At 39.2% G+C, this 284,417-nt stretch overlaps 7 protein-coding genes and 2 non-coding genes across 11 annotated transcripts; 2 read left to right on the forward strand and 7 right to left on the reverse strand.

Moving 5' to 3' along the window:
• Window positions 1-12,033: 12,033 nt before the first annotated feature.
• On the reverse strand, window positions 12,034-12,096 carry LOC114098824 (U7 small nuclear RNA). Its single transcript, XR_003583794.1, has one exon. It is a non-coding gene; the product is annotated as a U7 small nuclear RNA (small nuclear RNA).
• A 7,418-nt stretch (window positions 12,097-19,514) lies between these two features.
• Window positions 19,515-20,771, reverse strand: Actl7b (actin like 7B). The gene has a single exon (XM_027943040.3). The coding sequence runs from the start codon at window positions 20,769-20,771 to the stop codon at window positions 19,515-19,517; it is 1,257 nt and encodes a 418-aa protein (XP_027798841.3).
• Window positions 20,772-23,559: 2,788 nt separating this feature from the next.
• Window positions 23,560-24,882, forward strand: Actl7a (actin like 7A). The gene has a single exon (XM_027943055.3). The coding sequence runs from the start codon at window positions 23,560-23,562 to the stop codon at window positions 24,880-24,882; it is 1,323 nt and encodes a 440-aa protein (XP_027798856.3).
• Window positions 24,883-28,268: 3,386 nt separating this feature from the next.
• Elp1 (elongator acetyltransferase complex subunit 1) lies at window positions 28,269-84,485 on the reverse strand. Of its 2 annotated transcripts, none has more exons than XM_027943006.3 (37): window positions 84,328-84,485; window positions 80,997-81,201; window positions 79,733-79,885; window positions 78,065-78,146; window positions 77,236-77,316; window positions 75,065-75,150; window positions 72,275-72,371; window positions 71,863-71,953; window positions 70,448-70,571; window positions 69,703-69,796; window positions 65,530-65,760; window positions 64,273-64,443; window positions 62,593-62,692; window positions 59,815-59,997; window positions 58,921-59,027; window positions 58,407-58,510; window positions 57,389-57,442; window positions 57,197-57,302; window positions 56,581-56,696; window positions 55,914-55,987; window positions 54,950-55,028; window positions 54,780-54,859; window positions 53,504-53,641; window positions 53,310-53,395; window positions 52,859-53,007; window positions 51,152-51,275; window positions 50,221-50,318; window positions 48,895-49,096; window positions 46,487-46,548; window positions 39,346-39,408; window positions 38,982-39,042; window positions 36,985-37,098; window positions 35,821-35,932; window positions 34,581-34,708; window positions 33,965-34,119; window positions 31,998-32,073; window positions 28,269-28,897 (listed from the first exon to the last, which is right to left on the reverse strand). In XM_027943006.3, the coding sequence occupies exons 2-37, from the start codon at window positions 81,144-81,146 to the stop codon at window positions 28,833-28,835; spliced, it is 3,996 nt and encodes a 1,331-aa protein (XP_027798807.2). In that variant the 5' UTR covers window positions 81,147-81,201; window positions 84,328-84,485; the 3' UTR covers window positions 28,269-28,832. The 2 variants fall into 2 exon arrangements, with proteins under 2 accessions (XP_027798807.2, XP_071456923.1); XM_071600822.1 differs by lacking the exon at window positions 84,328-84,485 and adding an exon at window positions 84,047-84,181.
• Window positions 38,382-38,515, reverse strand: LOC114098826 (small nucleolar RNA SNORA42/SNORA80 family). The gene has a single exon (XR_003583796.2). It is a non-coding gene; the product is annotated as a small nucleolar RNA SNORA42/SNORA80 family (small nucleolar RNA).
• A 58-nt stretch (window positions 84,486-84,543) lies between the features above and the next one.
• On the forward strand, window positions 84,544-91,544 carry Abitram (actin binding transcription modulator). Its single transcript, XM_027943013.2, has 6 exons — window positions 84,544-84,895; window positions 85,899-85,950; window positions 86,661-86,790; window positions 89,513-89,589; window positions 89,704-89,773; window positions 89,864-91,544. The coding sequence occupies exons 1-6, from the start codon at window positions 84,802-84,804 to the stop codon at window positions 89,999-90,001; spliced, it is 561 nt and encodes a 186-aa protein (XP_027798814.2). The 5' UTR covers window positions 84,544-84,801; the 3' UTR covers window positions 90,002-91,544.
• A 374-nt stretch (window positions 91,545-91,918) lies between these two features.
• Window positions 91,919-153,318, reverse strand: Ctnnal1 (catenin alpha like 1). The gene is made up of 19 exons (XM_071600823.1): window positions 153,090-153,318; window positions 137,331-137,520; window positions 131,000-131,187; window positions 128,752-128,871; window positions 125,908-125,997; window positions 124,722-124,892; window positions 121,293-121,493; window positions 119,229-119,315; window positions 115,676-115,834; window positions 115,239-115,331; window positions 110,825-110,975; window positions 105,348-105,385; window positions 100,737-100,787; window positions 100,493-100,647; window positions 96,903-96,951; window positions 94,050-94,106; window positions 93,792-93,905; window positions 93,066-93,149; window positions 91,919-92,936 (listed from the first exon to the last, which is right to left on the reverse strand). Exons 1-19 carry the CDS (start codon window positions 153,219-153,221, stop codon window positions 92,871-92,873), a joined length of 2,196 nt encoding a protein of 731 aa, XP_071456924.1. The 5' UTR covers window positions 153,222-153,318; the 3' UTR covers window positions 91,919-92,870.
• Window positions 153,319-154,609: 1,291 nt separating this feature from the next.
• On the reverse strand, window positions 154,610-237,519 carry Tmem245 (transmembrane protein 245). 2 transcript variants are annotated; one of them, XM_027943008.2, is made up of 18 exons: window positions 236,894-237,519; window positions 229,338-229,455; window positions 227,754-227,855; window positions 219,451-219,567; window positions 216,693-216,929; window positions 214,771-214,940; window positions 213,323-213,346; window positions 209,037-209,141; window positions 202,032-202,114; window positions 197,839-197,929; window positions 190,749-190,847; window positions 188,647-188,778; window positions 182,744-182,866; window positions 182,470-182,615; window positions 169,921-170,021; window positions 168,291-168,465; window positions 166,706-166,900; window positions 154,610-159,723 (listed from the first exon to the last, which is right to left on the reverse strand). In XM_027943008.2, the coding sequence occupies exons 1-18, from the start codon at window positions 237,473-237,475 to the stop codon at window positions 159,678-159,680; spliced, it is 2,646 nt and encodes an 881-aa protein (XP_027798809.2). In that variant the 5' UTR covers window positions 237,476-237,519; the 3' UTR covers window positions 154,610-159,677. The 2 variants fall into 2 exon arrangements, with proteins under 2 accessions (XP_027798809.2, XP_034492643.2); XM_034636752.2 differs by lacking the exon at window positions 213,323-213,346.
• A 7,735-nt stretch (window positions 237,520-245,254) lies between these two features.
• Window positions 245,255-279,805, reverse strand: Frrs1l (ferric chelate reductase 1 like). The gene is made up of 5 exons (XM_027942962.2): window positions 279,553-279,805; window positions 263,067-263,151; window positions 259,104-259,242; window positions 255,320-255,566; window positions 245,255-251,932 (listed from the first exon to the last, which is right to left on the reverse strand). Exons 1-5 carry the CDS (start codon window positions 279,788-279,790, stop codon window positions 251,760-251,762), a joined length of 882 nt encoding a protein of 293 aa, XP_027798763.1. The 5' UTR covers window positions 279,791-279,805; the 3' UTR covers window positions 245,255-251,759.
• Between the last annotated feature and the right edge of the window lie 4,612 nt (window positions 279,806-284,417).

Here is a 284,417-nt window from a genome sequence, read left to right on the forward strand (position 1 = left end):
TACAAATATTTTCCTTTATTCCTAATTTGCAAATTTCAAGAAGGGTTTTCCGTATGTCATGTTCAACTGATATTCTTAAGTTCCTACCGTCCTCTGATGTAGGCACGGATTCCCAGAACTACAGGAGCCAGTGTACTCCACTACCTGGGCCTCTGCCCCCGATGACAGAGCTTGGGCCCCAGTATCTGATTTGAGGCTTTCAAAGGTTCTGAGTGTTGTTATTCCCATCAGCCCCCAAATAAGGGAAAGCCTTGGACTAGAGACATCTATGATGGGGCCATGGTTGATGAACAAGAGGCGAGGGCTCTGCTGTACTTCTTAATAATCCAGTCCATGGCCAGTGAATCCTGTGACCAGGGTTTTATCCTGGACCCCTCTACCACACCCAGACAGAGGGTCTGTGACTTCAAATATAAATCCCAGCTCCCACTCCTGCCCCTCCTCTGTTTCCCTTGAGGCTATGCTGACCTTTCCTGACAGTTTGCATCCCGGGTGGGCCTTGTGTCCCACATATCTGATTTTAGAAAAGTGGGAGGAGTCTGTGAAAAGGAAGAAGTCAGCCTCCGCTGAGGTCTGGCCCTTGGTCCCTCTTCCAGATTGCCGTATCTGTTTTTTCAAAGTGTCAGTTTTATGTTGTTTCCTCTGTAAATAGAGGAACAACAAAAGAACCCCCATACACTACAGTGTAGCTGAAACTAGTGCCCCAAGACTTGCTGAGATGCATCTGAGCAGAGTTTATCTGAAGCATGCGAGTGCCTCACATAACTGGGTGCACGAGTTCTAGAACCACATCCTGGAGCCATAGCACAGTGACAGTATTCCTCAGGGTAACAGAGTCCCTGAACAGGAAGGTGAACCCACAGTCCCCCCTCACAGCATCCAACCTGGCAGATCCTGCCACTCCTCCTAGGCATTCTAGATCCTTCCATTCTTCTCTGGATCTTACTATTTTCCGATTTCATCCTTTCATCAAATCATAAGTATACAGTAGTGCAATTTTCCCTTTACTCCACCTACAACCCAGATATTAGTTGGGTTGTCCTTTACCCTCTTGGTCATCTCAGCTCAGACCCTACCCTGTAAAGGTAGAGTTTTTGATAGTCTGGATTCTCCCAAGAATTCTCTGCTAATTCCTAGGGATTTACATTTTCAGAATTTGCTCTGTCCTCGACTCCAGCTTCTCACCTTACATCAGTCCAGAAGATACAGCCCCACTTCACATTCACCCCCAAAGAGTTCACTTCCAGAGAAAGCACTAGTGAACAATACAGCCACTAGAGAAGACACTATAAAGCTGGTGACGAGGGTGAGAGACAGGCCCTGCCCCCCCAGTCCAGCAAAGGACGTCAAAACCCCCCAACTGCTGATTTACGCACTCAACTGTTTCCTCACCAAAACAGCCCTTGGCCCAGGGCACCTGATCCTTTCCTACTGTATGATGAGGCTTTGCCAGAACTGGCAGAAAAACTAGGCTTCAACTTGTGCTATTCCCCTCCGTCTATTTTGGCTAGATCCTTCTCCGATGCTGCCTAGCCCCCAGGTTTAGATCAGTGCTCCATTGCAGCCTGTACTTCTGTGGCTTGTTCTGCTTTTCCCATTAAGCTAAAAGCCCTGAGAGAGAAGTGTCAGTCATGCCATTCAGCACTACACCCAGTTCCTAGCTCAGAACTTAACATGCTAGTCATACACTATGCATTTGGGATGTTTGGATGGTTGAATGGATGGACAGGTGAGTTCATTTGAGATGACTGTGGGGCATCCAGGTGAAGCCTTCCAGTAAAGAGATCTATGGACATGGAGTTCAGAAGAGAGGGCTGGACTGGAGATGAGTCAAGTTCAGCCATGTACATATCAGTGGCTTTCTCCTTGGAAATGTCCCATTGATAAAGTACTTGAATGTCAGGAGTACTGTGCCAGACCCTAGTTTCAAGTGTATTGATCTTCATCCCCTGAGATAACCATCCCAGCCCCTGGTATTCCTGGTCCTGAGCTCACTACAAGCCATGGACTGTTTCCAGCCACTTTATTGTAACATTTTCCTTGAGGTCATTATCCCTACTGTACAGGGGAAGAAGTGGAGGACATGAGGTTTCCTTCACAGTGATTCACAAGGATCATAATCAGTGTGAGGGAAGCTATGAACTGGCTACTCACCCTGTGTTCCGCCCTCTGCTGGAACTACACTTGTCAGTAACCAGTAGCTACATGTAATTATTCAACATGAAATAATTACTTAAAATTCAGTTCCTGAAATTGGACTAGTCACATTTCAAATGCTCAGTGGTCACATTTGTTTAGAGGCTACTGTACTGGACAGTGCACATAGAGGCCATTTCCCTCAGCATAGAAAGTTCTATTGGATGGTGTGGACCTTGAATGCCTTCCTGTAAGGCAGAGCTTACAAAGCCCAAGCTGTGCTTCCCACAGTCGTTGCAGGCTTACCTACTCAACAGACTTGTATGAGTTTGATGAGGCTGAATGAGTGGGGTGGCTCTTCTGCAGCTTCCTGGGTGTACAGCTGCGACATTGGCATTGGACTGGCCATCATGGGCAGCCACTTCCCAGTTCTCACTTCTTTATCTCTGGTCAGAACTACATTGAAAGGTTCTTGAACTAATACTTTCATGTGGCCCCAAAGGAGGTAGCTTTTCTGGTGGGCCATTCCTGGTGAGCCATTTCTGTGGTATTCTACAGTCACCCCTGGACACCAGAGCCACAGCCAGCTCTCCCACCACACTCTTGGTAAGCAAAGTGTGTTAAGATTTCATGTGTTAAAATGTCTTCCTGCTTAAAATAGGCAGAACAGATTCTGTTTTCTGAACCAAATTCTCACTGGTGTGGTGCAGAGAAGACTTAACAACATAGCCCTTGTATTTCCAGATCATTCCCCCAAGTTCCAAACTCTGTAAATACAGTCCTGTCTCCTAGCAATTGGACTGGGTAGCCAAGCAGCCAGCACCTTTTAAACTTGTTTCTCCACCTTATTGTCCTTCAAGATATTGTTTATGCCTTACGGTATTAAACTGAGTCTGTCTGCAAGAAGTAAATGTAGTCAATAAAATAACCTAATTTCCTGGACTAATCCAAGCATGTTTGTGGATCACAAATGCACTGTAATAAAATGCACGGTGTAGAGTACAACTCTGTCAAAGTCCACTGTTGTGAGTGGGGTGAATTTTCTCAGATAAGAATCCAGTCAGTGTAAATCAGTTCAGTCAGATCGCTTATTTCTTCCTACATGTAATGAGCTATACTGAGGGGTTAGAGGATTTGGCTGAAATGTAGAGGAGGTGGCAGTCTGAGACCTGGTATGTAGCAACTCAAAGGCAAGGGAGGCCAGAGCACAGGTGGCATGAGCAGGGGACATCTGGACATTGGAGAATCATAATCTCTACCATGACTCTTTCCTTGATCTTTGTACCCAGGCCTGAGACTATAAGTCAAGAGAGGTGTCTTGAGAACTAGCCTGGACATGTGTCACCATGATTCAACAATGATTCTGTGGAATCATGTTGATTCTCTGGCATGGCCAGAGTTCCAAAGAACAGTAATATAAACTGGTCATTTATAAATCAGGTACATTCTGAAATAGTTTCTGCTAACCTCTTCCTGTATGAAACAACCATGCCCCTTTTATTTATAAGATTAAAATGTTAACTGGGCAAAATGCCCAGAGATGCCAACAAATATAGCTTACTTTAGACGAGGGGGGGAAAAAAAGGAAAATAGTAATGAGTGTATAAAATTTATGCATAGCATTCAGGAATTTTTTTCTTTTGCCTTTGCTCAGGGTAGACTCCTCTTTTGTCTTAAAGATCATTCTTAAATATTTTCATAATCCAAATTCAAGCCAATAGATGCACTTACACACATACATAAAACTTTCATTCCTAAAAAAATATTCCCTTAAAAAAAACAGACTAAGAAATCTCAGTTATTCAGAGGACAACCTCATGTTATCTTCATAACTTATATATAACACTGATTTTACCTTCTTTCCCTGTCACTTCAGACTATTCTTATAATCTTAAATTTTCTAAAATATGTTATCTTAGTTTTAATACCTTAACTTACAAAATTATTTCCTTCTACCTAGTAAATGAGTTGTTACTATGCATACTGTACAATAAAAAAGCTTGTAAGTGGATGATGAAATATGTTATGTGCATGTACAAATATGTCACAATGAATCCCATTATTGTGTAGAGTCATAAGCATCAATAAAAAAGAAAGAAACAGAAAAAAAAAAGATTAAAATGTTAAAAGCACCTGGCATAGTCAGCACCTGCTCAGATGTGTCCTTACCTGTTGGGAGGGACACCATGCTGTAAAGCACAGAGCCTGGACTCCAGGGTTGCAGAGACCCAAGGTCAAATCATGGGCCCATCGTTTATTAGTTCAGTGATATGGAGTGCATAGCCTCCCCACTATAAATCTCAATTTTCTGAACCGAAGTTGGAAGAAAACGCTGTTCGTAGAATTTTCATGGTTATATGAAAAAGTCAAGTTGCTTACTAAGGAAATTTTCAGAAAAGGAAAAGAGGGAATAGTTCTACAGAGAACTTAGCACCCCATCCCTTAATTTGCCAAAAGTAAGGGACTTTACCTGCTCTGCCCTAGGATCCTTGGTATTGTGCTAAAAATACCATCTACTTCCTGTTGTTTGTGACAAATCAGAGTAAATTTCTAATTCCAAAAGCCTTCAAAACTTCTTATAGTCTAAAGAAGGCCTCCAAAACTACTTAGTCTAAAGAAGATGGAGGCTTGTTTTTCTGTCACTAATGGTCCTGAGGACCAGGTTGGCACCAGGACCAGGTTGGCACTCTGTCTCCACACAGTCATTGAGGAACCCAGTTTCCTTCCATCCTATTGCCAGGCCAAGGCATCACCCTTGTCTGCCTGATCAAGGCTGGGTCACAGGCACATTCATGTTTCAGCTCAAGAGGAAAGAGAGCTGCTCCAATACCAGGAATTTCTTTTATTTGAAGGTGACCCAGCAGTTGCACATAGCACTTCATGCACATCACATTGACCTCAGTGTCATGTGCCACCCATGGCTGCAAGGGAGGACAGTAAATGCAGCCAGCTGGACATCCATCAGAAAATCCATTACTGGACAGGGGAAGGTTTTACTGGACAGCTGTCAGTCTCAACTATGGCCACCTTCCTGCTTGACCCACCTTCTTGCCCTAGCTCTGACCTTTGCCATCAATTTGGGTCTGTTTTGCCATTACATCTCATGATGAAACAGAATTGGCCATTTAGGCTCTTAACATTGAAGGAAAGAGTGGGGCCCAAAGAAAAATTCCTGGGAGCTTAGGTAAGAACTCACCTGAAATTTGGCTGTCTTCTAGAAAGGCAGTTTTGATAGGTGAGGCCTTTCCTCCCCAGGATTGTGAGAGGCCCTGGCATGGCTTACTGGGGGATCACTGGAGAGGACTCAGACTTGCTCTTTGTAGGGGGAGGACAATCACATTTTTCCTGCAAAGGATGTGCTCCCACCAAGTAACTGGAACCTGCAGCAAGTCTGTTCCCTGTGAGTGTTTTTAAAGAACACACAGTGCAAAGATTCTGGGTGTTCTGCACCATGCAGAACTGAACTAGAAGCTCCAATGGTGTGGAGAGTGCGAGACCAAAAACCAGAACATCTTGATGCTCTTGCTCCTGTACTTACCAGCTGTGTGACCTTGACAGGTTGTCTCCCAGCCCTGGTCTTTGTCCCAGGTTCCTGACAATGCAGCTTGAAATCTCTGGAGTGCTAGGAATACCTTCCGTACACTGGATGACTGTTTGGGGGGCCCTAGATAGCTTCAGAATGGAGCCTGGTTTACAGATCAAGACATGATTGGAGGTTTTTAAGTTCCTTCTTTCCCATCACTCCTGACCCCCAGGGAGAGGAGAGAAGCTGGACATTGACTTAACCACCAACGGCCAATGATTTGATCAGTCAGGCTTAAGTAATGAAGTATCAATCAAAATTCCTATATGATGACGGGTGTGTTAGCTGTTCATCACTGTGACAAAAATACCTGACAAAAACAACTTACATGGAGGGAAAGTTTATATTTGGCTCACAGTTTCAGGAATTTCGTCCACGGTGAGCTGATTCCATTGCTTTGGGTCCAAGGTGAGGCAGAACAACATAATGGAAGGGCATGGCGGAGGAGGCTGGAAAGCAGAGAGGCTCACCCCCAGTGACCCTCCTCCTGCCCACCCCACCTGCCTCCAGTTGCCACCCAGTCAGTCCATTCACCTCCCAACATTCTTAATGCAAGAATATTTTGGGGGATACTCATATCCAGACCCTAACAATGGGGTGCAGAGAGCTTGAGTTGATGAACACATGTAGGCTCAGGGAGAGTAGCATGCGTAGAGAGGGCAGGACACTCTATACCCTGCTCTCATACCTTGTCCTCTGTATCTTTCCCTCTGGCTGTTTCTGCATAATAAACTGGTAATAAACAGTAAGAAAAGCACAGTCCTGATTTTATGAGTCATTATAATGAATTATCAAATCTGAGTCAGGGGTCATGGAACTGCTGGTTCATTTATGGTCACAAAAGCTCAAGAAGAGATCTGGGACTTGCAACTGGCCTCTGGAGTGAGAGGAAGTTTCGTGGGACTGAGTCCTTAATCTCTGGTGGCTGTGCTAACTCCAGGGAGTTAGTATCTCAATTGGATTGGATTAGGACACCCAGCTGGTGCCCAGGAATAGGAGAATTAGTTGATGTGAGGAAAAATTTCACACATTTAGTGTCAGGAGTTTCACGAGTAGAAGCAGTTCATTTCCATGACCTCCTCTCCTGTTTCTTGTTTGGAATATTTCAGCAGTGACTTTAGGGGAAAGACAGTTCCTCCCTTCTCATTCTGTTTCTTCCATGTCCATTACCAAATGTGGGAAAACCAAAGGTCTCCAAAGCTCCCTCCATCTGCCGGAATAGCAGTTGGCAATGCAAGAACAAGGGTGAAGTAAAGTTCAAATGCACTTCCTGGGGACCAGAATCCTGAGCTGGCATTTTGAACCATTCTCAGGTGTCAAAAATGCTGATTATAGTTCCCATGATCCAAGTGCATGAAGTGGAGATGGCAGGCACGAAAATAAATGAAAAATGTATGCAATCCAAGCAATATCTCCTCCTCAAGCTCAGAGTCTGTGAACACATCCAAAGCATGAGCGAGGATGCCTGAGGCCTAGCTAGTTTCTTGTGTTCAGGAGTGAAAATTACCAAACCCATAGATGTCCACAAAACATTCCAGAGTGACTACCGAGTGAATTGCAAGTGAGGGCCACCTTTTGCAGGCTCTTACACCAATTTACCAAATTTTCCAGTTTCTAAATTTTCTATAAAATTTCATTCGAATCCGTCATACATATTTAGGATAAAAACAAAAGCAATTAAAAGATACATAGCAAAAGTGAGCTTTTCTCCTACCTCAGTCTCTTGGTTCCTCCGGGCCTGCCTTCAGGAGTAGCCCTTGCCCACACAGGCATTTATGCAAGTCTGTAGCTTTTGAGAAATTCCACAGTCTCCCTGGTATTTATGGGATTGCCTTACTGAGTGTGAATATAATTAACTATTAAGAACATCTGAGTTGCAAGTAGAACATCATCAGGATGATGGCCTTAGCAGCTTCCTCGCCCCTCCTTCAGTCTTTGGTCAATTTTTTTTTTATATACCAGGGATTGAACTCAGGGGCACTCGACCACTGAGTCACATCCCCAGCCCTTTTGTGTATTTTATTTAGAGACAGGATCTCACTGAGTTGCTTAGCGCCTCGCCATTGAACTCTCAATCCTCCTGCCTTAGCCTCTAGAGCCACTGGGATTACAGGCGTGCGCCACTGCACCCGGCTTCTTTTGTCAATTTCACCCACATCCTTGGTTCTCCTTGCCTCCATCCTGAAGCCTCCCAGCCTTCCACCCCTGCACCATGTCCCCCATCCACCCCACTTTCTAGAGCCTGTATGTGCCTTCCAGCCATACTGAACAATACTTTATTGAAAATTCTATTGAACTCAGCTCACTGCATTGAACAGAAGTCAGGTATTCTGAGGTTCCTTTTACCTGACTTACCAGCCTTCATCCTTCCTGGGGGTAGGGGGCACCAGCATGTCCCCAGTCCTCCCAGTGTGCCAGGCACAGTGCTGTGTGCACAGTAACTAAATTCAACACATCTCTGAGGTTCAGTTTTCTTACCTGAAAACTTTCTTACCCAGTTTTACTTCTAGGCCACCTGTGAGGATTAATTGCCACAAGGGAGGTGTAACTGTGCTTTCTAACAGGAAAAAAAAATACTGCTATTACTAGTATTAGCAATTCTAATTTAATGATAGGGAAATATACAACCTGTACCTAATTCAATTTTTCAGTAGATTTAAATATTGAAGTCTACTAATTGTTCACTAAGGAACAGCATAGCAGTTGGCAATCTAAGAACAAGGGTGAAGTGAAGGTTCAGATAAGGTGGAGAGCAGGAATTGAGGTGAGACGAGTCAGGGGTCCCCTGATAGACAGCGGTGTGCATTGGAGACCGGAGCAGACACTGCCTGGATAGTGCCCTGATAGGTGCCCCTGCAGAAACCCCAACCCTCAGGAACCTACTGCCATGCCAGGAAGCTCACCGAAGATTGCCAAATGGTTTTCTATATGTACCAGCTCCCCAGTATAGGAAAATAAGACCAAGGATGGTGAATACCATGTGTAACTTCTTCAAGGCATAGGCATCCTTAAGTTGGGACTGAATCTAGCCATTTCTCAAGATCTGGGCCAGGGGAAAGGCTCCTTCTTGCGGAAGGAAGGAAGGAAGGAAGGAAGGAAGGAAGGAAGGAAGGAAGGAAGGAAGGAAGGAAGGAAGGAAGGAAGGAAGGAAGGAAGGAAGGAAGGAAGGAAGGAAGGAGGGAGGGAGGGAGGGAAGAGGGGGGGGAAGGGGGAAGGGGGAAGAAGAAAGAAAAAAAGGGAAGGGACCATAAAAATATCCTACTCTCTTTTTCGTTATTTCTTCCCCAACCCCTGAAGGTGCATTTGGTGAGTTGTCTCCAATTCATTGAGCCAGAACCCAAACAGAGATTAAACTGCGTAAAAAAAAAAAATGTCCTTTAGAGGTGGAAAGACGGTGGCTAGTCCATGCAAAGTTCCCAATTATTGGAAGATTGTTAAAGAAATATTGCTGGGTAGACAGCATTGAAGCTGATCCCTGTTCCACATCCACTTGGGAAGCCGAAGACCTTGAATTACTAAGTCTCTCCTTACACACACACAGTTGGTCAATCAAGTAATTATCTTAACAATCCAAAAAGCATACTAGTTATCCAGATACTCCTAATACATACATTAGATTCTAAACATAAATCCCTTGGTTCTCTGATGTACTTTGAAATGGTGATCCCTCTGGACTTCAATTTTACAAATGTTGCAATCATTTAATTTAGTTTTTTAACAGAAACACATGAAAAGGTGACAGCCCTTGTCTTTTACGGTTGGCATTCTTTTCCTTTCATGAAAATCTGATGCCAGACTCGGCCTTTCCATTTGAATGTGTTTTTAACTACCTTTGTAATGAAACATAGGCACTAAGTGGGACTTAATATTTGCTGCTGAGATGACACAAGCCTTAGCTCATTCTTATCCCAGGTGGCCTCTCCCTTCTGGCTTCTTGCTGGGCGTGAATCGTTTGGAAGCCAGGTGCTCTCTTATTTTAATAGCCATTTTTTTCTCTCCTGCACTTAGCTTCACCTCTATCAGCAAAGTGAAGAATTCAGACTATTACCCAGATAATTCAACCAAAATTGCCCTTACAGGAATTTTATTTATGTTTCCTAGAAGCGAAAGGGAAGATAGGGGCTTACTTTTAAACCTAAATTACTTTGTCAGCTACCTTTGTTGGGCAAACCCATATCTGGTAGACTTCTGCTGGAGCAGATCTATTTATATTCCTAAGGTCAGAAGTGTTATTCTGTTTGTTTCAGGCTCCTCTCTAAGTTCAAAATTCCTACATTGCTGGTTTGTTGATGCAGTCAAATGAGATAATAAGAATGAAAATTTCTGCATCCAGTAGATATTCCGGACATATTTAAAAACGCATGTTGAGTGTTATGGTGCAGACCTGTAATCCCAGTGACTCAGGAGGCTGTGGCAGGAGGATTACAAGTTCAAGGTCAGCCTCAGCAATTTAGCAAAACCCTCTCTCAAGATTAAAAATATACATATAAAGCTAGCAGGTAGCTCAGGGGTAAAGCATCCCTGGTGTCAATCCCCAGTATCAATAAAAAAAAAAAAAACATAAATGTATGTAGGTATACATTGCACATTGATCAGAACATTTATGTTACACTTGACAATGTATGTAACACTTACCTGCATTGTCTTCTTATCTTCAAAACAAAGCCAGTAAGTGGGGATAGGTAGTCACCAATATACAAAAAGTTGGGGTTAGGTGGATCACTCCATACCTCACTGCTTTTGTGAGAGCTATCTGTATGACCCCAAAGCTTTGTATGTTGACTGCCCATGCTTTACAGTTAGCTAAGGTGTTGGTTCTCAAACTTGGCTACATTTAGAACCATCTGGAAGCTTTAAATACTAATACCTAATCCAACCTCCAAGATGTTTATTTAACTGGTCTAAGGTGTGGCTTATGCATTAAGATTTATTACCCAGGGCTGCTCAACCATTGAGCCATATCCCCAGCCCTTTTAAAAAAATATATTTTATTTACAGGGTCTCACTGAGTTGCTTACGGCCTTGTTAAGTTGCTGAGGCTGGCTTTGAACTTGTGATCCTCCTGCCTCAGCCTCCCAAGCATCTGGGATTACAGGTGTACACCACTGTGTCCAGCCCTTTAAGTTTTTAAAATAAAATTTATTATTGTGAGATAATTGCAGATTCACATACAGTTTTATAAATTAATATAGAGAGATCCTGTGTACCATTTACCCAGTCCCCCTCCCCAAATGGTAACTTTTGCAAAACAGTAGTATAGTATCACAACCAGGATATTCACTTTCATACAGTCACCACTATAAAGGGGGTGCACTCACTTCCCCCATCCCTAATCCCTGGTAACTACTAACCTGTTCTATAATTTTGCTTTTAGAAAATGCTAAGTGGAACCACCATTTGACCCAGCTATCCAATTCCTCTGTTTATATCCAAAGGACTTAAAAACAACTTACTACAGGGACACAGCCACATCAATGTTTATAGCAACACAATTCACAATAGCTAAATTGTGGAACCAACCTAGATGTCCCTCAGTCAATGAATGGATAAAGAAACTGTGGTATATACACACAATGGAATATTACTCAGCATTAAAAGAGAATAAAATCATGGCATTGGCAGGTAAATGGATGGAGTTGGAGAATATAATGCTAAGTGAAGAAAGCCAATCTCAAAAAACCAAATGTCAAATGTTTTCTCAGGATGCTGATTCATAATGGGGATGTGGGGGGAGCATGGGAGGAACAGACGAACTTTAGATAGGGCAAAGTGGAAGGAGGAGAAGGGGGCATGGGGTTAAGAAAGACAGTGGAATGAGATAGACATCATTAACCTAAGTACATGTATGAAGACACAAATGGGGTGACTATACTTTGTGTACAACCAGAGAGGTGAAAAATTGTGCTCTATATGTGTAATGTGAACTGAATTGCATTCTGATGTCATGTATAACAAATTAGAATAAATAAAAGAAAAAAACATTTGAGTTCATGCAATGAGCTGAACAGCACCAAACTCTAAGGATGTTCTGTGAATGACACAAAGTCTAGATCATGTTCCTAGTGGACATTAAAGTTGTCAAAAAAAGAAAAAAAATAACTTCTTAAAGATGACCATGTCAACATGAAAAAGTTTTTGGAGCCAAAAACATGACCATTAAGAAATAAGAGAGAGAGAGAGAGAGAGAGAGAGAGAGAGAGAGAGGAGAGAGAAAATGCTAAATGGAATCACATCTGTGATCTTTGGGATCGACTTTTTCTTCTCAGCATAATTCCAGGTTGCAGCCACCTGTAGTTAATTCTCCCACCACCTTGGGGGGTCTTCCAGAAAGAACTGAAAAACCTGCTAAACAAATTCCTGAAAGAGCTGCCCCACTAGGTTATTTTTTACGGCCAGATAGTACTCCCTTGTATGGATACACTACAGTTTAACCATTCACCCACCCAAAGGCATGAGTTGTGCTCTGTTTCTAGCTATAATGAATGAAGCTAAGCTGTTCTGGACATCTGTGGGGGCGGGGGGTTGTGTGAAGACAGACTTTCATTTCTCAGGGACAAACACCCTACGGCCACTGCTGGAGCGCATGGCAGCTGCACATTCAGTTTCTCAAGAAACTGCTGAAGAACTTCCTGCAGCAGCTGGACCTGTCATATTCCAGCAGCAATGCAGGGTATTCTGGTTTCTCCTTGTCCTGCCCACTGCTAGAGTAGTCACCCCCCGCGCACGCACGCACACACGCACAGATACACAGTGATCAATCTGTGTTTAATGGCCTTCCCTCTTGGTTACTGAGGTGGACTATGTCTTTCCTGTGCTCATCTGCCAACTGTGCATCCTTTGGGGTGCTGTTACGTATTATGTCCAGTTTTAATTGGATTTTAAAAAACTATTTGACTTTGAGGGTTTTTTGAAATTTCAAAATACTAGTACTTCACGCAAAACACGGTTTGCAAATATTTTTATCACACTCTGTAAAGTGTCTTTTTCTAAATTTCATTTTAAAAAATTTTCCTTTGAAGGGTTTTAGATTTACAGAAAAATGGAGCAGACAGTAGGGTTCCCATAAAGCACCCCACCACACACATGTGCACACGCACACCCACACACACACACACACAAACTCACATTAATTCTTGCCTTCCAGGGTACCTTTGTTATAATTAATGAACCAATACTGACACATTAGTATGAATCAGAGTCCACGCTTCACATTTAGGTTCACTCTGTGTGATACACTTCTGTGGGTTTTGACAGGTACATGCTGTCAGGTATCCACCACCATTACAGGTCCATACTGGACAGTTTTACCACCTAGAAGTCTCCTTGGCATCACCCCTTCATCCCTCCACCCTCTCCCCTAGCATCCACTGATTTTTTTACTGTCTGTATAGTTTTATCTCTTCCAGAATATCACATGGCTAGAATAATATATGATGTCACTTTTCAGGTGGGCTTCTTTCCCTTAGCACAATGTATTTAAGTTTCTTCCACGTCATTTGGCAGTGTGGTACGTTTTCTTTGTGGGCAAACAAAATTCCATTGTTTGGATATACCACAGTTTGTTTATCCATTCACTGACCAAAGGATATTGCAATGTCATCCAGTGTTTGATAATTATGAATAGATTATGTGTGCAGGGTTTTGAGGAGACACAGTTCTCAACTGAGTTGGCTATACAATGGTTGGATCCCAAGCCAAGAACATGTTCAGCATGGTAAGCAACTGCTAAGCTCTCATTTAAGGCAGCTGTGCCATTTTGCATCTTTAATATATGATGTTGACAATCTTTTCATATATTTATTTGCTCTCTCTATGTCTTCTTTGGTGAAGTGTCCAGATTTTTTGCCCATTTTTAAATTGGGTTGTCTCCATACTATTGATTGAGTTTTAAGTATTTTTTTATGTAATTTGGATACAAATCCTTTCTGAAGTTTCAAATCTTTATCTGTTTTCATTTCCTGTCTATTTACAGAACTTCTTTTAAGGATAGGTTTGCTAGCAAAAAACAAAGCAAACAAACAAAAAAAAAAACCAAATAGCTCAATCTTCCTTCATCTTTAGATGCCTTTACCTCTCCATCATTCCTGAAGGATACGGTTTCTGGACATAGGGTTTATAGTTGACAGTTCTTTACTTTCAGTACTTGAAAAATGTTGATCCACTTCTTTCTAGCCTCCATGGTTTCAGATGAGAAGTCTACTGTTATTCAAATTACTGTCCCCTTATAAGTAAATCATAATCTCTCTCTGCTTTCAAGATTTTCTCTTTAGTTGTCAGAAGTTTAATTCTAATGTATCCTGATATGGAATTATTTGGGTTAACCCTATTTTCAGTTTGCTAATTTCTTTAGTCTTTGTCTTTTGCCACATTTGGAGAGTTCTGGTCATTATCTCTTTGAACGCTCTTTTTGTTCCACTCTTTTCCTCTCTCCTCTCCTTTTGGAACTCTCATGATATGAATGTTACTTTTATTTGTTTGCTGATGTTATTGTTGTTATTATCTCACAGGTCTATGGAACTTGATTTACTTTTTAAATCTATTTTCCCTCCATTTTATTCCTATTAGGTAAATTATATTGATTTGCCTTCAAGTTCACCCATTCGATGAATTTTAAAATCTTGTAGTTCTATAATTTCCATCTTTATTTTTATAGCTCCTATTTTTTCCCAAGATTATTTTCTATGCTTTCATGTGTTCCAAGATAATTTGTAATTGATTATAAATAACTATATGATGCTATTTTAAAATCCTGGTCAGATCCCACTCCTTGCTCATCTCACTGTTGGAACCTACTCACTGTCTTTTCTCATGCTCGTTGCAGCTTTCCTGGTTCTTGCTATGACAAGTATGAGAAGTAGACAGCACAGCCCCCAAGCCACCCTACTTCTTGCTGAGAGCCGTAGCTAAGTAGGAATGATGCATGGCAATTTCCTTGTCAGTCTACCCAATGTTGCTTAGAGGGAGGACTCTCCATTGTGGAAATGGGCTTGCCTTGGACCCAGGTCATTTGCAGTGACATTGCATGAATGTTTGAGAGTTTTGGTTGAAAGGTGACCCTGCTCAAGGACCAGGGTGGATCCGGGTTTGGGGAGGATCCTGCTGGATTAGGTGGGTCCAGGTTTAGGGTGTATCCTGCTGGGAATAGGGCGTATCCTGCTGCCTCAGGCGCCCGCCCGCTACTTGAGTTCCCGTTGAGTTCTCGCGGGATTCAGAGAGTATTTGGGATGCAGAGCCCGGTGGAGGTAAAAAGGATTTTCCCCAGAACGTGCGTGTAGAGTGCCGGTGACAGTTCGGGAATAAAGACTTGCTGTTTGAATCTACAAGATTGTGTGGTGGCTCGGTTATTTTGTGCCCAGCCAGACTGCGGCAACTTCTGACACCCAGAACAATGATTCCCTTGAAGGATTCCCAGAACTCACTGAAAGCTCTTATGGTCATGGTCCACCATCCTCCCTGTCTGGAGTCAGGGAACATTGTTGTCCTGGCATCAGCATGTGATGATGCATACAGAGTGTTGCCAGTAAAGCAAATTTTCCCAAGTCTTAGTGTTCAGGGTTTTTACTGGGGCTTCATTACACAGACCACATGGTTGATCTCAGCCTCGAGGTCAACTGCCACGGTGTGACTGAAAGCTCCTACCCTAAATTACATTGTTGGTCCATCTGGCATAGTTGGCCATCACCTAAGATTACTGGGTGTGGTCACCCTTAGCCTAAGATCCAGTGTGGCCACTTCTACCCTAAACAAAGGCATTTCTATGGGGTATGATATAGATTGCCTCTCAGATACTGAGGGCAAAGGCCAGACATACCCTTGGGCAAGGCCAATTTCTTTACTATAGAATGAATACCATTGGATTGAATCTTGGACATTTTGCATGACATTCTGAATCCTACTTAATAGTTTTCTCATTGGATACCTCCTCCCCCTTCACTGAGGTACAGCTCAATGGCCAGATGGTCAGGGAAGCCCAGCTTGCTACTGTGCCTCACTAATACCTCCAATGCAAAGGTGGGGTGCTGACTCACACTACCTTGTTACAAATGTGTTGGGTGAAAGTTCAGCTTCCCTCACAACTCTGCTGATACTTTCTCAGCAAAAGCCAGTCACTGACTCCCAGTGTTTCATTCTCTCCAAGTGGGAGGGTATAAGATCAGGACCTTAGTGGGCCCCACCATCAGCAGAGGATGGGGGCGGGGTATGGCAGAAGCTGAGTGCCAACTAGCCTTACCTCTCATTACCTTGTTCCATCTCATGGGCGCTGGGTGGGGATGAAGGTTTAGCTCATCACTGGACCCACTGATGCTACCTCACTGGGGGGAATCTGAGCATGGCACCTACTCCTATGAATGGGAGAGTGGGGTGCAAGATCAGTTTCTCCTACAAGGTTCCCCATTGAAACCACGGTTCTGGCAGGGAAACTGGGCATGTTTTTTCCCACTGGTATTTGGATAGAGACGAACAGGTACTGCCAACATTTTTTTTTTCTTCTTTGCTCTCAATTTCTCTGCAATCTGCAATTGCTCAAGGGAGATCCCTAAAGCACTGCTTTCCTGCCTGACTCCCAGACTCTATTTATTTTGCTATGACTTATTTGGTTCCTAGTTGTTATTTTACATATTTCTATAAATGCAGAAACCAAGAGGAAGGAAACTCTTTCAAAAGCCTGTGGAATGCTAAAGGATTGGCATCTCAGGAAAATAACACTTTCCTAGGCTGAGAGCTGCCTGATCAGCTGGTGTTTCTGGCTGTGAAAATGAAAGCCCAGGCCCCGAGGCTTCCCTACAGCAGTGGTTCTCAACAGGGCGCTGGGGAGAATTACTTGGGGGCCCTTTAAATCACACCCATGCTTTTACTCCACCCCAGACATTCTGATTTAATTCAGGGGAAGCATGAGCACTGAGATTTCTTAAAAAGCTCCCCAGGTGATTCTAACATGCAGCCAGAATTGAAGGGTTGAGAGCTGATACCCTCAGGATCCTGAGAAGTTCTGAGAAGAATGAGCAATAAAAAGCCGAGGACTAGCAAATACAAATTGGTGCCTCAAAGCAATAAATTCAAGGTGAGTTCCCCCAGACCCCTGCCAGGAGCCAGCCTGCACCTGCGATGCAGAGATGGCCAGACATGGTCTCTGTCCTTTCTGTGGAGGTAAGCAGATGACAGAAGCCAAGGCAGACACACCCATGGTCACAGCAGTGTCAAGGGACGCGAGGAGGAAGCCTCTTGCCTGAGCATATGGGGAAGCATGTTCCAAGGGAGCAGAGTTGAGTAGCACTTCGCGCAATGAATGGAGCTTGGACAGGTGGCAAAAGATGACCCAAAACCAAGGAGTAGCATCTCCTGGTACCTTTGGTTTGTCCCACACATCACAGTTCCTTGTTTACTTCTAAACATTCACACTGTGCTGAGCACATGCCATGCCCGTTTCTGAGTGATTTGTTTAATAGGAGTGTCTTTTTAGAATTATCTGAGGAACTTTTCCAGTACAGGTTCCTAGTTTCCTCTCTAGACCTACTGAACTGCAGTCTAGGGAGGAAGATCCATAAGGGTTTGGGTTCTGTTTTTTTTGTTTTGTTTTTTTAGGAACTAGCTCCCTAGATGATTCTGAACTTGCCCTGAGATTTCCAGGTTAAGAATGCCAGTGTTTTAGCAAAGGAGGGACATCTTGCCTGAGGTTTCCAGAGACGTAAGCAAGTGTTGGAGTGACCTCGAGTGGTGACGTCCTACTACTTGGATGGTGTGAGAGGCCACTCATCCTCTTTGCCTTTCTAGAGAGTCTGATCTCTCCCTGCTCAATGTTTATTATCAAGATTGCTCTTAGGGGGGTTTGGGGTGTAGCTCAGTGGTAGAGCCCTTGCCTAGCATGTGCAAGGCCCCAGGTTCCTTGGTGGGTCAGCGTCAAGCTGACATCCTTTTGGGATTAAATGTTGGCCCAGAGTTCTGGGACACAGCCCCCAGCTCACATCAACCTCCCAGAGAGCACGTGTCCCACTCCATGGCAGGACTGAGTTAAACATTCACTCTGGAATCAGACATTAAGGCCAGGGAGGTGGCTTGGCCTGACTGGCTTGGCCTACATTGCATGCCCTGCCTGCCCTTGGAGCTGAGGGGAGGTCACCCCTGGGCCACATCTGGTACCCATATAAGAATGGGAGTTGTTGGGAAGTGATAAGGAGAAAGTGGAGACATCACCTCAGGAATGTCAAGAGACCTAAAATGCACTCGCAGGTTGGAGAAGGGGTGTGAGGGCCAGGCAGGGTTCATGATCAGCTCTTCACACACGCCCTCTTCCTCTTCCCTGAACTAGCACCACCTTGAGAGACTTCAACCATCTTCCTGAGAAACGGACACATACCAACTGGTACCCTGGGGTGTGGGAGGGGGGCTGTGCTTCCAAATAGAGCGCGCTACAGCCCTCCCCCATCCTGTTTTCACCCCCACGTCCCTCCCCACTGGGCATTTCCAAGTCCCAAACCTCTGCCCATTCTGCACAACAGGAAGCACCCTGCACAGTTCAGGCTGCAGCCTTTCTGCCTTGTTCTTTCCTGAATCTACTCTCCTTCCAGAATCTGGTGGAAATCTCCACTGTCCTCTTCATCTGTAGTAGGACTACACATTTATTTCCTCTATCATCACTTTACTGGCATCTTAGGAGAGACGAAATGCACATTCATTGGGTCACTGACCCACCCCCAAATTAAACCTCCTGTCATGCCTGTGGCTAGCTTAAGTTCACGTCAAGGGTTGATTTGCTTGGTGCTCTACGTCTCTGCCACACAGGAATGTTTTCAGAGATGACCAAGCAGGAAGAGGACAGAAGCTGTGACCAGACACAGCGGAAGCTGCTGAGGGGGTGGGAAAGGTGAGAGAGGGGTGGGGAGGGGATAGACATAGACATAGACATGGTTTGGGGAGATCTTCAAGACCAGCCTGTGGCAGTGGGTTCACATGCAGCACCTGTTTACTGGGGCATATCACTTTCCCCTCTCTGCACCTCATTTGGTTTTTATAATCAGTATTCGTCATTTATGATCACTATTGGGTTGCAAAAAAACAGAAACTAATGCTAGTTAAGTAAAAGTTATGTTGAAGAAGCCAGGTGTATGAAGACATCATTCAGTAGGGACCTCGGCAGCGTAGAGAATGAGGGTCCCACTAAAGAATTCACATTTAAGAGGAAAATTTATACACTGTGCCAGCCAAATAAAATGTCTACCTTCAGGCTTCCAACCTGCAACATCCCCCTACAGGAAGGTTCTGTTCTTAGCACTGAAGTCTGGCCAGAGCTGGATACTCAAACTTCAGGCCAGAAGATGGACCTTGGGTAATAAAGAAGGTCTAGTGAGCATGGCTTAGGTTCTGGTTCTTTCCCAAGCTCACAGCCCTGGCACTGGGTCCAGGAACATTAAGACTAAGTCTCCTCCAGTTGCCAATCACCCTCGTGGGCTAGTCCCTTAGCAAAAGCTATTTCCCTCTTGGCTGATGGTTGAGTAAGCAATGCGGAGTCTGTTGAATCCGGTTTGAACCTGGAGGATTTAATGGAGTAGCACACCACACTCTAAGCTATGAGCTGATATCACCTACTGAGGAGAAAGGAAAAGGGAGGGGCAACCAGATTGGCCCCCACTTCCCACTCCCATCACCCAGCACCAAAGGTGCAGATCACTTCTAAGCCCAGCTCCCCACACCTTCTATTATCAGATTAGACCAAGAAATTCAGACCAGACAAGAACCATCGCAAGTTAAAATTTTATGTGAAATTCTGTAACTGTATAGTGGCCTGGGGACCCGCCCCTCAGCACTTGCTGTAGATGGCTGCGCCGCCCCGCTCCTCGAACTCTTCCTTGCTGACCCAGAGCTGTTGGAAGGCCTGCAGGGAGGCCAGGATGGAGCCGCCGGTCCACACGGAAGTCTTCCTCTCAGGAGAAGCAGCCACTGTGGGGCTGTCCCCAGGGCACAGGAGGCTCAGCTCCTTCTGGAAGCGCTCCGGGAAGCCATCTAGCATGGTGCAGCCGCCACACAGCAGCACGTTGGCGGCCATCTCCTCCTTGAAGCCAGTGTCCTGGCAGCGGCCCAGGCAGGTGGCTGTGAGCGCAGGGAGGCCTGGCTCGTGGCTGCCCATCAGGGAGGGCTTGAAGAGCATCTCGGCACAGCGGAAGCGCTCCTGGCTGATGGTGATGACCTTGCCGTCGGGCAGCTCGTAGTCCACCCGCACCTCGTTCAGGCCCAGGCTGAGCTCCTGATCCGGCAGCAGAGCCGCGTAGCAGCACTTCTTCTTGATGTGCTCTATGATGTGCAGGTGGTCGTCGGTGAACTTGTGGCCAGACTCGTTGAGCAGCTGCATCAGGTAGTTGGTGAGGTCGCTGCCTGCAAAGTCGACGCAGCTGGTCAGGCCAGGCAGCAAGTCGCCCTCGGAGATGGGCACCACATGCGAGACCCCGTGCCCGCTCTCCACCACCAGCCCCGAGGTCTTGCCGTAGGAGTAGATGGACAGCAGTGCCTGGGATGTCACATGCATGGCAGGGATGCCAAAGGTCTCGAACATGAGCTCGGCGTACTTCTCCCGGTTGCTGCTGGGGCTGAGCGGAGGGTCGGAGACCAGCACGGCGTGCTCCTCGGGGAGGATCTTCATGGCCGTGTGGAAGATGTACTCCCAGATGCTCTGGACGCAGTCCCAGTCCACCACGATGCCATGCTTGAGTGGGTTAACCAGCTTCAGGGGTGCCTCCATGTTGAGCAGCTCATGGCCTACATAGGTCTCCTTGCGGGTGTCACCTGCGTCAGCAGCTGCCTCGGGACTGCGCTTGCCCACAGTAGAGGAGATGAAGTAAGTGGGCCTCGGCTCTCCAGCATAGCCACACTTACAGTACTGGGAGCCCAGGTCAATGATGAGTGCCTTGATCTGGCGCACCTTCTTGGGCTTCATCTTCAGCTGAGCAGTGGAACCTGAGTCCCGAATGCTGGCATCAGGACCTGGCAGGGCTCCTGCCTCTCCCGGGTCCCCCTGGGCGGTGCCCATGGGCATGGGGCTGGGGTTGTTCTTTGTCGCCATCTGCCTTCCTTTCTCACATCCACATCCTAGAGCTCCCTAGGGAGAAATGAGAGTCCACCTCCAGTAGTGTCTTGGCAACCAGTTAGGATTGTGATGTCACTGGAGCTGTCCATTCAGGCACTCTTAAGGGGGGGCCTGGTCTTGTCACCTGCCACCCCTATCCTTCTAACTTTAGTTTGCTCCAGGCGGGAGCAGGTGGCCAGCAGTTTTAGTAATCCAAGCACAGTAGGGCCTCAGATTTCTGCTCCTGTGGGAGGCCATCCCCGCATGTGATTTGAGTTACCTCCCTGGCTGGTGAGGGGCGCTTAAACACAGCTGTGTCTGAGTCTTCCCCACCCTTTCCCAGTCCCGAGGGCTTGTCCATGCAGAGGCGTGCCTGGCCACTGACCTGGAGACCCAATCGTCATCCTTGACCTTGGGATGCTGCCCGCCTTAACCTTCATTGGATGGGATTTTCCCTGGAATTTTTTGTTCCCCAATAAAAGCTCACTCCCTGGCGTGCCCTCTCTCTCTTGCTAGTCTCTTTTGTAAACCTCGCCACCGCATTAGGTGGCTGGAGGCTGGAGCTAGAAGCCGTCTAGGAGCTGATATTAAAGGTAATGAGAGTCTGTCTCTTTAATTTAAAACTCTCTAGCAATTTCGTATGAACCGAACCTTCTTTCATGAAGCAGATGCTCCCTCCCCTAATAACTCCAAACCTAACCCCCTGTTCATTGAGGACCCTCTGCTGAGATTGATAAATATTTTATCTCCTACAGTAAGTCAGGCACTGTACCAGGTACTTTTGTTATTGTTATGCTTATATTTTCCATATTTTATTGGTATAGTAGAATCATACATAAAAGTGGAATTTGTCGTTAAATATTTGTACATGCACGTGATATTGCAATAGTTGGGTTGATATCATTGCCCTGTACCAGGTACTTGTTATGTTGCAGAATCCTGGGAGGAGGCAGAGCTGAGTACAGAGGTTCAGAATCCAAATGATTAACCTAAGAGCACACTGCACTCTAACCCAAGTTCATCCAACTCCTACCCACCGAGCCTCCTTAGAAATCTTGAGGGTCCGAGAGTGTTTTCCTCCTGTTTGGCTGTCCCCGTCAGACAGTTACAGAGCCCGTAAGCCTGTCCTCACAAGGCCAAGAGCACCCCACAACCTCCTTACAGGGAAAGCCCATCATTGTAGCGGCTGCCCCCTTAAAGAGCACAGGGCTGGGTGTGAGGTTCAAGGTAAGCAGAAGACTGGATTCTGGGTGCCTGACAGTGGCAGCCTCCGCAACAACACGCCCAGCTTCAGAGAGTGCCTGTCAGACGGTGTCTGAGCAGCCTGAGACCTCGTTAGGTCTCAGCGCACCCCAGGGAGGCAGCTGGAGCAGGAGACCTTGGCCTCCCCGGCTGGATACCTTGGTCACCCACGCACCTTTACGCCTCCATTTCTCATTAATGGGACTCTGGAGAGTCCAATTTCCCTGCTGACCCCATGACCCTGATAAAGGAGAAGGTGACAAATATTATGTCCAAAGAACTCCTCTTAAGATTGTCCTAAGTGTCAACCTCAGGGTCCGAAGTGAGACAGAAGAGCTTGGCAGTCACCACAGCAACAAAGGCTCCAGCTAAAATGAACCTCAGATAGCATCAGTCCTCTCCTCACAATTGTCTAGTGCTTTCTAATCTCGCCTGGTCAGGGCCAAAATCCTTGTGATGGCTTATGAGGCTCACAGGAGCTGGTCACCTTCCGCCACCCACTTTCTTCTCCCCTCCCACTGGCTCCTTCCCGCCTCCCTCTACAGGCAGCACTGGTCTGCAGGGGAGGGACAGATAGTTGACATTGATTTTTCATTCAACCTTTTGGGTCATGCAGCCTTTGCCGCAGTGACTCAGCTCTGCTATTGGGTTGGAAAACCAATGCAGCTGTGTCCAATAAAGACTTCCAGAGGGGCTGGGGTCGTGGCTCAGTGACAGAGCACTTACCCAACGCGTGTGAGCAACTGGTTTCAATTCTCAGCACCACATAAACAAATAAATAAAAGGTACTGTGGGGCTGGGCTTGTGGCTCAGCAATAGCTCGCTCACCTAGCGCTAAATAAAGGTATTGTGTCCAACTAAAAAATATATCTTTTTTTTAAAAAAAGGTACTGTGTTTATCTACAATAAAAAACTTTCAGACAACCAAATCTGCAGGCTGGACCTGGCTGTGTTCTGATGGCCCCTGCCCCACCTCATTAGCCACATGACTGCCTCAGTCCTCTTTACCCTGTGGCTCTCTCTCACCTCCCTCAGATCTTTGCACAACTGCCACCATCTCAGGGACCCGCCCAGGTCACAATAGCCTTGCCACCCCCTTCTGTGCTATCTCTTTTGCTCTGAACACTTTCTAATATGTATTTGTTTTGTTTAACAAATAGCATTTTGTTTAATACATAACCTTTATTGTCTGTCTCCCTCCAACCCCCACCTACAAGAACAGAAGCCCTACAAAGGCAGGTTTTTCTTTTTTTTTCCCCATTGCTGTATTCCCAGATGCCTTGCCCAGTGCAGTCACTCAATAAACATTCATCGAAATGAACCATCAGTTCATTACAAAATCTAGAAGGTGAATCATTTCAAAAACAATTCTCCAAAGGCGCTCTAACATGCGACAAAGGTCCCTAGTACCTAGAAAACCCTGGATCACTGGATGATGTCACAATCACCAATGTCATCATTGGGAACATTGCTATGTGGTCCTCTGATTTAAGCCTCTCAGGCCTTGAACCCAGTGGGAGTGAGGGGCTTTCTCAAGAGCAGTATGGCTCTTGACAGTGTGTGGGTTCCTCAGGCAGCAAACATAGGGGACAGGCCTGCCAAGAAAGCAGGGGACCAGGTCTCCGTGCAGACTCAGGTCTTACAGACTGCATCCTTAAAGGAAGGCCCAGCGAAGCAGGCAGTGTGGGTTGGCCGTAACAGTGCAGAGCCAGAAGAACCTGTGAAGTCCACGGCACCCAAACAGAGGCCCAAGGTAGAGGTGACCAAAGCAGTGGTCGTGGACCTTGGCACTGGCTACTGTAAATGTGGCTTTGCTGGACTTCCAAAGCCCACCCACAAGATCTCCACGACAGTGGGCAAGCCCTACATGGAGACCGCCAAGACTGGGGATAATCGCAAGGAGACCTTTGTCGGGCGGGAGCTCCTCCAATCAGATGTTCGTCTCAAGCTGGTTAACCCTCTGCGGCACGGCATCATCGTGGACTGGGACACAGTGCAGGATATCTGGGAGTATCTCTTCCGACAGGAGATGAAGATCATGCCGGAGGAGCACGCAGTCTTGGTGTCAGATCCACCCTTGAGCCCACACACCAACAGAGAGAAGTATGCCGAGATGCTGTTTGAATTCTTCAACACACCAGCCATGCACATTGCCTACCAGTCCCGCCTGTCCATGTACTCCTACGGAAGGACCTCTGGCCTGGTGGTGGAGGTCGGCCATGGCGTGTCCTATGTGGTCCCTATATACGAGGGTTACCCTTTGCCCAGCATCACTGGAAGGCTAGACTATGCAGGCTCCGACCTGACGGCCTACCTGATGTGCCTGATGAACAACTCGGGGAAGCACTTCACCGAGGACCAGGTGAGCATCGTGGAGGACATCAAGACAAAATGCTGCTTTGTGGCCCTGGACCCCATCGAAGAGAAGAAAATCCCTCCTTCTGAGCATGAGCTTCAGTATACTCTGCCTGACGGGAAGGAGATACACCTGTGCCAGGAAAGGTTCCTCTGCTCAGAGATGTTCTTCAAGCCATCTCTGATCAAGTCCATGCAGCTGGGCCTCCACACTCAGACAGTGTCCTGCCTCAACAAGTGTGACATCGCCCTCAAGCGGGACCTCATGGGGAATATCCTGCTCTGTGGGGGAAGCACCATGCTCAGTGGTTTCCCTAACCGTCTGCAAAAGGAGCTGAGTAGTATGTGTCCCAACGACACCCCACAGGTGAATGTGTTGCCTGAGAGAGACACTGCAGTATGGACTGGTGGATCGATCCTGGCTTCGCTTCAGGGTTTCCAGCCACTGTGGGTCCACCGCTTCGAGTATGAGGAGCACGGGCCTTTCTTCCTCTACAGAAGGTGCTTCTGAACTAAGGAGGCACTACTTCAGCTCTGCTGGGCAAGCACCCACCCTACTTTCAGGAGCTGAGCCAACATGTTCATCACTGTTTCATTAAACACCCCTCATATTCCCCTCCAGAGCTTGTCTATTTCCTGACAACTTCACAGATGCAGAATTGGCCTTAAGATGTGCATTTGCCAAAATAAAAGCAGGGGTGGGGGAAGGATGAATGACATAGGCATTATATGTTGACTGGTTAAACACTTTGCTTTCTTGGGAGAAATTAGACCTAAAATTAATGTGTCCCTTATGGTGCGTTCTCCCCACTTTGGAGCTACTTTACTGTTTAAGCCAGCTTTGGAAGGGGCTATGGAAAACTCTTTCCATAACACCAGTAGGAAGCATGCTTTACAAGTCCAATCTCCCACAGAGCAGCAGTGTGTATTTCATACCTTGCCAGCAACTCTGAAGACTTGGAAATTGCTGAAGGTAGCTAACCCCTGCCATTGTGGTGAGTGGCCACAGTGAATATTATCAGCAAGGTATGTGTACATGTCCTGAGGGACCAACTCTTCTGAAATGAGTGTTGTATATATACACACTCCCTTTTAGTAAGTGGGCAAAGACTTACCTTCAGTTGAGCACTGAGGTCAGGGATGAAAGTCTAGAATATAGTAGGAATTTGGGGTGGATCAGGATAAAAGCTGCAAATTCTGGGGCTGACGGTGTGGGTTTGTGGACAGACAGTTGCTCTACGTTGGTTGTTCTAATCCAGCTGAGGAACCCAAAGGAACTAGCAGATCTTCAGTTGGCAAAGAATGTTGTGACCCACAATATTAGAATTATTGCAGGGGGAGTTTGTAATTGGAATACACCAAATTGGAAAATCTTTAGGATAGTCCCTAAGGACATTCTTGTCCTGCCTTTAAGATTCTAATCTAAACACTAGCAGGTAGCAAAAACAGTAGAAAGGACAATGGCTTTAGACTGTGAAAATTTGAATCCCTATTATGCTATCTATCTATTTGAATCTATTTGCTTACCTATAAAACCAAATACCTCACAGAGCTGACATAAAACCAGAAACAAACTCCTGAAAACAAGAATCCGGCTCACAATGTCTAGCCAGAACCTTGCAGATATCCACCTTTTATCTAGAAGCCAAACCATGTTTGGCTTATCTGTAATCTTCTGCGTACTTAAAGAGTTATCCAAGAGCAATTTGAAGCCATCTAAGCCCAGTAATTTGCAACTGGGGGAAAATTTTGACAATATCAAAATTATTTTTGGTGGTTACAATGGGGATGTGAGTGTGCACTACTGATATCTAATTTAGGGAAAAGGCCAGAGAAGTACCTAAACATCCTACCACACACAGGATAGCTACCCCTACTCCCAAAGAATGTTGTGACCCACAATATTAGAATTATTGCTGAGAAGTCCTGTTTAGCTGGATGACAGCAAGACTCAGAAGAAACAACTGTGTCCAAGACACCAAGCTGGGTGGACCCAAAGCTCAAACCCTTGCTCTTTCCTTTATGCCATGAGGATACCTACTGTTGTTGATGTTCCTGGTGGTCCTTTACAGCCAACAGAGTAACTGCAGACACAGGGCACAGAAGCACAGAGCACAGGACCCAGAACTCAAAGGCAGGCCTTTAGCACTGCCAAGCAGCACCATGTGAGGTGTGGCTGTCTGTGATCTTGTGGACATCTGTAGTTAGTAAGCTTCTAAGGTTCCCACTCTCACCCTAGGTACTAATAACAAGACAAGGATGGACACTCAAAAAGTCCCAAGGGCTTGTGCAGATGGTACTTCCAGAGAAGCCAAAGTATTTACAGACTGGCACAAAAGGAGGGGAAAAAAATCTAATTTTGCTTCCCAAACTTGCTGACTCTTTAAATTACCAAGAATTGTCAGTTTTATTTATTTTCTAAAAATACCTTCTTGTTATGGCTATGACAAATTTCCCAATATGTTTGTAGGTGTGAATGTTTGTGTATACGCACAGACACAGAAACTGATTTTAAAATCTGTGGCAATGCTAAGAAATTACACCTATTTATTCCACAAGGACACAAATTTCTCCTTTCCCCATATACTCAATTTCTTCCCCACACATTCTTCCTTGGCTTTGCCTTCAACTTAGAAGGTCTGCTCCTGTCTGCTGCTTCTCAAGATGAAGAAATTCAACCCTGCTCAGATGAGATAGTATTGATAGTAATCTGCAATCACACAGATTCTTTCTTGCTGTTTCATTATATTATTTTAAGGAAATTGAGCATTCAAGAAAATTCACACTATTATCAACAAACACATTCACTTCTATTTCTAGTTCAAAGCATGGGTCCTTTACTATTATTCAAAGCAAGAGCACTACAATATATTAAAATGCTATATAAGTTACCATGTTCATTTATCCATGCTAAAGAGGAATCACAAAATATAGCCCCTCAAAGGTGAACTGCGACTTGTAAACCTCTTATGCCAACACCATGTAATTATAGTAAATCCATTATGAGTTTTGAAAAGTAGATTTCCTGTGGCACACAACTGTGATTCCAATAGCTCAGGAGGCTGAGGCAAGAGGATCATGAGTTCAAAGCCAGCCTCAACAAAAGCGAGGTGCTAAGCAACTCAGTGAGACCGTCTCTAAATAAAATATAAAACAAGGCTGGGGTTGTACGGCTCAGTGGCTGAGTGCCCCTGAGTTCAATCCCCAGTACTGCCCCTGCCCCAGTCAATTTCCCCAAAGCAAAGTATATATCTTTTCCTTTTTCTATTTTATGAAAAATTTCAAATACACAATAAAATTAAGTTATACAGTAAATACCTCTGGACTCTATAGTTAGCATTATACTATAGTAAAGAATGTCTTCTGAAATGACAGTTTGGAATAGATCTATAGTCTGATAACCAAAAGCATCATTTCCTATTAGTTCATATATAGAAATAAGGGTCTGGTTCTGGTATTAAAAACTTTTTTTTTTAAACTTTACCCAAGGATTAGCCACAAAACTGTTGTCAAAATAAATCAGCCTTTTTCTAGACTTGCCAAAAAGAGAAAACATTTTCATTTTTCCAAAGAAAATAAAAGTTCTTTTGAGAAACTGAATAAAACAGAGGTCAGTTAAAAACCATAAAATAATAAATAAATAAAATGGCCTAGACTTTGAGATAAACATTTCAGTTAAAGGAAGCAGTACCTAGAGAACAAAGAATAATTTTCAGTCACACATGCCAGACACCGTGCACTCACCCAAACCAAAGGTACGTGATACTGTTTTAGAAATCCTGATGCACTCCAGCTCTAACATTGCTGGCTCTCTAACAGAATAAACATGGGCAATGAAACAGTCCCTAACAGTGTAACTATAGGAGGCACAGCCCAATTAAAACTCAATCACATGACTTAGATGACACACTTGATTTTTATTTTGCTTTAAAGTGAAGCCAGTTAAGTGTCTACATCTGACTGCTGGTAGCACTACTAGTCTTTGTTTATATATAGTGCTCTCTTCCAGTAACATAAAACAAGTAAGTAACATTACTTGTCTTCACATTTTTGAGGTAGAAGCCATGAAACATCATTCTCTATTAACAGATAAGAACAGAGGTACAAATCAATTGTGTGACATGTCCAAAGTCCCTATATAAATCAGACTTGTAGCTGGAAATGATACCTAATCTCACGATTACCATAAATAATAATGCTCTCAAACAGCACTAAGTACAATAGCAGAGATTCTTTAAGAAACTATGATATATTGGCTACAGCTCAAAGTTTTGCTAATGACTAAGATGTATCCTCTCCAAGGGAAATAAAAATAGAATTGCTTGGTGTCTGCTGAGGTCTGTGACTATAGCAGCTCTCGGCAACACTAAACAGATCAGAACACTTCCAGTTCTCTACTGCCAGGCCTCAGGAACAAAGGGTGGAAGGAGTCTTCTCTGCTGGGGACTTCCTAATGGTCAGTCACTCTAGCAAGCTCAGTTTCCACTGGGTTCTGTCCATCTTTGGTGGTATAAAAATCTCAGCATCTAAAAGAAAGGAAGGGAAATTGTGATAGACTTATAGTCACTTGCTGGTGGGAAATGAGCCAGTATCTCTTCCCAAAACAAACTGGGTGACTAGGTTTTACAACGACAAGAAAGCATCACAGCCTTAGTAAATGTGTCTGCTACCCTTGTACCCTCTTCTCTCCTGATCAGAAAAAACAACCTGGAGGGCCTTCCCTGAGAAGAGGGACTACATCCAACTTCAAGCATGCTTACCAAGTGATCCAAAGTAGGAGATTTTCTATTATTTCAACTCGGAGGGGCTGGAAGTGGTTGCATGGCAGTATATACATTTATTAAAACTTAAATTATATGCCAAGATCGGTACATTTTACTATATATAAAATTTACCACTGTTTTTAAAGAGTTAAAAAACAAAAGCAAAAGTGTGGTAGTATGTAAAGAACATGCTGATTCACTAAGATGCCCTGCTAAAAAAGAAAACTAACAAAATGTATTGGGGGGGGGGGGGTGCCATCAGAGGGAAAGACCTGTCCCTATAACAAAGACTCCCAGGTTAGATCTGTGGAGTCCTTTCTAACTAGGAATCATATATAGAAAGCAAATACAAAAAAAAAAAAAAAAAAAAAATGTATATAGGAATGTTATTGCTCAGTAATTTTGATGATATTAAACTTTCAGCAGTATATGGGCAAATATGCAGTATGCAGATATTAAAAATGGTTTTCAAAGAACATTTAACAATATGAGAAAAATCTCAAGATTTTCTTAAAAAGCATAATGATTTTCATATTATATATAAACACATGCATAAACACACATACCATATGATTAAAAACCATCACATTTTACTTTTCTTTGACATACTTTACAATGCAGATTTTCTTTAATGATCATGTCAGTTTTATAATTACACTTGCAACTATTACTCTCCACCCACCCGCTATACAAAAGAACTATATAAACAAAAGCCCCCCAGAGATTTTGTTTGGTCATATATTAACTGTGAAAAAAGACTATATAAATAAATTCATGGTTAACAACATCCATAAATTTCATAAATAGTGATTAAAGTTTGTATATAATCTATCTTATTTTAAAAATTAGACATAACTATAATTATATTTGAGTCTAGACTTAACTAAGAATAAATATCAGGTGTTGGCTTTTTGGTAGAAAAGTAAAAATTCTGACAAACTGTTATGACAGCAAGGTGTGATGGCTTTCACATTTCCATGTTTGGATTTCATGGAATGAAAAGAGTCATTTAAAAAAAGGGGCTGGGGCTGTGGCTCAGTGATAGAGCACTCGCCTAGCACATGCAAGGCCCTTGGGTTTGATCCTCAGCACCACATAAAAACATAAATAAATGAAAAATAAAGGTATTGTGTTCAACTACAACTGAAAAAATTATTAAAAAAAAACAAACCTTAAGGGCTTTTTAATTTTTCCAAGGACCTCAATCCTTCCTGTCAATTGTAAAAAACCCAGCCTAGCTATGATTTAAGCACTTTTCTAATATCAGTTTAATGCATTTTATACCTTACATATTTGCAAGACTTGCAACTGCCCTGCATGACCATGCACCCACTGAAACATGACACCACCACAGAAAATGACCCAGCAAGTTGCTAATCCCACAGGGGATTGAGAATCCATTTAACCATGCTGGCTGGGGAAGGGCAATTTAGGAATATTTGAGTGGGACTAATTTTGCAAACAGTTTATCAAGGCCTGTTTTTAGATTATAAGAACCTCCCTCTTCCTACCCAAGCCACAGGGCACTGTTCCCAAATACTCAGATGATAAGGGGCCCTCAAGTATTAGAGACTCTTTAAGGGTCAGTTGGAAAATGGAAGTGCTCTTTGATGTGGAAAACCCCAGGGAATGGTGTGTCTGGACCTGTCCTGAAGGTCATTCTCAGCTTTGCATCAAGAAGCGAGGGATGGAAGGGTCTGGGGGTTAGAGTACAAACTAAACAATTACCAAATCGCCTCAGGTCCAAAATGAATTTTCAGCACCCCAGAAATAAGTGTGTGTTGAAGCTGCCACCGAAAGCAGCCCTGCAAACTCGAGGAGGAAGGGGAGCCAGGCTGCAAGTGCTGCTGGGCAGCGGCATGAGCTCCACTGGGCTAGAGTGAGCCCAGCCCGAGAGTCAAATGAATCTGAAGCCCCAAAGGCCACATGCCATCAAAATGCTATTATAGTGTAGCATTTAAATGAAAAATCTCAGATGTTGCCTGTCACATGCTAGAAAATGCAAATTAGAGTAGTAAAAACTGCCAAATGTTCTCAAAGGGATCACCAAATTCTCAAAGAGTATGCTTAAGTGATCCACCTGAAGAGCAAATGCTCAGGCACCAAATTTATCTGTCAAAAGTTTCTAGCCAACTTTCAAAACAAAGCCTTTACGGCTTGTAACTTTTAGGAATACATAAACTGATTGAGAACCATCTCCCCAAACAATCAATCAAAACATTTTAAGTATAATAACTAATTTGGAAATGCAGATAAAATGCTAATATTCTTTAGCTTTGCCTTCGAATTATATTTTCATAAAGGTGATAAAAAGATCCAATGCATAAAGAAGGATTATGAACTTGTCCCCAAGGGGCTGGGGTTTTGGCTCAACAGCAGAGTGCTTGCCTAGCAAATGCAAGGCCCTGGGTTCAATCCTCAGCACCACATAAAAATAAATAAAATAAGGTATTTTTTCCAACTACAACTAAAAAATAAATATTAAAAAAAAAAAGAAAAGAAAATGTCCCCAAGATGTAATGTATAACTGCCAAGAGCTAAAAATGATGATTTGGAAGAATCTTCCAAATATATGTGTAAATGTAGACTGTTCAAATTGTAACTATGAGGTGCATGAACAAGAGCATTTCAGTGTTGCTAATTTTTTTTTTTTAAATTAAACATTTATTATCATGTTGGATTTTCCCCTACCAAGGTCTTGCCACAAGAAGCATTAAAGTAATCTTACTAAAGATGAAGTCTCAGAATGGAGGGGGAATTGTAGTTAATACCCAATCTCTTTTTGTACTGCTGACCTTCAAAGCACTCATGATGGCTAATCCTTTTGCTCAGTATTTTCAGAATTCATAGGGAAGGTACTAACCAAGAACAGGAACTGGTGTCTTCTGCTGTTGGTAAGAGGCCATGATGCTATTTGCAGTGGAATTGGGACCTAGAACCTAAATAGAAAATAGAGTGTGTAAGCAAAGGTTGACTTATTCTTCTGATTTCTGCAAAAATTGAAGGCTCAAATTCTTATAGCAATAAACAACCTATCACTTTTATTAGTATTGCATTGACACAGTAATTCTCTTTTTCTATGTGATTTTTTTTTTTTGATACCAGGGATTGAACTTGGGGCACTCGACCACTGAGCCACAATCCCAGCCCTATTTTGTATTTTTATTTAGAGGCAGGATCTCATTGAGTTGTTTAGTGCCTTGCTTTTGCTGAGGCTGGCTTTGAACTCACGATCCTCTTGCCTTAGCCTCCAGAGCTGCTGGGATCATGAGTTTGCGCCAATGCGCCCAGCTTCAATGTGATTTTAATTTGCCAGTTTCAACTCAGACCTTCAAATCTCCTTCCTCCTAGAAGAATAAAGTAATAATGGAGGGTGGAGGACTTTACAATGATATATACCTGACCTTTCCCAAATGAGCAAGCCATATCCCAACACAAGGGAAAAATATCAGAGACTATATAATATAGAATAACATTTATACTTAGTCATGGGAAACAGTCACTTTAATATTAAATACAAATATGTGTATCTCACAAGTGGAACACAAACTCCACACCCATGTTAAAGCATAAGACTTCATAGGAGTTTCAGGACTTCAACAAGCCTCTGGTTTGCTCTCTCATCTCACCATGCAGTCCCTGAGAAGAACATTTTTAGAAGTAATCCATGCACTCAAAAGCTTGTGGCTCAGGATATCCCAAATGTATCTCATTATACTTTTAGTAACCAAAACAAAAGCACAGATTTCTGAAATGACTGCAACCTCCTCACTGAAAGAAAGAAACCCATTCTTATGCAATGCTTGTGAAGCTGGGGCTGGGGCCTGAAAGCACAGTCCTCTCTGTCAGCTGACTCCTTATTATGCTCCACCAATAGGGGACACCAGAGGGACAGTGCAAGGCTGGAGGAAGAAGGGATTTGCTTGCTTTCACCCCAGCAGCAGCCGTTCATAGTTTCCATTTATTTCGGTACATTTAGAACCAGCCTTGTCACGCCATCCAGAAATATCAGATTGAGCTGACCAGAACCTTCTTCTGTATGTTCAAGAACCCAGGCTGTGGGGCAGTGGTTCAGTGGGACAGTGCCTGCCCAGTATATGCCAGGCCTCTAAATTATAATAATCTCTGAAATTCTTCTACTCTTCCCTTTGTTCTCCAGCTTTAGGAGCAGCAAATGTTATCCTCTATCCTCTAGTTACTATCTCAGTGTCCCTCCGTCTTCTATGGTCCCCTCTTGCCTTTTCAGTTCTCCAACACTTACTTCACCAATCCATGTGTTAAATTCTCTGTGAGGAAGTAACAATTGAGGTTTTTATTTTCCTTACTGGACCCTAAAAGACGGGCCTTTCTGAATCCAAACCAAAACTTCTTACAATAAACCTCAAGGGTCAGAGAGTGAGCAGAGGTATTCTCAATAAACAGATGACTGTACATGAGAAATCCTGATGAGACATGAAGCTGCTTCAGTCCCAACCATGACTTCTCAACTAGGAGGTGAGAGATCAACTGTGATCCTACTTTCTCCTCTCCCCACTCCATCCTCTATGCTCAGGGAAAAAATTTCCAAATTCTCAATGAAAGTTACTTGTACCCAGAAAGGAGAAAGAATATCTCACTTAACCTCTGCCTATGTGCACTAGCCACTGAATGGGCAAAAGTAAAACCTTCTTACTGACAGCCTAAACAATAATCTAAGATAATTTAAGGAGGGCATATGGTATTTTAAGAACAGTAAATTTCTTAAGTGCTTTGACTTTTAAGGGATTGTGTGAAGTAATGACCTATGAATATGATGAAAGAAAACTGCACACTCCCTTGGAGAAAACTTACAGGTGTGGTGGAATTCTGCTGATAGGCGAGAGTCCAAATTTCTGGCAGTGACCTTTCCATCAGCTGCAGAGCACCCTCAAAGGCCATCTGTAATTCCCTTCCTTGCTCATCAAACTCAAAGAGAAAGAGCATCTTTAAAAGACGATGTACTTCATCTAGAAAAGAAATTTGAGTGAGTGGCAAGCTGTGTCCCCCATCTCCACAGCTAGAATCAGACCATAGTTTCTTTCTCAAGCAGAAAATTCCTACAAAATTTCACATTACAGTTGCTTTCTCTCACATTTACTTCTTTCCTCCCAAATGCTGAAGTAATTAAACACATCTACTGCAAAAGGAGAAACACTGGGGCCATGCAGGAAGCAGGGCCACACAGTCCTTTATCCTGGCTTAAGTGCTCACCTCTCATAGTTGGGTAAGGTGGCCCCAATGGAGGAAGGCGTGCAGGCTGCTGCTGAGCAGGGCCGTCACAGCAGCAGCCCTTCCTGCTGAAAAAATTTCTTCTTCTCTCAAATTGGGAAAATGGTATCCACTGAAAATTGTCATCTATGGAATAGGTTGGGTGCCCATTTACTAATTTTTTTGTGGTCAAGAATCATCATCAATGTTAAGACTATACCTTTCAATTTTTCGGTGCTTTGTACCACTTCACTCAATGCCTCCAACAGGGCCAGATCCTCCTGTGGACTCCCTTCTTTGAGGCTGTGCTTCTTCCGCTCTGCCTTGCGGCGATTCTTAGACGATCTCCTGTCAGAAATTAAAGAAATGTTTAACAGGTGCTCCGCCTGTGCTAAGTGGACTGAAATGAATGCCCACTGGCCACCAACTTTCTGGGAAACCAGAGTCTACAGATGTCCAAGTATTCTGGCAGAAAATGGCATTAAGGTGTTAAAGCTACATGTTAACACATAAAAGGGGGCTGTGCGTGAGTGTTGGAATAAAGAAGATATAGGGAAAATCCTATTCAAGGATATAACCCTTACATAAGATATAAGGAAATATCTAAAGAGTGGTATTTTTCCTTAAAGTTTTGATTAAAATACAGAGTGAAATGAAGCTATATCTTATACCATCCTGTAATAATGAGCAGATCAACCAACTTGAATTTTACACTAGCTAAATAAATGTGAAAGCAACAAAATAAAATTTAAACAAGGAGATATGACATGCCAGTTTGATATATAACAGAAGACACATGAATTCCATTTCTTCCTGCTGCAGGGCTTTAATCATGCTATTTGGTTTTTCTAGAACTTTTTCTCTCTGACTCTTGAAAAGTCCATTCAAGTTGTCTTTGTTCCAGTTTCTAATCACTCAACAGACCTCTATGAATAAGTTCACTTTGAACAAAAAATCTTGTTTTGTGTCTTCCAAGCAGGACTCCAAGCTCTTATAATTCAAATCTCCTTGTAAGTATTTGGTAGTCACTGCACTGACATTCAATACTTGTGGCAAACTCACACCAAGTCAAAGTGTAATGCCTTATTTTATATTCACAACCTCTCCCAATCTGGATTCTAAAGAAACCTGGAATTTTTGTGTTTTGTTTTGTTTTTTCAAAATCTTTTCATTGTAGTCACTCACTCTTTGTTAAACCAATACAATCAGATGTTACATAAATTGACTAGCCAGTGAAGTACCTCCTGGGCTCTAGGCAACTCACAGGCCATGAAGCTGCAGAGAACAGTTCAGTGCCAAATCTAAGCTCACAAATACATCACACAGGTTCTTGCACAACTTCCACTTGGCCTTGAAGAACATTCCTCCTGAACTGTACTAGTAGAAAACCAACTTATGTGCTTCTACTTTCTCCATTTACACAGGGGATGATCAATGTACTGAGCAGAGTTGATACGTACGCTGATATTCTGGAGTTACTGTGGGAGTACCTGCCACTCATCTCGCTGCCGCTCACAACACTGCTGGTTTCAGAGAAGAGGTCTGACTCTTGACCATGGGTTACCTCTTCATCTAGAAAAGAACCACCACATGCAGATGAAAAATTCCCTGCTAACACGGACTTACCTTCAATGAGATAAATGGATTACAACCAACTAGTAAGTATCAAAAGACGGATGAAAATTATTATAGTCAATCTCAAATAAGTGAGATATTGAACACAAATTATTACTACTGTGAATCAAAAAAAAATTTTACTACTGTGAAAAAAAAATTTTTCCTTTTCTTCTTTAAAATGAGGAAAACTTATTTTGTGAAACAGAAACAAGTCACTGCTGGTTGGATGGGGACGGGGTGGGGGTGGGGTGGAATACTTGGCATAGCTCTTCTGTTTAGTGCTTGGTTCTGACCCCAAGACCTTCACCAACACTCAGAAATACAGACATACATAGCCCCTCAGGGGCCTCAGACTCCACATGGTATAGTTAAAAAAACAAACAACAACAAAAAAAAAAACTGCTATGGTTTGAATATAGCTTGGCCCAATTCAATAACTTATTTTGAGGCTTAATTTCTCAAAGGGACAGTGGTAATGAATTTAAGAGAGACTAATGCTTTTCTTGCAGGAGTGAGTTCTTGTTCCCATGAGACTAAACTGGTTGCTGTGATACTGAGCTGTTATAAAGTGTGCCTGGCACAGCTCCTCACTTTCCTGCACACATGCATTTCTTTGCAGATGTCCGCTTCCCTTTCTGTCATGAGGCCCTCACCAAATGCTAGGCAAGGGGCTGGGGGTGTGGCTCAGCGGTAAAATGCTCACCTCGCACATGTGAGGCGCTGGGTTGGATCCTCAGCACCATATAAAAATAGATAAATAAAATAAAGGTATTGTGTCCAACTACAACTAAAAATATATATACTTAAAAAAAAAAAAAAGCCAGGTAAATGCTGGTGCCATGCTAGAACTCTGACCCAATAAATCTCTTTTCTTTATAAGTTATGCAGCCTAAAGTATTCTATCATAGCAACAGAAAATGGACTGACAGACACTAAGCAGCTTAGACAATGTGTAGTGGTGCTAGGCCTATCCCACAAGTATTGACAGGCTTCCGGCAGGCACTCACCCAGATGCGCCTGCGGCGCTTGCTCCTTGAGCTCTCGAACCACCAGCAAGCGATTTTTATGGCGACTGAATATGGCTGTTTCAGAGTCCAAAAATGCCATGTAATTTTTCTGGGCTGAGGATGCAGAATGGAAAATAATTGGAATGTGATTTGTTTAAGCAAAGAGAAAAAAACTAAGGGGAATGGAAAAGCAGTCAGGAAGGATTAAAATTCAACAAAAAGAGGTGACAAATTTTTCCAGCAGGATTTTTTTCCTTAATGAGCATTAATAAACTGGAAACTGAGATTCCAGATCTGAGTTCATCAGTATCATTCCAGCATACCTACCACTACACTTGAAAATCCTCTGAACAAAGACTTGGAATCTATCCAAAAGATTGGCAAATAAAGGGAGAGCACAGGAAGCTATTAACAAAAAAGGAAGAAAGTTACTTGAATGTTTCTTCCTAAACATAGCTCAAAATGCCTAGGGGTATAGAATAAATGAACCTAAGGATTTTTGAAAATTATCTTCCAATGGAAAAATAATAAAAGAAAAAAATGTCACTAGCCGAATATAGGAAAAAAATCAAAATGGTACTATCCAAGGACCCATGTTATTAATAGGTATTAGGCTTGTGCAGATGAATTATTAACATATTTTCATGTTCTCATTAGTCATGTAGATCCAAGTAAGAGTTGGCTAAATGAATTGTCACAGTACCAGGAAGGATGCTTCGTGTATCCAGTTAGGGACAATTAAAGCGAATAGTGAAAAAAGTACCCCAACAACATTTCCGGTGAGGATGGGGACAGGAGGAGCAGGAAGGCAGAGAATATAAATAAATGCAAATGTCAGAAAGGCCAGACGTCTTTATGAGACAGATTGCTTAAAAAGTAAGAGATTAAAACCAATGTGCATTCCTAAGATTTCTAGAAGTCAAATTGATTTTGTTTTTTCCCATCTTGTTAAAGGATCCCAGTGGCTATCGGAATATTCTAGAATTCTAATATTCACTCATTCTCTAGGAACCATACATAAACATCATGTACAAAGGTTCTTTTTATTTATTTTTTACTTCTAGTTTTATAAAAATCAGAATAGTTTGACACATACACCCTTCACATAGATTTACCAATTGTTAACATTTTGCCTATTTTCTGCCTGTTTCTCTGTGCATATGTGTTCCTGTGTACACATATGTGCATCACACACACACAGCTATAGAACTTTCAGATATTATCTTTCATTCCCAAATACTTCAGCATTTATCTCTTAAGAATAATGAGGATATTATCTTATAAAGCCACAAGATTAAATGTAGAAAATTTATCACTGATATAATACTATTACCTAATGTAGTTCATACTCAAATTTACCAACTATTCCCCCAAACAAAGATTCCTTTTTCTCCCCTTACTGGGCAACTTACTTCAGTACTAGCAGCCCACAAACCGAGAGGCCAAACAATGGTGTGCAACCAGAGTTTGCTCTGGCAAAGGACCTATGACAGGCCCAGTGACCCGGGCCTGCCATAATCCAAACCCATACATTACAAAGATTTGTGGTTTTTTTTTTTTTTTTTTAAATACATAGGTACTTGACCACTGAGCTATATCCCCAGTCATTTTTATTTTGAGACAGGGCCTTACAAAGTGACCGGGACTGGCCTTAGACTTGTGATCCTCCTGCTTTACCCTCCTGAGTCACTGGGATCACAGGTGTGCACCAGCCTGGCACAAAAATTCTGAATTGTGTTTTATCATAGGTTCTAATGTTTTAAATCTTTTATGTGTAACTAACAGTTCAGCATAGTTTTAAAAATTATGATTGAGTATATATAACATATGCTTTTAAAATGCAGTCACAGGGCTGGGGATGTGTCTCAGTGGTAAAGTGTCCCTGGGTTAAATCCCTGGTACCAAAACAAAACAAAACAGAGTAACAGTATCCCCCCATCTTTCTTCTCCCCTTCTCTATACTTCCAAACAAATGCTATCTACAATGTAACCCTCACCTTCTAAAATGGAAGGCTTTATGTTGGTCTCTATAATATCCAGTCTGTTATATTTGTATACCTAAAAGGAAAAAAAAAATAACAGTTTTAGGCAAGAAAACTTCCTGTGTACACATACGTGCATCACACACACATACACTTGTTGATGCATCCACTGAACTTTTTAAAATTTAAGTTTCAGGTATTATCCTTCACTCCCAAATACTTCAGCATATCAAGGATAGTTTCCTGAAGAGCAGGGATCCTCCCTAGCAGCCAAGAAATTCAACTCACTTTAATAAAAAGCAGTCAAACTTTATTTTGTCTCCCTTGCTGCTCTCTCTCATTAGCACCCAACATAGGAAGATTTCAGAATTTCTCTTACCAATCTCAGAGCCTCTTCCCAGGCAGCTCCTTCTAACAGCAAGAGCACGGCTTCTTCATAATTCTGGCAAGAAAGACAAGCAGCGAAGGGAGTAAGCGTGTCAGATGAAGCCTCACCCAACCACAAAACTTCCCTGAGCTGCCTTCACATCCCTGGCCTACCTCACCACTCAGACCCCTCAGAATCACAGCTCGCAGGTTCCTGCCATGCTAAGACACTCTGGTTTTACTCTCTGTAAGCACTGGTACAAAAGACAGAGGAGGGGTGGTGCTCCTCAACATGATGACAAAACACAGGTAAATATGACCTCTTTACGTTTCGTGATATCAAAACCACCAGGCAGGTCTGTTAGCAATGCCCATTTCCCCAGCTTCACCACCAAAGTTATTTCAACAAAGACACCACACTCCAAAAAACAGCAGACCAGAACTACTAATCTTAAAGTCTTTTTGCTCTTTTCAACATTTATTTTTTTCTCCAATATTTTCTTTCAAAAAATTTCAAACCTTTAGAAAACTGAAAATGACTAATGATGGTAAACACCTTTTCATGTGCTGGTCACTTATATATCTTCTTGGGAAAAAACAATCTATTCAAATCCTGTGATCATTTTAAAAGGGTTTTTGTTATTGTTGTTGAGTTTTAAGAGTTCTTTATATATTCTGGATATTAAACGTTTATCAGATATGATTTGAAATATTTTATTTCATTCTAGAGATTGTTTTTTCACAGTCTTGATGATGTCTATAAATATAAAAATTCTTAATTCTTATGAAGCCCAAATTATGAACTTTTCTTTTGTTGCTTGTGCTTTTTGTGTTAATTTTAAGAATCCATTGCACCAAATACAAGGTCAAGAAGGTTTACCCTATGTTTCCTTCTGAGAGTCTTAGAATTTTAACTCTTAAATTTAAGTTGTTGATCCATTTTGAGTAGCCTGAAGTTTTGTTTTATTTTATTTTTCAGTCATCAATGAACCTTTATTTTATTTATTTATATATGGTGCTGAGAAGTGAACCCAGTGCCTCACACATGCTAGGCAAGCGTTCTACCACTGAGCCACAAACCCAGCCCCTTACCTGAAGTTTTTGAAAACTTAGGGAATGTCAAAGAAAAATCTATATTTTTAACTTCTCTTGAAAGAGAAGAAATAATAAAAGATGCTTTTGGCTTATACTGAAATATTATTAAACAATAACTAATCATAACAATAATAAATTATTACAGAGTTTATCATATGTGTAGAATTAAAATGTGAATTATACAAAGGACAAGAGTGGGGAATGTAAGTATATTCTTGTAAGGTTCTTACATTATACATGAAGTGGTATATTATTAGCTGAATATATACTATGATAAATGATTATGGTATATACTGTAACTCCTTGAATAACCACTAAAATATTAAAAGTCAGTAATGGAGATAAAATGGATTTATGAAAAAATACTAGATCCAAGAGGGTAGAAAAGAGATAAAAAGAAAAAAAAGATCAATTAGACAAAACAAAACAAAAAAACCGAGACAATAGGTTTAAACCCAATTATACTGGTAATCTCTTTAAAAGCAAATGGCCTAAACACTCCAATTAAAAGACAGCGAATGAGCCTGGATGTGGTGGCACATGCCTGCAACCCCAACTGCTTGGGAATCTGAGATCAGCCTGACATAGTCTCAAAAAATAATAAAAAGGGGCAGTCAGTCTGGAGTTGTGGCTCAGCAGTGGAATGCAGCGCTCGCCTAGCACGTGCAAGGCGCTGGGTTAGATCCTCAGCACCACATAAAAATAAATAAATAAAATAAAGATATTGTGTAGGGATGGAGGTTAGTGGTAAAGCACCCCTGGATCCAATCCCTAGTGCTGGAAAACTAAAATACAAATAAAAACAGCAAAGATTGTCAAATTATATTAAAAAACATCTACTACTACTACATGTTGTCAACAAGAAGCCTACCTTAAACATAAAGACCAAATACAGATACATTAAAAATAAAAGAATGGAAAAAATACTCCATGAAAAGAGCAGTTAAAAGAAAGCTGAAAGGGCTACCTTAATAACACAAAGTGAATTTCAGAATAAGAAATATTAACAATGATAAAGAGTAATACTTCAAAATTAATTCATCAAGGACAGGCATGATGGAGACGCTGACAGAATGAAAGGAGAAACAGAAAAATACACCACTGCAGATGAGGATTTAAACATTTTCTCTTCCAGCACAGATAAAGTGGTGAAAAAAATCCCAGAGCACAATCAAACAACCTAATCTAATGAACATGATAGAACACCTCATCCCATCACAGATGTCATATTCCCAGGCACGCAATATTCTTTAAAACAGACCACACTGGGTTATAGATGAGGACTGAATTAACAAAAAATGTGCTCTCTAATCATAACAGAATTAAAGTAAGAATCAATAACAGAAAGATGGCTGGAAAATCTCCAAATACTGCAAGCTAACCAACACTTCAAAATAACTCATAGGTCAGTAAAGAATCACAAGGGAAATTAGAAAATGAAGATACAATATGTCAAAAATTGTAGGTTGTAGCTAAAACAGAGCCCAGGGAAATCATGGCAACATGTGCTTAAACTACTAAGGAGGGAAAGGTCTCAAATCAGTAATTTTTAAGCCAACACCTTAAGAAAATAGAAAAACAAAAAGCAAATTTAACCCAAAGCAAGCAATAAAGAAATAATAAATTAATGAAATAGAGTGTGGAGAAAAACAATGAAATAGCTCATTTTTAAAAAAAAATAAAATTCATTATCCTCTAGCCAATAACAACAACAAAACCAAAGACACAAGTAAACAATATCTGGACTGAAAGATAGGACATCGCTATGGGCCCTACGGACAATAAAAGAGTAAGACAACATTATGCATAACTTTATGTAAATAAATCTGACAATTTAGATGAATTTCTTGAAGGATCCAAACTACCAAAGCTCACTTCAGAAAAAACAGATAACTCTAATAGGCATATGTCTACTAAAGAAACTGAATTTACAGTAAGACATTTTCAGCAAAGAAAACTTTAGGCCCAGATGGCTTTACTGATAAGTTCTACCAAACATTTGAGGGGAAAAGTATGTCAAAAGCTGAGCAGGAAGAGAGAGATGTGCTGCCAAGTGTCAGAGGAGCTGGCTAGAGTAACAAGCCCAACTGAAAGCTAAGCCTGGGATAAGCAAGAGGCTAACCCCAGAGAAACCCCCAGCTCCTCTTCATTCTCCCCCAGGGAACACCAGAGCACAGAGTCCAGGTCACCTGGCCCAGCACAGATGTGCGGGTTCTATCACTATTGAGGGAGCCTAGAACAAAAAGCTTCAACAGAATTTTATGGACCTTGGCAGAGGACAGAAAGGGGGAGGTGGCTAGCAGTGGAAAAGTACTGGCTAGCGATATGCTTGGGGGAAAGTGTCTTTAAGTGTCACCTCTCCTCCACTGCACTGCAGAGGCCAAGGCAGGGGTGCCTAGAGATGAACTTGGCCCAAGGCCTCAGATAAATAGACCTAGAAATGAAAGTACCAGGGCTAGGAACGCACAAATGGGAAGAACAAGACCGCTAGGGGCCGGGTCCTTGGCTGCGCCTCCTTTAGTGCACGGGCAGCACACCAGGCAGAGTGTGGGAGGGGCAGCTTCTCCTGCGAGGCTCCTACAATTGCTCAGTCAGGTCTGAAAACTCACTCAGGAGTCTTAAACCAGGAGCCAGATTCCTAACATAATTATACACAAACTCTTCCAGAAAAAAAAAAGGAATGAGGAACACTTCCCCTCATTTTATAAGAACAGCATCATCCAGACAAAGACTTAAAAAACGCTCATGAACACAACTACAAATCCTCAAGCAATCCTCTAATCCACCAATATAGGAAAAGGATAAGAAATGATAGCTGAGTGGTTTAACCTAGAATGCCATATTGGTTTAATAACTGAGAATCAAGCAGCGTAATTTATTATCATCATTGGACTAAAAAACAACAACAACAAAAAAAAGCAGATCATAGTTGAAAACACACTGGACAAAATTCAACACCCAGTCATGATAAAAACAACAAAATTGCTCAGAACTAGGATTAGAAGGGATTTTCTTAATCCAAGAAAGCAAAAATTGCCATATTTTTCCTGTTTAAAGGCTAACGAGTAAATATTTTCGGCTCTGTGGGCCAGACTATCTCTGTCACAACTCCTTAGCTGTTATTGGATTTTCAAAGCTGCCTAGACAAAATGTAAACAAATGGGATGGCTGTATTGCTTTATTTACAAAAATAGGTGGCAAGCTGGATTCACCCCGGGGAAGAGATAACACTACAAAAAGAAAAAGAAAAAAGAAATCCCATATTTAATGACAGATGGGCTTATACTTATTGCTTTACTATGCAAGTCTTAAATGAGTCATTTAAAATACTCACATAGCAATTTACTATTCTTTGCATTCCTAGGGATTAATCAGTACAGAATATTAAAGGCCCTGATGTTCAGATCCAGTATGTACATGATAAGGAAATGCCAATTCTTCATGATAAGCATGTTTTTTAAACTTCCTCTCATCAGTCCAAGTAATAGTGATACCCCTATAGGATTTCACAGAAACAAATAATTCATGACATTATAAATCTGTCTACTGTGTCCTACTCCACTCTCACTGCCTAGAAGACAGAAACAAAACATATTACTCTAGAACACATCACTTTGTTCCCCTCCTAAAGAACTCAGTTTGTTACTGTATATGTATGTGTGTGTTGTGTGTTTGTGTTGTTTGTGTGTGTGTGTGTGTATATATATGTATGTATGTATTTATATACATTTATCTTTCTTAACAGTTGAAGCTAACCCAAAATGTAATAAATACCATAGGAGTATAGACCCAAGGAGGTATTTTCTAAAATCAGTTTTCATTCAATTACTTTCTACTCCCATTATTGAATCTGGTTATCTCCTAAAATGTGAAAAAATAAATTACTACTAATGATAAGCCATTTGCTCATTTAAATGTGAGGTTCAACAAGTAATATGTTATTAATCTCTTTTAATGCTGAGTAATATTCCATTGTGTGTATATACCAAAGTTTCCCTATCCATTTATCTATTGAAGGGCATCTGGGTTGGTTCCAATATTTAGCTATTGTGAATTGTGCTGCTATAAACATTGATGTGGCTGTATCCCTGTAATATGCTGTTTTTAAGTCCTTTGGGTATAGACCAAGGAGTGGGATAGCTGGATCAAATGGTGGTTCCATTCCAAGTTTTCCAAGGAATCTCCATACTGCTTCCCAGAGTGGTTGCACCAATTTGCAGTCCCACCAGCAATGTATGAATGTGCCTTTTACCCAACATCCTCACCAAAGCTTATTATTGTTTATATTCTTGATAACTACACCATTCTGACTGGCATGAGATGAAATCTTAGTTTTGATTTGCATTTCTCTAATTACTAGAGATGTTGAACATTTTTTTCATATATTTGTTGATCGATTATGTATCTTTTTCTGAGAAGTGTCTGTTCAGCTCCTTAGCCCATTTATTGATTGGACTGTTTGGTTTTTTTGCTGTTAAGTTTTTTGAGCTCTTTGTATATCCTGGAGATTAGTGCTCTATCTGATGTGCGTGTAGTAAAGATGTTCTCCCGCTCTGTGGTCACATAATTGATTACTTCTTTTGCTAAGAAGAAGCTTTTTAGTTTGAATCCATTCATTTATTAATTCTTGATTTTATTTCTTGTGCTTTAGGAGTCAAAAGTCAGGATTCTAATCTGACATGAAGTTTGGGCCTACTTTTTCCTCTATTAGGCACAGGGTCTCTGGTCTAATTCTGGGTCCTTGATCTACTTTGAGTTTTGTGCATGGTGAGAGATAGAAGCTTAGTTTCATTTTGCTGTATATGGATTTCCAGTTCTCCCAGCACCATTTATTGAAGAAGTTATCTTTTCTCCAATGTATGTTTTCGGCTCCTTTGTCCAGTATGAGATAACTATCTTTATGTAGGTTTGTCTCTGTGTCTTCTATTCTGTACCAATGATCTACGTGTCTAATTTGGTGCCAAGACTATGCCATTTTTGTTACTATAGCTCAAAACTGCTTTATTCTTTAAACCCCAGAATGAAAACAATCTAAGTGTATATCACAGTGAACATGTCCACAAATTTTGATTCAATGGAATACTACTCCACAATAACAAGTAAGGAGCTACTGATTAAGCTACAATGTGAATGAATCTCAAAAACATTACAAGAGTAAAGGAAGCCAGACTAAAAATGGACTATCTATTCTAAAAGGCAGAAATCCCTGGCATCAACTGGGTATCTGTGTCCTGTTAGTCCTCGGCCAGTGTCAAAGCACACTTTTATTATTTTTACAAAAAATTCTACAATTCTAGCAAAAGCTCATATGGGTACTTATAATCTGCTGTACAAGTGAACTCCTTAAACTGCCAGAGGCAAAAAGAAACATTTCCAACAGAGAGAATGGTAAGAAAAGCCAAAAGTGTATCTAAAGTTGAATTACTTTGTTATATAATGATCCTTTTCTCACTGTTTCTACTTTGGTAAAGTCAACATAAAAAGCACAACTACCTTCAGATGAATTTAGTACTTTTTACCAAGGTCAGATTACTAGCATGTATTATACTAGAGCTCTACAGGATTCTAACCCACAAAATTTGAAATTATATCTTGAGAATCCCTTATGTGAAGGGCTTGGAATCTGAGTATTTTGGATTTCTTCAGGTTTTGGAATATTTACATATACACAAAGTGATATTTTGTGGATATCATTGATACTCGTATACACATTATACATGTCCTGAAAGTAATTTCATACAGTATTTTTGATGTGCCTGCATTTTGACTGCAACCTATCATATGAGGTCAGGTGTGGAATTTTCTACCTGTGCATCATATTGGCACTTGAAAAGTTTCATATTTTGAAGTTTTTAAGATTTGGAATTAGGGATACTCAATCTGTATTTAGAGATGTATTAAACTGAATTTCTAAGTCAAGTCAGCAAGATAGAAGACCCTCCCAATATCTTAGGACCTAATGACTACCAACAGTTCCTTTAATTTTCACTATCAGTAAAGTGCAACCAGCAAGCCCCTTCTTGCTGACTGGGGCTCTACAGGGAAAACAGTAAGCTCACCTGGGCATACTGTTCCAGAACTATGGCCGCATCACTGTACTTCCTCTGCTCGACGAGCTTTCCTGCAAAGATAATATTTCACAATATTATCTTATGCACTTTGTAAGTCTCTGTGAAGGGAGTAAGTACACATACCATGGAGTCCTATCTTAAATAGCAGTTAAAAAATCTAGAAAAAGAATTTGAAAATCATATAGTCAAAATTAACCTTCAAAATGCATGCATATGGGAATTAACAGGAAGAGGCTGCTGTTTCTTTGGTTGAGCACTAGATGGAGGTAGATGGCTTATGTTTGGGGTCCTAGAATCAATCAGCCCAGATGAGATAAATCGCCCTACGAGGGGCATATGTAACCCACATCTTACTAAGAGGCAGGCTTATCTCCCATCTCATGCTCACTCCAGGGCATATTATCACTTAAAAAAAAAAAAAAAAAAAAAAAAGGTAAGATCATCTCCACTATTTAAATCGTTTTCTTTCTTCTGTTAGTTTGTGTAAACTGCCTCAGGTAAATGGGCACACAAAGTGACCCCACTGTACAACAATGCTCAAGACCTCTGCCCATGGCCCAGCACACCTTTCACCTCAGAGAGTCAGGTATGCTCCATCACAGACATGGTAAACAGTAGGCTAAGAGTTGTAAAGAATATCAGAGAAGCTACTAGATCTGCCAAGAACAGAGCTCAAAGGTATGAACTACCAATAGTGTATATTTCTAAAAAAGTAATGATAAAGCCAGAATAATAAAAAGGCCCAAAATAATTATCAACATTTGTAAAAAGAGGGATTATAGAGAAGCCTACAGATCTTAATAATCAGAATAAGAAAAATGATAATCTCACACATTTTCTAATCCCACAGAAAAAGGAATAATACAAATAACAAAAGAGAATATGTATATAAATTCAATAAGCTATAATTAGGAATTTTTTCAGGACAGCTTATTTTCTTTTGAAACCATAACAGTGTTTACAAGGCTTTTTGAATATGGTTTATCCCCTCAGAATCTCATGTTGGAGTTTAATCCCCATTGAGAGGTTAAGATGTGAAAATTTAATCCAACTATGGCATTTAGAGGTGGGACTTTGGGGACTTATTAGAATTAGATGAGTCATCAGTGTGGATTTTATGATTGAATATTAGTGGTATTATAAGAAGTGGGAGAGAGATCAGAAAACACACACACACACACACACGCACACGCACACACACTCACAATTTTTTGTTTGTTTGTTTGGTACCAGGGATGGAACCCAGAGACATCAGATTTTTATTTTGAGGCAGGGTCTTACTAAACTGCTGAGAGTCTCATTAAGGCGCTGGGTCTGGCCTTAAACTTGTGATCCTCCTGCTTCAGCCTCTGCAATTGCTGGGATTTACAGGTATGTGCCACTGCACCTGGCTTCATTAACACACTTGGAAGCACACTCAATCTCTCAATGTGACAGATGCGCATACCCCCTCAGTACTGCCAACAAGAAGGCCATCAGCAAATGCGGGCCCTTGATCCTGAACCAGAACTATGAGCCAAAAAAACCTCTTTTCTTTACAACCTAGTCTACAGGTAAGTGATACTGTTCTATTAGCCACAGAAAATGGACTAGGAGGGAAAGGCAGGGACTAAATATACCAGTCATTCCTTTATTTCAAGCACTGCTGAGAAGGCTAGGGCCCTACTCATCTCCTCTCACAGACATCCTCACCCTCTCCTCCACTCAAAGAAATCAGACCCTGGTACTAACCCTAATCCCTAGACCCCAAAGCCAGCAACCTGCCTCCACTCTTTCAGGCTGCTTATACATTTGGCCTTTTCCTACACTCCATTCTTGGAAATTTCTATTATGGACTCCAACAATCAACGTCTATGCCAGAATGCCTCCATCCCAAAATTCATCTTTACCTTTTTACATGGCACATGGCCACCCAGCTACACTGTTAGGTGTGGCCACGGATAGATGTTTGGTAAATGATAGAGTAGAACAAACAGTGTAACTTCTAGGTCATTTCCAACTTAAAAATAAATGTCTTCCTATTACTCTCTGCCACTTCCCCAAGAACTGGAATATTAGATGGAAAGAGAACCAAGCTGTAACCATCTAAGAAACTGACAGGCTCACGTACCAGTCCTTACATGAGAGAGAAACTACCAACCTGCCTCCACTTTCAACAAGAGTCCCAAAATATAGCATTCTAAAGAAACTACTTTCTTTAGAATGCTATATTTTGGGACTCTTTTTGTAGTAGTTTAACCTTTACCCTGCTTTACAATAGATCATTCTAAATTAAGTTTTGTCAGTGAATATGAGACTGACTCAATGTATGCTGCCTCAAATTTATTTGCAAAATTTCCAAACCAAACAATATAAAAAACCTTTTAGAGAAGTAGAAAATAAATGACTATGCTCACCTGCCAGAGTTCTACCAAGGTCAGCCAGCTGGTCTTGGGTCAAATCAAGCTGAGCTGCCACACAGAGGGCTTGCTGCCAGCTGCCACAAGTCAGAAAGGCTGAGAGCGCTTTAGAGTGGGCACCACAACGGGCAAACACAAGCCCCGCTGGCTCATGCAGCTGCTCCTGCACCAGGTGCTCCCCATAAGCAATGCTGATAGCCTGTGACAACAGGAGATAAGATGGTAAGGAAATGTGACAATTTCTTCAAGCTTCAGAGTAGGCTGCCTTAATTACTAATAATTGAGTCTCAGGAATCACTTGGGAAAACCCTATGGTTGACAAGTTAATTCAATCATTTTCCATGCAAAACCTTACTGGAGATGTACCATTTATTTATTCAACGATTACTAGGTACCTACATATGCACTACTCTAGCCAGTGAACACAGCTATGCAAAAAATAAAACCAAACAAATGATAAAACAAATAAGAACTGCCACCAAGTTCCTGCTCTTATGGCAACAGAGAATGAACTGCCAGATAAGAATAGGGTCCTCCGGGAGATCAGTGTTTGACATCCAATAAACAATGGCTTTCTAGAGAAGACAATTTCTACAAAAATTCCTTCACATGAGGAAGGGCAGGACAGAGTGCTGGCAGAGGCACTGTTACACAGTGTAACATCTGTGGAACTATCTCCAAGTAACAGGGACTGTGGAGAGTGGAAGAAGCTGGTGCTACCAAAACTAGCAGGAGAGGCATGTGTGTAATCTGCAAATGAAGAGAAAATCCCAACAGCAGCATGCTGGTTAATCGCAGGGACTTGGAGGTCAGCCTGGGCCCCATATCCCAGGTCTGCTACTTTGTAGCTATAGCAGATTGTGTCCTCATCTGTAAGTTGCCCACAACACCCTACCAGGTTATGAGGATCACATAATACATTAAGTTTATAAGCAAAGTTGTTTGGAATATTAAAAAAAGCTAAATATTTAAAAAAAAAAAAAAAAAAAACACTCCCACCAAACCGACTCCCTTTCTCCTGAAATTAATAGGAAAGATGTGTATTTTTCAAACGGATCATCATACAGCATGAGGCCAGACCAGAGGCCAGACAAGAGGAGGGCAGGAGGGAAGCAGCTATGATGTTCTAGGTGAGCAGTCAGGGTCAACCCCTTAGTCTCTGCCCAGAGTGATTCTTCATGACAGGTCGGGCCATTTCCCTAGATGAGAAGTTCAAGATGAAGCTAACTAGTGTCAGGACAAAACTGGAAACCAAGGACATTATGGTCTCAGGACCCTCACTTACCCCTTTCCAACCAAAGCACAAAGCCTTATTTCACACACCTGGTACTGCTGGGAGTTTGGCGGATATAACTTCAGAGCTTCCTTATACAAATTTTTATCTTTTATTAAATTTAAGCATTCTGGGAAGTACTCAGGTCCTGCAGGAATAAGATTCACACAAACAAGGTTTAAGATTTTGGAAGCAAAATGGATTTCATTTCTACCAACAGTCCCCAAACAAAATTAATGTGGGACCTTTTTAAGACTTTACATAAACTAAGCACCTGGAGAAGGACTTCAGGAATTTTTAATGAGCACCATTGCAGAATCTGAGGCAGGAGAAGCACTGATTGGGACCAGCATTCTACTAGGAATTCTTCCCACACTGTTCACCTGGGGAGCTTATTAAACATATACCTTGGTCCTCCTTTAGACCAGCTGAATCAGTCTCTCCAAATAAGCCCAGAGCTGAATGCTTAACAAGCACCCTAGGAGATTCTTCCTTGTCCCCAGGTCAACCTCAGTATAGAATCCCAACTGCTCCAGCACAGGTCAGGGACCAGGTGAAGGAGATCAACAGGCACCGTTCTTTTTCTACTCTGTCACTACCAATTAAAACTGTGTCTTCTCAGGGCACTAGACAGGGCCCTGCCACCCACTCCAGACATGTCAGGGTTCCTTCCCATGGGGCCAACACTATCAGAAGGGTAGTATAGTGCTTTGACTGAGGTACTGAACTTAGGAGGTGCTCATAACCCAAAAAGGATCTGATCTATGTTCCTGGGTAGGAAGCACCTCCTAGCCAATTTGGTGTACCCCCAGCCTTTCAGAAAATAAGGCAAAATAAGGTGAGTAGACAACATGGTTACAGGTTTCAGGAGTGGAAACTGAAATCAAATCAGTCTCTTTCTAAAATAACCTTTAATTCATACCTTGCCTGGTTCCAAAGAAGATTTGAAGCAAAAATAAACATACTAATCCTCAAGCTTACCACACTTGCTGAGGTGGCCAATGGCCTTTTCAAAGCGTTTCAAGTGTTTATCTATAGTGAACCGCTGGTAATTAGTTTCCATTTTCTTAAGTGTATTAAGAAATGGAAGATATTCTTTGGGATCCTAAAAAAATAAATGAGAATATTATTACTTTTGATATTTACATATGAAAATAAATATATAACATTTAATCATAGCAATAAACTCAGAGCAATATGATTTTAAATACATTAGTGCACTATTATGTTAATTATATATTACATAATTACCTAAAATCAAACTACATTGAAGAAGTTTTGGTAAAAATGCTTTCCCATATAGTGTTATTAGTTCATATATGGAATAATAATGTCTACTCCTTAACTACGTCTCAGAAAAGCCACTCACCTCACAGGTTTAGGAAAACAAGGTTGTACTATATAAGCGAGGCAACTAAGGCACCCAAGTTTCTCCTAACAGTGCACGGCACTGCTCTTGGTACTGTTTTCATGACATTCTGTGTCCCCCATTTACAAAGAGCACAGGTAAAACAAAGGTAAACCATACTGAGTTGACACAAAACTTAGAGGTCCTACGGACCTAGCATTTATTGGCACTACCCATCTTCATATCATTTCTAACCCTGGGCCATGCCCTAGAAGTCAATTGTTTTTCTTCCTGAAAAAGAAATGCTTTCTGTTCATAAGACAAATGGATGAATACATGTAACAATACTGGGGGAAAAATGGAAATAATTAAATGCTCACGACTGTGATCTGGAAGTAACTTGGGCCAAATTATTTCATCAATAAATATTTATTAAACATTGGATAAGTATAAAAAATGAAACATAGCCCTTCACTTCAGGAAACGGCTACTGTAGGAGACTGTGCTATGCAGGGATAGGCCCTGGGTGCCACAGAAGAGCATCTCACCCAGTCCTTGAACAGGGGCAGGGCAGGAAGGGTTTACTAGGAGAGAACTAGCCAGGCTACCAGGGTGGCGGCAGTGGAAGCCTATGCCCAGGTGGCAGACATAATGCTACCTAAATAAAGGCAAGTGGCAGTGTGCAGTGGGGGAGGATAACAAAGCACTGCCTGTCCTCCATGGGCAAAGAACAAGATGTGCTGAGAAGAGAACAGAGAGGTACACAGAGGCCAGATTGCGGGAGGGTTCCAAAGCCATGTGTTGACTCCTAAACCACATCCTAGTGGAAATAAAGAGCTCATGAAGAATTTTAAGCAGAGAAATGAAGGACCAGAGTTTCCATTTTGGAAAGAACAGTTCTAGGAAGAGCAAAGAACAAATTAATAGGGGAAGAAACGAAGACCTAAAAGAAAAACTTAAAAGAAAAAAAAAATGGTGCTCAAACTTTTTGACTGTAGCATATACACAAAGGTGGAAAAGAGAACTGCAGTGGAATACGAAGTACTCAGAACATTTCCTTTACAAGATAATAGTTCACACATGTGCGTATAATGTATTTTAGAAATAATGACATTTTTTTTTTTTCACCTCCTCAACCCCAGAATCAAAACACTTTGATAAGCACAGAACTACGTCAGAGGATGAGGCTAAGTGGGTGGGCTCTAGAGACTCACAGATCAGCCTCAGTCCCGTACCCATAGCTTATCGACAAGACGCTGTACTCCCAGAAGCTGGGGTTCACGCTCCTATGATTATACAAACAAGACCCCAAATGATGCAAAAGCAGTAACTCCACATACCTTTTGTGACTTTTCGGCTACCATGAGGACCAAGTCAAAGTCATAGGTCCCAAGAGAATGATCATATAATTCATTAACATCCACCAGAAGCAGTAAGTATTTTAAGGCCTCCTCTGCACTTACGGCATCAGGAACAGATGGAGCATTTTCTGTTGGTGTTTCAGAAAACAAAACAGATCAGAACCTGGGGACAAAACCCCACAGACCTAACAACATGACCAAAAACATGGAGTAATAAGTTTTCTGACAATTGGGTACCAGATGAATATATATTTTTGACTGTTTTGTCATGCTTTGCAAGGCACCACTCAAAAACAACAACAGGTCTTAAAATGGAAACCAAAAGGCCACATGTTACTCTGGGATGTGACATTATGAGGTGATGGTCATCTCAGAAGACTAGTGACTACTGAGGCCATGTTAAACCCTCTATCTATGAGCAGGTCTCTACCTTGAAGTTCGTGTACCTTCTGCAGGACAATTTCCAATTCTGGGGTAGTTTTCTTCACATGAGATGTGAGTATGGATAGGCAGTACCTGAGGTAACAAGTGAAGAACACCAGAATGAGAAGGATGAATAAGCTGGACAAGGACAACTACACATCTCCATTATTCAAAAGACGCCAATAACGACAGCACCCATACTTGTGAGGGTTTATGTTCTCCATGGCTGCTCGCATAGCATCACAGATAAGGTCAAGTTTTTTCTCACTGGTATCCCTGGACAGTTGGATGCTGCTGTTGACTGGTGGAGGGTACATAGTCTTTGTGACATCTTCTTCCCTAAGAAAAAGTGTGTATAACCAGGTCACTAACTTAACACATGGCCCAGTGATCAAACTACTAATGCGTATCCAGCATACTTACAAAAAAAAAAAAAAAAAAAAATGGCTTTGGAAAACAGTTTAATTATTAAAATATTGAAAAATGAAACATGTCCACAAAAGACTTGTATAGTTACATTCATAGATTTATATTTATATTAGCTCCAATGAGGGTGCTCCAAAGAGGGTGCTCCAGTGTCCAGTAATAGGAATAAATAAATGGTACTACATTAACACAATGGCATATTGCTGAGCAATAAAAAGAATGAACTAATGATACATGAACACAGATGAACTTCAAGACAATATGCTGAGTGAAAACAAACTCTGTCTACACAGGAAAAGTACATACTATTTGGCTCCGTTTATATGATGTTATTGAACAAGTGAACTGATTCCCGGTGAAACACTTGGAACAGGGATGGGACGTGAGGACTGATTGAGAAGGAATTCGAGGGAATTTTCTAAGAAGGAAATGCTAACTTGCCAGGGGCTCAGGTTACAGAAAGTATACATTTGCTGAAACTTGTTCCTTTCACTGCAGAAAAATTTGACCTTTAAAAAAAAGACCAAAACCAGCCCATACTCAAAGAATATACTCCAATAACACTATGCAAGGTGAAATACTAGGAGGCAAAGAACTGATGTCTAAAGTCTGATATGTGTCCAAAACAAGATGAATGATAAACGGGCAGATTATAGATAAAGCACATATAGGAAAATATAAACTGGACAATCTGAGTGATGGTACAGGACACTTTATAGACAACTCTGTCAGTTTTTCCATGTTTAAATTATTTCATTAAGATCTTACGAAAAAGGTCACTGCAGAGAAATACAGCATTTGATTTTAATCTCCTAAGAATAAACAGTTTTATATGTAGACCTACAAATCCAGTCTAATAATTCTGAATGACAGCTTATCAAGTCTCATAACCTTAAGTAGGCTGTTCTTAAAACAACAAAAAACTTACTGGCATCTAAGAGTCATGGGAAATTTTGAAAACTCAACAATCTTTTTCTTCTCTATTTGTTTGATTTCATTAACAAGAAAAAAAATTATGGAAATGATACTTGGGAATTGTCAAAATACTTACTTCAATTCTGTGAAAAACAAATTTATATGATTTACAGAATCTATCTGTCTTATGAAGGTTTCCACATTTTCAAGAAACACCTACCAAAAAAAATGGACAAACATTTTAGTTCAGATCACATTAGTCAAAGTAATTAAGTAAGCCAGGGTCGATGTCAGATTTAGAGTTACCTTGGGGTTATGATCATGAATCAGGTTGAGATTAATTCTTAGTTTTCTCATGCATTCAAATGCTTCTTTGAACATAAGTCTGTAAGGATACAGAAAATGGATAGGGTATTTAACAGAAATTTTTATTTAAACCAATTATAATGAGATTATAGCCTAATTGTCAAAAACAACTACTAGTTGATTTGTACTCTGAAATTACAGAATGAAAAAATGAGGGCTGGGGATGTGGCTCAAGCAGTAGCGTGCTCGACTGGCATGCGTGCGGCCTGGGTTCGATCCTTAGCACCACATACAAACAAAGATGTTGTGTCCGCCGAAAACTAAAAAATAAATATTAAAATTCTCTCTCTTTAAAAAAAAAAAAAAAGAAAAAGAAAAAATGAGGTACCAGATTATTTGTCTTCTTAAAGGTGTGACTGAGTCGTCATGACACTCTGAGGACTTGTAATGTCCCCACATTTATTCTGCAGAAAATCATCAGAGAACTGAGATCTACTATTTTAACAAAAGATTAACATAATATAAACTTTCAAAATACAAAATTTGCTCCAAACAGATTCAGAAATTCCATCATTTCCTTCATGACAGTGACTCAGGCTTTCTGGATCAGTGGCCCAACTGTAACCCTGTAGAGAGCTTTGGCTTTCTACCTGGATGAACACATATGGACATCTGGTGCACAATTTCCCTGGGTTTACAAGCCACCTACACCCATGGTTAAGCCCAGACATCCCCTAGAGTTAGGAGGAGCCCCTTTGTGTGATAAACTTCATGATCCTTCTGCTAAATATCTATTAAAATCTGAAAGTAAAAAAAAAAAAATGGAGGGGGAAAAAAACACAAAAGCTTGAGAAATTTGACTGAAGATATTGATAGTGAAAGTTTCCCATACGCCTAAATTTAAAGTACTTGTTGTCTACACACAATTTACGATGAGCTAACTAGTCAAACACATGGCACTTACTTGTCCAGCCACTTCCGAATCTGAGTTAAAACGAGGGCTCGATGATGAACAACTTCTAAGTTTCCCCTTGGCATCTTAAAATAAACAAATTAAAACACACAGCATTATTAATTTAATGAAGTAGAAAAAATTTAAATTGCCAATTTTACCTATTCTTCAAAAAAAAAAACTACTATAATTCTATAAAATGAGAATGCTAGTGGTAGATTCTAGTTGTGCTCAATATGTATCTTGATTTAGGGGGAAAGCTTCCCTTTGAGCCTTTCTGGTCAGAGCCTGTATTTACACTCTCTTTTTTTGGGGGGGGAGGGGGATTACCGGGGGGGGGGGGGGGAATTACTCAGGGGCACTCAGCCACTGAGTCACATTCCCAGGCCCATTTTGTATTTTATTTAGAGACAGGGTCTCACTGAGTGGCTTAATGCCTCACTTTTGCTGAGGCTGGCTTTGAATTCGCGGTATTCCTGCCTCAGCCTGGAGAGCTGCTGGGATTACAGGTGTGCGCCACTGCGCCCAGCTTCAACACTTTTTTGTATAAAGTTACAGACAACCTAGCCAGAAAGGTTTATGATAAATGATTAAAAATGATGAGAGCCAAAAATACAATCTGCAAGACTAGTTTGGTACTGACTAAAGGAGAATCAGCAAGCCTAAAACATCAGCTTACCTGTAATATAAGCTTTGTGTCCTGGGGCACAACTGTGACAATCCGTGAACCCCTCTCCACCTTCCGTAGAACTTCCCCATTAGAGGTGTGATTACTGCACAGACCTGCCTGTAATGCTAAAAATACCACTGGCCTTAAAAAAATTCTCCTAACAAGCCACTTTGTATCAATTGCACTTGAATCTGCACATGTTATCTAAGAGTAATTAACCATGTTCCTCTGCTCTCTCATTCAACTCCAAGTTCATCAGCCCTTTTATAAACAATCTCATTCTGTGGTTGCCCACCCTCATATATATTCACATATATAACTTCTCAAATAATTTGGAAAAATGCAGGGTGACTGGGACAGCCTTTCTATTTTTTAGCATTACTACTATAGTCTAAGCACCATCAGTGGAAGGAAGTCCCTGTTTGCTAGTAGCAAAGAAAATAAACCAACTTTTCAAATCAGGAAAACACACACACACACACACACACACACACACACACCCTCTAGTCTAGAACTCCATGATAAAAAACTAAAGTAAGTGAAGAATTTAAAAGTGATCAAGACTCCAAAAAACAAAAAGATACTGGGAAAGGGGCTGTCCCCATTTCATACACTAAAAACTTACTTTTAAGTGAAGCATCCCTCAGGGGAAAACACTGGCATGTATGGGAATGAGTTGTCAACAATAAAAAATCATCATATACTGCAAATGATGTGATATTTGATGCAACCTACAATGAGGCAAGGGAAAAAGCTAGCTTTAGTTCTTGGAGCCAACACTAGGAAAAGGATCCAGCACCAAATCAAGCCTTGATACCTCAGTGTCATTGATGAAAAAGCGACATCTATCAGTCAGACCAAGGACACATTCCTGAAAAGAAATAAAGTTGAAATAAGCAAGTTTATTTCAAACTCATTAAGCCTAACTTCTTTACTACATAGTTTTATTGCACTATGATTCTATATCTATGTCTTTGTAATCAGGGCTGAATGTATGTGAGACATGAATGTCCAATGAAAAATGGAGTACAATGCCATCCTGCCATCAGCAGCCACGTCTCCTCTACCTCAAATACACGTCCTTTCTCCTCCCACGGACTCCACTCCAATAGTCTCTGTGTTGATTCCCCATTCCATCTCATCCTTCCCACCTACTCTTCTAGGCAGCCAAAATCATCCATGAAGCAGAACATATTATTCTGGGATTAAAAATCACGAATAACTTTCTAACCTTTATTGAAAAAATCCAAACTCTTTCCAATGGAGTCTCCCTCAGCTCCAGCCATAATACCTCCATTCAGCCTCCTAGAGAAGGCAAGATCTTGCCAAGCTTAGGGTGTCTCTATTTCCTTCTCCCTGAAACTCTTTGTTTCTAAGCAGAGCTTTCTTTACATCTCAGCACATGCACCAGAGTAGGGATTAACTCAGTTGTCTCATTTTGTAATCAGTATATCCTACCATTCACCCCAATTACAGACATTCTAGTATATATATACAGACTAATATTTGTTGAATGACAACCTACTTAAGACTAATTTTGAGACTGCATTTGTGCTTTCCTCAAGAGATATTTAATAAAATAACTTTGAATATTCTGTAAACTAAGGATAAAATTTGCAAATTGCATACATTATCTCATTAAAATTCTCCCCAGGCCCCTGAAAGACATTGATTTTTCCCTTTTCATAGATGAAAGAGGTGTGACTTGGGAAAGGAAGTTAACTTCCCATTGATGACCTGGGATTTAGTGGAGACCCATGTCTAACTCCAAAGTCCACATTTGTCTCTGAATAACTTTTTTAAGTGGTAAATATTCCCACCCTATGTTCACTTACCTCTCCTCCTATCATGGCCAATTCTATCTGTGTACATGGATAAGGAAACTGAACAGGAAATCCACCAGGGTTCTTCCATGGTTCAACAGTCAGAGAAGGTGACTCTATAAGATTGGCAGGTTTGGTTTATAAATCACTTACTACTCTTAAAACAACAATAATAATAAAAAAAAATACCACCACCAAACATGTTGTATTTGGGATATCATTAGGATATTATGTTCATTACAAGAGAAAACAGTAATAGAATACACCTGCCACTTCTGGTCTGCAGCTTAAAAGTTTTCCAGGGTAGTTAAAAGACCTCTAACAATTGAGTTGAGGGATGATGCTCAGAGGTAGAGCATTTGCCTAGTATGTGTGAAGCTCTGGGTTCAATCCACAATAATGCAAGGGGAAAAAAAGAAACCGTAACAACAACATTATACTGACAAGCTACTCCCAAGTACATGTTCTCAGAAACTGAAAATTTACATAAGTCATAAACATACTTTCCTAAAACTTTGATACTCACCCCAAAGGTACTTCAGTATCTGGCCATCAACCAGCTGCACTGCTACTGATTTAGTCTTGGGACTGCAACACATACTGATTATGATCCCATCCACTGTCACAGAAGAACTGAAGAAGGTTAAAAAAAAAGGGGGGGGTGGGTTGAGAGGGATAAACAGCCATTATTCTCAAAAGTACTGACATCTTACTGATTTTGCAAATCAGAAAGAGAAATAAGCATTGCATATTTAAATAAGCCCTTTGATGCTGCACTGATTCAATACAACATACTCATACACACATACATTTATGGAAACAGAGAGATGGGAAATAAACTATTCTAAGTCTAAACCTAGATAAAGCAGTTACTTGTTACTTAGCTCTATTTTCCATAAAACCAATCACCTAATTGTCTACATTATAAAGTTACCACTTCCTTATTTATTGGTAGTTGTCCTACTTTTCACTGCTTCTGATATATTTTAAAACATTTTTCAGTTGTAGATGGACACAATATCTTTATTTTTATTTATTTATTTTTATGTGGTGTGAGGATCAGACCCAGGGCCTCATGCATGCGAGGCAAGTGCTCTACCGCTGAGCTAACCCCAGCCCATGTTTCTGATATATTTATTAATCTGTTTTTTTGACATGACTCAAAACTTGACTTATTCCTATTTATTTATTTATTTAGGGCTGGGGATTAAGTTCAGAAACTCACATATGCTAGACAAGAATGCTACCACTAAGCTTATACCCTAAGCCCAGACTTAACCCTCTCACTAAATCTACCAAGAAAGCTATTGCTTCTCAGCCTTGCTCACTAGAAGTTAAAAAGAGATGTACCCTCATAAAAGACAAAAGCATAACTGCATTTGCTTATTTAATGTATGAAACACAGGAAGTACTGCAATACCTGACATTGAGCTGTCCTTGCTCCTCATCCATCTCAGAAGGGACCATAGTCAAATGGTGAATGACAGATTGTGAGTTGGACTGACTATGACTTATGGCCAGGAAAATGTCTTCTTCAATCCAGGTGAGAAGGCTGAACTTCAGTGGGTTTACTTCTTGGTCTTCACTATTCTCAAACTGAATTCTGGTTCAAACATTGAAAGAATATCCAAGACATGAATAAAACTAACTTTAAAATCTTTCCTGAATGAACCATCTCATATATAGTCAAGTCCTAACTATTTGGAGGAACAAAACCTGAGCTAATACCAAACAGAAAATCCAAAAATAATATATGTCTGGCTTAAGAATCTGGGTTTGCATTTATTCTAAATTAGATTCGAAGAGAACACTTCAGGAAACTGGCTGTATAAGAATATTAACTGTCCCAGTGCTACACTAATGAGCCCCAGGGCTGTACCACTTCCCAGCATTCAAAGACACCAGCAGATGATACTTGGGTCTCCACCGAATAGTATTTTTCTAAGCATCTCATGTCAAAATGACTTATTAGCTTGGGAGATGGTTTCCCTGCCTCTCATACCTATATAGCTGACCAGGACTCTGTCTTTGCCACTTCTCATAGGAATCCATAAAAGCTACATCCAGCTGTTTAGGTCGTGGCAACTCTCAGCTCTCACTGAAGAGGCTGGTCGCTATGGTGATCTTCCTGTTCAACCAGCTCTTCCTGGACTCCGTCTCTCCACTGCATTCAGCTTAAGCGTTCTCTCTATACAAGATCACTCTCTGGTTCTCACTGACACTCTCCCAGTCCTTTGTCAACCCCAAACCAATCCATTCCTCCAGGATCGAGATACGAATTCATGTTCTTCATGAACCCTTTTCTGAATGACTTGGCTGTTATCCTCCTAATTATTATTATTATTTTTAATAAAACTGTTTTCTCAACTGTCTCACCCTTTCTAATTTTCCTTACATCTCTAACCTCAGGTAGTTTCAAGTCTCTGTGCTAACACTGGGATCTGGAATGATCTTCAAAGGCCCATGTGTTAAAGGCCTGGTTCCCAGCCAGTGACACTTGGGAAGTGGTGGAACATTTAAGAAGTGGGACCTAGTGGGAGATCTTTGGTCATTGAGGACATGCTCTCAGAACTCTTGGACCCTGGTCTCTTCTTTTTTTTATACCCAGCCATTAAGTGAACAGGCCTCTTCTACCACACTCTATTGTCATGATATTATGAGCTGCCATAAACTCAAAGCAAGAAAGCCAATTGGTCATGGATTGAAACCTACAAAACTGTGAGCCAAAATAAATCTTTCCTTTTTCAAGTTGAATTAGCTCAGGTTTCTGTTACAATAATGAAAACACACTATAAAGTAAAATAAGTACGTAAATGTTCTTTAAAAATGACTAAGCATTTACTTGCAAATGCCATGATTTTATTCTCTTTTATTGCTGAGTAATATTCCATGATGTATATATGCTGCATTTTTTTATCCAATCATCTACTAAAGGGCATCTAGGTTGATTCCACAGTTTAGCTATTGTGAATAATGCTGCAAATGGCTGTGTCCCTGCTGTTTTTAAGTCCTTTGCGTGTACTGAGGAGTGGGATAGCTGAATAAAATCATGGCATTTGCAGGTAAATGGATGAAGTTGGAGAATATAATGCTAAGTGAAGTTAGCAAATCCCAAAATACCAAATGCCAAATGTTTTCTCCAATATAAGGAGGCTGATTCATAGTGGGGTTGGGAGAGGGAGCAAGGGAGGATTAGACAAACTCTAGATAGGGCAAAGGGATGGGAGGGGAAGGGAGGGGTATGGGGTTAGGAAAGACAGTGGAATGAGATGGACATCATTACCCTAAGTACATGTATGAAGACATGTATGAAGAATGGTACATGTATGAAGTACGTGTATGAAGAATGGTGTGCATATACTTTGTGTACAACCAGGAAAAAAAAAATTACTTATACCTATTAAGTACAATGGATGTTTATAAAACCTGTTATTTATTACATTCTATTATTTACTATGCTAAATTTTTGGTTAATTTAGTAACAGATACTACCAAGAGACAGAGTAGGTCAGTAATGAAGAACACTGGACTTATCAAATAGAACAAAATTAAATCCTGGATTCTCTAATTATCAGATCTATGACCTTGGACAATTACCTATCCTCTAACTTCGTCTTCTTATCTATAAGTACTCACCATACAAAATGTTTTTCAAAAAAGGTTTTCTCATAGAAGTGATATTATCATTTGGCTTTTGGGTCATTTTGTAAATCCTATACTGGACCTAAGGTACTCAATCATGCCCAGTTGTTTTTAATACTGTTTCAGTAGGAAAATACATTCTGATTTAACCCTGAGAGCCTCAAAATACAATACCCAGAAGTTCAGGAGTCTGGGATGAGGCAAAGAGAGAACTGCACTGGGTCATCCATCTGTCAACAGGAAAATGTCAATGTGCCTTATTATCTTCACCTTCATCTTTCCTATGTGATTTTTCCCTGGAAAACCAAGGGCTGTTGTAAGGAGTGAGTTCTGGGCCAGCTTATGATTCCCATTGCTTGCCATCCATTGAAATGTAATGTACTCAAATAAATAAAGTGACGATCCCCTCCAACTGGCCTGAAAAACCAGAGGCTGGCTATTCCATCTACTCTTGTTCCAATGAGCAACAGGCAGTAAATAATACTAGGCTACATTTAAGACAAAATGCTGCCTGATTCTGTTCCCCAGAGGCCCAAGATAAAAATTAAGAACCTACGTGTATCTCTTTTCCAGATGAGGTGTTCTAAGGGCAACTTTAAATCCATTTCCACCCACAGCTCCTAGTTTCACTGTGGGGTCCACACTTGGACTATCACCTAGGAAACAAAATTACAAACATTATCATTTGTAAACTATAAATATTTCTCCTAATATTACTGGAATAGGTTCCCATAGTTATTGAGTTCTATAAGGCAAATAAATTAAACTAGAAAATAATTACATTTCAATCTCTTTTTCTTAAACTCCTTCAGGCTTATCCAAAACCTGCTGTCCCATAATACCATGTCAGACATGATCTTCACCAATGAAGGCCACATCTCAGCAAGACCAGGTAGGGATTTTTTCATTCTTTTTTTTTTTTTTTTTTTTTAATGTTTTTATTAGCTATTGATGGACCTTTAGTGCCTCACACATGCTAGGTGAGCACTCTACCACTGAGCCACAACCCCCACGATTTTTCCATTCTTGACCCAGTTTATTCACCGTACAGCAGCCAATATAATCCTTAAAAAACTCAAGTCAGGACATTGCATCCTCTGTTCCAACCCCTACAACTCAGAGCAAAAGCCTTCAAGGCTCTGCAAGAGCTGCTGCCATCACTCTATGCCTCCTTGGCTCTGCTGCAGTCCCTCGGACCTCCTGGCTAGTTCCCACACAGCAGGAGTCATCACAGTTGCTCTCACTTGGCCTGGGAAGCTCTCACTCCACAGGTTTGCATGGTTCCCACTCTGATTCTTACCATGTCACCTTCACAGAGAGGGCTTCCCTGCTCACCCTAAAAACAAAAGCTCCCTTCCCCCAACAGGCCCCTAACTCAAGCCCTCCCTATACCACATCTTGCTTAATTTTTCTCTATGGCACTTGCCACCCAACAGATCATATGGCCTTGATAATGAACACACTTACATTATTTTATAAAAGATATTTTAAAGCGCTAAAGAGGAACCATAATAGCATTTTACAGAGTAAAACTAAAATCAGAGAAACTGATACATTCAAATAGGATTTATATAAACAGCAAGCTGTTGATTTAACAGGAAAGCTGAATTGAAGGTAGGAAACTCCAGAATGAATTAATCAGTTTTTATTATTCTCTCTCAGCAGCTATCTAGGCTTTTCGTAGCTGATAATCTAGAAGACACTGCAAACAAGGCTACCACTACTGTATGCCCATTTACTCTGACACAACCACAGAACTCATAGATAAAAACAAAATTTCAGGTTTTCCAATACGTCAGGAAAACAAGGAACTGACGCAGCAGAACTATGGAAAGACAACTGGAGTAGAAGCTGGAACACGTGCACTGAGGTCCCTGCCCGTTCTTGCTCAAGTAACTGCAAACCCTCTGGTACTAGCACCATCTGTGACACAGTTCCTAGGAGATGTATGCACAGTCACCAAAAACACTAAAGCATGTTAAAGATGTAATAAGACACTATGTTATTCCCAGAGTTGGAGGTTATTCTTAACTGACTCTTCAAGTCAGTAAGGCAAAGGAAATGCTCTCATAAGCTAAAGTAGAATTTAGGAAAAATAACAAAACACAAGCCAATTAAATTTCATAATAATGATGAAATAACTTCAAAATTTTCTGAAACAACATCTAATTAGAATTTCGTGCAGGTGTAGGGGGCACTTGATTCAGAATATTCTGGGAACAGTCTTTTAACATACCACATTTATAAACAGAAATCTGGTTACTGGCATCTAGAACAGCAAGGTCGTTACTCTTTGTAGGGTGTGCAAAGAACATGACTTGATTCGCTGGGTGAGGAAGCAGCAGTCGGTAGGTGCACATGGGAGGTGGAATTACAGTCTGCCTGAAGACTGTCACCAATACCCTATCTACACATGAAAAACAAAGAAAAAGATTAGACGTGAGATAGTCATTCTGAAAACAAAGCATCTGAACATAACTATACCTCTAAGAAATAATGGTGGCAGAAAATATACAGCAATTCTTGAAAACAACTTTTGGTGTTTCTTTCATGAATAAGTTTAAAAACATCATGGGGGTGGGGGTAAGTGTCACAAGCTCTGTCTGTATCTGGTTATTATCACCTCCAGGCCTACAACAGTCCATCTCTGGACCTGGAAGTTTCAGATATCAGAAACTAAGGCAAAAAGGCTGAGATATCAGAGTTTTGGCTTTAAACTTCTTATCTGGGCCTATAGCTAAGCCAGCCAAAACCAACAGCTTCAAAATCTTTGATGTATTTTCCTATGCGTGTATTTGATGATGAAGTAGAACTAAGAACTGATTAAGAAACCATGTGTTCTCAATAAACAGAATACATGATTATAAAATCAAATATTAGACCATTACATAGAACATGAATTATATACCAACTCAGGTTACCATCTTATAAGCAAGAGTGCCTGTATGCTATCAACAATAAGTAAACTATCAACTATGTGACTCATCAATTCAGCATACCCCAAAATCCTCTCCACCTAATTAATTATAAAATACTAATTTCATCCTCATACTAGACAGATGTCTATGACCTAATCTGAAAGAAAAGGGATATAATTTGCAGATGTTTATGTCAGGAAACAAAGCAACATAGATCAAGGGGAGCAAGAGTCAACATTGAGTCTGTGTCAGGGCAGACAAGACACAACTAACACAGCCACTCCCACAAGACTCTGTTATCTTTTCTACAAAGGTCAAAATTTGCAAAGTCTTCAAAAGCCAAACAAATCAACTATGAAAGCCAGGTATACAGAACAAGAGGGAAGGGGTTGGGAGAGGGGAACTACAGTTCTCAAGAGAGCACATACCCCACCAAATGACATTCAAAAAGACAAATGAGTAAATATAAAGCAGACAACCCAAACAAAGACTTCTCTACAATTCTGGTAAAGCCACCACATCTGCAGGGCCTGGGATCCCCTGCAGACTCATGGCCACACTTCCCAACAGCTTACTTCCATCAATGACAGCCACATTTGCCAGGTCACTTGAATTATCTCCTGAGCTCCGGTCAGTGGTCCAGTGCCAGTCATAGCAGAGGTAATGCCAGCCCTGACAGAGAACATGCAGCCGGTATGGAGTCACCGGGTCCCACATAAGAGACACGATCTTACTCTTCCCACTGGTGCTGAAGGGCAGACTCTGTTTGAGATACCAGTGATAGTTTCCAACAGTCCAGAGCTGAACTGCAAAGGAAAACGAAAGGAAGGCTTTTAGACAGGGAACCAGACTCATGTAGTTTGTTTTTTTCTTTTTTAAATAATCCTCCCTGCTCAGTCTCTTCATTAAAATAATACTTTAATAATTGTTAAAAGATAGTTATTGATGGATAAATTGTCAAGTATCAATAAGATCAGAAGTACAAAAAAAAAAAAAAGATAAGAAGTACACATTCTATTTTAATACACTTCTATCTTCAAACTCCAAGATCAGGAAAGAAGGCTACTAGAACAAGGCCAGTGTTTTAGTAAGTGTTCTCCATGAAGAGCTGGGAAGAAGATAATCTGGCAATCATAAAAGCACAGTCACGCATCACTTAACAATAGGGATATATTCTGAGAAATGCACCATAAGGAAATGTCACTGATGCACAGCATCAGAAAGTACAGTTAAAAAATAAGATGGTTACAGCGTCCCTGAGTGATACACTCTCATGGGACCACTGCTGAATATGTGGCCCATCCTTGATGGAAATGCCCATTATGTGGCATATAACAATACTAACTAAAATATCCAACCTAAGGTCTGGACTAGCATCACTGTGTTGAATTAGTCTTTAGATGATTATTTTCTTATCAGTGTTTGTTGCAATTGTGTCCCAGACTGTTTTTAACAATGATTTAGCTGCCCAAAGAAGATGAGCATGCTCGAAATTATCACTTTCTAACAGGTATTAAAAGTACAAGATCATGCCCAAACTGACACCTTTACTAAAAGACGAAGCATACAAATTAAAATCTTCATTAGATTAAGAAATGTATTTTCTTAACCTGCCTGCTCACTAATTCTTAACTTTGTGATATCAGCATATAGAACCCAGCTCTCTAATCATGCCACTACAAGACCTCCACGGAGCCATGAGTTAGCAAATCAGATCACAGGTTCATGCTCCATGATGACAAATGTAGCTTTTCCCATGCAACATTTTTATCCTGAGCACATCATAATGCTGTTCACTGCTAACCTGGTTAATCAGTGGTTCTTAACTGTAGTGACTGTGTTAAAAATCACTTGAAAGTTGGTCTTTATTTTTCATTTTTCAAGGCCTTGTTTTACAGTGCCAAAAGGAAAGAATTAATTAATTAATTACTGAGATAGAGTCCCTATCCCCGTGCACCAAATCCAATTCTGAAATGACAACTGGATGTCATTTTTTTTCAAAATGTGCAATCAAGATTGAGAACTACTTGTTGAATAAGTGAATTACTGAATAAATAAATGAATTTTCTAATGACATTTCAGTTTAAAAAGTTCTACTTACAATTATCTTATATTAGACAAAGGCGCCAAAAACATGCATTGGAGAAAAGACAACCTCTTCAACAAATGGTGCTGGGAAAACTGGAAATCCATATGCAACAAAGTGAAATTAAACCCCTATCTCTCACCATGCACAAAACTCAACTCAAAATGGATGAAGAACCTAGGAATAAAAACAGAGACCCTGCATCTAATAGAAGAAAAAGTAGGCCCTAATCTCTATCGTGGGATTAGGCCCCAACTTCCTTAATAAGACTCCTTTGGTGTAAGAATTAAAACCAAGAATCAATAAATGGGATGGAATCAAACTAAAAAGTTTCTTCTCAACAAAAGAAACAATCTGTGAGGTGAAGAGAGAGCCTACATCTTGGGAGCAAATCTTTACCCCACACACATTAGATAGAGCACTAATCTCTAAGGTATATAAAGAACTCAAAGAGCTGAGCACCAAAAAAATAAATAACCCAATCGATAAATGGGCAAAGGACCTGAACAGACATTTCTAAGAAGATGATATACAATCAATCAACATATATATGGAAAAATGTTCATGATTGCTAACAATTAGAGAAATGCAAAACTACTCTAAGATTTCATCTCACTCCAGTCAGAATGGCAGCTATTATGAAGACAAACAACAGTAAGTATTGGCGAGGATGTGGGGGAAAGGCACACTCATACATTGCTGATGGGACTGCAAATTGGTGCAGCCAATATGGAAAGCAGTATGGAGATTCCTTGGAAATCTGGGAATGGAACCACCATTTGACCCAGCTATCCCTCTCCTTGGTCTATACCCAAAGGACTTAAAAACAGCATGCTACAGGGGACACAGCCACATCAATGTTTATAGCAGCACAATTCACAATAGCTAAACTGTGGAGCCAACCTAGATGCCCTTCAGTAGATGAATGGATTGAAAAAATGTGGCATATATACACAATGGAATATTACTCAGCAATAAAAGAGAATAAAATCATGGCATTTGCAGGTAAACGGATGGAGTTAGAAAAGATAATGCTAAGTTAGCCAATCCCAAAAAGCCAAATGCCAAATGTTTTCTCTGAAATAAGGAGGCTGATTCATAGTGGGGTAGAGAAGGGGAGCGTGGGAGGAACAGACAAACTCTAGATAGGGCAGACAGGTGGGAGGGGAAGGAAGGGAGTATAGGGTTAGAAATGATAGTGGAATGTGATGGACATTATTATCCAAAGTACATGAATAAAGACATGAATATACTTTGGTATGAATATACTTTGTATACAACCAAAGATATGAAAAATTGTGCTCTATATGTGTAAAAAGAATTGTAATGCATTCCGCTGTCATATATAAATAAAAAAATAATTAAAAAGTTCTACTTACTAAAAAGCTTAAAAAATACTTAGGCAAAAAGATTAATAAAAACGTTTCAATATCTTGCTGTTCACAATAATGAGAAATTAAACTAAACGTCTAACAACAAGTAATTTAATAACTGGCACAAAATACTATACAGCAATTTAAAACCATGCAGATCTACACCAGAAATGGAAACAAGCTTGTGATACATTACCCAAACTAGTCATAAAATGGCATGCATGATATTTATACTTTTGACAAAAATAAAATCATAGCTCTACTGAGATACTCAGGCAAAGAAATCTAGAGAACAAGAAAATTTTAATAGTGCTCATTACTCAGTATTAGAGGATTTTCTTCCTCATCTTTATTTTCTAATGTTCTTATATATTAATGTTTAAAAACACATATTTTAAAATTCTAAAAAAGATCATTACTTATATCCAATCTAAATCCTTTCAATCCTATAGTGTTCCTTTAGTTAGTGTTTCATTCTTGTTTTGTTGTTTGGGTTGTTTTTTTTTGCAGTACTAGGGATTGAATCCAAGGGTGCTCTATCACTGAGCCATATCCCCAGACCTTTTTACTGTTTGAGACAGAGTCTTGCTAAGTTGCCCAAGATGGCCTCAAACTTGCAATCCTCCTGCCTCAGCCTCCAGAGTCACTGGGATTACAGGTGTGCACACTGTGCCAGGCTTGGTTAATGTTTTGACTGTCTGCAGCAATACCACTTGAGAAAGCCCTGATGATTTATGTGTCACCTTGGCTATGGCGCCCTGATTGAATAGTGGTCTAGATGTTGCTGAAAAGGTTATTTTGTAGATCTGAATAACATTTACAAGCAGTTAACTTTAAATAAAGTAGATTTCCCACAACAATATGGATGGCTCATTCAATGAGTTGAAGACCTTTTTTAAAAGCAAAGACTGAGGTTTCCCAGAAAAGGAATTCTGCCATAACATGATAACACACAAACCCTGCCTGAGTTTTTAGGCTGTCAGGCTCCTCTACAAATTTCAAACTTGCTATCCCCTTCCTAGTGCATGAGCCAATTCCTTACAATAAACCCACCCATCTCTCTGTTTTCCACACTCCACCCCTCTCCTATTGTTTGTTTCTCTAGAGAACCCCAACTGATACACCAGTGAAATCCCTAGGATTAAAACCTAACCTCTCCCCCATCTCTTATTACTTCAGCTTTTTTGATCCCACTAAGGGACCAAATAGAAGGGATGAAGGAAAACTCACACCCTCTACTTTCAACTACATTTTATGAAACATAAGCCAAGATATACCAACTGTCCTACCATACGTTTTCAAAGCAGAATGTTCTTCTCTCTGAAGGTCTTCTAGCCAAACAGCAAGCACAGAGGAGTCTGCATTCCAGAGCAAGTCATTTACCTAGTAGGGACAAAAAGGTCACTGGCCTTTAGCTACACATTTACCTCAAAGTCTTCCCAACAGCTAAATTCTCTGCTCTCACACACCAACTCATCCCATGCTACTTGAACTAATCCCCAGCTGTAAATTATCAACCAACACTACAGAGTGCTTAAACAAATCTGTGAGATGTCATTAGATATAAAGGACTTAAAAATAAATGCATTATGCTTAAAGATAAAATGTTAATTGTGGAATTATGGTTATGTAATGAAAAATATTCTTAATGTTTAAAACTTTACATAATTAAAGATTACCATTTGATGTGTTTCTGCTTTAACAGAATTTTACTAGCACACAAACTGCTTAAGGTTTAAATGTTACAAATGATTACTGGAAAAATTATGGTTTTATCAAAAATAAAAAACAGCATTTCTATTTCCTTTCTGTGTTTTATATAGGAGCAGAAATGCTCTTCTTTTTTGCAAAGTCTCCTTGGAAAAACAATTTCTCTTTCATTTAAACAATACAAAACAAATCAGTCACAGAAACCACTGCTTCTATTCCTATCTACTCTGGATGGAGCTTCCGTTTATACACTCCAATCAAATATAAGCTCCTTGACAGCTGAGAAGAGTCCTCTAAATTTAATTGGAAACAACTGACACCTACCTTGACCTCATCTTTGAAGAAAGGAAGTGTAAAGTGACCATGAAGAAGTCCATTTTTCTCAAAAAACACAACATCCTGCTGGTTGGGTTTATCTTGTGTAGATGCAATCAAACTACCTGAGGGTCTTAAACCAAATCCAAGTGTCAGCATATCCAAGCTCAGCCAGCAGGCTCAAAACAAGATGACTTCAGACAAGAGAATTTTTTCAGTAAAAATCAATCGACAAAAATCCTCATATGTTAAATCCCTTGTGTCTCTTGTCTCTTTGCAAGTGAGTTACTCCAGTGTGGGGCTGCACCTGCCCAGGGAAAGGATACCTCTTCCTCATTTGCTCAAAGGCTCCATCTGCCTCCAAGCTTTACAGATTTAAATTGCACTTAGATGACATTCTTAATAACCAGTAAATTTTCTAAACCACTCCAAGTATACTGTCCTAAAAACTGTCATCTATTTTCTCCTTCAATGACGACGTCAGTAAATATTCTGTGCTTAGGCAGGTATTTTTTTAAGACTTACAAACCAAAAACACCCCTTGTCTTATTCACATTTGTTTTAAGTCAACAACACTTCTCTCTTGCTCTATTATCCAACACCACTCAAATATTGACTAAAAAAACATGATGTCTGAAACCCAAAGATCTAGTGGTTTTGCAGTAACAGAGTGTACTGAGAGATGCAGTATTTCTTTTACCTACAATTTACATGCAGCTGCATAGAACAAGCAAGAAGTGATGTGCACAAGAGCACTGGTCCAAGGAAGTAAACAGAAGGAAGGAGCCCAGACCCAGCCTGCAAGTTTTTCAGCAAAAAGATCCCTTGCTGTGGGAATCTGCACCAAGGAAGGAGCTCTTTTCCTAGTTTTCATAAGAGCTCCATTTGCCGCACAGAGCCAAGCAGGACTTCTCTTCTAAGCCCAATTTTGTTTTCTACAATGGCTTCACAGAGGCCCTAACAATAACCTTTTAGGAAGTAGGAAGGCAAAATGCATGGGGCTTTGGAGTGACGAAACCTGTGAAGAGGCCAGAATCTATCAGTCATATCAGATTCAAAGATAGGCAAGGTGCAAGCCTATAATTCCAGCTACTTGAGAAGCTGAGACAGAAGGACTACAAGTTTGAGGCCAGTCTTGGATCCTTAGTAAGACCCTCCCAAAATAAAAAATAAAAGAGGGCTGTGGATTTTGCTCAGTAGTGGAGTACTCCTGGGTTCAATCCTCAGCACCACAGAAACAAAACAAAAAGAAAATTGGACTTAATGGAAGAAAAGAGGAAAACTAGATAGAGGTTTACAGCTAAATGAACAAAAGGCAAATATCCTTCTATGTCACAGAAACAACAACACTCAGTGGCATCACCACGCCTATGTTTCTAAGAAATTCTCTAAGAAAAAGTCCCGAGGTATCTTCTCCCACTCACTTCCAGGCCAGAGCTGGTCCCAGTCCTGCCACAGGCTCACTGGTTGACTGCAAAGCAAACTCTCGGTTCCACACTCTGACCTTGCGCGCCCCTGTGTGGGAGGGAGGTGGAGTCAAACACACTTAAAACATGAAGACAACGCTATCAAGTCACAACTTTTCACCTTCTTATAAATTAAGCTGTTGTGATTTTATAAAGCCAATTAGGTTAATCTTGTTAAAAATTTGTATCGAACAGGTAGGAGGCTGGCCAAGAAGGCCACAGAGGACTCTTCTAATTCTTAACTCTAAGTTCATTTAACACCTACAGCAGCATATCTTTATCTCTTCTGTATGACTAAAGGGAAGAAAACTTTCTATAATCTAAATATAGTTTAAAAAAATGTTTTGTTTAGTTGAATTTATTTCCATACCTGTTTCTGGGCAAACAACACTCACAGCAAAAAACTGCCCATCTCCACGCCAGGTGACACGTGGTCTGTGGTCATCCCAGGGCAGCGCAGACTCATGCTAAACAGAGGAAGAAACACCACTATTACTGAGGGGCTTTTGCAGGGCCCAGAATTAAACAACCTTCTGCCATTAGATATAAACCTTTCATATGAGTTGAAGCTATCTAGAAAAACAGCTTCAGAGAATCCTCAGGAAACTTTCTAGAAAGCTTTTTAGACCCAGAAATCAACAAGAAAATACTGAATTCAAAAACAAAACAAAACCCTTCTTTGGGCATTAAGAGTTATAGATCTAGATAATAAAAGCAATAAACTAAGGAACCTATCAGAAGACTATGCAAGGAAACAAACGCTGTTTGTCTAAATTTAACAGGGTAGAGTTTGGCTTCATTATGGTGTGAGCTTTACTACAGGGCACAGAGAGTGAAGAAGGTGAGAGGAAGGTGGGCAGGCAAGAGCCACAGAGGTGGTAAAAGCAGCAACAAACAAGGAAGAAAACATTCTATGCTCTGCAACAGGAGGAAGAAAGGCCTCCAATGCCACCGGCATCTCACAGCAGCCCTCCTGAGTTAGTGCTACTGGGCACTAGGAGAGCAAGGCAGGGAACACACTGCGGGCTGGAGTTATACAACACAAAACCAAGCCATTCCCATGAGTACTTGTATCTGACTAATACATGGTTGGTTGGTTTTTTCCCTTAAGATGGGGCTTCACTATGTTGCCCAAGCTGCCCTCCAACTTCTGAGTACATGTGATCCCCCCACCTCAGCCTCTCAAAGTAGCTGGACAACAGGCACATACCACCACACCCAGCAAAATCCATGTATTTTGTTTTCCGAAAGGTGGCTGTGAACTTTCAAACCAAGTCAAGTCCCTAGAAAGTCTTTAGAAACAATTCAGGAACAAAAGTTAGAGCTTTTGAACAGTATGCCAAATATTAGGATCCATTCTGGGTTTTTTCCTCTTATTATCTGAATCATTTTATCTCATTAATAAAACCTAATTTTGGCATTTTTAGGCAACTCTTGGTATTGTGGGTATCAAAAGTAAAATGTTTTCTACAGAATTTGACAGAGTATGGAAAGCTGCCTTATTCTGAATACTCTATTTAATGTGCATGGCTCAAAATTCTTTAAGTGTATTTTAGGAGTAATCATTACCATAATCTAAATTTTGAACATTTTCATCATCCCAAAAAGAAATCACATGCTCATTTGTTGTCATTTTTTCCCTGCCCCCACAACTCCCGGTTCCAGGCAACCACTAATCTACTTTCTGTTTATAGATTTATCTATTCTTAGCATTTATATATAAGTGGAACCATACAATATGTGGTCTCGTGACTGGCTTCTTGCACTTAGCCTGTTTAAGAGATTCATTCATGTAGTGGTATATATCAGTAAGATATTATTTTAAAATTTAAAATATATGATCTTAGAAAATTATAGCATGTTTACTTGTTGCTAAGAGGAAAAAAACACACAAATGAGCAAGAACTATTTCTTTGATTAAGTTTTTTCAACCCCAGATCCCTGCCCATTTTAGTCCTTCTGCAACATAATAACAATAACAACTAAAAAAAAAAAAAACAGGGTAACATAAAAACTAGTTGTCCTGATTTGGGTAACTGTAGATGTTTATCCTAAGGACACAAGGTTGTGTTTCTACCCTTTAATAAACCTTCATTGATTCTAATGGATCAGCACAGTTTTCAGAATGCTAAAGTAGATCCACCATGTACACTTTGCTTACAACTACTGTTCTGAAATAAAACTTACGCTTTTAAGTTCTAAAAGTTATGTAACCACTAAAATAAGGACAGTAACTATTATCTCAGTGCCTAAACTCTGTCCTGTGCCATTTCACATACACTACTGCTTCCCAAACACAATCCATAAGGGATGTCCTTATGTCCATTTTACAAATAAGAATACCAATGATCAGAAATGTTAGAAAACTTGCGAAGGTCACACAGCTACTCAATGTCTAACAAAGACATATGCTACCTGTGGGGGTACCTGACAATATGCCATAAGATACACAGGGTATATCTTCTTGGCACATTGATTTTACTCAGTGGTAATATTTTAAAATTAATGCTCTTGAAAGTGCTTATATTGTATAAGTTTCTAAAACAAAATAGTTTCTAAAACCCTAATGTGATTGCAGGCTCTGCGGCTACTTCTCCAGGTGTCCCCAGAATGTACTACGTTCACATATGTTCTTCGAGGGTCTCTACACTAGAAGATTGAAATGCAATGTTTGGGGCCATTAAGACACCAGTGTGTGAGCTTAAGAATGTTCTATTCCAATAAAAAGGAAAAAAGAGTTTCATCCAACAGGAAAAATATCTAGAAAAAGAACAAAAAAAGAAAGAAAAAATATCAACATCTAGAGGAAAAGTATGAAAACACACATGTGAATGATCAATAGTTAGTGAGGGATAGTAGTCTCTCTGGAGAGGACGGGGAAGGCATCAGAAAAGGCTACCAAGGAGGCTTCCTTTCTATTTGTCAGGTTTCTATACTTAAAAAATCACACAAAACAACTGGCATCATCCAGGGGCGGAAAAAAAGGATCTTTATAAAGAGACTCACTCCATGAGGGTTCTGAACAGTTACAGGATCACGTCAACAACAAAGAGATCAGCCCATTTATTGGCCTCTAACTGGTGACTTGGGAGTTTTTGCTGGGCAGTAAAACTTCCATTTATTCCAATCAAGGTTCTTTAAACCCTCAGATCAACCTTACCAATTGCATCTGAAAGGCTGCTTGCCTGCCTTCTGATCCATGGAACTGTGTCTCCTTCTTGCCCCATCCAACAGTGACAAACTTGCCTGCAGAACAATTTGTTCAGAACATGCAAGACAACCAATAAGATGAGTGAAATAAAATAAACGCAATTTATCATTCTTCACAAAGTCAGCTCCTGACAATTACTTGGATCCTCTAAGACCTCTCAATAAACTGATCAGCAGTCAACTGGAAAAACCCATGTTCCATCTCATATACAGTGGTGATTTGTAGAAATTTGAAAGCTATTATTTTGGAAAGCATTTAACTGTCACCTTATACACTCTAAGTTCCCTCTATGACACAAGACCAACAACCTCACCCTCACTTAACACATTAAGAAAAATGAAATACGAAGAATTTACACAATATGTCCATGGAAAACAAAGCAAAAAACCCCTCAAGAGCTGAGAATAAAATTCTAAATTCCAGCTTTAAAGTAACCAAATGTATCCAACCTTCCTTCTGGTGGAAAAGGGCACTACAGATCTCAAATCTAGCTCCTCATACAGACTTAAAGACTGAGATCCCCTTATGGCAAAGCCAAAAATCAGAACACAAGTGTCTGCCATCCAGGGTGGGGTTCTTTCTAAATATAGTTTCTTTTACATAAAATATAAAGTCAGAATTGCTGAAACAAAGAAGCTCTTCTGTTTCTAGAAGTGTGATCCAGAATCCATCTACAAGAGGTAGTATGATAACGGACCTGAAAGCATCAGCCAGCTGCAGGACCCAAAACTTCCCTCCTGCTGTTGATTCTGATTCTGATGAAGCAGGACTGTTCATAATTTCTGCAAATGATCGGTGAACATGACTGTTTCCTGTCTGCTTTGCATGGGCTTGTTCCAGCACTACAGTACATCAAAACACACCCTGGTGCCGTGTGCAAAGATCAGTGCTTATCCTAGTGCACACCTGTGGGCTTCTATCTGCAAGTTTCCACAGAGAAGTAAAGGACCAAGGAGTAAAGCAACAGAACTTTCCCAACGGGATCAGACAACAGGAGATGGGATTACAGCAGGGATCTGCAAGTTGCAACCTAACACCTGCATCACAGACAAGCTACTGGGACACAGCTGCACTTTATTAATGTCCACCACTGCTTTTACATTGCAACAATCAGAGTTGAATAGTTGCAATAGATTGTAAAGACTGTAAAGCTAAAAACATATGCTAACTCTTGACAAAACAAGTTTGTCACCCCCTGGATAAGAGGAGTTAGAATTTTATTCTCTTCCCTTCCTTCTGCTATCCTAACATCTACACACAATATCAACACTCCTTACCCACTTTTTAATTATCTATAGCATCGAACACACTGTTGGATTCATAGTACCTACTAAAAAGTTGTTTCTGAACATACTGTTTTTTGAATAACTAAATAAGTAGCAGTTGTCTAAATATTTCTCAACTTGGTGGAGCAAGAAGGAATGAGGTTAGACCTAGGCAACAGTTGAAATGCCTTCTCCCCCAAAACCTCTTGTCAACTGGGCTCCTTCCAGTAGGCCAGAGCTTTACGCATCTCCTCTCACCTCCCTCCTACAATACTCATACAGCCTCAAAGCCTAAATTAGCTTGGCCAGATCTTTGCAAGAAAACAATCTGATTGTGTTCATGAAGTTGTAAATACAGATCTAGTAGAAACAAAAATTTAAATCTTCTCTATCTAAATCTTCTTTGATTACCTCATTAGTTGTCATCGCTTTAACATCAAGATGAGTTTTAGTATTGCTAATACTAGGGTAATAATACCAGCTTACATGTATCCCACCTCTCTTGTTTTTTTCTTCCCAAAACTGTACTCTGGAAATGCTCTCCTTATTCTAGCTTTAGACAGACCCTTTCAGCTTAAGCCTTTCCTAGGGTTAGAGCAACAATTATCTAGGTGACCTTAGGCACAGATTTCCATCTCCTGGATTATCAACAAGGCCAACCCTGACCTGGAGAGGCACCACAGTCAGCCTTTTAAGATCTGAGATGTGCTGAAGGAACAAGGCTTAGATCTTCACTTTGTTGAAGATCCAAGCTGTACAGTTTTTCAGGCTTATGATGTGGCTATTAGTGTAAAAATAAATGACTAAAACTGAGGAGGAACTTTAGGTCACAAAATGTTCCCAAGTTGTACTCACTTTCACCAAAATCATCCTGGTGGATTTGCTGCTCCATGATTGGTTCAAAGTCTCTTGTCATCATAATCAAGGTCTGTTGACCTTAGAGGGGAACAAACAAGAATGATTTTGTTTTTATGTAACAAAATGTCATTACACAGGCATCTGTGGCACTGTACGCTAAACCAAAATGGAGGAGGAGTTATAGTCAGAAGCGGGCAGAGAGAATGCATACAAAAGTTTTTGACTAAAAAAAAAAAGCTTTATCAGTCACCTGGTGCTTATCCACAGATATTCATGTGTGTAAAACTGAATACAAAAGTCCACACAACCCCCGCCACTGATTTCAACATTCCCAGCTTCCAGACATCTCTTCACTATCTACCTCAGCAGTTGACACTGCTTTGCCATGCTCATCTGGAACAAAGAGATTCAAGGAAAAAAAACAGGAGCACAAAGGGGTTTTTAGACTCCATTTACACCAACTCTTACTCATGGAGTAGATTAAAATAAATAATGTTGAGGGCTGGGGTTGTGGCTCAGCGGTAGAATGCTTACCTAGCATATGCGAGGCCCTGAGTTAGATCCTCAGCACCACATAAAAAAAAAAAATGCATTGTGTCCAACTACAATTTAAAAATATTTTAAAAAAATAAAAATAAAATAAATGTTTAAATTTTTAACTGCAACTGTGGACTTGGTAGCCACCACAGGCTTCATGACTTGTTTCCTATTCCTAAAGACCAAAAAAAGTTATATTAAATACCTTTTTGTAACTATACAGAGATAAAACTTCAGTCAGAAAAACATTCACTCCACACTATAACACAGGCACCAAGGACCAGCTCACCTGTGGCAAGAAGCACCAACTCTTGGTCAGGACTCCAGCTCATGACAGAGATGCCACTGGCCACACTCCCAACACATTCCAACTGCAAAGAGGAAAATTAAAAAGGGAAGTTAGAACACTAGTGTTTGTTGGATAAATTTACCTTCATATGCTTGTTTTCTGTTTTGATTGAGGCCATAGTAGGGACACTAGATGAAGGAAAATTTATCCAACAAACATGTCTTCAGTAACCAGAATGATATTAGGCACAAGAGTTAAAGTGGACATCCCTCTTCCCCAGAGCTGTCTCAGGAGGGGGAGAACACCACGATTCTAGGTCTCTAGGAAGCAAAGTGGGTCTCAGAAGGAATGACAAGCAGCTCAAGAGAGTCCAGCAAAGTTTTTTGTGAAGTTCAGAGTGACAACAAAAGGAGAAGAGAAAGATCAGGAGGAAAAACACAGTGTTGAGACACAAAGGCATAAAGGGCAGTTAAAAATCAGCTGTTCCCAGAGCCTAAGGTCCACACCTACATAGGAATGAGGGAGGCATGAAGGTGAAAGGCAGCATGGGGAACAGGGAGTTAAAGATCTTATAAGGCAATGAAAAACACAGACTCAACTTACAGATAATCAAAAAGTCACAAGGGGACATGAAGGCCCCATTAAGTGGAGATAAATGGAGGTGAGTTATCAGGAAAAACTATACAAACTGTTTTGAATGTTAACACCTACATTTTAAATATGAGAAATATAAAATTGTGATAGCTTTTGATACTTTTCACCATGAACTAAACATAAAGCTTATTAATAATGTTCTAAATGCAGTGGTTAAAAATAAAGATGCCATATTTAGACTGCAAGGGTTCAAATTCCAGTCTGATCACTATGTGATCGTAGCATCCTTATGAAGTTCTCTGTGCCCCAATTTCTTCTTCTGAAGACTAGGAAACAACAATCTACCCCCAGAAGGCCAGAATGAAGAACAAATAAAGTTTTACATGAAAAGCACTTGAAAAAGTGTTTTGTTTTTGCAATTGCACATTGCAAATATTAAATATATGTAAGCTGGTATTATTACCCTAGTATTGGCAATACTAAAACTCATCTCAATGTTAAAGAGATAACAACTAATGAGGTAATCAAAGATTTTAAACGCTGAGGTGATTGTAATTAGAATTCTTGTAGTTAAAAGGTTAAAATGGAAATTCAAAAATTTGACTTCATGGTAGAGAAAGAAGCAACTGGTTGAAAATCTATCTCTGCTGGTAGTCTTAAAATATGCCTGCAATGATAGTATATCACTATAGCGCTTGTAGTTCAGGGACTCTACAGATAGTCCACTAAAATTTATAACAAAATATTTCAGACTTCCTAAACTGGGAAATAAAAATTAGAACCTAGGATGAAATTTTGACCACAGAATTTCAACCATATACCACACAGAAATGGTCAGTTTTTATTGTATTTAAGTTCTAATTCAGAATGACCCAATTGTTTTGATCAATAGATGCATTAGACAAAACTGAATTTTTGAAAAACCCTGAAATACAGCTAAAGCCTTTCCTTATACAAAGAAATACACAATGGGAAGATTCTAATTTGCAAAGGCTTAAATATTATCACTATGGATTGAAAACCTCAACTCAGTTGGGGATGCTTGTGATTTCCTCCTCACTAGACTCTTCTCACCTGGTGTGTGCCGAGATTGCAGAGTACGACGTCTCCAGAGGCTGTTGCCACACACACAGATTCCTGATCCAGCAAGTCCTGAATACCAACAATGCAGCCACTTCCATCCTCAGGAAGAAAGCCTTCTGCCACCAGAGGAATTTCATTTTTCACCTTTCGCCAAAGCAAACACAGAAGCAAATTAACATAGTCTACTCTGCAGAACAATCATAAGTACCAGAAATAAAATATTCTCTAATGCTTCTTTCATAACATAAAAGTTTTAAAAATTTGTTTCTAGATTAAAGCCCAAAATTTCATTTGAGAAATATTATAACTCTATCACTTTTAACAAGAAAAACAGGCAATACGGCCTTCTTGCCAAACACAAAACAAACAAAAATAAGAAGTATGGTCTCTTTTAATGTGTCCAATAAAACAGCAAACCAAATACTGTGGCTTTTCTCTTCTGGTATTAGGAATAAAATTCAGGGCCTTTGTGCATGAACTGGGCTTTATCCCCAGCTCCATAATTCTCGTTTTCTAAGACTTCTATAATAAGGGGGAAAAGCAATACAATGTAATTTCCCAAAACACATAAATAGCAAAATATAACAAGGGAATATATCAAAACCAACTCATGCAACCTTCAGAAAGTTACACAGTAAAATCCAGCACTGAAGATTGGGATTTAGCTGGCCCAAACATATTTTCAAAAAGTACCATAGACAGGGCCTGGGAGTATTGCTCAGTGGCAGAATGAGTGCTTAGTATGCAGAGGCCCAGGGTTTAATCCCAGCACCACAGAATAATAAATAAGTAAAATTAAAAAGTTCAGGGGCTGGGGATGTGGCTCAAGTGGTAGCGCGCTCGCCTGGCATGCGTGCGGCCCGGGTTCGATCCTCAGCACCACATACAAACAAAGATGTTGTGTCCGCCGAAAACTAAAAAATAAAAATATTAAAAATTTAAAAAAAAAAAAAAATTAAAAAGTTCAAATTTTCCTGTGCATTCTTAGGTGAAAACCACTGCTATAATAGTTCTTACACAGTAGAAAGGGTAAAAGGGAGGCAGCCCATGTAAAATATAAAGTAGCTTAAAATAGTAGCAGAGGTTACTATTTAAGTTATATCTAGTATGCTATCTATAAAAAACAAATGGAATGTTTATTAAGGAAGATGTAAATTCATTAAGATATAAAAGAAGACTATTTGGGGGAAAAAAGTCTGAAAGAAAACAAATTAAAGATTATGTCAAATGCTAGCATTTTCCATCAATAACTTACTTCTCTTGTGACAGGATCTACTTCTATCAGTCCATGTTCTGAACCAATGAGCACTGTTCCTTGCTCAGTTCGGAGAGAGAAGCACTGAGGTTTCCCTGGTGCTTGAATATCCCTGAACTCCAGAGTCTGAAGCAACTTTAGATTTCGCATGATGAAGCAATGCTCAAGAGGAAAATACAAACTTCCCTTGATGAAGCATTAATTCCTAAAAGAGAAAGGAACAGCTTAACAATGGCAAATGATCACACTCACATAAAGTCTAATGATTCTGGTGGGGTAGAGAAACAGTAGAAAGAACAAGCAAGAGAGAAAACTTCTATGAACATACATCTCCGTGCAGATATGCGGCAGCAAACTTACTGCAGAGCTCTGGTCTACAAACTGGGGAATTCTGAAACCTATTTTCTACTCTCACTCTGTAGGAAGGCCAAGAGTCTCAACTTCAGTTTTTTCTTGAAAAAAATATTTAAATATCATTTAACTCCTAAGGAAAGTGGAAAAACACAAAATAAATGGGAAAACATTTTATTTTTGCATATAGAATATATTTATAACCTGACAGATTTATGAAGTTATAAGGAAAAAAGATATCCCGTTGATTAGAACTATATAAAAAGCTATGTATGAGGGCTGGAGATATAGCTCAGTTGGTAGAGTGCTTGCCTCGCAAGCACAAGGCCCTGGGTTCAATCCCCAGCCACACACACACACACACACACAAACTATGTATGTATACTGGCAATTGAAAGGAATCTGTAATAAAACAACTTTCATATTCACCAAGACACATTTACTAGTAAACTGCTTTATATACACAAAAAATAAAAATTTAAATAAAAGCACTTACTTTTATCGAAAAGAAAATATTGTGAAATGACAAGTTTGCTTAAAAATGATGACCAACATCTTGAAACATTTGATGGCCTGATGGAAATACTTAAAGAAACTTCATTTTCCTGGCCAAGCTTTTACCAATGCAACAGAAAAGATGAGAAAAGCATGCTAAATATGACATCTACTTTGTCTGGAAAAATCAGACTTGCTTTAACACTCAACATTATCTAAGTAGGAAAAAAATATCAATGTGCTGGGTATTTATGCTTCAATCCCTTTAAGGGTTATGACTGAAGTCTGTACATGTTAAGGATGGCAATTACACAGGTCACACTGGCCTGTCACCTTAATCCAAGGTGAATTCTCTCATCTTGGCATCTCATGCATATGACACTGAAAGAATAAAGATGAATCAATCCTTATGGTATTAGGCAGATGTCAAGTGTAATAGGAATAATATAATATATGAGGATTAAGAGAAAGCAAGATCATACAAGGTGAGAACCAAAGCAAATAATGAATGGCTTTATTACATTTTGGTGACGTTATATTCAAGAACTTCTGAAAATTATTTGAACCAAATGATACCATGCAGGTTTTTCATTTAAACATAATTACATAAGGTGTGGGATTTTCAAATCATAAAAATCACGTCTTTTATCTTTAAAGATGGCCACTGGCATACAACTGAAAGGCGGATGTGAGAAGAGAGAATGCATGGCAAAGGAAGTAAGCCAGGTACAGAGAGCAGATAAGGACAGGCAGCAGAGGCCACTGTGCAGAGTGTCCTAGCGGGTTTTCACACTGGTTTATCTGATACTCATGCTGTCACCTCTTAAATGGGAAGTTAAAGCAAAAGAAAATGACGGGATTTTTTCCTATTATCTTGTAGTTCCTGTCACTTTCACCCCAGTAATGGGCCTTCACCCTTGAAGGGGCCTTCTATCCCCCTCCCCATCTCTAGCACTCCCAGAATCAGCCCCATCAATTCCAGCCCCAGAGGCGGCCTCACCCACCTCCAGGCCTCTGAAATCCAAACCAGGGGCATCTCCTTGGAGTTACTGAGTTAAACACCTCAAGTCTGAGGCTTTGCAGTGCCTTTGTGCCAAGGTTTAGGACCTGATGTCTCCAGCACTGTCCCTTGTTTTGACCCCCGACCTAGCTGCTTTATTCAGCTTACCTTTTGTCACTGCACTGCTCATGTCACTTTTGGTTCCTCCAACAAGCATTTAACTAATTCTTCACATTCAATGCTCCTGAAATACTGTGTGGTTTCTACTTTTCTGACTGAACCCTGACAAACACAGCAAACAACTAGGGTTCTGTGATCACCATGTTTTCAAAATCAGTGAGTTCACAGCTAGCCAAAGCAAGCTCATCAATCCCCTCCACCCTAATCCCTTTAGTCTGAAAACAAACTTTCTGAAATTTCCCACCCACCACCCTACTCCCTTACTTTTCAGAGGAAGGCATAACCCCTGCTCTTTTAAGACTAGGAAAGGCACAACCTTCAAATGCCCCAGGACCTTGGCATGTTAGTACTCTTTGACATCTGCAACCTCCAACTCCCCTGCCTCCACAGATTCAACTTATTCCAGCCCTTCAAACTGCTAATGATGCCTCCACAGCATTGATCAACCCTGGATCTCCGAATTTTCTGAAAGCTCCTTCATTTTCTTCCTTTGCCCTTCACCTACCAATCTCTGGGCTAATCACTGTACCCATGACTACAAGTACTAAGTAGATAGCTACTATGATGATCAGATAGACTAAATACCTAGTCCTGACTGAACTTGTCTCAATTGCTTTAAACCCACATTGTTAAGCCCATGTTGTTATCACAAGCATATCAAAAGCAATGTGAAGGGCTTGCTATTCTTCCACAAAACAATTCATCCTATTTGGGGAATTAGCGTTTTTGCCCTGTCCCCATGCTAAAATACCTTATGCTACGATCCGGTTTGTGACATCAAAACTCGCTAAGTGCAAGGATGTGAAGATAAAGATTACACAGTCACTGCCACAACTGTTTAGCGGGGAAAGGGGGAGTAAGCCACATAGTATGCCACACTGGATGGAGAAGCACAGGAGACACTACTTACACTTACACACACACACACACACACAAGAAAATCTCAGACGCGAGAAGAGGACCCACAGCACAATTCCCGAACCTCCAGTAACTACTGCCTTCCACCGTTGATCAATCAATTCACCTTGGGCAGTTATTATCTATTCCCTGCAAAGAATCCGCAGGCTGGGTTGAGCGCAGCAGAACAGCAGCAAGTCCCGCCCAGGCTGCGACGCCCCGAAGCGCCCCAGATGGCCGCGGGGGAAAAGCCTGCAAGAAAATTCAAGGCTCGAGGGAAGAGGTAGCCCACGCCGCACTCGGCTCCTGGTCTGCAGCGGGCCTCGACGTGCACAGCACCAGGAAGCCTCGGGGCGGACAGGGCCCGGTCCCGTGCCGCAACTGCAGTTACTGCGCACGAACACTCACCTACGCGGCGCTCCGAGGCCCGCAGTGTGCGCACGCGTCTCCGTCTGGGCAACCAAGCTCTCGCGGTGCGCGCTGACCCTCTCACGGTGATCACCCGACCTCAGGTGTAGACGCTAAAACGTGGCTGAGCAACAAACAGTGCGACCAAGACTCAGGAGCAAGGCGGCGCGGGCGTGACGTCACGCAGCGCAAGGGGCGTGGCCAGGCTGGGGGGCGGCTCCCCGGATCAATAGCCGTGGCCTTCTCCGTAGGAGCTGGAGCATCCGCGCTGGCTTCCGTCCTCCTGCACCCTCTGTTTTACTTGATCCCCAACTTGACAATGGAACCCACGCACGGTAATTGACAGTGGGCGGAGCCCGTGGGCTAGGGAGCAGCGCACGTGCGCATCACGCGAGCCGCGCGCCGGAAGGACTTCTCTGGCCAAGACCTGCAAAGAGGAGCCGCAGGACTGGGGCCACGGCGCGGGAGGTCGCCATGGCTACAGAGCCCGCGGCCGCCGAGCCCGCGACTTCGGAGCCCGCGGTGCCGTCGCTCGTGGATCGTTACTTCACTCGCTGGTACAAAGCGGGTAAGTGCGGGAAGAGGGCGACCTCCGCTGCACCACATCGGCCTGATGCTGCAGGGACTACTGGGACAGATCGTAAATCACGCGCGCCTCCTGGCGCTTCCTCCCAGCATCCGAAGGAGCCGGACGTCAGTGCTCCCCTCCAGGCCGCGGCAATGACGTTTGCAAAGACTTGGAAGCCTGAAATACAGCCGGGCGCGTTCTAGATTTGGCGAGTGCCCTAGGGTTTGCTTGTTTGACTTTGCGCAGGCTAAACAGGTACTCCAGGCAGTTAAGGTCCTTGAGTTCCTGGGGAACTTGAGGGGCTATAGAAAGAAAGATTCTATAGATCCTATAGAAAGTAGCCAGTTCCTTAAAATTAGCAGGTAGAGGCAGAGGGATGTAAACATGCAGAATCTACAGTTTTGTTATCCGCTGGTATTGTCCATTTTGCCATACAGAACCAGGCATTCCTGTGGTAGTGTTTTGTGTAACCTGTAAATATCAGTGGGAGGAGCATCACTGGGGACTCTAACCTAATCCCTACTTTCTCCCTTTCAGTCAGGAATAATGGGTGTCCTCATTTATATTATAGCATGTTTTTCTGTTGGTCGAATTTAGGGTAAACAGCCATCCTGGTTCACACAGTATTGAGGGATTTCCTGGAATGTGAGACTTTCTTTGCTAACATCAGGATAGTTTCAGAAATCACCACCAAAACAAAACAAAACAAAAGGCCAATGTAGGATAAGGAATGTGACACTGATTGTATTTCTTTAACAGAAATAATGGGTATAATCATTTTAAAGTGAGGACAAAAGCTACAAGAAGCAGGGGTTTATCACCTTAACATTAAATAAGTGATTCTTGTGGGTCTGGTTCCATTTAAATACTTTTTTAAAAAAAAACTTTATATTTTTTAATTGATTATCTTCATAATTAATTTATCTCAGTGAAACAAAAAAAAGTATCATGTAATGGTAGTAAATATTGATTTAGCAACCAACAAACTTATTTACTCTTCTAGATGTCAAAGGAAAACCCTGTGAAGATCACTGTATACTACAGCACTCTAACCGGTAAGCCAGTCAAAAATTATAAATTATCAAAGACATTTTCTTTTTTTCTGGTATTTAACCTGGTATGGTCTTGGATTAAAGAGCTTATTAGGGCTGGGGCTCAGTGGTAGAGCGCTCGACTAGCACGTATGAGGCTTTGGGTTCAATCCTCAGCACCACATATAAATAAAGGTATTGTGTGCAACTACAACTAAAAATAAAATGAATATTTTTTTTTAAAAAAAAACTTATTAAATGAACATCACCAAATTACCTTCCACTTGTTGAAATGGTATTATTATAGGAGTTTGGTTGGCAGAAATTGAACATATAATTTTGATTAACTAAACACTCAAATGGAACACATCTTCAGTTATCTGCTACCTAAAGTAGCCACTGCCAGAGCCCACGGAGACCATCACAGTAGAGGCATGTGTGGTATGCTGTATACACAGGAAGACCTTACTTTCCTCTCTTCTACTCCAGTGCTACCTAAATCCCTGTGTTACTGTTCACTTTCCTAGAAAGGAAATTCAAATCCACTCTCTCATCTATTATTGAATTTCCCATACTGTAGTTAGGCTCTAATAATAGCCAAAGGAAAAAGAAGGGGGATGATAGTTTTACTAAACAAATGTCAGTTCATATAGACTAGTGCAGGTGGGAACAGTGTTACAGGAGGAATAATTATACCAAGAATTAACACAGAATCAATTTTTTTCTTCCTATAGAATATGTGTCATCACATTGGCAGAATCTCATCCAGTTCTTCAAAGTGGAAAAACAATTAAAAGCATTTCCTATCAGATCAGTACCAATTGTAGCAGACTTCAGAACAAGGTCTCTGGGAAATTTAAGCGGGTATGTCCCTATAATTCTCTGATTATTACCAACAAAAGTCCTCTATATTCATGATATAATAGATCTAGTCTACCTTAAGATCCAGATATGTATGCTCAGGAATGTGTGTATCCATTCTTTTCTGGAAGTTCAGGGTGTTGATTTTAAGATACTCCAACCACAAAGAAATTCTCTCAACAACAACAAAAAAATAGGTATTTCAGGAGGTGTGGTATCTATCATGTTAGGTTCTATATCACCACTCCTCTTGTCCCAACTCTAATACCAAAATAACAAGATATTTTGACTTTTCTAGACTTACTAAACTAGTATCTCAAGTTATATAAAATTTAAGTGATTATTCTTTACCATGTTTTCACATGTAAATTAAAAGAAAAAAATCCTGAAACAGTAGGAAAAAAAATCAGTCTGAGAAAATAATGTGGTGTTAGCTTCTTACCATTTTTCCACACTAAAACATTACCGGTCAACACATATTTACCCATGTCTTTCACCTCCACTACCACCCAATGCTCAGACAACATGTTCTCTTGATCCTCTACAACTCTAGGCAAAACAAACTCTCTAATAAAAGAATATCATGCCGAGTACAATTTAATTACATATTCAAGTGTCCTAACAAACCCATCGGACTGGGAAAGTTTCTGCAAATTATGCTTACTGTTCCAGGACACTGTAATAGCATGCCTTATAATTCCTGACTTTTCAACCAGAAACAAATGGACATTAAAAAGCATGTACCTTTCTTAAAAGAAAAAGTCTACAAATACATATAATAGTTAATGCTAATGGATCTCTTGTCAGTGTCCAAAATAGCAACACTACTGTTATTAACAAAGAGCAAAGGACCTGCATACTGAACCCAGTACAGATAAGTTTTAATTGTATATCAACTGCTAATCATTTACTCTCTCAAGGGAGGTGATAAGAATGGGTCAAAGCACTTCTCTTTTGATACAAGCCCAATTGTAGATAAGCCCTCTGGAACAAGTTCCCACTTCCTACTTCCCAAAAGTGGAGAGTCACAGTGACACCTGTATTTTGAAATGAAGTCCCCCCCACATCGCGGGGTGAAACCAATGTAGTAATAGTCTCTGAATACCATGCTGTCATGTTTTGAGAGGTAAATTAAAAAGTCATAAAGAACAGTATCTTAAATGCCTGTTTGCTACAGGAAAAGTTCCTGAAAAGAATAGGGCAGCACATGAGACGTGCCTGCCCTGACTCTCATGAGCCTCCTTGTAGGTATTTGTCAGACCTCCTCAGATTCCTCCATCTAATGGGAGTGCATGCAACATTAATCTTGACATCACAAACAGATATGTGTATGGAAATGTGGTATTGATTTAGGGGTTACAGGATAATAGGTAAATAATTTTTATGTGGCTAATTAAAACTCTTTTCCACATTTCTCTTAAATGGAATATTTTAAAATTTTATTTGTTTTTAACTTTTTGCAGGACTGGAGCTGGAACCCAGGAATGCTCTACTACTGAGCTAAATCCCCAGCCCTTTTAATTTTGAGAAAGTCTCGCTAAATTGCCCAAGCTGACCTTGTAGGAACTTGCAGTCCTCCTGTCTCAACCACTTGAGTTGCTGGGATTACAGTACACTCAGCTTGTTATTTTTTTAAATTAGAAAAGTCAAAAGAAAAAAAAAAAAAGAAAAATCCCTTCTTCAGAAAGTCTGAGTGATTAACCCTGATAAAGAGGTTTCTTTATTAAGTTCTAATGTTTTTACATTAGGTAGGAATCTTTTTTTTATATTTATTTTTTAGTCTTAGTTGGACACAATACCTTTATTTTGTTTATTTTTTATGTGGTGCTAAGGATCCAACCCAGGGTCTTGCACATGCTAGGCGAGTGCTCTACTACTGAACCACAACCCCAGCCCCTAGGTAGGAATCTTAATGAAATTAACTTTGAACACTATGGCTATCATACCCTGTCATGTTGAATTTTATATTATTATTTGTGGTAGATTTTCCCACATTTTGAAATCTTTACACATAACTATTTGTAACTTTCTCACTTACAGTTGAGAAAATACATTATTAGTCTTGTTTCAGTCAGCTTTTTTACTGCTAAGACCAAAAGACCTGATAAGAATAATTTTAGAGGAAGAAAAGTTTATTGGGGGCTCATGTTTTTCAGAGTCTCAGTCCAGAGATGGCTGATTTTGTTGCTCTGGACCCATGGCAGAAGGGTATAGAGGAGGAGAGCAGCTCAGGACATGGCCAACAAGAAGCAGAAAGAGCCCACCAGAGACAAAATATATACCCCAAAGGCATGCCCCCGGTGATCCACCTCCTCCAGCCACATCCTATCTGCCTTCAGTTACCACCAAGATCCCCATTAAGCAGATTAATGCACTGATTAGGTTAAGGTTGTCACAACCCAATCATTTCACCTCTCAACTTTCTTGCATTGTCTGACAGTCTTTTCGGGGACATCTAATATCTAAAGAGTAACAAGTTTATAACTAAATTACCTGTTATCACATATAGCTTAGTCAACTGTTTAGTATAAGATTGGTACCAAGCACATAGTAGGCACTTAGTATGTAAATGTTTGAATACATGAATGGTTTCCATGTATTTAAGTGATTTTTATTTAAATTAACACCAGTTTCAGAAGTAGATTGTATTTTAACACTAAGGGGTGCCTCTCAAAGGAAAGTGGAATGTATATCAATTAATCACCTCGCCCTTCTCATTTCCTAGGGGGCACAATTTCTAACAGAACTTGCACCTCTGTGTAAGATTTACTGCTCAGATGGAGAGGAATATACCATATCTAGGTGAGTAACTTTTTAACCACAATTTAGGGGGAAAGCCACAAATACCTTCATTTACTTAAGGAAAAGTAACTATAAAAATTTGTTGTTTCTTAAAAATAATTCTTTTTTAAACAGCTGTGTTAGAGGACGGTTGATGGAAGTGAATGAAAACATTCTCCACAAACCATCTATTCTTCAAGAAAAGGTAAGAAAGAGGAGGAAAATATCCCATTCATGTACCTTTCTTCAGCCCTTGAATCATTTGACAGTATTAAATATTCTGTTTCTTTTCCAGCCATCTACTGAAGGCTACATTGCAGTTGTGTTACCCAAATTCGAGGAGAGCAAAAGCGTAACAGAAGGGTTACTGACACAAAAACAATACGAAGAGGTCATGGTGAAACGCATTACTGCCACAACAGCTACATCATGAGGATGAGATGGAGTGAAAAGTGCTGTAGGACACTTACCCACCCTGGCCTCAAAACGTCAGTGCACTAAAAGAGGAAACCCAGAGTATGTGAAGCATACTCAGCACCCGCCATCAGCTAGGGAGGCCTAATCCTTCCTGTCACCTAGTTTCCCTTTTGTCTTCATCCTTCAAGATCTGTCCTGCCTGGGGACTCATTATGTTGTCAACTGACAAGCAAGGGATGTTTTTCTGATTAAAAACAACAAATCTCTTTCAGGAAAATTGGAAAATGGAAAAATTTTAGGTAGCCAAGTAAAAGCAATTTACCTACCATACCTATGACGTAGAGGAATACATGCCATGTATTTATCATTATTGCCTGAGTTTTCTGTCAGTTTAATATTTTTATTTTTTTAGTTGTAGGTGGACACAATATCTTTATTTCATTTTTATGTCTCTCACATTCTAGGCGAGCACTGCACCACTGAGCCACAGCCCCAGCCCTCAGTTTAATATTTTGAAAAACGGTACCCAGCCTTTCTTCAGTGACATTACCAAAGTCTCATCCCATCCCTTTTGCTTCAACTCCTCTGCCTTTAGGTTGTAGGAAAAAAATAGGAGTGCTAAGTATATCTTCATGGCTCCTTATGGAGCTGGGCCTCCCCTCTACAAGGAATGAGATCTCTAACACTGACTTCTTAAATTGCAGACACAAAAAAGGCTTTGCTGGAGCTTTCCTAGCAAATGGAAATAGGACAGTGTTCATCTGGTTCCTGCAATACATAGGTTGTAGTTCACTCGGTCTCACACATTTTAGGTACAGTTAATGTCTAGCACAGAAATGACAGAATAATTCGCCCAAAGGCATAGATGCCTTTGAACCAGAATAAAGAATTTCACAAACTAGGGGGAAAAAAATCCCACTGAATGTATGGTTTAACTTTGAGCTGGGGGGTGTTGCTCTTTGGTGGAATGCTTACCTAGTATGCATGAGGACCTGGGTTCAATCCCAACCACCACAAAAAACGGATTATGTACTAAATTTACATGATTTCAAAAAAGAACTTCACATCTTATTTAAGGGATGCAACACATACATACATAGATATACAAAGGGAAAGAAAATCACTTGATGTGTAGGTTCCTTTGGTTCTTTATCCTCTGATGCTGTTGAAATAATGCTGTCCCTTTCCCATCCCCACTCACGCTTCCATGAGAATATTCTCAGGTATCTAAAAGAGTATTTTGTAAATAAAACTTTAAAAGTTTTTTTTAGTTCATAAGAAAAAATGTCTTTAAACTTGAATGTCAACATGACTGTCCTCTATATATGACCCCTGACAGGTAGCAACTCCTACAGTGATTGTGCTGAACTGAATATATAAGCACAAGCCAGGAGACCCCCCGCCTCAACATAAACACTGATTCTTGAAGTCTTCATACAGCAATACTAGAGATAGGAGAACTGGGTGTCTTATTTTACAAATTACATTATATCATTCAATTTTTATTGTAATTTGAGACTTTTGGTTTCACAGAATAAAAATCATGTTTGATGACTTGATTATTTAAATAGGTATTTTATGAAGGTCACTAACAGCTGAGTGCATCCCATCCCCCCCATGACTATAGTAAAAATATTTGACAAATACCAACTAGCTAGTTGGTGACAGAATGATTCTTTAGACTCTTTTGTGAACATGGATTGTGTTCACTGACACAGATAAAGATCATGATCATCAGACCAGCTCATATCTACTGCCTTTTGCAATTGATGACATGACTGATTTCAAAATGAATTTCAAAGTGTTGGGGCATAAGCTGACACCATTCCAAAACAGCGTTAACTGTATAGTATCACAGGGAGAAAACCCATAAACCAGATCCTTCAGTCAAAGACCCATCCCACAAAAACAGAAAAAGCTTCAAACACTAAAATTAAAAATACTCAAAAAGATGTTTATTTGTTTTATGATGAACATTACCATGCCACATATATAAAATATATTATTATTCAGAATTTAAACAGTTCATTGGTTCCAGTGTCCTTTTAACCTGCCATTCTGCCAACTAATAATAAGAAGGGTAGTTAGAAATTGTTTTATAAGCCAGTAAGAAAGATTTAGGATTCCACCTAGTAGGGTACATTGGCCAACTATGCTAGAACTAGAACCAAAAGAGCTACCTTTGGCTGGGAGTGTAGCTCAGTGATGAGAGCTTACCTAGCATGCACAAAGCCCTGGTTTTGAGGGCTGCAAAAAATTTTAAAATCCATCTCCTCCAGGAGTTGCTCCAGGGTTTTGTGAGTGACTTCCATTACCTGCCTTAGAGAAGGGACACATGGCATAATAACCCTTACACTGTGAAATGCTTGTTAGAAAACCACTGCCACTAGCATGGGTGGTCTGCTAGGGCATCCAAGGGGCCCCTGTCATACATGGATAAGGAATGAAGGAAGAGACCAAAGGTTAAAGGAAAGCCCTGTGTTCACCCAGGTTACTGTATATTTTCTCCTGAAATTGGGATTCTAGAGAATAAGCTTAAATATAATAGTTAAGGTACAATATGCCAAGTTGAGCCCTTATTCAAAATAGCTTCTTTGGATTCAACTGTCATTAAGACAGTCGGAGATATTTGGTTTAATGTTTAAAGAACATTATTAATGCAATGTCACATTTTAAAATCGTACTGCAGTTAGAATTCTAGCAACTACCGTGGCATTTATTAGTTGTCAGAAAGCATCACAATCTGAAGATCAGAAAATAAAGCAAGATTTCAGTGCTGTTTTCATTATAAAACTGTTGAATTTCTGAAAATATAAAGAGTCGTTTGTTTCTTAAAAATGTCAGCTTTGCCACATGATGTTCCAGAGATCGGGCCCCAGAGCTTCTCAAGTTTTTATGTCCACAGCATCTTTATTTGTAACTGAGACCCATCTGTTATTTTCCATCTGAAGCTGGAAAAGTTAATGACAATTAGTTTCTGCTTTACTCTGAAACAAAAAAAAATTAAGTAGTAACTATTATTTTCTTTTGCATTTTCCTTTAAGCTAATAAAGTGAGTTTAATATAGAAAACTGCCTCACCTTCTTCAGCAATTTGTAGCAAAGTGAGAGAAGGTGGATCAAGAGCGCCATCATGGATCTTGTCTTTGTAATACACTTATCGACCTACAGTGACAGAAAGCATGCAAATTAGATTCCAAAACTGGTACTTCTAAAACTTTATCATTTATTTGGTTTTAAAGTGATAACATTTTTCCACTGTGGAAATCTAACATATTGAGAAAGGTATAAATGTATGATCAGACTCGAAGTGCAGAACATAGGACAGGGTTTGTTGCCCAGATCTCATGCCTGTTTCATGAACCCCAGGAAGAATGGGTGGAAAAGCAATTCATCTACCTCCAGCTCTTTAGGAATTTTTTAAAGAGCTCTAAGTAGTGGCAGGGAATCCCCCACTTTATAATTCCTCCTGCTCTGCTCTGTGGACATAAGCCTACATTCCCTCAGATAATTTATGGGAACCCAGACTTAGGCGTTTGTGCCTTATACTCAGGGTAGCTGCTCTGTGTTATGGAATTAATCTATGTTCAAAAAGCTAATTTAATTGGTTAGCCTGTTCCTTGGGGTCAGTTATAACAGCAGATAATAAATAGATAATAAATGATTTTTTTCAGTCAAGGAACGAAAAATGGAAATTAGCCTTCTATATCCTACTTTATTTTAAGAAAAAGGACCTGGAGTAACTTGATGAAAAACAGGTGTACAAGTTTCTCAAGTGTCTCCTTGAGTAATCCCCCTCTCTTTTACCTTTAGAAACATTTTATTCTGCAAAGATGCTTTAGTTACTGTCTGGAGCTGGTGGCATAGAGGAATTAACTTGTTTATTTCCAGAAGAAGCATAAGCTTGTCATCATCTTTCAGCTGAAATATAATTTAGGAAGTTACAACAACCCCATCAAAACTGCATCTTTTAATACTTTAAATACCTTTATATCTTAATATATTCCCAAAGTGGGTATACATGATACCACCACCAGTACTAGACAGGGAGAAGGCAGGTATTACCTGTTTTGAAAAAGCTTGTACACTTGAAGTAAGCTTTAAACCCTCTGCAGCAAAAACCTGGTAGAATGAAGACAATCACTATTTTAGATAGATGTCTTATGGGTTGGTAAGAAATATACACATTAATATTTTCATATAGTTTGAAAAATACGACCTAGACATTAAAAGCAAGTCTCAGAACTCCTACATTTTTTGTGTACCCCGGAAACAGGTTTAGCTGAATTCAGAAGTTTTCCTGGACCTGATACAAACTTAATCACTGGAGAGGCTCCTCTGTAGCTGGAAACTTTCAATTACTCTGAAGGGTTACACAGATCTGTGATACTCAAATTATGTCTGGTTTTGGGAGGGACCCTGAACTCAACTCATAAAATCCCCAACTATAAAAAGATGATGAATCTTGGTGCATGAGGTCAAAAAGGCTAGAACTTTCTTACTTACATCTAACCAAGATTAAATGTGTCACCTATGCACATTCCATCACCCAGCCACTTGAGAGGATCGACTCAGTTGTTGGTTTTTTTATTGTTTTCTGACTACCTCTTCACCATGCATTTTATTTACAATTTAGTGAGCAGGAAGAAGAACAGTGAAAAATAGGATTGGACAAGTAAGACAGGAATATTCAGGACATCATGTTAAAATGGTGTGAGAGGTACCGTGGACATAAAGGGATGAAGACTCTGTTTTAGGTGGCAGCAGAAATAAAGGAGAGAATGGAGCAAATATGAAAGTTATTTATAAATAAAAATAACAGATCTTTGTAGTAAACTCGATTAAAAAATAATGAGGAGAAGACTAATTCCAAAGTTAACTTTCACCCTTTATTCAACAGCCTTGACACCTTGCTGCTGTTGGTGAAGTGGTCTCAAGGATCAGAGTCCTTGCTTCCTTCCCTGCCCTTTGAAAGTGAAACCACGAGCTACTTCCAGAATCTAACTGGATGTCTCACTTCCCTGGGTGCTCCTCACCATTCCACATTACCACTCTCTCTTCTGCATATCTTCTCTTTCCTTTTCAGTCTGTAAACTCCTTAGGTCAAGATCCTTGCTATCTTATAGAATAACATGGTTTTAAAACCACTTTAAAGCTGATAACTCCCAAGGTGCTCTCTCCATTCCTGAACTACCCTGTATATTCTACTTGGCAGTTGTAGTTAACATGAGCAAAACAAAATACTTGATTTCCACCTTCTAAATCTGATGTTCTCCTTCAGTGTTCCCTTGCTCAATAAATGACACTATCATTTACCATGTTGGCCAAGCCAAAACCTTTAGAATTTAAGTCAGATGATGCTACTGCTTCTGAAAACCCTCAGTGGATTTACCATCATGCTTCACCACTTTCCTCTGACTCACTCCACTCCATCCAACATTGTTCCCTTATTCTTCTTCAGACATATGTAGCCGTACCCTTACACCTCAGGGCCTTTGCACTGGTTCTGCCCATCTGAAATACTCTACCCCCACTTATCCATCCAAGTCACTCTCTTGCTTCATTAATGTCACTATTCAGATGTTACCTACCTCCTTAGAGAAGTCTTTTCTATCCTATCACCTTGATATTCTTGTCCTACATGATTTTATCTACAAGTACTTATATATATGCATTATATACTAAACTTTCTAATGTCTATTTCCTGACACTAAAATATAAGCCTTATGGGGGCAGGGGATTTTTTTGGTTCACTCTTCTCCCCAGAGTTCTTACCCACCATCTGACATGTAGCTTAATAAATATTTGTTGTGTGAAACATGCCATTTTATGTTCATCTTAGTTTAGAGACAATTAGACACAGGTTTAAGGCATATGCTCACACAGAAGGTGAGTAATGTGCAGTATACAATAGAATGAACACAGGCCAAAGTGAACAGAATGAATCCAGAATTTATTGCAGTTGTCTTAAGGGGGAAAGTTCATTTTTAAATCTAATTTATAGAAAAATCCAGAAAAAAAATATCTGCTATGATTCTTCTTTGTTGTCAATCACCCCTTTTAGCTGAAATCCTTTTCCTGAAGTGGTGCAAGCAGAAGGAAACTATATGAGAGTGAAACAGTGATAGAAATTCCAGATTTCTATGTAGGAATTCTCTTGGAAAACAGGCTAACATAGGGAGGGTAAAATAGGAAAGGAAGAGTGGAGTGGCGGTGGCGTGTGTCTGGAGTCCCAGCTACTTGGGAGGCTGTGATGGGAGGATTGCTTGAGGCCAGGAGTTCCAGAGCAGCCTGGGCAACACAGCAATACCCCACCTCAAAAAAGTAAAGAAAAGAAAATAGGAAAGAAATGTTACAACACACTTGCCAACCTAAACCTTCTAACCAGAGGAAAGATAAATGGAGACAGGTTTACATGGAATTCTATTAGACACAGGGCAAAAGGGTGGTACCAAAATACCTCTCTCCCTAGATTCCCTAAATCATCATGTACATGGAAGAAAAGAAGGAAACTAACAAGTACTGAGTACCTTCTAGTGGTCTTCAGTCTATTACTTCTGAAAATTTTTTATGTGTTACCTCATTAAATCAATATCATTCATCCAATGCAATTATGAAGAGGCCAAAGAACTTTTCTAGAACTCTGGAAGATATAAGGGATTTGCATCTGCTTTCAGGATATTTTCATCTACTTGGGACTTGCATCTGTTTCAAGTTTGCAACATTGCATCTGTTGACTACCAATCAAGCCTGTTCTGCTTTATCCCTATAATATTTTTTGTTTCCAATGAGATAACCAAGAAAGCTTGACAAAACATTATGCAAGCCCTCTTTCTTTCTACTTGTCTACTGCTCTCTAAAGCCCAACATTAAATTAGCCCAACATTAAAACAATATAAAGTAAAAAATAAAACATACCTCTAGATGATGAATTAAGTCCTGGGAAGTTTTCAGTGGCCCTTCTCCTCTAAAATAAAATGAATTATTAGTAAGGTTAAAAAAATTGTTGGCTGAAAATTGGCTGCAAAATATAATTTCAGAACATTCTGTGTATTGATAGATCCCAAGAACAGACTCATAATATTGGAACATTTTTCTTAAAGCAACTTTAATCTTTATAACTTCTTTGTGCACTTTTTTTTGTCCATGCAAACATTATATATGTTGATTTTATAATGTAAAGACATTTAAAATTAGCAAGTTATATTTGAGTTCTATTTGTCCTTTTTAATCTTTTTTGTGTTGTTTCATGAATTAAATATATGAGATTTATAATATCTTAACTAAAAGTCCTTTGTTACATAATGAAAACAGAATCAGATCAAAGTCAGAAGATTCTAATTTCAATTCTGGTAGGAACTCAGTTATTCATCTTTAAAAAGGCATATTATTTAAGTTTCAACTTTGAATGCATAAGATAATCATGATAATTCTTGTGCTACCAGTCTTACAAAGAGATTGGGAAATATCAAATTTAAAACTACCAAAAAAATTAACAACTCTAAAAGATGAAAAGTAGATTGCAACAAATAAAATAACAGAAAGAACATAAGAGCAGCAATATACTAGACATAATAACAGAAAATCTGTACTCTAGTAGCAACCAGTACTTCCATTTAATAGCTTTGTGACCAAATCATTCCTGATCCCTAATAAATTGTTGAGAGTATCTAAAGAAATCATAAAGCAAAAGGCACTGGTACATTTGAAATGTTTTCAAACTAATAGGCATTAGAAAATTTAAAACATATAAATTAAGAAATATAAATTATTGCATATAACTTATTAAGAAACCCTATACATTATTATAAGAAAGTTCAACAACAGCCTGAGGAGAGGTTTGAAACTGCCTAAGAAAATTGCAAAGCTAAATACTGTGAAGATTCACAGTCAGAAACAAGGACATAGATGAAGTTGGCAAACCACAGGTCTTAAGGGAAAATGGAGACAACTATTGAGGAAACAGGTAAACAGTGTGGGTACAAAACAAAACCAACCTGGGATGTTATCACAAGGAGGTAATTGTATTACCAAGATTTGTCTAAATGATACAAGGTGTTTCTCCATTACAGAAAATCCATCTTCTTGTCTTAAACTTCATTTCTGTCAAATAACCATATTCTAGCAACAATTCCCATTCCACGGAGTTTTTGTTTTATTTTGGAACTGGGGATTGAACCTAGGGGTGGTTAATCACTGAGCCACATTCCCAACCTTTTTATTTTTTATTTTGAGACAGGGTTTCACTAAGTTGCTTAGGGCCTCCTAATTTGCTGAGCCTGGCCTTGAATTTGTGATCCTTCTGCCTTAGCTTTCTATTTTGCTGAGATGAGCACCATCATGACCAGCTCCATTCCACAGTTTTAGGAATTCCGACCACTGATGGGACAGCCCCTTCACTTCCCAGTCTTGTTGGGATGGACTCTGTCTAAATCCAAATCCACTATTCTGACTTAATAACAAAAAAAATTCTTATCACATTTTCCTGACATATTCTGAAATAACAAAGAGCAGATATATCTTTTAAAAAAATCAGACAAACATTTTGGGAAGATTTTATATAACATACTACATTCACTAAATTAATAATGTATTTCTCCATCTTTTATTAGTCAAAAACTTTTTTAAAAAAGGATGATCTTCGTGCTAGTTAGAGATAAGTAGCAAGATTCAGCCAAAGGTTGAGACTTCAATTTCAGCAGTCTATAGAAATTGTTTGTTATGTGAACACAGGAGTTCACTTTTTATGTTCCTTTATATGTGGAGCGGGGGAAAGGAGACTAGAGATTGAATACAGGGGTGCTCTACCAATGAGCTACATCCCCAGCCCTTTTTATTTTGTTCAGGCTGGCCTCAAACTCATGATCCTCCTGCCTCTGCCCCCTAGGTAGCTGGGATTACAAGTGTGTGTCACAGCAATCAGTCCCATTTTATGTTCTTTTGTAGACTTAAGCCTTCAAATTTTTTAAAAAAGTAAGAACTAAGCAAGAAGATCAAAATTATTGCTGGGAAGACTCAATTGAGAAGAAACTCACTAAACTCAATTAAAAACTAAGAAAGAAACCACCAAAGAGGAATGGTATCCAATGATGGAAAATACGGTAAGGTATTAACAAGAGATTGTTAGTTAGCAGAAAAATTTCACAGAAGACTCCTATCATTTCACAGAAGACATCATCAAGAGGCAAGTGAAGCTTCTTCCCTGTGGAATGCTTTGTGCCCACTCCTGGTCTTCCTTCCACATGAAGGAACTCCACAAACATAACATCCCTCACCTCTGTCTGCCATGTCATTTATTCCACCCCATAAGATGGTCAGACACTCATCTTTTCAGTCTTTGTGGAGACCCTGAAAAACCCAGTTGGAATTACAGCCCTTCTCTCTCTCCTTTATCCCTGGGAGTGAAATGCCTTTGGGAGCCACCTGCACTTCCATGTGTTTTAGAGAACATCCTGCCCCAGGAGGCAAGACTGCTTCATTCTAGGGGTCATTTTTAAAGCCCTACTTGCCTGCGGTTATAAACTACACTCTTCAATTCCACTTTATTAATCTTTTCAAAGCCAAAATGAGTAGGAAAGGAGGTACCTAGGAGATACTCAAGTATCGAAACCTGATTTTCCGAATTTCTGAAAAAGACAAATTTCAGAAAGTGAATAAAAGTTTGAAGTCATTCCTTGAGGAAAAAATCTAGAACAGATTATTGAGCAGATAACTGGTTTTAGCTAATCAGAATGTGTATAATTTAATATAGCAAAAGACTGGAATATGATCAAAATTAACATGAATAAGGCATTTGATCAAGGGCCTTATAACATGGATAAGACAGAGAATACAGAAAAGGGAGTACTAAAGTTATGGAAAGTCTCCTCTCCATAATGAAAGGTGACTCATGGAGATTTGGCAATCAATAGAGATAGGTCTTCATAGATCTATTCATTAATCTTTGTCCAATCATTACTTGTGTAGAGATAGAAAAGGCACATTCTCTAAATGTACTGGTGTTGGCTGGGCGATATGATATATAGGTTGACAAAAAGCAGAATGTAAATTATTTCAAAATTCTGGAAAGAATAGGATACAAAACTAGAAAAGGATCACTTTTACACCTAACTCTCAATTAAATAGATGTGTCTTCTTCTTGTACCTGCTGAAGTAAATTGTCATAGTAAGTATTTTCAGTCTTGTGTGTGTGTGTGTGTGTGCGCGTATGTGTACAAGGGATAAAACTCAGGTCTTCACACATACTATCCACTGAGCTTCATCCCTGCCATTTCTACTTTGTTTGGGGACAAAGTTGTCCAGGTTGGCCTTGAACTTGTGATCCTCCTACCTCAATCTCCTGAGTCGCTAGGATTAGAGATGTGTACCAGTGCACATGGTTTAACTACTTCCAGTCTTTTTACCATGCCTTTGCTAGAGACTTTAACCTCGTAATGATTTAACATGGCACTTTTTCTTTATAACAAGTATCAGACTAATTTTAAAAGATCAAAATGTAACCACATTACCTAGTAAATAAATATAGAGAATAGGCCATCCTGGACATGTTCCGTCCATATTGAACAATCTCATTCTCCTGATCCTCCCACTTCTCAATTTCGCAGTCAGCATCAGAGGTGAGCAAACCCAACTTAAGTCCAAGCTTTGCTATCTTGGCTTGCTCCTACAAACATATATTTTAATCATAACTTTGTCATTGTTGATGCAAAAGGAAGAATAGATGTAAGATTATTACAAAAGAAAAGGCTTTACCTCAGAGTCAGGCTTGTCCAGCTTTAATGATTTCAGGTTTGCATTATTCTTCTGTGACAATAAAAAAATTGAGATTTCTTAAAAGGCAATACATTTAATTGTGAGAAAATATAATAGTAATAATGTAACAAAGTCTAATTTTAACATATCTGGTATATAGCTAAATCATATTAAGTATTTTAAACTAAACAAACAATTGCTGAATTGCATGCAGCTTTGAACAGGTGGTTGGTTTGCAACCTGGAGCTAGGGAAACCAGGTCAGTGTCCTGTTTCACAGTGTCCTCTGTGTCTGCAGTTGCTCTCCTCTTTGCACAAGGGTTTTGGGGACCTCTCAAGACACTTCTGCAATATCCTTGGGAAGCAATAATAATGTCCCTCAAACCTCTCTGGCTTATCTATTGCAACAAGATTATTATATGCTTGAATTATTCTCATGAAATAATGTATTAAAAATAACCACTGGGCTGGGGTTGTGGCTCAGTGATAGAGCACTTGCCTAGCATGTGTGAGGCACTGGGTTCAATTCTCAGCACTGTATAAAAATAAATAAAATAAAGGTACATTGAAAACTAAAAAAAAAAAAAAAATTAAAAAAACACCTGTAAGTACTTCATACTTTCCCAATGGTTATGACTCCAGAATGAAATTCCTTTAAATAATGTGCCTTTAGAAGGCTAAATTTCAACATCTTTGTTCCATTGCCATCACAATTGTTCAGATTGTATCCCAGGTTATAAAGATTACATTTAGATTTAATATGTAAACCAATGTTCAATGGTTTCCTATTTTTGAAAGAGCAAGTTTGTTTTTATATAAATTATTTGGAACTCAGAATATATTTCTCCTAGAAAGGGAGAGATCTATACCAGTTAGTTCTATACAAGTTCACAGATAACTACTCATTTGAAGAACAGGGTACCAGGATAGACCCTGTAGTACTAACAACCATGTTTCTCCAATACCTTTAAGATGTGTATACAGATGTCCCTCAACTTATAAGGGGATTATGTACTGATAAACCCATCATAAGCTGAAAATATCAAAAGTCAAAAATGCATTTAACATACCTAACATACTGAGTCTCATAGTTTATCAACATATATATGGTAGAGTATCAGCTGCTCCCCTCATGATCACCTACCTGGCTCACTGGGAGCTTCGGCCCTCTGCCACTGCCCAACCAGCATCGTACTACTTACAGCAAGCTTGGTAAAGATCAACATATAATGTATGCTTTCTACTGAAAGGGTATCACTTTTGCACCACTGTAAAGTGATAAGATCACATAAGTCAGGGACCATCTGTGTGTGTGTGTGTGTGTGTGTGTGCGCGCGCGCGCGCACATGCATGTGTGTACATATCATGCTCTGTGTAACATTTTGGTTAACTAAATAACGCATATACGATGGTGGTTCCAGTAGATTATATCACCTAGCAATGTCATAGTCATCTTAGTTCAAGTACACTATGATATTATTACAACCATGAAATCACTTAATAACATATTCCTCAGAATATGCTCCCCACTGTAAAGTGATAGGGGACTGTGTGTGTGCGTGCCTGCGTGTGTTTCGGGCTCCTTTTTTGTTTCCCTTGTTACAACCTGATTTGTTACTTCTGTTACCAATTTCACTTCAGAACAAAACTGTTCCCTTCTTTTCCTATTCCATAGTTTAGATGCACTCATAGCCATTCTGAGACTTTTAAAATTATGTTTATTTTAAACACATAAATGAGGTAAAAGGACATGAAATAAAATGCATAGAGGAACTACAAAATTATACACATGCATGAACACACACGCAAATGCAAGCTGGCTCTTGTGCTTATTAGAAAACAAACAGACATGATCAATGATCTCTGGCTCCTCCTTGGATAGTCATATCATCTTTATTTCCTTCTAGCAGACTATAAAGCAAATCATACAGCAATTGAGAAAGTTAAGAATATTCTCAAGATTTTTAGGCCTTATTTTAGTTAGAATTTTTACATCCCACTGTATTCTTTGACATTAGCTGTATTTATTTATTATGTTTTTAATTTTACAAATTGTTATTAAAGAGTTTAATGAAGACTATAAGAGAATTGACCTACTCTTTTCATCTCACTAATGTGACCTCGCTTGCCATCTAGTGGACACTATTTTAAAATGCAGTCAGGTGCAACAGTTTGAATTGCTAAAGGCTGAAGACTTTGAGCCTCTGAAAAGAGAGCTACAAATTTCTAGGAATATAATTAGCTGTGTTATCCTCAAATAAGGAGATGGTTTGTGATTCTGAAATTATTTCTTACTAAAGATAATGCTATTTAGTCCAATAAAATCTTTGCTCCATTCCATCTATTAAAAGCTGTATGATGACTGGGGCCAGGGTTATGGCTCAGAGGTAGAGCCCTTGCCTAGCATGTGTGAGGCACTGGGTTCGATCCCTGGCACCACATAAAAAATAAAGACAAATAAAATAAAGGTACTATGTCCATCTAGAACTAAAAAACTAAAAAAAAAAAAAAAAAAAAAAAATAGAAAGCTCTGTGATGTCTCTTCTAACTTCAAAAAAATATTTTGTAATAATCCTAAGTTATAGGAGTTGAAAAAAAAAATTCAAGCTATCCCTATTTGCTTAAACCCAATAGGATTATTAACTATAATATAAACTAGTAGAGTTAAGTAGGGTTAAAATAGCAACAACAAAAAAATAGACAAATTTCTATCTAGACTTTCAAGGCCCTGAGGATAGTTTAAGGCATAGAAGCTCTTTTCAAACACACACACACAAAAAATTATTTTGCAGTGTTATAGTTGCTTCTGCACTAGCTACATTGTTTTCAAATACTGATTTTCAATATTTTTTAAATTTTTTTTTTTTTTAGTTTTAGATGGACACAATACCTTTGTTTTGTTTATTTATCCATTTTTATGTGGTGCTAAGGATTGAATCCAGTGCCCCACATGTGAGGCAAGCACTCTGCCACTGAGCCACAACCCCAGCCCCTGATTTTCAATATTAAATGCTGGTTTTCTTTTTAAAATAAACTAAGTATATGCCATTTTTTAAATCTGGGGGTTTGCTTAATCATTTGAGCTTCCCCTACACCAACCACCACACCCACTGTTACTTCTACATCCCAAACATGGGCACTTTACTCTCTATCTCTTCATTGCCATTTCTCTCTTCTGATACTCACCATCTGTTCTTCTTGATAATCATTCACACAAATTCTCTCTCCTCTCTATTCATTTTCTTTTTCTGTGAGTTTAAACCTGTACTCTCCAATAGAGTTAGCCACATGTAGCCATTGAACACTTGAAATGTGGCTTGTCTGAATTAAGATGTGCTGTGTGTGTAAAATACACACCAGGCTTTAAAGACTTAGGCTGACAGGAATACTTCAAAAAGGTTCCATAGTTACATGTTGATTATGTGTTGAAATGATAATATTTGGGATATACCAGATTAAATATAATATGAAATTTCACAATTTTCTTTTTAAAAATATGACTACTATAAAATTTTTAATTATGTATATGTATATGCCTTGAATCATATTTCTACTGAACAAGTCCAAGCTAGGCTGGCTGAAACCAGCCTACCTTTTTCATTGACTAAATTATTGCATTATTTTCTAAGTGATATACTTGTACAGGCAGTTCTAGGAAAACGGAAAACTGCACTTAACAAAATGTCTTTAAAATCCCCACCTGCAGAACATATCTTTTAGCATCTTTTTCAACATCACTGCAGCAGTGCCTAGCCTATTGCCCAGCAAACAGAAGATGGCCAAGGAGTATTTCGTGGTTGAACAGATGAACAGATGAATGTTTTTTTGTCTCAACCGAAACACTGACGTTATAAGAACTTTCAGCTGTAAAAATGTACCTTTCTTTGTGACTGGGGAACTGGGTATAATTTTATGTGGGGCATAATTTACCATTCTTTTATTTTCTCATTTGCCATTGTTTTCCCTCTATTTCTGAAGTTAGAATTATTAGGACACTTGATGATTTTAGAAAAGTGGTCCTTTTTGATAAATGATTTTTTGTTATTATAATCTCTGCTTTTCACAGCTTGCATTTTATTCAAAACTATGAATTTCTATAGAATGATCTCTATAAACAAATTGCTCTGGTGCTCAAAACATCACCTGGGTAACATGACCAATGTTAAAATGCTATCAGCCAGAAGATAGGAATTGTCATTCCCAAAATGGATCTTAGGACCAGCGCCTAGCTCAGTTACCCCTCTGTATCTTTCCCAAACACATGGTATGTTTTCATCTAGGTAGAAAGTGTATTAAAATTTTTAATTTACAGAAAATGAATCCAACAAAACCTAGCAAATTAGACCCAAGATGTGAAGAACAAAATGACTTCTGACCTTAGATTAGGGCTTATTAATCACAAATTCTGTTACCCATCCTCTCAAATCCTCAAACCCAACACAAATATTCAGAGTATGGGCCACATGTAGATTGCTACTAAGAATAACAACTCTGAACAAAGTCTAATATCCTAACCTTTTTCTTTAGGGAAGGAAAGTAGCAGCAGTAGGCAACAAGAACACAATCTAGATTCTAAATAAAAACAGTCTGAAATGTACATAATTCTACTTACCGCTGGCTTTGGAAGTGAAAGGTAGCCATACTTCTCTCCTACAAATAACATATATAACTTAAAATTTTTTTCTAATAATACATTTATATTATACACATTTAACTTTTACCATAAGATTAAATGAACAAGAATGTAAGTACGTTCACTTTGGTAGCCTATTACATGTCATTCAGAAATCAGATCATAATTTGGTAGGCAAATGTGAAGACTGCCAACACCTGCCTCCCTAAGGCACTGGAGATGGCTGGTCTCTCCCAACTCAAAAGGGAGAAAAGCAAAATGCCTGACCACATTGACTTTCACTTGCAATTAGCTCCATTCATTCAGTGCTCCTCTTACCACAGCCTGCCTCTACTGAAACCAAAGTCCTCTTTTAGTAGCACCAGTATCAATACTTCTTCCTTTTCTGCAAGTACCAGACCAAATCATTCACAACTAACCTCATAATGTATTCTTAGTCAGGGAAGAAGACAACCTCAAGTCTACAAGATAGAAAAATGATTTTTTTTTTTTTTTTTTTTTTTTTGTGATGCTGGACATTGAACCCAGAGCATTGTACATGCTAAGCAAATGCTCTACCATTGAGCCACATCCCCAGCCCAGGAAAATGAAATAAAGCAAACAACAGAGTTTTTTGGCTGTGAATTGACATATGGCATGAAGCATAATAACTCAGGAAAGGAAGGAAACAGGCAATGTCCTCTTCATCACGGTCTTATCATTTTCTAGCTCCCAGATCATGTACAGAGTTAGGTTACATGATCTGGGAGCTAGATAATAATAAAATAATAATAAATGGTTTTTCAAAACTAGTTTGTGGAATCTGGTGTAAGAATTTAGGATGAAATTTGAATAGTATTATAGCTTTTTGAAGGAAAACAAGTGTATTCAGCTATAATATATCAAGTTGAGCCAAATTAAAGTGTTCATATACAAACACTTGGAAACTACAAAATAAATTTCATATGGTCTAACCTTATAAAAGAAAACATAAGAGCCCTTAATCACTCATTTTCTTATAGAATGACTATTATATGAACAGGGCGCACTTGTTGGTCTCAGAATACTTTATACAAATACTAAAAGTTTCATCTGGAATTGCCCTATTGAGTATGGAATCAACAAGCCACAAGTGACTATGGAGCACTTGAAACATGGCTAGTCTGAATTGATATGTGCTGTAAATGTAAAATACCAGATTTTAAAGACAGTACAAAGGGGGAAGAAGGATGTAAAATATCTTATTACTAATTTTAAAATATTGATTATGCACTGAAATAATACTTTGAAAATACTAAGTTAAATAAAACCTATTATTAAAACAAATTTCACCTGGTTTTTTTTTTTAATTTTTCTTGTGCTTTCTAGAAAATTTTAAATTATATATGTGGGCTGCATTCTATTTTTATTGGACAGAGCTGATCTACAAAATGAATTATTGCATGGCATATATATACAATGGAGTTTTATTCACCTATAAAGAGGAATGAAATTATGTCATTTGCAGGAAAATGGATGGAACTTGAGAACATTATGTTAAGTTAACTTAGCCAGACTCAAAGTAACTGGTCATGTTTTCTCTTATATGTGAAAGCTAGAGAGGAAAAAGGAAAAGAAAGGTATATGTGTGTAGGTGGTATCATAAAAATCAAAAGGAGATCAGTAAAGGAAAGGGACCAGGGAGAGGGAGAAGGGGAGGGACAGGGGACATACTGAGGAATGATATTCATGAAATTATATTGTTACATGTGTATAAGTATGAGTATATAATAACAAATCCCACCATTGTATACAACTATAATGTACCAATAAGAAATATGGAAAAGAAAAAAAATGAATTATTGCCAGTGGTATTTCAAAATAATTTATGATTTATATAATTTCTCTGTAATATCAGAATTGTAAGAGAACTTTATTAGTAGTTTTTTGAACTCAGAATTGTTAAGGGATCCAGGTGTGGTGGCACACCACATGGTGGCTTGGGAGGCTGAGACAGGAGGATCAAGAGTTCAAAGCCAGCCTCAGCAAAAGTGAGGTGCTAAACAACTCAGTGAGACCCTGTCTCTAAATAAAATACAAAATAGGACTGGGGATGTGGCTCAGTGGTTGAGTGCCCCTGAGTTCAATCCCTTGTATCAGGAAAAAAAAAAAAAAAAGAATTGTTAAGGGACAACCCCTTAAATGGGAGGCTATTTTCATGCCTTATAGTCAGGCTCTAATATAAAAAGTGCCTGACTTAGCTGCACGAAGACTAACAGAAAATAATGTTCAGGTCACGCCACATGACCTAGCTAATTCAGGTCACGCCACATTTACCACCTAGCTAATTCAAAGTCTAAATATTATCCATAAGATCTCTAAAATGGGGCCTTAATAAGCTATGAAAAGGAGGGCACAATCATTACTTAAGGATAACTGGCTCAGGCAAGGAATCTTGTATTATCTAAGCTTGACGTTCCATAGTGCCCAGACCATGAAATGGTCACATCTATTCTCCAAAAGGGGAGGCAGTTATATAATCTGGCTAGCTACCATTACCACCAGCTAGTCATATTTATCACAGGGAAGTTCCAATCCCTGTAGTCTGCTTTTAAGTACCTGTTTGTTTTGCCCTCTATTCCTATCCAGCTTAAAAGTAAAAGAAACCACAGTGAACATGTGGTCCAAAACAAGCACAAGATTCTCCTGTTTCAGTTCTGTTCTATCCATAGTGAATGGTAGAGTACTGGGTGGAGAAAGAATGGGGGTCCATGTATAAGCTCAGTGTGAGAAAAATTCAAGATCAATCTGCAGTATTTGTCATGGGACAAGAATGAGGAGTGGCACTCATTCTGTACACACTCGTGCTGTACATCTGCCTACTCTGATCTAGTCTAATGCCCTTATTATTTGAATATAGAGGATTGAACCCAGGGTGCTTAACTACCAAGTTACATCACCAGCACTTTTTATTTTTTGAGACAGGGTCTCACTAAGTTGTTCAGGGCCTTGCTAAATTGCCGAGGCTGGGGGCTGGGGATGTGGCTCAAGCAGAAGCACGCTAGCCTGGCATGTGTGCGGCCTGGGTTCGATCCTCAGCACCACATACAAATAAAGATGTTGTGTCCGCTAAAAAAATAAAAAATAAAAAAAAATTCTCTCTCTTTAAAAAAAAAAAGTTTAAAAAATAAATAAATAAATTGCTGAGGCTGGCCTTGAACTTGCAATCCTCCTGCCTCAGCCTCCAGAGTCACTGAGATTACAGGTGAATGCCATCATACCCAGCTAAGGCCCTTAAAGATGGGAACCTGAGAAGTTAAAGGACTTCTTTGAGGTCACCTAATGGTAAAAACAGAAGAACACATTACTTGCCATTTATATATTGCAAGTACCATGACAAATTATTTCATTTATGGCCATAAAGAAACTGAAAATAAGGCTAGGATCATGACTCAGTAGTACAGCACTTGCCTAGCACATGTGAGGCACTGGATTCAAGTCTCAACACCAAATAAATAAATTGATAAATAAATGTATTGTGTCCTTCTATAATTTAAAAAAAGAAAAGAAAAAAAGAAACTAAAAATCAAAGGGCCAGGTAATGTGCCTAGGCTGCCATTACTAATATACTATATACCCAATCATATCTTCTATAACTTAGATGGCCCCATCATCAGGTAATAAGTAGTAGACTAAAACAAAGATCCAGTCTTCTGGCCCTCAACTGCTTGCTCCTTGTTCTGAAAGTTCAGAGCAAGGGCTATAACATCATCTTTGGGATCTCCCAGCCATTTCTGGAAAAAATTCAAAGACAAGAGTAAAACCCTGCATGGCAGTTGTGAGCATTTTTCACAGAATCAGTTCATTCTCATCAGAATAATTTAGTGATAAGAGTGGATGAGTGGTTGGTAATATTTATCTTTGGCTTCATTTAGATGAAGCACAACTCCCAGGTCTCTGTAGCTTCTTCACTGTGGGACACTGACATTTACTTCTTCAAACCTCAGTTTTATCATAAATAAAATATGGAAATATAATCTCATAGAGTCACTGAGAAGATGAAATGAGATAATGCACATCTAGCACTTATCAAAGAACCTGGCACACAGTAATTTCTCAGTATTTCATTTGTATGTTTATATTATTATGATTTATATGCCTCCAAATATAAATATAAATATCATACTTATAATGTTACCCACACAGACACTAGTAGCCCGTGGTTTTATTTTTCATGGAATCTCACTCGCCCAAAGCTCAAAAGGACATCAACTTCATGGAGTGCTCACAAAAGACTTTTAGAATTGGCAGAGCTTCTGAAACCACTCAGCTGATGGCCTTCGTCACTGAGCTGAGGACACTCACAGCCAGGGCAAGGAGTGCTTGCCTGAGTCCAGCTAGAGAAGGAGCTGGGCCTAGCAGGTGCTCTGGCTCTCCCAGACAGGTGTCCTTTCACCACACCAAGCCACTTCTCTTCATTTCCTAGCAACCCCTATGGCTAAGTGATACTTCCTTAAATGTGGACCTAACCTTTTAACATACAAAACTTGCCTCACATAAAGATCCCTGTAATTATAAATCCTTTAGCAAAGCTTCAAAGTGATATACCATCCACATTAGCTATTGCAGAAATCTTTAAATATAGAAGAACAGTAAATACTTATTATACTTTACAAATGATGTTATAACTAGAAGGTCTATCATTCCCTGATTTCTAAGCAAATAACATTCATCTTGAATGGGTCTTTCTAATGAGGTGTTTAAATATTCATCTTCAGTGAAAGTAAACATGTAATTTGATATTATAACTTTAAATGACATTTTATTTTTTAAATCATGCTTTGACACTAACAGAAATCATTCAATGGGAAAAAAATATGTATATATACATAAAAATGCATAAACAAATAACAGAACACACAATACAATGGAAAAATAAAATTCCCAGCAGTTATGAAAATAATGAGCAAAAATGATGCCTTCCTATACAATGTATGGTACTAGTCTATATGTTGTAGAAATACCAATGAACTTACCCACCACAGGCAATATTCCAAGTTTATGTAGTCATCAAGGAAAGAGATTCCATCCAAGTGGAAGGAAAGCAATTCAAAAATCAAATAACTACATTCATTTCATTATGAAGTTAGTAGAATTAAATCAGAAAATCTCTGTATTAATAGAAGAGCTTTTGTACTAAAATTCAAAATGATTTGGAAGAAATTTTTAAAATAATATTTCAATAGGAAAGCTAGAATGTTAATTCAGAGAAACCTACTACGTTATAATACCACAAATTGTACTGTTTAGACACTAAAAATAAAGACAAAATATTTTTATCAATTTTCTATGGCAGATATTCAAGAAATTATTCAGCTGGGTTATAACATGATAACTCATTTTGCATCTGAGGCTTCCAATTAAAAAACTTATGGAGCTACATTAAAATAATAAAACATAAAGGAGAAAAATCATAAAATATGTGGACAGTTTCTCACCTCGTCTTCCTTCAAACACATCATTGATTTCTCTTAGCAGTGTTGACATGTCACTAATCTGAGATTCCCAAGCTTCACAAAATACATCAAGGTTTTCTTTAGCAATTTTACTAGATGGATGCAATGTCAGTGTTTCAGCAGCAGAAATTATCTAAAGAAACACAACATACACAGGCATGGATTTTTAAATCTTAGCCCTCAGAATCACATTGGAGACCAAACTTAAGTCTGCACTGTTCAATTCAATTCAAAAAACAACTATTAAATAATTTCTACAAGCCCTATGTTGAGTAATATAGAGATACACAATAGAATAAGACCTGCTGTTTCTTAAATCTGACTTACAGATAAACAGTATACATTATTGCCCCTACATTCAGGGGGCAATTATCTTTATTCAAGGAAGACTATTTCAACAAAGTTATTTCTGTAGCACAATTCAAAGATATACACTCTGACTACAAATAGTGTACTGTATATGGTAGTAGAAGAGAAAGTAATAGTGGTGAAGCAGCAGGAGTGATGGTAGGTAGACCGTAGTATTGGTAGTAGTAACATGTACACACACCTGTGAGTACATGGTAGACAATAACATGCTCAAAACACTGTGCCTTATAAATGTTTGATATACATTAATCCTCAAAAACACACAAAATATTACCCTTCTCAAATAAGCATTATTCCCATTTTACAGCTAAAGAAACTGAAGCTCAGAGATGCCAAGTAACTTTTCCAAGGACCTGTATCTAGTATATGCCAAGCTGATGAGTGAATTCAGATCTACCTGACACACAGTCCAGACTCTTTCCACCACATCATCCCGCCTCTCACAAAACAGTAAAATGGGCAAGAATCTGCCTCATACTTTTACATACCACCATGTGGGCTAAATAAATGTGTGAATAATTTAAAGAATTACTGTAGAGACAGTTATGTTTTCATCAAAATATTGTCACCACCCTGCCCCCAACACACAGCAAGATTATATTTCCCAGGCTCCCTGGTAGAGGGGTGTCATGAGCAAGCTGTATCATTAACAGAGACCAAACGTGTGTCTTTCCACAATGTCACAAATTCTTGAATAACAATAAATTCATTTTCATCAGTGGGTGAATACTTGCAGGTCACCTGATAGTCATAAACTGGGCAAACACAAGTTCTGTTATTCCAGCCTTGATTTCTAACAGCTAATACATTCAAGTCACATATCACACCTTACACAATTATATGTATAATTTACAGAAAGGTTAAGAAAGCCACAGGGGTTCAAGAGGCTGAACTGAGAGCAGCAAACAGAAAGGCAACGAGTCACTGTATGTGGTCAGATGATATTGGGAACCAGACAAAAAACTTGTTCAGGGGACAGAGCTATCAAAGCATAGGATTTTATTTTAGGTCAAGATCCTGCAAGAGGATAAGTTTCAGAGTGTCAGCTAGGAATGGTCTTTGCATGGTCATAACAGGCAGGAGAAACTACCCTCTGCTGAAGTCCAAGGAAGAGATTTGGAAGTTCACTGCTATGGAGATTTTCTTGGGCAAGAGTCACAACAAGTGATTTTTTTTTTTCCCCTTTTTATTTTTTATTTTTATTTTTTTTTTAATTTTTTATTGTTGGTTGTTCAAAACATTACATAGTTCTTGACATATCATATTTCATACATTTGATTCAAGTGGATTATGAACTCCCATTTTTACCCCATATACAGATTGCAGAATCACATTGGTTACACATCCACTTTTTTACATACTGCCAAACTAGTGTCTGTTGTATTCTGCTGCCCTTCCTATCCTCTACTATCCCCCCTCCCCTCCCCTCCCCTCCCATCTTCTCTCTCTACCCCATCTACTGTAATTCATTTCTCTCTCTTGTTTTTTTTTTTTTTTTTCCCTTTCCTCTCACTGATTCTTGAAGTCACAGTGTGACTGTATCTAGTGTGAGGAAGTCAGAGTGTGGCTGTGTCTAGACTTGGGGTGCTCCTCCTTTTATAGGTCTCAAGCAAAGGGATAGCTTCATTTGGTGGTCTAAAATGTTCAATGGGCTCATGGGCCTGGTTTTTCCAGTATGAGTGTGATACACCCATGCATTCATGTGCTTCTGACTAATTCAATAAGTCACGGGTGGTCATTTTTGATAGCACAATTAATTTATTTAACAGTTTGTGCCTTATTATTGTACTAGGCAGATGGTAGTTGTTTACTTGTCAAAATTAAGTAAAGAGTCACTCCACCACTGCAGTGAACTTCCAAATCTCTTCCTTGGACTTCAGCAGAGGGTAGTTTCTCCTGTCTGATTTTAACCATGAAAAGACCACTCCACCTCAGCACTTAAAACTCAAAATGGCTTATGGTAAAACTACTGCTTTATAAAATGGAGTAACATAGATTTAGGCACAGTCTGAGAACTACTGGTCTATACATGGTGGAGTAATTCAGCAGGATAGCCTGCTCTCCACAAGGGGTATGGCCATTGACTAAATTCTGTTCACTTTAGCCTGGGCCACCACTTCCATGCCTGGCCCATTCAAACCTCTCTCATGCGCCTTAGTGCTCTCTCCCTGCCCCATATGAAGGTTCAATGCACTGGACCCAGCAGGGAGTCTGAGCTCCTGCAGGCTAGCAAGTCACAAGATGAAGCCTAGGTTGCCAAGAGGAGGAAAGCCATGCCACCAATCAGGACTATCAATAAGGGAGCAGCCGATTGCTTTAAGCCACTGTTATTTGGGTATTTCATGTTTGAGCTTGTGTTAGTTGCTACATGAATGAATTAATGAACAGCTAATATTTTATCTTTCATGTAATAATCACTCTCTAAACAAAGTACTTAAGAGATGCTATTTGTAACATAGGCAGAAAACGGATGGCAAATGGAGCCTGAGGATAGGAACAAGAACTGATTGCACATGGCAAGAAAGCCAAACACTCCAGTTCAAAAATATATTAGTTACCAAGGCAAGTGGGCTGACCCTCATGTGAACAGACAGATATTAAAGCCTTGGTTTCACCCACTAAGCAGAGATGCCCTGTTTGTAATGGTATTCTGCATATATATGATCATTACGGAAGCTGACTCAGGTAGCTCCCACTTCCATGATAAGCTTTGGACACAGATCTCTAGAGGAGGCATGCAATCTCCCTCTAGCATCCAACGTGCTAGAGGACTACAACTTAACTGTCTCTAGGTTACTTTTACTGTTATTGGATATAACTCAAATATTCAGGAACTTGACATTCATCATTCAAAATTGCAATTTAAGATCAAGCTCTTTCAGTTGACCATGATAAATTAAATAAGAACATCTGGAACACTATTTTAGAGCTTGGGCTCAAAAAAAAGAAGAATTTTTTTGCTAAAGACAGAGACAATATTAAATGGAATATCTGGCTGAGTACAGTGGCACATGCCTGTAATCCCAGTGATTTGGAAGGTTGAGGCAAGAGGATCACAAGTTCAAAGCCAGCCTGGCAACTTAGCAAGATCCTAAGCAACTTAGTGTGACCCTGTCTCAAAATAAAATATAAGGAGTCTGGTGATATAGCTCAGTTGGTAGAGTGTCTGTCTTGCATGCACAAGACCCTGAGTTCAATCCTCAGCAGCACAAAAAATAAATAAATAAAATAAAATATAAAAAGGTCTGGGGATATGGCTCAGTGGTTGAGTGCTCCTGAGTTCAAGCCCAAGTATAAACAAATGGGATATCAGTTTTAAAAAGGCTTTTTAAATTATAAAGAATAAGTAACACTATAGAAAATTTAGAAAAATAACTCATAATCTAAATAGGCAGAATTTTAATTTCTGCATATTCCCATATAATCATTTTCACGGGTACGTACATTTTGTATAGTAGCAATTATAGAATATACACACATCTGCGTACCACTTCTTTTAACTTTGTAACAAAATATTTTGATGTAGCTAATTCTGATTATCATATTATCATTTTAACATTATAATATTTTACAATTTAATATTTTCAAATATTTTGCCTAATTTAAGAATAGTTATTGTTTCAATTGAATTTTATTATAAATAATGTAACAAGAATTGTTTTGTTTTTTAAATCCCCCTATACCTTTAGGAATTATTAGGTTGAAATGTGAGATTATTCTTATGGTTCGTTACATAATGGTAGTTTACTTCTAAACATGTTATAGCATTATAAACAGCTTCATTTAAAATAAATATAAACTAGAATTTCAGGGTGCCAATCTCCAATTTGACAGACAACTAGATAATACAATGGAATGTCAGCCATATTTCCAGCATATTACCAATGAACAGACAGATATATCTTGCTTTCTCTCAGTAGATCTGGCCTCCAGTTATGCAGAACCCTTTACACCTTCCTTCCTCAAAATTCATTATAGCAAACAGATAAGACATAATATGGAGGAAAGAATCTGCTATTAAGCCTACCTGTTGGCCAGTCACCTGAAATGTCTCCTCTGCATGTATACAGGTTATTTCAAGAGGTTCTGTCCCAGATACATGTCTCAATAATTGACAGGTCTACAAGAAAACAAGTCTATAGTTCAACTTCCATATTCACATCTTTCACAATTACACTTCATAATTGTTACTTCATAATTATAAAGAAAGTTAAATTTTACAAATAAAATTTATTAAAATCTATAAGAATACATTTGCATATTACCAAAATTATTAAAAAGCTATATTGTTCACCAACAGACTCTCTAGGGTCAAAGTGGAAACAAATAAAAGCAAAGCATATTATCTCTACTTCCAATCTGATCAGGACTTTAACCAAAAACTGTACTCAACATTTTCTCCTGACTGTTTAGCTGTTGTATCATAAACTACAATTTTTTTTAGCAAGCAAACCTATTACTCACCTCAACAAGCTGTTCTTTCTGTTCAGAGAGTTTACAGGCATATTCAGCCAAAGCTTCTAAATTTCCTTCTACTCCAGTAAGTTTTAATGCTTTTAAAACCACGTGGTCAGCATGGTATTTTAACAGATCTGCTGCCAGCTGCATTGCTGTACTGTGAAGCTGCAGATGTTGGGTGTGAAGGGCAATGAAGGAAAGAAAAAAAAATACATTTTGTCACCAATCACCTGACAAGCACTTAGAACTACAGAACAAAAGCCTCAAAGTAGTCCCATTTGATGGGCTGAGGTAACACAAGTTGTGGAGCCCTGGAGAGTGTAGTCCCTCCCAAGGACCAGGTGAGGCCTTTTCTCTTGCATCCCCTGGGGCTGGTGATACTGCTGTCTGGGAAAGGTGACCTGGCCATCCAGTGCAGAGCAGCCAGGGCTCTTTTCATCCTATAATCAATCGGCTCTTTCCCACACAGCTTCTCTCTTGGACAACAATGTTTTTGCTACTCTTAGAGTTAGTGAGGAATTCACAGTATTGAAAGTATTATATTCAGAGTGCTAAGAGGAAAAAATCAAATGGGAGTTCATGATCACTAAAGAAGTCTTTTAGCACACTTTTGAAGAAGTGTCAATGTGAGATTCAATTAAATATTTAATGAAATGTTATTAAATACCCATATCGTGGCAGGCACTGTCCTAGAGGCTAGACATCCATGACAAGTAGGACCCAGTCCCTGCTCTCAGTGGTGTACAGTCAATGATGGTTGCTATCCAGAACTTTACTCTCTATTCTAATAATAAAGTGGATCCTGATGGAAACAACAGATACAAGGTATCCCAAACCCTAAAGCAATGATTGACTTTGTAGGGGAATGGATTTTAAGCATGGTTCACTCTCTGAATATTTTTGAATACTATTAACTCTAAAAATGTTTTCTTCTTATCCTACCTCTTTTTTTTTAATAATGTAACAAGTGATTTGTTGTCCTGAAAGAGATTATTTTCCATCATTCTAAGGAAAATTTGACTTGAATTAAGCCTATTTAAATGAAGCAATTTCTTTTTTCCTAGAAATAATCCAATGTCAATTCAAATTACAGGACTTTCTACAAAATTAACAATAGGATTATCTGCATTCAGCAACCAAGTGAGAATAATAACAGCCAGAAACAAAGACATTAAGATTTGTTTTCCTTTAAAAACTAAAGCCATGTAAGAATTGTATAAGATTTTGTTTAACCAGCAGGGCTTCAGAGAATATCTAATGCCAACCCTTTATTTTTCTGACTATGAAACAGGTCCATAGAGATTGAGTTACTTGCCAAGGTCACATAACTCTTACAAATGGTTCTGGGGACAAGCCATTAACAACCATAGGGAAGAAAAAGAAAAAAAGGCAAACATGCTCTGTGCCATGTCCTGACAGCAGCTTTATATACTTCAGCTCCCTTAATCCTTATAGGTTGATGTGGTTATGTCCATCTAAGAGCTAAGAAAATGAAACCTATGAAAAGTCCCTCAGTCTATCACCAAAGGATTTCATGCTGCATTGAGAGTACAGGATTTCAACAATAGTGTAGCTAAAATTGAATAGGCTGGAATGGTATGGGTAGGCTTTGTTTTAAGGCATAGAAAACCATGACCTTCTTCTAAGTTCAATGGGGGGTTTGAATGGAGGTTTCAACAGAGGTGTCAGAACCAGGTTGAGATGTGAAACAGATCATCATGCACATAATTTAAAAAAGAAACATCCAAAACCCAATTTAAGCCTTTGACTCACTTCAAAAAACATAAAAGAATTATGAAAACAAGATAGGGAAAAATTTTTATGAGGAGGATCTCTCTGAAGAGCTGATAAGTGCTTATTATGAGGCCCTCTTCAAGCACCCTTCAGAGTAGAGAGAGTAATAAGACTTAGCAGTTATAGTGTGGAGGAGAGCCTCTGAGGGACACACACAAGCATCCATGAGACAGAGTCTGCTTCAAGGGTCTACTAAGGCCAAAGCCATCTTACAGGGGAACTAGTCCTTAAGAACTTTCCACCCCATCTTTCTCTTTTCTCTCCCTGTGCCACAGCCTGCAAACATCAGTAACAGCAGCTACACTGTGGAGGATGAGGGGAGTGGAAAAGAGAAGAGAACACATCTCTCCCAAAAGCTCTGCCAGGGGCTGGGAGCAGCAGAGAAGTCCTACCACTGAATGAAGACTGGAGTGAACCTTCTGATTTCTGAACTGAGATTGTGCTTTAACACTGAAAGTAAGGATCGGCACACATTTTCTGTAAATGGGCAGATAGTAACTATTTTAGGCTTTACAGGCCACACAGGCTTCATTTCAACTCTCCACTGTGCTATTACAGAAAGAAAACAGTAGATAGCCTGCACACAAAGTGGGCAGAATTTTGTCCTACAACAATACTTAGGAAAACAGACAATCCAGAGGTAGTTTATGAACAAACCCCTCTCTTAAAGTAACCACAGGACTTCCAATTACCTGAGTGGTCCAATAAGTCATGAGATGACCAAGTTTTTATTTAAGAACAGGGAAATCTCTAGTGAGGTTAATTTAAATATATCTAACTTAAAGGTACAGTTTTATGAGTTTTTTTGTTTTTAAATTTTTTTTTTTTAGTTGTTATGGACCTTTATTTTATTCGTATGTAGTGCTAAGAATCAAACCCAGCCCCGCATATGCTAGGCAAGCACTCTACCACTGAGCCACAACTCCAACCCAGTTTTATAAGTTTTGTAAACACATAAGCCATATAACCCTACTATAATCAATATTATATTATTAGTTTATTACTCTATAGAGGCTTCCTATGCCCCTTTGTAGTAAATATCCCCCAGTTTCTTTTCTTTCTTGTTTTGTTTTGTTTTTGTTTTTGTTGTATGTTGTAGTAGTACTGGGAATTGAACACAGGGGCCCTTAGCCAATGAGCTACATCCCCTAGCCTTTATGTATTTTGACTTTTTTTTTTTTTTACTTTGAGATGGGGTCTACTAAGTTGCCAAAGCTGATCTTGAACTTGAGATCCTCCTGCCTCACCTCCCAAATCACTGGGATTAGTCTTGCACCATTGCATCCGTTAACATCCCTCAATTTCTGACTTCAGGCAGCCACTAACCTGATTTCTGTCATTAAAAAATAGTTTTTCCTTGTCTAGAACTTTTTTTCACAATGTAAACAAACACACACACACACACACACACACACACACTTTTGTGCCTGCCTCTTCTTCCCTTTAGTATAGTGTTTTAGTGATTCATCCAGATTGCTGCATACTGTTCCTTTAAGTTGCCAAGTACTACTTGGTAGAGTTACAGAAAAAGTCATTTATCAATTCCCTTGTTGTGGAAATTTAGGTTGCTTCCAGTTTGGGGCCATTAAAAATGAAGTTGCTGTGAGTATTCATGTATAAGGTTTGAGAATGATAACACAAATAAATGGTGGCTTCAAACTATGTCAAAGGGAAAAATTTTATCCATTTTCTAGTCACACATTAATACACATGCATTTCATTCATACTGAAAATTAAAAGAGGCTGAATTTCAAACCATACTTACTTCTTTCTTAAGTTCATTGAGACTGTGACTGATTTTCAAAACAGTGAGTTCCAATTCTTCAGCAATACTTTTTGTTTTGATGCTTTGCTAAAAATTTTAAGAAGTATATATATATAATGTTATGTCATCTTTTAAATCTAGTATTCAAACTTCATTTAAATTGTAAATTATAATAATTTATATCTTTTGATATAATAAAGTTTATTGTTAAAACGTACCTGCTCATGATTAAAGTGGAAAATAAAATTTTAGTTATTTTTCCATACTAATTATAAACACGTGAATTTTTAAAAACTCATTTTCTTTAATAAACTCATGTCTAAACTAATCTCTTTCATTTTCTATCTGGAATGTTCATCCCCTTCACTCTTAACCTAGTTAAAAATCAAAGTACTATAAGACCTTACATAAATGTTACTTTCTCAGAAAGCCTTCTCAGGTTATTTCCCAATCTAGATATGAAGCTCTTCCAAATGCACTCTAAATTTTTCTCTAAGAAATCATTCCAGTTCACAATTATATATTTCATTTTTAGTTTATATTTGTTTGTTTAAAGGCTCTCTTCACCATTAGGCCTATGAAAGTTCCACAAAGCCTGAGATCACCACTGAATCCATAGTACCTGCCACAGTACATGGCAGGTCTGAGGTGTTCAATTCTTTAAATAAGTAAATCAAAGTCAAATGTCAATGCCTTCATGAAGTATTCTTGATTCCTCTTGCTAAGCACAAACTTATCCTATTGCAAACCTTCTCAACACATGTTCTTACAAAAAAATTTTTTTGGAGGGTGGGTATCTTATTCTTCTTTTAAGTTTCTGGTGCCTGGCATATAAAAGGCACTCAGTAAGAACTGCTTTAAAAAAAAAAAAAAAAAGTATATCTGGTGCAGAATCGGAGCTGAGTGCTTGTGAAATATGTGAAGGGTGTTAATTGCAAATGTAAGAATTGGTAGAATCAGATTTCTAACAGAGCATTTCAACACAAGAAGCTCTTTATAATGTTTAACTTAAAATTTAACAGTAATCTACAGTGTTAAATGTCACATAGATAATTCAAACTAAATACAAAATATTGCTTGAGTCTTTTATACCACTCTACTCTACGGTAAGATTCCTCCTTAATGAGCATTTGCTCTGTTATGATACCAATAAAATATCTGAGAAATCTGTAATTCATATCTACTCTTCATTAATAAATCAATTCAGTTACCATAAAGTAGATGGCTGCTTCGTTTTTCATAATCTCAACCATCTTCCTTCATCTTTACAGCCAAAGTTTTTTTGTGACTCTGGATTAGTTCTATTTCTCCTGTGTGTTATATGTCATGTGAAATACTTTTCTGACATAGCCTAGGTCTAAGAAAAAACGTATAAATGGTGCCAACGACAAGCCTCAGGCCTGTCCCTCCATTTTGCAATCCACTGCTATGAAAGATGGAAAACACACTTGCTGTTCTCTTTACCAGTCATGCCCAAAGAGCCTCCCATATTTTAAGCACACTAATAACCTATTTGAGGTCCACTAAACAGCTGCCAATGGATTTAGACCAGGAATCTGTCCAAGAATGAAAGATTTTTACCTGCTAGAGGGATCTACCCTTGTCTTCCATTGCATCTAAACCTCAGCAAATGTCCTATAGCACTGTGTCTATCAATCAGCTGTCCTCAGTGTTAAGAACTGTACACATCTGCATGGCTCCAGCAGTAAGAGTCAGATACCAAGAACCTCTAGGTAGGAATCTACCCCTCTCTGTGCTTCACTCTGAAGAAGCATTCTGGGAAGAAATTTTGTAGAGGTGAGTTTGGTGGAAGAGTGGAAACAACAGGGCAAACTAAACATGGTGACAGTAGCAGAGCCCGGACTGGCCTGGAAAATGTCACATACTGTGAATGCTGGATGGGAAAGATGTTTTGGCCAACTAGGAGGGAGAAAAGAGATGGGACATCTTCATTTCATGTTGACCAAATTCATCTTCCTGGTGATTATGTTAGCCTCCACATGTCTCAAAACATTACTGAAAAGCTACTATATAAGATTTACTTTCATGGAAAAAAGTTCTTACAGCTTGAATCCACACAGAAATGAACTGCTGCAGTTCCATTCTCGCCTGAGTTGACAGTTCCAAGATGCGTTCCCTGTGCTCATGGCTGGTGTAAGCAGAATCTGTGAAATCCTCCGTGCGCTCCAAGATGACTTCCAATGTTGCAGAAAGGTTCTCTTTGGACTGAAAATAAGGGTTCTCCCGTACAGCTTCAATATTCATCTGAGAATAAAAAGAATATACATTCCTGTGAATCAATATTTCCACCTGATAAAAATGGGCTAAACACTATCAATTTCTTTCCCAGCTGAGAGGAAATATAGCCTACAATGATAACTATACTTTTCACTACCCCAGGAGAACACATTGTTCAAGAGTCATCAGGGACATGCATAGCCTCATTCCTAGAGTTGTTAATATAATGACATTCCCAGAAGATCAGTGACTGCTAAGACAAAAAGAGCAGCATCACATAGCAACTGGCAGGAAAAAAATGAAACAGCATCCACTTTAAAGTCCTGTCACAAATATTGCAAGTTAATCCTACGTAAGACCCATTTTAACGTGAACCATGAAAATACGAAAAGTTTGGGAAAAATCAAGAGATTATACGGGAGTACCAAAATTCAGTAAGTCATTCCATCCTAGGTATACAGGATTTTTTCTTTTAAGCTAAGAAAGAACATGGATTATACTGAGGTATGGAATCAATCGTGAGCTTCTGAATTTAAGAACTTAACTAATTAAAACTTAACTAATTTACATCTGAGAAAATGTCTAAGCAAAGTTCTGGAAGATATGTTACACCCAAACATGAATATGTACTGAGCCCGGGGGATAGGTGTGGAGGGTGAGAGAGACTGGGAAAAACATCAATTTTCCTTTATTAATTCATCAAAAAACTTTCCTAGTCATCTAATTGGTCTCCCTACATTTTGTTTTATGTCCCCATAGACCTCAATGACCCAGATAACCTCAATCAGAGGGGCTACATAATCTTTCCAAAACATAAGCCCTCTTCTATTGCCATATAACCTATAATCAGCTCTTTCCCATCTACAAAATCAAGCCCAGACTTCTATGATATAGCACAAAATCCTCTGTGGTCTTGTCTTTATAAACCTCTCTAACAGTCTCTCATCTCCCAAACCCCAACTTCAGTCATCCTATGTCTAGAGTTGCCTGACTGTATGAACACGGGCTCATTTGTGCAATCTTTCTCTCTCTTAGCTTTTGAAGATACACTGTGCCACTTTAACTTTTAGTCTATGAAATATGTGAGAGACAACTTGGGGGGGCCACCAGGAAAAAAGGAGTGTGGTGATGATAAACATGCTGATAAGGATGGCTTACATTTGCTTTGCACTTTAAAGTCCTGTCACAAATATTGCAAGTTAACCCTACCTATGACCCATTTTAACATGAACCATGAAAATACAAAAGTTTAGGAAAATCAAGAGGTTATATGGGAGTACCAAAATTCAGTAAATCACTCATTCTTAGGTTTACAGGATTTTTTCTTTGAAGCTAAGAAAGAACATGGATTATAGTGAGGTATAGAATCAACTGTGAGCATCAGAATTTAAGAACTTAACTAATTAAAACATAAAAAATAGTCATGTTGATCTCACATCATTTATAATAAAGTTTTTACTTTCCTTTTCAAAAGAACATGTATGTTTTTAGACAGCAACTTAGCAGAGTTTGGTAGAACTTTTTGAAGGCTAGTGATTTATGTTTCCATAAGATTTGTCCATTTATACATAATACCAAATACAGAAAAGTACCCAATTTCCCTCTACAGATTATATTCCCCATCAGAAAAAAAAAAAATGCCAAAAGGAAGCCACTGACAATGAGCCTCTGCCCTCTGAAGTGCTTCATCCTGAAAGGGTCAGCAGCAAGGGCAGTCAGCAGCAGAGGCAGGCAAGCACTACTCCTGCTTACTCTGAAACCAGAAACGAAGAAGCAAGGCTTAGATCTGCTTCTAAGCCCACTTGTTTCCCTAGTTAGCCTTCGATGCTTGGCAACAGATCTCCTCCCTCGGCACTTGTAAGAAGAGGGAATCAGAAAACTAATCTCTCAGATTTGGCAACATTTCTAACTGGTCCTTGCAGCTTCTGTCCCCTCAGGAAGAGATGCAGGAATAGGACTGGCATCAGAGAAAGAAAGAAACCCAGAGGTGTAAGCTGAAAGGTCAAATTTGAGAACTAGAGTATCCTAGGATCTACAGAAGGTCCCACTTCCCTTCTTTACCATTCATTAGCTTTCTTCCTAAAAAAAGGGGGTGGGGACATAAATACACCCACCCAAAAAGGCAGTGGGGGATTAAATACAATATTTATAAAGAACATGGCCTCTGCTGGGCATGGTGGTTCATGCCAGTAATCCCAGCAGCTCGGGAAATTGAGGCAGGAGGATCATGAGTTCAAAGCCAGCCTCAACAACTTAGTGAGGCCCTAAGCAACTCAGTGAGATCTGTCTCTAAGTAAAATATAAAAAAAGGGTTGGGGATGTGGCTCAGTGGTTAAGCACCCCTGGGTTCAATCCTAAGTACCAAATAAATAAATAAATAAATGTTCTGCTACTTTCTCTACTTCATACAATTTTAAGTATAGTAAGCAAGAAAGAACACCATTCCTGTCTCAGCCCTGTTTATGAGGGGTGGGGTAACTCTCACCATGTTGGAAAACTTCTCAGGGCCTTGGTTTTTGCATCTGCTAAATGAGAGCACTGTACTAGATGTGTTCCTGGGGTCCTCCTGGCTCAGACACTGCCCATACCCAGAGAACACCTTTATCTTTCAGACTTTCCACAAGAAGTCAGACTGCCTGGAACCCCACTTCCTAGCTTCAAATCCCAACTCTGGTGCTTTCTAGCTAGCTAGTTAATCTCATCTGTGTCTAAGTATCCTCAGCCATACAATGGGGACAATGTCAACAGTTCCTGTGATGCATATAAGTTCACATTTAAAGCACTCAGACCAGGACTGGCACAGAGTAAGAACTCAATAACTTTTAGTATTATTGCTTATTTTAAATTTTAATTGTTAATACTATTGTAATATTACGGTCTCAAATATTAGCCTTATGGCACAAGGAAGAGCAGAGAGCCTAGCAGAAATGATTTGCTGACTGTTATCACCATGGATAGTATGGTATTGCTCAAAAAAGGGGGAAAAGATCATTCTTCTAAACAGGAGGCTATGACTAAACCATACAGCTCAATAGGATCAGAGCAGCTACTACAAGCAAAGACCATTATCTTTTGTAAATAAAATACTAAGCCAAATGTTACGGAATATTAGGTTTGTATATAGTAATGCTGCTATAAAGAGATAAATTTGCTTTTGTGGAGCATCACTGTAAATCTTTACACAAAAATATGGTACCTTACATAACAATACTTCCTTAAAATCAAAGAAAAAAACTATACTTTCTTTATTCTTACCTTGAATTCTTTAATTCCAGTAAAAATACTGATAGATGAAATATCAGACTCTCCATTTGGTTTACAGTCAGTCACAATTTCAACGACCTTATCCAATGCCACTTTCATTCGGTCAAACACTCCTTCTTTGTTTTTATGAGCTGATTCGCAGTTGGGATGCCTGAGACATGTCTTCAAATAATAGAAAATCTTAATATGTGACCCATTCATGACCCACAAAATCTTACAGAGAACATGTCATGCTAATAAAAATGGTTCTTTACCCAAGTCTCCTGGGTCCCTGGCTCCCCCAGCTGCCTCTCCTCACTAGAGTGGAAGCAGGATGAGTAAAAAGCGATAGCAAGGTTAAGTGAAAAACGCAGAGTGCAAAACTGTATCTGTACACTTCAACGATAAGCTTGCCTGAAATTCTTTGGGGGAAATAAAACTATTTCTGCATTATGATTAAAACCATTTTTTAAATGTTGCCTTACACATGCAAGAACTAAAAAGGAATGAAGAAAAATAAACAAGATGATACATGACTAGAGCTACAACTTGGACTTCTAAAAAATGATGTATGTGAAAAACTACTCAAGGGCCTAAATATGAATGGAGCTGTCTGGATGGGCTTCATTAAGTCTCTGTTTTTGTGGCCTCGCTGATCCCAGCATAGAGTAAGTACTCTAGCAGAAAGGTGGTGCTAAAAAAAACTGCTAATGAGACACTTGCTAGTTCATTCTTGAATTGTACCAATTTGCGGGCCAACTGCTATTTGGAAATACAAGCTCCTGATTGTTAATTTTGTAAAAAGGAGATAAAGGAATTAGAGGTATGAATTTACAGAATAAACAAACTAAGGGCCGATTCACACTGCACTGTTACTTGACCAATCCTAACTTGCCCAGTGTTTTTCTAGAGCACATGGGCTGGCTCCCTCCTGCAGGAGCAAGCATGTCTGGCAGCCCTTGACTCACAGCACCCTCTCCACCTAGTTGCTCCTCCAAGGCTGACTCGCAGATTAATTACTGTTTGGAGCTGGAGCAGAAAGTTAGCATTCTTGCAAATAACTGAGATTTGACTATTCAAGGCCTAGTTTCTAAGTCACCACTTTAATCTTTATAAAGGCATGAAATAGATAAATTAGATGTCCTTAATGGGTTTTCTGACTACAATTTATAACAGAGTAAAACAAAAACCTTCTTACCTTTGAAGCTGTGAGAAGCATCATTGTACACTTTTCAAGAACTGCCCTAGCTGCTGCCATTTTTGCCTTTTTCTTTTCATCTTTCAAATCCTAAAGATGAAATAAAATCACTGAACCGTTTAAGATCATATAAACAAACCAATTTCTGAAAAGTCATTTATTCAACATTACTTAAAAATTCAGTAACATTGTTAGGTGGGGGGGCGGGGGAAGAAACAAAGAAAGAAAAAGAAAAAGAACCCAGGACAAAATTTTATGAACTGTTACGGTCTCCATCTAAACACAGTAGTCACCACACCCATATCCACAGTTCCATTCTCCAAGGTTGTAGTTAAGAGTTGTCAATTTATGTTTTACCGTCTCTTCCCATCCTCACTAAGATGTAAGCTCCAAAAATAATAATAAATAATGAAGAGAATGTAGATAAAAAAGAACACACTTACACTGTTGGTGGGACTGTAAATTGGTACAACCACTATAGAAATCAGTATGGAGGTTCCTCAAAAGACCAGGCATGGAACTACCATATGACTCCTTGATATTTATCCTGAAGAATTAAAGTCACCACACTATAGCAATGGAGGCGGGAGCCATGTTTATAGGAGCACAATTCACAATAGTTAAACTATGGAACCAACCTAGGTGTCCATCAACAGATGAATGGATAAAGAAAAGGTGGTATGTGTACACACACACACACACACACACACACACACACACTATAAAGTTTTATTCAGCCAAAAGAAAAAGGAGGGGCTGGGGATATGGCTCAAGTGGTAGCACACTCGCCTGGCATGAGTGAGGCACTAGGTTCGATCCTCAGCACCACATAAAAATAAAATAAAGATATTGAACCCACCTAAAACTAAAAAATAAATTAAAAATAAACTAAAAAAAAGAAAAAGGAAATTATGTCATCTGTAAGAAAATAGATGGAACTTGAGACAATTATGTTAAACAAAATAAGCCAAACTCAGAAGGTCAAGGATCATATGTTTTCTCTCAAGATGAAAACTAGAGAAGAAAAAGGAAAAAAAAAAAAAGTTGGGGGAGGGGTGATTTCATGAACATCAAAGGGCAATCCATGAGGAAAGGGTCGAGGGGAAGGGAGGAAGGAAGACAAAGGAGAAATACTGGGGAATGATATTGGCCAAATTATATTGTTACACTATGTGCATGTATGAATATGGAACAACAAACCCCATCATTATGTACAACAATAAAAAATATGGGGGAAAAATAATTGACTTTAATAAACTAATTTTTTCATAAAAAAAAATAAAATAAAATCTAAGCTCTGTGAGGGGAGAGGGGTTTTTTTTAATCTCTTTTATTTACTATTGTATCCCCAAAACCTAAACTAAAACCTGATTCAGAGTAAGCAGCTAAAGAATACCTGCTAAGTGAACTGAATGAATGAATCTGACCAACATCTATTTTCAACATATTCTAACTATACTAAGGGAGAAAGCATTTTTACCCTGGACATATTCCATGAAAGTGATCCAGAGATAACACTTATCAATCACAAAGATGCCAAAATGGCTGCTAGTAAGTTTCAGGGGTCCCGCATCTGGAGAGTTATATTTTAAAACAGACACTTCTTCAGTTAAAGTCCTTTTAAAACATTGGATCATATTCTTAATAGTCTTAGAAAAAAAATATACATTCTCTATACCAAATTTCTAACTACAAATTAAAATAATGAGTTTTCCAAATACATCCAGATGTCAAAGAAAATCCAGCAGAAAGCATAACTTCATGAAGGGAGGTGGCTCTGAAACCTAAAAATCACACCATGGTTGCATCAAGAAAATGTTAGATAATATATAATTATCATAACAATACTCATGCTAATAATTGTATAGGGGAAGAGGAAGATGAAGAAGATGAAGAGAGAGAAAAAGAAATAAAAGAAAAAAATGTTTTATAAAAACAGAGACAGAGGAACAGAAAATGAAGCAGTAAGGTACCTATAGAGAGAGCTTGATTAGAGCCTAACACCACTGTCCAGCCTGCTCTTTCCAAGCCACTACTCATCTCCCAACTCTGCGGCAACCAGGAAAGTTCACATCCAAAACTAAGGAAGTAACCTATATGGCCATTCCTAGAAGCATCTCAAGAATCTGCTGACAGATGCACAAATTCCCCAACAAGGAAAAGCCAGTCCCGAATATAATATGGGTTTCCACATCCCCAAATTTAGGAGATTATGGTGTGAATTGGGAAACAAATCCATGAAAAACAGATATTATGTTGTAGTTTGAGAATGGCAGGCTTTAAAATCAGATTTAACTGAGTTCAGCTGTCAGCAGAGTGACCTTGAAAAAGCATTATCATCTCAGGTTCAGTCCCCTCCTGTGTGAGACAGTAATAGCAATACCTACCTCATAAGAATGTCTTGAGAATTAAATGAGATCATTTATATTAAGGACCAAGCATATAACAGAGCCAGTGCAAATAAATAATGGCATGGGTTATTACCATTAACCTAATGTGCTAAGAAAAACAGAAATACATAAGAAAATACTCTAAGAATATGAATGATGGCTCCATTTGTTTATCTGAGCCCTGGTAGAGGAGTCATTAGAAAGCTTCACAAAAGAGAAAGTACTCGAGTTGGGCCTTGCAGGCACGTATGAGTGTTCCTAGTGAGAATATATTTAATGGTTACATGTGTCCAATAATGATATGCTGGCCAACTAACTACACCCTGGCTCATTTATGAGGGGTTTTCAAGACCAAGGTTATAGATTAATAAGCAAGGGATTGCGAAGACCACACCTTATCCAAACCAAACATTATGCCTTTATCTAAAGATTCTGAAGTGTAGTAGATACCTACATTTTGTCTGTCTCCAGTTAAATGTGCAAACTCCACCATTTCATTTCCAAACTGACTGAATATCTGGACAAACTCTTGAAAGCTATTAACTTTCTCTAGTCTTTCCATAGTTGCGAGAACCTGCAAAAGAGAATATTTTATTATTAGATAATAGATATAAAAGAGACTGAGACTGTCAAGGCTGAGGAGAGTGAAGAAAAAAGGAAGATTCTAAATTCTAGAGGGATGCTGAGGAGGAGGAACCAGAAAAGAAGACAGGAAAGAAAGTGCTCAGAGAAGCTGGTTCAAAGGTCATGATCTCTTAGGGAATGGCGTGGTTTGAGGATGAGGAGACTTGGGTTTACTTGAAAATTAAAAGGAAAAAATTTCTAGATGACTAGATTTACAGAGGAAAGATCATTTATGTAGCCAATAGCAAAGGCGAGAATGGGGTGGACTGTGGTCGCTGCTACAGCCTGGATGTGGTTTCAGTGTGTCCTGAGCTGGAAGGCGGTTTCTAGAGTGTCAATGTAAGAGATGGTGGACCCTTTAAAAGGTGGGCCTACTAGAAGGTGGTTAGGTCACTGGGGATACTTCCTGGGAAAGGGATTAATTCATTCCTCACAAGATGCCTTGCCTTGAGAGCAGGTTGTTTTGAAGTCAAGACAGGGCCCCTCCGTGGTCTCTGGCTTCCTGTCTTGCCATGTGATTCCTCTGCACATTCTTCCACCATTGTAATGCCAGCCACCAGGAAGCTCTCACCAAAGGCTGAACAAATGGGTCTGCCTGATTGTGTAACTTCAGCTCCAAAACTGTGAGCTAAGTAAACCTCTTCTCTTTATAAAGTACAAAGCCTCAGATATTTTATTATAGTGACAGAAAATGGACTAATACAGTAATCAAATCTGAGAACTAAGAATGTAGTGAAGTTAAAAGACATCACAGAAGCTGTATGGTTCACTGAACCAGAACTGGAGGAATCCCAATCATGTCAGTAAAATGGAAGGAAGGTCATCAGCAGAATGAGGAATAGAAAAGGAAGTTCAGGATTTATGAGCAGGAAAACAGTTTAGATCAGTCAAGAATTAACAATGTTAAATAAATTCATTGCCTAGAACCTTCAGGGATCAGAAGTGAATACAGACATGTGAATCTATAGGAGAGCCACAGATAATGTATTTTCTTGGTGTAAGAAATGATGTAAATAGATGTGAAACATATTTTCAAATATATTTCTTTAAAATAACAGCACTGAGTTAGTTTTAGTCAGACCTAGAGAGGTTAAGAAAACACAGATATCCTGTGTTTACTTATTTTTAATGAGAATATGATGGATATTTGTCATGTTAAGCTGCCCTAGCAGCTCAGGAAGCACAGGAAACTAATAGAGATAAGGAAGATTTCCACACCAAGCAGAGCCTCCATCTTTCAAAGAGAAGACAGTTGATTCTGTTCCTCTAGCACTCCTTGATCCACCTCTCCAATTTCTTATTCTCTTTAAAGTTACACTTTCTGATTTACTCAATACTCATCAGGTGGTTTTGTCTTCAGACTGTACTGGGACAGTCCCTTCCCTGGCTGACTGCCCTCCTTCTTGGCTAGGGAACCATCCAGGGAAAGAAATTATCATACATGCCCCAGGTTCCTAGATGACCAAGAAGCATAACCATCATCTAAGACACTGGAAGAGTTTTGTAATTATTCAGGAATGTTTAGGGATGCTACACACAGAAAATTTTATTACTGTAGATAATTATAGTCTCAGATGATTTAATTTTGTCTTAAGCTTATAAATTGTTACATTCTGACTTAGAAAAAACATACTAAAAATTCAGCATTTTTACCAACTAGGTTTCTACTACATTTAATCCTCAGCAAGCAGACAATGATTTTCAGAGAAGAAACTATATTTGCATTCAAAAGTTTAGGCCTTGCCCACACATTACTTAGAAATGACAGGCAAGGACAGAAGAAACAGGGCTGGGGTTGTGGCTCAGTAGTCAAGCACTTGCCTAGCATTCATGAGGCAGTGGTTCGAACCCCAGCACCACATAAAAATAAACAAATAAAATAAAGGTATTGTGTCCATCTACAACTAAAAAAAAAAAGAAATTTATTAAAAAAAACGGGACAGAAGAAACACTACTCTTAAACTATACACAATCAGTACTACTAAAGGTTATTATAGAAAAGTACTGCCAAATCATATGTAATTAACCCAGAGAAACACTTTTAAACAAAAGTATTGCAATATCAGAAAAGCAATTACCTTATTTCTCGATGTTATTATCTGTTTGATAACTACTCGGTCTGCCAGCAGCAACACTTTTGTTACAGAAGAGAGAAGTAATCTTGCTGCCTTTATAACTCCTGTTTTGTCTGTAAAAATCATGATCTGGCCTTCAGATTCTGGATGATTCAAGGTGGTCACATCTGTAAGCGCTGCAATTGTTTCTCCTAAGAAAAGTGGGGGAGGAGTTACATTGGGAACGAGACACTTAAGTAAAAATCCAAACTGTTTTCTGATCTTGGATATCACGCACGACAGAGGAAAAGCTGACTCTGCAGCATTAGTTCAAGAACAGGAAATGGTTTCTCCTTGATGACTGGAGAAATTATCAAATGAAGCTTTCTAATAACAAAATAACAGCACACTCTTTAGAACTGTGACAAACTCAACTGACAAACTCTTGCTTCCACCCCATTTACAAAACAGAATTTTTGTTTCTAGTAGTATGACCAACTCTACAATCTAACAGCCTCCTTCTCTGCAAGATAGTAAAATAAGTCAAATGAGATAAAAACCAAAGAACCTAAATCCAGAATAGAAAGCAGAAGCTTGGCCTGAAGTTGCTTAGGTTTGTACAGTCATCCAAGGAGAGCAGAATGACAAGGCTTTGGACCCCAAGGGTTGATATCGTCAATGTCTGCTCATCAGCCTGGACTTGGGGTGGGGAAAGCAAACAAAGAAAAAAACCTCCCCTTCCGCTCTCCCCATAAGACTTCGAGTCCTGGGCTGACTCTCTCTCTCAGGCTTTCAGGTGGAGTTCACACTTCCTGTGGTGCCCAGTGCACATCACTCTACCAAAAAGATAAACTTCCAACCCTCTAGAAAAATTCTCTTGTAGGCCAGGTGAAGTGACATAATCCTAATAAACAAAATAACAACAACAATTTTGGGAAGCAGGAGGATCCCAAGTTTGAGGCCAGCCTTAGTAACTTAGCAAGGCACTGACTTGAAAAAAGGCCTAGGGATGAAGGTCAGTAGCAGAGCACCCCTGGATTCAATCCCCAATACCAAGGAAAAAGAAAAAGAAAAATTGTATTCATTGGTATCATCAAATATTTGGTTTCTATTTACTTAGTGACACAAGGATTGAAGCCAGGGGGTTCTACCACTGAGCAACCTCCCAGCTCCCACACCATTCATTTTGGTTCTTTGTTTTTTGCTTTTGGTTTTTTGTTTTTCTGAGACAGGATCTCACTAAGTTGCCCAACATGGCCTTGAACTTGCAACCCTCCTACCTCAGCCTTAATCCTCATGCCTCACACTCCTAAGTCACTGGTATGACAGTCATAAGCCACTATGCTTAGCTCTATTTCATTTCTATAAAGCAATATTCATCAAAAACAACACAAATGTTTGTTCTCCTCAAAGACAAAACCTATAGTAACCTCCGATACTCCTTGCTATTAAAGTCAACAAGATTTTTAAAATAATGAATTATCATCTTGTAGTCTTCAAGATAATTTTTAAGTTCTAAATAAACCTGTGTATCTAGTGATTGACTGACTTTCACAAACGCTCTCCGGTCAATTTTACTCCATACATGCAATAACGTCTCAGCCAATAGGCTAAGGATCTTGCAAAAGTACTAGATAGAACCTTAATGGACAGATCACAGGCATAAAACAAAGTCAGTATTTAGAAAGGCTAATCTGGTGGGAGCACATAAAATGGACTGGAAGTGAGAGACTTAATACTAGACTACCACTGTAATCATGGTGGTAAGGACTTTTGAAATGACAGCCACAGGAATAGAAAGAAGATGGTTTGAGAGAGACTAAGAAAAGAAAATATAAAATTAGTACCTGGCCAGTGATAAAAAGGAAAGGAATAGTGAAAAATGGCTTCAAGGTTGTGAACCTTAGTCACTTAAAGAAAATCAGAAGGGCATGGAAAGGAGATGATAAATTTAGTTTCAGAAAACAAGAGTTTTAAATGATACAGGAATACACAAAACATAAGCCCCCAAATGCAGACTAGTCAGCAGATTTGAAAGTGACAGTATAATTGCAATAGCTGAAGCTTTACCAACAGATGAAGCCTATGGTAGCCAGTCTCCAACATGGCCCCCGAAGATCCCCAACTACTAGTATTTACATCCTCATGTAGCTCCCTCTCTCATCCAAGCAGGGCTGGTGTAAAAGAAATTATGTCACTTCTGATGTTATGCTATTAAAAAATTAGAGACAATAATCTTGTTCTCTCTCTGAGGGAAGCCAGCTGTCATATTATAAGCAGCCCTCTCCACAACGACACCTGCACGGTGAGAAACAGGCAGCAAATGCAGCCAATCCACGATCTAGTCAAGGAGCCTGGAAGCAGATCTTGCAGTCTCATGCAACTGTCAGATAACTGAAGCCCAAATGACAACTTCATTGCAACCTGGTAAGACCAGTGACCCAAAACCCCTGCCCCACCAGAAATCCTGGATTCCTGACTCAGAAATTGAGGGAGAGCCAGGCTTTGTGGTGCACGCCTATAATCCCAGCAGCTCAAGAGGCTGAAGGGGGGATCATGAGTTCAAAGTCTGTCTCAGCTACTAAGCAAGGCCCCAAGCAACTCAGCAGAACTGTCTCTAAATAAAATATTAAAAAGGGCTAGGGATGTGGCTCAGTGATTGAGTACCCCTGGGGGGAGAAGAAGGAGGAGGAGGAGGAGGAGGAAAAAGAAGAAGAAAGAAGAAGAAACTGACAGAGATGATACTATTTGCAACTTTATGTTGCTACCTTTGAGCTAATTTGCTTTACAGCAATACAAAGTTTTTATTAAACAGTTTTTATGGCAAAATAAACAAAGCACTTAGAACCAAACCCAAATGAACACAGAAAGGGACAGGAAGAGAAGTATGAGTTTGTATACTACCAGCAATAACTGAAAAAATAAAAACATTTCCTCTGTTTCTCTGGAAAATGTTCATTTATCCTGTTAATCTCAATCACCAAAGATATCATGTAAGCTTACACATATGTATTATTTTAACCCTTCATTTTTTCCAACTGAACCCCAGGTGTTTAACTCGTAAATACATGAGATAGTAACATTTGATCAACTCCCAACACAGTCAGATACTTCCTTAATGTTGTTCAGAGTTCAGAGTAGCCTATTCAGAAATTAGTTCTCTGAAAAAGCACAAAGCTATCTTTCAGGTTCATGGTTGTGTTTTCTTTCACTATGCAACCAGTATTCTGTCTTAAAGTGAAAATCCAAAGCCACTCAAACATTTAAATTAATTGATCCTCCATATAAAATATAAACCTTGCCTGGTAGCCATGGAAAAAGTAAAAATACAATGCAAGAGTTCAACACAGTGAAAGAATAAAAACTAATTAAAATGACACTAATATTTATTGAACATTACTATGTGTCAAATGCATATATGCACTACAGTAAGATAACTCTATAAACAATAATAGCACTATTTTAATATTTTTCCAGTATTGGGGATTGAGCGCAGATTCTTATACATGCGAAGCAAGTGTTTTAACACTGAGCTACATCCCTTGTCTTTATTTTATTATTTTACGTTATTTTATTATTTTATGTTATTTTATTATTTTACTTTTTCATTATTTTGAAATAGGATCTTGCTAAATTGTCAAGGCTGTCCTCAAACTTGCAATCCTCCAGCCTCAGACTCCCCAGTAGGTGAAATTATAGGTGCGTAACATCACCCCCTGCTAAAAGTCCCAAATTACAGATGATGACACTAATTAGTAGCTTGTGACCCACAATGGGGAGGGGGCATGGGGACAATGGAGGAACTTTGATTGGGCAAAGCGGGGAGGGACGGGGGTAGGAAAGATGGTGGAATGAGGCGAACATCAAGGTACACGTATGACTGCACATGTGATGTAACTCTATATCATGTAAAAACAGAGAAATGAAAAGTTGTGCTCCATTTGTGTCCAATGAATTGAAATATACTCTGCTATCATATGTAACTAATTAAAACAAATAAAACAATCAAAAAAATTAGTAGCTTGCCCAAAGTCTCTCTGCTAGCATTGGGAAGAGTGGGATTAGCACATGGGCAATCTGACACTCAGCTCTCGTGCTCTATCTTACTTTCATTATTCCCCTCAGACGAATGCTGAGTTGTCCAGAGGAGAAAATAGTTCATATGTATTAACTGGGTCAGAAACATTCCAGTGATGTAAGTCTTAAATCTATACACATTAAAAAAAAAAAAAAAAGTGGAGGTTCCATTCTCATTCTCTTACTTGAGTGACAAAGTGAGTATGAGAGAAAAGGGTACCTTGAATAAGAAGAGATGATATGTGGCATCCATGACATCTGGTGGCTTCCAAAAGATTCCATCTAAGCAGCTGCCTGAGCTTACAGTACTTGCAGAGAACTATACTCCACCAGAGCTCGTCACCATTTCCTGTCCTCCTTTGTGCTTGCCCTATCCTAAGCACAATGGCACACCACAAAGCCAATAAAGATAGGACTCCGGACACCCTTTCACTAAAGGGCTCCACTCCTGCTTTTATCAATAGTTGTTACAAGAAACAATATGAAGAATGGCTCTGCATTTTCTGTGCATTGTCCCCCGTCTTATGTAATGGCTTTTATAAGTGCCCACATAATAATTTAGTGCCAGGAAAAAATTCTCTCTCTCCTCTCACAAGCTGGTTTGTTTCCTTTTAGCAAACAATAAGAATTATATAACCCTTTGTTTCTCACATTTTTGTTTTGCCTTTCAGGAAGTACAAAGATAAATTTCATGCTTAATTAAAATAATCACGTTTGCCAAAGTTTCTGTTTTTTTTTTTTTTTTTTTATTATAAGCTATTTCAAATCCTTTTTTAAAGTAGGAAACATAAATTATGAATAGAATAAGTCTCTCTCTCCTGCCTCTCACATAAGACCTATTCTGTAATCCAGCAAATGGCCAGAAGCCGAGAGTCAAACCAGATCTTCCCTTTCCTTTAGTCAAAAATCTGGTTCTACCGATCCAACAACCTTCATGAGTATTTTGTGCCCTCTCCCCGCTCTTTATAACCCTATTAAACTGTCTTGGTCTGGCTGTTTTTATTGTAAAGTTTCCATTTTAATCTCTCTGCTTTCCTTCTCAACCCTCTCTCAATCTGTCCTCATATATGCATCTACCATCAAAAAGATTTCTAACAGTCTCTTTCATCTGGCTCAAAATTCCTCAATGACTCCCTATTACTGAAAGAAGACTGTATTACATCATTCATATACCATGTATGAACTGGCCCTCTATATTTACTTAGTCTTATTATACCTTTCCCCTAAAGACCCTCCCAAAATACCTGCTCCTCTCTCAGGGTTGCTCACCTCAGGAACTGGCCATTCACCCAGCTGTCCATACCCCAAACCTTGTAGTATGCACATCTCCTCTTTCTGTCACATTCTATCCAAAGCATCAGCAAGTCCTATCTGCTTCACCTGACAACATAACATAGTCAGATGCCTTGCACCACCTCAAATGCTGTCACCTAACCTAGCTCACCATTATCTGTCACCTGGACCACTGCAACAGCCTTCTGACTGACTTCTCTGATTCTACCATCAGACCCCCTAAAATGTACTCTCTATACCGAACCCACCTTTTAAGATATTTAATATCTTTTTTTTTTTTTTTTTTTTTTTTTGTGGTGCAGAGGATTTAACCCAGGACCTTACATGCAAGGCAAGCACTCCACCAACTGAGGTATATCCCCAACCCTATATTTACTCATATTTACAAGCTCCTTGAGGGCAGACTTTTGTACATGGATATACCCCTACAGCCTAGAATAATGCTTGGTTATTGTCAGCACTCAGTAGATAGTTATTGAAAGAATAAAGACATAAATGATAGTTTAACAAAACTGAACTATTTGTAGCCCTCAAAACACCCTGGGTTCTGAAATGCTTCTGGACTACGAGCTATAGAGAACTATAACAATATAAGGTCTGAAGCCATGATGATTTGTCTGCCATAGAGTACGGACATACACTCATGTTGTAACATTTCCTACATGGCAGGAGGTAGGCTACCATGCTCCTTGAGGACAGAGCCCAGGCCTCACACTTTGCATCTCTCTCATCTCAATGGCTGATGGTGAGGATGACATGTCACCAGTGTGACCAGTGAAAGAGTCCTATGTTTCAGATTTAGAACTTGAGCCAAGAAAAGTTCAATATTCCTGGAAGCTAATCCAGGTCCTCAATGTCCTGGGCGTCTATTATCAGAAGGCCCAAAATCAGTATACATTTTTACTCATAATAAAACAGCAGTCTGTCGTCATATCCAAAGCAATAAAACTGGTATAAATAGACTTCAAAATCAATATTCACATACCTGCTTGTTTAGCTTCAATACAGGCGATACTTATTTCTTCTTTCAAATCCCAGTTTTCATTGGCTATAGCTTCCCCTACTTTAACAAATCTTCCAACTGCCAGGTTGACAGCTTGTCCTACACGCTGAATTGCTTGCAGAGTTTTATCAGACTTTTTGGTGTTATCTTTATGATTAATAAGTGTGGTAATCTAAAAAGATAAATACAACTAGCTTTAATTTTTTTTCATTGAGACATAATATTTGTATTTATTTTTGAGATAGAGCAGAACAATTCAAGACACAGACATGAAGACCAAACCAGGCTAACAAGCATGTTTACCTCCTCAAACATCATCATTTCTATGTGACAGGTATGTTGTTAAAAGTTTATGCTTGAGACCAGAATTTTTTCTCTTTGTTCTTTTTAGTTATACATGACAATAGAATATATTTTGACATATTATACATACATGAAGTATAACTTACCATTCTTGTGGTTGTACATGATGTGGAGTTACACTGGTGATATATTCACATATAAACACAGGAAAGTTAACGTCTGGTTCATTCTACTGTCTTTCCTGTTTCATAACCCTCCCTTCCACCCATCCCCTTTGTCTAAAATCCAAAGTACTTCTATTGTTCCCTACAACCCCCCCCCCCCCACTGTGTGTTAGTATTCAAATATCAGAGAGAACATTTAGCCTTTGGTTTTGGGGGATTGGCTTATTTAGCTTAGGAAAATTGTCTCCAGTTCCATCCATTTATGGGTAAATGCCATAATTTCATTCTTCTTTATGGCTGAGTAATATTGCATTGTGCATATGTGCCATATTTTCTTTATTCATTCATCTGTTAAAGGGCACCTAGGTTGGTTGCATAACTTAGCTATTGTGAATTGAGCTGCTATAAACATTGATGTGGCCTCGTCACTATAGTATGTTGACTTGAAGTCCTTGGGTATATATCCAGGAGTGGGATAACTGGGTTAAACAGTGGTTCCATTTCAAATTTTTTGAGAAATCTCCATACTGCTTTCCAGAGTGGTTACACCAATTTGTAGTCCCACCACCAATGTATGAGGAGTGTACCTTTTTCCCCACATCCTCACCGACACTTATTGTTATTTGTATTCTTAATAAATGCCATTCTGAATGGAGTGAGATGAAATCTCAATGCAGGTTTAATCTGCATTTCTCTAATTAAACTAGCTTTAATTTTATCTCAACTTTTTTAAGTTGTATCACATAAGAAAATCAAGCACAGCAGTGGACTAGCCCAATAGATTAAATCAATATATTAATTTTAGATATTTCAACCCAGGGACAACCAGCAAAGTATCTTGCGTCATTCCTCAGGACAATACTTCCATTAATTACGATTCCAAGTGCACCTGAGGGCAATTATCTGGGACACACAGTTCCAGCAGCTCTCCAGATCTTTCAATAAAATCTTAGGCAGGAGAAAAGAAGGAGAGGCTAAACCATCACATTCACAGAACTCAATCTTAGGCAGGAGAAAAGGAGGAGAGGCTAAACCATCACATTCACAGAACTCACAGAAAACCAAGTACTTCAGGTCTAGCTTCCTCTGCCACATCCTGAGCCACTGTGAAGGTGAAGCCACCTCTCCACTGCGGTCCACACCATGGCCTACCATGGTACATGGGTTGTACCAAGTGGTACACGTGCCACATATAGTTACAGAATTAATTAAATATTCAGCATGACCAGTGTACTCTATGTTTTGTCCTCTCTCAATTTTATTGTTCCAGTCTCAAAGTAAATTAAATACCAAGGGTTTTAACACTTGGTCTCAGGTCCCAAATTAAAAAAAAAAAAAAAAAGATAAGTTCAGCTCACTGAAACAAACATAATTTGTAAAAAATATGCAGAAAACTAATACATGAACTATGCTGATGAATGAAAATATTTATTAAAGAACATTGCATGAGGGTTAGGGGTAAAGTTCAGTGGTAGGGTATATACCTAGCATGGATAAGGCCCTGAGTTCCATCCCCAGGTACATGAAAAGAAAGGTACATGAAAAACATAGATTCTATCTAGTAAATGTATGTGGAATTTAACTTTGAAATTATTTATATAGCACATTAACAAAGACCACAATAGAGAATTAAGAGAAGAGAAAGGGAATCACTCTTATCCTTTGAGAAACTAGTATGTGCTTGTATGTCAGGTATTAAGAATTTAGAATAGAAAGGCCTCGATTTGAATCTTTTCTCTGCCATTATCAAAATGACCTAGCAAAATATCCTTAATCTCTTTAAATTTCCCCATCTACAATGTTTTGCAACATACTTTAAATATCTACTAGATGCCCTGAGGGGGCATGGGTAAGACTCATAGGATTCTGCTTCCATTAGATTTACAGTATAGAAGCCCAATAATTCCATCACACAGAATGTATTTGCTGCACACTATCATATGCCAAGTAAAATTTTAGGCAATGATGAACAGTGATGAAGAAAACAGAAGCCATTGCTTTCATGGAATTGGCGTTCTAATGCGGGAGGTGGGGAGATACAATAATTACATAAATAGGTCACCAAAAAATTTAATGCCACTGTGAGGCCCTCAGCAACTCAGTGAGACCCTGTCTCTAGGTAAAATACAAAAAAGAACTGGGGATGTGCCTCAGAATGCCCGAGTTCAATCTCCAGTATACCCCACCCCCAAAAAAAATGTATAGAGGAGGTATGTACAGACTTAAGTAGCCCAACTTCAATTTCTGAAAGCATATTCCTTTATTTTTAGGAAATGATTTATTTTAATAGAAATCTGTAAAATGAAATAAAAGTTGAAAAAAATAAGCTCATGTTAAATGTTAAACCCTTTAATCCACTAAAACCAAGCTAGTAAATGCAAAGACTAAGAACAGAGAAAGCACAATCATCAGCAGTGAGCCGTAGATTGGTATCCCTTTATTGGAAAGCAAGTTGACGATTTGTGTTAAACATGTTCATAACTCTTCACACAAAAATTCCATTTCGGAAAATATTGACAAATAAAATAATATAAAGTATGGAAATATTAAAACAATGGGAAATGAAAAAACTTTAATGTAAATGCTATGGAAAAATGTTTAAATAGGATAATATGATTTAAAGAATCTGTGTAGCTGCTTGAGATTGTTTGTCTTCCTTCTGTGAGGAAGAGAAATTTAAGCAAGAGATTTAAATAGTAGCAAGTAGCCAGGCTGGTGAACACCAGGAAATAAAGCATTCTAGGGAGCAGGAACAGTCAGGGAATGAAGGGTAGGAATGAAGAGCAGGGGCAGGAATGAAGGTCAGAGGTGGTCAAAGCACGTTGAGCAAGGAGGCAAGTGTAAAACCGATGTCCAAGACATGGGATGGTAAGAACTAGCCATGGAAGGCTGGGAATTGGAGTCAAGAATCTGTTTGATTCTATGCATCACAGGAAGCTACTGAAATGTTTTTCAACAGGAAAGTGGTGTGATCTCTGTACTGGTATTAAAATGTCTTCATAAATTCTCTCATACTTCTCCCTTGAAAATGTGGAGCCTCATTTCTCTCCCCTAGAGTGTGGGCTCAACTCAAAGAACAGACCAGAATGGAAGCAATGGGGGACTTCTGAGGGAAGGTCACAGAACACATCCCGACTTCCATCTCACCTGCCCACCCTCTAGGATCAATCACAGTAGGAAAAAGAACAACAAAACTGCCGTCTCATGGAGACACTCAAGCAAATCCATGGAGAGCCCCACAAGGTGAGGACTTTGGACAACAGGAAGGAAAGGACTGAGGTCTCCTGCCAACAGCCAGATGAGCAAACTGGGGAGCAGATTTCCAGGCTCAGACAAGCCTCTGAACTGCCACAGGCCCAGCCAAACATCTTTATTGCAGTTTCAGGGCAGACTTGAATCCAGAACCACCAAGTAAATAACTCCAGAATTCTTGGCCTACAGCAACTGTAAGATAATTATTATTTTGAGGCATTAAGTTTGGGGGAATTTGTTTCATGTCAATATACAACTAATACAAATTTTGGAACCAGGTTTGGAGTAACGCGAGATAACAAAACCTAAAATGTAAAAGTAGCTTTGAAATTGGGATGTGGAAGTTGAATTGACTTTGAGGAGTGAGTCAAAGCACCAAGTGTCCATGGTGGATGTAGTTCAGTAGTAGAGCACTTGTCTGGCATGCAAGAGGCCCCGGGTTTAATTCTCTGAATAATTTCTTAAAAAGCTAGAAGACTGTTGAAGAAATTTTGTAGAGCACAGTAATTTGTGCTCTACAAATTTGCACATAACAAAATATCTTACACTGGGTAATTTATGAACACCAGAAATTCATTACATAGAGTTTTGGAGGCCAAGAAGTTCAAAATTAGGGCTCCATAAGACTCAGTGTTTGGTAAGGGCCAGCTCTTGGTGGATGGTGTCTTGGCATGGTAGGAGGGGGAAATAGGCTCCTTCGGCCTCTTTTATATTAGTCTCATTCATGACCTAATCACCTCCCAAAAGTTGATAATAGCACCAGGGCAGTTAAGTTACAAAATATCAGTTGTGGGAAGAAACCAAATCATTGCAGATGTTATAAGAAAAAGCTTTAAAAAAAGTGAGAAAAATTTCAATAGAAAACAGAGAAAAGGGGATCCTTCTTATGTAGTATGAAAAGAAGAGAGTGTATCTAATGAACTCAGTGATCTATCTAAGGAGATGTCAAAGAAGACTTGGAAGATGCTACCAGGCTTTTTCCTACTGATTACAGTAAAATCCAAGAGAAGAGAAAAGTTAAATGAAACACTGTGAAATAAAAGCAAGGGCTGGCTCAGAAGTAGAGCACTCGGCTACCATGTGTGAGGCACCAGGTTCGATCCTCAGAACCTCGTAAAAATAAAATAAAGATGCTGGGTCCACCTATAACTAAAAAATAAATATTTTTTAAAAAGCAAGCCAGAACTTACTCATTTTGAAAATTTATAGCCAAATAGCACACCATGCTAAAATTAAGAAGGGCTTCTAGGCAAAAATCTGTCAAGAAAGCACGATCTAAAGACAAAGGTAAGGGTACAACTATAAATCTTATGCTACAATCTCAGTATGAGCCAAAGAAACAAGTTTCCTAAGACACTTAGAGGTTTTGTTTCTAAGCAGTTCCAGCAGAAGCCCAGTTAGAGAAGAGCTTATCTCAAAGAGATTTGTGGATATGGCTTTTGTCTAATTAATACACTGAGTCCAATATGACTCAGAGACCAACAACATAAATATAATTATGTTGGCAAAAACATCATCAACTTGAATAGAAAAAGACAGATTGATATAAAATGAAAGGAAGCTTTTATACCCCCAAGCTTCCATGAGCAAGCAGCAAGCTGAGAAAACTATCAACTGCAAACAAGGGCTACCTTTCATGAAAGAGGACAATGCCAACAGGATGGCAAAAGGAGAAGGCAATGCCAAAAGTGATGAAACATTATTCTCAGGACTTGAGTCAAAACCAAGGAACTATCAGTCTGTGCCCAGGGGGATTTCAGAATGCTATAAACCAAATAGCACACCAAGCTAAAATTAAGAATGGCTTCTAGGCGAAAATACAATACCTATTCTCTCCACTTCTATTTGCCCTCTAAAAAAAAAAAGAGAGAGAAATGTCTATAGTGGTTATCTTATAGCTGGAAGGAGTTACACATAAGGAACAACTACATAAATAAGATGCCTCATCTCACCAAGCACAGTGGTGAGATTACAATGGTGCACACCTGTAATCCCAGCAACTCTGGAGGCTGAGGCAGGAGGTTTACAAATTCAAAGCCAGACTCAGCAACTTACAAGATGCTGTCTCAAAAAACAAAAAGGGCTGGGGTGTGGCTTAGTGGTTGACTCTGTGTTCAATCCTCAGTACCAAAGAAAAAAGGAGGAGGAGGAGGAAGAAAAGAAGAGGGGTAAGGAGGAAGAAGGGAGGGAGGAGCAGAAGAAAGAAAAAGGGAAGCAGCAACAATAGCAGCTATCACCCCTTTGTTTGGACCAGATCTAGATGCCAATATCCTGGATTTCTAGCTGATGCCATAGCTTTGGGGAGGGCTGGGGCAGTAAGAGGCAGTTAGCAGATGGGATGAAAGTAAATAATGTATAACAGAAGTTGGAGCATGGAACCTCTAAAATATGTCCAGAGTCTCATTCTCCTCTTCCTGACAACAGGCTGAACTTAGCCACTTATTTCTAACTAAAAGAATAAAGCAGAAGTGACAGTGTGCTCCATCCTATGATGATCAGCCACAAAGTCACCTCAGCTCCCTCTTTGTCTCTAAGTTATTCCCTCAGGGGAAATTAGTTCCTATGTCATCAATACACTTGACCAGCCTAAGGGAAAGGCTCCTGGTAAGAAACTGAGGCTTCTGCCAATAGCTAGCAAGACTCTGAGACACCATTTAATAGACCCAAGTGATCCAGAACAACCCAAGTAAGCCACTCACACATTCCTAACTCACAGAAACTGAGATAACTGGTTGGTGTTTTAAACCATTATGTTTGGCAGGGGTTGGGGGTACTTTGTTATGCAACAGTTAACAATCAACACAATATCAAATGTAGGTTTTTTTAAATTAATTTATTGGGGGGGGTGTGTACCTTGCATTGAACCCAGAGGTATTTAACCACTAAGCCACATGCCCATCCTTTTTATTTTTTTATTTTTGAGACAGGGACTTGCTAAATTGCTTAAGACCTTGCTAAGTTGCTGAAGCTGGCTTTGAACTTGAAATCTTCCTGCCTCACCCTCCTAAACTGCTGGGATTTAGGCATGCCTCACCACACCCAGCTCGAATGTAAGTGTTTTAAAAGAACTCTCTGGCTCCTAAGATTAGAGTAGTTTGCTAGAGGGGCAAAAGTAGAAGCTAGAAAAACAGTTAGAAAGCTGTTGCAATGGTTCAAGCAAAATATGATGGTGGTGTGAAATAAAGTAACAATAGTCAAGGGGAAGGAAAACTGGTGAACCGGGGAATATCTTGATGGATTCAATTGGTGGTATCAAAGATGACCCTTAAATGTGTGGTATGAGAAACAGACTAGACTAGAGTAACACTAACATCTCTATGTGCCAGGCGCATGAAAGTATCTAATTTAACCCTCATAATAATCTTAGGACATAGGTACTGCGTCCTTTATACAAATAAGGAAAGTGATGCTAAAATGTGCTTATTTAAAGTCACACAGTTAATAAGGGATGAAGTTGGGATTTGGGATCAGGTTGACTCCAGAGACTGTACTCTTGAACACACTACCCTGTAAAGTTGCACAATGACTCAATGAAAGGAGTACTATTATTGTCCCCACTTTACAAATGAGGAAACTGGACATCGAGGAGATTAGAAAAGTTAGGAATTGTATACAGATATTCTACTTGCAGAGCCCAGTTTTAACTACTGAGCTACACTCCCTTCTCTGCCTTAATGTTAACAGGATTTAATGCAGTGACGAAAGCACTGTGTATAACTTACTACCCAATGCATGGTAAGCATTCAAAGGCATACTGTGTTTTTTTCTCTTTGATCCTTATATATTAGTAAAGAAAACAGGCTGAGTAAAATCAAGCACTTGGCTTACACAACTAATAAGTAGACTAGAATATGAACCCAGGTTAATCTGATACCAGAACCATCCAGTACTCTTTCCTTTATTGGAGACTTTCAATTTTTATTAGTAGTAGTATTATTATTGAAATAGAATCCTTTCTTCCAAATAAACTAAGAAACAGGAAATAAAATAAAAAGTTACCTAAAAGCCCACTACGAAATCACATCAAAGAAGAATTGCTCCAGTTTATTTTTGTGGATGACTCTGGGTCATGGTGCTGGGAAACAGGATACAATTACGAAACGTATTGGAACCACCTATGCCATTCTCCACACCTGGTGAGTTTTACCACCACTGACTATTTTAACCTACCACCTTGGAAGATTCTGGAGTGAAAAGGAGTGGAAGTTGTTGCTTGGACTGAATATGTCCCCTCAAAATTCACATACTGAAATCCGAGGCCCCACTGCTAGGGCATTAAGAGGTGGGGCTTTGGGAGGTGATTGGGTCATGAGTATGGAGCTCTCATGAACGGCTTTAGTGCCCTTATAAAATCGTCCCCAGAAAGAACCTTGCCCTTTGAGGACAGTGAAAAGACACCTGTCTGTGATCCAGAAAGCAGGCCTCACCAGACACTGAGTCTGCCAGCATCTTGAGATTAGACCTCTCAGAACTGTGAGAAATAAATTGCTTCAAATGGGGTAATATGTCAAGATCATTGTAATGTTTTGAGCAACTAATAAAAATTTTTTTAAAATAAATAAATTGCTATTGTTTAAGATACCTAGTCTATGGTCTTTTTCTTATAGCAGCCCAAAGTATGAGAGTTGTGTTCATTAAATCTTTTGTTTACATAAAGTTTTAAATTTTCAATGATAAAGGAAAGATCCTGCAATCAGGCTAAAATACCAACCATTGTTCAGTTCCCAAGCACACACTTGGCTTTCACTGCAAGCATCCTCCCCAGTGCATAATTAGGTGTGGCTGTCTTCCTCTTACTCAAAGCAGTGTGGATAATGTTTGATCTAAATACAGATATGACATTTAGGGGAGCTAAGTTGACTCAATACATTACTTATTAAAAGAACTACATTTGCCAGGTGCCATAGCTCACATAGTCAATTCCACCCACTTGGAGGCTGAGGCAGGAGGATCACAAAATCGAGGCCAATCTGGGCAACATAGCAAGACTCTGTCTCAAAACAGGAAATAAATAAAAAGTGGTGCTGGAATTGTGGCTCAGTGGTAGAGCATTTGTGTAGCATGTGCAAGGCCCTGGGTTCATCCCCAAAACCACCAAGGGAAAAAAATCTTCTTATTTCCTAAAACATTGTGAGCATTTTGGCGTAATTCTTTCCAGTCTTGTCAGTCTTGTTTTATAAATATACAAACTTAAATATATAGTTTTATAAAATTTAAATTAAACTTCAATCTCCTTAAGCAAAAAATAAAACTAGCTAATATTTATTAAGCACAACAGTACCAGGCACTAGAGAATGGATTTTAAGGCTTATATCTCTAATATCTAATAGGTACATAATACTATTACCCTCATTTTACAGATAAAGAACATGAAATTTGAAGAGATTAAGAATTTGCCCAAGGTCACAAAGCCAGGAAGCTGTCTCTCTTACCTACTAGGATTACCTACAAGGAAATCTTACCTACAAGGATCAAGGGGGAAACAGCTATGAGAGTGCTTTGAAAAATCACATCAAATAAAATTTCAGCTATTACTCTTGAAAAATAGGCAGCATATTAAATTGAGAGTCACAAGTTGGAGTTGCCTGACAAATCCTAAAAATATTCCAGAAAGAACACCTAAATGAGCCAGAAAAGAGGGCAGAGAAGGCATCCCATTCAGAAAGAAAGAGGATCTGATGTATTAAACTTTGCAATGGAAGAAAAGAATAAGAAATAGGGCTTACTTGATACCTTCTGACAAAGTGTGTCATGAAGTACAAATTACCAAGAAAGTATATCCTAGCAGTTAAAAGCATGGACTCTGCCTGGGTTTGAATCCTGGCTCTGCCTCATGACCATGCAGCTAGTTTTTTCTGGGACTGTTCTCATCTTTAAAAATGGGAATACTAATAGCATCCATCCCATGAGGTTATTGTGTGGAAAAAATAAATGAGTAAATGTAAAAGACTGTATTTAAAATAGTGCTTGTTATACAATAAGTGCAACCTAATTGTTAAACATCATTACACTGGTTAGATTTCTAGAATCTCTTTTCTTTACTCATTTTTGTGATGTTTTTAATTTGTAGAAAAACTGACAGCAAATCCCAGATTTAAAAGGACTTTTTTAGTTTATTTACTACTTGTGGGGAGGCAAGAAAGCAAATTAAGGAAAAAAAGAACAAAGCCAATTTACTGTTTGGCTTTTGTTTCATCTTTGCAATTAAAAACACTTATATCTACATACATAAATTGGCAAACAGCAGAGAAGACCCCTCATCTACTCTCTGAAAAAAGGATTCTAAATGTTTCCATGGTGATGCAGAGAGAAAAGGGAAAACGAAATGAGCTTAGAAATGTAAAGGGTCTAGAAATGGTGAATGCAGGACATCTATCACAGACAGGAAAAGACCAGTAGGTAGTAGAATAACATTCCGCACTAGGGTGTAGCTCTGTGGCAGATATCCTTCTTCCCTTCCTTGGATAAAAACATTTTAAGACCTGGAATGTGAGTTTTGACAGGAATAAAGTAATTATTAAAAGATGTGGGTAGCTGCTGTGCAGAACATATCTTTGGTTCTTAGCCTGGGGCTTTTCAAAAAGTGTTTGAATTTTAAAATATGCAACAGACAAGTATATGTAATATAAATATGCACAGTTTAAAAACATGAAAGGAAGACCCAAGTACCCACCACCTAGTTTAAGGGGGAAATGCCAATACCTCTGACAGCCCATGTGTCTGTCCTGCAGGCTCCTCCCTGTCTATATCACTGTCCTCCCTCACCCCAGAAGATACCACCTGATGTTGCATTCATTACTCCCCTAAAACTGTTGCAAATACAGTGCAGCCTTAAATGATGTATGGTTTAATTTCACCTGGCTTTGAACCCTAATTTTTTTTCACTCAACATTATTTCATCCCTATTGATAATTACAGTAGTGGTTCATTTTACTGGCACAAAGTATCCCCACTGGATGAACACTACACGATTTACTCAGATATTTACTGTTAAAAGACATCTGGGTGGTTTCCAGTTTGGGGTTATTACAAGTAAAAATGCTATCCCTATTCCTAGAAATTTTTCTAATATGTATGCAGGGGTTTCTCTGGAGGTAAAGACTTGGAAGTGGTGTTACTGGGCCATTAGTAACACCGACTTTTATATTAAGTTTACATTTATTTTTGGTTTATTTTTTATAGTGCTGGGAGTCAAACCCAGGACCTTACCCATGCTAAGCACACACACTATCACCAAGCTACATCCTCAACCCCCACCTTCAATTTTAATAGATTACACCAAAATGTTTTCCAAAATGGTTCTGACATTAACATTTCCACCATCTCCACTTCCCCCACCAACACTTGTTCTCATTGAGGTTCATATTTCTAATGAAATTGAACTTCTTTGCAATTATCTTTTATCCATTTGTTTCCTATTCTGTAAGATAACTATTGCTTTTAACAGCTTTCAACATCTAATCTTCTTATTTTTGCTTCATCAGAGTATTTTATTCTGGACTACTAATCATTTCTTGGCTATCTGTGTCGAAATCATATTCTCCCACTTTATGGCTTATCTTTTCACTTTCATAACGTCTCTAAGTTTTCATTTTTGAGTTATGGGGATTAAACCCAGGGCTTCAGACATGTTAGGCAAGCACTCTACCACTAAGCCTTGTCCCTCACCCTTTTTATGTTTTATTTTTAAGACAGGTCTCTCTAATTCAGTTGCCCAGACTGGCCTCAAACTTGCAATCCTCCCACCCGAGACTCCCAAATAGCTGGGATTACACAAGTGGCGTATAATGATTATATCATAATGTCTTTTGATAAACAGAGGTTCTTCATTTTAAAGGAATCAAATTAATTAATCTTCTCTTAGTTTGTACTTTTGGTGTAGTAAGAAATCCTTTCCCATAATAACATAATAATGATATTGCCCTATTTTTATGTTTTATAAGTCTTTACTTTCATATTTATATACTTGGTTTTTGGTTTTGGTTTTTTTTGTTTTTTGTTTTTGCTTTTTCTTTCTTGTTTCTTAGAATTTTTTTTAACATAGTGCAAGAAAGAGACCGAATTTCATGTATTTCTATTTAGATAAATTATCACAATCTCATTTTTTACAGTTCTTCCTTTCCCCACTGATCAGAAACTGTCATTTACCAAGTCTCCATGAAGGTCAAGATCTGTTCCAGGTATCTCTACTATAGTTTTTTTCTAGTTTGTCCTCTTTGTTCCTATTTTCACATTATAGCTTTATAATGTCTTGAAATCTGGTAGAGCAAGTCCACCCACCTTGTTTCCGTTCTCTCTATTCTTGGTCCTTTGTTATCTCATGTAAAATTTTAGAACTGTTTTAATCAAATTCTACCCAAAAATCCTAATAAATTTTTCATTGGGATTGCATTAAATTTGTAGGTCAATGAAGGAAACTGAAATATGTCTATAACTTCATGTCAATCTAGTCATGAATACAGTATTTTTCTCTCATTTATTTAACTCTACTTTGGCTTTTGATAAAAGTTTTAAATTTTCTCCATGAAGTTTGATATCACTCTTTTGAGATACACATTTTTCCCCTAGGAACCTCATATTTTGTTCTGTTGTTATTATATCTGGCTTTAGAAGTATTTTTCTGTTAATTACTAATGTAGAAGAATAAAATTGATTACAGTACTCCATATTCTGTGAAGTTGCTGAACACTTCTAATTTTTATAATTTATTTATAGCCTCTTTTAAACTTTCTATGTAGATAATAATATCACAATGACATTTTTTATTTTTCCTTTCCTATCTCTATACCTTTTATTTCTTCTCCTTGTCTTATTGTACCAGCTAGGATTTCAAGTACAGTGTGCTAGTCAATAGTTGATTATGGTTTTAATAGAAATGTTTGTTTTAAATCTGATTGTTGCTATATTACTGTAACTTTTCTGTAGATGCTCTGTTAGGTGAAAGAAATGTTTTGTTTTTTTTTCTACTAAAGCTTGTTAGGTATTCTTGATCATGATTAGAAGCTGCATATAACTAAATGCTTTGTCTGAATATTGTTAGGAACATATATTTTTTCTAGTCTGTTAAGACAGAAATTGAACATATTTTTCTAATACTGATACCATCTTGCATTTCTAGAATAAGACCTATAACTAAGAGAGTCAAAACAGTAAGACAAAACCAAAATAGACACTCTCTACGTTCCTGATGCATCCATGGCTTTCTATTTTTTCTTTTGAGACAGGGTCTGGCTAAGTTGCCTAGACTGGTCTGGAACTTTTGATCCTCCTGCCTCAGCTACCACTCCACCCCTGCAGGTATCTGGGATTACTGGTGTGCACCATCACTCCCAGATATCTGTGCCTTGTCAAAGTTCTCAGAGCACTTAACGTTTGATGATGTTCATTTGATACTTGGAATGGGATAGTCTATACATGTCCTATTTACCAACTAAAATATATGCCCTTAAAGAGCAGCAACTAGTAAGTAAGCACATAATAAATCCTTGCTTACAATTACTTAAAATAGCCCGGCATAGTAGTGCATGCCTGAAATCCCAGGAGCCTGAGAGGCAAAGGCAGGAGAATCTTGAGTTCAAAGCCAGCCTCAGCAAAATCAAGGTGCTAAGCAACTCAGTGAGACCCCCGTCTCTAAATACAAAATAGGACTGGGAATGTGGCTCAGTAATCAAATGCCCCTGAGTTCAGTCCCTGGTACCCAATTTAAAAAGAAAAAAAAAAAAAAAAAAACCAAGTACTTACAATATCCTTGTGTGGATGAGATATTTTAAAAAATAGATAATAATGCAACATCCTTAGAAAAATAAAACTTCTAGATATGTTTTTAGAGAACTGAAGTTTTAATCTCCTCTCACTGAAACTATCAAACTGTTCTAAATTATACCTCACACTTTCCTACTCACCTTGTTTACAGAGTTTTCTACCCATGCTTCATACATTTTTTTTATATTAAGTGAAACAATTTTTTCTTGTTGAGGACAATTATTAGGAATATCAATTACAGTATTGCGACAGAGAAACAGCTGCGCATAATGTGTGGGATGCAGAAACTAAGCCATTGCCCTGACTTTGACAGGAGGAGGGAAAAAAAAAACAGGTATTTTTCCTCTGTGGCACTGACCTCTAATTAACTCTCAGCTGCCATTCACTTTTAATCCTCTTTCTCCCCACCCTTTCACCCCAGAATTATACAATGTATCTCCTAAGACTCAGGTTTTTAGCAGTGATACTATAAAAAGTTATCATTTCTACAGATAATAACCTGCCCCCATTGTTTTTTTCCACTGTTGACTCTTCTCTGTACATGACAGCTGACTTCATCACTGCTTCCACTCTCTCGAGGGGACACAGCATACAGTAGTAGCTTAAACACACAGCTCTGGAGTGATGCTGCCTGGGTGCAAACCTCACTTTAGCTCTTGGGAGTTGACAGTCCTAATGACAAGTTACTTGATTTTGCTCTTCTTTAATTTCCTTCTCGGTATCATGAAAATATATATTTATCTACCTCACAGAATTGTTCTAAGAATGAATTCATATTTCCAAAGTGCTTACACCATAGCCTAGCATATAATATTATTAAATAAATGAATAACACAGTATAAACTCCATTGCTCTCCTGTCTCTTAAAACTGTTTCAGTGTTTCTCACTTCCGTTGGTGATTGTCCTGGTGGTGGTGGTGTTGTTTTAGGGGAAATAAAGATACAGACACTACTAAGGACAGAAAGTAGCAGACACTACTAAGGGATCCCAGCACTTCATCCCACTGGTCAGTGCCTCCATCAGACAGGAAAGGGAGGAGGCCCAGGGAGTGTCACTGCTCCATTAGCCATGTGAAACAGGTGAAGAAAATGGGCTGCATATTTAAATAATCAGCATAACAAGAATCTAGGGACAAGGAAGACTGCTGTTTTCAAATGTTTACAAGGCTGGGATGGAGAAAAGGGAGCATTTAAAATTCTACAAACAGCTGCAGACTCCCCATCACTGAACATGGTTAATCAGGGAATACTGGTGGCCAGGTGTCAAGGATGCTGTAAAAGAGAATTTTTTTTTTTTTTAATGCAGAGTCGGATAATTTAATATTTCTTCTTTCTTTAAAATCTTGATAATCCTGTATGAGTCACCAAGATGTTACATTTTAGGTATGAGTCACGCATCATCAATGCGCTGCTTAAGAAGGCACATAATTCTTCAGTCCCCACAGTGCTTGGCACAGTACCACAGATCTAAGTGAGGAATTCTAGCCCTCGGGCTATGTATACCTCAGCTCAGAGTTACAAAATCTCTAACACTAAGTGCACCAGCTAGCTGATTCCGGACTTCAGTTAGGACGGACAAATACAACAACGCATCCTTAAGTGGGACTTGGCCCGTAGGTGTGCATCCGGATTAACTCTGAGGCAGTCCTTCCCGTCACCCTTCCAACACGCCGGACAAACGCAGGCAGAAGTGGGCAGGCATGTCGAGGGGATAGGGCTGGGCGAGCCCACACACGGCAGGGGAAGGGGACAAAGGCCTCTGGAGAGCACGCTGGACTGGGAGGCTAGTAGGAAGGACCTATTTCCAGCAAACCGCCGAGGCTCTGGTCTGGCATGCAAACTGACGACCGCAACTGGCCGCCCAACGGCCACTAACCAGGTCCTAGGGTGCCGGGGGCCGGGCGGTGGTCCTCTCTACCCGCGGGCTGGGCCGAGGGCCCGCGGAGCCGCAATCGCGAGGCGGGCCCCGGGGCACAGGCGGGGCGGCACCTGCAAGGCTCCGCACCGCGGTCCCGCAGCCTCGCTGCTCAGCGCGCTGTGCCGGGCCGCCGGACTCGGGGCCGTCGAGTCTCGGGCCGTCACGGCCTCGGCCAGCCCGCGACCCCCCTCAGGCGGTCGGACCCCGGCCGCAGCGCGCGCGCGGAATGTGGGGCAGCAGCTGCCTCCCGCCCCGCCTGGTCCGACCGGGTCGCGCGAGCTGCCGCCGCCATCGCGGACCGCGCGGGAGGGCGAAGAGGGACCGCTCCGGGCGCAGCTTTACCTGAGAAACCAGCGGGAGCAGCGTCTGCTCCACCGACCGAGTTTTGATCTCGAGGTCCGAGTCGAAGGCGAAGCCTGACGGGCCGGCGGCGTGGACTGCTCCAGCACCGGCGGGGCCGGGACAGGCAGCCATGACCCCGCGTAGGTCTTGCAGCCCGCTCTCCGCGCCGCTGCGGGCCCGCGGCCCACTGCCAGTCAGCCCGCGGCTCTGCGGCCGCTGCACTGCACCCGCGCAGCCCGCGGCCCCGCCCCCCGCAGGCCCCGCCCCCGGACCGCCCCGCTGCCCGTCCCGGCCCCGCCCCGAGCCCCACCTACTCCAGTCGGCTCTCCCCAGCCCCGCCCCCTCGCCCGGCCCCGCCCCCTGCCCTCGGCGGCGGGTTCCCCAACTCTCCACAAACCAGAAGCACGACAGCTGAGAGCCTCCCAGGAGGACAAGGTCCCCGGCAAAGTTTCCCATCTTCCCAACAGATAACGTCCGAAATCAATTCCAAACCCCCGCAAAAGTGTCTGGAAGCTGCGCTGGGTTGAAACTGCTAAAGCAGAACCAGAATCAAGTCAGGGGGCGGCGCCTTTCGTCTTTGAGCCTTCTTGGGAAGGTCCCTTTTCCACCCTTATTTTATGCATGTATTTCTAGTGCCGGGTTGAAAATGAAAACAGTTCATGATGCGATAGGGAATATCTGGGTACTCGGCAGGAAGATGGTATATCTTTCGGGCTGTTTATTCTCCAAAACAAAATTATGCCTGAAAAAGCGTTGTCTATTGTCCAATCCTATTACTTTTTAAACTACTTTTAAAAATTAATTTTTCTCCAGGGACAGAGTAGTTTCTTAACAGGTCAATGCAAAGATTATCGTTGTGTATTTCTGACCGTAGTCACTGGCAAGGTTAAGAATTGTTCTCTGAGCCCAAATTTTACTTACGCGGAGCCCAGGTAGGGAGGGAATGTGGAACACCCCTTATATTCAGGTTTCCAGAAGGAAAGCCAAACGGAGGCTGTCAAAAGCATTCACCCTGTGAAGAAGTTCTAGACTTGAGCAACTGACTGATGAGCTGGTACCATCAATCTGAGTGAGGTGCTGGGCGCTGTTCTCCAAGCACTGTTGAAATGTGTTTAGCAGTGCTTCCATTTTTGGTCCAGCTTCCTCTCCCAGAGCTACACAGGTATCTTAGGCATTGATGATAGCCAAGCTTAGACTTGTTCTCTTTGTTCAAAAAATACAGTTCCTTAATTCAACTCTCTTCCAGTTCCAATTCCTACAGCTCAGCCATGCCTCACCATTTCTTTATCACAAAACCATTTCCCCAGTGCAATGAGGGATTCAGCCACAGCTGGGGACCCTTAGCATCTTTTCAAATGCCCTACATCCACTCTCCAGACATACCTCCCTCATCCAAGTTGATCAAATTTCATAAAAATTCAGTGGTCACTGGTGCCAAAAAGAGAAGTTAGGATACAAGGCCTGAGAGATGGATGTAGTACAACTAAAGATCAAATTTCTCAAGAAACAAGAGGCAAAGGTTACCATTCAACCGCAGTAATTTTATTTCAAAATATAAATATTTTACATTTTACAAAGAGGTTACATCAGTAGTTGTCAGAGCAAGTTAAAGCTAAGAAACAGCATTTGTGTAAGAATAAAGAATATTTATTTGTCATAATTGACTATGTTTACTTTCAAGCTCTCTCTCTTTTGCCTGAGAATGTGGAGATGATACATTTTCAGAGAATACATGAGTAATTACAACTATGTCCAATCTTAGTTTCACAACCAAATGGTATTTGAAATACACTCCAGTCACCTCAAGAACTGGCACTGCAAAGGACAAAGAAAGGTCTTCTCTGGAATAGCCACAATGAGAGTTCACATCTGGGTCACTGCTGTACAAAAGAATTGGTATTTCTCAATAAGCTAAAATGATGTTACTCTAAGATTTGCTTCCATACATTTCTCTGTAAAATCTAAACTTAGAAGCATAAGTGATCAGGTGTGGAGAAAAGAACTCTGGACTTGGAGTCAGAAGTTCTGCAAATAAATTCTGGCTCCATCCTTTTGTGGTCTAAACTTAGAGGGAAATCCTTAAAAAAAAAAAAAACCTTTCAGAGCCTCCAGTGCCTCATCTGCAATGATTATAATACTGCCTAGCTCACAGGGTTGTTCCCAAAGGTGTCTAAAAACCATAAAGTGCCATACAAAACATTATTAAAATGTAATATCTATATCACTACTGTGTTTGCACATTACTTGATCCTTGAAAAACTTGCAAAATCAAACACAAATACTGATTTTACACACCATCAGTGAAAAAGAACCTCTATACTTTAAAGTATAGCTCTGAATGGCAAATATGCTTGCTTTCTAGTATCTCACTAAAGTGTGAGATTTATTAATGATTGCAGGATATCACAGTAATACATTCACCATTCAGTATAACCTCTAGGGATGTAAACTTCATCAAGAGCTGTATTTCCCAAGGGACCACAGTCCTTTGAAATGCTCAGAGAAAAGGAGGGCAGGGGGCACAATCTAAAGTCAAACAGTAATTGTCTCCTCTTATAAATTCACAATGTTATCATAGCACGTTAAGAACTCTTAAAAATCCAAAGGAAAAGAAGCTCAGCATTCCTCAATGTTACTTGAGCATGGTGCGTGCGCACACACACACATACACTTTTTCCTCTTATAACATCAACATATCTTGGAACTATCGCTATTAAGAAAAACACTTTGCCAAAAGCTGCTTAACTACGAGAAAAAAGGAAGAGAAATAGAACATGGACTGAGAGAAACAGGAACTGTATTCCATTCTGAATTCCATGACTTGACTTTGTGTGTGCACATGTCAGACAAACTACTTTCACCCAGGCATTTGTTTCCTTCTCTAGAAAATTACAGGATCACCTAATTATATGCAACCCATTCTAGCAGAGAATTTCTATCACTCTAGTAACTAGACAGGACATCTTGATTCACAATTCTTTTATGTTTAAACTATCAAAAAAAACTGCGCAGTGGCCTCAGATACTTTCTTCAGGTTCTCAATAATCAATGTTAATGAAATGAATATATTTTGATGGTAAAATGTATAAAGACAAGAGATTGATAAAAATAAAAGGTATGTATCCTTAACTCAAAGTAGCATTTGGGAGCATGTTGCCAGAAGCTATTTCCATTGTGAAAAGGGTACTCTCAGCCCTACTGTAGTATTCTTTAAGGGTCCTGGGAGAGTTCAGAGAGGACTGAAGGTCAAGACTGGAATGTGCAATCTTGAGCATTTTACACATAAACACTTAGGATGAAAGTTCTGGATAGCTTACCTAAATCAATGTGCTCTAATCTAACCCCTCATGGCCTGAATTTCTGAGTAGTCTAGCCCAGCCGTGACACATTCCTGAAGTACTAACATAAGCAAGGTGGCAACTAGAGGTACTAGACAGTCCTGATAAGTCACAATGGGTTCATGTTAGGACCAAGGTTAGTCAGAAGACCTCACCTGCAAGCCCTATAGCAGGCCTTTAACTGGAATAAACAGCTGCCAATTCCAAAAGCTACAGAGTTTGTTTAAATACAGGGTCTCAAAATAATGTGATTTGCAAATGTTTCCACAGTTAAGAGTCAATCCACACTAGTCTCTGAGACCAAGAAAAAAACTACTCGTTAACCGCCTCTCATGGAAAAGGGGGTTAGAATATCTTGCAATTTTAACAATATCCAGACTAGCATCTAAGGCAGTCAAACAGAAATTGTCCAGGAACAGAATGTGGATTCAAAAAGGATTTACAGGATGTGGAATTTATGTTGAAAATCCTATTCCCTGTTATTGCTTAGAAAGACAGGAACATTTCTGTGTGCAGAGTGTGTATCTTCCCCAACCCCCATACCATTCAGTGTACAACTAATAGTGAACCTGAAAGTAATTTTTAATAAATCTATACAACACAAGATACTTGGACAGATTTCTATACTCGGTTTTTACTGAAGCTACATCTACTTTGTTGCTACATTGTCTGTTCCTAGGGAAACTTTCTCTTTCTGTGTTAAATTCTGAAGGAGATTCTTTGGGACAAGTTATCTTTGATACCTGCCTTGTCATACCACCTGATCTCTAACTACATCCTGTGAAAATTCTATAAAACCTTCTCCCTGTACCTAAGGACACATGCTGGGGTGCTTCTCTCAGGTTCAGATTTCCCTAGCTGATGGACTGAACCAATCCTTACACTGTCACTGTAGCAACAGAGCAGTTCAAGTTTCCTGATCAGGACTGTGTAGCACTCTGGGGCACCTCTGCTCCTGATATTTCAGGGTGGTATTACATCGCTGTTGCTAATTTTGGCAGCTTGAAACTATTCTCTTACAGCTCAGAGTTCCTCTCTAAGAACCTGATAGTCATACTAATAATTATCCCAGCAACAGTCATATATTAGCTCAAGTTTAGTCTTTTGCAATATCACCTTACACAGCTAAAAGCATTTTGGAGGAACATAATTTGTATACACACATTTATTCATTGTCTATAGTATTTCCCTCTTATGAACGTGTGCTAATTATACCTATAAACTTACCAGTATATAGTTAAGGAAAACAAACTTGATTTCCTTTTTTAACCCTTTTAATACAAAATTTTTTAATTTAATATTACACATGATCTGGCTAAGATTTAAGGTGAGAGCGCCTCCTTATGAGTTATCACACCACCCTGTACAGTGCCTGGCATGGAGCCTAGAGTTGGCAAACTCTTGAAAAATGTGCTAATGAACAAATGCATCACTGAATAAATGACTAAAGAGGAGAATAAGCTATTTAGTGGTCAAATCTAACACTTAATGAAATAACAGGTTATAAATGTTGAAGGATTTATAATACAAATAATATATCTACAGGTAGTCTACTATAGAACAACAGTTGAAAGACATCTTGGGCTGGGGATGTGGCTCAGGCGGTAGCATGCTCGCCTGGCATGCGTGGGGCGCTGGGTTCGATCCTCAAAACCACATAAAAAAATAAAATAAAAAATAAAGATATTATGCCCACCTAAAAAACTAAAAAAATAAATATTAAAAAAAAAAGAAAGACATCTTGGTAACCTTTTCTAGATGGGTTTTTTTGTTTAAGTAGTATAAGAATAAAGTTAAGCAAATAAATTATCAATTTTTAGTGAGGTGTTTTAGGAAAAAAAAAACTTCTACTTTTAAATGTTTTCTAAAAATGTAAACCCTCAACATTATAAACTCCTTCTACTCCATATTCCTTTGAGAGCAAAGGATGGGACTGATGATTATTCTAAAAGGTAGAAAGGGTACAAAGCACAGGGCAGGGCCTCAGTCCCAGCACATGATTAACGGCAAAGCAAGTCTGCAGGCATAACAAATGCCAACACCCATTCTGGCTCACAGGACTGGGGAACCTGCAAAAGATAGAGAAAGAACACTCACAACAGAGTATGTAGACCTAAGGAGTCAGAAAGAGCTGAGGCCAAATCTCACTAAACTATGTGACTACAGTGGTCACTTTTCAGAACCTTATCTTCCCCATCAGTGTAAAATGTTGTAAAATAATAAAAAGCTACATGAATGCTAATGTGAAGTGGTTGTGAAATAATATGTGTAAAACGACTGTATAAAACATAAAGCACTATGCTGGTTAATGTAATATCTGAGATATTTAAGAAGTTACAATTCAGTTCAGCAAGCATTCATTCATCTAGAGTCATTATGTGCAAGGCACTGTGCTAAGTGACAAGATATAAATATAAAACTATACTGCTTTTAAATAACTACCTGGCAGAGTGCCAAATAATAGGGAATACATTTAGAAATCAGTACCGCTACACCTGAGTTTTCACTTAAGCATTTAAAAGAAAAAACTTAATGAGCATGAATTCCTTCATATTGTTCAACATTCATAGCAGCTTCGTATGTATTTAAATTTAATGTGGGCAGCCAAGTTTTAATTTTGGTAACACTGTAATGAGGGACAGAGGGAGAAGGAAGAGCCTCAGACTTTCTGTATCTCCTCTGGTTGCAACATTCAGCAGAACATCAAATATGCTTCCCTACCCATGCACTTAAGATTTGTTCTTTTCTCAAAGAGGAAACAGTACATTGTTCAAGAAGGGTAATCTTGCTCACATAACTACATACTCAAAAGTGAAAGCCCTCTTCACTGAAAAGTGACTGTCATAGAAAAGTTTATGAACTGATTTCTTAAAATAAGAGAAAATGTCATTGTATATATTTTTAACAGCAGGTAGTTTCAAATTCTTAAAATAAATTTATAAATACATATTACTATAATCAAAGTGGGAAAAATTCAAGCCATGGTGTCAGTGTATAAACAGAAACTTCAAGCCATCTTAGCAACAGTTAAGTGAGCAAACCACATTTCTGAAGTCTCAACTCTATGTTTTAAAATGCAAAGCAGCCCTCAGTTGAGTTTCTCTTGTCCAGGTGTTCTGTATGGAAGGCCAGGAGGCTTCTTTTCTTGGCTCTGCCTTCTAGACACAGCTGAAAGGACACAAGGCCTCAGCTCAGCTGAACTCACTGTCAAGGTGAAACTTCATAGAGAAACCACTGCAATGAAACCAAGTCAGTCTACTGAAGATTTCAAATCTTCAGAGATGTCACGGAAAGTCCTAAAAGAAGAAAAGACAGAATGTTTAGTTTTGCTTTTGGAAAAGAGGGTGGAGGCAACAAAGTCACATTGGAGGAAGCATCTAACCAGTCACCAGACAACAGTACTTTATAAACTTGAGAGCCTTGATGAGATTATACAGCCACTATTTTTTTTCTTAATATTTTCACTAAAATTGTTTCAAAGTCTGTTTGTTGTCCCTCATTCTTTACTAACAAGAATCCAGTTTCTTGATGAGTCTGTTATCTCCTATTCAAAAGACTATTCCCCCAGATTTCCGAGACTACACACGACTGACCACCTGACCAAGTTTTGACTCATGGGATGTAAGTCGAAGTGTTATGCCACTTGGGGTGTTACACCAATTTCTTATAAGAGAATAACAATCTCCCTCAACTCCTTGACCTTTTTACTTGCTGGAAAGAGAATATGATAACACTGAAAAGAAAAAAAGATTAAAACACTAAATGGATAAGTTTTGTTAGAAAACAGTAAAGTGATCCAGCAGAATCCAAGCTCTGAAGGATGAGGTTCAGGAATGGGGCAATCCTTTTAATCAAATGATTTGTATAGCTTCTGACCCACATCAGATGTGTTAAGTGAATGCTGCTAACTGGCAGGTAATATCTGGTCAGGACGGAGGTGGTCTTCTGTATACATCAGCCTTCCTCAAGACAGCGTTAGCTGACTTTTGTTGTTGTTGTTACTGGAGCTTGAACCCAGGGGTTCAAGCTACCACTGAGCTATAACCCAGACCTTTTTTTTTTTTTTTTTTTTGGGGGGGGGGGGGCATCGGGGATTGAGCTCAGGGGCACTAGACTTTATTTACAGACAGGGTCTCAGTGAGTTGCTTAGTGCCTCGCCATTGCTGACGCTGGCTTTGAACTCTCCATCCTCCTGCCTCAGCCTCCCAAGTCACTGGTACTATAGGCATGTGCCATCACTGCACCAGCACTGCTAACTTGCCTTTAATACAAAATTTACATGTCTAAGCTGTAAATGTCACCCAGTCAGGTTTCTATCTGTATTGGCAGCCTAATGGCCAGGCCAAGGTTTATAAAAGAACATGAGTTCCAGCATCCATCTAGACAAGAGCTTCAAATCACAGCTGGTAGCACTTCAGAATGGAGAGAAGCTGGGCTCAGATGTTTACAAAATAGTCATACTGGCCCTGGACTGCCCCTCTGGACATTTTGCCCCAGCAAGATATGAGTATTTTAGCTGAAGTCACTGGTACTTTGCGTTCCACTGATAGTGGGTTAGTTTTGAGGTTACATACAAGCAAATCTCTTAAGTGATATAGTCATGAAGGACAGTTTATTCCCATCATTTTACATAAAATTTCTTTGCTCCTTTATTAACAATACCACCAATTAGGAGTGTAAAAAAGAATAACCTTAAAATGCCTACATTTTTCAAAAGAATTTTAATGTCTTCTAATTATATTGGTTTGTGGCCACATCACTATAGCATGTTGTTCATTTTTAGATTTTTTTCCCTAACAGTCAAATAAAGCTAATATTATTTTCATACCAATAACCAAGTATTGATTATTAAAAACAAACTGCTCAACATTTTCATTGAAAATAAGACTGAAGTAGAAGACAAGGTTAAGCATTCCACCTTCAGGGAACGACTCACAACTGCAGAAATAAGAGATGGCAAACATTTTTCATTAGATACAATCACCTAAAAACTTACAGAGCAGGGCCTGGGGTTGTGGCTCAGCGGTAGAGCGCTTGCCTAGCATGTGCGAGGCCCTGGGTTCTATCCTCAGTATCCTCAGTACCACATAAAAGTAAATAAATAAAATAAAGGTATGGTGTCCAACTACAACTAAAAAAAATTACAAAGCAAATTATCTGAACTTCAAATACAATTCTGCAATCATGCTACCTCCCTGACTCCTTTTGTCTTCTTGATTTTCAGTCCAACAAACAGGGTTAGACAGGCAAGCCAGAGATAAACAGAAGACTAAACTTTAACACAAAGTAGAAAGTACTTCAAGGTCAAGAGGAACACAAGTATAATGTCTCAGAAGAGAAAGCACATTCAAGGATGCTGAGTTTGCCCAAGGCTCTTTCAAGGACAGTGACCTAAGCCTCTGAAGCATGACTCTCAGTGGCACAGCTCTTCTTAAAAGAACAGCCTCAAGAAACAGGTAAGCTTCCTGGCTATGCCTCCTGAGCTTTGAAAGGGCTTTTATGGCATAACTAAACTCACCATGTTAAAAAAGTATGCTGACAGGTCTAAGAATTGGAATGAATGTTGTTTCCTTAAATATTTTCATGTTCTCAAAAGAATGTCCAAAAATAAAGATTTACACATACATGAATATTATATGCATTCCTTCTATCTATCTACCTATCATTTTTTAATAGTGACACTGTTGATATCTTTGAGCCATACAGGATGTTTGAAAGGCAGCACTGCTAGCCTCTATCCAGAGTTCTGACAATGTCTCCAGACATGGCCAGACGTCTAAGGGAAAAGTCACCCCCACCCCCCACCCCCATTGCTCTAGATTCCTATTTGTCTAATTTTCAGAGTTGCATCCAAATTTGTGTTTTTACACTTCTATACATGCAAATTTGACAGCAAGCTCTTTCTGACAATAGGAATTTCAGGTAGCACTCAATGCTGTGAAGCCCTGGAAAATTTTTTACAATCAATAACCCAAAGCTGGCCAATAAAGCATTTTCCAATACCCAATAAGTTTCTTAAGTCATCCTTCTACATCTTTTAAAAATTCTAAGATATCTGGAAGCTTAAGTCGTAAGTACTCATTTCCTCTAAATTATGAATGAAAATTTCTGCCTCTGGGCAAAGATGCATGAAATAAGATTAAGACTGTGGTTATCCTAGTGACTGCTTTCTGTTGACAAGAAGGCTTAGCTGTAACCTTGAAATTCATACCTACTATTCAGAGCTGCCTCCAGGCCAAGAAAGCCTGGAGAAGCATTCAAAAGGAAAAAAAAAAAAAATGAAACAAGCTTAGAAAATAGATACTAAACATTTTCCAGCTCAATGTAATCTCTGGTGTATAGGGTTTCATGTTGATGTGGGGGGGCATATAAAATCCAACTGAGGTAACACTGATCTTGAGCAAACCTCAAATTATACAGGAAGACAAAATCCATAACCTACTTGTTTCTGGCCTATCCAAGAGGTATTGCTTTAATCGGCAAGGCCTAAAAAACTGTAACTCTCCGGACTAGGAAGAAACAAAGGGATAAGCACTGCATTGATGCTATTTCTAAAAACATTGGGCTGGAGATGTGCTCAGAGGTAAACAGCTTGCCTAGCACGCAAGAGGCCTGAGTTCAATAACTCGCACTATAATGTCCTACCTAAACCCTCTACATACAGCATTCTTCTTTTCCAAACCATAAGGATTATTGTGCTCCTAAGAATCACAGTTGTATGATTCCTCATCTGAAAACGAGCAGTCCAGAACAGGACCATATGTGGCTAGGGATTTGAGCAGAGGAATGTTAACATTTTATACCTCCTCTAAGAGCAACAGGGATTTTGCCCTGTAATTTCTCACTTACCATCTCTTGCTCTTTGAAAACATTTCAAGAATTGTTTCCTTTTAAGTTTCAATGAGACTTCTATAAATTCCTCTCCCACGGAAATGTTTAAATCTTTTCTGATTTAATAAGATTTGTTGACTCCCAGTCTCCCAGAAATGCAGAGTAAAATTTAAACATATAAAAATAAAAAGCTTTAACAGACTAACTTAACTTAGTTGTTTCTGCACAGCCAAGGGTACAACCCTTGTGACAGAGCATCACAGTTATTCATATCCCTTGCCTTCCAAATACTTGGAATGAAGTTCTAAAGTTGGGCTTTATTATATCTCATCCTTTTTTTTTTTTAATCAGGCTTAAGGTCACATTGCAAAAATCTTTTTTTATCTGATCTGTTTTTGGTTTCATGAGTCTATTAATTAGACTTTCAAAAGTGAGGCAGGCCTGGGCCAGCTCACACAGGGCAGCTCTGAGAACCACATCAAGCATGTTATCTTTCTCCTAAAACCACTGAGGCCATTTTTGGTAAGACAATTTTGTGATTACACATGCTCGCATTTTGAAAAGACCACATTAGCCATAGTATGAAAAACAAACTAAAGAACAGTTAGAATGGTCACTGAGAGATGAGCTAGGAGACCAACAAGGCTGCAACAGATCCATAAGAAGCACCAGCTCAGAACAGTGGTGGCACTGGGGGACAAGGCACAGGGCAAACTTGAGGTTAATACTGGCAGAATGGAGTAAAGACAGTGAATGAGGACACAGGAAGTAATAAGGACAACCAAACATGGCACAGGAAAGTGAGGGGACAGTTACTGAGTTAGTAAACAGGAGAATTCTGCATTTCTCTTGGTACCCCAAAGTGTTTAGGGAAGGAAAGGCAGAAAAACAGCAGGAGCTGAAACACACCAGCCTGTGGGCTTCCTAGGGGTGTGAATGCAGGGAAGATACCCTCCTCTAAACCTGATTTCCTCATCTACAAACATGGCATACAAAAATACTGCATAGACTAAGAAAAATAAGACAATATGTGTAAAATTTTTATCACAAAACTTAGCACACAGTAAGTTCCAATGTTAGAAAAGTTATGCTTGTTACTATTTAAGAAGTCATTTAAACTTCCTATTAACTTTGAAGGGAAAAAAAAAAAAAAAAAAAACAATGAAGGCTATGTGGTCCTCACACTGCCTTCGTCAAACCCCCATGCCAGCTGCTTACTTTCAGAAGAGGAAGTAGGGAACAGGTCTTTTGCTTTTTGAACTCTTCATATTAGTTTCTTCTGCTTCAGCTAAAAATTATTGCTGTACTAACTTAGAATCATTAACAAGCTTTTTCAAATGTAACAACAAAACACCAATGAATGTTGCTTTTTTATACTTGTTTAGTAAGCCCAAAGAACAGGTATCAACTTAGCAAGGGCTCTCTGTTACTTTCAATTTACATTCTGTTGGCATCTCTGGTTCCCAAGAAAGCCTTTGTTCTCAGAGGTAAAGGCAGAAAAAGATATCCTAGTGTCATCACATCCCAAGTGGTAAGGTCTTTGTCAAAACCTCGTAGGTCCCCCTCTATCTATTCTTGCTGAGGAAGCCAATTTTTCCTTGTCACCCTGTGAGAGTACTGCATTAGCTCAAATGGACCTCTGACCAACCAACTCTAACTCAGAAACTACTTCACTTATTCTGAGTTAAAAGGATCATGTCTTGCCAAGTATGGTGGTATACATCTGTAATCCCAATGACTTGGGAGGCTGAGGCAGGAGGATTGCAAGTTCAAGGCAGCCTCAGCAACTTAGCAAGAATCTGTCTCAAAATAAAAAATAAAAAGGGCTGGGGTGTAGCTCAATGGCAGAGCACCCTAGGACTCAATCCCCAGTATCAAAAAATAAAATTAAAAAAAAAAAGACTATGTCTCTTTAACACTTAGAAGAAGTATATATACAAGAATTATATACAAGAATTGTATATGATAATATAAAATGGTTATTAAGTACATGGTCAGAAGCAACTTGTCAATGACTCCTCAATTACACTAGAATAACCCAAGGCAGAGAAACTGTGTTTTCCAGTTGAGGATAATAAGAATGATGCAATAAAGACTCTGGAAAGTTACAATCTATTCTTACACTGTCCCTCTTACTTTTGTTGTTATGAATGTAAATTCTGGTATTCCACATAGAAAATTGTTTTGCAAGAGTCTATTAACATTAAACCAGATGTATACCCAGATGTTCCACTTTGTCATAGCATCTTGATTTATAACAGCCATTAATGGAAATTACCAAATGTCTGTCAATACTACACTGAATAAATGAGACTGTAGTATATTCATATACTCGAATCCTAGATAACAGTGGGAAAAAATGAACAATGGGGAAAAAAGTGCAACAAGAAGGGTAAATCCCAGAGACAGAATGTACATCAAAAGAGGTCTCCCTTAAGAGTTTACACATTGATGACGTTCAAACACAGAACTAAAGTGACTCAGAATATTAGCAGGCAGAGGGGCCAAACTGAAGAAGCATATGGAAGAACTCCAGAATAATGGGAACGTTCTGTATCATGATATGGGTGGTAGTTACGTGAATATAAATATATAACAAAGATCATTAGCATAAGTCTTAATATATTGAGGACTTGTATATCACCATAAGATATGCCTAAATAAAATATTATAACAAAATTATGAGATAATTGGGAAATATTTTAAACATTATAATTTACTTTATGAAACTCTGGTGATAACAGATGAGAACAATTATTATTTTAATACCTGTACTGTGTATGTAGAAATATTCAACAACAAACTATAATACAACAAAGAAAACTTGGGTTGGGGGGGGGGAGGACCAGGAATCCATAAGACTTCATCTAGATTCACCAGTGTTTTATTACAGTCCTTTCTCTTTCTTTCTTCCTCCCTCCCTCCCTCCTTCCCCTCCCCCCCCCTCTGTTTTGGCTGAAAATAAGTTTTTAAAAATCATGGCATGTTATCCCTAAAGGACATTCCCCTATACAGCCAAAAGAAACCATCAAATCCAAGAAATTTAACAGTGACTATATATTATGGAAAATACAGTCCTTGGTTAATCTTCCCTATTGTTCCATAAATGTTCTTTATAAGTTCTGCTCATCCCCAATCCAGAAACCTACCATGGATTCATGTGCTGCATTTGGTTGTCCAATTTCTTGAGTCTCCCCCTACAATCTCTCTTAAATTTACTTATTTTTGGTCTTTTATGACATTAACAATTTTGATCTAATATAGTTTAAAATTTTTCCTGCCATAAGAAACCCAATCTGAAAACAATTTGTTTCTTTAGAGTCTTCTTCACAGCATTAGTATTCAAACACCTTTATCCTGACAAGTCTGGATGATTTATTTACCAAATACAGAGACAAGACAGTTCAATGTTCACATGTGGTTTATGATCATTCTGCATGAACTCACCGCTGAGTCTGAGTAGGCCATGGGGTCTGGTTTGGTGTGGGTACTGAATTCGTGGGACTCACTAGCATGGCACTATAGATATTGGAAGCAACCACAAGGATGCAGAGAAGTATGGGCCCAATGATTGCCCCTTCCAGGCCAAGGTAGTAAGCACCACCAGCTACTGCCAAGCCTGTCAGGTAAGGATGGCCACCTCTGGAAAAAAGAGCACAGGGATTAGCTTGTGAATGAACAAACAAACCTCACACAACTCTAAAAAATCTTTCTAACACAATGTCCATTCTTCAGTACACTGGGCTTTTTAATCTATTGCAGGCTTTCTTTAAATTCCTCCATGAAGATAACTGATCACTGATGGTAAGAAAATCAAGATACAAGACTTTACTTGCCCATGCACCAGTGTGTGACATCTGCCTATTTACAACTGAAATAGCACTGTTAACAGATATTCTATACCCAGTGCAGGTGGGTCCCTGCAGATTAATGCTGACTTAGAACTCTTTACCTTAATATAAAATATACAGCAAAGTTTAAATAAATGAAAACACTTATTCCTAGTGTTCAAAACTCATCTATTAAACTAGTTACCCACACCCTGATGTTCTCCTTTAATTTTCTCTCTCAAGCTTTAGGCATACCAGTTCCCTAAGGCTGGCTTATAGAGTTGCTTGTCTCTTTTTGCTCTGGAACTTTGGGACTTCAGAGTTCTTATACATAAGTTTTTTCTACTCTAACTAACTAAAAAGAGAAAACAAGGTAGTATACAATTACTCTCTACATAATTTCACTGAAGAGTACTACTTCTGGAAACACTGACCCTGTCTACTCTTACCTTTTATTTTATTTAAAAATTCAGTGTACTAGACAGCTTGAGTAGGCCATAAACTTTTGGTCACAACCTAAATTCTAATAAGCAATGTGAATCTGAATATATGACTAAATGACAATTGGCTTGATTTACTCAATGTAATTCTTAAAAAGCTATCAAAACCAAAAAAATGGCTGGCACAGAAGCCACACACCTGCAATCCCAGCAATTCAGAAAAGGAGGACTGAAAGTTTGATGCCTGTCTTAGCAATTTAGTGAGGCCCTAATAAGCAACTTACTGAGACCCTGTCTCAAAATAAAAAATAAAAAGGATTGGAGAGATAGTTCAGTGGCAGGCACCCCTGGATTCAAACCCAGTACCAAACAACAACAACAAAAAAAACAAAATGAAAAGATACTTCTTATATGACCAAGGTTTTGATTCTGTCTTAAATTTAACCTGTATTCCTCACTGAATCATACTGTCTTCTGTGTGTGTATGTGTGGTACTGGGGACTGAACCCAAGGGTGCTCGAACATTGAGCCATATCCTTTATGTCTTTGTTTTTGAGATAAAATATACCTTACAAAATATAAAATATATAAAATAACATACCTTATAAACAATGTTATTTTAAATTAAAATTTAAAAGACTACTTTACTGAAAATTCCTTTTATCAGCTCTTTCCCCAAACCCCATTCCCCTCAAAATACAAAACTGCTTCAAAAACAATACATACTGCTCGATCATTCACCAGTAATTTCCGACTACTCACCCTGAAATATCAGAATAAATTGCAGTATCTACAAAGTATGTTGGCAAGAGATGAAAAACCAACAACAAAATGGCCTTGCATCCTAAGCCTTGTGTCAGCCACAAGTCTAGAACCGCGGGTATTGCTGCCCAGTATGTCCCAAGGAATGGCACTGCTCCAAGGATTGCTGCTAAGGCTAATAAAACACAAAAAAAGAAAAGATACTCAAGGTTCTCACAAAATAATCACAATGCAGCAAAAACTAATCTCTTCCTACTTAAAAATATCCACCAAAACTCACAAACTCTAATTTTAAGAGACTGATAAGCCCTATTTAACTGAATTTTTCAGTTAAATAAGAGTCTAATACCTTAAAATTTATCATTAAAAATCTTTATAATGTGTGTGTCTACTTTGTAAATCTGTTCGTCAGTGATAAAATCTTAGTGTTCTGCAGGTGTTACTCTGAATGGGTAATTAAAAAACAGTCCTATAAAAGGGTAGCACATTTATCAACATTCTTATTGAGTGCAAAAGCTAATTAAATATTAGTCTTTAGGCCTGGGGTGTGGCTCAGTGGTAGAATACTGGACTGAAGGTACAAGGCCCTGAGTTCCATCCCCTGCTCAGAAAGAGAGAAGAGGAAAAAGAAATCAGTTTCTAAAACCCAGATATAAATGTATATTCTTTACTTTGCTTCAAATAAAAATGAAATGTAGTCAGGCATAGCAGCACATGCCTATAATCCCAGTAGCTCCGGAGGCTGAGGCAGGAGGATCTTGAGTTCAAAGCCAGCCTCAGCAAAAGTAAGGCACTAAGCAAATCAATGAGGAATGGCACTGCTCTAAAGGAGGAATGGTTCCTGTCTCTAAATAACATACAAAACAGGCCTGGGGATGTGGCTCAGGGGTCGGTCAGTCGGTCTGTCTCTCTCTGGAACCATTAAACACATGTGTGACCTTAGGAAACCTTGGTTTCTTATCTAGACAACATGAACATCACCACTCTGACTGCCTCTCAGGGTGATTATGGAATAAGAACCCCCACATGCTCTCAGAGTGCTTGTACATCACAGTGTGGGTTTGTGGACACCAAGAAGGAAAGAAGGTAAAGAAAGAGGGGAGAGTGAAAAGTAGAAGCGATGAAGATAGAGGTAATGTGGAATGCAGAGATATTTAGGAAAACAGGGAGTAACAGAAATAAAGGAAGAAAAAGCCAAAGGACAGGAACAGAGATTACATAAAGGAAAAAAAGCACAAGAAGGTCATTAAACCACCTGGTACTTATGGAATGAGGACATTACCAGAACAGATCATGACAGGTTTAGATTCAGCCTATGTGCTCCCAGATGCAGTCATCCTCTCCCTGGGGCAGGACAAAGCTATTTTAGGTCAGTTGATATACTGAGCACCAGTTACATGCTAGGTGTGTGTTAAGTGCTGAAACGTGCTGGGTGTGGTTCTAGCCACTGGGAAAATAGTAACAAAAAAAGGATAATACAAGCCATATTTCTGCTCTTAATCTGGATTAGATTAGGTCTCAAATTATAAAATTTATTCTAAACTTAAAGAAAATGACATTTCCTAACATATGTCAAATAGTCTAACTTTTCTTAAATAGAGGGCAGTGGAAGTGATGATATGGTTGTTACCTGATGGTATGAAGACAATATTGATGCCAAATATAGTATGAGTCAGCCAGGTATACAATCCATAAAAGCCAGCCATTTTGAGGGAAGCATCAAATACCCCTCTAGAATGTCCAAAGATAAAAAGAAAAAGTAAATAAATACAGCATCATGCAGTGGTTCTGAAAAACCAATACTTCTAGGCTTCTGGTCACTTCATTCCAAATCTGGTCAAAGTTTCAATTTTTATACTAACCTGAGAATGTTGTTTCATTTTATTGCAAAGAAATATAAAGACTTTATATTTTAAAATCCAAACATGTTTATACAGCTGTTCTTTAAATCTCTCTGATGAAAAGATCAACAGAACACTAAAATACCCTACCCACTGAACTAATTCATCAACTTTACACTTCTGAAGCAGATAACTCATTTGCAATGACTATATTTCCTAAGTGTGAATCACATGAGTCCAAGGTTAGAAACCCATCTATGGCCAGCCCTTCTCTTCAGAAAAAGCAAATGAGCCAGGCATGGTGTCCCACACCTATGAATCCCAGCAACTTGGGAGGCTGAGACAGGGCGATTGCAAGTTCATTAAAAATAAAAAAGGGTTGGGAATGTGGCTCAGATGATTAAATAACCCTGGGTTCAATCACTGGTAAAAAAAAAAAAGAAAGGAAGAAAAGAAGCAAATGAGGCTGGGCATGTATTTCAGTGAACACATGCTTAGCATGCTCTAGACCCTGGATACAATCCCAACCTTCATCAATCTTTCTTTTCTTGTTAACAAAATTTCCCCATAGTTCTTTAACTGAGCAACCAAGTCTACAAAGTAACTTCTGCTATAAGGGTTATCAAAAAAGGCAGGTCATGGGGGTTTGGGGGGGAATGAACAACAACAAAATTAGCCCCAAATAAAAATCAGAGAGCAAAACACAAGGAAGCTAACACACACACATATTTAGTGATTAATATAGGAATTTAGCACATGAATTTCTGTTTATAAAGCTGTTCTTTAAATTTCTCTCTGATGAAAAGAGAGTATCAGGCACTTTCTTTTTGCTTTTTGGTTGGAAGATTAGTAACACAAGACTGTTTAAAGAGAAGGAAAACCTGACTAGAGATAGCACAAAAGCAGAAACCTGAAATAATCTCAAGAATATCACAAACTATAAAAGCCTGGGCTTTGCGGGGAACAAGGGAGCACTGGGTGTATTCATGAGGTGAGAAAGCTGTAACTGAAAAAGCAGAGGATACGGCAGCAAAGGGGAAACTGTACACACAAGGAAACTGTTCTGCAAAGGGAAACACAAGGTGTATTCTCCGAGGAAGTCAGGCTCTGAAATCTGGTGATTCAGCCACCTAACAGGGCTCTGAGGCATGGATTTTATAACACAGTGGCTCCCCAAGTGTAAAAACCTGTCATCCTTACCAAAAGCTTTCACTTGAGAATATCTTAAAGATGTCATGAGACCCCTGACAACAAGGATCCAGACTAAAGCGGCATCAAAAAGACCAAAAAAGGGGAGAGACTCTGCAGGAAATACAATCTGAAAAGTAACTGAATAGAGGAGTCAGAGGAAAGAGAAAATGGCAGAGCTTCAGACCTTAACCCTAAGGAGAAGAGTGGTAGTGTCTCAAAGATGTGGAGAAGGACAGAATGGAAGAGGAATAGAAGAAAAGGGATTAAGTTTAGTTTGGGCAATGGTAAGTCAGGAAATGGAAGCCAGGTCACAAACACCTATAATCCCAGCAACTAGAAAGGCTGAGACAGCAGAATCACAAGTTCAAGGCCAGGCTCAGCAACTTAGCGAGAACTTATCTCAAAATAAAAACAGGCCAGGTATTGGTTCAGTGGTAAAGTGCCTCTGTGTTCAGTCTCTAGAACCACAAAACAAAGTGGCCTGTGGAAACATCCTGAAGGAAGCTGAAATGAGAGGTAAGGTTTAATGAGAGCTTAGAACAAGAGATCTGAGGTGCTTCAGAGTAGATTATTATAGGAGAGGACAAGATATTCCTGAGGGGCAAGTGTAGAGGAAACCAAGCAATTGGCTGTGCTCTCATAAGGGACCTAAGGACAAAGACATACCAGCCAGAGGGAATGAAAGCATTTCTGTAATGGGAGCAAAATCCCAGAGAGCACAAAAGAAGGAAGCTATTGAGAGGGAGGGAATAACAATGTTGAGAGACAGAGAAAAAATGGAATTTGCCTAGAATTAGAGAAACATCAAGGTGAAAAGATACTGATGTGATCTTACCTTATATATGTAGAAATGTCTAAGACAAATATAAGTTGACACCAAGTTACAACAAAATATTACGAATGAGGGCTGGAGTTGTGGCTCAGTGGTAGAGTGCTCACCTAGCATGGGTGAGGCACTGGGCTCAATAAACCACAGAAAAATAAGTAAATTAAAATAAAGGCATTGTGTCCACCTATAACTAAAAAAATTTTTTTAAAAACAATATTGCAAATGAATCACCCCTCTGGTAGCAAGCAAGCAAAGCTCATTCCAAAAGGAACCACAAGTAGGAAATAACACACTGTCTCCTTTCTTCTACATCTGGGAATGCTGACTATGATATTCTTGTTAAGACAACTTTTAAATAATTCTGTAGATCCTAAATGCACTATATATTGTTTGTAGCTACTAAACATATTCATGCAACCTGATGAGGGATGAAAAAACAATATATTCCCCTTTACTGCATTACTTAGGATCTTATGCACAACCTTTAGAAAATAGCAAAGTAAAATCCTAGAAGATTGAATTTTCAACACCCTCAAATTCCTAACCATGTTTTCTTCTCTTTTTGTGCTTTAGTGAACGATAATTTACAAATAATAAACTCACCAACTTTAAGTGTGCAATTAAGTTTTGACTTAAGTTACACAACACTATATTTAGAATGTTTCCATCACCCCAAAAAGTTTCCTCATGTGCTTTGTAGTCAGTCCCAGCCCGACCTCTAACAGCCATTAGATAAGCTTTCTTTCATTATAAATTTTACCTTTTCTAGAATTTCATATAAACAGAATCATACATTATATAGCATTTTTTTAAAAAAGTGGTAAAATAGGAATAACATTTGTCATCTTAATCATTTTAAGTGTGTAATTCAGCAGTACATTACATTGATTGATATTATGTGGCTTTTGGTGTTTGGTTTCTTTCACCTAATGCTTTTGGGCTTCATCTACATTGAATGGAATAGTAGTCCGTCATTTGACTCCTGGGTAGTGTACTTCCATTATATAGATAAACCAAAATTTGTTTATCCACTTACCAGCTGATGAGCAGTTTTGGTCAGTTTCCAGTTTTAAAGCTATCATGAATAAAGCTGCTATGAATATTAAAGTATATATCTTTGTGTAAACATACACTGTCAACATTTTTCTTTGACAAATATCTAGGAGTAGACACTGGGTTACACAATGTCTATTTATTTACCTTTATAAAAGAAGCACTAACAATTATTCTGATCTCCCAATTCAGAAAAAATCTGTAGTCCATGGACATCATCCCAGAAATCAACACTTGCACCACAAGGTATCTCCTCAACATGTGATATCAAAATTCATACTGAACAGCTTTATGAGAGTTGATACTGGCAGAAAAAGCAATTTAGCTCATGAAAAGCTAAAAAGCAGTGCACCTAAAGCCTCTAGTAACTGACCCCGTGCATAGCAGGTGCTCACCAGACAGAAGCTATTACTGATGTATTCTGATCAGAATTTGAAAGATGTGTATACTTGACCAACACCCAAGGGATTCTGATGAAAACTCTAGAAGTCTGAACTCCCAGAGCCTTGCATATTGGAAAAGGGAAGTTCAAGAGAAATTAACATTTACTTTTAAGTACACATGTGGTAAGATGAACAATGGCCCCACAATAATATCTACATCTTCTCCCCAGAACCTGTGATACTGTCACCTCACAAGACAGAAGGAACTTGAAATATGTGATTAAGAATCTTGAGATAGATTATCTTGAATTATCTAGTTATACCAATATAATTACTAAAATCCTAAAGAATGACATGGAGCTTTATTTTCATATCATATATAAAAATCAACTCAAAATAGATTTAAGACTTAATCTGAAGACATGAAACTGTAAAATTACGAGAAGAAAATAGAGAGAAAAACTCCCTGACCTTGGTGTAAGCTATGAGTTTTTAACATATGACCCCCACCCCCAAAACACAGACTGCAAAAATAGTCAAAATGGCATTTCATCTAACTAAAAAGCTTCTGCAAAGGTAAATATCCACAGAATGAAAAGACAATCTCAATCTAGGAAAAAATATTTGCAAATCATGTATCTGATACAGGTTTATATCCAAATAAGTCAGTAGGATAAAATAACTCAATTTAAAAATGGACGACAAAGGGGGACTGATGATATAGCTCAGTTGGTAGCACGCTTGCCTTGCATGCACACGGCCCTGGGTTCAATCCCCAGCACCATCAAAAAAAAAAAAGGCAAAATTGGTGAGTATGTAGGCAAAGGAACTGTTGGGGGAAATGTAAATTAGTAGAGTCAAATGGAAAATAATGGCATTTATAGAGTTTTCTCAAAAAACTAGCAATCCCACCTCTGGGTATATATCCAAATGAACTGAAATGAGTATGTGGAAGAGGTATCTTACTTCCATGATTTCTGGTTTTGTTTGCAGTGCTGGAGATCACACCCAAGGGCTCATACATGCTTTACCACTGAGCCTCACGCCCAGCCCTATGCTCCTAATGCAGCACCATTCACAACAACCAAGATACACAACCAACCTAGGTGTCCATCAACAGACGAGTGGATAAAAAAATGTGAAGACACACGTTCAAGGCCACATTATTTAGTATCAAAAAGGAAGAAAATTCTATCATTTTCAACAACATGGACAAAGCTGAAAGACATTTTGCTAAGTGAAATAAGCGAGGCACAGAAAGCCAAATGCCACATGATCTCACTCATGTGGAATATAAGAACTGAACCCAAAGAAGCAGAAAGCAGAAAGGTGGTTGCCAGAGACTGTGAGTAGGGGGTTAGAGAGTTGGTCAAAAGGTCAAATATGTAGGTACAGGATGAGGAAGTCCAGACGATTTACTGTACAGCATGGTGGCTATTCTTAATAATAATGTACGCATGAAATTTGCTAAAAGAGTAGATCTTAAGTGTTCTCACAACAAAACTAACAAATATATGAGATGACTGATATATTAGCTTGATTTAATCATTTCACAATTTATGCACTATATCAAAACATTTAATTATACACAGAAAATATATATTTTTATCAACTGTACATTATGTTTTAAAAAAAGAAAAATGTTTTTTAAAAAGTCCTTATATAGTGAGTAAGGCCGTGTAGAATTAGTGGTACTGGTTGTACAAACTGTGAATGAACTACAAACCTTTGAATTACATATATACTTTAAAGTAGTTAAAATATTGAGTTTAATATGGATTTTATCTCAATTAAAAAAAAAAATTCCAGGAGTGATGGCGTATGCCTGTAATCCCAGCAGCTCGGGAGTCTGCTGAAGCAGGAAAATCATGAGTTCAAAGTGAGCCTCAGCAACTTAGCAAGGCTCTAAGCAACTCAGTGAGACCATGTCTCTAAAAATTTTTTAAAAAGGACGAGGGATGTGGCTTAGTGGTTGAGTGGCCCTGGGTTCAACCCCTGGTACCCAAAAAAAAAAAAAAAATTAACATGAAGAGGGAGGCACTGAGTGAGAGTCAGGGAAGGAGACATTAGGACAGAAGTAGAGCTCAGACAGGGAGATCGGAAATCCCACGCTGCTGGCCTTGAAGCTGGAGGGAGGAGCCATATTCAAGGTATGAAGGCAGCCTCTAGAAACTAGAAAAGACAAAACAAATTCTCCCCTACATCCTACAGAAAAAGCACAACCCTCCTGATTTTTAGGACTTCTAACCTCCCAACTAAAAAAATTAAAAGTATGTTATTAAAGCCATTAAGTTTTTGCCAACTTGTTATAGCAGCAATGGGAAACTAATACAATGCAAGTAGCATGCCAGCAAGTTTTGTTTAGCTGAACAGTAGCATACAGATGAAGCTATAAAAGCAATAACCTATAATACTCATCTCTGGGTTCTCTGGAACCTAAAATTCAGAGACTGGATGCTGGGGCTATAGCTCAGTGGTAGATAGAATGCTTGCCTACCACATGCGAGGCCCTAGTTTGATAATCAGAATCATGCACATACTCAAAAAAAATATCCTTTTTATGTGCCTATAATTAATGACCTGTTGTACTCACCAATGAATAGACAAACCATAAGATAAAACAGAATACAAAGTCCAAAAGTAAAATAAATTGTATGTGGACATTTAATATAAAATAAAGCATGCATTTCAAACCACAGATACAAGGATGGACTTTTTGTGGGGAATACGGGATATAGCTCAGTGGCATAGCACCTGCCAGTACGGGCAAGGCTCTGGGTTAGAGACTGCAAAATCATTGGGGAAATGCAAAATAAAATCAATAAGAGATATCACCTAACACCCATTAAATTTACTCTCATAGTCAACTAAAACTTTATCTGGCATATAACAATGTGCATAATATAGTTTAAAAGGATTACCAGAAATTATTAGTTTAATCAATGCAAGAATATTTCTTACAATCATACCAATGAAAGATAATTCTTTCATTTCATTCACTCGTTGGTATCAACTGATTAATCAACACTTTTTTGGATATTCAAATTCAGTGAGAACTTTCCCTGCACTGCTGTCAACAAAAAACATTATGACACACTTTGTCAAATCTCTTGCAAAAATCCCAGTAGAGTCAGAACTTGTGGCATTCCCTCTGGGTGGCTGTGTGAATTTATGGTGCCATGAAGCATTGCCCTTTCCCCCTTTACAACTGCTAACAACCATATCATCAAGCACATACTGTAAAATCAGACTGAAAACCTAAATCGGGTTCATCACTCCAATATTTATATAACATATGATCCTATTCCACCCTCAACCCTTTCTTTGGGGGGTGGGAGAAAGAGCATTGACTGTGTTCTGACTTATGGGTCCCTTCTCTTTTTTTTAATATTTTTTTATTGCAGATGGACACAATGCCTTTATTTTATTTTTATGTGGTGCTGAGGATCAAACCCAGTGCCTTCCATATGCAAGGCAAGCACTCTACCACTGAGCAACAACCCCAGCCCTTTGGGTCCCTTCTTTACAAGTGATTCTTCAAAGATGACTGACAGTTGTTCTTTAACCACATCTAAGCTCTCCAGTAATCAGCAACTGATGAGAATCAAATTCAGAATATTCTGGAAACTCTTTCTCTCCTCTCTTTTGGTAGCTCGGCAGGACTGATTTGGCGCAACAGAAGAAAAAACTGACATTAGCCACCGAGCTGGAGGCTCCCCTTTTCAACAAGGCCACTTGCTCACACAGAGACCTCCCATTATTACACATATATTCCCTTGTCCCACACTGTGGTAGACCATTCCAGGGAAGGGCACCTCTCTAATGGAAGGCAGGCCATAGTGCTCCAATCCAGCAATGCCTCACCTAAGGTAAGAATTGGATCAGAAAACCTGCTTTTCATGAAATGAGATTCTGAAGCAAGTCCTGGGGTTGGGAGAAATTACAACCAGTCAAGAACCTCTGTGCATTTGGAAGTACACAGGGCCATACATTGTGGCCACGTAAGAAGCACATGTCTAAGGAAGAATCAGCAAGGAAGCGAAGAGTCAAAAAATCACATTCTGTCTACTCTACAATATTTCTGTACACTGGTCCCACCCTCAAGCAGACAGACTACTACTAGATTCTCATTTCCCAGGACAACCAACAGCTATCAGTATTAGCCTTACCAGTATTCTCCCAGCACTGCAACAGTGTGCCTCAAGCAGAAGGTGAGCTATCAAAGGAAAACAGTGAGCTCTCAGAGACACTGCATATAAAACTCCAATTGGGAAAAGTACCCTCCTGCTCCCTTTATTATACTTTGCTTCATTGTACTTCAGATATTGTAAAGCAATTTTTTTTTTAACAAATTGAACATTTGTGTCAACTATGTTGAGTAAGTCTATGAAACCATTTTTCCAACAGCTCAGATAATTATTAGCCTTTTTCAGCAATAAGATTTTTAAATTAAGTTACAAAAGTTTTTTCAGATAGAATGCTATTACCCACTTAATAGGCTATAGTATTGGGTACACATAATTTTTATGTGCATTGGAAAACCAAAAAAAATTCATATAACTCACTTTATTGCAATGATCTAAAACTAAACCTGCATTATCTCCAGGGTTTGTCTGTACACCTAACCTCTCCTGAGAAATTACATGCCTCTTTCCCATTCGTGGCTCATTTGGCCCAGAGACTCAGCTCCACAGTACAAAGCACTGAAACCTGGTTGACAATGGATTCTCAGTGTAAGTGGAATGGTCTTGATGTGCACTCAGGCCCAGAAAACTGGCTGAGGGGTACAGGAAAGAGCCATTTGTACAGAAAGCTTCCATTCCCACAAAAACAGTTCTGAGTCTGTCACAGGCAGAAGCACACAACACTGGCATTCAGTAAATCATCTGGAGATGCTGGCAGTAGCAATATTAATTATTTTTATACCACTAATACATGTTTTGTGTCCTTAATAGTGCCTGTAGATCATGGAAGCTTACTCTAATGCTAAAAATATAACAACAGGTTGTTTCAATTACCAAGACAAATTGTAAACATTCATATCTCAAAACTAGTTCTATTACAAGCCCATTAAAATAAATGTAGCAATTTTTAAACCATCACAGTGAGAAATTACACACAAGACAAAGATTTTTAGGTGACTTTCATTGGAAACTAAAAAAAAGATAAAGGTTCAGGTATTTCAGACCCAATCTTTAGTCAAGTAGGTTAAAAGGCAGATATTTATTGTCTTGATTATTTTTTAAGAACTCCAGCTCATTTAAATTTCTCATATATGCAGAATCAATTCTCCCTCTTTAATTCAATGTTAGGAGATCTCAAATAAATGAAAATACTTTTTTAAAGCTTTAAACTCTTCCTTATACAATTTAAACAAATGCTATTCATACCCTTAAATGCATGAAAGTTTCTTTCCAATGCTTATTTAATTTGCTCAAAGTAAAAAACAGAAATGCTGATTTAAAAAATTCTCCAAAATTGGGGTGTCAAAGTGGAAGTATGTTCACTTTCCAACTCAAAGTCTTACAGTACACACATTCTCCCATCTAATTCACCAGTAGGACTTCCACCCACCAGCATTCAAAGTTGTAATACCAGCAAGCAAGAGCCATACCCGTGTGCATGCACTCATGTGAAAATATCACACACACTAAATTGCATTGAGGCCGTGACAACATGCAACTTAGTAATGTGCAATATCTCCACCAGAGCAAGCAGAATGGGAGCATCGGGGAAGAAGGGTGTGATGTGTACATTCAGGAGACAACATGCTGCTAAAGGGAGGAAAATGGTCTAGGGATAAAGGATGCATGCCACTAACTCAAAAATCCATGAAATGAAAACCTAACCACAAAAGTGTTCAATTTAGGGGAATACTGATTCAGTAATAATTAAGGTTCAAAAATTCAATGGGACAGTGATCATACAGGGACACATAAATCAGAAGGCAAAGCTTCAGGAACAGATACTTTCACTGTCTGGTCATGCAGTTAGCCTCCAGTTTCATTCCACTTTCTAACATTCATTTATTTTGGATCAAATAAAACAAGTTTAATGACTTCCACTTAACTACAACACTGATGATGATTAATGACTGCTGCTTATGAAACTTGTTATCACTGAAAATTTACAGACCAAGCTGCATTTTAAAAACAATATTTTCATAATCATTTGTATGTTTTCCCTCTTAAAAATCTCTCACAATGAAGAAATATTCCTACTTGAACACAATCCTTCAGAATGAAAAAATCTAACAAGAGTTCTTAGAAATAGCTCACTGTTATCCCAAAGGCTCTTGAGAGGAATCCATTGTTAAGACTTACACAGAATTTGACCTAATAAAGAAATAACCCAAAGTACACAGACTGCAAAAAATCATCTTGAATTACAATCTTTATATAACTTGATATAGCTTTGGTCCAAAAGACAGCTCAAGTCTTAACACTTTTTCTAGTCTATACAGATTTATCAGACTCACAAAAATCAATCAGTTTTGAGTACCAACAGTCGGGTACTGAAATCTGTTGAATTTTTATTCTGTATTAAAAATGGTATGATAAAAAATGAAATGGTTTTTGTCTTAATATACTTGGGAACCATTCATGGGCTACTGGCATAGTGCATAATTAGTGTACAGCAAGAAAAGGCCAAACTAATTTGTAAAAAAACACATTTCTTCATATATCTGAAGATTACAGCACTCTTCCTAATCTCAAAGTCTCCCTGAGCTAAAGGCCCGAATACAGCTGCCAGCTCCATGTGTCTACATAAATGGTCTAAACAATACTGCAAATTTAATTCATGATCTTCTACCCCAACCAGCTTCTCCTGGAAGACGGTATCATGGAATAACAGGATACGCACTTTTGATCAATTGGATATAGGTGCAAATTACAGCTGTACTTACCATGACCACAGATCTATTAGCAGCCAAGACTTAAAAAATTAAATTCCAAACAAAGGAGGCAGCAATATTTGGTATCCAAAAGATAAAAATAAGGAAAAAAAAAAAAAAAAAGGGTGACTCCATAACAGACATTTTAGAGGACAGCTGGAAAGTGATGTGCTTTAAGAAAATAAGAGAAAACTCAAGAATTGTGATTTGAAAACAGAAAAAAAAAAAATTTGTGAAGAGTCAGTGCTAAAGAAGGTTACTTTAAGGAAATGAAATACCATCTTTCTTAAAGCTCTTTATGGGCAAGGTACATGTTCCTCTGTATGGCTTGCTAAGTCATATGGACAGGAGGACTGCTGCCAGTCTCTGATATGGCTGGGTCAACATCCTTTTCCTTTTGGAAAGAAAGAAATACTCCATTTGGTAGAGTATTTGCATATGCTTTTTTTGATTTAGAAAAATATCTGAGATAAACAACAAACAAAAACCCTACTGTTGCAATTTCCATTATTTACCCAAAGGTAAGGACGATGCCCCAGGCTCACATAGACTTAGGTGGGATACTAAAGCTAATAATACATTCTTAAAGACAGCATCACTCTGACAGCTGCTGTTGGATAACACACTCCCACATCTGGAATCTTTACATGGATGACCCCATGTAGATACTCCAGGGCACCATATAAATCTCACTAGTATCGGTGAAGATTTTACCCATGCCTTGTTAGCAGGACTGAAAGAGAAAACCTAGAAACTGAGGAAGTTTCCAGAAATGATATATTCTCCCTACCTGTTACATGTGAAAAGTAAGCTAAGATTAGTGAGTCAGGATTATCAGGTCAAATCAAGATTTCTGTGATGGCTAATTACAAACAATACTTTGTGGTTGATTCATTGATATTTTTGTTTTTGTTTATGGTACTGGTGATTAGACCCAGGACCTCAAAAATACAAATGCTAGGCAGGTGCAGCAAGCACCACAGAGCCACATCCCCAGCCCTTTCTATTTTATTTTTTTGATAGGTTCTAAGTTGCCAAGGCTGGCCTAAAACTTGCAATCCTCATGAATAGCTGGGAATAGCTGAATAGCACCACCACATCCAGCCAGATATTGCTATTTTAAAAATGTATATGGAAAACAGAAATGCCTAAAATTTACTATTCAACAAAGCTTACGACCACCTGACTAATAACTTACTAGTAACTAGAAAGAAGAGTTACTATAAAGAAGAGTTCTAATGGATGATATTAGGGTTTAACTTGAGTAAAAAATATAATCATATTAATAAGTAATAAGAGGAAGGGAGTGGGGGATGAGTTGAGAGAGATCTATACTGCAAAAAGCATCTCCTTACCAGGCATGGTGAAGAGAAGAAAGAAATGGGGTCTAGAAGCCAGTGGCTTTGAAAGAGCTATGGAGTGTACAAGTTGAAAAAGAACCTCATTCGAAGAGCAAGCCTGCCATACAAGGACCTCAGAGGCATGAGGGAAGTTTCTAGACAGAACCTACTATGCACACAGAGCTTCTGACTTGAACTAAAGACTGCATTTCCAGTATCCAACCTGTCCCTGCAGAGGGCACAGCCTGGCTGCAGTGGGAGACAGAACGAAACATGAAGGCCATCTGCTGCCCTCCCAGATCTAAGCTAGAATTCCTGAAAACAGAAGAAGGTTCTGAGGAAGTGAAGTGGTGGAAGAAGGGGGTTCTCCCATGCAAGTGGCATGACAACAAGAACTAGACTATGAGCTGCTGATGGACAGCAGGCCATGGCATCTTTGGAAATCACAAACTCTGGCTTTGTTTGTTTGTTTGTTATTAACATATGTACTACTTATAGCATCTTCTCAAAATGAGATGAAAATCTTGAGACTACCAGAGTCTTTCACTAATTTAGTGATGAATATTACTAGGAAGCTCAAGACAGACAAGAGGCTTCTCATGGAAAGCAGTTGGTGAAGAGAACAAAAGCATAAATCTTACCCCTACCTGATAGCTTCTTCCACAGACTGGCCGATAATATTAGAAGATGGACCTGGCTGAGATAGTGGTGTCAGGCTTATCACCCACTTCACTGGTTTGTAGTACTCATCACTGGAACTTAACAGATAAAATAGTGTGGTCAGGAAAATTATCTGCAAAAAAAAGGATAGTATCTCCTAAAAAATCACATTTGGGAAACTACAGACAGCCACAAATGCAAACAGAACCAAGAAAATGCTTCAGTGGAGAATGTGACAAGTACTTATCTAGACACACATACCAGAGAGAGTACAAAATTGAGAAGGGCAGTGCCACTGTAGAAAAGAATGGTCAGGAGCGTGGTGACAGTGGTAAACAGCAGGCTCACATTCCGGCTCATAACTATCCACAGGGACTCCAAGATCTGTCAAGGAGGGAAAGTTGGATGTCAGAACTCATCCTCATGAAAGGAGCTGCTACAGCCATCCTGTTTGCTTTGAATACAGTGTCTTAACTACCATAATTGAAAGACAAGAACTATGAGCATCTTAAGAGGGCGGCAGGGCGGCTGAATCAAAAACATCTACATGTTCAATGATAAGGAAAATGGTTACAAGATTATGATGAATCCACTTCAAATACTAGCAAGTAGTTATTAGAAATATTTCTATTATAATAGGAAAATATGATTATAATAACACTAAATTTTAAAAGCAGAATACAAAAAATTTTATATATAGTATGGTTATAACTATGTAAAAATAGAATGCACATAAAAATGTCTACAGGAGGATATGTCAGAATACATCCTGTGTACATATTTATCTTGTAGGATCAAAAGTACAGGCCATGAAGTTCTAGCACTTATTGTATTATCGGCTTCATTCCATTCTTGCCATCTTAGATTCAACTACAAATATAAAAAATACTACAGGAACAACCATTAAAATCACTAGGGTCAAGTGCAGAATCTTTCCTGAGATAGACCATGATTATTATATTGAGACTTACTGACTTAAGTTCATGTATTCCCTGCAAATTCACTAAAACATATCAAGATGATAGCTATTATATGTTAAATATGCCAAGAAATGAACAGTGTCTACAGCCCACCTCCATGCTTTTAATGCCTTGCTTTTCATGAACTTCAATTACCTATGGTAGTGTCTGCTCTATTCTTCCCAAGGAGACTATCCTCCCTCGTAATGAAAAACATGGAAGCAAAATATGTAGTCAGGAAAACACCTTCCATTAATTAACAGTTTTCAAGATATTTCTACAGACCTCACAACAGTGCTAAGAGGGAAGAAATGGAGATGATATCATCTTTGTTTTATAGACTTATAAATTGAAGCTCAGGTTTTTAAAAACTTGCCCAAGGGCACAGAACTAAGGAGGAGAAACAGGGTTGGGGCAAGAACTTAGAAGGCCTGGTTGTTATTCTGGTGCCCTTTCTGAAAACAGCAGATCTGTTTTTTGTCATATATTCATGTTAGACCATCTGTTCTATGAAAGGCCCATCCATTCCTTTCCTACTGCAAATATATCATTTATAAAAGCATGTTTTGTTGCCCTCAGCATTTCTTGCAGATCTCAGCTCAATCTTCATAAGAGAACTTCAGCAGGCTGGCTTCATTTACAAAAACTCCTTATATAAAATCTTTAGAGTGTTTCACAATGCCTACAAAAATATGCATGATTGACTGTTTGACCTGGTGGGATAAAGAATGAATGAACAATGCCACTGATTCCAAGAAACAAACCAACAAGGCCTTTGTGATTTTGACAAGCCTCTTTTGGGGGCTCAGTCATTCTGGAATTTTTAATCAAAAAAAAATTTTAAATAGTTTTTGGGTCACACTTATGGAAAATACCCTGTGGTAATTTTAAGAAATTAGTTGAAAATATTAATGGTACTAAAATAATTCAAGTAACTTTTCTTATTTGAAAAAAAAGGGAATAAGCTGGAGAAAACAAGAAAGGACATTCCCAGAAACTTAAGTAAATCTTAAGGTAAAAAGCAGTTCTAGTTTATATGCCAGTCTTAAATAAAAGAAATTAGTAAAGGCAGAAATAGTAACAAAGCCCCTGAACCTGAAAATGAAACAGATTTATGTAAATAAATATATCTCAGGTCAAAAGCAGAAAACGTGAGCCAGGTTTACTATTGATTTAGTCAAGGATACAATTATAACTCAAAAAATGTCAAGAACAGAGTAGTTGGTTCTGAAACACTTACAAAAAACCCAGGAGACACCTAAGCCATAAAGCAGCATATTCATGAAAAGTGGTCTCTGCTGTGGGTAAGAAATGACCAAGGCGGCCTCACCGTCCTCTAGCTGTTCTGCATCCCTGCACCCTGAGTCCACTGCTCACCACAAAACCTCTGATTATTAATATGACTTCCCAGCTATTTACTGAGAGTCCTTAGCACACCTTCTATGGAACTCATGAAGACTCAAAAGAAGCAGTTTAGAAAAAGACTAAAACAGAACATTATAGGGATGCAGAGGTCAAAATAAGAAAAAATGTAGGGGAACCTCAATGTGTTCTGAAATCACTAGGAAGAGTCCACAAACAAGACTGGCTCTAAGTTGCCTATGGACTATAAGATCAGAAAGAGAACAGACAAAATAAGCAAATAAAAGCATAAAGGAATAAGACTATGAAAAGCAGAGTCTTCTAGAGTATGAAATATGGTTTGAAAGACATTGCAGTATTATGGCAAGTCTGGTCTCTGGAACCAATGAAAGAAGAACTGAATCTGAATATCTACTGTTACTTTTAATGCCACTATCCTATCAAAATGAAAGCAATTATCTTGGATTTACAGAAGTTTTATGAAAATTAAATTTTAGAAAATATTTTAAAGAACCTAGCACAATATTTGTCATAAAATATTTTATATAAAAAACACTAAATAATCTGTTTCCTGAACTACTACTCAATATTTAAATGTGTTTAGACATAAGAATTGTGTCCTTTTTTGGGGGGAGAGGGATTTCATGGCTAAATTGTTTTAATTTCAAAAAACTGCCCATTTGTTTTCTTTCCATAAAAATTTATAAAATTTAAATAATTCTTTTGTATCATCTATCTTAATTTGATTCAGTAACAGCACTTCATCTGTCAGTAATAGATCCTTTAAAATTCAACTATTGCAGGCTCAAAGAAAGACAAAAAAAGGATTCAATAACTTCTTGTTAACACACCTGAATTTTGGGGGAAAACAAACATTCAAATGTATTTATTATTAGACAATAAGTTATCTTGGATATGCACTGGCATGAAAAAGTTACCTGGAAGGTCCATAAACTGAGTAGAATCTGCTGACCCTTGGGCTTTTCTACAAGCTGACCTGGCTGAAGACCTTCAAACTGGCTGTTTCACTCTTAGAAAGCATCAAACTGCCAAGGGTCACCAGACAGATATCTGAGGATAGCCTCAAAGGTGAAAGGTGAAACTCAGAACAAACAGAGGGCAACTTTTATTAGTAATATTCTCAAAGAAATAACAAAGGAAGGCTTGGTATATAAGAAAGAGCTGTTGGAAATTACAAGTATGATAGCAGAAACAGGAAATTCAATCAAGATTTCAAGAGTAAAGTTGAAGCCACTTGGGAGGGGGTGGTGGGAGGGAGTACTAAAAAGGGAAACAAAAGATGTTTATAAAATTAAGCAATCCGACACTTGAATATGGCTCCTGGACAACCCACGCCCCCAAGGTCCTTCTGAGGTTATGTGAAGCCAAAGCTATTTTCTTAATAATAATCAAGCCCATGCTTTACTTCACGTTGGCCTCTGCACTGGTGGTATAAAGACAATCAATGATGGGCAGAGCTGCTGGGGACATGGCAGGAATCAAGGCAGTGGGCACAAGACTGTTCTAGAGTTCATTGTATTCACTGCCACACAGCTGGCACCAGCTTCACTTAAGCATATACTCTATGCAGCAGGAAAAGTCATTAATTCAATTTTGTATCAATCTTTGAATACCTTTTTTTTTTTTTTTTTTAACATTCTGTGTGAGGAAAAGGGAAGTAAGCAAAACACACTCCTGCCACTCACTCACTGAAGTTCAACAGTCCTCAGAGGAAGGGCACTTGTGTGACTGACCTGGGAACAGAACTAGCTGAACTTCTCACTGAATACCATTTCCTTGTGAATTCAAAATGAATAAAGTTCATTTACAACTGAATAAAGTGTCACTTAAAAAAAAAAAATCACCCAGTGTTTGTGGTCAACAATAAAATTTGAGCTTTTGAGAAAAAAAGTTAATTTTGGAAATTTTTATCAGGTGTTGAGGCCTTGATAGCTAAAGAACATAATTTTTTAATACTACAAAGTATCAATATTTTGAAGATGTACAGATACCAGTGAATTGATATTCCAAATGATCAGTGTATACTACCAAAGCACACAAGGCTGAAACACTCCCAACCAAGATGGACCAAAAGACTTTAATACACAAGAATACAAAAAGATCACGGATACGATTTTAAATTTCACCCTGCAACTAACCTTTTAAAAGTTAATTGAGTTTTGATATAGTATCAAAGAATAGCCACAATAAAAATCTATTAAAAGATTTCTCTCTTTTCTATCTAGATACCTGTGTGAGACTGGATGATCTTCCTATACTTCAACCAAATAAACAATCCCAACAGACTGGAGGCAGAGCAGACTTGAGAATGCAGACGTTTAACAGACTGAAAATTTAAAAGAAAGCCACTCTTCCCAGTACTTCTTTTTTCATTTTAGAAAACAGTATTTTTCACAAACTAAAAGCATACTCTATATATTAACATGTAATGTTGTTATTTAATAAAGAGATAAATATGCACTTTGGAATCTTTAGATCAAAAGTTTGAGAATCACTGGACTAGAGGAAACATAGGGAAAGGATTATCAAAAACATAAGCGCCTATCGAGGTATGTCACACCTGTAGCCCCAGCTACTAGGAAGACTAAGGCAGGAGAATAGCTGGAGCCCAGTCTGGGCAATACAAGCCCCTTAAAAAAAAAAAAAAAAAAAGACCAAAAAAACCCCTATAAAATAAAAACTGAAGGACATGATTTATAGACTTAACTGTAAACTGTTACAGCAATCTAAGGGAAGAGTGTGATTGCAGGTACAGGGAGCAAGAGGAGGAATCATAGAAAAATCACAAGGGAGGTATTAGAAGGCATTGAAGGACTTGAAGAAGTCACATCTTTACCTTCATCTTCCATATTTGGAAGCCAAAAGATAATACCTAAAATAGCAAAAACAAAAAAGGGCAGTGTAAGCATTATTTTAGAAATTCAGAGGTAAACACCCAGGTAAAGCTGCTTCTGGAGGTTGTCTCTGGGAAGCAAAGAACAAGGCATTACTTCTTTTTAATAAAAATCTTAAAGCACTGACTTTTCAGCTATATTATTACTTAGATTAAGCTTCAATTTTTAAAAATTTAACTTTTGTTAATTTATTGGAATCCACTAGTCTATTCACAGGAACATTCTCATCTCTGTGACTAACCACATGCCAAGACACCCGACAAAGTCTACTCCAGAATGATGCAGAGTAGACGTTAAGACTCAGCAATGCTATAAGGCTGCAGAAGTGGATGGTACATGACAGAAAAGTTGGGGGGAAGACAACAAGCTAAGTCCTCACATATTCAGTTTCTGTAATGTAATGAATGAGTCATATTTCCATATGTCAAGGGCTTCGCCCACTAGAAAAACAGATCTCTCTCTCTAATGTCCAGCTGGGAACATTCTGGTCAGCCTGGGTGACGAGGATTCCTGAGAACATGGGAGCCCACAGCTTCACTCACATGCTGCAGGATTCAGCATCTTACAAGTGCATTTCAACAGAGCAAGGCAGGGGACCAACACCTGAAGAAAACTGCTTTGGGATATCTTTCTAGTGCAGGAAGAGTTCTCCAGCCTTGGGCTGGGGTTGTGCCTCAGTGGCAAAGGGCTTGCCTCGCATGTAATGAGGCACTGGGTTCAATCCTCAGCACCACATAAAAAAGTAAATGAGCAAAATTAAGTTGTTGTGTCTATCTACAACTAAAAAAAAAAAGAGTTCTCCAGCCTATAAATGTCGTGGCATTAAAAACGGAGTAACTGAAGGCTTCATACTGTGTAAAGAAAACCTGGAATTAGAGTTCTGTTTTTAATCTGTAAGTCCACCATAACTATAAACACTATTCCTTACCGAAAGAAATGTCTCAATGTTCTCGTGAACAAAGGAGGCGATGTCCTGCCAGTCCAGAATGTCTCCCAGCCAGCTGTTCTGACGACTTACATGCATCTTATGTCCTTTGTGCCTTCCAGAATGTGTTACATTCTATGAGACAAAACAGTTCAAACATGAAACTTCCATCTTAACCTAGAGTGAAAAGTATAAATGTCCCATTCTGCTTTAGGTCCACTGTGTACCTCAGGAAATACTCAAAGGTGAAAAACCTTTATATTATTTAAGAAATCAAGTAAGACATCTAAAGAAATGAAATGTAACACTTTTCCATTTACATTTTAGGTACCGTATCTAAGCCTGGCTCAAGTACTTCTTTCCTAAATACATTTTTGAAACACTCAATATATACAACAGAATTCTAAAACACCACTCACTTTCACCTTTTTCTTCTTAATTCCTCCACCTTTTTCTTGGTCTTCTACCTTTGTTTATTCCTCCTTCCTCATCTCCATTATTAACCTTCTATACAAAAGCCAGCACAGTAATAATGTGCCTATATCCCAGCCATTCAAGATGAGGCAAGAGGACAGCCTGAACCCAGGAGCTTGAGATCAACTGGGCAACACAGTGAGCTAGTCTCAAAAAGGAAGAAGGAAAAATGTCTTTTGTACAAGATAAAAGGAGGAGCAAAGTGACTATGACAAAGAATCAAGGATAAGGGGGAAAATACAATTCATCTATCAGGAAGGGAACGACACTGGTAGGGATGCCACCATAATTATATTTGAAAAAAATGTGAATAAACAAAGTGAGGTTAACATTCAGGGTGAAGTTCTTAACATTTTGCATGTGCTTCCATTCTCTCGTTTTTGCAAATAAAACACTGATATTAATATCCATTATACAATGCAGAGACTCAGGTCCTGGTGAAAGAGGTTTAAAAAAAAGAAAGAAAGAAAGACAGTATACTATTTATAGATCTATACTAAAAGGGTGAGGCACAGGAAACTCTGTTAAGAAGCCCCAGAGTTGGCAAAGGACATAGATATGACCTTTATAATTACCTGGTTCTTAAGCAATCAGAATGAAATATATGATATTCAAACTAATATGCCATTAAAAGTCTTAACTCCCAGTCTTTGAAAGGTAAGAAAACCAGTACCATATTCCCTCAACTCATACAAAGGCAAGAGAATAACATTCAAAACAGGTCAGTAAGTCACAAATTCAAGTTTAAAGACAGTTCCCCTCGCTTCCACCCCAGGTTAAGAGATTTATAGCTGCTCCTCCTTTCCTTACATCAACCTGGGAAAGAACCAATGCCTCTGCCCTTCAGTATGCAGAGCTCAGCTCCTGACAGCCACTGGACCTGGTATGGAGCACAGCTCAGCAGAACACGCTGCTTTCTAATCCATTATTTTTATACTCGGGGAAAAACTGCATTACTTTCCATCACAAATTCTGAAGTAAAAGTACATAAACATACACAGTACACAAGGTTGATTTAAAGTAAAGGTCTCTAAACTTTTAGTACTATTTCCACTTTCTCAGAGAAAAGTTCTTAAATAGGTAGAAGTGTACTGTCTAAAACAGGAACAACTAGCCACATGTGGTTACTAAAAGCTTAAAATGTAGGTAGCCCAAAAATAGATATGCTATTTGGTATAAAATGCCCACTAAATTTCAAAAGCTTAGGATTAAAAAAAGAATATAAAATATCACATGCAGCTTGCAAGGGCTGGAGACACAGCTCAGTAGAAGAACACATGCTTAACATTCACAAGACCCTGGGTATAATGCCTGGCACCAAAAAAACCCCAAACATGTGGCTCACATTACATTTCCACTACTTAGAGCTGGTCTGGAGGACAAGATGTCATCTATAACAAGCAGAGGACAGAATAATGATACAACAGACAATCCAAGTTAACAAGTTCTGCCAAGAGACAAACCATTGACATAAGATGACTTTTAGTGACCTGAGGCTTAAGATCCTGCTATTTAAGAATTTCAATAAATGAAATTCCAATGTGAATACAATCCTATGTAGTCAATGAATGTATAAATTACATTAAAAGGACTTCAGTTTATAATGAAAATCCTTTGCTAAGATAACTTACCTTTACAAACCAAGAATGATACAGTCTGTCCCAAAGTTCTAGTACTTGCTTCTCAATTACAGCTGTATTATTCATCTTATCTCCTAGAATTTTATGAAGCTAGGAAAAAATACAGATATAATCTGATTTAATAATTCAGGCAACAACTCAATACAGGCTGGGTCTTCATTTGTCCAAACCAAACTAAAATGTTCCAGATTATTTAGTTAAGGCTAGCCTCATTGTGTTATATTCTTATATTCTATTTCTCAATGTTCCCAGTAAATTCCCTTTCCTTTCTCATGTTTTTCTTCTTTTTTCTTTCCTCTGTTCCCAGGTCTCTAAGAGATACATAAGAAAATGGTACAAATGAAGCCATGCTTACTGACCTCTCTGGGCTCATGTACCCAGAGAAAAATCTTAACCCTATGACCCCAGTGCATATGTATCATATATATGTATGCAAATGTATCATAAATATATATATTTATACAGTGCATATGTATCATATATATATATTTATATAAATATTTTATATATACACACACACATATCATAATACAATGTATCACTGTATATATAATATATACAATGTGCCATATTATAATCATAGAGATACATATCTCTATTATTAAGAATTTTCACAGAAATTTAAGTAAAATTTTAGGACCTTAGCAATAAACACAAATCCTCCCTCAGTTTGTACATTGAGACAACTATGCCTCAGACAACTATGACTGATCAGACTAAAACCATATTGCAATATTAAAGACAATTTTAAAACACCCTGATTTGTAATTCCATTCCCTTAATACAACTGTTTGCATTTTTCCTTTTCCTCTGCAATTTTCTACTTATTTACAGACTATTCTTAGAAATATATGTGGTCTTTTGCATCATAAACATTTCATCTTTGACATTCATTACCCACTCATAGATCCTCATAGATCATATAGATGGCTCCCAATTTTTAATGTCATAAATAAATCTTTATATATAGCTATTTTTTTCTTACCACTAACAGAAAATAAATGAATAGGAATCAAAGAAAACAATGGCTCTGACTATGCATTGCTAAACAGTCTTCTAAAAGGATTGTATCAATTAATACTTTCCAACATCATATGGATATAACAATTTCCCAGAAGTCTATGGATTAACTGAAAACTTTTAGATAATTTAGTAGGTGATCATTTTTCCATTCTGGTTTACACCTTTAGTCCATCTGATGTTGGTCTCATAGATATTGGTGCCAGTTATTAGACATAGCTGATGTAAATATAAGCCTCTGTATTGAACTGATTTATTCATAAACCAGACACAAACTAGTGAATATAATAAAAGCCATCTATCTCTATATAGCTTAAATTTACAAATGTATTTTCACCTACATCAGATGATCTTTACAACAATCCCAAGAGATAGAAAATGGTTTTGATGAGCTGGGAGAGTAGCCCAGTGGGAGAGTGTTTGCCTAGCATGCACAAGACCCTGGATTCAATGCCCACCACCAGGAAAAGAAAAAGAGGAGGTGGGGGGGTAATGAAGCTAAACAGCAGTCAGGATAAAACCTCTAATGTTATTTCAACTACAGTATATATAACCTATGAACAAAAAAAACACCTCCTAGAGCAAATTACTCAAAATGATTAAAATCCACAAGTGCCCAGAATCTAATTTCCTTTAGTTACTTTAGTCTTGTATATATCATGACTGTCAGACACTAACTTCCTACCAATTCTCCCATCAGTTTCTGAGCTCTCCCTCACCAGAAAAACCCTAAAATTGTTAGTTGGCATAAATCTAGGTCGTGCACACATGGTGGCCTTTTACAAAGTAAAGCACTATTTTAAGCAGGCATCTCTTTATAAGTCTCACTCTCAGCCCAACAGCTAAATACCACAACCATTAAAGGACAAAATGGCATAATTTTACAAACATATTATAAAACACTCTTTCCAAAATCCTGGTAATACCCACCATAGCAGAATATTATAGACCCAGAACGCTGTCCTGCTCATTTAAATACATAGTGCAAGTCACAAGGAAGACTGGGCTAGAGAACAGAGTCTGATGGACTTAACATTGCTATTCCCAAAGAACGAATGAAGGGCACATATCATTGATAGTATATGACATGCTCTCTATATGTGAAAGGCAAGAAAGCATTAAAAGCCATCAGAAAATGACTTGAGAAGGCAAACATCCTCATGTCTAAAATGGGAATGATAAAGTCAGGGGACAATTCTCTGTACTCATCCCGCTTGAAATCTCAGCATTTGCCAGACTGAGGAGGTCTTTGTTGACACACCTTCTTCTCTAGGCTTCTGGGCTGCACAGGTTGCTTTCATTCTACCTCAGGACTATGACTCAGTCCACTGGCTCCTTCTTTGACCTCCAAAACCTCAAGTGCTCCAGGAGTCTACCTGTGATCCTCTTCTATCTGCCCTCTCTACTTAGGCCATGTTATGAGCTGTACCCTGTCCACACCAAAATTAACATGCTGAAGTCCTAACCACCAATTCTTCAGAATGTGACTGTATTTGGGAGAGTCTCTCAAGAGGTAATGAAGTTAAAATGAGGCCATTGGCATAGGTCCTAATCCAATATATCTGGTATCCTTACAGGAAAAGATTGGGACACAGTCACATACAGGGGAAGACGATGTGAAGAGACAGGAAGATGATGACATCTAGAAGCCAAAGGAGAGAGGCCTCAGGAAAACCAACCCTGCCCACACTTGAATCTCACTTAGCCTCTAGAACTGTGAGAAAATAAATTTCCATGGTTTACGCCAACCAGTCTGTGGCACTTTGTTATGTCATCCCTTGCAAACTAATAGAGGCCACTTCATCCAATCTCATGGGTACCATCTAATAATTCTTTTTTCTTTTTTCACCTTTTGTATTTTCCTCATTCCAATTTCATAGTGACCATAGAGTCAACGAATAATTTTCTGGCAAAATCAAACAAAGTCTATCCATCAACCATCTAACACAGGAACTGAGTGGATTATGCCTGTATCAATAAGAGGGACATTATATATAATTTCTTGTTTCAATGCTTTTTCTAAATCAAAAATAATTTCAATTTACTAACAAACTAAAAAATCAGAACAAAACTCAAAAGGAAAAAAAATTCAAAGAAACAATATTCTGACTTACCCAGATTATCTATTCTATGTTATTTTATTTCCTTTAGAATAATTTATTCTCCTTTGCCAAAATCAATCATGCATAACATGAATTAAATGGCTGACTTCCCCAGCAGAGTCAAAGTTCTACAAGGGCAGGGTCCACATATGTCATGTTCCATTAATCTCAGGGCCTCTGGAAAGGAATCTTTTAAATGTATCTGGTGAATCCACTTTAAAAGGTATAAACATCTACTCTTTTTGCATGAAATAAATGTGTGAATACTTCAATCAAAATGTCTGGAAGATAATATATGCAGGCTTTCTTCAACACACTTGAAGTGATCTGACTTAGCAAATGTCTTCTAACTTCAAAATTTTAATATTACATGACATAGAACATTCATCTTCATCTACTTCCCAAGACTCTGTAGTCATAAGATATAGCATAAATCTTCTCAATGAATTGTTTTCCTATAGCCTGAATACCCACAGAGTAAAGCTTGGACCTGACATTTGGGTAGATCAGGCCTTAGGGCTCCGCATTCACCCCCAGTGACACAGCAGAAGCCCCATCTGATGACTCCTAAGCTGCCATCTATTCCCTTGAACTCCAACTCTGTATATCCACCTGCCTTCACGGCAGTCCTATCCAGATATTAGGTAACTCAAACTAACTATGCCTCAAATTTAATTACTGATCCATCCGCGTCACCTAAACCCTATTATCACCTCCACATCTTTTCCATCAGAGCTATTCTTCTAGTTAAACAACCAAAACTTCCTTTCCTTACGTTCTGTGTCCAATCTATGAGAAATTCCTCTTACCACAAACAAAAAAACAGAAAGAAAGAAAATCCTAAATCTGACCAATTCTTCCATTTTATATTTCTACAACCCTGATCCAAGTAGTTAACATCTCTCACATGGTCTATTAGAATAACCTTTCTTTTTAAATTTAATTTATTTTTTTTAGTTGTAGGTGGACACAATGCCTTTATTTTTATTTATTTTTTTATGTGGTGCTGAGGATCGGACCCAGTGCCTCACCCGCGCTAGGCGGGTGCTCCACCACTGAGCCACAAACCTAGCTGCTATCAGAATAACCTTTTATCTGGCCTCTCTGTCTTCTCCTTTTCTTGCCCCCTTCTCCATAAAGCAACCAAAATAAGGTCCAACATGCTAAATCAGGTCACATCCCCTTCTATGTAATTTGCATAATGCCTAAATTTATAACTAAAATAAAACCCCTACCTTCTTTGTCCTGATCTAGGCTTGCCTTGCTGCCTCAGCTTGACCCAATCTTCTACTAATCCTTTGCCGACTGCCTTCTCCTCATCATTAAGTCTTAATGGAAATGTCACCTTCTCAGAGACCTTCTCTGGAGTTCTAGCTAAAGCATCATGCTACCACATTACTCAATAAGGCAGCACTTATTAGCACCTGAGTTTTTTCATTTGTTTGCATGCTTGATGACGGTCTCCACTCACTGGAGTGTAATCCCTGGGAGAGTGGAAACTCTGTAATTTATCACTTTCCACCCAACACCTAGCACAGAATGGGGCCTGTTTATGGCTGGCTGGAACCTTCTTCATTCTGATCATGGAAGGAGGGACAGAGTAAACATTATTTATTCTCTTGCTATCCCAGATTTTTATTAAAGACATAAAAAGCAGAAAGGGTAGTTCAAGCAAGAATGCTGAGTGAAGAAAGCCAACTGGAAAGTCCACGTATGACCCAAACAATATGAAGGGACACAGGAGATGAGGCTGACAACATAAGCTGGGGACGGGAAGACCAGACACACACCCTGAAAAACTCTTCTGGGAATGATGTTTTCCCCTATTTCAGGCCTCTCTGGACTTTAGCTCTTACAACCCAATTCTTCTTATATGATTTTGAGTTAGATAAGACTTTCAGCTCATTAAAGTTACATCTGCAGTTTTTTAAAAATAATTTTATTGATATATAACTCACAGGACTTATAATTCATGTAAGTACCCAATTCAACGATTCTTAGTATATTCACAACATGCAACCATTACCATATATCATTTCAAAACATTTTCATCATCCCAAAAAGAAATCCCATTCACATTAACAGTTACTCCCTCATTCTTCCCCAGCCCCATCACTCCTGGAAATCATAACTCTATTTTCTGTCTATAAATTTGCCTTCTCTGGACATTTCATATAAACGAAATCTTACATTCTTTTATGACTGCTTCTTTCACTTAACATAATGTTTTCAAAAATAATCCATGCTGTAACACTCATCATTACTTCATCCCTTTATATGGTTAAAATATATCCCATTTTATGAACATTCAATGTTTTTAGATATTATTCCGCTGTCTTTTCAATCAAGATCACACATACTTTATAATTTTTGTTATCAAATGCCCATCGTCTTCATTTTAGAAGGTTTTATACCTATTTTTCTCTAAGTAATTTGAAATCTATTTCTTTAAAATCTAAGGTCCATGTCTCCGGCTACCCAAAATTCCCTCTACTTTATACTCTGCCCAGAAAGATAAGGATTCTAGAATAAAAATTTCTCCCAGATATATTAATAAAGAATAAAATGCCATGATTTAAGCAAAATAACATGTCCTAGAAAGCTGAAAATCTTCTGCAATGGCTGGATTTTCCTCTTATGACAGTTCTAAGATAAGTAAAAGATAAATTTGTGGATGCTTATCTCATATATAAATAAATAATATATGCATGTATACATTATTTTTTTTTTAAAGAAGGAACATGTAGTGATTAACTTATCGGGGACAGACATAACTGTCTCTCAATTTTTTTTTTTTTGGTGGGGTTGGGGGGTACCAGGGATTGAAATCAGGGACTCTCAACCACTGAGCCACATCCCCAGCCCTATTTTGTATTTTATTTAGAGACAGGGTCTCATTGAGTGACTTAGAGCCTTGCTGAGGCTGGCTTTCAACTCATAATCCTCCTGTCTCAGCCTCTCAAGCCACTGGGATTACAGGTGTGCACTACAACCTGTGGCTCTCTCAACTTTTAACCAGACTTGTTCCATCTTTAATTCTGGGGAGGGAGGAGGAGATTTGCTTTCAAACAAGAAATTATATACTGATATAATTTTCCAGCCACTAGTCTCACTGCAAAAAAAACTTGTCACCATATGAATCTAATTACTTCAGTATATTAAAACTTTACTCCCATGGGCAACAGTAGGAGAGAAAAAAAGAATATCCCAAACCCATACTGAAGAAGCTAATATCTAACTGTGACAATTATGTCTTTCCTTCCCCTTCAGTCAAGGTCATCTCCTCAAGAACACTCCTGTCTCTGCTTCTTTGCTCACATTAACTACCCTTCCTAAAATACACTCTTCCTTGATCTGCCCTTCCTTCAAAGTTTATCTCAAGTGCCATATGAAAGCACTTTCTCCAGTTTAGCACACACCACTACCACACTATGGCAGAAAGAACAAGGATTTGGAGCTGGTCATTAGCCTGAAGCTGATTTCCTATATGACCAACGGGGATCTACCCAGCCTAGCTGAGTATGTTTCCTCATCTGCAAAGCAAGCAAAATAATTCAGACTCCTGTAGCTTTCTTGAAAAGATTAAATGAAACTAATCGGAAACTGCCAAGCACTGTTACAGGCAGATAAGAGGATGGCTTATTACCTTTTTCTCCTCCTTTGACCATATTTGACCATCCAAGATTAGTGATCATTCTGTCCTAAAAAAAATAACAATCAGATCCACCTCAAGAAGAAAGTAAATGAATAACCTCTTAGATTGTTGAGGCTACTAGCACTGTATGGTGTGATTATCTAGAGCTTTAATTTCATTTTATGTTGCTTGTCAACCTGTAGATTTAAGCTTATTTCAAAAATGGAAATCATTCCAAACAGAATCTCTATGCTTTCTCGAAGCAAGAAGTCACTACCAACAGAGACCCTGCAAAGAGGAAGCCACAGAAAGGCTCTTCCCTTACCTTGTGGGTTATCCATTCTCGCCCATACTGATAGACATTGTTAGCTGCAGAATTCAGGGCTCTTTGGACCACCTGAGCCTCAGGAAGCCAACTAATTTAAAATAAAAAATGAAAAAAAAAAAGGATATTTTTAGTGTACCATTCCAAAAACACTTTAAACATGATGTGTTACTTTAGGAAGCAATAATGCCAATCAGTCATTAATACACAGATGTGCATCACAAGCAAGGATTGTTGACATCTGGGCCTGACTGGCCTAATTGTTATACTCAAAATTTCCCTTTGATCTTAGCATTTAGACCCACTTTTCCTCCTTCATTCCACTTTGCCTTGTTTCTCTGTTCACACATAATCTGGGTCATTTGCCTATTTCAGCACCAGAAGTAGTTCTGGAACACTGGGATAGTCAAAATCTGGAACAAAGTTCTCAAAGTGCGATCCATGAACCAGCAGTACCAAAACTGCTTGAAAACCTGTTAGAAAAATGAAAATGTGGGCTGGGGATATAGCTCAGTTGGTAGAGTGCCTGCCTCGCATGCATAAGGCCCTGGGTTCATCCCCAGCACAAAAAAAAAAAAAAGAAAAAAAAAAATGCTTGGGGCCAACCCTGGACCTACTGAAAAATCGAGACTCATCGATCTAAGGAAGTGAAAAACTGAGAAAGAATTCAGAAAATTAACAGGGTAAATAATTATTTTCAATTTATTATCCACTAAAGATTTTTTTAAGATGTGAGGAATTCCTGAGCAAAACACACACATACAGTGCATGTAAAACCAGTAAAGTCCAAAGACAATATGTTGCACCGATGCAAATTTTCTGGTTTTGTTACTGTCCTATAGTTATGGACAATGACAACGCTGGAGGGGATGGAATCAAGAGAATAGGGGACCTCCCTATACATGTCTTGCAACTTCATGTGACTTCAAAAGTTAAACCAAATAAACAAAACACCTGTCTACAACAACCTGATCTAGGGCTGCTCCGACTACTGTGCTTTCAAAATAGCAATAGAGATGGCGCTATTACAATTCAAAACCAGTATGAAAGAACTTGGGTTTATTTGCCTTATAGAAGAATGACTGCCAAAGAATAGGAATCCTTTATAATACTGAGACTAGCCCTGGAGGACAACACCTGGGAGAAGGCTTGCCTGGATCAGGTGGCTCTTTCCTAAACCCTAATAGATGGATCATGTTGATTCCTTGCTTTCTCATTTCAAAATATTTTATGTTAAAAGAACATAAAGGGCATAAAGGACAGATGATCTCACTTCTTACCTCAAAGGCATACTGCCCTAATTTTCCACTTTCCCCAGTCCAACCCACTAAACTCAAGGGTTTATATTCATATCTATTCTGATCTGCTTTCCTCAATTTGTGCTGTGGATTCATCTCCTGCTTCATCCTCAGAGACATGTCCCAAGAATTACCCCTCTCCTAATATTTTCAATTCCTTCTACCGTACCAATTTCTTCCTTTCAGCAAATAAATGAGATTCCTCCATCTTAAATTTTTTAAAATTTGCTCTTCACTTCCCTTCAACCATCAGCTGCTCTTTCACAGATAAACATGAGAAAGATAAACCCACACTTACTTTCTCCACTTTCTCTCTTCCCCATAATTTAACACAAAGTAATCTAATCAGGTTCTGCTCTGCTAACTGAATGCACTGATCCTGTAGTCACTACATCCAATCTCACTCTTACTTTTTCTGAAGCCTTTTTAGGGGGGAGGGGCAATAATGAGGACTGAACCCCAAACCTCATTCATACTCAGCATGACTCTCTCTACCACTAAGCATGTGCCCCAGCCCTTCTGCAGCAATCTGACATCTGCTAACCACTACTGCTTTCTTAAAATTTTCTCTGCCCTTGGCTTTCCTCTTGTTTCTCTCATTCTCCTTTGCCACCTATGGTTTTCTTTTCAGTCTTAAAGGCCAGAGATAATCCAGAGGGCATATACCCAGGGTCCTCTGTGTGCATCACATACATTCTTTCTTAATACACTCTAATGCCAACCCAGACCTCCGATTCTGGACTCACACCAACTGCTAATTCCTTCCCTTTATCCCTGATTTCTCTCCTGCACTGCATACCCATCTAGCCTCCTGGATGCCTCCACCTATCCTTCCTGCAAATACCTAAAACTTAACAGGTTAAATTTAAAAAAAAAAAAAAAAAAAAATGAATTTTCCCCACCAAACCTCTCTTCCATTTCCTGTCTTACTGAATCCACCGTCATATATTAATTTCTTAAGCCAGAAGCAAGTCACACTAGATTTCTTCTTCCTATATCTAATTCACAACCAACAAATCTCCTTAAGATTATACAACTCTATCCCTCCTGCCCACTCCCGCTAGACCTATCCACAGTCCAGGGCTTTACAACCTCTTATCAGGTTTTACTCTGATTCTCAGCTGGTCTCAAGGGCTACATCTTACACCCCACAATGCAGATGGGAAGACTGTTCTAGAATGAAATCTGATAACACTTCCACTTCTTATATCTTTTTTTCTAATATTTATTTTTTAGTTGTAGTTGGACACAAGACCTTTATTTTATTTATTTATATGTGGTGCTGAGGATCGAACCCAGGGCCTCACATGTGTTAGGCGAGCACTTTACCGCTGAACCACAACCCCAGCCCCTGCTTCTTATATCTTAGTCAAGAAAATAAACATCCTTGCACCCCTCTTATACCCCCTCTGGAGCCCACCCTACCCCAATGTGTAATCCTTCTGTCACTACAAATTGCAGAGTCTGCTTTCTCTGGAAGTTTACATAAATAAAATCATACACTATAGTCTTTTTTTTGCCTGATGTCTTTCACTCAGCATGCTCATACTGCATGTTGGTATGTGTACTATTAATTCAATTGTATTTAACGCTGAATAATACCCCATTGTATTGTATTTAATGCTGAATAATACCCCACTGTATAGATATGCCACAATTTTAAACTAACGAGAAGTACTGAGGACAAGTAACTTGGGTATACTCTAGGTAATATGGTAAGTCAGTAGAAATACATTTTCAAAGGAATTCTTTTAAGAATATTCAAATGTGATGTTAAAGAAAGTTCAAGCAATATCCAAAGCAGGCTTTATATTAAGAAATCAAAGGAGAAAAATCAACATAAATTTCAATTTATAATCCTAAAATCAGATTATTTCCTGACTTAATTAGTGACTAAAAAGGGTAATAGAGCAGGCCATGCCATTTGTAATGAAGTATAAAATAGGTAAACAGCATAACTCTGCTACCATTCCCCACAAAGACCTAAAACCCTTTTTATACAAGTTAAATTAAGCAAGTATACAGAACTCCTTGAGGTAGGAGAACAGTAAACTTTCTCTGTGCAGGGCTAAAGAATAAAAACCTTAGGCTCTTCAGATGTGGCTCTCTGTGCCACAACTACTCAAGTCTGAATGCTCAAAGTCCCAAATCAGTGAGAGGCAATAAGTAAATGAATGGGCAGAGCTGTGCTTAAAAAAAAAAAAAAAATTCACAAAAACAGGCAGATGGATTTGATCCTGGGCCAAGTTTGCCTATCCCCCCCCCCAAATTATTACAAATATGAAACTATTTCAAGAATTACATAGACAGTTGAGGAGTCACACATATAGTGCATGGTTCCCTTCAGCTGGATAGACACACTGGTTCTAAGTACTGATTGCCACTGGAGAATTACTATCCCAAGTTGTTAAAACTATAATCCTGGTCCTTCATCTCTAAAATGAGGGTAATTTCTTCAATCTACCTCAGTCACTATGCAAACAAATGACATCAGGCAGATGAAATTATAAACATGATGTAAATATATAAATCTCAATTCAAACATAAGGTATGGAGCTGGCACAGTGGTGCATGCCTATAATTCCAGCTACTGGGGGAGCTAAGGCAGCAGGATCATGAGTTCAAGGCCAGCCTGGGCAACAAAGCAAGATCCCATCTTAAAAAAAAGTCATTTATCATACATTAGTCCTAAAATTTTAAGCACTTGCCCCTCCTCTTCCCATATTACATGCCATTCTTCTGAAAAAAAAATATATATTATTTATCAAAGCTTTGGCAAACCCTATCTTTTAATCTTCTAATGTAGCTGTAATGGTAAAGATCATTTCATGCCAACAGATGTTGAAATTAGGTCATCCATCACTACTTTTTTTTCCCCAAAAACAATATTCTTACTTTGCCCACTCAGGGTGATTTGCTAGGGTTTCATTAATCAAATTACTTGTGACTTCAATCATGTGTACACTCTCTTGATGTACCTGTATTATGGATAAAGAAAAAAGAATCTCAGTAATTAATAAAACTAATTTAAAATTTAACTTTCTACTCTAACTGGAGCAATGCTTTTAGAGTCATATAATTACACATCTTGGTTTTAATTAATTTATAATATGCACTGAAAAGTTGCTCTACATGCCCCATGAAACACACTATAAGAAATAAAAAATACATGACAGTTCCCTGTCCTCAGGAAGCTCAACAATTCACTTGAGGGAAAAAAAAAAAAACACATAAACAGATATATATTTTACTTAAAATACAAGGATATGTATTTTAATACATATATAAAATGTTTAATTTGCATATATACGTGTGTGAATATATATTGTAACTACATATGCAACATGACACTCTATTAGCTAACAATTATATTGCTAGGTGAGATGTACAAGCAAATAAGCAACTGAGGAAATACAAAAAAGCCAACTGAGGGCTGGGGTTGTGGCTCAGAGGTAGAGCGCTCGCCTACCATGTGTGAGGCACTGGGTTGGATTCTCAGTACGACATAAAAATAAAATAAAGATGTTGTGTCCATCTATAACTAAAAAATAAACAAATATTTAAAAAAAAAAAAAGGGCCAACTGAAACTGCACCTCTAACTTTGCCTTGCCTGATAACCAAGGAAATAAGGGGAATAAAAAACGAAATGCACCAGATGAGGAAAAGTTTATCTGTGACACCAAAACAAGGAAAGAAACAATTCAGTGCCACTTGGAATACAGTATCAGGTAAAGAAACAGAACTGTCTGGAGCACAAGAGGCCTGACAGCTCATTCCTAAGTGACTCCCACACCCAGAGCTGACAAACCCTTAAGATTCACATGTAGCACACAAATCTGCCGAAAGAAAACCAAATCCTTATCCTTTTCTGACTGAAGAGGTCAGAAGCCACAGTAGAGAAGAAACGGATAAATCACAGGAAAAAGATCAACGGTGCTGCCTCACCATACCCTCTTCTCCTCACCTCTCCCTCTCCGTGAAGTTCAAGAATATGCAAGGAACTGAAGAAACCTTGTAAAGATGAGGGCAGTTTCCCATAGGGATGTGTATGACCTCAGCCAAGTGGCAAAAAATGCTAGAACAAATCACATGACAAAATATGGAGCAGAACAGAGTCCACCTGCACTAACAGCCACTGAAGCAGTCACTGCAACCCACTTCCAATTCTATCAGGCCCCAGCAAAAGTGGAAAGAACACCAAAAGACAACTGTAGCTTGAAAAAGAAGACAAACTTTAAACACAGTGAGGAGAGAATCAACTCACAGAGAATGCCTGAAAAAAGCCCCAGACCAAGTAAGGCCTTATAAGTTCTTATGAAGTATTTAGCTTTCATTTGGTGGGACTTAAAGCCTAGAAGTAACATGTTACTTAAGTTTTTAAAGTAAATCTGGATGCTGCATACAGAACAGAGTAAATAATGAAGCAGGAAGCTCTATTGGGAGGGTACTGAACTAACTCAATCAAGCCTGGTGATAGATTTGAGCAGGGCAGTGGTGGTGGAGAGGAAAGCAGGGATTGCATTTGGGATACAGCTTTCATTAACCGACTGTTTTCAGTTAGACCAAGTTTGTATTCCTGAAATGAACCTCATGGTTATAGTATATCATCCTCAATATATAGCTAGACTTAAACTCTTGTTTATTATGGATTTTTGCATCTGTTGAAATATTGATCTGTAGTTTTCTTTCCATGAATGTCTTTGACTAGTATCTGGGCAACAATGGCCTCATAAAATGAGCTGGAAAGTGGTATTTCTTCCTCTGCTAGGTGAAAAGTGTTTTGTAGAACAGGTAATATCCTTCATTAAATGTTTGATAAAATTTTTAATAAAATTTATCAGCAAAATCATCTGGGCCTAAACTCTTCTTTGTAGAAGGATTTGCAGGCAGTAATTGAATTTCTAAGTATACAACTATTCAATTTTTCTATTTCTTCTCAATTCTGTTCCATTTCTTCCTCACAGGAATTTCTTCATTTAATCAAAATTATCAAATTTGGTGGCCTAAATTTGTTCACTATATTCCCTTATTTTCTTTTTAAGGTCTATGAGACATGCAGAGATATTTCCTCTTTGATACTTGTTATTGTTATCTATTTTTCCCTTGATAAGTCTGGATAAAAATCTATCAATTTTCTTTATATTTTTCAAAGAAATTGTTTGTTATTTTAATGTTGTTTCCTGTTCTCTACTTCCAATTTCATTGATTTGCATTTGATCTTTATCATTTCCTTCCATTTACTTTGGATTCAATTTGCTGTTCTTTGCTACCTTCTTAAGGTAGAAGCTTAGATCACCGATTTCTTACTTCCTAATTTAAGAACTTACTGCTATAAATTTCCCTCTAAGGAATGTTTTAAATGCATCTCATAAACTGAGACATGCAGCAGTTTCATTTGCATCTACTTTAAAGTATTCTCCAATTTCCTTTGCAATTCCTTCTTCAATACAGATTATTTTTGTGTTGCTCAATTTCTAAGTATTTGGGGGATTTCCTAGATTTCTGTGACTGATTTCCAATTTAGTTCTGCTGTGTCCAAGAACATGCTCTAGAATTTTAAGATTTCCAAGTTTATTAAGTATTGTTTATCCTAGTATTTCATATTTATAAATATGAAAATAATTCTATTTTCATAGAATATAATAATTATTTATAATGTAATTATATTTGTCAATTAATGTAATAATGTAATTCTATTTGTCAATTAAGTTGAGGTGGTTGACAGTGTTTTAGAAGGCTTCTAAATATCCTTACTAATTTTCTATCTCCTTATTATTATTAGGAGTATTTAATGCCAAACTAAATCATAGATTTGAGCTGGGCATGGAGGTGCATGACTATAATCCTAGTAACTTCAGAGACTGAGGCAGGAGAATGCCAAGTTCAAGGTCAGCCTCAGCAACTTCATGGGCCCCTCAGCAATTCAGTTAGAAAAAAGACTAGGGGTGTAGCTCAAGGTAAAGCATTCCTGGATTCAATCCTCAGAACAAAAAAAAAAAAAAAAAATACTTAAAAATTTTAAAATCATAGATGTGTCTATTTCTCCTTTTAACTATGGATGTTTCTATTTTAGAGCTCTGATATCAGGAGCATACATACTTATAACTTACTGCAACATCATATTATAAAAAGTCCTTATTTTTCTCATAATATTTCTTTTTTTTAATATTTTTACAGTAGATGGACAATACCCTCATTTTTAAAAATTTTTTGTGTATATATAAATTTTTTTGTGTGTATGTATGTGTATATGTATATGTGTATGTGTGTGTGTGTGTGTGTGTGTGTATATATGTATGTTAGTTGTTGATGGACCTTTATTGTATTTATTTGTGGTGCTGAGAATTAAACCCAGTGCCTAACACATGCTAGGCAAGTGCTGTATCAACTGAGCTATAACTCCAGCCCTAATAATATTTCTTAATGATTTTTTTAGTTATTTTACTCTCTACTTTCTATTTGACCTATCTCTACTGTTCCTTTGTTCATCCTTTACTGCCTTTTATGTTCAGCAAATATTTTTAGCTTGTCATTTTAGTTTTCTTAAACTTCACACTATTTAGTGTTGTTATTTATCTAAAATGTTCACATTTAACTGATCAAAATCTACTTCAAGTTAATAATGACTTATATCCACAAAAATATTTACAACTTCACACCAGAATAGTTCCAGTTCCCAGCTCTCTTCTTTATATTACATGTAAAAATACTACTTATAAATAGTTCATTTATATATGTTATAGAGCCCACAGTAGGGTATTACATTTTTCTAAATAATCACATTATTTAAACAAATTAAAAGAGAGGGAAGCTGGACACAGTGGCACATGCCTGTAATCCCAGCTACTTAGGAGGCTAAGGAAGGAGGACTGCAAATTTAAGGCTAGCTCAGTCAACTCATCTCAAAAGTAAAAAATAACAAGGGCCAATAGAAGTAGCTCAGTAGTCAAGCATTTGTTTAGTATGTGCAAGGCCCACCAAAAAAAAAACAAAGGCCCACCAAAAAAACCAACAATTTCCAAAAAAAGAGAAGGAAAACTTAAGGACATATATTTACCCACATGCTGACCAAGTGCTCTTTATTCCTTCCCCTGGGTCCAAATTATTTTTGAAGTATAAAGGAATTTCTTTTGCATGCCTTAAAGCACAGGTCTACTATCAACACACTCCCTTGGTTTGGGTTTATCTAGAAATGTTTTTATTTTGTCTTTACTCAAGTTTCCCTTAATATAAAATTCTTGGTTGACAGGTTTCCTTCTCCATGACTTTAGATGTTGCTCCCATGTCTTTTGGTGTTCACTGTTGTAAAAACTGTCATGAACTGGATTGTTGCACCCTTGTATGTAATTTGCTTGCTTCCTTTGAGCTTTTTTCTTTATCTTTGGCTCTGAGCAGTTTCACTGCAATGTGTCTGGGCATCTTTGTGTATTTTACTGAGAAGTTGTTGAAATTCTTGGATCTGTTAATATTTTTCACCAAATATAGGAAGTTTTCAACCATTTTCAGCAATTTTTTTTTTCAAAATTTGTTTCTATTTTTTCTTTCTCTCCTCATCTTCTGGGATGCTAATTACATGTCTATTAGAACACCTGATATTACCCCACAAATCTCTGAGGTGCTGCTCACCTCCAATTGGCTTAGCAAAGACAAGAGCAAATAAAGGCAAACAGGACCACCCCAAATTTACACATTCCCATGTATCAAAGGACACCTCCCTCAGGAAAAACTGACAGAAAAACTGTGGGGTTTTGCTGCCTACACAAGGCAGCATACAAATAGCACCAAGCTATTAGCCAACCCTCCCCCAGTTGTTCCTAGATGGTTATTTTCCAATGCCTTTAAATGATGTTGCTAATAACTTTAAAGTTTTATTCTTATTTTCTATGGAAAGAAAGACCTGACATCCTTATCCTGTTATCCCAGGATATATTAGTAAGATTGAGCCCAAAAGCATTTTCTAACAAAATACATGTGGATATAAAACAAAAAAAGTAGTCAAGGATGATCCTGAGAGTATTCTAAGCAAGCAGAATGAAGTTGTCACCTACTGAAATGGGAAGACCAGATACCTGAGAGAAGGTCTAGAATTCAGTTTTTGATGTTTCATTTGAGATCTATTAGACATTCAAGAGGATGCTGTCACTGTGTTGTGTAGAATGACATCTTTACAAGAGGGAGAATAAACTAGACAAAATAAGGCTCCCTCAAAAATTCAGTTTGCATAAATCCCAAACAAGAAAGAAAGAAATTCAGTAAGACCTATTATGGGGGTTCAGGGAAGCAAAAGTACAGGATGGAAAAAAAAAAAAAGTTGAAAGAGCATAACTGAGACGGACAGGCAAGAAGACCACATGCAAAGGGAAAAAAGCCCAATGAAAGAGCAGGAGCTGGGCCGGGGTGGTGGCTCAGTGGTACGGCGTTTGCCTAGCATGCGTGAGGCATTGGGTTCGATCCCCGGAACCACGTAAAAATAAAAAATAAAGGTATTATGTCCATCTACAACCAAAAAATTAAAAAAAAAAAAAATTTAAAGAAAGAGCAGGAGCGAGAAGAACAATGAAATGCTCAACTGATGAAAAGGTTTCTCCAAGAACTAGAATGGAAGACTGCAATAATAGCAGGTTGAGGCAAAATATGACAAAAATAAAGTCTATGAAATCTGTACAGTAAATTCAAGTGAGTATATATGATTGACACCCAAAGAACAGATAGGAACTGCACAGCTTAAACAGGACTCCTGAGAGAGCAAGTTTCTATGAATAAATGCTAGATAAATGTGAGGACAAAAGAGACTGCGAATGACTGAGAACATGACTTGTAAGAGGACACACCACCTGACAAGAAACAATTCTTTTGGGGGTGTTTGGGGTTGTGGCTCAGTGGCAGAGCACTTGTGGCGCATGTGTGAGACACTGGGTTCGAACCTCAGCACCACATGAGATAGATAGATAAATAAAACAAAGGTATTTGTCCATCTACAACTTAAAAAAAAGAAAAACAATTCTTTAGAAAACTGCTGCTTATCAGGTTATCCTGTTAGTAACACTTACAAACATATCTCTACAAGACTATAAGAAAAATTTTTATATTCATGATTTCATGTAAGCTTTACAATCCCGTGAAAACAACAAACCAAAATCTAGGAGTTCAGATAAAATAAAGATTAAAATGCAGAGTAAAAGGCGGGGGAAAAAAACCTGAAGTAAATAAAAGATATCACTGTAGAAAAAATTTTAGCTGTGCTTTGGGAAACGGATTTCTTTGAAGAGATGAAAGGGGAGAACAGAAATACAAGCTGGAAAGAAAGAAATAAAGACCTTATGGGATTTCAGCAAAAAGGCCAACAAGACAAAAAAGGAAGGAGCTACTCAAGAAATTTTGAAGCCAGGTCCTGTGGTGTGTGTCTGCAGTCCCAGCTAGTAGGGAGACTGAGGCAGAACTGTCTGAGCTCCGGAGTTTGGGGCCAGCCTGGGCAACACAGCAAGGCCTCATCACAACAAAGGAAAGGAGGGAAGGGAAGGAAGAAAGGAGGGAGTGAGGAAGAAAAGCATTCAGATCTAGTGAAAAGATTAGGAATCTTGAGAATAGTCCGTAATTCTCCTGATGAGGGGGAAAAAAAAAGCTCATTTGTTCTTCAGTATGTTATTTTTTTATCTGCATTTCCTCCTGAGGATTTTGATGATAAAATAAAATGCACATAAAAGAGATTTTAAAAGAAAACATGCTAGGCAAATTCATTGCAAAATCATTAATATACACATCATAAATAGGTTTAGTTGTTATATATATACTTATAAGTCAAGTAACATGTTCCACGTCTCTTCTGCTGGCTTATCATCTACACCATGATTCTAACAATAATGAATTTATTAGTGGGAATAGTAATTGTTGTGCTTTACCTTTGCAGTCAGGAGAAGGGCTAAAAGAAGGGTTCCTATTACTAGCAAAAATATGATGAAAATGCTAATTATTTTATCTAACATCTTCTCCAACCAGATGATCATCTGCACAGAAACGAAAAAGAGAATTATCTTTAAAATACAACTTAATAAAAGCACTTATGTATTAAAGTATCATGAACACAAATATAAATCTCAACATTGCAAAGCAAACTATGGCACACTAATTAAAGCAATAAAAGCTGTAAGTAACTTTAGAAAGTTAACTATTAATTACTACTGTTTGTTATGGGAAGAGTTCATTACAGTCATAGCTAAGAAAAGGCAGTCAACTGGCAAATAACCCCATATCTATGTTTGAATTTCATACTGTGGTATACCTACAATTCAAATTATAATTTATCATCTGGTAAATGTTCCAACAAAACAATGAAAATTCATTAGTTGACCTAAAAAATCTCATGAAGTTGACTATTAATCAGGAGACATAGATGACTTTAGAAAAATTATGGTTCTTATAATACAGGTATGCCCTAAATTACACAGATAAAATAGGAGTAAAGTAAAAATCGCAGTAACATTTGAAATGTTTTTCCCTTTATTTAGGGTTATAAAGATAGTAATAATAAAAAAATGTAATGTTCAAGCAAAAATAAATAGCAAATTCAAGATAGCAGTTACAGGGGTGGATAGGAGGGTTGGGAGGTAGATGCACAAATTGGTAATTATTTAGGTAGTGTTATCAAACTGGGGGTTAGGTAAATAAGTATTCTCTAAATCTTTCTACATTTGAAAGATTTTATAATAAAGTGCTCTTAAAAGACTGTTATTCCATTTGAAGTAAATTCTTTTGAAAACATAAGCTTTGTGACATTATAATTAATCAAATGTAAATCAATGTAATGGTTATTCCTTCATCAATAATAAAAATTATGCTCTCCTTAAATGCTATTTTTGATATGTTGACGATGAGTTCCCTCATCTTTCACAACCACAAATAATCCTACATACTAAACAATTTCTGTTTGCAGAATATATAACAATTCCATAGATTTCAAAAACTCCTGCCGTGCAAAGCTACCACTTAACATTTTAAAATTTAATAAGAGTAACAATTACTAAGATATTACATTATATTCCTCCATCCAACATCTTAGCATTACTAAGAAAATTATTCTCAATTTAAATCTGAACTACATGCTCTCTGAACACTAAGTTAGGAGAGCAAAGAATATTTGCTAAAAAATCACCACGTCTCCTACATTTATTTTCTACGCCATGCTTATAAGCTGGTTGTCCTCTTATCTGTTATTTCATGAAGGACACTGTCATTAAGTGATCGATGCTAAGGTGAACTAAAAGATAAAAAGTTAATCTGTAATCTGGACAGTTAGAGCTTCAAACAGAAGAGTTAATTTTCAGTGCATGCTTCCAAAGCTTCAAAGACAATGCAGAGATTAAAAAAGAAATAACAAGTTTCTAAGATATGGAAGGTCAGATGTCTTATTTTGAAGGTAAATTCTAAAATCAATGAAATGAAAAGTGCACAATCAGCAACCAGCTGAACACCCAGTTCTTCGGACAACTTCCTGAAGAAAGGGCTAGTGTTTCGTCCATTACCCCTCTTTGTATCTCCAAAATCTAACAGTACCAAGCATACGGCAAGCATTCAATTAACAGATAGCTGAGAAAGCAAGCATACAGTAATTTAAGAATTATGACTAGATTCATATCCACTAATAAGATAGGAGCTTCTGCTTTTTTTTTTTTTCCTTTAGAAAAGTCATATCCCAAAATGTATTTTTAAATGAAAATTAAGTTCTATTTAGAAAATATAGAAATCTAAATTTATAGCTGGGTATGTAACATATAAAACACAATATCCAGAAACATATTATGTATATAAAGATTACAAAATCAAACTTCATATTTTTAAGCTAGGGTAGAATTTTCCCAATTCCAATTTTGTCAGAAATTAAGCATAAAGTACTTGTTGAAGGTTTTGGATGCCCCTGGTATAACTAACATGCCCTATACCCAGGTTGCCTAAATAAAAATTTATGCCCAGGGATAACAGGGATATTTAGCTGTTTCATGAAAAATTAAAATAAAATTATTTAAGATGCAACACATAAGCTATTTTTTTTTAATTCACATTATGGTCAACTAAAATTAAACTGAGAACGGAGTGATAAGGGAGACAGTGAAACAGAGAATATAGACGGGAGAAGACAGAAAAAGACTTATTAAAGAATAAAAAGGCATAGAAAAAGTTATTGGAAAAGAAATAAATGTGGGCATGGGAGTTGGTACATAAATAACTAAGGACCATAAGAGCAGGAAAAAACAAAAGGATAGAAAACTCAGGGGGGGGAGGACAACACACCCCTGATAAAGTGAATAGAACGAGACCCACAAATAAACAGAATCTCAGAGACAGAACAAGAGACGTGGACACAGGAAGCAATGCAGACGGCTCCAGAGAATAGAATTCCTAAAGACATGCCAGACATGCCATCCCAGGAAGCTGACCCTGTCCCATGCTCTGCTGTGGGCAGTGAACACCAGACCACCCAGCACCCTGCCTGGCTCATGGAAACTGCAGGGCCTCAAGCAATAATCCCCCAGTGCTTCCAGGCTGTGACCAACTACTTTAACTTATGAGGCTTTTTGTTGTTGTTTATTTTTTTTAAGGGGAAGGGGATAATTTTAAAATAAGATAAATGTCTGTAATTTATACCTATACCAAAAGCCATTCAAAAAACCTCTAAGCTGACTTCATCAAGCACTACTGAGTTTCTCTTCTATTTCCTTACCCCAGGCCCATGTTTTGCTTTATTTCTTTAACCAGCTCCTACTTGAGTCTTAGTGTGAATAGTATTAATAAATAAAACAAATAAGCCCTGAGAAACAGATCACAGTTCACTCAAACATAAGATGGATGCTCTTGCCTTGTCCTCTTGATTGAATCAGTTTCCTAATTCACTCCACTTGAACATTTTATGTATCAAAATTACCCAAGGTTGCCATTTTCTGACCTTGGCTGTAATGCAGTAAAACAGCCTTCATTTATGTGCTTTCCTGGAACACACTCAGAATTTCAAGCAGTTACTCTAACTCCACAACAATGCTTCACACATGCTACATGGAATCACCCAAGAAAAGGGAAGTTCCTGATGGCTGAGGTAATAGGACTCTTTTTAACTAATCTAATTATGCAGTTTAGAATCAAGTTCTTGAATTAAGGTTATCTAACTCATTAGTCTACTGACAATAGATCAAATTTAACCTAATGAAGTCAGTTCTCCTTTCTCACTTTCCTTGGAAGCAATTTTCATTTCTTCAGGACAAATTGGGAAAATATACAAAATCATCTACCTTGATCAAAATAAGAAAACGTGACTTTCTGCACATCACTTGCTGTGGATTAAACTCATCAACTCATGCTAGTTTTATAAGGAATGGGCAAGTATACAACATACATGTGTGCGACTGGGGGAGTCTATTTCATACATTGCTTGTTTTCAATCCAAAGTTGAAATTTATGCATTGCCAAAGTCTTCCTTTTCCTCCTTTTGACAGGAAAAAAAAATCCTAACCACTACATTTGCAAGTCTAATTTTGGCTTATTGCAAAGAAGTACCATATCTTTCTTATGACCTGCTATAAAATATTCACTGAAGACTTTTTAGAGTCTTACACAACTCCATGCCTTGGGAACATAAAAAAATTAGATGTCACAGGCCATGACTACAATCTGTTTTAAGCTAAAAATCAAATTTTGAAACACTAGTTCTTTTGTGTGTGTGTGTGTGTGTGTGTATGTGTGTGTGTGTACACGCGCCTATGTGTATGTGGATAAAATGACTAACCAAGGGAATCATACAAATATATCAGACTTGTCATCTTTAAGAATTCCTGTGTTATTTATAGAAAAAGTAACAAAGCTCTTTCTTTATAACTGCCACTTCATGTGCTGGCATACATCAGAGGAGACTAGAGGAGCCCCATCACAGTGCTGGAAAGGCATGGAAATCAAAGACCACAAGACAGACCTTCTCACAAGCACTGGAGCAAGGAGATACCCTCCATATCCTAAACAGTCTTTGTTGAGGTTTTAGCAAATTGAACTGTGACAGTATTCATGCTTCACGACCTTCCATAGCTTATATAAGTAGAAGCTTAGTTTGACATATGGACAGAGACACAGAGAGAGAAGGGAGATACTGGGGGAGGAGCGGTTACAGAATTCAGTAGTAAAAACCAATATCTGTGTATTCATTTACCTTCTTATTTAGCCAGTGCCAGAGCTTGAGGATAGGGGGAAGGTGAGAAAGAGAAGATAAGAACAGTGGAACATCATTAGAGAATGCAATAACAGTATGAAAAGAAAAGAAAGTCACTGAGAGCATGAGAAGGAAATTGTCAGGAAAAACTAGGAGAAAACCATAACACATTTAAGAAGCTTCAAATCAAGAGAATGTAGCATTCCTCTATGACCAACAAGGACTGGGATGATGAGAGCTGTAAGCATTCTTGGTAATCCAACAAATAAAATGCATAAAGCAACCTGAATGCTGCAGGCTTAGTGTCTGCCTTTGCACCGCTCCATTTACCTGCTCTTACTGCCGTGTCTACTACCTATCTTTTTCTTGGGGGGGAGGGGTGCTGAGGGCTGAACCCAGGGGTACTGTACCACTGAGCTACTCCCCTGTCCTTGTTTTTTTTGTTTGTTTGTTTTTGAGACGGATTCTCAGGAAGTAGTGCTGAGGCTGGCCTTGAACTTGGAATTCTCCTGTCTCTGAATCTAAGTGGCTGAGATTACAGGCAAGTGCCACCATGCTGGCTCTACCCTATGCGATTGCCAGGTCTACCTAATGAACTCCTACTTCAAAACTTGCTCTGTGCTTCAAAACTTGCCCTGCCATCACATCTTCTGCAAAACTTCCCTTTCCTACTTCCTTATCAACAGAAGTCATTTCTTGCTTGGTGCTACCACTGAATCCTGTACTTAGTATATAAAGTAAATTAGATAACACTTACTTACATAGAGCTTACTGAGTACCAGGCACTGACACAGGGTTGACATTAACTCACTTAACCTTCACAATGATTCTATGATGTAGGTGCTATTATACCCATTTTATTGATATGAAAACCAAGGCACAGAAAAGTTAAAGATACCTGTTCAAGGTCATAAGGCTACTAAGCAGCAGAAGTGGGATCTGAAACCAGAGTTTGGATGCAGAGTCCACATTCTTTAACCCACTAAACCTTGGGTTTTCATGAATTGTTGTTTATCTCCACTAAATGAGCTACTGTATCTGGTTTTCCATGATTCACCTGACCTTCCCTGAAATTAGCACAATATTTGACAAACAGGAATTATTCCAAAAATACTCACTGATCTGAGCCATTACCTAGTTATAAAATTTTAGGCAAATCACTTAACATTTCTGGATTTCAGTTTAGTCCTAAAAAAGTGAAAGAGTTGAACTAGGTACTCCATAAAATCCTTTTCTCCCATATTTAAGAGGAAAACCACATAATACTTATTTAAAATAAATCCATTATATCCTTATACGAACCATAATACTAAACTTCAGAATTTCATCATTGAATTAGATGTTAAATGTATCATCAACAGTTATGAAAAAACACTAAATACCATCGAATGAAACATTTCAAACCATGAAACATATAAACTCTGGACCAAGCTCTTAAAATATGATACCTTGCTGTCAACTTTTAACAAGAATTTCCCAAGCCCAATGATTGGCCACGGTGCTAAAGCCTCCTGTCGCTCCTTCAGGAAATGCTCAATGACCTGCCACCAAACCCGGCAGCGCTTCTCCAGGAAGTCCACAACACCAAAGTGAATAACAAGCTTTTTGATGATCCACACTATAAGATACATATGCAAACAAAATACAGATCAGAAAGGTATAATATGAAAAGACTCCTTAATTTCCTTTCTAAAACAGTAAAACTATTATTAAAATAAAGATCAATGCTAAAAAGGGAGAAGTGGAAGAATTCAAGTTCTAAACAGATGAACTTGGCCAGATAACTTTTCACACAGTCCCCGCCACCCACATACTATCTTCTTTGTGACGTCTGAATCCTCGGAGGAGTCAGGGATTATTTTACAGCTCACATAAATACAAGATATTCTTATCATGCAGGTTTCAGTAACTATAACAGTTCCCATACTCTCCCCTTCCTAAGTAAAGAAAACTAACCCCTGATATTTTCTAATCTCTCTAGCTATTACAGTTGTTCTTTCCGAACTTGGTTCTTTTCCTTTGATGTTTTGACATTTAGCAACCAGAAAAATATAAAGTATTTCACACACATCATGATTTTATGCCACTGCAGGGTAACAAGTGTGTTCCCATTTCCTCATTTGATGCTGCTCTGCACATCTGAGCAGATGCCAGGGCTGAGCAAAGAAGTCAGCTGAGTGCAAGCAGCCCTGAGACAGCACTGCACAATTTCAGTGGGGACCTCAGGAAACCACAATGGGAATGTCTCCCCCTGGAGTTAGGCAGTGCAGTGGCCCTTCAAGCAGTTAAGCCCCCTAATAAAGACAACTCAGAAGGTAGAGGGCCCAGAAGGCAGTGTTACAGATCTGTGGGGCCTGCCTTGAAGGTTGGACCTGGATAACTACTCCTATCCACTATAATTTCCCTAACTCCAGGGATTTGTGTTCTTAGCCCTGACCTTATAACCAGAGGATCCATTTCCTATTTTGAACCACGAGCTCTGTACTGCGTACCAGTTCAACAATTCCTTCGTTAGCATTTTTAAATCCCTAGAAAAGCTCTATATCTATGTGATATCATGATATCTCCATGATATCACAGGCTGTAGAAAGCATTTGAGGGACCACCTTAGTTACAGCCTGCCCTCCCAAGACCATATCAAATTCCTTTGATGACCAGAAGGTTCAGATATGTCCAGGAGAAACTTAACTCCTGGTAACAAACCTTAATAAAAAGGGGGTTCTAACAACCCCAACACATGATTTGCCAGCACAAGGAAATCATCAGGCAGAACCAAAAAAGGTTGGAACAATCTAGAAGAGCAATTTTAACCACATTTCACTAAGCATTTCTATAATTGCCCTAACAGAAGCAGAGCCATAGTATGTTCTCTGTGACTTGCTTAATTTAACTGCATCTTGTTCTAAGTGCCTACCAGAAGTTCTCTTGAGGACATAAGAAACAGAAATTTCAACTATTTATACTATATGTTCCCTCAGGACAGTACTCTACAGTTCTTGGTCAAAATAAACGTTTAAAATAATGGCTAAGATTTAATTAGCTGACCAATACAATGAGAATAAGAAGTGGTGAAAACTAGTGATCCAAAAGGCATACAGGAAAATAAATTTAAGCTTTTGGATATAGTAGAAAACAGATTTCCAATCAATAAGAAGCTAAGTATATATCTGCTTAAGGGTGAAATATTAATGAAATATCAAAGAAACAAATTTCCAGAATAACATTTGTTCCATGACTTAAATGCAAATATACAACTGTTTTAAAGTGACAATAAAATTTTATCAAATGCTAAAATCCAAAGTCAAAAAAGAAAAAAGGGGGGGGGGAATCTTTGGAGACAAGAGCAGATTTTAATTAACCAGATAATGACCTGCAATAGGCACGGGCAACAACTGCACAATCCACAGGTTCAACCAGATCTGGACAACAACGATGGCCCAAACAAGAGACACAAAGTAGATGTCACTAGTTTTCTTCTTTCTAAGAAATGTTCCGATTTCAGGTCTTTGTCTGCCCAGGGTGGGTGAAGGGGAGGAGGGTGAGGAAGAGGAGGACGGTGAGGAAGAGACAGACAGCATTGGAGGGGGTTCTTCCTTGTCTGTGGCTTCTGAAAAGGGGGGAAAAAAAATCACAGACCATATTAGTCCACTTTAAGAAACAGTAACAGAGCAATCTGTTAGCCTGCCCTATATTATTAAATGTACTCTGACAGAATATATAATATCATTATGTCTAAAGAGACCAAAAGATTTGTATGTGTTTACAAATCTTTTTATACACACTGAAAAACTTGTGGAGAATTACACTACTGACAGAGGTCAAATCTAAGGAAATTGTTAGGAAATACTGTTGGAAGATGAAATGTTTTTTATAACTAATATACACATATCATTTACATAAACTAGAGAAAAATACATGACAATGTAGCTGAGTATAATAATAATCAAAAATTATTCAAACCACATAAAGCAACAAATACATATACAAGAATTTCTGTATATAGGAATTCTTCCTTTCTTATATTTTTGCTTTTGCAGTCTTGAGGATCAATCCCAGGACCTCACACATGCTAGGAAAATACTCCACTACTGAGCTACAACACCAGCCCTCTTCCTCTTTCAACAGAAATTTAGATTAGATGTATTGACATGCTTCTGACATAATGTGACTTTTTTAGTGTCATTTCTCCTAAAATAGAACCAATTGCTATTAAAAGAACCCAGGACTTTCAAATGTGTCTTTTCTTTGAATGAGATATAAAACAAAGAGAGATTGTGGGTTGAGAAATTTTCAAATAAAGGAAACTACACAGGATTGTTTCACATAAGGCACTCTTCTTTCCTAATGATGTAACAATTGCTACATTTTACTATAAATTATTTCTGCTTCCTAGTTTTGACAAGACATACCATATACACCAGAAATCATACAAATTTTAAGACAATATTCGTCCATATACCTCAATCTTAGTCCATATACCTCATCTTGCCTTTCATTAAAAAAATATTAATTACAAAAGTAAATCATATTTTGGAAAGTCTTTAAAAAAAAAACAACACAGAAATGAACACCTATAATCAACCTATTTGCCCCAGTCTTTTTTGTTTTTTTTTTATTTTTTGTTGGTTTTCTTTTGTTACCAGAGATTGAACCCAGGGGTGCTTAACCACTGAGCTACATTCCCCATCCCTTATATTTTTGTTGTGAAACAGGGTCTCACTAAGTTGCCGAGGTGCCCTAGTCTTTTACACAGCTTCACCTGGTTATATCATGTTCCACTTATCTTTTTCCATTTTCTCACTTCAGAACAAAGTCAGCCAGAGGGCGAAGACCTTGTCTATGTTGTTCTTCCTCCACTGAATTCCTAGCACACAGAAAAGTATCTGACCTGCTGTAGGTAGGTGCTCATTAAATATGTGTTGAATGAATAATTCCCTGTTATGTCATCATTTTTATAAGCAGCCACAGAGTATCCAGCTGAATGTTCTATCATAATTTCCTCAGTGCTTATTTTAATGTTAAATGTTTAGCTGTGAATAAACTTTACTGCTGAGATACTCTGTACCACAGTAAGTCAGCTCACCTTACTAAGACTACCATTCTATCCTGAGGTAAGGGCTAGGAGCCACGCTAGTTATAGCATGATTTTGTTTGACTTTGCTCTCTTATTATCTTTCTAGTTTGGAAACACTATGTTGGTGGGTATGTTAGATATCTGGAAGAATAACCACTTCATAACCCATCATCTTCTTTCCACTTTAGAACATGATTTAATGTGTAAAAAAATATATATATAAGTGCTCCTACTACTCTTGGTTCTTTTCTCTGGATGATTGCTTCCTTCTACTTGTGTCTAAAGTCAGTTCCTCACCAACAGCTCACTATAAATATTCCCTAACTCCAAATGGCTCCAGCTCAGAAAGGTGTCTCAGCACAGACCAAGGCGGCTTTCCACATTCCCAAGCTCTGGGAGGGCACAGTAACATATTCAGATGTAAATCTACCAGGAGCATCTCACAGGAGCTTGTGACTCCAAGAGCCAGGCCACAGAAAATAAGTAGGGGGGTCAGTTCAGGGAACAGTCAATATACACAGCATAAAGCAAGCAAACCAAACTTTTATAAAAAAAAGAATGCCAGAGAAATGGATGAAAACATCCCCCTCCCCTGCAAAAAAAGAATGTGAACTGAGAAAAGGAAGCAAAAGAAAAAGTAACAAAGAAATAGAACAAAATAAATCAATGCAAGAGAAGTGACAGCTATAAAGAAATGGGAGATGAGAAACAGCCTAAGGTAGAGAGGCCTGTGGAAAAGGTAAATAAGACAGCAAGAAAAGAAAAATCAAAGTGACAAAGAACAAAAGAAAAAAAAAAAAAAACATTTCTAAAAAGGGGGTGGTAGAAGAGCCAAGATAAGAAACTCAAGAAGGTAAACAATTAAATGTATGAAAAAGTGACATGAGGACAAAGACAGGTGGCCTTGAATGGTGTAAGAATGGTCATTAGAGAGAAAAAATGAAGGACCAGCAAGACAAGCAGCACTCTGTGATGCTAGCATCCTTCTTAACTCCATCCTCTATTTAGATCTCATTTTCTAGAATAATTCTGAATGCCTCAGGACCTCAATCACCTGCAGGCTGAGTGGAGGGCTGGTCTTCACTGCTAGACTCATAACCCGTGATGGAGATGGCCAAGTTGGCTAGAGTAGACGCTGCCATGGAGATTACTTGTCCTGGTAACTCTGCCCCTGTAAAAGAAGCACACATTCTTAAAGTGTTTGAAGCAAATGAACAAAGCAGGAAATAAAGGTTGCAAATTTAAACACAATCCTAAATTTTCAAAAACAGTAAAACAAAATGGTTATTTCTGACCCAATGGACCAATGTTCTTCACTGAGGAACAATGCTTGAAAATCAGCAAGACAATTTGCTAAAAGCTCAAGTCTTTCTCATTTAGAGACGATGCTGGTGGGTGTGAGAGATACTGCATATATAAATTTGAAGTTTGGAGCTTATATTTAACTTTACAAGTTGATTTTAATACACACTTCTATGAAAAAACACTGCCACACCAAGTTTAAAAGCTCTCTGTTTAAACTCTCTTACCCTTTGTATTACTAGGTTCTAGCACAGACACCCCACAATTGGTGCTCTCAGTAATACATTTCCTAAATGAACACGCAAATACATAGATATTATGCAAAAACCACACAATTCAGCACAGGCAAAATCCACCACTCTGAAAATCTATAAAAACATCATGACCTCATTTCATGTTATATATTCCCGTGTTAACTTCCTAATAGTACCAAGCCTAATCATTTACATTAAGCTCAAATAAAACACTTATGACAAACAAGGTCTGTCTGCAATGATGTGCTATGGTAGATGACTAGTTCACAAAACATGAGGTACTAGTGTGCTTTCTTGCATACTAGAGGCTGGAAAGCAAAGAATAAATATTTCTTAGACTCCTTGCAATGAAAATCTCACGTGTAATGCAGTTTCTATCAAGCCAGTACACCTATGCAAGGCTTGGATGACAGAGTGTCACTCTGTAATTTAGAAGCCACATAGCTTTCACATCAATTTGTCATGGAGGCATATGATTTTCTGCAGCAATTCAGCAAAAGTTGCAGGAGCTCTGCTATCTGATTTCTAATGGCCAGCAGGAGCAGCCATGACTTCTGTATGAATTGTCCTTTGGTGTTACTGAGCGGCTCTCCTGGTTGCAGTGCTCCTGCCTTTGTTGGAGCCAAGCCTAGTTTCCAAAAATTGCAGATGCAGAAATTTCTAAATTCTAACCAACAATACTTACTCTTTATATCATCTAAAATGGATTCTACTGTCCACAATCGAAGAATACAGGCCATTTTAGTCACCAAATCATACAACCACAATCATACATCTATGACCTTACCTTTGGTAGACCAATATTCAGTGTGACAACAGAGAATTCTGCCAAGCAAGTGAAAAGAACCACAACCCTTCAGAAAGCCAGTGACTTTTAGCTCCAAATTAGCTCTGCATAACCAACAATTTCAAGGCTGGCCGTCTGCCAGAAATAAGCAAGCCAGAGCCCAAGAAGGCTCTGATATAGTCAGACATCAGGATCAAAAGCATTCACCTACCTCAAGCCTATCCCTCCTCCAATACGTATCTCAGGGGCAGGAAAGAAGTCTACTTTCAGGCAATTGGAAAGAAATTAAACTCATAGTCTGAAAAGAAAGTCTGTTATATATTTGGATTGGGACCTTATTCACCTATCCTTCCAAGTTCCTTCCAAGATGACAATTAGGAGGGCAAGGGCTGGTGTCCCAAGATGACACTATGGCTATCATGCATAACTAATTAGAACAAATTTTTTAAAAAAGAGGGCAAGGGCTTATGCACTCATTACTTGCTATAATGTGTGTGAGGGATAAAGACAAAGACCCGCCTCCAGGAGCCTAATGCAAGAGACATATGTGAATTAACCACACAAAAAAATGTATGTTGATAAATTACAAAGCTATTGAGGACTGGGTATTTTGGGAGCTTCAAAAGAAAAAACCTGACTTATGGAGACAACTGGAGCAGGAGCACAGATGAGGAACCAAAATGGCCCACGTTCAAATCCCAGGTCCAGTCCTTACTACCTGGATGACCACGGTCAAGTTCTTACACATCAGTCTCCTCATGTGTAAAATGGGGCTCATATAAATTCCTACTTCACATGTGAATCAAGTGAAACTGTGTGTGTGTGTGTGTGTGTGTGTGTGTGTGTGTGTCTGAATAAAACGCTTGGAATGATGCCTGGTATACAGGAAATGCCCAATAAATCTTAATTATCACCATCATCTATACCAAAACTGTTGGCTTTGATGGCATCAAATGTAAGCACAAGTCCTATCACTTCCACAATATTTCTTTGTACCATTCACTCCTTAGCATCACAGGATAGCCATTTCCCTAAGTCTCTTCCCCTTAGTAGAGGTTTTTAGTTCTCCCACAGCGATAAGTATCTTACATAGAGTAAGCACTGAAAGACTTGAGGAAAACTAAAGGAAATTAAATCCTCAAAACTGTGACTTAAGAATAACTCTCCAACTTGTTGATGTCAGTAAAATATGCAATAAACATTCAATAACTCTTAGCTACATCTATGAGAATTATGTGATTATCATTCTAGTTAACATACGAATGGTTCAGCCAATTTTTAGAACACCTCACACTTTAAAAAAGCATGAAAGTAGAACACAGAAAAATCAACAAAGACCATTTGAAAACTATGGCTATAAGACATTAACTGCTCCTATCAAACACACATGCATCTTAATAACTTCTATCCTAGTGGTGTCCTTCAGCACTTCAAAAACCCAAGGGTCTGGACAGAAGTATGCCAGGACTGAGATTCTAGTCAAGGTCGTGGTATTAGATAAAAATTCCCAGCTAAAAATAGGCACATAAACAAGGGAACACATTCTTGGGACTCAAGGTCTAAAAACAAAAAAGAAAAGAACATCCAAGGTTTCAAGCGTCAGTCTCCACAGGGATGAGGGCAGTATGAAGTGAGACATCTACACAAGTTCAAACAAGCAGTCATCAATCAGAACAGAAAAAACAAAGTCAGATTAAAATCTATTAATATGACTAACTCAACAATGGGTACCTCAATGTTAAATAATCATGGGAAAATATATTCTGAAAACAATCTCAATGAGGAGATATCTCTTGATTTACTTTGTTCTTTTTCACAAAATAGTGGCAGTTGCCAGAAATATATCCAAAGATGCTTGCTGGAGGAGGCACAGCATACCAAATAAAGCCTCCCTAGCTTGCAAAGTCTCCTTGAGTAGGCTTCTGTCTCCATTATCAATGTGAAAGATACATCTCCCTCTAGATCACTTCTAGCATCACTTCAGAAGGACCGGGATGTGGACCAGAAGTTTCTCAGCACCATAATCAGGGAGCAAGAGATGAGCAGTAAGAAACTTAGTTCTCTCCTTTTCTTTTCTGATTTGAGCTTACCTGGGCCAAAGTTATTCATTCATATTACATATTATCCCAAACAACTTAGGTAACTATCAGTTCCTCCCTGAAAAGGTACTTCTGGTCACAATTACCAATGTCAGGAAGAGCAGGAGACAGCTGTATTCAGTACTTCTCAGGATGGGTACCCAGGCTACTAAAGATACACCTGATGCTTATTTCCCTTACTTTCCAAGAAATCTCTCAGAGCAAATGGCTCGCCGAGTCTGTTTCTTCATCTGTAAAATAACTATAATACCAATCTCACCCACTTGCTAAGATGGCATGTTTGAAGAGGCAACAGAACCTCATCGGTGAGATAGGAATAATGTTAAAGTTTCTCTTCTCTCACAGGCCAAGAGGACACAGAGAAGCTGCCCCCAGATGCTATGGTTTGTTCCTTCCAAAACTCATGCTGAAATTTAAACACCATGTAACGGTATCAAGAAGTACTATAGGATAGAGACCAAAAGTATTGAGTTGCCTTAACAAGCAGGCCCTCAACAGATGCTAGCACCTTGGTATCAAACTTCCCAGCCTCCAGAACTTGGAGCAATAAATTCCTGTTCAGGATACCAGCCTGTGCTATTCTGTTATAACAATACAAAATGGACTAAGAAACCAAGTTTCTGATTGAGATTTGTGGAATCCAGGAGGCAGAGAAGCTAAGTCCTATGGCTATGGTACACCAAGAGGGCCAACATGAAGAATGAAGGAGTTGACAACTACAACTAGTGCAAGAAGGATCAGTAGTTGTTAATTTTTTTTTTACTAAATAACTGTCATTTACTGAAAGAACCAGGGAAAGGGAAAGAACACTGGGCTTAGGATCAAGAACACTGGTTTTAAATCTTAGCTTCATCTCTGTGACTGTGGGCACATCAGTTAACCTTTGAAATTAAATGTCTCCATGAAAAAATTTTACAAAGTTTTATTTGCTTATTTTTTGTTTGGTTGGTTTGCGGGTTTTGGCTGGTAGGTTAGTTGGTTGTTGGATTTACAAAGAGCACACTTAAAAACAGAATTCTCAGCCCATGATAGTCACTGAAACATTTTTCCCTACATTTTATAAACTTGTATTTCATTGTATTTCCTGGAAATACAATGAAAAAGCTCCCCAGGTCCAAGAGAAAGCCACTGAGAAACTACTGAAACTAACTCAGCAATGACCGTAAGAATTTTCTGGATCTCGGAACTAAACAAACTCATGCTTTGAATTTTAATGAAATCGAGAGAACTAATTTTGTGAATCTAGTGAACCACAGACTACAAAAGCTTCTACAGCAGCAAAAGATTCAAAGCTCAGAAGACATAAAGAAGGATATCCACACAGGGGACTGGCGCACAAGAGCAAGGCCAGGCCATACCAGGAAGCAATCCTGTACCTAACTGTATCCACACAAGGGAAGGAAACAGCAGCCCCACTATGGACAAGAGAGGCTAAGTTCTGATTCATAAAGAAACAAGGTTCTAAGGGCATGAGGAAAAATATTTAGAAATTTAGAAAAAAAAATATTTTATAGATTTATTGTATGATGAGCATTAAGACCAGAAGACCATAAAAGAATTCCAGATCAAGAAGCAGGCTAGAATTGTGGCTCAGTGGTAGAGCATTTGCCTGGCATGTGTGAAGCCATGGGTTCAATCCTCAGCACTACATATAAATAAATTAAAGAAAAGATCCATTGACAACTAAAAAATATTTTTTTAAAAAAAAAGGGGGGCTGGGGATGTGGCTCAAGCGGTAGCGCGCTCGCCTGCCATGCGTGCGGCCCGGGTTCGATCCTCAGCACCACATACAAACAAAGATGTTGTGTCTGCCGAGAACTGAAAAATAAATATTAAAAAAAAAATTCTCTCTCTCTCTCCTCTTTCTTTATAAAAAAAAAAAAAAAAGGGAGGGGGTAGAATGAGAGTAAAACAAGGAAAACCAACATTTCCAAATCTGCTCTCAACATCTACTCTGCAACGCTGTAATTTCCTTCATTGTCATAGTCAAGAACACAAATACCATAAATCTAGCCTGCATGCCAACACACCACTATTCTAGGTTTGTGGCTGATGACAATAACTGACCTGGTCTTTTTCCCCATGGTTTTAGAATTCTTGTTCTCACAGTTCTCTAGGCTATCATTACCAGATGACTAGAATTTATACTCTATTAAAAAAAAAAAAAAAAACAGCTGAAACCTTTGTTTTAAACCTGCATTAATCATATTCTTGGATTAAGGTACAGCTGTCCCTTGATATCATAAGGGATGAGTTGCAGAACCTCCATAAAATAAACTGTGAGGATGCTCAAATTCCTTACATGATTTCCATATAACATACACAAATCCTCCCATACCCATTAAATCATCTTTGAATTCCTTATAATACTGGTAAAATGTAAATGCTATGTAAATAGCTGTTATTCTGTATTTTCTTGGGAATAATAACAAGAAAAAAATCTGTTAATGTTAAATACAGATGTCATTTTTTCCGAGATATTTATGATATTCATTTGGTTGAATCCAAAGGTATAGAACCTACAAAGAGCTGACCCTACTCAATCGGCACTGGGCAAAAGCAATCAAAAAAGAAAGCCACCCCAGGTGAGAGGTAAAGAGCAAGTAGAGCTGTCTGAATGACCCACAACTAGGGGAAAGGAAGAAAGATAAAACTAACCTGAGGAACAAGCAAAACTACCAAGCTTTCTACACTAGATGCCCAGACAGGAAATTTATTTCCATTGGTCTGATATATAATCACAGAATCTAACAGATTCTGAACAGGAATACAGGCCGAAAATAGACAACTTTAAAAAATGGCAAAATAGAAAATAAAATATTCCCTATTTTCCACTGTCAAAATATGTAATTAAGGTTTCTTTGTTTCAGATAAGAGTTTGAAACATACATTTATGGATACAAGCTATCTTACAATTATCAGGCATTATTCATTTACCAAATAAAACAGAAAGCAATTTAATTTTTTAAAACACCTTTATAAGGAAGCTGTACAAACACACCAGTGTGTTTAAAATAAAATGTGATTAAAATAAAATGAAGATGCTAAAAACAATGCTGTAGAAGCATATTCACTGACAGAGAAAGATGCTATGACACAAGTATAAAATGTGGATTACAGACAGGTACAGATACACCTGTGACACCAGGTATTTGGGAGGCTGAAGCAGGAAGACTACAAATTTGCAGCCAGCCTGGGAAATGTTTTAAAAAGGATGAAGGTATTGCTCAGTTGCAGAGCATTTGCCCAGCATGCAAGAGGTTCTGGGTTAAATCCCTAAAACCCCAACAACAACAAAAAATTAATTTGAAATGCATCAATGGTCTACATATAAGATAAAAACATAAAATTCTTATTAGAAAACTTAGGGGTAAATATTCATGACCTTGGAGGGCAAAGCACAGGCAACAAAAGGAAAAATGGAAAAATTAGATATCAAAAATAAAAATGTCTACACATCAATAGAGACTATCAAGAGGATAAAACAACCCCAAAATGGAAGAAAATACTTTCATATCATATATCTAGGAAGTATCCAGACCATATAAAGAACTCCTGAAACCCAACCACAAAAAGGCAAACAACCTTAAGGGCAAAGAATCTAAATAGACATTTCTCCAAAAAGATAAGCAAATAATGAACAAGCACATGAAAAACTGCTCACCATCATTAGCTATCAGAAATCCACACCACAAGATACCACTTCATATCCACTATACTGGCCATTATAAAAAATGGAAAGTAGTGTTAGCAAGGATATGGAGAATCTGGAACGCTCATGTTTGCTGGTGGGATACAAAATGGTGCAGCTGCTATGGAAAATAGCTTGGCAATCCCTGGAAAAGTTAAACATAGAACTACATATAACCTGATAATTTCACTCCTACATAAATACCTTAAAGAACTGAAAAGGGCATACATGTATCAAAACACTGCATGATACCTAGTTTATACACACAATTTTTATGTATTTGTTAAAAAAATAAAAATTAAATTAAAAATTTTTAAAAAGGAATTTTAAAAAGTTGAAAATGAGCCAGGTGCAGTGGTGCATGCCTATAATACCAGTGGTTCAGGATGCTGAAGCAGGAGGATCTCAAGTTCAAAGCCAGCCTCAGCAAAAGCAAGGCGCTAAACAAATCAGTGAGACCCAGTCTCTAAATACAAAATAGGGCTGGGGAGTGACTCAGTGGTCAAGTGCCCCTGAGTTCAATCCCTCATTACCTCAAAAAATAAAAAAATAAAAAAGTTGAAAATGACTATTCAAACATAGCAGCACCATTCAGAACAGAAAAAAAGATGGAAACAACCCAAACATCCAGCAACTGATGAATGGATAAACAAAATATGGTATATCCATATGATGGAATATTATCCAACTATAAAAAGGAATGAAGTCCTAATGTATGTGTAGGGGTTTCCTTTTGGGATGACAAAAATGTCTTGGAATTAGGAGAGCTAAGGGTTGCACAATAATTTTGTAAATATCCTAAATGTCATTAAATGGTTGACAGTATATTGTATATTATACGAATTATATCTCAATAAAAAATACAAAAAAAAGAGCTGGGTGTGGCTGGCAGACCTGTAGTCTCAGGAGGATCACAAGTCTGAAGCCATCCTCAGCAACTTATTGAGATCCTGTCTCAAAATAAAAAAATAAAAAGGGCTGGGGATATAGCTCTGTGGTAAAAGCATCCCTAGGTTTAATCCCCAGTACTGGGGAAAGGGTGTACAAAAAGAAAATGATAGTCTAAAAACCAAAAAAATATTTAAATAAATTTATTTTCTGTTTAGAAACCACTACAGGTTTTTTAAGTAGATTTAAAACTACTTCATCATAGCTTTTTTTTAATAAAAGTTATTCTCCAAAATTCTTCTAAGAACAATATTCACAGAATGCACTATTTCTTACCAGCAGACTCCCTTCCATTCTGTTTTTCATACAGGGTGCCCACAGACATCAGGAAAACAATAACCAGGAACACTGGAATTCTCCATGAGCCAGCCAGGGATGCTGAAAATCATTAAGAATTAACATTTTTAGTTAAATCAAAACCTAGTACATGTTCATAAAAGAAACAGTTTTGTTGACTGACAAAATAATTTAGTATATATGCTAACTACAAAATTATTTCACAGGGGAAAAAAGCTTTTTAAAGGCCATAAACAGAACACTGCCATTCCCTGCTCTCAAAGGCTCCGCTCAGGTTCGTGCCAGCCTGCCCTTAATGGGCTTGTACTGCCTAAGGAATCTAGTCCATTCTAAAGATCAACTCAAACTCAACCACCCACCTGACCCCAAAATGAGCAGAATCAGGAACAGACCCTGAAGTCATGGAACCTGACTAGATTTTCTGAAAATACCCACGCGGTGTGAACCTCTCTTTCAAGAGAGAACTTAATGGCCCAAAAGGACACGGCAAAAGCTTCAACGTATGCTCCTCAGTAGTAAAGTGCTAACAGGTTGCTATGGGTTAGGGTCTCTAACCACTTCCACCTGCTGAGTCCATCAGAGCCACAAGGACATACTGGCCTGCCTCCCTGACCTCTCCCTTCCCCAAGGTCAAAAGGAGTCTGTAAGACCATCGATCTTACACATAAACTGAAGTACTCCAACTCAGCAAAGCTAGAGAAGGCTGCTTTTGTGCAGCATCTGACTCTAAGCAGACATTTTCAATTGACTGTTTTTTGTTGTTGTTTATAACAATAAATAGCTCTAAAAATTAATTTAGAAGTTGATAGTCTAAAAACCAAAAAAAAATTAAATAAATTTATTTTCTGTTTAGAAACCACTGAATTTTGTTTTTTAAATTAGAACTTATTATTCCCATTAACTCAGACTTGGAAATAAAAAGTCCCAACCATATGCATCATGCTGGGGGAAAAAAAAAAAATCACTCAACCACATCCTAGCAGCCCCCCAGATGACAGTGGGTGGTTTCACACAACAGGGAACTCATTACTCGGAGCAGCTGTGATACCTGACAGTCTCTATGGGGAACAAGGACTTTCTCTGAAGCTACCCATGACTACAGAGATCTGCTTAAACTACACAGGACAGAAAGCCTTCCACTATTAGAAACCGGCCTTCACATTTTATATCTCTATCTCCACCTCCTCCCAGCCCCACTGGCTCAGCTCCCCCCTCTTATCTTCAGTCCTTTTAACTGTGTGATATACAGGGGCCTCTCCTAGTCCTTGAATGCGTATCCATATGCCAAGCAGGACGGTCAACAAAATGCCACGAATGACAGTCATGCGTGTTCTACCTTTTAAGATATATTTGCTTTTAAAGGACTTTACTGAAATAATTAAAAGATATTTTAAAAGCATATCATTTCATTCAAGATTAATAAAAAACTAAAGCATAACATTTTCTAAAAATTAAAAAGAATTTTAAATGTAACACAGCACTAAAAAGAATCCACTTTCATTCATAGTCAGTCTCTACTGAACTTAACCCAGACTTTTTTTTTTCCAAAAAGAAGGGACCCACCTAAATGAAAAAGCAATATAATCCAGACAGGAATTGAAATTGCTCTCAAGTAGCGTTCAGTGCTTGTATTCCACTTGAATGAAACAGTCAACACATAGCCAACTACCAACGTCCAGATCTTAAATAAATGAAATATAGACAAAGCTGTAAAATACATATACATGAAAAAGAGCAAACAATTATACAACATTTGTAAGCATCGTATCCCAACAGTGCTCTGCATACAGCAGAGAAGATTCATGCCTAGGTCCTCCTCCCCTGTTTAGATAAATTATTTTGAGATAAACAGGCATTTGAAATTTCATGTAGCAATATTTAAATATTCAAAACAAAAACTATATTGTTTAAACTTAAGACATTAAAGTTCAAAACCCATTTTATGTATAAAAATACTTAAAGTGAAATATTCAATAAATAAACCATGGATTTAAATTGTAACCCAAATCTTGTGGAATTTCTGTTTTCAACATCGATTAATGTTTAGGGAAAAAATGAAAAGGAGAAAAAAGATTTCTAAAAAGATTCTATTTCAGCCCGTGATGTGTTTTTTTTTTTTTTTTAAGGCCATCAAACAGATGTCACTGTAAAAGGAATTAGGCAGCTAGCTGAGGTGTGACCCTCTGAGATAAAGCTGAAGTAGTGCACATGAAAACATTACTAGTGAAAGAAATGGCAAGACTTGAAAACAGAAGAACCACCCTCTCCCTCTCTAAAGCTGAATGACTAGGCCTCAAGAAGCATCACAGTACACCAGTGTAGCCTACAGAACTTGTATTTCATAGAGCATTTATAAAAGATGGAAGAAATACACACTCTTTGAACACCAAGAACTCAGTCCAAGAATGAAAAATTTAAGTTTGACATGAACCTTGAAAAAAAAATTAAAAAGAAAAGATATAATTCAGAACATAAAGAAAAATTATTACAAGGAAATTAAAGGACTTTACTGAAATAGTTAGGTAAAAAAAAATAAATAAAAATTATTTTACTTAAAATAATTAAGTAAAAAAAAATTAATTAAGCATTATTACAAGGAAAAAGAACCCATCTCCTACATTACTGTGGTCATATCTATCAATAAAAATAATCTTTAAGTCTTAAAATGGTTCGTAGCTTCTGACTATTTATTAAGGACCACATTAGTATCAGGGAAAGTGACTGTCTCGATGAATTCTGCACTATCAAACTGCATGAACAATAAAATCAGGCTGAGAAAGAAAATGGAAATTATAGCATATGTGATACACATAGCTGGGAAAGAACAGCAGCTTAGAAAAGAAAATAGAATATCAAGGTTGATAGCTGTCTTCAAATAGCTGGGAAAATGTCACATGGAAGAGGTCTGAGACTTAATTTTCTGGGGTTCTAAAGCAGAAATAAAAATAAATGGAAATTAGGAAGCAACAAATTTCAGCTCAATATGAAAATAAAGTTTTCTAACAAATGATAGTACTCTGAAAACAGAATAAGCTACATTTGAACAATTGCTGGCCATAATTTGGGGATGACAAGGTAGGAAAGTCTACCCTCAGCAGACTTTAAACACTGATTCTACAATTATTTAAAATGTTTATCAGAATATTCTTATACAAACTCAGAACTAAAATAATCTGTCAGAAACACTTTCTAAAAACCATGGGGGGGGGGGGGGGGGGGAACATCTACTACAGCAGTATTAAAAAGAAATAAGTCTATATAAGCACCAAAGAGGAAGAAGTCCACAATACAAGGATAAATGAAGAAAGTGCAGAAATATATGTATGAAATCCATTTAAAAAAAATTTTTTTAAACCCTTAACTTTTTAAGGCACAGATAGAAATTTAAAAGGCTGTACATCAGCCAACAATAGCAACATCTATATGAGGACAGTGGCAAAGAAAAGGGATCATTTACAAATAAACTTCTAGGCTACTTAAATAGTTCTTTAGATCATGAGCACATTTTATAAGAGTCAAGTTTTTAAATCAAATATTTTCTTTAAATAACAGTGAAAATGAGTATATTTTCACATTTGATACACAATTTTTTTTCATTATTCTTGCAGTACTAGGGTCTACCCAGTACCTCTGTACATGCCAGGCCAAGCCTAGCATGAGACACCTTCCCAGTCTCCATATAGGTCCTAGTCTCAGACCCCTATGAAGTTTTTTATTCTTAAACCTTCACTAACACAGAAGCCTGAGGTCAACAAGTCAACTTTAGATATATTTAGCCTGTAAGCAAATCTGTTCATGTGTGAATTCTCACCTGCGCATAAACCGATGAATAAACGAGATAAGAGGGAACACATTCCCAAATTTATTTTCTTCAAATACCAACCATGTCTCCTTTTCAAAGTACATAGTCCATAGTCATTTTCAGTACTAATGTGCAGATACCACCTAAGCTGCATAAAAGTTAACAAAATTTACTTAGCACTGCAAGTAAAGCAAACTAATCAACAATCACATTTTCCTTTCATTTGTAATGATAAACCACATGATCCTGGCTAAACAACATATTAAGTTCATAAAACATTAAGTAGAGATTCCTTTTAGACTATGTCTTCATGCTATTTATTGTCCTCTGGGTATCAACTGGAAAAACCTGGCTTGCTTCAGTAGTGTATTTTTGCAGAACATTTCCTAAGTCTTTTTCAGAGAGAAGAAAACAAGTCTCAAATTATGGTACCCAAGCCCTAATAGAGCCAGAATCAGCAATTGCTTCAAGTATTTCATTTTCCTTTAAAATAGCTTAATTCTAATTTGTGAACTATTCTTTTTGTCATATGGAAACCTAAGAGTCAAGAATTTTTTTATAATAAAGGTCTTTAACTAAAAGAACTAAGCTCTGGAAACTTCTTCACTGCTACCAGGTAACCAGGAACAAACTTAAGCAGCGTTTAGAAGTAGAATGGAGCAAACCCAACAGCAGAAACTTAGATACCAGCCAAGCCCATGGTCACTTTACACAACCAGGACTCAGTGGCCAAGAGTAGGGTCCTGTCTGTCTCAGATCACAAGGCAAGTCCATCTCCTGGTTTTTTTTGTTGTTGTTGTTGTTGTTTGCTTTGTTGTTTTTTTTTTTTTAATTAAGATGAAAACAATGGGAACAGAAACTATGAAGAAAAGAAATCTATTACTACTGCAAAACTATAAATGGCCTTCATTTAGGGGGGCGGGACTGGGGATTAAACTCAGAGGAGTTCTACTACTCTTTTTTTGAGACGGGCTAGCTAAGCTGCTTAAGGCCAAAGTTGCTGAAGTTGGCCTCAAAATTGTGATCTTATGTCTCAGTCTCTGAAATTGCTGGGATTACAGGCATGCGCCACTGTGTCCAGCTCAGTCTTCAAATTTTCTATTAAGTTTGAACTAAGGGGGAGAGATGGGAACAAAGCCAACCTCAGCAATTTAGTGAGGTCCTAAAGCAACTTGCAAAAAATGGGCTGAGGAAGTAACCCAATGGTTAAGTGCCCCTGGATTCAATCCCAGTACCAAAAACAAACAACAATAACAAAAGATGTGAAGCAAGGGAGGTCATCAGTTTTTCAGATTTATCATGCACAACTCCACACCATGAGGAGAGGTCAAGCTGAATCACACGTCTGCTTGGTGCAACAAAAACTTTGGGGGGACGGGCCCTCCGGGGAATATGTGCTGAGAACCCAGGGCCTTGCACATCCTAAGCAAGTGCTCTACCACTGAGCTACCATATTTACCACATAATTTACCACATATATTTATAAATATTCCATGCATCCTAATTTGCAGCAAAGAGTGTTTAGTAATAAATTATTTTTAAATAATACCAACAAAATTTTTTTAAAGAAAAACTTCAAATAAAGATCATACCCCACTTTTTGCCAAAAGCTTGGCATAAAATCTGTGAGGATTATGCAGTAAAATACAGTATATCCCCAGCCCAATTTTTTTTTTAAGCATTATGAAATCAGTGTCAGGACAATATTCTAATTTAAGATTTTTATTTTATTTATTATTGAAAGGAATTACTCATAACATAATGAATTAATTAGTCTTTTACCTATAAGCATAATGGAGGGTTAGGAGGAAACTGGAGACAAAAGTTGAAGTGATCCAAAGTGACATCAAGAGGAACTACAAAGGGGGCTGGAGTTGTGGCTCAGTGGTAGAGCACTCTCCTAACATGTGCGAACCCCGAGGCCCTGGGTTTGATCCTCAGACCACATACAAATAGAGGTATTGTGTGCAACTACAACTAAAAAGTAAATAAATATTTTTTTTTAAAAAAAAGAGGAATTACAAAGATAAACTGTGACAAAGAAAAGCACAGGCACTCAGGACACTACAAAGGAAAACTGGAAAAGACCTGCAAAAACTGCATAGATAAAGGGACACAACAGAGAAAGAATGACTAAGGTTTCTAGGTAACTAGAATCCAGGGATCTTTGGGAGAACAGTTGTGGTTAGTCCAATCCTATTTTTCCTGATAACTAAAGTCAATTGACATTTTTAAAAATCAAACTAAAAATTTTTTTAAACATAAGCCAATGGGAAAAATGTTTTAAAATCCTTACTGAAGGTTACTAGAGTTTTGGTGACAGCAAGATTTCACTTGCTGGTAGGTCCAATGAAGGCCTTTAACTGACAGCATGCACAGATCAACCTCTAAATTAGTTTTCTCAGATATGAAATTCCTTCCTCCCATTTCACAGGACTGAGAACAAAATTACATCCATGAAAAAACCTAATCCAGTGCCTGGCACATGGTAAATGTTCAAACCTTGGATCTTAAATGTATGAAATGTCAGTTCACCAAAATGTGGATTACCCAAATGTAATTTTTCTCTCTACCTCTCTTACCTATCCCTCTTTTCGGCAACAGGCTCACATTTACAAGATGTCTAGAAAGCATAAAGACTGCTGTTCTGTACCAGGCAGCCCTGCTTAGGCTCAAAAAACAAAACTGCTGTGGACAATGAGAAGAATTACAGAGAGGGCCCCTGGCGGTCACACAGCCATCTTGCTGCAGGTCAGGCCTTAATCAGCACTTTCCACAGAGGGCTAAGGACTCTGTTTTCCAAGTAAACTTTACCCCAACTCAACTACCCAGCCCTAAGCACTACTTCAGCAAAACTCTAAGCCTGCTTCTCTCAAATTCAGGTAATGCAGAGTCCCTATTCTCAAATGTAGAGCTTTTACCACTCCCTACTCACTTATAGGTTTGCTGGTTTTTAAGCCCCTTCTCCTTTGCTCCCATCACTGTGGACCAATAGCTGACTTAAGTAGCTCAGTGGCTGAGCACATGCTTAACATACAAAGGCCCTGGTTCAATCTTCATTGCCACCACAACCACCACCACCAAAAAAATAAAATAAAATAATAAGTTTGAGTGTTTTCCCTCCAACCCCCAGTAATGTATCTGGCCCTTCCTTGCCACTCACCATCTACAACCCACACAAGAAAAAGGAAACATGAGGGTTTATTTTCAGTATAAAGATATTCAAAGCTACATACACTGAACTGCAGATACTTCTTCCCAGGTACCCACTTCCTCAACTCTTTCCACTGAATTGAGCGTCTGAGGAGGGACTGGCAGAGTTGCCTCTCTTTCCCCTAACTGTTCACCTAACCGACAAACTCATTTTGCTCCAGATGAAAATACTTACTAGTCATACATGACAGATCTTTCTGTTCCTAATTTCCTACAGTTTGACTATGCTACTCGGGCAGTATCAACAGTCAGAAATGTTAGCAGAATCTGTAAATGTGTCTGATTTTGACAATATTAATTTCTTGAGGATAACAAGCATGTCGTTCTTCTTTTTTTTTTTTTTTTGTAATATTTATTTTCTAGTTTTCGGCGGACACAACATCTTTGTTTGTATGTGGTGCTGAGGATCGAACCGGGGCCGCACGCATGCCAGGCGAGCGCGCTACCGCTTGAGCCACATCCCCAACCCCCATGTCGTTCTTCTTATGGGCACACAGTAGTCTGCCTTCTATGTGGCATTCAATCCACTTAAGTAAACCATGATACAAGGTAAGAGCACTGAACTGTGCTCCGTAAAAATGAACCACAGAGTGGGTGGTGTAGCTCAGTGGTAGAGCAGAAGCATGCTCAAGGCCCTGGGCTCACTTCCCAGCATTATTAAAAAAAAAAAAAAATTGTGACTTCTGAGTCTGTGGCCCATAACTGGTGGGTAATGAACATTTATCTGCATATCAGATAAATGTCTCATATGCAGATAAATGTCTCCATTAGAATAGGCTCACATATGGGGGACCAAAGTAGAACACACATTTAATATGCATGAAGCCCTGGGTTCAATCCACAACAAAAAAAAGAGAAATCTCATAAGACTATATATGCACCTTGAAGACACAGCTTGCATCTTAGCATTTTTTTAAATCCCTCACAAAGGTCCTAACATCATGTTTGACCAACTTTAAAATCTGAACTGAAAAGTGGAACTGAGAGATGATATCCATAAGCATGAGAAGACAGGAGTTCTGGGATTAACCACCCTACCAATTACCTCAGGCAATTCAAAACCAGATAAGAGGAATTATTTCACAACTTAATTAGGTTAAGTTACACTGAACTTTATTTCGACAAAAGTGAACCAAATTATTTAAATGGGTTGGTGGGGGGCGCTTTTGTTGTTCCTTGAGGGGCTGGGGACAAAACCCAGGAGCCTCCAACATATAAGCACACTTTACCACTGAGCTATACCCCCAGCCCCTGTAGTACTGATCAACATTCTTAACATTCTTAAGCATCAACTATCCACTTGTTTTCAATAGTTCCCAGTTAGGTATGTGGATAAACCGGCCCACAAAAGAACGAGCTGGAAAGTGTGTTAAAAGGTTATCTCTGAACTAAGGCTCCCTGGTTTTGTAAGAGTAAACTCGTGATGATCCGAGCATCACAAATCTACCTCCTTCATCCAGCAGGACGCTATAATCCAGGCAGGAAGGGATGTGTGCCTTGATCACCGCACAACAAAAGTAGTTCCCCAGAAGTAGAGTGTGGGCGCTCAGCACCCAGGGCCTCGCACGCACTCTCTATTAAAGACCTGAATTAAGAGGCAACACCTGACTGTGAAGAAAGCTTTGTTTAGGACTTGAGAAAGCTGAATTAGTCAGTCCTTTCTTTGTCCTTAACTCGTCCTGGCCTGGTAGTAAGTCACCTCTCCTATCCGTAGAATAACAAACTGAACTCTAGGATCCCTTCCAGATCTGGCACCCAGATCTACATAACTAAGAGTGGCCAAGGCAGCCCTCCCTCTCCAACCCGGAGTAAAACTAATCACTCCCTCTCTGGGGCCTCTGCCCACAAAGTGCTACAGGCCTTCTCAGCCAGGGCACTTGTTGCCCTGGGATGTTGCAAATCGCACCCGCCTCAAATTGGAAGATAGTAAGCCAAGTTTCCAGGTGTAGGTAGGCAGGAGGCGCCGACCCTCACTGCAGCACAGGTGAGGACCTTTGGTCGCCCTTTCGCAACGAGTCGGAACTGCACGGTAGCGACCCAACACACCAGGGTGCGCGGAGGGGCAAGCCGCCTAGGGGGCCCGGCCCGCCACTCGCTCACTCACCCACAGGCTGCTGAAGTAGTCCAGCCCCTGGCAGATGAGCGCGCCCGCGTGGGCCAGCAGCACCTGCACGCCCAGGTAGTTGCCAAGGCAGTAGAGGCCATAGAGCAGCGGGCCGCCCGCGCCCAGCAGCAGCAGCAGGCGGCGGCGGCGCAGCGCCTGCTCGCCCAGGGCCTCCACGCCGTAGTCGGCGAAGCAGAGCGGCAGCAGCAGCGCGGCCAGCACGATGGGGGTGTGCGCGCGGTGCAGCCGCTGCAGCCAGTGGCGGCCCAGGCGCGTCAGCGAGCTCTTGAAGGGGTGCAGGAAGGTGCCGCACAGCACGGCCCACAGCAGCGGCCGCAGGAAGGCCTCGAGGATGAAGTAGACCAAGACGGCGGCGCCGCAGCACAGGCAGACGAACAACACGGCCCCGGTGTTGTAGAAGGCCTGCTTGATGGGCTTGTCGAAGCGCAGCGCCAGCGCCGCGGTGCGCGGGGTCTCGCCAACTCCGCCGCCGCTCGGCCCGGCCGCGCGTGGGGCCCGGTGGTCCGGACGCGGGGAGCCCCGCGAGCCGGTCGCCTCAGCAGGGCAGCCGCGGTCGGCCATCTCGCCTCTGTGCCCCGCGGCCGAGAGGCTGAGCCGAGAGTAGGCGGGCAGCGCGGGAGGGGACTGGGGTGGCGCCGCGCGGCCTTATGGGAGTTGTAGTTCCGGCTGGGCCATTGGCGCGCTCCTGGGAAACTACGAGTCCCAGGGCACCCCGCGAGCGCTCCGCCCCGCGCGCGTGGGTTCCCGCAGATCCAGAGAATGAGTTTCCCAAATCCCAGGAAAAAAAAAATAAGAAGCTCTCTTCCCTCTTCAGTTGATGTCAACTGCGGAGGCAGGGTCCCAGAAAAGGAGCTGTTATGTACAGAGACAGAAAACCTGCGGGGAGTACTTGCACAAGACCGCTGCCCATACTGCTTTACTGTTTTAATAAACGCCGTTTTCACTCTAGTGTATTCGACGAGATCTTATATATAGCGATTATCGTGTGGCAGACCCTGTTCTAAGTGCCTCACTACTATTAACTCATTTTATCCTTAAAATAACCCTAAAAAAGAAGATGTTATCCTCATTTTACAAATAGAAAAACGAGGGGACAGTCAAGCACCTGGCTAAGGTCACAGGCGGCATTCAAACTCTGGCTCCCGCATCTGTAACCCTTATCTTCCATGCTAGTTGGTCTGACCAAGGAATACTGTGGCAGTTTTTAAAGCTCCTCAAAGCACTGTAATGTGCAATCGCTGTTGACAACCACGTGTGCTGGTGTCCGTGCTACCAAACACTAGAATCTTTTGACTCCATGAGAATGGAAATGAAACCGAGCCCATCAAGCCTCTTATTGGGGTTTCCATTTAGGAAGGGAGACAGCCCCTAAAAGGAGATGTAAGACTGGCTCCCTGAACAAAAGGGAGTTCCTTTTATTGGTTGTTTGCAGGGGTGGGCATGTTAATTGGCCATAGGTATACTCAATTCAAGCATTTTGCCCTATGCTAAAAACAAATTACTGCAGCTGTTCAGGAGAACATGTACAAGGCACACTGACCTTAGAAGCAAAACTGACACTGGTTGAAGATGGCACACATCAAGCCTCCTGCGGGCTGCTGTGTGGCCATGAGACAAGGTCTGGAAATGCATTTATCCTTTGTCCCTTTGGTGGTTCCTGTCTCATCAGTATGGGAGCAATCCAAACTTCAAAGTGACCTCCATCAGAGTCTAAAACTGCCACTGTTTCTTTTTGGGTGTCGGGGTATTAATACTCCAACCTCAAAGTCTCTTCTGTAATGTGGGAATGATAATAATAGAAGCTCTTGCCTCAGGGATATTGTGGACAAGAGGAAGCTCTGGGCAGTGCAGGGTGCTTCTGCTCTGTTGGAAAAGCGCTGGAATCCAAACCTTCTATCTACAAAAATACACTAAAAATAGTGCTTTTATCTTTAGAGTTTAGCAATGGGAAACCCTTTACTGAACAATCAATATGTGAATGCTCAAATCCTGCAAGTTATTCCTTTCCTGTTTTCAACACATCTTTATATTAACTTTAACATAAGTTTTGTCTCTCTTCTAAAGTAAACAGTTTTCAGACGAATAAACTTGCTTACTAAGTCTTGGAGACAAAGGGATTTGGTAAATGAAGTGAAAAAAAAATATTCCTTAGTATCTCATTTATCACTTTCAGGTCACAGTTTTTCTGGTGGCCTTTGGAGTTTGACTCAATGAATGCTTCCTTCAGTTGCTCCTGCATTTTGCTTTGCTGCTTAACTTCTGAGATCATGATCATAAATTATGGTCACATTAGCTTTCAGTCCCCATTTTCACTGACTAAAGATCCTATTTATATAAGAAGGTTTCAACCTCCCTCCCAAAAATTCCTGAGTCACTTCTAAGGGATCCCACAGGAAATGCCTCATATGGGATCAGAGACAGGAATCACCACCAACCGTTTGTGTTGCCCTGCTGCCCAGTGGAGCTCACTGAGTTCAGTGCCCATCCTAGATTGCAGTGTTCTGTATCACTGTTCCCAAACTCTAATTTGCTGGTGCCAAAGCAGAGCTAGGTTCCATTCAGAGCTGAAGAATTCCTTCTCCCGAACTGCCAAATCGTTACACTTTTGTCACTCAAACCCTAACCCAAGTCTCTTGTGCCCGATGTATTATAAATCCTCTCCTGAATAATCTCATCCACTCCTGCCCCTTTGTCATCTAAACAAATGGCCATTGAGGGGAAAAGGCCAAACCATCCTGTCCGTCCTCCTCCAACCAGGAACTACAGGAGAGCTCTTACATAATAAAAGTTTTATCAATGAATACAATCAAACCAGACAAGACCAGGGGTGTTAATATTGCCTTAATTGCGTTGGGGTCCCACTTCAGCAAATCAAAAACGCCCTGTCCTAGAAATTTATCGCCAGCTAGCCGGACTGGCGACCTATGCTGGGTTCACAAAATCTGGCTACATCAATAACTGAGCAAACAGCGAAGAAAGCATGCAAGCACACAGAAATACCTTTTCAAAATCCCTGATGGCTCTCCACCTTAGGGGTCCATTGGAAAAAGAGAGCTTGCACCTGGACTCTTTATTTTTATAGGGAGGCACACAAGGGGAGGTTCGATGGGATGTTCTTTCCAAATAAGGCAAAGGGTCAGGTTTCAGGGGGTTGAGTCTGGTCAGCAAATTGACTGACATCTTGAAAGTCCACACCCATCTCAGGTGCTGTGTGGGATCAAAGGCAGAGCAAGCGCAAAGGACACAAACATGTGGCATGGCCCAGTCAGGGAAGCAATGTCAGTCCAGTCCCGGAATGCGCTCAAATGCTCACAGCTCACACACACAGCCCATGGCTGGCTCACGACAAGCTGTTTCCAAGTCTCAATGAAAAACAAAATTGTTGAGCATTTGAAAATCATGCTAATGGGGCCTGGGTATGTAGCTCAGTGGTAAAGTGCTTGCTTAGCATGTGTGAAGTCCTGGGTGCCATCCTCAGCACTGAATTTTTTTTTAAAAAAATGTTCTAATGGCCAAGGCAATAGAACTAATAGGTGGCAGGCAGAATTTCTAGTCAGGAATGAAACTTTTAACAGAAATGAACAAACTAACTAGACTAACATGTGTATGGCCTAACAGAGGTGGGGTTCCCACAGGGTTCTGCTCACCCCTCCCCCAGGGTTTTGCTCACCCCTCCTATGACCATACATACTCTCCACACCAAAGTCAAAGTCAGTAGTATATGCATTTGTCTTCCTAGAGAGCTCTCAGAGAACAAGAATTGAATTTGCTCCATTTCTGTGTCACCAGCAACTGACAGAGCATAGGACATTCATAATACAGAGTAGAAGCACCCTAAGATTGGCTGAGAATGAATGAGTGGGATCTGTTCCCAAAGGCCCACTTATGCTTTCTGCAAGATATGGTATCGAAATTCTGGACTGTTTCTACTGAGCATTCATGTAGTTGAAAACAGAGAATAGTTAAACTGCTGGGACACAGGACCTAACAACTGAATTTGAGAGGGAACCTAGGGTTCATTTAAATCTCTAGCTCACAGGGCAGCTGCTTTTAGGTATCTCTTCCAAAATGCCGGGCTGCTTGGGCTCCCTGTGCTGGCACCACACGGCGACTCATTCTGAAGATCTCAGGAAAAGAACAGCTCCCTGGGCACCTCAGGATACAGTGGAGGTAAAATAGATGCTGACCTGGAGACCAGACTGCCTTCCATCTTCCTGTTGGATGAATCAATGAATTTTCTCATCATTTAACTCTCTTTGGAGTAGGTTTTTCATTATTTGCAGCAGAAAGCTTCCTGGTTTATAAGAAAGGTTGCTATGAAGATGAAATGAGAACACACACATAAAGCAGCAACACAGTGCTGGGACATGGTGACAATATGACAGTGGCTTGTTTTGTCCTACAGAAGCCAAAAGGCATCTCTTAACAAAATGTCCACAGGCTCCAGAGGTCTAAAGATAATAACTCAAGAGATGTGACCAACATAGGCAGAGAAGGGATTCTCCAGGCATTGTGTGTGTTTGTCTTTGGGTTTCCATGTGTTTCTGCAAACCTTTCCAGAAATATGCTGAATATCCATTTGGTACAAAGTCCAGAACTTACGTTCGATGTCGTGTGTCATGTATATAAAGTAGTATGTACAGTGCAGAAAGAAACTACATGAAAATATAATTGGACAGACATGCATTCAGATTCCCAATCTGTCACTTATCTGTCATCGCACACAGCATCTCTGAGCTGGGCTTCCTCAACCGTAAAGGGAACATAATTTTTGTTCATGGGGTGGCAATAAGAATTACAAATAGCAATGTCAAATACCCAGAACTGCAGTGAACACCCCATGGTCCAAGACCACCACTTTACACAATTCTAGGGGATACTATTCACACTTGGAGGTACTATTCACATTAGGTGTCTCCTGGAATTGGGCAACAAGTACCAGCAGTGAGTTCCTCCAAATAGCACCATGCTTCAGATGTCTCTTCTGTCTCCATAGGACGGAGAGCCAGATACAGAACTCTCCATTCTGGACCCTTCAACACTGTTGAGCTGCCTCAACTACAAAATGTTCTTCTAAGAAATGTCTTGACTTCCAGTCTTGTCCCCTCTCTACAAGGATATTATTGGCAACTGCTGGGGATTGAACCAGGACATTGAGTATGCTAAACACATACTGTACCACTGAGCAACAGCTCTAGTGCCTAAAATTATATTTCTAAAATATAAATTTAGGGGGCCAGAAATATAGTGGAATGAGAGGGACATTCTTACCCTTAGGTATTTGTATGGCTGCACCATTGTATACAGAGCAATGCTACATTGTATACAACCAAATGAGTGAAAAGTTGTGCTGCAATTGTGTATAATGAATCAAAATGCATTCTTTTGTCATATAGCTAATTAAAATAAATAAATAAAAATCACTGTTCCTAGGGGAAAAAAAGAATGTTAAGTGCAAATTATATGTTTTTAAATAAAGAATATATATATATGTGTGTGTGTGTATATATATATATATATATTTAGAAATGTCACTTCTTTGCTTAAAAAAAAACTGGTGGTTCTCCATAACAAAAGAATGAACTATTTTCCATGGTATATAAATCCCTACATGATGGGCCCTAGGTCTTCTCCCTCGTCTATCTAGATAATCCTCATTCATCTTTCTAGCTCCAGCTCACAGTCACCTCCTTGGAGAAACGTCCCAGATCCAGGGAAAATTGGCAGCTACCTCACTGTGCCCATGTAGCGCCTGATTTACCTTCACTCAAGTATGGACCATGTTGTATTCTAATCATTTCCACAAACATCTGAATTCCTCATTTGAGGGAAACTGGTGAGTGAGATTCTCTGTATTTCTTTCAGTACTGTGAACATCTTATTTTTAATAATTGAAAAAAATGAATACAGCATATATTATTGTAAGGCTGTTAGAATATAAGCTTGTAAGGCAGACAGAGCTGAGACCTAATCCTTGCTGTCGCTTCCCTTGTATAAGTTAACTTACTGAGCATGTCTCCACATTTGAACAGAGGTGATAAATCTATGTGGCCAGGATGTTGTGAGCATTAGAACTAGTGTACATAAGTAATTAGCATAGTAAATAGCCAGAGTAGGCATTATTTCCCTTCCCGTGGGCCTCTGTATATAGAGCACTTGGCTGCTAAGAACTGAACCTGATTAAAATGATTACCTTACAATAGAAATTCAAACAGTGAGTTGGGTGTGGTGGCTCATGCCTATAATCCCAGGAGACTAAGGCAGGAGGATCTTAAGTTCAAGGCCAGTCTCCTCAATTTAGCAAGACCCTGTTTCAAAAAAATAAAAATAAAAAGGGGGTTAGGCTGGGGTTGTGGCTTAGTGGCAGAGTGCTTGCCTCGCACATGTGAGGCACTGGGTTCGATACTCAGCACCACATAAAAAGAAATAAACAAAATAAAGATTTTTTTAATTAATTAAAAGGGCTGGGGTTGTAGCTCACTCTCCTGGGTTCATCCCTCACTACCACCAAAAGGAAAAAAAAAAAAAGGTGGGGAGGAAGGAGATTAGACTATAGAAGAGAAGGCTGTTCAACCATGGAGCCAGAGATTAGAGTGATGAAACCGCAGGCTAAGGAATGCCAGCAGCCAGCAGAAGTTAGAAGAGGAAAGAAATGTTTCTAAAGTAATCAGCCCTTGCCAACACTTCAATTTTAGTTCCATAAGATTCAGTTCAGGCTTCTGGCCTCCACACTGTAAGAGAACACATTTGTGTTGTTTTTAAGTCACTAAATTTGTAATACTTTGTTGCAGGAGCCATAGAAAACAAATGCAAGCCTTGCTGAAGGACAGTGGTTCCAGAACATTTCCTGCTGGTCTTTCTTCTGAGGTCGCACTCTTTTTTCCCTGGAGATGCCTCCCAATACCCTTTGCCTGCTTAAGCTTACCCTTTGTCTTAGTTCAGGCTGCTGTCACAAATTACTGCAGACTAGCGGCTTGAATAGCAGAAATGTATTACTCATAGTTGTGGAGGCTGGGTATTTGGAGATCAAGGTGACAGCAGGGTTCAGTTCTGGTGAGGACCCTCTTCCTGGTTCAAAGATGGCTGACTTCCTGCTGTATCCTCACATGGTGGAGAGCAGATAGAGGAAGCAAACTCTCTTTTGTCTCTTCTGTTGACACTAATCCCATCATAACTCCTCTTTTGTGATCTGATCGTTCCCTGTAGGCCCCATATCCAAATGCCATCACACTGGGAATTAGGGTCTCAGTATATGAATACTGAGAGGAAACAAGCATTCATTCATAGCACTCCTCTTTAAGACTCAACTTCAGTATTATTGTCTGCTTTCCTGATGGCCCCAGGAGTGGGGGAAGGACCCCTTCTCCAGGTTTGGACTGCATACAAGCTTTTCCATACCACTGGAATACCACGAGGTATTGTCATGGTATTACGTGCTGAATTCCCAACTAGGCTCTGAACTTCTTAGAGTTAGAAATCAAGAACTGTTCTTCTTGGAGTCTTCTAGGTGTGGCTATCTAGTAGAGGCATGGGCACATGAGAGTCTTCAATAAACAATTATTAAATGAATGAGTGGTTGGAGCTTCTGGATGCAGGTAACTTTCCCAGTTACTCAAATCTATTCCAGTTCTTTTACAGTTTATCTGCTGGCCCTTATACCTGACAACTAAGCTACCCACTGAAGATATTGCAAAATAAATATCAGAGGAAACAACTATAATACCAAACAAGGACAAAATGTTTGGGGTTTTGTGATGAGGATTAGGGGCTGTAATGCAGAATGTGGTGGTGCCTAATTCTTTTATAACACATGATCCTCTCAACCTAGTCCCAAAAGAACTGGTAGCTCAGCTTCTGCATTTTATACTTTCTAAACCTCCCAGATGACTCACTAGGCTCTTCAAATGAAGTCTATTTATTCTTAACATATAATATGATTTAGTTGGCAATAAGGCTCCTAATTGAAATTCTTAGAGATCGCTATGTGCAATTAACCAACGGATATGCTTGAAATGGGATTACAGACCTCCACTTAAAACTTGATAAGGTATTAAAATGAAGCTATGAAGATAAATTTACTTTGCACATGGCTCCTCTATAGGGATTTTTACCTGGCTACAACAATGTGATCTTCCTCTTGGTCAGACAAGATAGGCTGCCATCTTCTCCACAGTCTGTAGATTCAGAGAGCCTTGAGGGAGACTTAGCAGTGAAAGGATTTAAAACAAAGAAACAGAAAAACAAAATGCAGAGCAAAGCAATACAGAATTATAAACTAATTTTAATTACATCAACAGGAAGAATTTCAAACTATGTTGAGAATTTATATTTTAAATCTCGTTAATATATTCTGACAATAACATAATCCTCTAAAGATAAAAGTATGATAGCAAAGGGACAGAATAATCATTAGGCAGCATTTAGGAGTATTGTTACCATTAGTTTACATAAATAGAAATCCATGTCTTTTTAGTAGTTAATGTACCACATTGTCTGAGTAAAAATTCACATAGAACAGGCTTATAAATATACATTTATATGTAATCTCAAAATCAATCACAATTGAACATTTGGTACACAATTATTATAAAACAAATATAACCCATCAATGTCTATTTAAAGGCATAGTTTTTACAAAATAGTATTTTCTAGACAGTCTCAAAAAAGTATATTAATACTCCCAGATCCCAGATTGTTCCAGCACATCAACACATCAGGGGGAATAAGGCATGTGGCGAAGCTGTGTCACTCATCCAGGTGACCAGGACATTCTAGGTGATGAAACAGTAAGGACTCTAGTGACCTGGGCAAATGCCACACCACTGCAGTACCCCATAACCTCAATGAATTGATCATTCTCCAGAAGAATCAAACTGAATAGTTTTTCACCTAATAGCAAATATCCAGGAGAAAAGTAACAACATTTAACCAAGCATCAGTGTATTTTAAGGGAAAAATCCCCCAAATCTTAATGAGTCACTAAGTTTTAGTCACCTGACATATTTAAAATCACATTGGCTTAGCTACTATTTTCATGAAAAAGAACTTATATGCAAGTCATCATTAAATATAAAAACAAAGAAATCCAACTTGAAACTAAATAATTTTCTAATTAAATAAGTGAATCAGGAGGCTAATTAAATATGAAGCATGTATAGGTTGCATCGACATGCCAGTTACCTAACACTAGTCTTGGTTTCTTCACTAACGGTATAGAAAAGTCAGTCAAGTTCAACAATGATACTTTATACGCTCTTAACAATTCATATAATATTGAATGGAAGAGGCAAGCCTTGTTACAGGAATCCTTTCTATAAACTAAATTGCTATAAACTCAAGGGTAGGTTACCCTGTAATACACATAATGTTTTATCTCATGGGTTTTAAAGTATTCATGAAATCAGAAACAAAAACAGCCCTGATAAAGACCTTTAAATGCTCATATATATGCATTTATGTATAAACACACCCACACCCCTTCAGGTATGTACAAATATATATATAAACACACTGAGAACATCAAACTATTCACTAAACATAACCAATTCTGTTTAGAGAGAAAAGATATACAATATATACAATAACAAAGTATACACATCCTAGCATATGGCCTCATGCCCTGGTTCTCAAATATTTTCCATTACATAAGGTAGATGCCATGTCACATGTGTAAAACACTCCTATGGGTGTAGCACATGTTGATAAAACTTAAATTACTTCAGGGAAATAAATCACTCTGACACATTGAAATCATCACTGTGAAGGGCAGTTCAATAGTAAAAGTTGCTCATGATTGCCACAGCTTAGGTAAAATACATAACTTACCCAGCTCTCTGCTTTACTGCCACCTACCTGTTTTAATCAAATCCAGAAAAAAATATTAGAATATAAGTGCATGCGAATATCATTATGCCATTTATTTCGGTACAGGAGATTGAACCCAGGGACACCTTACCCCTGAGCTATATCCCAGTCCTAATTATCTTTTGTGTGAGGACAGGGTCTTACTAAGTTACCCAGGCTGGCCTCGAACTTTTGATCCTCCTCTCTCAGCCTCCCAAGTAGCTAGGATTACAGCTGTGTGCTATCATTCTTGGCTATGCCATCTATTTATAGCAATAAATCAACTATAATTTATTTTTAAAATAAGCTATTTAATATTTTTATAGTAAGCCTGTAATAAATTTTTGGCCATATAATTTACCACAGATCATGATACACTGCTGTGTTCCTGACCAACAGCAAGTGTGGGAAAACCATAGTACACAAGCCAAACCCAGCCTGCTTCCTGTTTTTGTTCAGCCTGCAAAGTTAAGAATGGGTTTCACAATTTTAAAGGGCTTTTAAACATCAAAAGAACATTTGTGACACGTGAAAATGATATGAAATTCAAATTTCTGTGTCAATTAAGTTTTGTTGGAACACGGCCATGCTCATTCATTTACATGCTGTCTATGGCAGAATGGAACAGCTGAGACACAGAGTGCAAGGTTGAAAATACTTACAGCCCAGCTACACAGAAATTTATCAAACCCTGGCTAGAGCTAAGTGGTAACCTCAGTGATAATATCTTTTAAGACAAAATCCTAATATAGATATTAACCTTTAATACAGAAATAGCAGTAAATTCCATCTAGGATAAATGGAAATCCATCCCTAACTTGTCCAAACTTTCTAAATTCTTTAATGACAAAAGGCAACCCAACACAATTAAATATAGCTCCTACATTTTTATCTGAAATCGTGTTTATAAATTCACCTTTGAGACTAGAGTAGAGCAATAAAAGGGCATTGGAGACAGGCCTGGTGACACCGTCTATAATCCCAGCTATTTGGGAAGATGAGGCAGGAGGATCACAAGTTCAAGGTCAGCCTCTGCAATTTAGCAAGGCCCCATCTCAAAATAAAAAAACCAAAAAGTGAGGGGGATATAACTCAGTGGTAGAGCACCCCTGCGTACAATCCCCAGTAGCACAAAAAATAAAAAGGTCATTGGATTCCAAGGGAGGATATAGACTTAGGTTTTAGGCAGGTCACTTTTTAAAATAAACTAAGATAAATACATTCGTCCCATTTTGCCTAATGTGTATAGTATTTTTTAATTTAATTTTTTAAAAAATTCATTCTGGGGCTGGGGTTGTAGCTCAGTGGTAGAGCAATTGCCTAGCATGTGTGAGTCACTGAGTTTTATCCTCAGCACCACATGAAAAAATAAATAAATAAACTTTTTTTTTTAAATGCATTCTACTGTCATGTTTAACTAATTAGAACAATTTTTTTTTAATTGTGAGGAAAAAAAGCACTAAAACGACTGGTAAAGTAATCAAAATGTTTTTAAGCAGGAAAGAAAGTTGATACAAAATAAAATGTACTTCTTTCCCCAATATAACTATAAATAGTCCTCCTATTCAATGTAAATTACTAAAGTGGAAAAAAAGGCACCTAGTTCAGTTGAATATGGGTAGCAGGTTTCACTGAATAAAACTTTTAGTGAATCCACATGAAGGTGCAGGAAATCCTCACCCCCCAGTGCCTTTGCTGTTCCCTTGTAATATAAATGCATGGATTAAATGCTCTCTAAAGTCCTTACCAGCTGTGGTGATTTATGCCAAATGACTAGCCTCATTTTTTTCATCTGTAAAATTGGATTAATAATTGAATCTTCCTATGGTCGTGAGGATTAAATGGGTTAATCCACATAAAGTGCTTGGAACAGCACTAACCACATTCAGCTATTTACAATTATTCCATTCGGGCATTTTGGGAAAAAAAAGAATGGAAGGAATCAGTCTATAGAGTTTTAATTTTAGCTTGTCTATCAACTGATGATTCTCTGAGACGATGGACAAATACTATTCTGCCTCCCTAGTCTGTGTGGATTTTTACTTCTGCACAATGATTATTGTGTTAAAATGTCAACTAGGCTGGATGTAGTGGTATGCCTCTAACCCCAGTAACTCAGGAGGCTGAGGCAGTAGAATCACAAGTTCAAGGTCAGCCCAGGCAAATTAGCAAGAACCTGTATCACAATAATTTTTTTTAAAGGGCTGGGAATGTAGCTCAATGGTAGAGTGTTTAATTTGTATGATCCTCTAGGTTCAAAACCCAATTCTGTGGGGAGCTGAGGAGTCAACTAATGTTCACTGTAGGCAAATTATTAGCACTGTTATTAAGGATCTTCCCATTTCTGTTTCAAAAGACAAAGTTCAGCTGGGCATGGTGGCGCACACCTGTAATTCCAGCAGCTTGGGAGGCTGAGGCAGGAGGATCACAAGTTCAAAGTCAGCCTCATCAAAAGCGAGGCACTAAGCAACTCAGTGAGACCCTGTCTCAAAATAAAATACAAAATAGGGCTGGGGATGTGGCTCAGTGGTCGAGTGCCCCTGAGTTCAATCCCCAGTACCAAAAAAAAAAAAAAAAAGTTCAGCATTTGATAAAAGAATAATTTGTGGTTTGATTGAAGACAGAAGAATAAAAAAATGTTGGCCAGTCTGGTAAAGTATATGAAATACATGTCTTTTGAACCAAAGATGATATGCTGTCACATCATAGCTTCACCTATTTATTTTTTTCCACATATGTTTGCTGAGTACTTACTGTGGAGCAGTATCTGCTCAGTGATGAGTAATGAGAAACAGACCCTGCATTAGGGAATCAGCAGGGAGGGCAGAGTCAGTGATTAAAATGAAATATGGTGAGTGTTATGAGGAGGAAGCCCCTAGAGGCTATGGGAGCACTGGGTAGGGACCTAACCTACACGTCCAGGGGACTGGAGGAAGAAGTAACTAAGGTGAGACCTGAAAGATGAGTGGCTGTTCATCATACACAGGAGGCAAAGAGTGAGTGAACATGGGATGTGTGACAGAGTGGGCAGGTCTGAAGAACCCAGAGTCCTTCAGTCTTGCTGCGACTTAGTAATGGAGAGGTGATAACAGAGCTCACCAACTTTGCGTTTTACCTTTGGGCAAGGAGAAGTCACTGGAAGTGTTAAGCATAGACATGCAAAACCATAATCAAAGGAGTGAATTAGTGAAATAAGTAGTTGATTTGAAATGTAAGTGGAAGGAATCGCCACTCATTTTTTTCCTGCCTGCTACTAACTGAAGTCTCTTTTTGGTTTTAATCTATTTATAGATCAATTATTATACACATAAGAGAGTGAAATACAAAAATATTTGCTTTCTTATTTACAATGTGGGTTCCTGCATACTCAATATCCTTACTCCTAAACAACCATTAGAGCTGAGAAGGTGACACACAGGCCAGGCTCAGCCACCACCACCAAGGAAGGGCTTATTGAGGTCTTGGTAGTCAGATGTAGTCATGGGCTTGAATCTGGAGTTCCATTGTTCACCTGATGTCATTTTATTTCTCCCTGTCTGCAATGAGGGGTGTTTCTCCTATATCTCTTGGAAGCACTTGCTAACTGTGAGATGTCCCAGAGCATCAAGGTCTTCCTTCTTTTGGTTCAGGCCCAGAAGAATATGAAAGCTTTCCCCACAGGCAGCCTTTCACCTCTGACATAAATCTCAGAGGTGGCTTTAGAGATCACAATCTCCAGTGCCATTTAAACACAAAGTCATAGCCAGCAACTGGGGCAAGTCAGAGGACTCTAGAACACCATGCGGAAGTGCCTCTCAGTAGTGTGACTGTGCCCACAGAGCCCTCTTCTCTAGTGGGTGGCTACCACAGACGTTAGGAACAAAGGTATACTTGGGCTTCTTTTTAAAAAAAGAAACACATTACATCAAGGCATTATTATGAATGATGCTGACTGCCAGACCAATTCACAAGCCTGGACATTTTGAATGAATACTTTAGGTGAATTCATTTTATGGGTCATTTTCCCATTTTCTAATTTAAAAAAAAAATCTTTTTTTATTGGCTCCAAATCTCTAAAATCCCCCCCAAATATTCATATAGTATTAAAATGACTTAAATTTTTAGTAAGATAATTTGTCTATTATAACACATACCTAATCATGCTGACATACTTAATCATGTCTGTTAACAACACATACTTTAATGCATGCTGACTTTGACAACAGAATTGGCAATAAGAACAGATGAATACCTTCATTTACAAAATATAATAGTAGAATAGTCCAAATTCTAACTAAGAATGCCCATTTTTTTTAACTATTAAAATGATTTGGCATCAGGAACATTCACAGTTCTGTTTGTAACCTTTTTCAAACAGCTATTAAAAATGTTTGCTTATAGCTACACTCTGAGAAGAAATCAAATAGGTATGAACAATTTTCATATTATTATAACCTTCCCCATCCTTCCCATCAACTGTGTACACATCTAAAAAGAACTTATGTTCTACAGAAATTTGCTCAAAAGACTGACCGTGAACTTGTGATACCCAGGGAGGTTCTCTTTAGTAATACTCAAGGTAACTCTCTTGGGCTGTAATACTCAGTAAAGATTGTCCAGAGACATGATTTCTGTGCCTAGCTCTTCTCTACCTTGCTAAGTGTTATTTAACCAAATAACCAAGGTACATGGCATGTGAGTCATACATGAGCAGCTTTCCTGAATCTCAAATCTTGCTAAGATGGTCATTTTAATTTTTCATCAGGCCAACACAGAGATCTTGTGAGACTCAAATAAGAAAACATATTTGAAATTGTTTACAAAAGTTTTAAGTACTTCCCAAAAGTAGGATCATTATTAAATAACCCTCTTTGACTAGAAAAGAAGTTTATTCTTTCTTCCAAAAAGCTGAAATCATGAGTTTTTAAATAACAGAAGCTAAAATTATACTGGATATTTTTAAAAAATATGCTTATACTAAAGACTTTCCAATCCATTGACTCCGCTGGCCTTGCAGCTATGGCTAAGGGGTTCCCATCAATAAGTAGAAGGTCAGGGCAACAATGAGAAGCAAGCAGAACGGAGATGAGAAGGTCTGATAGGCAGCTGACGGCATAAAAATGTCTTCATACTTGTAAATACTGACAACGCGCTCTGAAGCCGGTGGAGAGTCTATGTCATGGCGGGTGATAGAGCCTTTAAGAAAGAAATAGAAGGGGAGGAGCAACTGAAAAAAAGTACAGATTTAAAACAGTATAGGAAAGCAACAGAAAAAGTAAAGACAAGCCTTCAATGTGCAACGTGCACACAGTGACTGTAATGATCTGGAATCAGGATCAGAGTTATCATCAGAATTCTCTATAATTTATTATGAGGAACACAGAAATCAGCTAAATTTATCCAAAAATGACTGGCTCCTATTAATCTTCTCCTCTCCTTTAACAGATCAATGGTATTGATCTGTCTGTGGCATCTCTGTTTTAGGGCTGCTATTTAGACACCATAGTATGAAAACATGCTTAACGCCAAATGCAAAAAGTGAATGTGGGTTTCATCTTTAATGACTTTCATTTCTTAGCAACAGGATTCCAAACAGCAAAGGCTACTAATTTTTTCCTCCCAAATCTCTCTCTTATGTATGAGTCATTGATAACTCCTGGTGACACAGCAGTCTCCCTTAAGGTGGAAGCCCTCTTCCATTGTCTGCAGCACCTATAGAGGCAGCGTGCCTCAGCTGAGCCAGATTGGGTGTATGTCCATGTGAGTCTGTGTGTCTGTCTGGCAGAGTAGGGAAGAATGGTATAGAAAGTAGGAGGACCAAGATACCAAACAAGTCTGGGGGTGGAAAACTTTATGACCTGATTACAAGAGGGCAGAAGGAAAGGCTATGTTATAAAAGATTGTTAACGGCTGAGGGTGTAGCTCAATGGTTCAGCACTTCCCCCACATCCCCTGGACCCCATCCCTGGTACCACAGTAAATGAACACATACATATGCACATGCATACATAAAAGATGGTTAATAAGCAGGGTGTGCATCCACAGCCCCAGCCACTGGGGAGGCCAAGGTAGGAGGACTGCTTGAGCCCAGGAGTTTGAGGCCAGCCTAGGTAACACTGTGAGACCCTATCTCTTAAAAAAAGAGACATAACAAGCTGAAGTTGATTAGAAGTGACTGACCTTCTGAAAATCCAAATGAAACTTGGGTTAGAGAAACTAAGCCATGTGAACTCAGTGCAGAAATCTCTTTTTAACTAAGGCTCAAGTGAGGGTTTTTAACATAATCGCTACTAGGGAAGCCCAGCCAAACTTGACATGTGAAGTCTACTCCAACCCTGGCTCCTATCAGCACAAACACTTAGAGTTAGCACAGAGATTCTCCCTTCCACGGGGCCCCCTCAGCTCTCCTACTTAACCTCACCTCATTGCATGGTCTCCTAAACTTAGCAGAGCACCTCTGGCTTATGCCTCCCTTGGGATAAATCTAATCCACACCCTTTCCATCCTTAGCTCAGTTTATCCCTGCTCAGAGAATGGAAAGAATTTGGTCACTATAAAGGCATTACAAGGGCATTCAGGAAACAAGAGGAGCCCAAATGTGTACACGGAGCAGGAATGTGCCTGTTGTGCTTGGAGACAGTGAGAAGAACGGAAGACTTTTTAAAAAAAATATTTGTTTTATTTACCTATTTTTATATAGTGCTGAGGATTGAACCCAGTGCCTCACACAAGCTAGGCAAGTGTTTTATCAGTAAGCTACAAGCCCAGCCCAAGCTCAAGTCTTGAAAGAGCTTATCAGGAAAAGCCAGATGGACTCAGAGAGGACTTTGAACATCAGGCTAGGATGCCAGACACCTAGGAAGATGACCCTCTGCAAATGCAGTAGTGCCCCCGTCTGTGTTTTGTATTCTGTGGCTTCAGTTGCCCATAGTTACTCAGGGTCCAAAAATACAGTAACAGATTTAAGATATTTTGAGAGAGAGTGAAAGACCACATTTATACAACTCTTATTACAGTATATCATTACAATTATTCTATTTTCTATTATTATTGTTGTTAATCTCTTATGGTGCCTAACTTGTAAATTATGTATAGGGAAAAGCCTGTATATATGGAGTTTCTGGTATCCAGCAGGGATCTTGGAACACAGTCCCTGCAGATAAGTGAGGAATACTGTACAGCACTTTTCAATTTATAAAGCCATTTCAAATGCTTGTTTTCATTTAATCCTTTCAATAATCCTAGGAAGCAGATATTATTATTATCCCCACTTTAGATATAAGGAAATGAAGTTCAGATTTTAGATAATAGGCTAAATATTATATAGCTATACCAAGGGCAAAATCAATACTCAAACTCAAATATTTTAGGCTCCAAATCCCACCACTTTAAATGAGTTCATTTCTCCAGACTGAGATCTAATTTATTTCCCAGGGTACTGGAAGTACTTGAAGGCATCATTGCAGATCCACTGTTGGTAATATGGGAAATCAGCAAGTGAAAAAAGGTGTCACATATGGTGAGAGGCTTCTAAGTGTTTTCCCACTTGGCAACAGGCAAAGAAATGTGGGTCATGCCATCTCCAAAATGATCAATGCACACAAACTGATGGAAATAAAACAAGATCAGATGAAGCAAGGAAGAGTCGCCAGGCACACAGTGAAGAAAGGTGCTGTCACAAGGAGCCAGAGTGAGTTCTCTGCACCAGGACTGCAAACCAAAGCCACCCACTCCCAGTCAGGCCACTAGCCTGGTCAACCAGGAGGAAGGCTCAAGACACAGTGTCACTGGACTTCAGTGATCTCTAAGGAGTCTTGTGGTGTTCTTGGATCTCTCCTGGGGAAATGCTGAAAAGCCTTCCCCACTAAAGTGAGGTCATCCGTGGATCAGCATCTCCAGGAAGTTTGTTAGAAATGCAGAAGCTCAGGCCACACCCCAGACCTGCAGGAGACTGCATCTTAACACTACAACCAGGGAATTCCTATGCATACGAATATTTGAGGAGTAACAGGCTAAATTATAGGGTAATTTGGTGGATTTGTGACTACCAGAAGAGACTAGTAATGAAATACTTGCTGTCAAGCTCCAGACAACTCTCCCTAAGCCCTTTCCTTCAATACTTTTCTCTGCTGAGGATGAGTTAAGGACAAGCACTAACTGGAGTCAGACAGACAGGACTGGATTTCAGTTCTTCCACCAGTTAGGGGCATTGCCTTGAGCAAGTTTCTAAATCTCTCTAAAAGGAGAATAACAATGTCTAGACCTCTATAGGATGCAGTGAGGAATAAATGGATTTGTTGTGAGGATTAAATAGCCCATACCTGCCACTGGGAAGACACAGGACCTATTTGTTAAGCACACAGCCCACCCTGCGCCAGCTACCTTGTCCTTGCAGCTTGTCATTTGTCTGTGCGTGTCATAAGACTGTGATAACCTACTAAAGGTAGGGGTGGCCTCTCCTCTTTCTTTTGTATTATTCAAAGTGCTTACAGCTCTCTTGCTTACACAGTGTGACTTCAATTCTAATGAACACAAGCACAGTTGTGTCTGGTGCTTAATGTGGAGGCTGAAATATAAGCTTACCCTGAATGGCTGGGCCCCAGGCAAATAGGTAATACCAACTCAAATGCAGATCCACGATCGTTTCATCTCTGGGAACATTCACAGGACGTTTGAATCGGCAGGTGACACGATTGTTCTCAAAAACTCCTTCTTCATCTCTGGCAGGATTTCTCTGAATCTCTTTTGCCCACTGGCCCACGTTATAGAAGTGCTGTATGCGGACCCTGCCATTGTCATCGTGGACACAGGCCATGACATCGTCACCACCCTGACACAGAAAATGAGTAAGACGATAAAGTCGCGGTTTGTCTTTTGGGAACATTTCACTCAGAAATATACAGTCCATCCCTTCTGTAACTTGAAATCCCATCAAAAAATTATTTGGGGCTGGGGGTGTAGTTTGTGATAGACAAATGCTTAGCACATGCCCAGGGGGTTCAATTATCAGCAAAAAAAAATCATTTCAAATGCCATTAAAAAATTTGAACCAAGTGACCAAAGTCAGCATCACCATAACTGACATCAAGTGCCTCCTGATGTACATAGGTACATTATCACCTATATACAAGAAATTTTCTTGCCTAAAACATATCAACTAATCTAATAATGAGAAAACAATCAGACAACCCAAATTGAAGATCACTCTGTAAAAAGAAAAACTAGTCTATAATCTTCAGAAGGGTCGTTACGAAAGACTCCAAAAACTAATTAATTATTAGCTAATTAATAAGTTGCTGAGGCTGGCTTTGGACTTGTGATCCTCCTGCCTCAGCTTCCCAAGCCACTGGGATTACAGGCATGTGTCACCGTCCCTGGCCTGAGCTTCCTAATCTTAATAGCCCTACCATTCCAGGACAGGAAGAGGTCCCTCCTCATGGGAGCCAGCTTCTGGGTAGGACCACACCTGCCATTTCTCCTGACACCACCGTGGGAGAGAGGTACCCCCTGCATTTGTACCCATGGAGTCTTACCAGATGCATCCATTGTCCTACTGCCTGGACTAGAACCGGTGGAGGCTCATTCTGCTGGTGACCTCGAGAAGAACAAAACTACCAGGGTGGCCACCCGCTGACACTGCCCCCTCAGTCTCTTTGTACCCTGTAGCACCAGCCTGTATCCAACTCCTTAGCAAATCCCAGCCCTACTGGTTTCTAACATCCAAAACCGGAGCCCTCCTCACCATCACCACGGCTGAAACCCTGGTATGAGACACCCTCAAAGTAGGCAAGGTGAAGAGAAGCGGGCAGGCCCTCTAGACAATGGCAGCTACAGGTGCAAAGGCCCAACAGCCTGAGAAAGTCCGATGGTGTTGCACTTTAGATATGTGGTGTCCCCCCAAAGCTCATGTGTGACACAGGGCAAGAAGGTTCAGAGGTGAAATGATTGGGTTATGAGAACCTTAACCCAATCAGTGAATTAATCCCCTACTGGGGATTCATTGGGTGGTAACTGGAGGTGGCAGGGTGAGGCTGGAGGAGATGGGTCATTGGGGACATGCCTTCATGGTATATGTTTCGTATCTGGGGAGTGGAGTCTCTCTACTTCCTGATCATCGTGTAAGCCACTTCCCTACACCATGCTCTTTCACCGTGATGTTCTGCCTCACCTTGAGCCCCAAGGAATGGAGCCAGCTGTCTATGGATTGAGACCTCTGAAACCAGGGGCCTCCAAATAAACTTTTCCTCCTCTAAAATTGTTCTTGTCAGGTCTTTTGGTCCCAGGAGTGAAAAAGCTGACTAAAGCAGATGGTTTGGGAAGGAGCCTGGCACGGTGGTGGGGCTCAAGAAGAAAGAAGAAAGAAGTCAGCTGAGCCATTGAGGCGAGAGAGACCACGGCCTGGCCTCCCGATGCCCTGCCTGTTCCTGTCACAGTCCTTTCTAAGGTCCAGGTGTTTTCTGGCCGGTGGATATTTTGAAAGACTGAATTGTTGGATCCAATTCTCCACTGCCCTGTGGTAGATTTATGTAGGCGTATTTTTGCAAAGTCTCTTGGTAGGGACAGTGTACTTTCATTCTGAGGTTGGCTGTGTGACTTGCTTTGTGCAATGAAAGTGTAGCAGCTGTGATATAAGCAGAGATCTGTGGCTGGGACACAGTAATAGAATAGGCACATTTGGTCTCTGCACCTAGTTCCTAGCACACAACTTATTAAAAAAAAAAAAAAACTTGAAATCTCTGGAGTGGAAAGAGTGTTTTTTGTATGCTAATGAGATGACTAGTAGTTGGGACCCCTACACAGCTTTAGGAGGGGGGCTGGTCATCAGAAAAATCAAGGCATGATGACTAGAGGATTGGGACTTTCAGTCCCACCCCCCAGCTTCTGGTTAGAACTGATCACTAAAGGCCAATGATAAGATCATAAAAACCCAAAAGAAGGGGCTAGCAATGTAGCACAGGGGTAGAGCACTTGCCTAGATGGAATAAGTGGTAGATTTGATTCCCATCACTATAGAAAATTAAAACAAAACCAACAAGCCCCCAAATAACAGGGTCTGGATGAACTTCTGGATGCTGAATGTAGATGCCTGGAGGGAGGTGCATGCCCAGGAGGCATGGAGCTGTTCACCCCTTCCCCATACCTTGCCCTAGATGTCTCTATACATGGCCATTCATCTGTATCCTTTGCAATACCCTTTATAATAAATGGAAGTTACAGTTTTGATCTAAAATGTCACCCAAAGGCCTTTATGTGAGAGGCTTGGTCCCCACCCTGTGGTGTTATTGGGAGATGGCAAAAACTTTAAGAGGTGGGGTCTAGGGGCAGGAAGTTAGGTTACTGGGCACATGCCCTTGAATGGGACATTGGGACCCTGGCCTCTTCTGGTCTCCCTTGCTTCCCTGCTGCCATGAGGCAAACAGGATTCCTCTACCTCATGCTCCTCACCATGATGTACTGCCTGGCCACAGGTTCAAAAGCAACCATGAAATGATAACCTCTGAAACCGTGAACCAAAATAACCCTTTTCCTTTTACACACTGATGACCTCAGGTAGTTTGTTGCAGTAATGGAAAGCTAACACAATAGGTAAATGAAAGTAAAGTGCTCAGGGTTCTGTGAGCTACTCTAGCAACTTAATGAAACTCAAGGAGAAGGTTGTGGAAACTATGATTTACAGTTCCCACAGTTGTACAGCTCCCAGGTGTCAGAAGCACAGGTTATAACCCAGGACTTGAAACTGGCATCTAAAGTGGGGGCTGTCTTTTGGGACTGAGCCTTCAACCTGTGGGATCCGATGCTACCTCCCAGTAGATGTGTCAGAAATGAATTGTTAGAGGACATCTACCTGGTATCCACTGGAAGATTGCTTGGTGTCTGGTAACAGTGTTGAGTGTGTAAGGAGAGAGAAAAAGCAGTTAGAATTTTCCTCTTACGATGGCTCGTCACTTCTGCTTCTGCCATGAAAAATCATGCCTCTATGGCAGTTCCTTCTAGATTGACTAGAGAAAACCTGAATCCATCCCACCAACTGCAGCCAAGTGTAGCTGAACCCTACTTAAAATGGGCTGAACCCCAGACACACCACACATCTATGAGCAAGAAATAAATGCTCACTAGTGTAAGATATTCAGTTTCAGGGGCTCTTCCTGTAGCATCACTGTGGCTATAGCTGAGATTACTGAGCCACAAGACATTTCATATGCTAACAACCAACCCTTGCCCTTAAGTGAGCTAGAAAGTTTTTTTTAACTTGCAACTAATATAATCATTCTACTGCTTGGATCAATTTATATGCTTCCTAAATCTAAAGAAACCCAGCAAACTAAAGAGGAGAAAAAAGCAGATTCTATCATAATTTGCATCTTACCATTTTCTTGTCTGAAGAGAATCCAACTGCTACCCAGCCATCTGTGTCTGCACTTAGCTCAAATTCCACATCAGCCCCAATCATCCGGTAGCTAAGGAAGTAGTCACAGGTCTCTGCGTTACAGCCTGGTTTCCCATATCTGGAGGATGTGTCAAAAGAGACATTATTGGGCTGGGATTGTAGCTCAGCAGTAGAGCACTTGTCTAGCATGTGTGAGGCCCTGGGTTCGATCCTCAACACCATATAAAAATAAATAAAATAAAGGTATTGTGCCCATCTACAACTAAAAAAAAATAATAAAAATTTAAAAAGAGACATTATTGCTTCTGCTTATTCACATATAGTAACAGATAGAATGCTAAGCAATATTACTTAAAAAAAAAAAAGGTCTTTGCTTACTGGGGTCTCAAAAACAGTTTTACTCAGAAAGAACCGTGGAGATGATCTGCTCCACTTTACAGACATATAAAATGAGGTCCAGAGAAGGAAAGAGGCTTGGCTCAGGCTGCATAATGAAATCAAAGACAGCAACAGGATGGGAATGTAGGTCTCTAAATTTCTAGCCAGTGTTCTCTGCATTATATTGTAATTTCTTAAACTTTAGGAATTACTGAATTATTTCTGAATTCCTTTAGAGGAAAAGGATTCTTTAAGTTAATAATTTAAACCATTTTTTGTTAATTAAAATGTACACCACTTCTTTTTACTTACAAATTTTTTGTAGTTAAAAACAACCCAAATTTAGAAATTAAATATAGATTAAACAAACAGAAAAATCCAGGAACACTAAAATTCCCAGCATTCATGTTATGGATAATGTGATTTTACTAAGAGTATACTACTGTTGTGTATGTGGTGTGTCTGACTGTACCCTGCAGGGATTTTTGAATGCAGCATGTTATTACGGCAGCCCATTACATGATGGCTCAACTCCCCAATTTATCTGTTTGATTTGCTGCAAAACCCTCACTTCTACAGTGCACCAAATGAACAAATAACTCATCTGGTGTCCATTGAGCCTAAATGCATCATTGATTTATAAAATTTGCCTTTCTTCTGTTGGGCTACTTGGTGGTAATATAATTCCAAAGTCAGACACTAAAACATACAGCTATAAGGTGGTTATCTCAATAGTCAGATTATGCACACCTTCTTTTTAAAGAGCATCATTGAGTTGAAAACACAAATTTAAATAGTCTTACAAAGGATATGTGGATCCTTTAAGAACCAGCAAGCCTTAGTTTGAAGCACACTATTCAGAATGATAAAAAATTATAGCAACGGAGCTGCTTCAGTGGTAGATCATGTGTTTAGCTTACACAAGGCCCTAGGTTTGATCCCCAGCACTGAAAGAAAGAAAGGAAGGAAGAAGGGGAGACAGAGGGAGGGAGAGCGGATGGCTTGTAGCAATCTAAGCTCAGATGGCAGGTGTTTGAAGGAACAGGACACAAGGGTGCTAAATTTTGATTGAGGAAAGAAGCAAGAACAACCTAGTACACTGGTAGAAATATCCTGAGCAGTGGGGAAGAAATGTAAGATCAAGGCAACCTGGAACTGGGTTGAAAAATATGAAAAGGAGATTTCTTGGAAAGCTGGGAATGGAACCACCATTTGACCCACTATTCCCCTTCTCGGTCTATTCCCTAAAGACCTAAAAACAGCATGCTACAGGGACACCGCTACATCGATGTTCATAGCAGCACAATTCACAATAGCAAGACTGTGGAACCAACCTGGATGCCCTTCAATAGACGAATGGATAAAAAAAATGTGGCATTTATACACAATGGAGTATTACTCTGCATTAAAAAATGACAAAATCATAGAATTTGCAGGGAAATGGATGGCATTAGAGCAGATTATGCTAAGTGAAGCTAGCCAATCCCTAAAAAACAAATGCCAAATGTCTTCTTTGATAATAGGAGAGTAACTAAGAACAGAGTAGGGACGAAGAGCATGAGAAGAAGATTAACACTAAACAGGGATGAGAGGTGGGAGGGAAAGGGAGAGAGAAGGGAAATTGCATGGAAATGGAAGGAGACCCTCAGGGTTATACAAAATTACATACAAGAGGAAGTGAGGGGAAAGGGAAAAATAACACAAGGGGGAGAAATGAATACAGTAGAGGGGGTAGAGAGAGAAGAGGGGAGGGGAGAGGAGGGGAGGGGAGGGGGGATAGTAGAGGACAGGAAAGGCAGCAGAATACAACAGACACTAGTATGGCAATATGTAAATCAATGGATGTGTAACTGATGTGATTCTGCAATCTGTATACGGGGTAAAAATGGGAGTTCATAACCCACTTGAATCAAAGTGTGAAATATGATATATCAAGAACTATGTAATGTTTTGAACAACCAACAATAAAAATTTTTAAAAAATTAAAATTAAAAAAAAAATAAAAAGTATTAAGGAAAATGGTCATTACTAAAATGCATGAATTCTATTAGTCATATTTAAGTAAACTGTGTTGTATTATAAATAAAATCATATTCAGAAAAAAAATTTCAAAAAAAAATATGAAAAGGGCCAAGTAAAGTTAAAGGAACAAAAAATAAAAACAAGGGCTGGGGCTGTGGCTCAGCGGCAGAGTGCTCACCTAACATGTACGAGGCTCTGGATCTGATCCTCAACATAAAATAAAATAAAGGTATTCTGTCCAACTACAATTAAAAACTAAATATTAAAAAAAATGAAAACAAGTCACTCTTAAACCAGCAGGGTGCTAAAGTTCCATTCCTTCTCAAAAGCACCCCCTAATCACCAGAAATTGTACATTACTAACCATCTTCCTCAATACTAGCAGTTTAGATTTTTAAAAGGTAGATTTGAAATGACTTGTAATCCAAAGAAAGCTCAAAGCTCCCGTATTCATTGTTTTCCCCTTAGACCTTGAACTCTGAACAACCACCAAATCAGAACCTCAGTGCAGTGACCATTAAAACCCTACTAAAGGTTTTAATAGTTTGTTACAGGAAGTAAAGGGTTCAAAGAGAAGGCTTTTCCAACAAGGCAGCACTGACTAGATGAGAGGTCTGCTATGCACACCACAGTTTTTTAGCCTAACACAATGTGTCTTGGTGGAACACCACTAAATAATCATGTGGGCACTCACCAATGCCTGAGTGGCAAGCTTACTACAATAATCAATGCTCAGTGACTAGTTAGCCCTGTGTAGAAACCCACAAGTCACGACTATTTATTTGAAAAGGTATTGGGTATTAGATACCTCTATCATTGCTTATTCTGCCCACAGCTCCTACTGAATAAGCATAGACATATTTTGTGTCGTGTGAATCTCCCCATTACAGCCTATTGATGAGAAATAGACACTGGGGTCACAGCAGAAATGGAGAACCAGAAATGGAAGTCCAGTGACTAGTGCATGCTAGAGCTAAAAAGCTTTCAAACACGGAGTGGCCATTAGAAACACCATAACTCTAGAAAATACCATAACGGCGGTGGGCAGTGGTGAACGCCTATAATCCCAGTGGCCAGGGAGGCTGAGGCAGGAGAATCATGAGTTCAAAGCCAGCCTCAGCCACAAAGAGGTGCTAAGCAGCTCAGTGAAACCCTAACTCTAAATAAAATATTTAAAGTAGTGCTGGGGGCGCTGGGGTTGTGGCTCAGTGGTAGAGCGCTTGCCTAGCATGTGTGAGGCACTGGGTTCGATCCTCATCACCACCTAAAAAATAAGTAAATAAACAAAATAAAGATAATGTGTCCATGTATAACTAAACAAATTTTTAAAAAAATAGTGTCGGGGGTATGATTACTCAATGGTTGAGTGCCTCTGAGTTCAATTCCCAGTATCACCCCCTCCCTCCAAAAAGGAAACACCATAACATTGCAGAAGTTATGAAAGGATATAGGCTCCTGATTGGAATGAATTGCATGCAATTTAAATACTACCTTGAGAAGTAAATATAGTTCTTAGCCTTAAAGTCATCTTTTTATACCAACCTAAAGCATCCCTTAGTTTTCCCACAGTCTTCCACTTTGATTTTTGCAAATGGATCCACAGGAGGAGCAGTTGGGAAAGCGTAACCTGGGCAGTGAGAAAAAATAGAGGTTAGAAAATCCAATATCAACTTTTTCAATGAGAATTAAAAAAATAAAATAAAACTTTTTCTCGCCCACGTCTGATGCGGGCGGTAGAATTTGGGTTTCCTCTGCGTGGAGTGAACTGGCTACAACACAAAGCTAAGAAAAGAAGGCAGCAATAAAAACCCAGACTACACAGAAAGTAATTTTGGAAAGCGGGGGTGGGACGGCTCTTTGACCTTAGGGGTCGAGCTTCCACACTGGGAAGAGAGAGCGCTCGGGAGCCGCGTTTGCTTTATTCTATATGGGGGAAACTTCAAAGGTTTCCATAGAATGTTCTTCTGCCAAATAAGATAGGAGGTGAGCTGTCCAGCTCTAATGGGTTACACCCAATTCCAGAGCTACAAGAGCTGCCCCACTAGTAGAGAGAGGACAGAGATCTCACACCTTGGGCAGTCTACACACGGGAATGCTGGGATCCTTCCCAAGGGGAGACCTAAGTCCCCCATGGCTTAGCACCCAGTAAAAGACCATTCAAGAAGCTTCATAGGTGGCTCCCCACAAGTTTTGACTATTTTCCATTGCGTATGCCTAGCAATGGCTGGGGACTCACAAAGGGCTTTGACTAAGCCTAATCATGCTCCCTGGGGGTCAGCACAGGGCATGCACCTCTGGATTCAACCTTACATAGCATCTGGGAATGGGTGTTCTCTTTCCTCATTTTCAGGCAAGGAACTGGAGACACTGATCAGGGGCATAATTCCATATAACCATTGGCTTACCACAGTTCTAATACAGTACACATTCTCTAAAAGAAACAAAAATATCAATACTACCCTTTTATTTTCGATAGTAGGATTTTTCCACTTAAATACATGAAAATAGGATTTTTCCATTCCATTTCTCTGAATTGCTATTTTGCCTTAAGCTGTATATAACACTTCCAGAGATCCTCTAAATCCCTTAAAGATGGTTCCTAGCAATTGTGTATCTTTGTTATAAAATTTCTTACTATTATAATACATCAATTACATATGAAAGGATGAGGCCACGGCCCGCCTCCAGTTTATAACCTGTCTCCTAGGCTGAGTACTTCACACGGGAGCTCTGTGTGATTCATCCTGTGTTTTCTGTCCAGCCTAGAGTTTGACCCTGAACACTGAATAAATGATTGTCAAATGATGTAATAAAATCACCCACTAATGATAGGGTAATGTAAATAAACATAAAAATTATTAGTTTTTTTCTCTATTGTACTGTTTTTTTAAAATAAAGTTTAGTTTTATTTTATTCCATTTTTATTACTTTATTGATTGGGGGTATAGCCCACCTCTAAGCAATTTTTGCCACCTCTAAGCAATTAGGCCACAGGCATTACTTGTTGCTAGTTGAATGTTTACTTTGTGCTAAAACCTATATCCATTTGAACACAACAGAGGAGCTCTGCCTTGACTGAGTTTTTTTGTTTTACCCTAATATTTATGGAGCAGCTGTTCCATGCACCTTCATCTGTGTTCTTCCTCTTACTTCTCACCAGTCTTGAGGTCATTTTTTTTTTCCTCAGAATATTTACCTAGGAATGCAGGTGACTCACAAAAACGACCTTTTTAACTTTGCTTCTGACTCAGACTCCCTATCTTCTTTCATTTTTTTCAACATAGCACCCTTACTACTTCCCACTGAATAATACATTGGTATATGGAAGATTCCTAGCTCAATAAATGTGAGATTTTGGATTATTATTACCATTATATTTTGTAAACTGAACTGAGAACTAATAACCATTGGGTAATGCTGTCTTTTTAAAAAATTGGGCTTCTGAACTCCAAATAAAAGCAAGGTTTTGTGTGTGTGTGTGTTTGTTTGTTTTGTTTTTGGCATCAGGGATTAAACACAGGGGCACTTAACCACTAAGCCACATCCCCAGCCCTTTCTATATTTTATTTTGAGACAGGGTCTCCCTGAGTTGCTGAGGCTGGCTTTGAACTTGCGATCCTCCTGCCTCAGCCTCCAGAGCCCCTGGGATTACAGGCATGCACTACTGTGCCCGGCAAAAGCAAGTTTTGCAACAAAACTCACATATATGTTCTAAACTGATTTATTAGTATTGGCAAATAGCTTCTCTAGCAGTAATTTTCTATCATCTTGTATGCCTATAAAACTTGGAATGAGAACTGGCATTCTGTCAAATGCACTTGTACATCCATTCAATATCACTTTTTTCCCAGTACTGGGGATTGAACTCAGGATCTTATGTATGCTAAGCACATACTCTACCACTGAGCTACACTCCTAACCCCTAGTAACTTATTTTTATCTTGTTTTGTAAGTTGCTGAAAGATAATTTGGCTTTTGTCTCTGGTTCATGGGAGACAAACTCTAAATCCTTAGACTTTTCCAAGTAATACGAGTGTCTCTGGTATTCATGAACCCGTTGGATCACACCTGAATTTGTGCTAAGAGATGATATGACTCAGGATGGAAGTTGACCACCAGAAAGACTAATATCCGATTAAAAAAAATTGGAATTTGGACTCCTCCCCACCTCTGGGGAGGTAAGGGGGACTGGAAATTGAATTTTATCTCATCCCCACATAGTGGAAACCCCAATAAAATTTCTGGACACTGAAGCTCGGTGGAGCTCTCTGACTGAACACATGGATTTGTTGGCAGCGGGTGTTAGCTTTCTATGGTCAAGGCCAAATTACCTCAACAAAAATAATTTAGAGAAGAAAAAGTTTCACACTTTCATAGTTACAATCTGTAGTCAGCCAACTTCATTGCTCTGGGCCCAAGGTGAGGCAGAGCACCGTGGTGGAAGGGCAAGGCAAAGCAGCTCAGGACATGTCAACCAGGAAGCAGAGGGAGCTTGCATGCACAAATCCAGGAACAATATCATCCTCAAGGCATGCTCCTAGGGAACTACTTCCTCCAGACATGCCCTACCCGCCTACAATTACCAACCATGAATCCATTCAAATTATTAATCCATCAAATGGATCCATTCACTGATTAGGTCACAAGTCTCATCATCTGATCATCCCATCTCTGAACATTCCCACACTGTTCCACACATGAGTTTTGGGGGGACACTTCATATCCAAACCGTAACTGAGGGTAAACATGCTGATTCCACCAAAAACATGGAAACTGGATTTGGGAGCCAGCCAAACTTCACCCTCTGTGTCTCTCGGTAGGTGGTCCTGATGGTATCCTGGATGACAACACTGTAAGTATGGTGCTTTCCTAAATTCCACAAGACAGAGTTATAGAGCCTGAGTCATGGCAGTGTGGAAAGCCCCTGCATTTATGGCTGGTCAGTTTGACGTGTGGACAGTCTTCTTGTAGCCCATGACCTTTTTAACCTGTGGGGTCTGTACTCTCTATGTAATACCAGAAAGAAGTTTGCTGATGAAATTTGGTATTAGAAAAGTGGAGCAGTATTCCATTTTTTTTTTCCTGAAATTAAATGATTGCTCACTATTTGGACTAAGTGCCTGGGTCTAAACTCTTGCCTATGGGCTATAAACCAGCCTTCCACAGGCTGAGCACCATGCAAACCTCCCTTGCCAGCTGCTAAGGCACGCTGACAGGTCGCATGTGAGGGAGGAAGGAAAGAGGACTCTTCCTTCCAGTTAGGCTGCTGTTCCAGAAAGCAAGTCCTCAGTAACCTTGCTCCATCCTTACAGTGGCAGGTGGTTTGAGTTCCCAGCTTTGTGCTAGATTTCCAAAAAAAGCCTCAGAACCCTGCTCAAAACTGTCAGCAGCTGGGCAGAGCCCCATTCTTGAAAGATGGTAGCATCTCTGGGAGGTCCCTTGTCTGAGCATCCAGGTTTTGAGAACCCCAAGCCTTTCTCTTGGTACCCCAGACCCAGGGGTGGTGGCTGCTTCTTCTGGTTACTTTCTCTCTGCTCTCCTGCTGCTCCCTTGATGCTTCTTCAGTTCTACCAGCTCCTACTTAGCTCCTAGCACTAGTGACTCTGTTAAAATAGCTAGTGTGATTTCTGTCTTTTTAACTACACTTTAATACCAACTAAATGGATTCATTCTTGAATTCTAATACAATGCATCTGCCCAGACTGTAGCTTATTAGCAGCTATCATTTCAAAGGCTACTGAAAAATGATACTCAATAGAATCTATGTTTTACATGCACTATACAATTCTAGTAGTAAATTATTTTGATTGTGGGTTTTTAAGTGACTAGAAGCACAGAATTAAATTGCCATTTCTTGGCTTGTGAAACTCTCATTATCGCTTTATGCAAAGGCCATCTTATATTTTTTCTTGATCCATTCCTAACCTCATTTTCCTCCCTACCTTAGACTGAATATGGTATAATTCCTGCATATCCTTCTGACCAGGAGGAAGATCTTAACAAAAAATGAACACTCTGACCCACATATCTGAAAAAGATATTTTATCACAGTAAAAATCTCTTACCAGGAAAACCTGAGAGGACACATCAGTAATAATGGATTCCAAACAATCCAGAGCTGGAGGGTATGCTCTTTGTCTCCATGAAGCCCAGAACTCTTGCCTGTGCAAGGCTGGAATCTTCCAGGTTGCAAAACATCTTTCATATCCCCAGCACCACCACCTTTGAACTCTTGCATGATCGCCCTATAAGATATTACCCAAGCTGCCAGCACAGAAGTAGCTCTAAAGTGCAGATTCCAGGCATAGACAATTTCTCACCCTGCCTACAGCACCACTGGGCCACTCTGTCCACAGGTGTGCTGCATTGGCCATCCCATGGCCACACACAAGTCTGGAAATACCTCAGCAGGGCAGACTAGCAAGGGCCCACTCCAACTTACCATTCACTGTCCATGTATTTCTCATTATGTATATGTGCTTTTAAAAATGTAATATTTCTATGTTTGTGATCTGCATAAATGACACAAAACAGTACGGCTCATCATTCTGTTTAATATTTCCCCTTGAAAATCTACCTACATGTGTAAACCTAAGCCTGGTTATTACTGCTGGCTGAATAATATTCCCTGAGATGTGACGGGTCACATTTTCAATTCCACAAAGCTTGATGAGATCAGAATTATGATGACACCCCGAGTCGTGAATGACTGCCCCGGTTCCCCCATGTCCTCTGTGTACTTGATGCCACCATTCTCTCATGTTAGCTTGGGTTTCCCTGAGTACTGGTGCAATGAACATTTCTCCCTGTCTTCAGCAAACAGTCGGGTTTCTCTTTCTGTGATGTGTATTTCTGCATTCTCCCTTTATTACTTGGGTTTGTGATCTTTATCATAGGAGTTTGTGTGTATTCCAGAAACCTGGTTCCAGATGATTCCATTATTTTTCCTTCAAGTCTGTCACCAATTTGGGTTTTCTTTTTATTTATTTTTGTCTGATATTCTTTTTTTGGACTCAAAGCTTTTAATTTGATGGAGTGAAGCTAAGAATTTTTTTTCTTTGGGGGTGTCCTTTTTAGGGTCTTGTCTAAGAGTTCACCCTCCACCCAAGGACATAAAGATGTTCCTTTACATTTTCATTTATTGCCTTGGTAGTATTTTCTTGCATATTTAGAGCTTTGACCCATTGGGAATTTATTTTTTATATAGTGTGAGATAAGAGATCAATTTTATTTTTTCCCTATATTGAATAAATTTTTCTCAACACCATTTGTGAAATAACTCATCTTTTCCCTAGGGATTTATGATGATACCTCAATAATGATAACCAAGTCTTGTAACATAGGTCAATTTCTGACCTATGTTTCTGAGCCAGGACTATATACTTTTAAATACCAGACTTTGTCTTATATCTTAATATCTAGCAAGACAAAGCCTACTTAGCAATTCATGAAACTTAATTCTTCCATGTAAACTATAGAAATTAATTTGCCAAGTTCTCTCCCCAAATGCTGCTAGACCTTTTTGGTTGGAATTGCATTATACATATAGATGAATTGTGGGAGGAGGGAGAATTAATTTATAATTTAATATAATTAATTTATAATACTAATTTTCATTTCCAAGATCATGGTATGCCTGTCTATTCACATCTTTTATATCTCTTAGTAGTTTTAGGACTGATACATTCTTTTTCATGTAACATTTGGATAATATAGGTTTGTTGCTATTTCAAACAATATCTTCATTTCTTTTACATTCTTTGCTTATTACTGCTAGTGAAGAAGGGAGTTTTTGGTTTCTGTGCCCTGATCTTGGTTATGACAACCTTACTGCATTGTCTTGATTATGTCTGTTTATTCATTCTGTTTGGTTTTCTTTGTAAATACTCACATCATGTCTTCCCTTCCAATTCTTATGACTCTGAATTTTTTTTTCCTTTGGCCAGGACGTCCTGTACTATATTGAACAGTAATAGTCATAATAAACGGGTATCCTTGTCTTATATTAACCCTAAAGAAATAAAATCTAAAGGATTTTCCATTAAGTATATTGTTAGTTTCAATTTTTTTCAAAAGAGACTCTATTAAGTAAAATATTTTTCTAATATATTTATAATCTTCTAAAAACTATACTTATGTATTAATTTTTTTTAGATAAGTTCTTGCTATGTTGTTGCTTATCTTGAACTCCTAGGCTCAAGGGATCCTTATGCCTCAGTCTCCCAAGTAGCTGAGACTATAGGCATGCACCACCATGCCCAGTGCTTGACGTTTTTAAGATATATTTTTAATAATCTAAATACTATAAAATTATATAGGTAGATTTTTTTTCTGTTATCAATTCACCATTGCTACAATAAGTGATACCTGTATATATTGTGTGTTTTTAGATACAGTGTTAGATTTAGTTAGCTAATATTTAAATTTCTTGAATTTTTAGCTTGTTTAAATTTTTCTTTATGCCATGTTACTTAGTTCCAGAATTTTCTTCCTGGATGAATTTTATTGAGCATTTTACTTAATAACACACACACACACACACACACACACACACACACACATTTTTTTTCTTTCTTTCTTTTTTTTTTTTGGTTTGGTTTGGTTTTGAGGTACTAGCAATCACCTGTATGTGCTAGGCAAGTGCTCTACTACTTAGCTACCTCACAAGCTTATATTACATAAATTTAAAAGAGCAGGGTTTTTTCCTATTAGATGCCATATTTTGCAGAAAACACAAACCACTCAAGCTATTTTAAGTAGAAAAAGATAAGATTTTAAAACATAAGTTTAGGGCTGGTTTGTGGCTCAGTGGTAGAGCACTTGCCTAGCATGTGTGAGGCACTGGGTTCCATTCTTAGCACCACATATAAATTAAATAAAGGTCCATTGACAGCTAAAAAAATAAAAATAAAAAAATAGGTTTACACAAAAATTTGTACATAGCAGCATTATACTCAATAGCCAGAAAGTGGAAATCACCCAAATGTCCACCTATTGATGAATAATCAACAAAATAAGGTAGCTGGGTATGATGATGGTGTACACCTGTAATCCTAGTGGCTTGGGAGAGTGAGGCAGGAGGATTGTGAGTTCAAAGCCAGCCTCAGCAACTCAACAAGTTCCTAAGCAACTTAGTGAGACCCTGTCTGTAAATAAAATATAAAATAGGCTCGAAATGTGGCTCAGTGGTTAAGTACCCCTGGGTTCAATCCCCAGTACAAAAAAAAAAAAGTAAATGCAAAAAATGAAATATGATTTGGGTACAAAAAATAAAGTACTGATATATGCTACTACATGGATGAAACTTAAAACTCATTTTGTTTAGAAGAGAGTAACAAAGGCCACATATTTTATAATCTCATTTACATTAAATGTCCAGAAAACATAAATATTGAGACAGAAAGATTAGTGATTGCCTTCAGCTGGGGCAAGAAGGGTGTGGGGAGGGGGAAGATGAGGAGACTGCAGGGCAATGGATAAGGGGTGTAGTATCTCTTTTCAGTGTGATGAATATGCTCTAAAATTGACTATGGTGATGGCTGCATAACCCTGTGAATATGCTAAAAACTACTGCACTGTACACTTTAAATGGGTGAATTGTATGAAATGACATTCAATAAGAAAAAGGGAAAGAAAGAAAAACCAGTATGGTATGGTCTGGATATGAGCTGTCCCCCATAAAAACTCATATTAATGCAGGAGATGAAATAATTAGACTACAAGAGTGTAACCTAATCAGTGGATTAATCCATTTAATGGATTAATAATTTGAATGGATTTCTGGGTGGTAACAGTAGGAAGGTAGGGTGTAGCTGAGGAAATAGATCAGTGGGGATGTACCTTGGGGATAATGTACTTTGGCTCCTTGCTCAAACTCACTCACTCTCTCTCTCTCTCTCCTGCCGTCTATCATGAGCTGAACAGCTTTCCTCCACTATAGCCTTCTGCCAAGATGTTCTGCCTCATGTTAGGCCCAGTGGGATGGAGTGGGCTGACCACAGACTGAACCTCTCACACTGTGAGTGAAACCAAAATATTCCTCCTCTAAGTAGTTCTTGTCAGCTATTTTGGTCACAGTGACACAAAGCTAACACACAATGGAAGTCTTGCATGTGATGCCCTAGCTCCACATTACCCCACTTCTGAATTCAAATGTCATGCATCTAATTGACGGAATCAAAATCACAGGCAGAACTTGGGCTTCAAGGTTGCACTGTAACCTCTGCAATAGAGGTAGGCACACCAGGGAGCGGGCAGGATAGATGCAGAGGAAGCCAATCCACCGTATCTTCATATTTCTTCTGCATCCTCACCCTTTCCTTTGATTAGATTTGTCCCAAAAAATTGTGTTCTCTTATGAGACTTTTCAGAGAGTCATATTTTGCTTTGGGTAATTGTCCTCATTTGTGTGTTTTCCATTTCACTTATTCCTATTCAGATCTGTATTACCTCCTCCTTTCTGTTTCCATTTTGAGTTGGATTCCATGTTCACATGTTTTCAATCTTATTTCCTGATAGATGTATTCAAAACTATAAATTTCTAAGCTCTACTTTAGATTCATGTGAAACATTTTGATGTGCAATGTTCTGATGGTCATTAGATGTGTTTCTTAATTTTCTTTATGATTTCCTCTTTTTAAAATTTTAATTTGTTATATACGACAGCAGAATGCATTACAGTTCATATTACACATGTAGAGCACAATTTTTTCATATCTCTGGTTGTACACAAAGTAGAGTCCCACCATTCGTGGTTATGATTTCCTCTTTAACACATGGGTTCATGTTGTTTTCTTTTCCAGACAGGCTGACTCCCCCGGCAACAACACCCAACCTGCTTTTGTTAATTTCCAATTCTACTGCATTGGAATCAGAAGACATCTGTATGATTTTGTTTTTGCTGTTTTGCAGTCTGGGGATGCAATCTAGGATGCTAGGCAAGCACTCTACCACTGAGCTACACACCCACCCCTCATTATGATTCTGATTTGCATTACCTTAATTGAGTATCTTTTCATGTGCCCCTTGGCTACGTGTACATCTTCTTTGGAAAAATATCTCTTTTGAGATTTTCCCCATTTTTAAATTAGGTTATCTATATTTTTGTTGTTATAATTATAACTCAATTAGCCTTTTAATCTCTGCTATGTCTAAAATTTTCCCTTTTTAATTTCTAATATTATTTGACTTCTCTCTTTTTTTTTCATGATCCATCTCGACAGAAACTTATTCTGATGGTTAATTTTATGTGTCATCTTGGATGGGCCCTGGTGCCTAGGTATGTGGTCAAACATTGTTGTGGCTGTTCCTGTGAGGGTGTTTTTGGAGGGATTACACTGGTGGACTTGGAATTACACAGACTTCCCTCTGTAATAGAACGGGGGGCCTCATTCACTCCCCCAAGCAATGCAACGACAGATGCCATTGGACTTGACCCATAACATGGGCTCATTACTTGGTCTCCAACCTGCTGGCCCAACTGTAAGACTTTGGACTTGAACTCACAGCCTCCACAATCATGTGAGCCCATCCCTAGAAGAAAGCTATTATTTTATTTTATTTTTTATCTGTGGCACCCTGATTAATACACTTATCTCTCTTATTCTTTATCTACCTATCCTAATATCTGTCTCAATATTTGTCTTGATATCTATCTCTCGATATCTGTCTATTTCAATGTCTATCTATTCATCCATTCTGTGTTTGGGATTGAACCCAGGGCCTTGTGCATGCTAGACAAGCACTCTACCACTGAGCTACCACTCCATCCTTTTCCTTATTTTGAGACAGGGCTTTTTTCTAAGTTTCCCAGGCTGGCCTCAAACTTGCAATCTTCCTGCCTCAGTCTCCCGAGTAGCTGGGATTACAGGTATGTGCCACCACACTCAGCTCTTACTCATATCTTTAAAGACTCACTTTTGATTTTGTTGATCCTCTTTACTGAGTATTTGGTGTCTCTTTCAATGATTCTGCTATGCCCTTATTATTTTTTTCTTTACTCTCCTTAGATTTATTCTCTTCTTTCTTGAATGTCCCAATTTCCAGCTTTTCCTCTTCTTATGTCAGTGTTTAAGCCCCAAAGCCAACTGCATCCAGAGGGTTCTATCTGGAGATTCTACAAGCAAATCAATTCCTAATGTCCCACACCAAGTTCCTCTGCTTCCCCAGTGCTCTTCCTCCTGTGTTTACTTTCTCAGTGAACAATCCGACCACTGACCAGTCTCCCAATCATGAAACCTGAGTCCTAGAGGTCGCCCCTTCTCCCACCTGGTGCATCCACTTAACCATCACTTCCTGTGATTCCTACCGCAGACACCTGAGCCTGCCTCCGGGCTACTTGTTCACCCTCCTATTCGGTTCCTCTTCTTCTACCATGAGCCATGTTTTTCTTTTTTAATGCTGGGCATGGACCCCAGGGGCCTGCACATGCTAGGCCAGCTCTCTAACCCAGCTACACCCCATGGGCCATCTTTCTGAAGCAACCACCTGACCCTGTTGCTTCATTCCTGAAAGACTTTCCCTGCCTCTCTCTCCTCCACCCCGTTCTATCTCCTTTGCACTGACTTGTCTTCTTTAGTTGTGCAATGCATACATTGCGGCCTGGGGATGTGGCTCAGTGAGGTACTTATTTTCTCGGTTGACTTTGGAGCTTCCCAGTATGGTTCTGAGGTTTCCGTGCCTGTGTGATTCACGGGCACTCTCTGTTCCTTTTCTGCAATCCCCTGAGCCTGCTTCCCATGCTCTACTGGGTGGTTAATGGCTTCTGGTTTGCTATTTATTGCTCCTAATTAACTGCTTGGCTCACAGCCTTCAGGTATTAATTTAGTACTAGACTCCTTGAAGTTTTAACCAGAAATTGGCCATACCATTCAGCTTCATCTCTGAGAGCTACTGCATCAGCCTCCTTCTGGGCCTCCTGAACCATTTTTCCTACTCATTAGAGTCGTATAACAACATGGCCCCATCAAGGGACGTTGTGAAGTGTGAAGTGCCACATGTGTGAACGCAGCCTTGCTGGTGGGATTCTGCTGCTCAGGAACCTGCAGCTGCCTGCCAGATCAACGCCTAACTCCTCTTCTCAAGTTCACTCACAGAAAGTCCCAGTTCCACCTGTCCAACTCCATTTCCTAGCTCAGGTCCCCAGGGACCCCCCACTCCAGGCAGGCTGGATGTCAACCAACAAACCCACACAGTTCTCTGCTATCCTAGCTGTGTGACTTTGGCTAAGATATTTACATTTTCTGTGGCTCAGTTCCCTGAACTCTGAGGCAGGGATCAGGGTAGTGTCTAAGTCACAGGGTTGCTGAAAGGAGTGAAGTCAATACGGATAAAGTGCCTAGAACAGTGCCTGAACACAACAAGCACTTGTTACCAGTTAGCTCCACTGCGTGTTATCATCAGCGCAGATTCATGGAGGGTACAGAGAGAGATCAGATGCAGATCGTCACCTTTAAACAATTTCTGGATTAGCAGGGTGACGAGTTACATAGCCACCTGCATGGTGGATGGAGGAAGGACATGGGAAGGTGAGGGAGCTCCTTCCCTTCCCCATGTTTCTGTCCTCTTTGCCTCTTTACCAGCTTGCTCTCTCAAGATTGCAAAAACTGGTCAGAACTCAATGGTCAGAAACTCACTGACTGGGCCACTTTACAATCATTCAGATCATTATGCCTTAAGATAAGCAAGCATGCATGGCTCTTTCCGGTCCCAGGCAGGGTCTGGCCCCAAGGCCAAGTCAGGTACCATCATCTTTTGTGGCTGGCTGGGTTAAGGCTCAGGATCTGTTCCTCAAACCTGGCCATCTGAGCAGCGGGGAGATGGGAGTGGGAGGCTTCCCTTGGGACCTAACCCCAAGCCAACATCTCACACAGTTCTTTGCTCTTGTTTTTCCCCAGAGAATCCACAGAATGGGTATTTGCCCATAATCAAATGGTGATCCACTGCATATTCTACCGTTGTTCAGAATGTATAGATTCTGGTTTGAGAAGCTCAAGGGAAAGAGGTGTGGGTACAAGTACCGAGACCCTATCCAGACTCCTGAGTGCTGACAGCCCACAGGTCATGGCAGGGTTAGGAGTGTGCCCTGGGAGAATAGCCTTGCTTATTGGGCCAGGATGGGAGGGGGAGAAAATCAGGGAAGGCTCCCTGAAAGAGGTGGCATTTGAGCCAGGACGGCAAAGATAAACAGTGTAGGCTAAGATAGTGAATTCTGAAAACCAGCATAGTTAAAACAACACATAATTTAAATTTAAAAAGTGAGTACATGAAGGGGTGATCAGAGAAACCAAATCAGGCAATGCACAGCTTCTGGATTGGGGGGTCCTGGGCAACCAGACAGAAGAGAGATGGTCTGTGGACAGGGTCAATAATGGTCAGTGGGTCTCTCCCAGCTTCACTGAAATCCTTATTCCACCCTCTTGCTCTAATTCCCTTTTTCTAGTTGCACATGGCCAAGCCAGCTCTTCATTACAAACTCAATTTCTTGGCTATTTGGAATCTGTGAAGTGGGGATTCTGCATGGAAGAAACCAGTGGCCTGATTGCCTCAAAAGGACAAATCTGTTTATTCTGTTGGGAAAAAAGAACAGTTTAGGGCTGGGTCATAGTTCAGTGGTGGAGCATTTGCCTGGCAGGTATGAGGCACTGGGTTCGATTCTCAACATCACATATAAATAAAATAAAGGTCCATTGACAACGAAATAGACACACACACACACACACACACACACACACACACACACTCCTAAAGAATAGTTTAAAGGCACGATTCCACTTGCCACTTCCTCCAAAGCAATCAGCCTGTGTCCTCCTTCCCCACTGAATCTAAATCCACCCTAAGGAGGGTCACCCCCTGCCTCCCATCTCAAGTCCATCGGCTACCTGGAGTGCCCATGCCTTCTTGCTCATGGTGGTTTGGGACACTGTTTCCAACACCTTCTGTCTCACGGTTTTGCCTCTCTGACAGTCCCTTTTAAGACAGTGTCAACAATGGTTTTTAAGACTCCCTCCTCAGAACTTATAGGGCGAAAGCCCAGGTCCAGGGTAAACTAGCAGAGGTGCTACCCCTGAGAGGTCCCCCCACAAACATCCCCACCAGCTCATGGTAGGATTTGTATCTGAAGAGGAAGTGAGAAACTGTCAGAGGGCAGGGCAGAAGAACAGGAAGTGGGCACTTAGGGCAGGTGTTATTACAGTCAGCTTTTTCACTGCTGTGACTAAAGGAGCTGACCAGAACAATGATAGAGGAGGAAACGTTTATTTAAGGACTCACAGTTTCATAAGTCAATCCATATTCAGCAGACTCCATTCCTGGGGCTCAAGGTGAGGCTGAACATCATGGCGGAAGAGTGTGGCAGAGGGATGGGGTTCACAGGATGATCAGGAAGCAGAGAGAGTCTTCACTCTCCAGGTATCCCAAAGCCAGGCCCCCAGTGAACCACTTCCTCCAGCCACAGCCCACCTGCCTCATTACCACTCAGTTAATCCCATCAGGGATCAATTCACTAATTAGGCTAAGGTTGTACCCCAATCATTTCTTCAGCAAACTTTCTTGCACTGTTTCACATATGAGCTTTTTGGGGCGGGGGGGACACCACATCGAAACCATAACAGCAGGGAATGGGAGGAGTAGCAGAGATTGTGAAGGGGAACTGGGCCAGGGTAGAAACTCCAGAGAAGGGAGTCCGAGCTTCCTCCAGGGAGCAGGTTGAAATTGTCACAGGTTTTTAAATGCAACACCAACAGGGTTAGAGGTGGGCTTTAGGAAGGGTAAGCCGGTTGTATGTACAGAATGGATGGGAGGGGCAACCAGGGATTTGAACACACATGACAGCATGCCCTGCCACCACTGGATGGTCACCTCATCTAAATGCCCTCCCTCTTCCATCTCACCAGTCTTTCATGCCTCCAGCTGGACTCCACATAGCTGTCCTTGATTATAGGGCCCACCTGATGTCCAAGTTTATAAAACTTGACCATGCAATTAACAGATCATTCTCTCTGTATGCCTAAACTCTGAGCTTGTCCTTCATATGTTAGGCATATGTACCCAATGAGAATATAAGCTCATGTTAATGTCACCGGGCAGTACTAGGTTGGATGTATGCAGAATAAATATGCATCAGATGTTTCCAGAAACAGATGGGTTTCAGAATACTTATCCTTTTCCAGAGTGATAGGTTCTGCTTCTGCTTGTTGTCCTCCGACTCTGCCTGTCATTTACACCTTGTTCCTGGCCACATGGCTGCCCAGCTAGAGGACTGCACCTCCTAGCCTTCCCCACAGCTCTGTCATGTAATGACATTTTTGCCAAAGGAAGATGAGCAGCAGTGATTTGTGCAGACGGCCTAACAGGTAATTGCTTACCCTGAATTTCTCTATTTCTTTCCCTTAGTCTTGAACAAGGACATGCAAGCAACCTGGCTTCTACCACACAGATGAGGTCAGAGGGGTAAAGGACTGTGGAGCAACAATTGGAAAGAATCTATGTCCCCAAATGACCTTATGGAATAGAGCCCACCCACCAGTCCCAGAGCAGCCAGGTTCTTATCTGCAAGAAAAATTCTCTCTCTTATTTAAGCCACTATATGTTGGGAATCTCTGTTTCAGCAGTTAAGACTACTTAAAAAATATATTTTCCCCAAATCTATTCTCTCCATTTCCCTTAATATAGTAATTCCATTTTTTTTTAGAGAGAATTTTTTTTTAATATTTATTTTTTAGTTTTCGGTGGACACAACATCTTTGTTTGTATGTGGTGCTGAGGATCGAACCCGGGCCGCACACATGCCAGGCGAGCGCGCTACCGCTTGAGCCACATCCCCAGCCTGTAATTCCATTTTTTGAACTGGGTCTATTATGTCTCAGCAGTGAGGTTACCGTTTCCAGCTGCCTTTACACCTATGTGTGACCACATAACTAAGTAAGTAGAATTGTTCATTGGAACCTCCAAGTAAATCTCCTTATAAAGTAGTCAATGACCTCTTCTTCCTACTTCCTTTTTCCCACTATCTGGACGGTGAGGGTAATGGCTGGAGCTCAAGCAGATATTTAGGACCATGAAGTTACATGCTAAGAAATACAAAGAAGCAGAAGAGCAGGATCCAGGGTCCTGGAAGATCAGGGAGCCGCCACACAGATTCTGGATTACTTCCAGCTTTCTTTACAAGACAGAAAATTCCATCTTGTGGAAGGCATTTATGCTGGTTGCATATAGGTGAACCTAATCATAACTAATAGAAAACACCCTTGAACAGATCCCAACATTTCAAACCCCAGCTTGATTGTCAGTTATCCCTCTTAGCCAAAGAAAAGGAAAATGACTACTTTCCAAAGTTGCAGAAGTAAGACAGTTTCCACTCCTGAATAGAGTCAGTTTGCCTTTTGTGCTCATTGAAGCAGCTCTACAGGGAGGCTGGTGGCTGACAAACCCCCAGTCTTCCAGCCCAGATGGCCCCAACAATGGTGGCTCACACTAGGGGACCAGAACTGCTGTGGCAGAGAAGTGGGCTGGGAGTGGGGAGGGAGATGTGACCCAGCTCTGGTGCTAGGGCAGTGAGCACCAACAGAACGCTAAGAAGATGGGGCGCTAGTCACGGCAAACTTAGGTCAAAACAGATGGGGAGGAACAAAGCAGCATTTCTCACTAAATTGGGGTTTCTACTTTCTACCAACTGACCAGGTCTCACACACCCCAGACCAGATGGTGGCCTCCTCCGTGGCTGGGAGGGTGGAGGCCAGGGAGCCTCAGTTCAGCACTCCTGTCCACAGCCTCGCAGGACTTGGGTGACCACCTCCCTCTCCAGGCTCAGTCTCCCCACGTGTAAAGCAGACAGCAGAAGCTGACAGCTCCTGGGCCCAGCCTCCAAGCCCGTGGGGGTCTGAGTGGAGCGCTTCCCAGCCTGGCCTTGGCGGTGCTCCGCTGTCCCCCATTAGCATTCTGACCAACCCCCTCCCGCCCCCATTCCTGCCGCCCTGGGTCCCCACCCCCGACTCCCCTCTTGCTGCCCCTCACCCTCCTGCAGCCTCACCATCATCTGACAGATAGCGCAGGTCGTAGAACTCCCCGGCAAAGGTGCCGTAGGAGGAGTCGTGTCGCGGCACCGCCTCGTCTGCGCCCGCGTCCCCCCGCGCGCGGCCCCGGGGTCCCCGGCCCCCCGGGCCCGCGCCGTCGTCCGCGGGGCTGGCAGCGCAGGCGGCGGGCCCCGCCAGCAGCAGCAAGAGCAGCGGCGCCCAGGCCCGCGGGCACTGCCAGGGCGGCCGCGCCATCGCTGCGCACCGATCCCGCAGCCAGGCCGCTCCGGCCGCAGCGGGGGCGCCGCGGGCGCGGGCCGGGACCGAGCCGCCGCCGCCAGCACGCGCCCGCGCAGCCGCGGAGCCGCCGCACCTCCGCCTCCCCGCCTCTGCTCTGCGCATCCTCGCTCCAGCCCCGCAGCCTCCCCCTCCACTCACCACCGCGTCCTCTCCTTCCCGGTAGATTCCCTTCTGCGTCCTTCCTGCCATTCTCCCCATCTCCCTCCTCCAGCCTTCCACCCTTGCGGATTTTTGACCTATCCTAGGCCTAGCTACTCAAAGTGTGGTCCCTGGACCAGCAGAGTCAGCATCACTTGGGAGCCTGGGAGCATCACTCATCTCAGGCCCCACACACCAGACTCCTAAATCAGCATTTGCTTTTTACCCAAATCCTCAGGATCCCACAGTTCCAATTCAGAAACTTTCTTCTAGGGGTTTTTACCCTGGTCACGACTTGCTAAAACTGCTGCCTTCCCCCAACTCGTTTCTGCACCTTCTCATTTCTACAGAACACCTATTAGACCCGTTATTTCTTGGGATCAACTCAGAAGGAACTTGAAATGGAAAGATCTCACTATAGAGATGAGTAAACTGAAGTGGTCAAAGGGTAACTTGCACCATTGAAAGTAGGCAGCTGGTCCTCCGCAGCAGGCAGCGTGGGCCTTGACCTGGCCCATACCGTGTCTGGTGCCCACGCTGAACTCTCCACGTTTTCAAAAGCATTCCTGCCACTTAAATTCTCTGTTATTTACTCAGTCATCCATCTATTCACATCAAGCACTTACTATGTGGCAGGTCCCAGGATCCTCTACTGATGACAGTTGTTGGAGTGATAACAGGTTGAAACTGCTAAGCTGTTTTGGCTAGAGACAGGAACGAAATTCTTTTCATGTAATGTCAGCATTTTGACTTGATTTCCTGTTTTTTATTTCTTTTTTTTTTTTTTTACTTTATTGCATAAATAAATTAATTAGGGAGGCAGAAAAGCATAGATTCTAAATGCAGGCCTAGAAGTCAGACTGCCTAGGGTAGTGATCAGTAGTTGCCCATGATCAATAATCTTCACGGTGCAATGGAGATTTAAGAAAATAGAGGTACAGATCAGTTGGGTTCAATGCTCTCAATGGCATGAATAAATATGCATAGAATTATGAAACATTAATATTCAAAAGGAAACTAGTGAGTGACCTCAACCTTTTATGGCCTAGTTGGCTGGGAGACAGGGGACAGCTGTTGACATAGGGAGTCATTCTGAGAAACCCAAAGTTCAGGTTTGTCATTGGGTGTAAGCTGATGGTGGGTTGTCCAAATGAGGTTTAAACATGTTAATCCTGACAGCTGAATCAAGATGTAATTCATGAAAACCTTCAGTTTTACTAGATCCTCCAACATACTAATTGTTTTAAGAAATCAGTCAGATTTATTGTTTGGAAATGGTTAAGGTAAACTATAATTATTTTAAACAAGATTCCTTCCCTAAAAGCATAGCTTGGCAAGGTTTAAATTATAAAATATAATTCCAATTAATTGAAAATCTGTTAAATCCTTAAAAAAAAAAAAGACCTGATCCCTTCTCAAAAACTGCAATCTGTTCCTTTTCTTTTCTTCCCATTCACCAGAGCAAATATGGTCAGTTTTAACTGGACCTACATTTGGCTAAAAAGAGAAAGCATCAGACTTCTGATTTCAGTGTTGATTCTCTGGTTTGGGAATTCAAGCTGCTACCTATTACTTTCTTTTTAATTCCTTTAATTTCAGTTATTACAATGAACAGTGATGGCACCTCAATAGAAGAGAAATGAAAACCAGGTCATATCCATCTCCTAGTGAATGGTCTGGTAAAAGCACATGGGCTTTCTGTGGAAAGGGGGATTTGCAAACACAGCCTAATACACAGCCTTGCATGTAATCTGTGGATTTTAATTATCCACTTCTCTTCAAGGACCTGGTGTCCATAGACTCAAAAGAGGCCACAGATAGGCTCAGAGGTTGTGTGAGCTTATGAAAATGCTGAAATAATGTTGTGATGCATGAATTTTTCTAGAGGGGCAACTTCTAGCTACCATGGGTCAAAGTCTGCATGTCTCTTCAGGGACTTAGAAACCTACTTGGGTTTCCAAGTCCTACAGAACCTACTTCTACCCTTTCACAAGATTCTTTCCAATCTACTTAAATTGCATTTTGGGGTTTTCTTATAAGATTTAAATTCTGGAAAGACCCTTAGCAGGAATGGAAGTGTAGTTCAGTGGTAAGTGCTGGCCTGGCATGTGTGAGGCCCTGGGTTAATCTGCAGTACTGCACAAACAAACAAACAAATAAATAAATTCCTCTGCACATTTCTCTCTTAGTTACATTTCTGTTGGACACTCTGTGTTCCCCACCAGTGCGAATCCACTGGATGGCCAAGAAATATTGTGGATCCCTCTTTTGAACATGCTTTCTGGGGAAGAATTTTGTCTGACCATTTTGAGACCATTGGCTGAATAAGAGCCAGTTATTAAAACAAGAACTTAGAGAATAAACCAGTTTAATTTCATTTTCATTTTTAAAAGAAACACAACACCTTTATTTTATCTTCTCATCAAAGTCATTCTGATAAAACATTTTTTTTTCTGTTATAAAAACTTCCCATAGGAGAGCTACATCTCACTATCTGACCAGTAACAGATGTGCCCATGCCTTGGATTGCCTTGTATATGTAATTTTTCACTTTGGATTTCATAAGAAATTAAAATGTGATCTTGGCAGTTCTTCAGAAAGTTAAACATAGAGTTGCCATATGATCTGCAATTCTAAGAGATCTGAAAACATATGTTCACATGAAAACTTGTACATGAATGCTCACGACAGTATCATTCGTACTAGCTGAAAAGTAGGAGCAACCTCAATATCTATCAACTGATGAATGGATAAACAAATATGGCATCCACAAATGGTATATTATTCAGCCATAAAGAGGAATGAAGTTCTGATACACGCTGCCACAGGAATGAACTTTGAAAACATTATGTTAAACAAAGAAGCCAATCACAAAAGACTGCCTAGTGTATGATTCCATTTATGCAACATGTCCAGGAGAAGCAGATCCTTAGGTAGAGATCCATAGACGGAAAGTAGACTACTGGTTGTCAAGGGGTGAAGAGTGGTGGTGGAATTAGATAGTGGTGATGTTTGCATAAAAAACACTGACTTGTACACTTTAAAATGGTTAAAATGGTGAATTTTATTTGAACATTTAAAAAAGCTGTGATCTCTGAGACGGTGAAAAAAAAAGATAACAGTGATGTCAGAATAGTCCTGTGCTATTTGGGGAATATAAAATTCTGGATGCTTCCTGGTGGGAACTTCTGAATGTTCAGACTTTGTTTTCAAACTCTTCACGAAGATCTATACAGTCCACAATCCAGAAACTCTGTGGATTGAGGATCCTCAGACTCTTGCAGTAACCCACCATGCCCACTAGGAGCCCCGGCCACAGATGGTACCCGAGCTTACCCTAGACCTAAGGAGTGTGCTGTATGGCCTCATTCACCCAATACAATTTCATCTCAGTCCCAATGCCAAGCACCCATCCTTATATTTGAATAGGCAAATAACCAAGATGACTGATGAAACCATGGAATCCTCTTGATTTTACTGGTTAGAGGTGAGCTGCCAAAGGTACTGGGTTTTCATACACAATAACAGCCAGACTTTCAGTGACATCAACATTTCAAAATACCTGTGAACCCAGGGGGAAGAGGGGAAGAAACAGGAGACTCGGAGCCTCCTGGAAACAGCGACCCTAAAGCTCACGCATCCCTCGTGGGAAGCAAAGCAAACCAGACGCATAGGAAATACTCGGTTTCCTGGCTTTCCCAAGAGGTCTTCAGCTGTGACCTTGGAACTTCTATTAGATAGCCGGAGGCAAGGAGTGGACACTTCAGAAAGCAGCTGAGAGCAGGAACAGGCTGCTACATTGGCAAGAGGTGACAACCTCGTGCTGTACAGGAACACATTTTGTGTCACGGGCACGAGATAAAGGACAATTAAAGCTGTTTTAAAAGTACAGCTGGGGTCGTGGAGGTATAAAAGCCCCCCAAACTACAATTGCCCCAATAACTCCACCGATGGAGCAGACAGCAGTAAAAACCAACAATGAGAAGAACGTGAGAGGCTGTAAGAGGCAGAGCCGAGCCCTGTGCATTTTGATAGCTTCTTGGCGACATCACGGCAGCATACCAAGGTACAAAAGGGGCTGATGTTTATAGAGATGACCATGACTCCGTAAGGAAAGGGTGAATACTCTCCAGTGTACTCTGTTTGCTAAGGCAGGGATGTGTGTGATACATTTAAGAAAGATTTCCCTCAAAAAATATTAAAATTTTAAAGTCAGCACTTAAAGGGTTACTCCTCAGTTATCTGAATATTTGTTCAGATACCTCATTCACGACAATGCTAGAAAATGAGGCATTGCTTTTTTTTTTATAATCATTAGTATCAAATTATTGGCACCATTCAGTTGTAAGGGTAGGGACAGGAGAGCAAACTCTACGACAACATAAAAATACAGTTCTGGTACAAAGGTACGAGATCGATTCCATTTAACAAGCAGTTGTAAGAA

This window comes from Marmota flaviventris, chromosome 13, assembly GCF_047511675.1.
Source record: "Marmota flaviventris isolate mMarFla1 chromosome 13, mMarFla1.hap1, whole genome shotgun sequence".
Classification (NCBI taxonomy): Eukaryota; Metazoa; Chordata; class Mammalia; order Rodentia; family Sciuridae; genus Marmota; species Marmota flaviventris.

Coding starts and splice junctions, on each gene's coding strand:
- Actl7b (XM_027943040.3), bottom strand. CDS start 20,771: ATGGCGACAAAGAACAACCCCAGCCCCATGCCCATGGGCACCGCCCAG.
- Actl7a (XM_027943055.3), top strand. CDS start 23,560: ATGGCTCTTGACAGTGTGTGGGTTCCTCAGGCAGCAAACATAGGGGAC.
- Elp1 (XM_027943006.3), bottom strand. CDS start 81,146: ATGCGAAATCTAAAGTTGCTTCAGACTCTGGAGTTCAGGGATATTCAA. Junction 55,988..56,580: donor ACACAAAGCTTATATTACAG/GTAAGCTGATGT, acceptor GTTTATTTTAAG/ATGCCAAGGGGAAACTTAGA. Junction 50,319..51,151: donor TGGCCACCTCAGCAAGTGTG/GTAAGCTTGAGG, acceptor TTATTCCTGCAG/GACCTGAGTACTTCCCAGAA.
- Abitram (XM_027943013.2), top strand. CDS start 84,802: ATGGCTACAGAGCCCGCGGCCGCCGAGCCCGCGACTTCGGAGCCCGCG. Junction 84,896..85,898: donor CACTCGCTGGTACAAAGCGG/GTAAGTGCGGGA, acceptor TTACTCTTCTAG/ATGTCAAAGGAAAACCCTGT. Junction 89,774..89,863: donor CATCTATTCTTCAAGAAAAG/GTAAGAAAGAGG, acceptor TTTCTTTTCCAG/CCATCTACTGAAGGCTACAT.
- Ctnnal1 (XM_071600823.1), bottom strand. CDS start 153,221: ATGGCTGCCTGTCCCGGCCCCGCCGGTGCTGGAGCAGTCCACGCCGCC. Junction 131,188..137,330: donor TATTGAAGCTAAACAAGCAG/GTATGTGAATAT, acceptor CACTTTTCTTAG/GAGAAACAATTGCAGCGCTT. Junction 115,835..119,228: donor TCAATGAACTTAAGAAAGAA/GTAAGTATGGTT, acceptor CAACATCTGCAG/CTTCACAGTACAGCAATGCA.
- Tmem245 (XM_027943008.2), bottom strand. CDS start 237,475: ATGGCCGACCGCGGCTGCCCTGCTGAGGCGACCGGCTCGCGGGGCTCC. Junction 209,142..213,322: donor GGCACTGGCTAAATAAGAAG/GTAAATGAATAC, acceptor GTTTCTGTGCAG/ATGATCATCTGGTTGGAGAA. Junction 182,867..188,646: donor ACATTGAGACATTTCTTTCG/GTAAGGAATAGT, acceptor CCTCCTTGACAG/ATCTTGGAGTCCCTGTGGAT.
- Frrs1l (XM_027942962.2), bottom strand. CDS start 279,790: ATGGCGCGGCCGCCCTGGCAGTGCCCGCGGGCCTGGGCGCCGCTGCTC. Junction 259,243..263,066: donor AAAACTAAGGGATGCTTTAG/GTTGGTATAAAA, acceptor CACATCCTCCAG/ATATGGGAAACCAGGCTGTA. Junction 251,933..255,319: donor CTGGGGCCCAGCCATTCAGG/GTAAGCTTATAT, acceptor TCTTTCTTAAAG/GCTCTATCACCCGCCATGAC.